At 33.4% G+C, this 254,509-nt stretch overlaps 7 protein-coding genes, 1 long non-coding RNA gene and 2 other non-coding genes across 23 annotated transcripts; 4 read left to right on the top strand and 6 right to left on the bottom strand.

Annotated features, from left to right (window-relative positions):
* Nucleotides 1-22,712: 22,712 nt before the first annotated feature.
* LOC128550231 (uncharacterized) lies at nucleotides 22,713-31,706 on the bottom strand. Its single transcript, XM_053528839.1, has 6 exons — nucleotides 31,576-31,706; nucleotides 30,507-31,321; nucleotides 29,534-29,811; nucleotides 27,641-27,757; nucleotides 27,353-27,491; nucleotides 22,713-26,771 (listed from the first exon to the last, which is right to left on the bottom strand). Exons 1-5 carry the CDS (start codon nucleotides 31,659-31,661, stop codon nucleotides 27,357-27,359), a joined length of 1,431 nt encoding a protein of 476 aa, XP_053384814.1. The 5' UTR covers nucleotides 31,662-31,706; the 3' UTR covers nucleotides 22,713-26,771; nucleotides 27,353-27,356.
* A 2,538-nt stretch (nucleotides 31,707-34,244) lies between these two features.
* On the bottom strand, nucleotides 34,245-67,089 carry LOC128550190 (uncharacterized). The gene is made up of 14 exons (XM_053528678.1): nucleotides 67,016-67,089; nucleotides 65,874-66,001; nucleotides 61,380-61,548; nucleotides 60,772-61,017; nucleotides 59,878-59,911; nucleotides 58,901-59,610; nucleotides 58,230-58,324; nucleotides 55,498-55,571; nucleotides 54,445-54,630; nucleotides 49,820-50,037; nucleotides 48,497-48,606; nucleotides 47,907-48,053; nucleotides 36,040-36,142; nucleotides 34,245-34,312 (listed from the first exon to the last, which is right to left on the bottom strand). Exons 1-14 carry the CDS (start codon nucleotides 67,041-67,043, stop codon nucleotides 34,245-34,247), a joined length of 2,316 nt encoding a protein of 771 aa, XP_053384653.1. The 5' UTR covers nucleotides 67,044-67,089.
* Nucleotides 67,090-84,071: 16,982 nt separating this feature from the next.
* LOC128550230 (uncharacterized) lies at nucleotides 84,072-115,940 on the bottom strand. Of its 2 annotated transcripts, none has more exons than XM_053528837.1 (21): nucleotides 115,723-115,940; nucleotides 111,402-111,463; nucleotides 109,851-109,978; nucleotides 106,204-106,372; nucleotides 105,532-105,810; nucleotides 104,182-104,215; nucleotides 103,178-103,872; nucleotides 102,088-102,185; nucleotides 100,593-100,666; nucleotides 99,347-99,532; nucleotides 98,883-99,103; nucleotides 98,583-98,695; nucleotides 96,700-96,846; nucleotides 91,970-92,063; nucleotides 90,962-91,090; nucleotides 90,579-90,711; nucleotides 89,456-90,273; nucleotides 88,129-88,394; nucleotides 87,228-87,344; nucleotides 86,909-87,048; nucleotides 84,072-86,675 (listed from the first exon to the last, which is right to left on the bottom strand). In XM_053528837.1, the coding sequence occupies exons 2-20, from the start codon at nucleotides 111,427-111,429 to the stop codon at nucleotides 86,929-86,931; spliced, it is 3,849 nt and encodes a 1,282-aa protein (XP_053384812.1). In that variant the 5' UTR covers nucleotides 111,430-111,463; nucleotides 115,723-115,940; the 3' UTR covers nucleotides 84,072-86,675; nucleotides 86,909-86,928. The 2 variants fall into 2 exon arrangements, with proteins under 2 accessions (XP_053384812.1, XP_053384811.1); XM_053528836.1 differs by lacking the exon at nucleotides 115,723-115,940 and adding an exon at nucleotides 112,988-113,100.
* Nucleotides 115,941-120,787: 4,847 nt separating this feature from the next.
* Nucleotides 120,788-120,859, bottom strand: Trnag-ucc (transfer RNA glycine (anticodon UCC)). Its single transcript has one exon. It is a non-coding gene; the product is annotated as a tRNA-Gly (tRNA).
* Nucleotides 120,860-124,221: 3,362 nt separating this feature from the next.
* LOC123537565 (short-chain collagen C4-like) lies at nucleotides 124,222-132,052 on the top strand. Its single transcript, XM_045321379.2, has 6 exons — nucleotides 124,222-126,569; nucleotides 127,016-127,126; nucleotides 128,505-128,573; nucleotides 129,656-129,757; nucleotides 131,301-131,456; nucleotides 131,773-132,052. The coding sequence occupies exons 1-6, from the start codon at nucleotides 126,404-126,406 to the stop codon at nucleotides 131,991-131,993; spliced, it is 825 nt and encodes a 274-aa protein (XP_045177314.2). The 5' UTR covers nucleotides 124,222-126,403; the 3' UTR covers nucleotides 131,994-132,052.
* Nucleotides 125,097-125,168, bottom strand: Trnag-ucc (transfer RNA glycine (anticodon UCC)). Its single transcript has one exon. It is a non-coding gene; the product is annotated as a tRNA-Gly (tRNA).
* A 1,951-nt stretch (nucleotides 132,053-134,003) lies between the features above and the next one.
* Nucleotides 134,004-142,024, top strand: LOC123537564 (uncharacterized). The gene is made up of 6 exons (XM_053528835.1): nucleotides 134,004-134,518; nucleotides 135,465-135,584; nucleotides 136,294-136,362; nucleotides 137,394-137,495; nucleotides 138,641-138,796; nucleotides 141,760-142,024. Exons 1-6 carry the CDS (start codon nucleotides 134,353-134,355, stop codon nucleotides 141,861-141,863), a joined length of 717 nt encoding a protein of 238 aa, XP_053384810.1. The 5' UTR covers nucleotides 134,004-134,352; the 3' UTR covers nucleotides 141,864-142,024.
* Nucleotides 142,025-153,878: 11,854 nt separating this feature from the next.
* LOC123537045 (short-chain collagen C4-like) lies at nucleotides 153,879-157,456 on the top strand. The gene is made up of 6 exons (XM_045320585.2): nucleotides 153,879-154,135; nucleotides 154,659-154,757; nucleotides 155,943-156,011; nucleotides 156,275-156,376; nucleotides 156,673-156,828; nucleotides 157,197-157,456. Exons 1-6 carry the CDS (start codon nucleotides 153,970-153,972, stop codon nucleotides 157,415-157,417), a joined length of 813 nt encoding a protein of 270 aa, XP_045176520.2. The 5' UTR covers nucleotides 153,879-153,969; the 3' UTR covers nucleotides 157,418-157,456.
* Nucleotides 157,457-160,996: 3,540 nt separating this feature from the next.
* LOC128550232 (uncharacterized) lies at nucleotides 160,997-162,785 on the bottom strand. The gene is made up of 3 exons (XR_008368170.1): nucleotides 162,139-162,785; nucleotides 161,643-161,743; nucleotides 160,997-161,169 (listed from the first exon to the last, which is right to left on the bottom strand). It is a non-coding gene; the product is annotated as an uncharacterized LOC128550232 (long non-coding RNA).
* Nucleotides 162,786-205,917: 43,132 nt separating this feature from the next.
* LOC123537481 (potassium voltage-gated channel protein Shaw-like) lies at nucleotides 205,918-253,046 on the top strand. 13 transcript variants are annotated; one of them, XM_053528832.1, is made up of 8 exons: nucleotides 205,918-206,856; nucleotides 237,447-237,616; nucleotides 237,930-238,539; nucleotides 239,525-239,827; nucleotides 243,118-243,180; nucleotides 244,291-244,323; nucleotides 245,106-245,163; nucleotides 249,406-249,543. In XM_053528832.1, the coding sequence occupies exons 1-7, from the start codon at nucleotides 206,415-206,417 to the stop codon at nucleotides 245,159-245,161; spliced, it is 1,677 nt and encodes a 558-aa protein (XP_053384807.1). In that variant the 5' UTR covers nucleotides 205,918-206,414; the 3' UTR covers nucleotides 245,162-245,163; nucleotides 249,406-249,543. The 13 variants fall into 13 exon arrangements, with proteins under 13 accessions (XP_053384807.1, XP_053384809.1, XP_045177143.1 ...); XM_045321208.2 differs by having other exon boundaries at nucleotides 205,919-206,856; nucleotides 239,525-239,815; nucleotides 243,151-243,180; XM_045321207.2 differs by having other exon boundaries at nucleotides 205,919-206,856; nucleotides 243,151-243,180.
* Nucleotides 253,047-254,509: the final 1,463 nt, after the last annotated feature.

Below are 254,509 nucleotides of genomic sequence, written 5' to 3'. Positions count from 1 at the left end.
GTATTCTCTTAAATAGGTGGTTATCCGAAAGAAAGTATCCCGAAATCGGCCATAGTTATGCCGCTTTTTAAGAAAGGTAATAAAAATAGTCCTTCAAACTATAGACCTATATCTTTAATCAGTTGTGTTGGTAAGGTTATGGAAAGAGTTATGTTTAAACACATTTACAGTCATCTATTTGCTAATAAGTTAATTTACGAAAGCAATCAGGTTTTTTTTTATTAGGACACTCTACTGTATATCAGCGTTTAGACATTTATCACCAAATCTGTTACTCCTTCAATAATAAAATTCCAACATGTATGTTTTTTTTTGTGACATTTCAAAAGCCTTCGACCGTGTCTGGCATGATGGATTACTTTTTAAATTAAAACAAAACGGTATTAATGGGCAAATTTTGCAATGAATTCAAGATTATCTAAGTAATCGGAATCAAAAGGTATTTGTAGGTTCTTCATATTCTAAGTATGTCATTGCAGGTGTTCCACAGGACTGTGTACTTGGGCCCTTATTATTTTTAACCTAAAAAACAAAGAAAAATATCAAACAGGGAATGCCACGCACCAAAAACGTAGCCTCCTCAAAACGAAACCCCCAGCACGCAGACGCGTGCACCACACACACACACACACACACACACACCCAAAGCCAACACATAAGGACAAAACGAACAACACACACGCACACAAAGCCAACACATAAGACGAAACGAACAAACAAAGGAACACAGTGGGGCACCGCCTTGGAACGGTCAGTGGCAAAAACACCACTGGGGAGCTTAAACCGGTTTACGGTGCACCTAACCTCACTCTTACCCCCACCATGTTCCAAAGACATGGGACAGTGTAAATAAAAGTAATCCCCTCCAGGTGAATCTCTTACACACGTAATGGAAACAAAAAGGCATGGCATGTAAAACACAAAAATGCTCGTGTATAAATATATAAAAAACAAACCTTAAGAACCAGTCAACGACATTGTAGACAATCTAGTTAGTGTAACACGGCTCTTTGCAGACGGCAGTTCTCTCGCAGGTTCCACCTCTGATATTGCTTCTATTGAAAGTACATTAAATGACGACTTTAATAACATAGCTGAATGGTCCAAGCGTTGGTTAGTAACCTTTAATCCGAACTAAACAGAAGTGGTATTTTTTACTCTCGGGTCTGAAGTTAAACCTTCTCTTTACTTTGATAATGTTCTTCTTGATTATGTTGACAGTCATAAACATTTAGGAGTTACTTTTAGATCAGATGGTAAATGACACCATCATATCAATAATATACTTTCATCTGCCTCTAAAAAACTAGGGTCAATGAGAGCATTAAAGTTCAAATAAAAAGAAATACGTTAAATCAGATTTATATATCCTACATAAGACCTGTTCTAGAATACACATCAATAGTCTGGGATGGCTGTGCAGATTACGAAAAACATTCTCTTGAAAAACTCCAATATGAGGCTGCACGTATTGTCACAGGTCTTACGAGGTCTGTTTCTATCGTCTTCTTAATGAAATTGGTTGGGTATATCTGTCCGATAGACGAAACATTAAGAAATTTGTTACCATGTATAAAGCCAAACATCGTACATTACCGGACTATCTATTAAATCTAATTCCAGGTACAGTTGCCAATGATGTGCCCTATCTTCTAAGAAACAGGAATGATTATATGACAGTTCCTCATCGTACGCAGATTTTTGCTAACTCGTTTATTCCATCAGCTTCTTCTTTATGGAACGATTTAGAATCCGATATGAGATAGTCGTCCATAATTCATATTTTTAAATCAAAACTTAAACTGAAATACAAACCTCCATTTGTACCTACATATTTTTGTATTGGCGAAAGGCTGTACTCGGTTTTCCATGCTCAAATGCGTAATAAATGCAGTAATTTAAATGCTGATTTATATAGAAATCATTTGAGAGACAATGCTGCATGTGATTGTGGTCACGATATTGAAGATGCTGAACATTTTTTCTTTAAATGTAGACATTATGCTTTACAAAGAATACTGCTTTAACGCCACAAGTATTTTTCATCCACTGAATACGCGTACTTTTTTGTTTGGAGATGAAAATTATATTGAAAAAGAAAATTCACTAATATTTTTAGAAGTACAAAAGTATATCAAACATACAAATTGTTTTCGTTAAGACATCTGATTGCTGCCGTAATACTTTAGTATATAAACTTAACGCAGTTGCACCTCAAACCAAGTTACGACCCAAGACTCTGGACTCTCCCTTTCCTTATTTTTCCATCTATCTCGCTTTCTCTTAATTTCCACAGTTAAATCATTCTACTTCTTCTCCAACATTGTTGTTATTCATTTCGCTTAATTTCGATCTCTTCCAATTACATTTTGTCATGTTTCATAAGAATACAATGCAAACTATAATATAAAACTTTCTTTTAAATATACTTTCGGGGACGGACCGAACTACTAATGTTATATGAACTTGTGGTCCAACCCTTTTACCTTTCTTAGAATGTTTTGTATATTTTCTGTATATGTACATTGTAAATGTTGTCACAAAAAGGAAGGAATAAAATATGTTTATATGAAGCATACTTTTTTTATGTTTTAATAACAGGTTGGTTTTCTACTACCAAACCTGACACGTGTGATCAGTGCCAAGTCTTATTATGTATTTTATCACAATGTTTCGGTTAAAGATTTAATGATTTTCAGTTGAGTTATTACCGTTGATTTGTCGAATTATTTGATCTGTGTGCTACCTCTCTCACACCACTGCTTGGAATTCAACAAAACTTCACAGTAGTTATCACTGTCAGGTCTAGTGGTGTATATCGTTGAAATCTATTGTTCAGTGTTTTCCCCCGGAGTAATGGTCATTAATTTCTGGCAATTTACAATTCCTGCATGATAAGTGGTAGGGGACATGTGTATTAATGCAATACAATCTCTAGTTTTGAATATGAGATGAAAAACGGAAAAATTAAGAGCTGTCATAATCAGAGAATGGACATAACACATGTCTATCAGTAGTGACAAAATTCTATTCTGACGGAAAACATTTACAACAAAGGATTATAGCTATTCTTAAATTAAGGAAATGTCATTTTCTCAAAATTATGAATATGGAAAATTAGCTTACATAATTCTTTAGATAGTGACAGAAGATGAAAATTCATATTATCAAAACAATTGTATTAGACACACTGTTCCGCATATGAGCCGCGCCATGAGAAAACCAACATAGTGGCTTTGCGGCCAGCATGGAACAAGACCAGCCTGCGCATCCGCGCAGTCTGGTCAGGATCCATACTGTTCGCTTTCAAAGCCTATCGAATTAGGGAAACCGTTAGCGAACAGCATAAATCCTGACCAAACTGCGCGGATGCGCAGGCTGGTCTGGATCCATGCTGGTCGCAAAGCCACTATGTTGGTTTTCTCATGGCGCGACTCATATACTGTTTCTTACTACTATGCTACTATTGAAGGCTTCAGTTTTCATCAAAATCAGTAAGGTACCAATTAGTTTCCTTTTCTGAGGATTATTGGTGCAATGTATATTGTAAGTTAAAGGGTTTATGTAACATATTGCAACTTGTAAACATGGCATTGTATCAAGCCGCTGCAGGTAAACGTAGCAGCATCATAGTAATACATGTCTATTGATGCAGATGTTTGCATTTTCGGATGAATATAATGAACCGCTGTGCTTCGTGGAGTACCAATATCTCATTTACAATTACAACAGATGAAAATAGCATGTATTTTCCAACAGTTGTTAAAACTTCAAGATGTTGTACATGTTGAAAGAAATTCATATGGATCTACCTTTTGTTTAGAACTCTTTGACATAGGTTAGTTACAATACTAAATTTTACATGAAGTTATATCTGTGTGGCATCTGAAAAATACACCCCAAAAAGAATAAAAACCAGGATTGCTTGAATAACAAGACGTTTATTTTTCCACATGCTTAATCTCTTTCTCCTTAATGTCAAATGACATATTCAAAAATGTTTTCAAATACTTCTCTCAATTAACTATTTGATAACATCATTATTTTATTAGAATGATGAAAATATTATTTCGTAAATCATCCATGGTAAAAGTTTCTATGGAATTTTGAACTCTTTTTCGTGTTGTTTATATAAATGAAGAAACACAATGTTAAAAACAACAACAACAACAACAACGACAGCAAGAAAATCATTTCAAGTGAATTTCAGGAATGCTTTTTAGTAATTGTTTGAACTCACGTTAAACCGCCACTTTTCATTTTGGTCATTTTCGGAAATAGTTTTATATAAACTTCAAAAATTGTTGTTACTTTATTTCAAAATAATTTTTAGGTAAATTAAGGACAAAAGAAACAAAAAATCGCGAAAATACTTATAATGTAAAGAGAGTTTATCTCAATCCATTAATTTAAAAAGCCCTTTTTTAATAAAACACGGATACCAATAATGAACAATTATTATATTTATTTCCTGCTCAGTGGTCTCCAGTTATTACAGAGACCTTTGCCATTACGAACACATTTTTTCAAGATTTTAATAAATCTTTAATCATTGAAATTATTTTGAGAATATATCAAAGATTTAAAACTAATGAGGGTGAAAACAAAATGAAAAAATACAAAATGAAAAAATAAAGTCAAAAATATTTTTTAATATCCTTACAAAGGTCAGATTAGCGCTAGGGGAGGTAATTACTGCGTGGGATTTTTTAATATATATCAATTATACGTTGGTACATATGAATTCTAAAACGAAAAGAAATAGATATGCATGGATACATGAAACTTCTTATTAGTTTCTGCATAAGACATGCATTTGTACACAATATAAAGTGATATGTATGCCAATAATTGAGCCGTGCCATGGGAAAACCAACATAGTGGCTTTGCGACCAGCATGGATCCAGACCAGCCTGCGCATCCGCGCAGTCTGGTCAGGATCCATGCTGTTCGCTAACAGGTTCTCTAATTACTATAGGCTTTGAAAGCGAACAGCATGGAGCCTGACCAGACTGCGCGGATGCGCAGGCTGGTCTGGATCCATGCTGGTCGCACACCCACTATGTTGGTTTTCTCATGGCACGGCTCAATTTATGTCCACTTATTCATAAATAATAATTTATTATCATTCATTATCGTATTATTTATCATTATTATTTGTCATCGACAGTTTCTCTGTTAATCTATATTCATGCAAATCATACCATCACTAATACATAATAAATGTAGCAAAGCAATGAAGTAGTATATATAAGCACTTAGGACTTTGGTATAAATGTCAAATCCTCCCAGTGGTATCAATGATCATCTTGCAGAATGTATAGATCATGACTTTAGGCTTTAGGCTCTGTAGAATAAGATCGAAAGGTGAATAATAAGTCAATATGCACTTAACAAAATTTCTAATACATCCTCACAAAATGCTTTCAAAGTCGTTCGTAAAAGAGAAAATATCATCGATACATGCTCGTTTGTAAATTATACAAATTCGACTGTATTTCTTTAATTGGGCTTAGTTAAAACAATGAATTGAATGACATTTTAACAAAACATGATTTTTATGAACGTGTTATAAGTTATCATGTGTAACATTTTGACAGTAATATATTAAAGATATTGTCAAAATAACATTTTGTTATTTTTTAGTTATTATATAACTTAGTTAAATCAGAGTACAATGAATCAAGTGCATGGAAGGAGACGATCCGCAAGATGGAAACAGGAACTGTAGGTTACGAATCCTTTACATCATGCATAGGGAATTCCAATCGCTTGCCATGGATCTCTACATCGATAGCGGTAGACAAAAGGTGATGCTGATTCTTGTGTTGCACTAAGCGAACACACTTGTGTTTGCGGACAAACACAACTGAAAAATAAGAATGTCAAAATAATTTTAAAATCAACATCCAAGCGTTTATGTTTTAATACAATGCATATAATTACACACTGCTATAGAGACTCAGCTCGGACGTATTGTAAATATGAATAAATAAGTAAATAAAATATTTTCAAGCTAAGGCGACGATATATGGATGCATGACGCTGGGGAAAGTGTTTTAAAAGACACTTGGACTTTGTCTTTTGACCCAGTGATATCAACATTAACAAAAGGCCTTGCATTACCCACGGACAATGTGCCTGTCAAGTTTGAGGGTTCTTATGATCTTGAACAAAAAGGGGTTTTGTACTGTAATCAATGCGACCTTGACCTTTGCTTTACTGCTCTTGAATGTACTAAAAGTCATTCACTACCCATGAGCAATATACAATATCTCCACAAAGTTTGAGGATCGCAAGTTAGGAAAATTTTGATATACTAAACAGAAACTGTTTTCGTCCCTGTGACCTTGACCGACTGACCAAAATCAGTATTGGTCATTCACTGCCTATGATCAAGTTTAAAGATCATAGGCCAAAACATTCCTAAGTAATTGGGCGGAAGTGAAATGAAGTCAGACAAACACACAGACAGACAGACAGACAGACGGACGATTCGCGCTGTCACATAACACAACCGCTAGAAGGTTAAAGGGAGATAACGTACATCAAATATTAACTGAAAATCGTTAGATAATTTCAGTCTGTCAAATTTATTACAACTGATCAAAACTGAAATGGCCAAGTGACTTTTCAAAACAAATTTTACGAACCGAAATGATAGAGCCCTACAGTTCTAAAGAAATTAGACATTTTTAAAGATAAGGTTAAAAAAATCTAACGGTACAAACTTCGAAGGCAATAAGACAGTAATACCTGATACTATAATCCATGCTCAAACTATATATAAACATCACATGCGATCGAAATTATAGTGAAAGAAATACTAATATACTAAAAATTCAATCAGAGAAAGTGACCTATAGAAATATGTAAGCATAATGACCTACTTGGTGTCAAGAAGTAGAGGAACGAGAGTGCAAACGTTCCTTTGTGAACCGCCCCTTAAACATATCGCATATTTACAAGCAGTGTTTCGTGCGCATACATTCGAGGCATCTGGAATCACTCCGGTCTGAAACAAAAGGTTTTTCATTTAAGGACATTTATAAAACAATGTTTGTCTTTGTATTGAAAATAAAGCTGTACGAAATAAATTCATGAAATAAGAAATATAGATCTATATACAAAATGTAATTAAATATATATTTGTCAATGTGAAAAAGAAATAAAGTTAATACGTACTTGTTCATTCCTATTCTCTACATGGCAGTGTCCAAACGGCAAGAACAAGAGGACAGTCGCCAAAATAAATATATTTGAATGATACATTCTGAATAGCGCTTGATCATTGAATGCAATATCTCACCTGAAAATCGTTTATATATATAGTGCTTATTGATAGGTATAGCTACAGATTTTGAAAAAAAACTAAGTTCAGCTGAGCTTGAAAATGTGCAGGAAATTGCCATGTGAGGGATGTTCCGGAAGTCATTATTTCCTCTCGTGTTGCTGATGTTAAACAACAAAATTTAGTATTGTTTTAACCTTTGTTTCTAAAATGGACTGGTCCATCATTCAATTTAGATAGTACCGTTTATTATTTGAAGGGGTTTTCACTTGAAATTTTCTTAAGAAACAATATATCTCATTTAGTGATTTGTCGCTGAATAAATCATTGTTTGGAGTTCAGATAACTCCATGACCTTCCATATCTTAAAAGCAAAACAAACCGCCAGAATCGATATTTTCACCACAAATTATACTTTTATCATATGTGTCCGTCCCAGGGTCGGTTTGGAGGGCAAAAAATCTTTGTATAAGTACAGACAGACTTACAACTAGGATTATCTCAATTGGTTGATAGTTTGCATATGAGGAAAAAATGATCAAGGTTTGTTTCAAACATTTTAAATTTGGCCGTTGAATATGATTTCGCTTCACGTTTAATAAACGTTCAGTAGAAACAGTTGAAATCTTCTTTTTCACTCACACAGATAGCGGTTAGCATTATTGATAAAATACGTTTAGACATTTACGCATGTGCATGCACCAACAAACCATAAATGGAAGCTCAAAATACTATAACGCCACTACACACATTTATTGATTTTGGAACTCTGTGGTAGACACGTCACTAGGCGTTGAGGACATTTTTTTTTTTGCTTTGATAAAACGACATTTTTGTCGAGTCCGCTTGCGAAAGCGAAGACATAGTTGTCCAAATGGCTGTTCGGTGTATGTGCGTGCGTGTGTGCGTGCGTGCGTCCGTGCGTCCGTCCGGATTAGTTTGTCCGGACCATAATTTTGACATGCATGGAGCAATCTTGTTTATATTTGTTATGAATGTTAACCTCAGTGAGACAGAGTGTCATGCGCAAACCCAAGGTTCCTATCTCAAAGGTCAAGGTCACACTTACAGGTCAAAAGTCAAATTCAAAAATGACTTTGTCCGGAGCATTTCTTCTTCATGCATGGAGGGATTTTGATGTAACTTGGCACAATTGTTCACCATCATGAGACGGAGTGTCATGCGCAAGAACCAGGTCCCTATGTCTAAGGTCAAGGTCACACTTAGAGGTCAAATGATACAAGAATGACAACTTTGTCCGGAGCATTTCTTCTTCATGCATGGAGGGATTTTGATGTAACTTGGCACAAATGTTCACCACCATGAGACTGAGTGTCATGCGCAAGAACCAGGGCAGCGTTTCATCAAAGGTCACACTTAGAGGTCAAATGTCAGATAAAAGAATGACTTTGTCTGGAGCATTTCTTTTTGATGCATGGAGGGATTTTGATGTAACTTGGCACAATTGTTCATCATCATGTGATGGAGTGTCATGCGCAAGATCCTAGAATTACTTCCCTTTGTTGTTACTAAAAATGGCTTATATTTGTAACTTTTTTTATTACTGGTCGTAGGGAAAAATCAAGACCACTTTTCTGTAGTACAACATGCATGTTGCATCTTATTTTTAGGTGTATTTTGACCTTTCTCTACTGGTGCGGATTTTTGTGTGGACTTAGAATTATTTTTTTTTTAAGATTTACGTTCCTTTGTTGTTACTTTAAATAACTTATATTGTAACTTTTTGCGATCTCTTTTTTATTTGGCATAAATGTTTGCCTCAATGAGACAAGGAGTGTTATGTACAACTCCCAGTCCTTTTGACAGCTGGTGGGCTCGACATGTTGCCCGTGGGCATCTAGTCTGTTTTTTCCTTTTTGTTGGTATTTTTTATAGTCAATGGAAGACCTGTTTCTTAAAAGTATTAGAACTGGCGTAATACAGTCTGAACACCCCTCTGTGCAGTTAATGATGTATTTTGATTATACTTACAAATCCGCGTAACGCGACCTAAAATTAGTCGATCTAATATAATCTTAACTTACTTGTAGTAAAAAGATATAGTACTTTGTCTAACAAATTAACAATGATGTCCCGTGACAATAGCTTACCAGACATTTCCTTATTTGGTGATTATTATTATCCATTGAAATATAAAAACGAAATAGGTTACCGTTATGTAGTGTGCTGTTTTACCCTGGCATTAACAATTAAAATGTAAAATTGCAATGTCGCCGCAGGTTTTTTGTGATACGAAATTGTTTTTCTGAGCCTTTCATCTTTATTAGGCCAAGAGAAAGAAAAACAGTGACATATGCCTGATGATATACAGGTATCGTTTCAGAGAAATATCTTTATCATACTGACCGCTCCGAAAGTAGATTATTGCTCTTTAAGAGTCAAATCATACTTGTAAATCAAATCTTAAACACTTTAATGCATATCGATAACTTTAACCTGTTCCTACATCAAAATGACTGGTTTAATACATGTACACTGTGCTCATATCAATTAACTACCAAAGATTTTCAATCTGCGTTCAAAATAGACCAATGCACTATATGGTTAATGTCGCAACACATTATTAATAAGACTGGCCTTGCATAAAGTAGTTCTGCCATACTACTTCTATTTTTATCTCTTGGAGTATTAATAAATGCACTCAAATGAGATCAGAACCCAAGTTGCTAAATCAGCTTGATCATTAAATTGTTTACTAGTTTCAAATTTAACTAAATATGTAACATAGTTTTCAGTAATCTCTTTAAGGTAATTCTACACGTTTGATAAATAGGAAAAATGGCGTAATGAAGCAGAATAAAGCCTGGAGAAAAATCACTCTCTGAATAAATGGAGCGAGTTACATTATTCAAAGAGCAATGTTACTATCTCCCTGTAGAGAAATTATGATAATTAAATCCACTAGAGCCGAACACAAAATCAAGCTACTGTTATAATGACCCTTTTATTACATATCTCTACCTTTTTCTGTTGTTTTGTTATTGAACGAAATCTCCAATGTATCGATATCAAAATGGAACTAAGTGAAGTTTTAATGTGCGCTATTTATAGAACTGTGTCAGGTTATACATATTAATGAAAGTAGTCCGGCAGCATACAATACGGAATTTAAAATGTACAATGCGGATTTTATCTGCCTTTTCATATTTAATTGTTAAATACAAACAGACTATTTTTAAAGGCTTTTTAAATAGGTATATAATAAATGTCTTCCATGCATGCCAAAACACGCTATTACCACGTTTGCTTTTGCCTGGAAAACTTGTCTTACACTGTTGTTATATTGTCTAGTCCTTTGTGATCATGGTGTCCATTCCATACCTGTGTAATAGAGTTCCACTTAAGCCGGTGCTAGGGGGAATGAGAGGTGTTGCACTCTCCATTACCTCTCATGAAGAAACCGAGTCTGCTAATATTCTGCTTGGTTGCATTCTACGTTTCCAGATGATCTTCTTACAGATTGTCTTAGACACCGGTATGTAAGAGAACTCTTGTGCTAAAATTTATGTATGTTCAGCAATGTTAAAACTATTTTGAATCGTCAAAAACATGGATACCAGAGGTCGTGCGCACTTTTCATATACATAGTAGAAGCTTCAAATGTGCTTTTCCTGATACATTTGGCCTGAATTTAAAACCATTTCATACACGTATTTCTTTAATGGTCATGTATCAAGACTGCTCAAATCGTTCCGAAGCATTGTTGCAAGGGTTAAAAATTAAATATAGAATTAAAAATCGTCTTTTACTGATTCTACAGAAATTTTCCTTCGGTTACTCTTTCCCCCCCCCCCGCCCCCCCCCCCCCCCCCCACACACACACAAAGGAAATAATAATTCTGGTTTGTCATAAACATGGCTAACAGAGGGCGTAGTTAGTATTTCCTTTAGTGTTTATACATAATGGTACTTACATGTATACAGATCTTACGCTTGTCAGAAACCGATAGTTCTCTAACATACGAATCTTTGTATGATTCTTATATGGAAATGAAGTTATATGAAGATTTGCATGACTAGTTAACTAATGACATATGTGCATTAAACTGATTATAACCAAGGTGTGCAATTTATTTTGCAATATTTCGAAGGCTTATTGTTTTTGAAAAGGAATGTAAATGCATATAGACAGGTATATTTAATGGTTATAGGTATTTGATATTTGATAGACCTATGAAAGAAAACAGATATAAAAGAAGCAGTCGCTAATCTCTCCATCTATAAATGAATATACAGGGAAGTTAATTATTATAATCAAGTAATTATGTATTATCTAATACATTCTATATATAATAATGATATTATTAGAAATCTGAAAAAGACTTTTCCAAGTTTGTAAGATATTTTGCTTTGAAATAAGGTATTAAGATCTTCTATTTTAGTTTATGTCGAACATTTAGTGATTAATTCATCCCAGTTGCATATTTACAACAGTTTTGCATTTAGACTGCATATATTAATTATACCTGCATAATTTTTGCCAATTTATGTATCGAAAATAACTATAGTTCTTTGACATTAGCTGACGTAATAAGATACTAAAAATTGTTCCCCATTTATCGGACCAAGAATAAATCTTTCTAGGAAATTTATTTTCAAAAGAACGCACAGTACGTACACGTGTATTTCCATATTGTACAAGGCAGCGTCCGATTTACATTAGCATCCATATAAACTTATTTAAAGAGAAGCTATGTCCAGGCATAGCGCATTTTATGACGGCATATGGTATGCTGGCTGATTTCTGCCAACTTCGTCTTCTCGCTTTGTCGCCCGCTTTGCTGAAAAGTGAGTTTATATAATTATATGTGGTGATAATATGACAATTTTCATAAAAAATCTCCAAATGAACTCCTTTGGAAAACTAGTGACACGTGATAAATAAAAAGTGTTTTACCAGACGCATACGTACCCCATTTAAGTTCAACCAGCATAGTAAAACATAAATTGGATGGAGAGGATATGCTATGTTTCCTGATTTAGATCAAGCTAAATGGTCAGCGAAACTGATTGTTTGAGCCATTTCATCTTCTTACCCGCAAAAATATCGAATACAAAGACAAAAGAAAATGAAACAAGGCGGATAGCCGAACGAAAATACAGTAATAAGCCTTGTTCAAGAGCGAAAAGCTTTTGGTCAGTGGTCGCAAAGGGCGAAAATGGAGTATTAAGAAACAAAACTGCATGAACGCGGTGCAAAATCGTCCGTGCAGGCTGATCATGGTCTGCAATGTCCGCTATTCAATCAGTAAATTTTCAGCGAACATTCCTTTGAATAATAAGTGGTACTGCCCAAATTGAATGATGGATCAGTCCATTTTAGGAATTTAGCAGGGTAAAGGTAAAAGGCATAATTATATTGATCTCTGTTAGTTTGCGTACATTTGTTGCAGTTTAGTTTACAACCTTGTGGTAAAGATAACATAATTTACATTATATTTCATGAACAAGAACAAGAGAGTCGTTTTCATCGGATACTGATAAAATTGATAGATAATTTTTGTTAAAGTCAAATATCGATGTGATTGCTTAAACTTTATTGAGACACTTTCATTTTATTAAAGGTTCATAATGCCTTTGTTTATGAAGTGGCTGCAACATATATTGTTATGGACATAGAATATTTCAGTTTCTTGTTAAATCCTATTTTCGATAACAGTTTTCTCATATATTTGCCAAAGATTTGAATATTAATTAACAAGGTAGAAAATATCATTGAATCTATTGTTTAGGATTACCTTCCTTTATGCCTCTAACTCTGTAAGTTCATGTGAAAACAGTGATTTTCTAATCACGTAATAATGCATAATATCTATTTGAATACCTGCTTTTAAATTATCAGGTTTTATTTACATAAAATTTAAAGCTTTTTGGAACTATGAGTTTAATGTTTTTTGACACATATTTGCAAAATACTGCTTTGTTAGATAACACGACTTTATGACGTAAAACATGGTGCATTTGCCGGTGCCAGTGGGCGTGAGGGATGTTGAACTTTCCGATACCTGTCATGAACAGACTCAATAAAACCTATTTACGACGGAAAACTGCAGCGCTACTGTTTTGAGAATTCACAATTGAGATGAGTATACATTATATATTTTCTTTAGATGTCTGCGCTTATAATTTTGATTGCTGAACTTTCTGTTTATACGGCATTTGAATATGTCCTCTGGAAAGTAATGGAGACACGTGTTCATCGTACAATCAGCAAGATATTGGTTATTTGGTTTTAGTCAATCACTGACTGAATCAGTATGAAGTGAATTTTAGTTATAAAAAAAAAATAAATAAATAAAATTAACAGACATAGTGAGCTGACAAACACTAACAGGTAAAACATGGGTGTGGTCGAGCGTTTTTGTTGTTTTTTTTTTGTTTGCATGTACATGCGCAAAAATGCAGTACGTTAGTTCCTGTACATTATTCTCGGTCATTATTATTTATGGACTTTAATCATATGTACAATATGCATGTACTGGTTCCACCCGAGGTGTATTGAGGTTTATGCATTTCTAACGTACATTGTTGCGGAAATATTTTGAAACATGGTTTAGTATCGCTGGGATTAATCAAAGAATTTTGCTTTGTAGCCTAATATAATTTCAAAAAAAAAAATTACAAACTATTATGTCATTAAATCAAATAGAAATATACATTTGGTTGTTTCTTACCAATTGTCAAAATTATACTTTAAATATCTTGCTTCAAATGATAAAAAGCATGCTGCATAGTCTAGTTACAGATTTGATGAGAAAGGAGCGACATACAATTAATTGGTTCCATGCCGTTTTCAACAGTATTTCAGTCAGATGGTTGGAGTGTTCGTAGAGACTGCACATAGGAAAATTGGTATGTAATAAGGTAATGTAAGCTTACGCTTTTTACGTGTCCAGGAACGAAATTGGCTATATTAACTTGATTAGCTATACTGGCAAGAGAGCGTTCCAGTTGGGTTCGTACCATGGCATGAAACATTAACAGTTGACAAGAAAGATACGTGTATATTGGATTTTCATAATGTAACATATTGGTTAGCTGCTGTTTGTTAGATATCGAAAGAAATGTAAGATATATTTTCATTTTATACATCAGCAGGGTAACCTAGATCTCAACTGTTGTAATGTATAACAGTAAATGGTAAGTGATGCTTATGAAAATTAATAACATACTGTCACAATTCTAAGTCGTAGAAACATTTCTTAAAGCACGAAAGCGTCATGTTTAAATCAAATAATTCACGGATTTATAGATATATTATTAATTCATTGTAATGAAATTACAAAGCTCTTTCAGAACTGTTAAACAATATAATGCGGACATGTTCGAAGTAAGGTAAGATGTGCTTTTCATACTTAAGTCTGGTTACTGTTTCTGAGAGTATTTTACATAAGAATATAATCCAGCAAAACAACGAAACTTATGGAGAACGGTGCTATAGAAATAAAAACACAAACATTCTGAGCTAAATGGAATAAGCCACACTATACTTGGGAGTGCCACGAGTGATTTCCCATGAACCAAGTTAATCGAACCGAATCTGCTAATACTTTGCATGGTTCCGTTCTGCAAAAGATTATCATATACAAGGACTTATATAAATTTATACAGATTGTTGTTATATTTTGAACAATATTCAGCTTTAAATGTATTTCTTAATGACTAAAATATGGATTTGGGTTATCAGTTTTGTTACACGCTAATGAAATGCATACACATTATTTTTAGACGCAGTTCTAGCCTGTACGCTTTGATGCGAATAATCCATTACGTTAGCAACTGTAACACCAGCATTAACACGGTCAATCTCTGGTATAAGGGGCTGCAGAAAACTAATGTCGTCAACCGGCTATTCTCCCAATGTCTTTAAACAGTTTAGCTATAGGAGCGGCGTGGCATGGTCGGGATCGGCAGCTATTTGGGCACCTTGTGTTGAAAGGTAACTGCTGTACCTGGTTAATTTTATTAGATCCGATTTATCTAGGTCCGTTGCATGCATTACTTAACTGCCTGCATGTAATAGAATAAGTAATAAAAATGCATTGATATGGAAAACGAAATAATCAAGAAATATCGAAAATAGGTGTAAAACAGAATTGAATCAATTATGAGAATAATGTTAATGATAATAATAATAACTATAATAACAATAATGATATGAATAATAATTTCAATAATATGAATGCAAAGAAGACATCACAGGAAACTGTTCAAGCATATTCTGTTTATGACGTAACAAGTCAGTGGCAGTAAGACTGTTCTATTTGAAAGTCTTATGGCTATTGGTTTCCTATTCGCCCGCCCGTCCGTCCGTTCGCCTGATGTTCGTTCAAAATAAATAGATAATACATTTTGACTGAAACCTCAGCAAAAGGTTTCATGATGACCCTGGCTTATAGTAATCGAACTATTGGATAATATGTACATGTACCTGAATGACATTGTAACATTTAAAGATATACAATTTGTAAAATTTGCAGCGAGTTTCATAGATTTTGATACATCTTAAAAATTAAGGTACATAACAAAAGGCAATTTCTAGCTGTAGACTTTAACTGTTTTTCAATGACCTGCTGTACCTATTGAGTAAACGTGTATTCACTGCATACCTCGTTTTGGCGAATTTTATTTTCATAAAATGTTGAGTGGCCCTCAATACACGTAATGTGCATTTCGGTATGGCATATTGTAAATCTTATTAGTACTAAAATCTAAAATGCATTACATTCGTTGAAATCTATAGTTATCATCTTATATCATAGTGATCGGTGAGAGCATCTTTGCCTCGTTTCTCATTAGTGCGAAGTACTAGAACCTACAATTACCTATTAGGTCTGGTATGTTCTGCGCTTATTTTCATAGTTTTCTGCACCTTCGCGCTGCTATGTTGCTTCCAGGCATTTAGCTGGAGCTTTGTCTTTCATATTTTCTCATCATTTTCATATATACCATGCTATATATTTACAATATGCCATAATTTTCATTTGAAAATTTACAATAAAGTCACGGCCTTATCCCACATAATTTTGTTTTGTTTTTGCTATATTACTTGGTACATTCACTTTTGTCTTAGAACCGTTGAACTCCCTTGTGCAGTCAGACCCGTACTGTAGACAGCCTCCAAAAAATATAACCTGCTTACTATGGTCACACGTCACCTGTCTTGAGAAAATATATGTTTTCACAAATACCGGCATTTTTCAGTCCCCAAGGGAGGTTCTGCAGCCGGGTTTGACTGTATATATATATAAATACCCTAGCACCCACCAATAAATAAAGTAAATTTATGTTCTCTTATGAAATAAATTGTTTTAATTTTGGTGGGTATCGTCTTGTCTAACATAACGCCTCACTGCTAATCCGCACCTGTATTTGTATTTATAGTCGTATCAGTTCAAATACTAGTCTGACAAGTTTAAATCCCACGGGATTTTCATGGGCAAATTTAGTGCAGTGACAAGTACATTCTTTATCGGAAATCCGTAGAGGACAGATCGTTTACAAATATTCCCTCCCACCCTTCCCATTACAGTAACTTTGTTGTTTTTTTAACATACTTCTGCCGTCAAGTTTAATCTGTTTCAGGGTCACAATGGTGAATCATACTGCTGAACCCTGCCACAAAATGTACTGCTGCACCAAACATGTCACGCCGCTTCTGTAATCTATGGTATATTAGAGAACAAACTCTTTACAGTGTGTGTGTATAAACTCAATTTTGCTAGTATACTTCTGTTGGTACATTTAATCATCATGGAACAATACGGTTGAATGAAACCGGCTTGATTTTTAACTGCATGTATTCATTTATAAACATTCCGAATGTTACTATCTTTTTCTTTTTGGTACTTAGTTTGTTGTTTTTTGTTAAATTTTGTTTGAAATAAGCATGAAGATATCATGAATTAGTGCGGATTTACTACACAAAGCGATAGCATGCAGGTTCGCCAAATTCTGGCATTGTATTTGCAGAAATATGAGGAGATGGTCTTAATGTCATTTATTCTGTAAAAAAAAAGCAAACAAACATAATTGAAATATTTTTGTAGGACATCGTTTTGTACATCGATTTATAATTCGATGACAGCTCATGAACATTACCCAGTTTTTCGTGTTGTTTTTGTTCTGTTTGGCACATTTATTTTATCTACTAGAAACATTGATGATAGTAAATACTCGGAAAGCAGGGGGTGGAGAGAGCCTTTTCGCTGGTCAGAGCCTCGGATTCTCCCTACCTATCCCCTCTTATATAAAAATATCATAAAAAATAGAAAAGAGTTAGGGTTGGGGCAGCCGGCTCGCAGCATACGATTAACCTGTCTTTCTGGGTAGTTTTTGGATGAAATTAAAACAAAAAATAATAATTATAATAATAATAATGCGTAAAGATTAAGTTAACATGACAAGTATTTGTCATATTACATATGAATTGTCCATTCTGTATTCTGTCTTACTGCATATGTTCATACCGTATAGCGGGTTATTTCTGCGGTCAAAATATTCTGCGTTTTGGCCCCAAAAATGGTGAAACAAATTTCTGTGTGTTTAATTTCTGCGTTTTCACATAAAAGGAAGAGAAATTTCTGCGTTTTTGATGCCGAAGAGGATTAATTCCTTGCATGATCGGGCGTTGTGAGAATGATAGCGCATGAAAACAATAAACTAAATTACTGGTAACTGTTGTAAAATAACTTTGCATTTAATGAATACATTGTAGGATATAATAACATGTGAATTGAAAAAAATATAAGTCTAACAACAATTGCACAAACAACAACTGCAAACTACGGTATATCGGCATAACGGTTACTTTTTAGAAGGGTTACTAAAGTATAGTTCGGAAGATATTTACGAGGGATTAATAAGAACAATACAAGTAGAATTCACTCAGTTTATTTCATTCACAGAAGAAAAATGTTTTCTGGGGGATTAAGTTAGGACTTCGATTGACCATCACACCTAATTATACCATTATCGGTAATTGTTAGATGGCGTCGGTAATTTCCAATAATTAGACCATGCCATTGTGAACTTCGGATTACCTAGGAAAACATAGCGTGAAACAACGTTGGTGGAAAAAAGGTGCAGATTTTTTTGCGTTTTAAATTTTTGCTGGATGAATATTCTGCTGGAAATATGTTTGCGAATCTACCGTGAGACCGCAGAAACGCAGAAATATTCCTCCCGTAGAAATTACCCGCTATACGGTAAATAGTCCGGTATAATTTATGTTTCTTTCGGCATATTGATTGCTTAAGTACATGCATATTTGGAAAGAATTATGATATTTCTGTCTATATATATTTCGAAGGCGTTCTATTGATGCATTGTGCTATTGGGATATTGATTGTTATATGAACAGTAGTTAACCACCATCTTTGAAACCAGTTTAAGTTGTTTGTTTGGTATTAGTTATATAGTAAAGGAAAGAAATTAGGCGTGTATGAGTATATAAACTTGATTTTATTAGTAAACATACATTATTTGCATTGATATGATTTCATCAATTTAGAATTATTTTATTGTCGTGACTTAAATGGCGCTTACAAATTGTAACCTTTATTCGGGGTACAGTAAAGAAAGTCTTCTTTATTAAAATGTTTGGCTCAAGTCAATTCTAATTTCATTTAAATTTTGTCCGTGTTGTGAGCAATATTTAGTGATCCACAAAATATTTTATTCTTGTATACTACGGCAGTATCAAAATAAAAGCTCACTTGTCTAGGTTGACCTTCTCGTATCTGCAACCTCGCGCTCGGTTGGTCATCTCTTATTATTGGTGTTATTGGGCGGGCGCTCTTTAACCGTTAGAGGGGGCCTTGTACCATGTGGTCGGCCATTCACCTGGTCCATGGATTGACTGTGTCTTATATAAACAGGGTTGTTCAACTTATCGGCCATACGATTATTAGTGATCAGTCGAAAGTTGCATTTGTTATATGTACGTGTAGGTCCGTACATATTTTTATAATTTGTGGATCACTTTGCTACAAATCTCTAACACATGGGTTATGTTGAAACAGACATGTAAATCCCCCCTGTTTTCTTACGTTTCCAGTCTGCTGGTTAGCTCAGTCAATCGCTTGGATGGATTATATTATTATTGTAGCATAGTTTGCTATAACCATTCCCTCGCACCGGTCCGTTTGTTCATATATTACATTGAAACAATTTTTTCAATATTTTAATATTTTTGTGCGTTTGTTTGCTGAAGACTTTCTTGACTTACATCAGATTTTATTTTTGATCTTGGTGTTATGTTTCATTTCGCATTTACTTAATCTAGGAAGAATATTTTGTTGATATATCATCTCATGTCATAGAGATCTCTGAGAGCATCTTTGCCTCGTTTCTCATTAGTGCGAAGTACTAGAACCTACAATTACCTATTAGGTCTGGTATGTTCTGCGCTTATTTTCATAGTTTTCTGCACCTTCGCGCTGCTATGTTGCTTCCAGGCATTTAGCTGGAGCTTTGTCTTTCATATTTTCTCATTATTTTCATATATACCATGCTATATATTTACAATATGCCATAATTTTCATTTGAAAATTTACAATAAAGTCACGGCCTTATCCCACATAATTTGTTTTGTTTTTGCTATATTACTTGGTACATTCACTTTTGTCTTAGAACCGTTGAACTCCCTTATGCAGTCAGACCCGTACTGTAGACAGCCTCCAAAAAATATAACCTGCTTACTATGGTCACACGTCACCTGTCTTGAGAAAATATATGTTTTCACAAATACCGGCATTTTTCAGTCCCCAAGGGAGGTTCTGCAGCCGGGTTTGACTGTATATATATATAAATACCCTAGCACCCACCAATAAATTAACTGATTCTTAACGTTTTCAAAAGGCTGTCTAATTCTAATGTTTTGGAAGATATTTCTGAAATTCTGTCTATGATATTACTATTACAATAATGCTAAATAATTGATTTCATCTATGCAGTTTATGCATGTATTATCTTTGCAGAACCATAAGTCAAGTCATAAAATGTGCAAGGCCTAGTCTCCTGTACATTTTTATAGTTCTTTACAGATTGGTTATGCATATGTTGTCTTAATGCTTTTATTGTAAATGTCAATGTTGGTTTATACATGAATGAGATTTAATAAACGAATAAACATGAATATTGAATAGTTTGCTATCGGTTGTTTTTTAAACAATCATTCGGTTTTTGTAGAGTAATATAATACGGTTGAAATTCAATTTTGGGAAATAAATCATCTGCAAGAGTCTAGAATTTTTCACATTCGAAGTGATTTGCCAAAATATGGACATTTCATTTTTGCGTTGTTTAGACTTTAGCATTGTAAATCACAAACATAATTCTGAACTTGCGACACCACCATGTATTTCAGTGTAACAGCGGCGCCAGGCTCTCAGCATAATCTCGGACTGACGGACAGCGAGTGATCACAATTATTGGTGTATGACAGACAGACGGACGTATAACTATAAATACACTTTATGTGTGGGGCTGAATGCTGGATACCTGTTACTTTAGAGAACAACTAAGACATTTATTGTTACTAATTTATTTCATTTTGCATATATTCAATTATAATGATTTACTGGATAGAAATTATTTTGGAAATTAAGGAATTTCATTTGAGAGATATTTAAAGAATTATCTTTTACTTAATATTAATGTAATTGAAAATATAATATATACTAGGTGTAACCGTATTAAGGTCAACGATAATCGTTTTGCATTGAACTGGGTCCAAACTTACTTGCCAATGCTGCGCTTTTTTATACTGTCCTTAGAGGCGGCAATACACATTTTTGTCTCGGTATATATGCGGTCATAGGTATAACATGTTACAACTGACTGATTAATCAAGGTATAAACAAGTTCTCACACGAATTAAATACCCTAACCACCAATAAAAATAAAGAAAAGTAAAACTCTAACCAATGACAAAAGGCCTATCATCTTAACATTTAGTAGAGTTTCCAAAATAGCGAGGTTGATACTAAAAATGATCGAAAATTAATTGAAAGTGAAAGTGGTAAGAATTTTATCCTATTACATTCCTATCTCCTATGAAAAATAAGATTAAGCTGATAAATACGTAAACAAAAATTAAAGTAAAATGAACTTCTGTACAACAAACTGAAGCTATACTAAACACAACTTAAACTATACTTATAATGGTAATGAAATGTACAAGACCCCCTCACACTCCCTAACAGCGGCTTCTCTAGATAAAGATTGAATGAACTCCATGATCCCAAAGTACAAGTAGATATAACAAAACGGTACACATTGAGCTGTAATATTAATGTATTATACAAAGCAATCGTTTACACCGCATTCAAGCAAATATAAGTTCTACCTAAAATAGAATATAATCTCCCTTCTACTAAATCTCAATTCTTGATTCAGTAAAGGCAATCAATAGGTTGTACGTTAAAAAAACTAAAATGACCTTAACAATCCATATACAAAGTGGTTAATGATTACAATCATTCAGTCAAATGATTTATCAGGAAACATCTAACATATTACACTCTGTATAAAATGTTTGTGTTCAAGAAAACATGTAGCAAATAAGACTATGTAAGGCTTGTATATTAACCGTATTGGCATAATTTGGCGAAAATCTCACGTCTTAATGCACAATCTTACACAAAATCTAAAAAGTAGATCCCTCGGAAGCATCGGGAACAAGGCAAACTGTGAAAATTGCAGACTCGGTTTGATTGAGTCTGTTCATGAGCAGTAATGGAAACTGCAACACTGCCCACGACCCCTAGCACCGGCTTATGCAGTATTCAGTTTTCAAATCTAAACGAGTTGAAATCAATGATCCCGAACGACCAGAAAATATAACAACACTGAGAGGAAGTCGGGGCGACATTTTACGGCTGCTACACAGCACTTAACACAAGCCTTACTTACTGTAGCTGGCAACATACATAGCAGCTTCTTCTCCTGAAAATCTTTCATAAATCATAAAAATGTTAGACTGTCTATCTTTAAAGGCACTGCATGGACCTCCAGATTTGGATACTGTCTCTTCGCGCGTACAGTCTCGCAGAAAGAGATATCACTTATAATATTTACCAATTTTGTTGATGCCAACAATACATTTTCGTTCTACACAAAATACACAGTGGATGTAAAAATATAATCAAGTACATTATTTACAAAGGGGAGAACAAAAAAGGAGATAAAATAATTCCTTATGATAGGATAGTCTCTTTACAATAAATAGGATGAATATACTAGTAAATTATTACCATAGAAAACTGGCTTTAACAAAATATTAGTCTGTAAAACATTAAATCTATAATTACATAATCATATACAGATAAGGTAGTTCCGCACCTTTGATAAACCGGAAGTAATAGCGTAACGTCATTTATCCCGATGTTATAGATCGCCTGGACTCGGTATGAGGAAATGAAATCGTTCTATGAATTAATGGCAAAACGCCAGTAAATTTATTAAAATGGCTACGTTACCACCTTTCTGAAGATAAAATATAATATTAAGATGTCTAACACACGTTAAATAATTCTAAATAAGGTCTTAAAATAAGGGTATAATGCGCGGATCCCATTAATAATGGCCAAATATCTTAATAACAAACAGATGGACCAACACATTTTATTTCACAGTATTATAGATAGTATGTTTATTTAAGGTTGTGAGGAGTTTCTTTTAAACCTACATTGTAGAAAAAGTTCTATACGTTAAAATGTTACCAAAATTGTGATTTTCCTATAAACGCCTATCATGAAACCTTTTTTACCGCCCAAATCAGTCTAGCAAAAAAAAATCAATATTTTGAAAGGCGCCTTTTTCCGTTCGTAGATGGTGTCTCATCGCGCGTACAGTCTCGCAGAAAGATACATCACTTATATTATTTAACAATGTTGTTGATGCCAACAATACATTTTCGTTCTACACAAAATACACCGTGGATGTAAAAATATAATCAAGTACATTATTTACAAAGGAGAGAACAAAAAAGGAAATAAAATAATTCCTTATGTAAATTAAGTCCCTTTAACAATAAATGGGATGAATATATTAGTACATTATTACCATAGAAAATTTGCTTTAACAAAATATTAGTCAGTAGAACATTAAATCTATAATCACATAATTATAATTATACAGATAAGGTAGTTACGCACGTTTGATAAACCGAAAGTAATAGAGTAACGTCATTTATTCCGATGACAAAGAATAACGCCTGGACTCGGTATGAGGAAATGAAATCGTTCTATGAATTAATGGCAAAACGCCAGTAAATTTATTAAAATGGCTACGTTACCACCTTTCTGAAGATAAAATATAATATTAAAATGTCTAACACACGTTAAATAATTCTAAATAAGGTCTTAAAATCAGGGTATAATGCGCGGATCCCATAAATAATGGGCAAATATCTCGAAAACAAACAGATGGACCTACACATTTTATTTCACTATATTATAGATAGTATGTTTATCTAAGGTTGTGAGGAGTTTCATTAACAACTACATTGTAGAAAAAGTTCTATAGGTTAAAATGTTACCAAAATTATGATTTTCCCATAAACGCCAATCATAAAAACTTGTGTATACGGCCCAAAACGTTTCAAACCAGTCTAGCAAAAAAATCAAGGTTTTGAAAGGCGCCTTTTCCGTTTGTAGATGGTGTCTCATCGCGCGTACAGTCTCGCAGAAAGAGATGTCACTTATAATATTTACCAATTTTGTTGATGACAACAATACATTTTCGTTCTACACAAAATACACAGTGGATGTAAAAATATAATCAAGTACATTTAAAAAGGAGAGAACAAAAAAGGAGATAAAATAATTCCTTATGATAGGTAAGTCCCTTTACAATAAATAGGATGAATATACTAGTAAATTATTACCATAGAAAACTGGCTTTAACAAAATATTAGTCTGTAAAACATTAAATCTATAATCACATAATTATAATTATACAGATAAGGTAGTTACGCACGTTTGATAAACCGGAAGTAATAGAGTAACGTCATTTATTCCGATGACAAATATCTTAATAACAAACAGATGGACCTACACGTTTTATTTCACCATATTATAGATGGTATGTTTATTTAAGGTTGTGAGGAGTTTCATTTAAACCTACATTGTAGAAAAAGTTCTATAGGTTAAAATGTTACCAAAATTATGATTTCCCCATGAACGCCTATCACGAAACCTTGTATACGGCCCAAAACGTTTCAAATCAGTCTAGCAAAAAATCAGTATTTTGAAAGGCGCCTTTTCCGTTTGTAGATGGTGTCTCATCGCGCGTACAGTCTCGTAGAAAGATACATCACTTATATTATTATAATCACATAATTATAATTATACAGATAAGGTAGTTACGCACGTTTGATAAACCGGAAGTAATAGAGTAACGTCATTTATTCCGATGACAAAGAATAACGCCTGGACTCGGTATAAGGAAATGAAATTCTGTGAATTAATGGTAAAACGCCAGGAAATGTATTAAAATGGCTACGTTACCACCTTTCTTAAGATAAAATATAATATTAAAATGTCTAACACACGTTAAATAATTCTAAATAAGGTCTTAAAATCAGGCTATAATGCGCGGATCCCATTTATAATGGGCAAATATCTCAAAAACAAACAGACGGACCTACACATTTTATTTCACCATATTATAGATAGTATGTTTATCAAAGGTTGTGAGGAGTTTCATTAACACCTACATTGTAGAAAAAGTTCTATAGGTTAAAATGTTACCAAAATTATGATTTTCCCATAAACGCCTATCATGAAATTTGTGTACGGCCCAAAATGTTTCAAATTAGTCTAGCAAAAAATCAAGCACTCGAAACTATCTTTTTTATTTGCCAAATGGTCTAAGTGTATTTTAAAGTTTTCAAAAATCAGGTTTAAATCAAATTCTACATTGTAGAAAAAATTCTGATCCAAACATGCGGAACTACCTTAACATGATGAATTGAAATATATATATTTTTTAAGAACTGAAAAACATATAAAAAATAATATTCCTTAAAAAGTATTATTAACTTCATCCAGACAAAGCAAAGTAGTTTTTGTTGTTTAACTGGTGACATGTAATTCACAAAAATCAAAAATGTTCCTGGAATCGACCAGACTCTCTAAAAAAATGTACCACTGTGACTTAAGTATTGAATTTATGTTATAACATCATATAATGGGTTATTCTAAAAGCCTATATTATTTTCACCAGAGCATAAACTTTTGAAATATATGCTGTTAAAAATTCATAAAAAATCGTGTTGTAATAAATGTGCATCAAATTTTGTGTACAAAGTATATTTGTAGTGACATATATTCGTAAACTTTTACATAATTCATCATTGCAGGAAAAAGGTTAGTTTCTAGAATCTTATCTGCGTTTTTTTTAATTTCGAACTATCACATTAAGATCTTTTATCAATATGTATTTTTTAATTATTGACCAGAGTTACTCATCCAAAAATAACACGAAAACTAAACTCTGATTCCAAGAAGTAACGGAATGTTGCATTACATGTAACAGCAGTTTGAAAATGTATATTATCTGTAAAACTTTGTAAGAACTTCCTTTTGTCAACTATTGTGCAGTAAATGAACACAGAAACCTAGTTTTTCGTAAAACCGTGTTCTTTTAATAGAGAGCCTAAAGGAATGGAAGTTTATATTCTTAGATAAAAACATTTTTTTGGGAGTTATTAAACATATAGCCTGTTATATAGGCACATACTTAAGGCCAATCTGGTACAAAAAAAAATTGATAATAGAGAGATTAATAATGAGGCTACTAAGCAGAACTGCTATTACAGCGACAGAGTCGAGTCGAAAGTTATACATCAAAAGCATGTTGATTGTTTTGGCTCTAAAAGTAGTCAAATTTCTTAACCCTTTTTTGTCAAAATCATATCTCTATTTTGTTAGCACTAAAACTGTATACAAATGTTATGCGAAACACATAGATAACTCTTTAGCTTACATAGAAGCCATTTGAAGAATGGAAGAAATTAATCATTTCTGCATTTTTCAACTTGTCAGAGCAAATTTGATTAACAAGTTAAAACCAGTAAAACCAATAAAACTAGGGGATAAACATACTTCTTGGAGACAAAAGTCAAAGCGTACGTCGTACATATATATTCATGCACAAGTAAAGTCATAGCAGACTATTCTTTGCCATTTAAAACTTAACTTCAAAACAATGATTTGTTTTATTTCTCTGGAATTAAATCAAATACTCCACTGGCTTAAAGTTGTCTAACTTATATACACCATGTACAAAGCGTTTTAATTTGCAAATACATTACAGTCCATATCATTTAATATGTCAAAAGCTAGGACAATCACACAATGACTCTGTTATCATAAGCACGCACCAGTCATCATAGTACAGTGACATCTGCTTACTTCGGTGCTGAAGTGTTTCTCTAAGTCGTAATATTTTGCTGAAAACGAAATAGGAATGTATGAGTGGTATAGCTATTTGCAGAAAACATTCAACAAAACAGACTTAAAAGCTTATAAAATACAATTAATGTAGGTTTTATAAGTTACTACTTTCAACTATTGTATTATATGATTAACCAATGCAGTGACAGGTACAAAACATTCGTCTCGAGTTCCTAAAAGTCATTCTATACATCTCCACGGATAGAAGAAGGACTTCTTGATACTTTTAAAACATTTAAAAACATTCTTGAATCATAAGTTAACGTATATAATGGATAAGGAGTCGAATCCTAATACATCTAGGTTATTATCGGAGTTATTGTTTTGGATGTTATTAAGTTATGGCCATTGGCTTATTTAAAACAATGCATAAAACTGTTTTTTAAAATAATAAAATGCAGGCAGATCTTTGAATAAAACTTATCAATTCACTCGTGCTACGAACTCGTGATCCAATTATTGCAAATACTGATAATTTGCTATATTTCTATAGTTTATTCACTGATGAAATAAAGAAATATGTGCTTATTATTTCTCAAATACACTGTGTATTCAATTACATTGTTTGTCAGCTTACCTTCCTACTTCGATTCTGTGTCAGCTGTTTCAAGCGGCGTCTTGACTTTCTCAATTTTGAAGCATACAAAGTCATCTCTCATTTTCCTAAGTCCTTTTGCATCTCTCATACATGGACGTATGATATGTAGTTCTGCGTTCTGTTGTTAAAACATAAACATGTATTTGTTTACACATGTACATGACAGATTCATCGAGTAATATCAAATAAACTAATTATTAAATTCAAAATGTGAATTACAATAGATTTATTCGTTAAGCATTTTGTCTCTACAAGAGTAAATGGTACCTTTTCCTTTTTCCGGTATGCCAATATTGCCACTTGCAACTGCTTTAGACTGTCGTCTTTAACTTTCACAAAAAGAGCCAAATCAATTTTGTAGGTGGTATGATCCGGTTCCTCTTGCTGTAAAAATAAAACGTACTTGAACGCCTACTGCGTACGTAAAAATGTAGAAATAATACATATTACCTTTGCAAATCAATTTTGATACTCTTTTTCATTTCATACCATACATAACTAATAATGAAAAATAATGTCACAATTACCAAGGACATGCGATAGTTTTTATGAAATTGTGTGAAATGAATTTCCTGTTGGCCAATGCAGCCAAAGACTAGGGCATTACTAATGCCTTACGCATAACCTAGGCTGTCTTCCTACATTTGCAAACAATGCAGCATAATCTGTAAAATGTATAATCATATACATACAACACTTTCACATACAGAAATACGAATATTCCTATATTCCTCGTCAACATAGCGTAACACATGTTAATGTAAACTATTCCATTTGGGGACAAATATATTATCTTACAACAGAAATTCCCGTTTTCACTCACATAACAGGATAAAGTATGGCTTAAAATTGCAAAACATGCATCATGTACTGGTCACAGACTATGAAACCTTTAAGAATATTTCCATCTACTTTTTGGTCAATCTTGGACATTTTACAAATCGTACTGGCGTAACTTTCAAACGTCTTTCTCAGTATTATATCATATAGCTACTGCTATCAGATCTTTGTAATAAAATACAGTACAGTTCAGTTTAAGTATTATAAGATGTCTTGACACTTACTTATTTGACATTTTGTTTCAATAGATCATTGCTCGTTTAAGACGATATAATTCGGACATACGTGAATAAGACACATTTGTTTGCCTCAATTCCTCTGATACTTTAGTTTCATCATTTTTCAAATTTATGCAATACGTACTTATCTTTAAATAAAGATTTTACTAATGGAGAGATATGATACCAATGAAATACTTTAAAGTTCAACAGTTTAAGCACGTATTCCGATGGCCTCGCACAGCTTGCCCCTACACATCAACTAAGGAACACTTGTAATTTGTGTCAAATTATTTTGAAATCCAGCCATCAGTTTGTGACAAGAAGAAGTTTCCACTATAGCCCCATAAAGGCAACAGTTCCCGGCCCCTTCTGACAATCTTTTGAAAGAATGATCTGAAGAAGTTTAGTAGAGGGTCACCCAAGGAATATTTGTGTGAAATTATTTTAAAATCGTGCAAGCGCTTTCTAAGAATAAGATTTTCAAAATTTTCCAAATTCAGTAAGAAGGGAAGATTTCAAAATTTTCTTGACAGAGGAAACTATTTACTCCCTCTTGTGGTCATGCTTTTAACAAATCAAAATGACTTAACGAATTGAGTAGAGGGTCACCCAATGAACATTTTGTTTTGCAATATTGCTTTGAAATCGGAATTGCGGTTTCTGGGATTTTGCATGGATGACATAGATTTAAAGGAACTTGAAAGAGGACCACCCAAGAAACATTCCTGTAAAGTTTAGTTGTAATTGGCTTTTTGTTTAGTAGATGTTCTTTAAAGACGTTGTCGACAACGAACAGATGGGCGACGTACATTCAACGAACCGAAAGGCTCGTCATGAGCATTTCGTGCGTAGGTAAACTGGAAATCATTAATTTTTAATTCATGAAAAGAATGTAAGTTTTATACCTGGAGTACAATCCTCGGCGTCGTGATTTCTTTCATCACTATTAAAGATAAACGTATTAGGATAACATGCACAACAAGAATGAAACGCTGAAAAGCAGTCTATGCAGTATCTGCCCATTTCTCAAAGACTATTGACACGTTTGACATTACATCATTTCTAATACATGTAATTAAATCGTAGATATACTACATACCTTCTTATACTTGCATTCATCTAAGAATGATAAAAACTTTTCAGTATCATCATTGAAGACTCCAACCATCCCATCTTCTATCGTTGAAATTTCTCTCATTTCCACATATAGTTCTCTCTTTCCGTTCCAGGCAGACATAACTTGTGCCAGGTTGTTGAGTTTAAGTTTGTGTTTATCTTTATCTTTAGGTCCGGTTTTGGCAACAATTTGAAGAATGTCTTTATAAGTGTCCACCTTCAATTGAAGTTGTGAATCTTTTTCTTTGTCCAACATTTTGTCTGATGAAAAAAATCAAATGCATTTTGAAACACAACCATGATGATTATTGTTTAGTAGCTATATATTTTGCTACTGAAAAGTAAAGGTTATTTTGTAGACCGAATTTATAAGAACATCTTACTGATTAAAATATATTTGAGACGCTTTAAAGTAGCTTTTTATACTGAAAAATACAATAAGAGAAATGCAAAGAAGGTATTTCACGTTTTCATAAATGGATATGATATCAGTGTTTCTAAACTTTTATTTTATGTATTACTCTGTAATCCGAATTTTCAGTCTTCCTGTAAAATGTAAGTCACACAGTCGAACTAGCTTATCCAATTTAAAGAAGGTGTAATGGTGAGTTATACTATATAGTGCATTTTATGTTACACAAGCAGGGGTAGCTTTAGATTTTAAAGTCTAAGAAACCAATGCATTTCCACCGCAAAAAATCTTTCTATTGCTAGTCTTAAAAGTACTACCTAAACTGAAGAATCATGGGATTTGATAGAGAACTAATGCCTTTAGAAGGTAAACTTGAAAACATTCCTACTCCTATTAAATTACTTTTTAAATAATTTATTATTTCTCGTGATAAAAAGCTACTTATAATGAATGATACGAAAGTACTGAATTTCTAAACAATAAAAATTAACTCTTTAACAAAGATACAAAAAACAGTGGCACAGAAATAAAACAAACTTCCTACCCATAAATTCATTAAATAAAGTCTCCTTCAGTTGGCTTGTATTGTTGAAGAAATGATAAGCTATTTTGTATTCCTTTTGTATTTCTCCGAATTTCATCGTGAAGCTTAGTTCAGACGTCGAATCCACTAAGTAAGCTATCTTTACATCACTTGAAGCGTACTGCAATGGCATTTGTGGCTCTGTGCAAAGTAGTTTTTGGTATTCTTTCATATGTCTACCTATGTATGTATTCAGGCTTCCGATAGTAATGAAATCTTCTCCCATAAATGGACATATACCGCATCGCATTCCATCCCTCTGTAAGAAGCAATTATCGTTTGTGGACTTCATTGTCAGTGCTTGTATGAATATCTTCTTGAATAAACTCCCTGACCCGTCCGGTTCTTTAATAGCCGCCTGATCCGGTCGACAAGCATTTAGCTGCGAAATATTGTCGTCGTGAGATGCAGAGTCATCTAATCTGATTATAGGCGCTTCACAACAGTCTAGTGTAATTATGAAATTCTTGTCTTTTCTGTCGGCTGTCTTGCCATTATTTTGTACCAAAAAAGATCGAAGCATGTCTTTGAAATTGGACAAAGACAGGTGTTCACATTTATACTCCTGCTCTTTAGATGGCACCACTGTGTCAACTTTTCTTTTTTGTATTATGAAACCATCTGCTTTTGAATAATGTCCTGAGTAATAAAAGAAAATAGTCTTAATATCATTTTCCTTAAGATCATTGAAAGCGCGTTGTAGTTGTGAAATGCAGTCCTCGCTGTGTTCGGGTGATGTACTGTCGCTTGGCGTTATTGTTCTCACATACTTTTCTCTGCAATTGTATAAACGCATTAGAAGTAACATCGAGTATTTTGAGCGAAGTAATGACAACATATACATAATTTTACATTCTAAGGAAACAAAAGTTATTTGTGTACTGGGCGAAAATTGAACTAAACCTGTGTCTTTTAAATGAAATACCTGCTAAGTGAGCATTTTGTGCAAGTTTCAGATAAATATGTTCCTTGTGTTCTACAGAAGAAACATGTCTGCCAAACTTGATAAATCGAATGCGGCGATATTTACCTGATGCCCACCACCAATGGACATTTAGATATGATGACCTTTTTTATGTCAGCAACATCTATAGCACATGAGTTTGAGAAATTCATATCGTCATCGTATCGTCCAGCTAAGAGCACCGCGCCATATTTTGAACCTATAAACAATGTAAATTAACCAACATTTTTCTTTGATCTTAACCCTTTATATTCAGACTTATTCGTTTCATTTTATTTCAGAGTTTTCAAAATAATGTAACTCTACTCTTTGCAGTCATGTTTAAAGTGAAATTATACATATTTTTCAAGTAAAAATCCAGCTGAAATAGATATGTGTGTAAAAAGGGTGGAGGAAATTATAGCTTTTAACACAATATACCAAACACTTCTTGTTACCAGTACGAAATAGTAAGTTTTCAAATATGACTTTTCTTATTTTGACTGGGGCAGTCTTCTTAAGAAAAGTCAAACTGCACGCAGGAGTTGCTTCCCTTCAACTTCAGAAATCTCTACCTATGTAAGGGAGAACACTGCGTAGACGATTGAAGAAAAGAACTATTATTTTATTAGTCCGATATCTTTATTTCTAAAGCATCTACTTCGAATACTTATGTGGCATTATCGTTAATTTAAAGGCACTCGCTACAGATTTTCCGGACAGGTCGATATTTACCCCAACACCGTGCCAATTTGGTTTCGATGTAGCTCACTGCAGTGTTGGTGCGGTCTTCTGCGCATGCCCGGAAGTGATTATCTAATGTCGCGTTCGGCACAAATTCGCAAATTATTGTTTGTTCGCATGCATTTAATGTACAAAATGTATAATATACTGACTAAAGGTTAGGGTTAGTATCACCATTGTTACAAAATATATACATTTAAAGTACTTTTAGTTCAAGTTGCTTCAATCCGACATATACTGGAGTCTTTTACTTATACCAACGCTCCAACTCTGCATTGAGTCACAGCTGTTTCTAATCGCGTACCGTACCCGTACCGTACATTCGTAAACTATAGGTTTTGTTAAAAAAAAAAAGCCGGAAACTTTCACCGTTGTATGCTATCAAAATGCTTCAGAAACACCTTAAAATCCGATTATTAAGAAATCTGCTGTTTGATAATTTTATATATACATTTCTAAGTCATTTGCTCGAACACTGAAAGAGTATTTCGTGCCAACCTGCGTTGTATTAATGCCCGCCACACTCCACCTCGTTGTAATTTGATTTAAGCGAAATCTAAAATGGTGACCTATCAATTTTCTTTTTGTTTTAGATTAGGTAGAGATAACCAAAGGTATATGTAGAGTTTGATTAAATTCTATTATGTGAAACTAGATAAAATAGCAGAAGTACCAACTTAAAACTGACAAAAATATGCAAACATAGCCCTTGGGTCTGCTGAACAAGTATTCCTTTCTTTACAAAATCATGTTCTTTTGATTTCTCTGAGCATGTTTCAAATAGATATATTGTTTTCCGTTATTAAATGCAGGCATAGTTGTCATCTCCTGCAAACCAAATTTCACCGTTATATCATTTTTTATTCTAAAATTATTAAGCCGGGAATTTAGTTTTTTTTTTTCCATTTTTGACAACAATGAACTAAACCTTGGCGAGATTTACCCAAAATATTATCCCAAACTTTGTGTAGATAAAAGCTATCTACACACTTCATGGTGACAATTTGTAAACCGAACTAAAGATACTGTGTTTTTTTTTTTAAATTTATTAACAGTGACTTCGACCTGGATAATAGTGATCCCACATAAGATCCCAATCTTTGTCTCAATAAAGGCTACATAAAAACCATCTTTGTCGACAACAGGTTCATCCAAACTAAAATTGTGAGCGGAAACGATCTGTTTCACGCTGCAAACCGGCTTTAACAACAGCCTAACCCTTATTTTAACAACAAAATCAAAAAATCTGTTTAAGGCTTTGCTTGTTGAATATCTTTCAACTTTAATTTCTATTTGTGGTTTGACTACTTTGCGATGACTACTCTGGCAATGTTTGTTGTGCTCAGTGCTTCCTGGGAGTCTATTTTTACCTTTTAATTTCTGATAATATGTGAACATTTACTAGATTATTATACATTCTGTACGTTTGTATCCAATCCCTTGAAACTAACTTGTAGAAGAGTTACCCAGACGAAGTGGACAGACGGACGGACTGACGAAGGACAAGGTGGCAACTATATGCTAACGAAACCTGTCGGGGAGCATAAAATGTTCCTTTCAAATCAAACTTACAGCCCGACAAGGTTTAAATGACTTTTGTACCTGTGTTCTTTGACAAAATTCTGTTTCACTGAGGTTTGCATTTTATAATTTGTATCATTGAGGGAATTATTTTTCAAAGTTAACTTCATGCATGTCAAAGTTACGGCCCGAGCATGCCCTAGAATAACCTTTGCGCGCGACATCCCATCTCTTAGATGTAACATTTCTGTCTAATCAAAGAAAAATATTGATCCATGTATATAAAGCTTTTGGCCCGGACAAGATCTGACTTTTTTCACATGACATTTTATCCTGAAGTTTGACAGAGACCTGAGATGGGGACCTTGGTTTGCAGGCGACACTTCGTCTCACTGAGGTAAGAATATCTTCCAAATGAAAAAGATAGGACTAATCAAATCTAAGTTATGACCCGAACAAGACTTGACATAACCATTGACCTCAAGGGTGAACTAGTGCTTTAAGATAAGGTCCTGAGGTTTGCGCGCGACACTCTGTTTCACTGAGGCAACTGTTTCTGCTAAAAAGAAGTAAATTACTCAATGCATATCAAAGTAATTACCCGCACAAGATCTGATATGACCCGTGACCCCAACATTTGAAATTGACCTGTGAGATAGAGACTTGATATACTCCGTCTCATAGAGGTAAACATTTATGCCAAATGAAAAGAAGTTGTTCCATGCATGTAAAAAGTAAGGCCCAGACAAGATCTGACCTTTGAACCCACGTGTTACCTTGGACTTTAAGATATGGGCTAGAGGTTTGTGTGCGACACTGTTTCAGTGAGGCAACTATTTCTGCCAAACAGAAGTAAAATTATTTGATGTATGTCAAACTTGTAGCCCGGACAAGTTCTAAAATGTTATGTGACCCCTAGTTTTTACCTTGACCTTAGGGGTCAACATAGGGGTCCGGGATTTGCGCACGAAATTCCGTCGCATAGAAGCAAACATGTCTGCCAGTTAGACACACTGCTCCATTCATTTCAAAGTTACGGCATGGACATCTTAAAAATGACATTTGACTCCTAAGTTTGGCCTTGACCTTTGTGATCGGAGCCACACGAATTCTCAAAACACTGGCTTTGTTCCACTGAGTTTATGCCAAAAATGTTTACTCATTGCCTGTCACAGTTACGGCCCCTAACAAGCCCTAAAATAACTCCAAGCGACCTTGATCTTTGAACCAGGGCTTTGCAGTTAGAGCGCGACATCCCAACTCATAGAGGTAAACAATTCTGCCAAATTAAAGAAAAGAAAAAAAGATCCACGCATATCAATATCTGACATGAACTTTGACACCAAAGTCTGACAATCCGTCTCAATGAGGTAAAATTTTATGCTACATATGTAAAACATTTCTCCATGAAAACTGAAGTTGTTGTCGGCCAAAACTGGACAGACGGACACACAAACACCCACCCACCCACACACACACACACACACACACACACACACACACACACACACACAAACACACGCGCACATGCATGCACGCATTAACGCACTTACAGTCATACTCCAAACAGTCACTTTGACGACTATGTTGAGGTGACCACAACTGGCCTCAACTAAAATTATTATTAGCATCCAACATGATTTAAAATACGTAAACTATAGTCCGCGAGTACAATAATATCATTGATAGAGTGACCGGCTTACAAACAAATGCACTAAATTGTTGAAAATGATGCCTTTATCACTTTATCTATGGCTTTTTTCTGGACACCACAGTGGTGTAAAATGATTTTTTAGAACACAGTCTTGTTTTACTGTATAAACTTTATGGCTCAACATTATTCTACTTTGATTACAATGTAGTAGTTTTTAAACTGAAACAAACCGTAAATTTCTGAAAATGTTGTTATTACAGGCCTAGATCCACTACTATACAAGTGCTCCCCGCCCCCCCCCCCCCCCCCCCCCCCCCCCCCCCCCCCCCTAAAAAAAATACAATAAACAAATCTCATCTTATCTGCTACTTATCACCGATTATGAAACAGTAGCTAATTGAAAGAAATCTATTTTCCATAAATGAATGTAAACTAATAATAATAATAATAATAATCAGTACAGTGTATTGCAGTGATCGTCTTTCAGAAGGAATAATCAGTCATAAAAATTATGATCTCCATGAAATACAGCTAGGTTTTATCTTTACGTAAAATATAACAAAATGACTGTATATCAAAACACGCAATTAATGGTAATTCTTTTCTCGCAGACATTTCTTTTATGAATTTACCTGAAGGATTGATCATACACATCTCACAATTATCATCATCTGAATTCTGTTCCTCGGCTGGTAATCTTTCCCATGCACCGCTACAAAACTGGTCTATTAATCTCTGAAAGACATCGTTACAAAGGAAGTTAAAAGCTGATAGTACCAGTTAGTTCAAGTTATTGCCAGTTAAGTTGCGTTGAAGGGTCAAGTATACCTTGCCCGTAGTTTATGTTCTCTATATGTTCTGTATGTCATTATTATCCTCTGTAGTCGTATATTGTATTCAGTTCGTTATAGTCTTCCGTAGTCTGGTTGTTATATTTAGTCATGTTTAGGCATTATTCTTCATACAACTCCATATTCAACAGTCCAATCTTTACCCGTATTACTTATTCATAATGTTCATAATTCATTGAATAACTAACCACATGGATGGGCCTCTCTTCTAACTGTCGATATCCCGGCTAATTTTCACAACACATGTGCACTCGGAATGAGAAATTGATGCCGAAGACCACAGCTTTTGTCGCTGACAATAAAATATTTATATAGGCGCATATTTGTGTATTTCCAGGTAATTTAGAATATTGTTTTTGATGCTTAATCATTTTTCTACCATTTACCATGAATTGGCTTTGTTATTTCTGAGCATACCAGGCCTTCTACGTAGGTGTTATTTTTGGACTGCGACAAATGGCGCTCAACATGGGATTTGGGCAGCCAAAGTGGTACGAGGTCGGCTAATTTTGAGGATGACCAGGAGTCTTGCTTTCCAAGTGACGTCACTGTACAGTTACAAAGGGGGGTTTCCAAAGTCTTATATAAATATTAAAACAAACGTGAAGGTAAACATAGTGAAAGAGAAAGTTTCTGTATTAAGTTTTGGCAAAATAGGCCTGAACAACGAAAGACAATTTAAATTTAAATGAATAAATCCATATCTACGGATGTAGACAGTGAAATAGAGAAGTTTTAAAGTGTGAAATTGTATTATACAAGCTGAACCTACATATATATGTGTGACCTGCATTATTTTCTTAGGATGACAGCTGACACTAGTGTCAGATCTTTTCTTAATCAGTAGACTGACAGGTGATTTAAAACGTCTGTGAAAACTTAAGTAATTGGATAGTAAATTGGGGAATTTAAGAATTTGAATGACTTATGGAGAATTTCATAGGAATTTTATTGTGGCATACATTTGAGATTTTTAACATTTCATTCTGTACGTTTCAGGTGTGTATCATGTGTCGGTATTGAGGTGTTGTGTAAAAGTGGTCACTAGTCACAAGGTGTTAGAAAAGCCAGACGCTAGTGTATCATTGAAGGTTCCATGGGCACCGCCGTATGAATACATCTGCGGATGTATCTAAATTGTTCTTATACTTATAGCATGTGTTCTGCTCAACCCGGGGCTAGAGGGCGTGGACGGTAGCATGCATTTCCACTACCGTCCAGAACAGGCTCAGTCAAACAGAGCCTGCAACATTTTCGTTTTTGTCGTGTTGAGCGACCTGTGGAGTTTTTCTATTTTGTTGAGTCTTGAAGTTTTGATAGTTATATGCAGTGTTACATAGTAATATTCAGCTCTGTTAGCGCTTTAGCGAGAGAAAGTCGTGAAATGCATTTTTGAAGTTAGTTAGGGTCAATTTGTGGTTCGATTCTTGAAGTAAAGATTTGTTTCTTGTTTGTTTCTTGGGGATTGGTGGCATACATTTCATTGTACATACCGCATAACTGGTTATTTCTGCGGGTAGGTAATTTCTGCGATATTTTGCAGGTCTCTTCCAGCCGCAAAAATTAAATTCGCATATATTTCGTAGTTTCGTATATCCGATCGCCCGTTTGTCGCCTCTTTTACCTGTGTACTTTAAATTACTTAATCAATACACGTATCCCGCTAGTAGACGCTCGCTTAACTTTTATTGATAAAGATTTGTAACACTAGCAGTAAAGTACAAAAGAATTTATCAGTTTATCGTGTACAATTAATTTTAGCTGAAATAACCAGTTATACGGTAATTGTTGATTTGTTTCACTAATATTTTGGTTTTTGATTGTTTAGGTTTTTTTTTTCCAGTTGATACTTTGTTTATTGGCAGTTGGAATTTTTGGCTCATTTGGTGAATTTGTTGTCTTCTTGGTTTGGTTGATCATTTTCATTTTGGATTGATGGGTTCTTTTGCATATTAGAGGTGTATGAATTTATTTTCTGCTGTTTGGTTGTGAATTGCTTCGGGCGTATACATTATTCTAAATTTTGATACAGATTGTTTGGTTTGGAATGGTTCTTTGTTAAAGCTTGTGCTGGTCAAGTGTTAAATACTTGCGGTATTTTGTTTATCATATTTGCCTGCGTATATGTGATATATCTTGCCGAAAAGCGGTGCAAATATAGTTGTGTTTACGGAAAGACTGTATGTGGTGTTTGCTTGACTTGGGTGTTATAGTACGTAAGTAAGCATATTTTTCTTCTGGTCTGACGACTTCGGTTGCCCTAGTTCAGTTGAATATAAGATTGAATTATCTGACTCTACACCATTTAAAGAGCCATACCGGAAGATCCCCCCGGAACGTTTGAAGAGGTTAGGGAACACATGTAAGAAATGTTGAAAGCTGGCAGTATTAAACCCTCTCACAGTCCCTTTTCCTCCAATATTGTCTTGGTTATGGATGAAAGAAGGCTCACTTCGTTTTCGCATTGACTTTCGTCGTATGAATAACAATAATGTTAAAGACGCTTATTCCCTCCCACGCATTGATGAGACTATCGATTCTTTTGCTGGCTCTTAGTACTCTACTAAATTAGATCTCCATCAAGATATTGGCAATTCCCGCTAAGGGAATCGGACAAACCCAAGACAGTTTTTTCAGCAGGTCCCTTTGGTTTCTTTGATTGTGAATGGATCGCATTTGGTCTCCTAAGGGTAAGCTTCACTTGAAGGAGTGTCTCATCTAGTAAGATGATTCAGTGACTCTGTTGAAAACCATTTGTCGGAGACTTGAGACTGTTTTCACTAGACTTGAGCATGATGGATTGAAACTCGAAGGTCCCAAGACATTTTGTTCAGCTAGAGGCGAAGTATCTATGCCACGTTCTTTATAAGGATGGTGTTAAAACTGAACCTGAAAAGACATCTGCATTGAACGATTGGCCTTTTCCAAGATCTATCAAAGACCTTCGTTCCTTTCTTGATTTCGCAGGTATTATAATCGTTTTTATACGCCCGAAGGGACGTATTATGTTATGACGCTGATGTCCGTCCGTCCGTCTGCCCGTGCCCGCGAAATGATGGTTAAGTGACTTCATAACGGTACTGTCTCTTTGATGTCATTCATTCCGTTCTGTTTATGTGACCTTTTTCTTTTTATGTGACTGATAGAACAATAGAGAGAACAATGGAGGTGTCACATAAATACCGTTTCGTGAGAACGTCCGTTAGCAATTTCGTGTCCGCTCTGTAACTCTTGAACCCCTTGAAGGATTTCAAAGAAACTTGACACAAATGTTCACCACACAAAGACGACGTGCAGAGCGCATGTTTTGGATGTCTCGCTTCAAGGTCAAGGACACACTTAGGAGTCAAAGGTCATATCAGTTCGTTTTGTGTCCGCTCTGTAACTCTTGAACTGCTTGAAAGATTTCAAAGAAACTTGACACAAATGTTCACCACACCGAGACGATGTGCAGGGCGCGTGTTCCGGATGACTCGCTTCAAGGTCAATGTCACACTTAGGGGTCAAAGGTCATATATGACTTTGCTTTGTGTTTATTGCTCTGCATTGCAGTGCTCTTGTTTTTATTTGGCAGATCCCTCTTTTGTTCACTTACAAGAAATTTTGTTTGATTTACTTCCCTTATTTGTTACTATAAACAGCTTATTTTGAAACATTTTTATCATTGGCCGTAGGGAAAAACCGAGACCACTTTTCTGTGGTACAACATGGATGGTACCTCCAAGTTTTAGGTGCATTTTGACATACCGTTACCTGGTAAGGATTTTTTTGTGGACTTAGAATTTTTTTTTGAATTTCTTCCCTTTGTTGTTCCTGTCCTTTGGGCTTCACACTCCAAGTTCTTTAAATTTTGCTCCCATCCTCTAATGTAACTCTTCGGGCGTATAATGCCCCGCTTGGCGGATCTTTTGTTAGGATTTAGGATTCTCCCAACTTGCAAAGCTCTTAATGATTCGCTCATAGACCATCAAACTGACAAAAAATATAAGTCAAATAAACCTGCAACTCCTTGGAATTGGGGTCCAAAACATCCAAAGGAATTTGAGATCATCAATGAGGAACTAACTTCAGCACTTTTTCTCATATATGTCGATATTTCTCAGCCTTTCATCCAGAATATCGATGCCATAGTCTTGGAGCTGTTCTCTTTTAGAAGATGAACAGTATTGAAAGGGTTGTCGCTAATGCCAGCAGAGGGATGATACCGACCGAACGGAATTACCCTGACCATAAGGTCGAATTTCTTTCTTTTGAAACGGGCAGTGGTAGACAAGTTCCATGATTACCTTCATGGAAATGAATTTCTTGTCCGCACATACAATACTTCCTTAACACTTGGCGCTCAGTTATATCGCTGCTTGCCCGCCCGCTTAGCTAAATAGGGAGAGCGCAGATCTACGGATCGCGGGGTCGTGAGTTCGAGCCCTGGGCGAGGCGTATGTTCTCCGTGACGATTTGATAAAAGACATTGTGTCTGAAATCATTCTTCCCCCACCTCTGATTTATGTCGGGAAGTTGGCAGTTACTTGCGGAGAACAGGTTTGTACTGGTACAGAATCCAGGAACACTGGTTAAGTTAACTGCCCGCCCTTACATAACTGAAATACTGTTAAAAATTGCGTTTAACCCAAAACAAACAAAAAAAACAAAAACAAACATCAGTATCAGCCTTGAAAAAGCAATGTGGATCCTAATGTCTTATCCCTGTTACCAGGTTTGGAAGAGACTAGCAGTGGAGAAAGCAAGATTCTTTACCCTGAAGACGTTTCGAGTCATTCTTGCTGATGCCTATGAACTTCCTGCAGTTAAAGAAGACTGATGATGGGTCTTGTTTTAGTGATATAGACTGGCAGGTCGCACAGTCCAATGACATATCTCTTTCCCGAGTTGTCAGTATTGTCAAGACTGGTCACAAAATAGGGGGCCTTCCTGGCCAAGTGGTTACGGTCGCTGACTTCAAATCACTTGCCCTTCAACGATTTGGGTTCGAGCTGCATTCGGGGCGTTAAATTTGTCATGTGAGGAACCATCCAGCTGGCTTACGGAAGGTCGGTGGTTCTACCCAGGTGCCCGCTCGAGATGAAATAATGCACAGAGGGGCACCCGGGGTCTTCCTCCACCATCAAAAAGCTGGAAAAACGCCATATGACCTATAATTGTGTCAGTGCGACGTTAAACCCAACAAAATAGATAGATGGTCACAAAATAACGAGCCGCCAGTCTGAGGGCTGCATGGAAACAGATTTGGTTCGGCAGTATTTACGAGAGTGGAATATTCTTTTCATCATAGATGGTATTTTTGTACAGAAGCGGTTCTGTCTGCGGAAATCCTGTGGTCCAGCTTGTTGTGCGTAGTGTCTTCTATGACATCGTGTTCACAGGTCTCTTTTTCTCTTGAACCTGTCTGTTTTGAGCACTTGAAATGTCTTCTGGCGGGTATGAGAACATCCTGATCATTACAGATCATTTCACTTGTTTTGCTCAAGCCATTACCACTAGAAATCAAACAGCTCACACTACTGTTTGCAGATCAAATTGCCCCATCGCCTTTTTTTTAAATCGATAGAATTTTACCTTTACGTCACAGAAGCGGCGGTGCTGAAGCTATTTTTGGACCTCGTCTATACAGGTAACACCGCCATTTCTGTAAAACTTTTTTTCGATACGAAGTAAGATTAATTTACGCAACAAGTCGGTTAAATACACTAAATGAACTTGTTTACGTTAGCCACATAACCGAGAATTTAACAAGGTAGAAATGTTGATTTAAATACCGATAAAACGTTTGTTTAACCGAAAAGTAAAAGATATAATAATCGTCATTTAAATCCTAAATAAATGCACACTACATTTAGGTCGCTTGGATGTGAAAAAAAAAACGGAACCATCTAATACATTATAGGCACTCTTCTGTCTAAATTTCAGTGCCTTTTGTTCTTTTAAATAATGTATCCCGTGTTTACTTTCATAATGTAAAACGCGACTGACTCGTGGTTGAATTACTGGAGTCGCTCATTGTAAATCACTGTAACCTACCATTGATTGAAGGTCATAAGTTCAATTCCTGGAACCGACCATGCCTCTTAAGTTGAAAAAGTCGGCAATTTCTTACGGAATATGTGAGTCTAGAACTGGTTCTTCCCAAGAACGAAGATAATGCTTATCAACTGCCTGTCTGCAAATAACTGAGATAGTATATAAACGACGGGCGTGAAACCCTTCAAATAAATAGTAGATAAATTCACATACATGTAAAGGATCAGACTGAAGACTCCCCGACCTCCATCCCCAACCACTACACACACACACACACGCACACACACACTCACACGCGCACGCGCGCGCGCACACACGCACATACAACAAACAAGAAATAAAACAATAGTCTAGGCCTAAACTAAAATAAATATGATGGACTTAGATTTACGATAGTTAAATTACGGAACATTTATATAAAAACTCTTCACATCAATCTCGTAGACGAAAAAGGTATCAACCGCATTCTGCAGAAGTGTATCAGATTTTTATGGATATTGCCATTACAAGTGATGTGCAGCTTGAATGCTCAATGATTGCGTGGCCCGAAATTACAATAGATGCAAATGACTGTATCTTTTCACTTTTCCCTCGTCGATAATAATTGTCAAAACAAACACACAAAAAAAACACTGTTCCCATTTGGACATAGTTGAAATATAAGTATTTTACTTTTTAAACAATGTATCCATTATATTCACGCTATTATACCTTCCTTTTCAATCGATAAATTTACAGCGTATACAAGGTCGATACTGGGTCTGTTTGTTGACACGATTACTATGTGCCCTCGTGTCTTGTTACGTTGGTATTTCAAAGACAGATTTAGAGCGCGCGCTTTGTGTGTGTGTGTGTGTGTGCGTGTGCGTGTGCGTGTGCGTGTGCGTGTGTGTGTCATAGTGCTGGGTGGATCAATCAATTTTTAACCCGAGGTGACGTAAAGATAAAAAAAGGACGCCTCTTTCAAGCGACAAGTTGAATACGGTAGAAAGGTAGCGAATGGGGCGGGGGTTAACACGTCAGGATTGCTCCAAAAATAGCTTCAGCTTCGCCGCTTTTGTGACGTAAACGTATAACTATCGATTTCAAAACATGTGAAGGGGAAATTTGATCTACAAACAGTAGTTATTCGGCCAAAATTCTCTTTGAACAGTTTGTCTTCCTTTACGGTTTTAGAGGCCGTTTACACAGCGATCAAGAACGAAACTTCGAAAGTGCCGTTATTAAAGGACTGTATAAACGGGCCAGTGTGGAAAAACGTAGGACTACTCCATATCATCTACAAGGTAATGGCATGCCAGAGCGGTTCAGTCAAACTCTCGACCCTAGTGCATGCCTACAACTCTACCAGACATGAAAGTACGGGGTTTACACCTCACGTTCTAATATTCGGTAGGCATGTACGCTTTGCCATCGATGCCTTCCATGGAATCCAGTCATGTCATTCCAACTATGTTCGAGACATGCAGAAACGGTTGAACTTTACCTACAGAAGTCGTTACGACCTTCGGGTGCGAGAAACCAAGGTTGAGGAAGGAGATTGTGTCCTAGAGAGAAATGGAAATGTGGGTCTCAATGTCAAGAACAAGCTCGCTGATAAATGGGGCAAAGATGTTTATGTCGTTCAATCGCAACCAAACTCTGATGTACCGGTAACTTTTATAGAAGAGGGAACATGGTCGAGGTTCACCCAGAATGGCGCACAGGAACCTTCTCTTGCCTTTAACTGGAATTCCTCTCCATACTTTTAAGCCTGACACTTATTGTTCTACTGATAATCCGTGAATATTTTTTTCTGGCCTCAGTTCAAAATCATTGGTCACGGATTCTTACAAGGACATTTCGACTGAAATTTCCCCAGTCTCAGCCAGGAGGAAGTCAGCACTCAAACCTGATACTGAACCATTTTATCCATGTCGAACTGCTCGAAAGAGAAAGCCGCTAAAATGGATAGCGCATCTATAGATTGGGTCAAATAAGCATTGGAAAGTACAGTATGTTTGACAGTGTTAATTTAGAGTGATTTATAGTGTGCATTGTGCATTATGATCTTTTTATATGTACAGTTTTTTCATTTGTTTGATAAGCATGAAGGTTGCAAAGATAATAACTTTATTAGAGTTTCAGAATGTTATTGTGACTGAAATATAACTTGTGCAGTACAGTATAACTTGTGCAGTACAGTAAAAATGTTGCAAGTAGATGTGCAAGATGTATCTCTTAGAATGATTTGATATTGTTTTACAGGTGGAATGATTTATTGTTATGGTGATGACATTTTCATAGTGTCATAATGTACTGATGGAAATCCTAAGAAACCACTTTTATTGTGCACATATATTTTTGACAATGTTTCACAGATTGCCATCTGTGAAATGTATTGATTTAAGTCTTTATAGCGCATCAGTTTTATTTTTCTGACTGATTGTATCCTGTTTCAATGATTTACTCAGCAGTTTTAGACATACAAGCATTTTAGGCCTGATGCTCATATATGAACATAGCCTGTCTTAGCGATTTTAAGAAAGACTTTGACAGTGCTTTAGACTGTAGATATAATGATAGCTACAGTTACACATATAGATTTTAATTTATAACTGGGTTCGAATTTTGTGTGTATATTGGTTGTATTTACCAGAAGTATATTAGATTTAAGACTACAGTGAATCCAATAAATCTTGATAGATATCTAAAATGTCGGGACGACATTTCCCTGTGATGGGGGGGATGTAGCAGGGTCAAGTTTACATTGCCCGTAGTTTATGTTCTCTATATACTTATGTTATGTATGTCCCGTATTGTCCTCTGTAGTCGTATTATTGTATTTAGTACAGTCTTCACACATATTACTTATTCATAATTTTCATAATTCACTAACTATTATAACTACCCACCTGGATTGGCCTCTCTTCAAACTGTCGATTTCCCAGCTAATTTGGACAATGCATGCGCATTTGACATGAGAAATTGATGGCGAAGGCAACAGTTTTTGTCGCTGACAATAAGACTTTTATATAGGCGCATATCTGAGTATTTGTTTTGATGCTTAATCATTTCCTGAATTTTGTCACTCATCGGTTTTGTTATGTCTTTGTATTTTCATTAGAGTGAGAAATTGATGGCGAAGTCCGCAGTTTTTGTCGTTTACAATAAATATTCATAGCGGCGCATATTTGTGTATAATTAACAAACCCGTTATCCCTGGTCCCGATGTTTAGAACTCGTATGAGCAGACCAAGCATTCTAGCCATGTGTTAGTTTGGACTGTGACAGTTGTTTTGCCTTGAAAAGAAGCGAATAATTGGTCAAAATGTTTCTATACATTTCCTCAATTAAGTTTTTCAGAATACACTGGGATAAACATCTGTATATGATTTGTGCCATGCTTTAATTGTCAACGGATAATCGTTTCTCTTTTAAAAATATCTTATTTATGTCGAGAAATTTTATTTACTTTTAGACATCAGCTTAACTCTTAAACAACAGTTATGGGTCAGATGTGTGAAGCAACACATGTTTTTTCAACATTACCGATAAATTCATATATTGCATTAGCAAATGCTTGTAAGCTATTTTCTGTAAAATTACTATTTCTTTTATTGCAAAAGTTATAAATACAGACAGACCAAATTGATATATATTTACTACAGATTGATTGTGGCCCATCACAAACTCCAAAACTGAATGAAATTTTCAACAGATATATTTCTAAAAACAAAAGGTTTAAGCCTGTTAAGATGTGAATAGCAAGCTTGCTATTAACATATGTCTTAGTTACTTGAAACATATACTTAACCTTGAAAAAGTATAAATGTCAAATTTGAATTATTTAAAACAAATTAATAGGGCACAAAATGACAAATATTATAATGGTTTATATGGCATTTAGGCCAGTCAAAAATGTTTGTTTTGATTACATTAGATAAAACAAATATTCAAATTTCTGCCCTTAGTGGGATGAAGCAAGTTTCAAATATATTACAAAAATATTTGGCTATATTCTTTTATATATAATCTTTTCGTACATTTTGCTCTCTATTTACATACATGTATCACTATGATTAATTACAAATTTTGTAAAAGAAATCAGTTTCCTGTACCATCGGCGCATTGGTCAATTGTATGCATTGATTATGTCAATTAATTTTGACACTACAGGCACAGTTTAATGTTATGACACATTGTGGTGCCACCAGTGGTAACTGAGATAGGAAGTCGCATTAGTTCGCTAGTTCTAATTCTATCTCTATCAGAATATATTATAATTAATTATCATAATAATTCTATTTACTATCTCTTATTGTTTCACATAGCCGGTAGCTGGATTTCAAATTCCGTTTATTCGTCTTTTCATGAGAACCCAGTTCGAGGTGTTTTTAATACATAAAAACACATTATATGAATCCATACAGCTTCGAAGGTATAAAACACTGTAATTTCAGATAAATCATGAAGGAATCTAGGATTGATGTGATAACTCACAATACAATCGAGCACCGATACTACATTTACAATTTGTTTATATCACCAAGGGTGTTAAGCTGTATATTCGTTTTTATTAAGGTATTCAAAAGCACGTATTTTAAGAGCCTCAATGCCACATATAACAAGATCTCCGCAAAGCGGGGTCAATATCAATATGGATCAAAAGATGAGGAAGTAAAATTTTAAAGATTTGTATAAGTGGGTGTGTTTCGGAGGGAAGGGTTGTAATTTTGGTTTGAGGGGGAATTTTATGTGGCGGCGATGATGGAATGCAGAGGCAAAAAAGAAAACAAATTGACTTCTTTATTTGGGGGAGAAGATTGGAGGCGGGGAATTAATGTAGAATATTGCACTCATCAAATTGTCTCATCACCAGCCATCTATATTGTAAGTTAAAAGTCAACACCGGAAATAGTTTTGAAGTTTTGATCTGGACATAAAACACAAAAAAACAGATTTGACAGATATTGAGCTTTAATTTGTGACCTTGACTTTTGACCTACCGGCCAAAAGTACATGTTCTCTGCACATCGTCTCTCACTACCTACTTGCATGCCAGATTGAATTCAATATCTTGTGTACGAATTATGTTGTGCTCTGGATACAAAATATGACAGAGAGTTTTGACCTTGCTGTGGCCTTGACCTTTGACGTACAAATCTGCTTAATGTACTCTGCATATTGCCTTATCATCACCTAAATTCCAAGATCGAAGTCGATACTTTGAGTTATGATTCATAAACTAAATATGACGGATCAATTTGAACTTTGAGCTCCCTTTTGAGCTACCGACCTGGTTTATGCGTTCTGCACATTATTTATCGACACTTACCTATATTCCAAGTTTAAAGTCAATATCTGAAATAGTTTTAAGAATTATGATGGACGGACTCACACGCGTCATAACACAATACGCCCGTTTTTCTAAAATGGTAGTAAAGATTAGTATAGTTTTCACAAAAATATGATAAATCTTTTAACAATGCACCACTTCTGCAGATATTTTTTTTAATTCATTTTTTTTCTCGTTGTGAAGTTATCCCTCTTCAAAATAACAGTGATGCGCGATTTGTTTAAATATATAACGGGGGTACATCAATCAGTTAACACAGTTGTATATTGCTCACCTGCGTTTCTTTCAAAATGTCCTCAGATGTCAATTTATCATCTTTCCTAACTTCACTTTGTTTAGCACTGTCAATACATTGCTGTGATAATGTGAGCAGTATCTCTGCTGACTGACAAAGCTTTTTTTGATCGTTCCAAATATTGTCCTGGAAAGTATGATGGCATTTAATATCCGCTTATTTAATTCAACCCGATCAATAATCTGTTGATCACATGCATATTGAAATAAGAAAAAAAAATTGTTGTCACTCCCGATTGCTAAAACCAAGAAAGAAGTTATAAGTTAATTCGATATCTAAATAGTCGTTTTAGCTTTAAAAGTGTTCAATTATCAACATAATGATTCATTAGTATTTTTAAAAACATCAAACATTACTTATAAATTTGTGTAACTCGCAACCGTGTTCAGGTTAAGGAATTTGTTCTGTTTGCGATAGTTTTGCACGTTAGATAAACAGGATTTAATCAAACTTCACACTGCAGAAAAATGGTATAAGCCTGGAGAACCACCTTCATTCATGGAACCGAACAAATTCCTTACATATGAAAAAGAATATAAGACAACACATCTTAATGTAAATCTGAAAACCTGAACGTTATATTCCACTTCAACCTCATCTAGGTCTTTTAGATACTGTTCTTTCGAGTCTTCCGAGTATTTGAAGTTTGCGTGTTTCCCGGTCAACAACTCTCTTATCACTGTAAAATGTATTAAATTATAGTCAGGCAAACATGTATATTATCGCGACTTACTTTCATGACCAAGAATGCTATTATGTTGTTTTAATTGTGGTATTTGCTTCCAAAGGATCTTTTCTATGAAAATAAGAGACCACAAGTATGCAATAAACGTTTCACATGTTCTATTAACTATTACAAAAGCTATCTTTAAGGGTCGTGTGGTCGTTGTAAAATGTCTCCCCATACTTGGATTCGGTGTTATATTTTCTAGTCCTTTGGGAACATGTAGAACATTCAATTTCATAATGGAATTCCGATTATGCCGGTGCTAAGGGGGCGTAGTACATATTCCATAACCTCTCATATACAGACTCAATCAAATCGAGCCTGCTATTGTATTGCATGGTTACGCACTATGCTTCCAAATGATCTTTTCGTAGAATTTATTAGTGTATGTAAATTAGAGACCACTACTATAAAGTAACGTACGTAGTGTTTCTTATTTGACCAATTTGGAAAAAATCGTGAGAGAGAAGAATACAAGGTTGATTAGGACAACGTCTGATGATAAGTAGTCGTTTTAAGTCTTTTTTCTATTCTACTTTTAGAACTTTCGCGCTATGAAATTAAAAAAAAAAAAAAAAAAAAAAACATGCAAAAATATCCATGCAAGGGTGATACATACCAACATTCGTGAAGGTCATTCAAGTACTTCACGATATGAAATCGCTAGAAGATTTTAGTTATTTTAGTTCGTGCAGAGAGGCGGTATAATTGTGCAATATGAACTTTTTCATGATAAAATGCTACAGTCCAATTTTGGTGAAGGTCCATTCATAAATATTCGTTCTTTAATTATCTCTGTCGACATCCCCGCCTGTGTTGCGGAACGATACCAGTAGTATAAATGCAACAGAGGTGTATCCAAAAAGGTAGTACAAACAAGGTTTGGAGAAAATAAATCAAGCATATCAGGAGATAAAGTCATTCATATTATTTTAGCTCTGGGTAAGTGTAAAACGAAGCAGAACCATGTGTATATTGCGATCAAATTTCGTTTAAAATAATTCTAGGAATATGTTAGAGCGCTTCATTAAAAAAAGATTGTTCAGGCAATGACGGACGACGGATTCTGCATGGTCATATCAGCTAATATAGTCTTTCGGATGCGATGAGTTAAAACATGAAGCAGACTAAATTAATATATCAAGATATAATGTAGAGTACCTACCTACACCTATATTGAAATAATCAAAGTACTTTTCAAGTTTGTCGTATGTTGGTGGGTGAAAGTATCCTTTTGTTAAAGGAATAGCAGTTGGTGATGTCTTGATTGAGGTTTCGTTTTCAGTCGTTTCTCTTGCTACTCCGAAATCTGTAAGCCTTGCGTTGTAAAATCTATCCAGAACGACGTTACGTGTTTTGACATCTAAATGAATTATTGCGCCCCTGGTAAGTCAGATGCACAATTTGTATAAGATACAGATAGATGTCCGATATATTTTGGGAATTATGTTGAACAATTTTAAAAATATCGAGACGAAAGTATATAAAAATCCTTAATGTTTATAATTCTCTTTCTCGCTATATTGTAAGCAATAATAAGAATAATGAACTATCGGTAATTACGTGACAGAAGATAAGAGATACATATTTCGGCATGACAATATCGTCACATTTGATCTGTTCTGAAAAGTTTAAATCATTGTTACTTAACTTAATAATATTTGCCCTAATACTACACTTTGTGCAGAAGTAATATGATGATAAAGGCGGTAATATTTTGCCTCATCATCTGTACTTTAACTGGTAAGTAATAATGGACTGCCATTTTTAAGTTTCGTTAACAGCAACATAAACCTTTTATTGATTATATTTTATCATGAATACGGGCGATAAATCATTTACTATAGTTCTGACTTGAGGTCAGCGATATTTTGTACTGTTAATAATGGAACGGTCCATTATCTAAATAATGTTTTCAAACCATTTTCTTTAATGTATATATTTAACAGTAAACAAAATCTGTTAAAGAACAACACCGCAAACGGTTAACGACTATTCAACAATCTTGTCAGTTAATTGAATATCAAGGTAAAAAAAGGGAAAAAAATTGTAAAATTGCAAACAGACTCACGGAACCTGAACAATATATGTAAGCTCATCACAATGGCTGTGTGCGAAGTTACAATCAGTTCCCAATAGTAGGGTACCGAGCTAATAGCTTACATACAAAAACAACCAAAACTTTATCAGTCGAAACTCGAGCATAATTTGTAAACAGGCAAAGTAAAGCGATGGAACCTCGTACTTAGTAGGCAAGCTGGTTGGGATCGACACTTATTTATTTCGATGTCTGGTGCTTAAATGTCAAAGTTGCAGTGACCAGTTTCCTATCAATAACTGAATGGTACTTTAGTATACAGTCGTCAAACTGCGTAGGATGATTGTCTGTGGTCAGATAACGACTAGTATTATTTCGGTGGTCAAAAGGTCTAAGGTGAAGGTCGCGGTGACCCTGAGCTGAAAATCGGTTACTAATCGATAACTAACGTAAATTTTCATAAATGAATGCCTTTTGTCAGTAGATTAAGCATTTATTTTTGAAGTCAGTGATAATTTTGTATTTTTTATAATGGAACGATCCGTTATTTAGGTAATGTGATCAAATCAGTATTATCCAATTGATGATAATTAATTTTTGCAACTCTTAATAACCTTGAAAGTACAGGATGGTATAAGCATTGCATATTTTGTGGGAGTGGGGCCTGTATCCGTCAAAGTCGCAATTATTTAATATTTTATTCTGTAAATTTTACAGAAATATACAGCGTTATGTGTTTCCATATCTTCACAAAAGATATAGATTAAGTGTAATAATATGATAGTCTATTGCGTATTGTAATATCTTTTTTAATCAAGTACAATATGTTTTGTAGAATACACAATTTATATGCTGTTTACATGTGCAAATAAAAAGAAGTTATAATTGTATCTAATGCTTGGCTAGAAAAAAACAGTACTGTGGTCTCTTACTCTAGGAATCTACTGACACAGGTGAAGAAACTTACCACTAATGAAGCATTAATGTACGGTGTTTTGCACTCAGATGAAATGTACTTATACATGATAATACTAGTGGAAGAATGCATAATTACCAAATAAGAATAATGAAATGAATATAATTACACCTCAAATTTTTTCACTTAAAGATGAGCCGTCAAAGTACTGAACCCCAGTCGCCTATGCAACAGGCCACCACGCAACCACTACATCATTCTAAGTAGTTCTACGTAGTGGTGGGTCTAATCTAAATCAGGCAAAGCAAATCATACTGATTTCCCTCATCGGCAGACGTGTCGTTAGATTGAACTTACAAGCGTCAAAATCAAAGTACAAGATGATCACAAGACCGTGAACTTTGCGGGACGCGGATGTTTGTCAAAACACAAGCCTCCAGCATTTATTTCATTGGTATATGTGAATTGATTAAGAAATAATAAGTTCCCAAACGTGGTTTATCGTAGAATAACCCGAGTTTTGAGTTCTTATGCGTAAGAATATATCACGAAGGCCGTAGACCTGAGTGATATACTGTTTCGTATAAGAACGAAAAACTCGGGTTATTCCACGATAAATCACACTTGGGAACTTATTATTTCGATTCTAACACGACATACTAGTATTAACAGTGTTAAAAACAATGGTAACTACTTTTTACGACCGTGCTACGCACCTGGATCGGATGACGTCATTGCACGCGAGTGGTTTATCGCAGAATAACCCGAGACAGATTTTGCTCTACATGTATGTAGGTTATTTGCTGGTCGTGTTAGAATAAACGATATATTTCTCAGTTGAAACAAACAAATAGAAGAGTTAAAGCAAAAAGTTAAAAACGAGTTGCTTTCGAAATTAAACTAATATTTTCAACAGGATTACATGTTCCGTTTGCTTCAAACCATAACATTTTTTGTAACAAATAAAAATATGAGTTCCAATGTCTGCAACAAATTTAGTAGACATCTAGAATTAAAAAAAAAAGGTTCGGCAAAACACATCTTTCTAAAAGGAAAAGGATAAGAGCATCTTAAAAAAGAAAAAAACTATATGACATTTTCTTAAATGTGTACATGTAGCAGTAAACATAAGCTGTCGGAGGACAGCAACGCTGTGCTATTCAAAAGCCCTGTCAGTTGAATGAATATAAAATTCGAAAAAGGGAATAATTTTGTTAAAATGCTTAACAGAGTGATGGAACATATGCACTCCATGTCAGATCATCACAGTGAACAAGAGAGTGATGTTTCAATACTTTCCCATTACTGGGTACTTGGATACAAGATTTCATACAAAAACTTAACCTAAAAGTCGAAGAAGGGGCATACTTTTGTAAAATGCAAAGTAAAGTTATGGAACCTGTGCAACTGCATGTCAGATCATCACAGTCAACAAGTGTGTTAATTTTCCATTAGTGGGTACAGAGATACCAGCTTACGAAAGTCAAAAAGGGGTATAATTATGAAATAAGAGGCCCGAATGGGCCTAAATCACTCACTTGAATAAGACCTTGACTATCTGACCTTACTTCTTACCAAGTTTGGTGAAAATCCTGTAAGTAGTTCGTTAAAACTAGATTTCACACAGACATTTATTAAGATTTATAACGATGCTAACAATATCTTTCTATGATTTGACCCCGTGACCTAGTATTTGACCTAGATAATCCATTTTCGAACCTAATCTTGATTTCATAGGGACACAGATTTTGACAAAGCTTGACGAAGATCAAGTAGAAAATGTAGCCTCTAGAGTGTTCGTAAGGTTTTTCTATGATCTGACTTGTGACAAACATTAAGATCTCAAGTAACCGATTTTTATCCATAACATGTTTCATGGAGACAAACATTCTGACAATTTGTAATGAAGATCTAATGGGAAATATGGCCTCTAGAGTGTTAACAAGGTTTTTCTATGATTTGACCTAGTGAGCTAGTTTAAGATCTCAGGTAACCCACTTTCAAATTTGGCCTAAATTTCATAAAGATATTCTGACAACGTTTTATAAAGATGAGGTATAAAATGTGGCCTCTAAAGTACTAACAAGATTTTCCTATTAATTGACTTGTGATCTAGTTTTTAAACCCAGATGACCCAGTATAAATTCGTGTGATATTTTATTAAGTGTAACATTTTTTACCAAGTTTCATTAGGATTTGGCCAAAATTGTGACCTCTAGAGTGTAAACAGTCAAATTGTTGACGACGCATGACTGACGACGGACGCCAGACACCAGGTGATTACAATAGCTAACCTTGAGCACTTTGTGCTCAGGAGAGCTAAAAACAAAACAAATTTAAGTTGAAGCCTGTGAATTGTAAGTTAATTTATCAAAGTGAATAAGTGAAGTTTTAATGATTCTAACAAATAGTTGCTGAGAACCTAGCTTACAACCACATACAAAAACTTAACCAAAGAGGAACGCCGACGCGGAGCGAGTCCATCTTCACCTAGTTTACTAAAGTTTTTGAATAGCGTATGCAGGTTTATACATGTTTATACGTAGGTTAAAATCATTTTGCAATCGCCCTTGTTAAATTATTCTGCGGTATGACTCTTGCTTTCTTCTATATAAATAAAAATGATAAATATTTTGGTTAGGTATATTCATTTGTAACATTTTTTAATCAGATTTCATTTTTATTTTCCATATATTATTATTATCTTATCTCTGACTTAATTACAGGGGTATTTAAATGTTTCGAAAGAAGTACCAGTAAATGATCAATTTGTTATCATAAAAGTCTTGTAGCGATTTAAATAAATATTTGTGAGAAAATAAACGAAGCAATATACCTGAAATTTTCAATTTCTGTATGAAGAAAGTCTATTGCTGCACTAATATGGTACAGAATTTTCAGTCGTCTTTGCCTGTTTAACTCAATATCTGCAACGGCATTCTTTTCGATGCGACTGGTATCCTTTTCAATCAATGTGTACAAATCCCCCTTGTCGAGGCAACGTGATAGAAACCAGTAAATCCTAGAAATATGATGAATATTATAAAGCAAATGAATTCATTTGTAGATTTCTTAGGTAATCTAGTGATCTAATATTAAAAACATTCTACATCGTTTTACTAGGAATAATAACGTAAATCTTCAAAACGGGCTTGTTAGTTTTGTTTCTGAGATAAAAATGTAGATAAGTAAGTCAATTTACAAACATGCCTGTTATCTTCTTCAGCTCCTGATAAAATCTAATATTAGCCGAAAGACTAAAACTCATACAAAATTCAAGGTGAAAGAGGACTACTTGTTACAAGTTTTAAAAATTTTCTTTCAAATAAACTTTGTCAAACAATCGTATATGAATGGCTCATACTAACTGCAAGGGTCTGAGTTATGTCTTCATTCTTTCGGTCTTTGAAGTCAAACAGGAATTATAGAATTCCGCTTAAGCCGGTGCAGCACATTTCATTACCTTTCGTAAATATACTCAGTCAAAGCTAGTCTGCCATAATTTTGATAGGTTGAGTTCTATGTTTCCAAAATACCTTTAGACATTTTTGTACAAATGCAATATTTACATTTCCTATATTTAAGAAATATATTAGAAAATTACATGTAATTCTTATCATCCTTCAAGTAAACGTTCTGATAAGGTCTCCTCATAAAGTAATAGTTATAACTTAGGTCATGATAAAAGACTGCATAGGTTATATCAATGACAAAGGGTGTACAAAGCTCATATTTTGTCAGTTGTTCTTCTTTCGTGTTTGATGATTGCTTCAATATTTGTCATTTATTGCCCATCTCCTCAATGTGTCACTCTGCCACAACTGAAGACTTAATCCTGAAAGCGTTTCTCTGGACCGTTATCGAAAATCTAAATATCATTTTAACTTACCGTTCATTTGTATCACATCCCATTGCCAACAACGGGACTATGGCAAAATGCATTATCCGAGACGCAAGTTTCTCCTATAAAGTAAAAAAAAACTGTTTTTGTTATATAATATTCCTTTAAGATATCGCGATGCATAAATACTTAAAATACTTTCCTTAATCTCCATTTTTCAAACACGTTTTGCTATAGCGTAAGGTTAACTAATACTTTTTTGCGTAATAAGGTCTGCAGATTCTAGAAGAATTAGCTTGTGGCCGATCCAAGAAGTGCGAGGGTACCGAAGTATCACCTGGGATTCTGCTAATGTTATATCATGAAACAAACATGCATTAACGCGTTTCTAGCATAAATTGTGTAAAATGCTAAAAATGAATAAATTGTCAAGCAACGTCATTAATTTTTCCTTAAATGCTCGGGAATGTTTTCCTTTTAAATCATGCAATTTAGGGATGTAATACGTTTACGCTCTGCACGGAAACGCGCACAAGTAACCGGTTGTATTACTAGAACTTGAACGCAAGATCATTCTGTTACGTTTTTTAACTTACAATTACTCTCGTTATACATGTAAAGCACACCTAAACAGTAATTTTAAACTAGAATCAAGGAAAGCAACGATTTTCCTCATACGTTTCCATTTCACACTTTGTTATTCCCAGTAGTATATTTGTTATTCTCAAAGCAATGGGAAATTAATCTATCTAGAATATTACCGGTGATAACTGATAGCATAATCATAATGCTTACAATCCTAATTTCATTTCGTTTTATTTTCTCATAATATCTATTATATACTTTGAGACATATATGTACAGACAGGAAATATCTTTTATTTTCCTCTGTTATTTTATCAGCTTGCTTACTTCACCTTGTCGAACTCCATTGAGTTTAACTTTTTCTAAGTACAGAAAACGTCAAAATCGCCCCAGAGAATTTTATGCCTCCCAGCCCTAAGATGGCCAACATAAAGTAATCACACCGTCTATCCGTTCCCTTGGTTTCCCGAAGAGCGCTTTGATGTTGGAAGCTCCTATGTAGGCAGATTGGATGTGACCCGCAGATGGTACTTATTTATTTTGATGTCTGTTTCTGATTGATAACTGAAAGACCCATCAAACTGCGTAGGATGATTGTCTGTAGTCAGTTAATGGGTCGTATTATTTCGGTGGTCAGTAGGTCTAAGGTTAAGGTCGCGGTGACCTTGAGCTGAAAATCGGTTAAAAATCGATAACTGAAGAACGCTTTGACCAACAGTCATCAAATTTTACAGAAAGAGTTTCTGTGGTCAATAGATGATTCATTTGTTTTCTGGATCAGTAGCAAATGTCAAAGTAGCGATTACCTTAGAGTTTTTTAAACCGACCCTATTTTAAGAATAGTTATAACTAATTATATATTACTGGGGATAATCTAGTACCCATTTACGGCTGTGTCGACTGAGGCAATAGCGAGGAAGTGCCTTGCCTAGGGACACAACAAAGTGGGAGTAGCCAGGAATCAAACTTGGGGTCATCGCCTTCGTAGAAAAGTGATTTAGCTCTCTCGGACAAAGCGTCCGCTTGTGGTCAGTAGTTTTTTGGATCAGTAGATTAAATATTATGATATGACATTTAGCTGAAAATCGGTTTCCAGTGAATAACTGAAGAACGCTTTTGCCTGCAGTCGTTAAACTTGATATGATGACTGCCTGTTACCAGTACATAATTTCTTTAGTTTTGGAGATCTGTTAGTCAATCGCCAAGGTTACAATGTCCTTTACACCGCAAACAGTGTTAGCTTAATAAATAACGAATGCTTTGACAAACAATTTAAAGAATAATTTTCTGTGGTCAGATTATGACGCTTATTTTTGATGGTCAGTTAGTCAATGAGTAAGTCGCGGCGACCTTAAGCTAGACATCCATTTCCAATCGATAACTCAAGAAACTTTTGGCCTTCAGTCGTCACATTTCATTTTGGGGAATGTGGGGGATGACTCGGTCAAAGGTCTAGACCGCCGTTTCCTTGAGCTGAAATTCGACTTAAGAACGCTTAAGCCTACAGTAGTCAAAGTTAATAGGATGATTGCTTGTAGTCAGTAGATGATCCATATCATTTCGGTGGTCAGTAGACTAAAGGTCAAAGCGACGATGGCTTTAACTTAAGAACACTTTGGCTTGTTGTCGTCAAACATCATAGAATAATAACATGTAATCAGGAGATGGCCTCTTCTGTTTGGGAGCCAGGAGGTCCAATGTCCAAATTATAGTGATCTCGGGATCGAAAATTGGACAGGTCATCACTAAGGCAAGCGTGTTTTACAAACAGGTCTTGTTGTTTTAAACTTTACAATCTTTAAAACTTTTCAAAACTCAAATCTTTTCCCAGTTATGGGATATGTAAAAATGATCGAATTTCAATGCTTTGAGCTAAAACAAACGTATAGTGCAAAATCAATGAATTCAGATACCCTATACGTGCATGCACAAGTAAAAGAAAACTAAACAGTTTCAGAAAAATTAGTAAAACACAGTTTAGATCAATTTATTCAGCAACATCACGATTTTATTAACCAGAAAACATTTAAGAGTCACAATTATATTCATCAATTTATACACGTAAATCATATAAATGAGAATATGCATCAACATCATACTCAAATTTGAAGTTTCATAAAAAGAAAAATAAACATAGAATTAAGATTGGCGTTAATCATACGCAAAATTTATCGTACAAGTATAAAATACACTTACATTGGTTGCAGAGTGCTCAAAATGTTCATTTCCTCCAGCACAGTTCATTTCTTTTAAAGCCACTTTGATATCCAGACCGGGGATCTTTCTTTCAGCTGAAAAATAAATATGAATCTCAAATATCTAAACAACGCCATCTTGAATAATGAATCGAATTATTGATTACAGCATTATTTCAGCGTTTCAGTCTTAATATACACACAAACAACAACAACAACAAAAAAATAAAAACAAAAAGGTCCAACAGGAACAGTCACATCCAACGCAGTCGCCCATACAACTCAAAGTGTTCTAGTCATTAAGATTATTAATAGATTATTAATATCATAACATGCATGAAATGCCTTGGTGACTGAATGTTATAATGCTTAAAATTATATTTGAAAATATTTGGGACTGGGTGGAAGGTCCATTTTGGAGAGGTATCCGGCTTTTTAGATTTGACAGTGATCTATTTATATGCTTTAATTTTATTGTTAGATAATTTTACTGGTTTCAAACAGTCCGAGGTTTATCAGAAAAAAAAAAGTTTCGTTTCCTACAATTTTATTCAAAGAAACATTACATCTTCAATTGCAAATATATATTTATGTATTTTGAAAGCATGAATTATACATTTCTGAAGAACACAATTCTAATTGGAACCCTCACCGAGTCATTAAAATACTTACAAATATAAACGTATCCGAATCCTCCTTCTATTGGTTTATTTGTGTTGCAGTAGGCCTTTATATCACGAAAAACCCCTTCTTCACAAATTAGAAGCTTTCCGTCATGGGTACATTTACGACGGGGTTTGTCTCGTGGGGGTTTGAATACTTTTTGCAGTCTATTTTCTCTGGCCGCACTTGAAGAATCGTCGTTTGATTCAGCGGGCCTTTCAACTACTATGTTTTTACTAAGACAACAATCTTTATTTTCACCTCGGCCTTTGTCTTTCTCCTTGTACTGAAGGGTATCTAATGCGGATAAATCACCGTCACTTTTCTCGTCTTGACTAGCTTGAATGGGCTGTTTTTCCGTACTATCATATTCTGATTTAAAACTCATATTTAAGTTTTCGTACGTTGGTTCAACTGTTGGTGTGGGTAATTCTGATGAGGGCGTTGTGTTTGTGTCAATTTGATTTTCCGCAGTTATCACTTTCTCAGATCTGCTTGCTGTCGATGCATTGGGACTTTCCTCTTGTGGCTGTTGTTCTGATCGTTCCTTTGCTGCACTTACTCCGTTCACGATATTAGAAGACGAAGGCTGTTCTTCTACTTGTTTATATTTATCTTCACCGCCATTGCTTCCACTACTAATTGACACTGAATTTTCAACTGGCTCTAGACGAAGATCGCCTTTTACATCTTGCGGCATGACTCTAGTGGGTTTCGATCTAGGATAAAATGTCAGTTGCCTCTACTTAAACTATCATGAAATAATCTATTATATTTTATTTTGAAATAAAAAAGAATTTACAGTCTTTGGTTTTATACAAATTTTAAAGAAATCAGAGCAAAATTTATTGAAATGGTTGCAGAAACCTTATTGGCAAGTATCACATTATTAACTCAGTATTCTTTCAAAGACTAGAAAGTATTATTGCAAAAAGACACATTTATCTAGAATTAATATGCTTTAAATTCATTGAGTTAAATAATACCTTTGATATGAATCAGCCATAACAGCATTGGACACTGTGGTAAATACAAAACAAATAGTTAAATTCTTCATCATGGAAGACTATGAAAGTATATACAATGGAAATATATAGCATTACCTTGATCTGCAATGATTTCATTTTGTCAAGATTGGATCACACGAGGCGCTGTCAGCGAGTGTGATCAAGCCTAGCAAAACCTTGTTTTAATGATTCTCTTTCCTTATTTACATATACCTATTTCTACTGCTATATCAGTCCGAATTGTTATACCTTTACAAAAATAAGGATGAAAACTCGTTTGACACAGTAATGTTTTGACGTCAGAACTAATGCAAATAGTCCTTCCATCAAATATTTTGCGTATCCGATGCGAGTTGAATGCAAGATTTTTTATTTGTTAGTGAAAAACATGCTGTGTTTCAGACAGAAAATCCAGTAAAAGATACAATCAATATATGTACTTCTATTCAAATAAAACCTACTGACCCCAAAGCGGACCATTTCCGAGGTTACATGTATTACGGTTCATGGGTGCCTATGGAAAAAAAGCGATGTAACCCGATGTTCTCTGATGAAGAATCATAGTGAGTTATATATATTATATATTAATTATATAAGACAACTTGATCATAAAAAATAGTGTGCGTAGGCAAGAATAGAAATAAGACAGAGTTGCGGTTTGACATTTTCATTTTGGTTATGAACGCATTCTTGTGTTTATCGAAGACATAGAGCACACTTAAATGAAAACTATTTACCCAAGATTAATTTCATGTATCAAAATAAAATTACAAATGCAACGGAAAACCTGGCTTTCTGTAGGTATTAATATGGATTTGCTTCATCGTAAACTATTCTGAGAAAACATCATATCTTATCTTAGAAAAGACAAACCATTATCATATATGTAATCCATATCCACGTTTACTGACGGCATGCTCTGAATCTTTGATGACAAGTTTTGTAAAGTGGCAGCTTCTCCATATTTTTTTTTCCACGTCATCAGCATTTGATATATACGTTCAACTTCTACATTCATTAAGCCAAGAGCAGGGGCAAGCTGTTCCCAGTTTTTGCCTATCTTATGTGCAATTTGGGCTAGGTCCTCATCTGATACCTTTCCAATCGTTTGTATGGTTTCTTTAAAATACGAAAAAGAGTTAAACGATTTACATATCGTAAAATGAATATATTTCGAGAAAACTAAGAAATTTTGTGAATAGTGTCTGTGTTTTCTCAAGAATCATGCACAGTAGGGTCATTCAAAAGTAGTGTGGCTTGTTCTGAATTGCCCGTGCTTGGTATTTAATTAAAACAAAAACCTGAATGTGTTTCTGTGACATATTTCAAATGGGTGGGGGTCTTCTAAGAAATTAATGTTTATGATTTTATTACTCAGTTCACGTTTACATCTTATTTCTGCCATACTGCAAAAATACCAGGTGTTGTTGTACATTCATTTGTTTTTGATTCTGTTAAATGTTCATACAAGGTTTATATACTTTTTCTTGCTGTCTGTTTTATTTCGTTCTCATTTTGTTCTAGATGGTCCGCAAGATGCCTTTGACCTGATTCTCTAAGACATTCCTTGAAGCGTCTGTACCCGTCTTTTCCTTTTGAACATACGGTTTCTAAAATTTGTCTGTTCTTTTGTGATGTATTTGCTAACTCCTACGATAGAAAATTATACCTATTAGAACTACATCGGATTCCGTTAACTGAAAGTCTTAAGATAGAGGGGAATGCTCTAACAATGATGACCCTATATTGCTCACCTGTTGAACTTGGCCTTGGAATTCTGACCAAGTTTCATGAAAATAGGGTCATAATGTGGCCTCTATGTTAACAAGCTTTTCCTTCGACTTGAAAGGTGATCTAGTTTTTGACCCCCTCATGACTCAGTTTTGAACTTGGCTTTGGCATCATCAAGATAAACATTCTTACAAAGTTTCATGAAAATAGGATTAAACACATGGCCTCTAGAATGTTAAAAAGCTTTCCCTTTGACATGAGCGGGTGACCTAGTGTTTGATCCCACATAACCCAGTTTCAAACTTGGCCTAAGAATCATCAAGATAAACATTCTTTCCAAATTTCATTAAGATAAGATCATAAATGCGGCCTCTAGGGTGTTAATAAGTTTTTCCTTTGATTTGACCTGGTGACCTAGCTTTTGACCCGAAATGAAGCAGTTTCTAATTTGGCCTAGAGATCATTGAGATAAACATTATGTGCAAGTTTGTGTCATATCAGAGCATAAATGAAACCTCTATATGGCTTAAAGGGCCAAAATAGAAAATTTTGCCCTTTTAAGGGGCAGTAACTTTAGAACCCATGATGGTATCTAGCCGGTTTTCTTTTTGTGACTTAAGTCGTGTATAAGTATATATATCTAAGTGTGGTTATAATCAAATGTAAAATGCTACTTTTATCATGTTCACAAGGTAAAAATTAGCAAATTTTGACACTTTCAGGGGTCTATCGCGGGCCGTAACTCCGGCACCTATGATTGGATCTGACGGATTTATCATGGAATCCAACATCTATTGTTATTAAAGATATTCTGCAAGTTTATATCAAATCAAACCATAAATAAAGTCTCTATATGGCTGCAAAAGCCAACATAACACATTTTGACCCTATAAGGGGCCATAACTCTGGAACCCATGATGGGATCTGGAACCGAGATATTATGCCAATACAGGTTGTGTGCAAGTTTGATTCAAATCAGTTGCTAAATGTGGCCTCTATCGTGTTCACAAGCCAAAATAACATTTTTTTTTCCTTTAAAGGGGCCATACCTCTATAACCATGACAGGATTCGAACGGATCCGAGATATTATGCCAATGCAAATTGTGTGCAAGTTTGATTAAAGTTAATTCCAAAATGTGGTCTTTATCGTGTTTACAAGTCAAGATAGCAAATTATGGCCCTTTAAGGGGCCATAACTCTGGAACCCATGATGAGATCTTGCAAGGTTTCGAACGGAACCGAGATATTATGCCAATATAAGTTGTGTGCAAGTTTGACTAAATTTTTTGCAAAATGTGGTCTCTATCGTGTTCACAAGAAATTGTGGACTGACGGACGGACGACGGACGAAGGGTGATCACATAAGCTCACCCTGTCACTACGTAAAAAGAAGTAAAATATTAGTGAGATTCCTTTTTATGCCTTTTAAGATTAATTGCTGGCAATGTAGAACGGTCTGAAAATATAATGTTTCTTTTTTTATTGTCCAGTGACGTCAAATGTCACAGAGTGAGAAACTCTGCAGCCAGACTTTGACTCGAATCTGGTGCCTCCTCGGAATGACGTTCTAACGCTCTACCGACTGAGCTACCAGGCCGCCTACACACTTTCTCCCCGTTAACATAATCAAGTCCTATACCGTGACAGCTTCAAAAACATTAAATCATTTTTAAGGTGATGTATGTTTAAACATAATTATGGTTATTTTTGGTTAATAGTGACACACTTCAGTTGGTTAGTGGAAAAGTTGGAACTGAATTAATTAACTTGAGTATCTTTGTTGTACCTTATCAACAATATGAAACTGTATATAGTTTACAAAATATATACGGTTCTGGGAATCGAACTCATGACGAAAAAGTTCGAAACGGAGCGCGTTACCACTAGGCAAACGACGTGTCTGCAAATGTTGTGTATAGACTTAATCTTATGTTACTTTTTTATTTATGTACATTTCAAATCGCCATAATGCTGTGCGAAACCTATCGAAAATTACGCTTACAAACTAAATACCTACCTGCGTCATATGATAAATCTGTTGTCATTCTCAGGAAAATGTCCCTTTTAACATGACATTCAATTACCAAAATCAAGGTACGCGAAGAACTTTTAGTACGGTCTCTACATTATTCGATCTATATTTTGTGAAGACAAACAAGTAAAGTAGAATAATGTGTGTTTTTGTCATGAATTAAATTTCTTATACTTTTAGAGTTATTATTTTTGTGACTTACAGATGTACAGAGAGTCAAATGGGGTAATCTCTAAAATGCATATGTACTAATACCTGCTGTCTCTGTTGCAAGTGTTAAACACTCTTATACTTTTTAAATTATTGCAGTATCCTTTTTTCGTCGCATTTCTTTACTGCTTGATGTCATAGCAACAATATATCTGATATAACAACAACAGAAAACTACATGCACATTTTCTTTATTTTCGTCTTTGTATGTTCTAAGTTCCATAAAGAAAATATCGTATGTTTTAAGTTATCACAGGATCAATTTTCTCTGACTTAGAACCAGTCTGGCTGTCAGACGAAGTCAAACAGGTGAACACTGGTCAAAGAACTGATAAATCGTGAACTTCAAAATTAATGTAAAGACAATTTATATTCAGGATGAATTCTGACGCACATGTAGAAGTTACATTTGAAGTTGACACTTTCACATGTGAATGGCGTCTAGTGTTGTGCAAACATTTTATGTATTTAATGTTTTCTTGTTCCCATAAACACATCTGCATTTTTATTAAGTGAGCTTTTTAAACGTAAAATACCGAAAAACATGTATTTAAACAGTATTGACTTCGTCAGTTTTGAAACTTAGTTTAATGAAATTGGCAGTTCATTTTGTCCTGCTCTTTTAAAATTGTGTTCACAAATTGTTTAGTTGAAATTCTCGTGATTATTACACATTCTGAATTTATTTTCACTTTTATACACTGGAGTTATTACAGCACATATAATTCAACATATTTCTTTTTTCGCCTTAAATAAACTTGTTTTATCGCACAGATAATTGACTGAATTATTTTATTATATATTGTAAATATATCCGGTTAGAGTGTGGGTCGTGCGATAATGTTTGATAAACCTGATACTCGGTTACATATACCTAAAGAGTAAAGTCCATTAAACATACAAACTACGTACTGTGATACTGTATGGAATTGATAATAATTAATACATTTAATATTTAACAAAGCATGCATAAAAGATTTCATGTCTATGGAAGATAACGCCGAATTAAGGCAAACAAGTAACATAACCGTCTTTAATTATTAGTACTTGGAACCTTCTTGAATTAATGGGACAATTTATATCTTTTGAACATAGTTAGTTCTTGCAAAGATGATCAACTAAAATCATAGCAGGAACCAACAGACAGTTTTTTCTCCTTTTTCACATTCACTAGCCATATTCACAACAAAGGCGGAACAACACGATATCATTGAAGCATCAAACATTAAAAAGATTCGTAGTTAGTCGTGTACTACAGTTTGTAATTAATCAAATGTCCTTTTATTTTAGTTATTTTACTTAAAGATAAAGTATGCTCGAATTTCATATTCAAAATATGAAAAATTTCCACACAGTATCTATGTAAACCGAATATAAACATGTATGTATTGTGTATTAAGTTGTGTGTGTTAAGTTTAATATAAGATGTAACACCACTAAAAACATTTTCACATTAAAATGCCTTACACTTAATAGTGATCATAGCTCTACATCAGCTAGTTTATATATTTGATGAGATTCTTTTAGATTTAAATCAATACCCAATGATAAAATACCTTAGCGAAGGCTTAACACAGTACATGTACATTTGTAAGTGTTGGAATGTAATTAATATACTTTAAAACTAATAAATAGTATAAGAAGATCCATCCTTTGAAAGCATACAATGTAGCAAAGGATATATAAGCAGACTCGGTTTGATTTGGGACTATTAATGACAGGTTATGAAACGCGCAACACTCCTAACGCCCCCTAATTAGTAGAACCTGATATGTAATTTCATAACCATGACAGTCAAAACACAAATGATATTCGAATGCTTTTTAGATTGATGAACAAATTAAACTCTAAGGAGACATTAATTTGTTAAGCATTCAAAACGTATACATATACATCCTTACATACCGCAAAACATATACATATACATCCTTACATACCGGAAAACATATACATATACATCCTTACATACCGCAAAACATATACATATACATCCTTACATACCGAAATATCTCTACACAGATCTTGGCCGATAATCTGTTTTTGGAGACACACATCCAGTAATGCTACAGGGTCTGCGTCACTCACAAACCTCTTCTGGCTGCTGCTAAGTACCCTCTTGTAAAAGTCATCTATAAATTAATATAAAAGACACACCGCATGTATGATGTTCAGGCCTTAAATTGTTGGCAATTAGGTATTTCTCTAGGAGAAGATTGGAGAGCAACGTGATATATATCAAACATGCTGAATGGGAAATATTGGTGCTTAAACAGAAAGCAAACAATTGTATTAACACGAAGGTTATTTAGTGAAACATATATATACCAACTGTTATTGGTTAACGTACTAATTCAGTTTACGAGTAAAACTATATAATTATACTCATATATTCTAAGTTTCAGAACTACATAGGTTCTCCAAATTACCGCTGTGGGTGCGGCGGATTTTACATTTTTCATGCAATTTGGTGAAAGACGCAAATTCAGAATTGGTACTCCCAAATTATCATCTTTATCCTCATAAAATATCAAGTATAGAGGTGAATTTGCAATCTAATTTAATAATTTTAAGCTTGTCATCATTGTCTTAAATATCTTATTTAATGTTGATGCAATTTCTCTTTTAAATGATTCTACCTGTCAAGTATAACTATTGAATAAATACAGACATAATACACTTTACAATTTCTTTGAAGTCGCTTAAAATGACCCCTATATATTTGGAAATACATATGCCTTGTACCGGAGTCATGTTTTCACACAAATAAATTAAGTTATTGAAACTAGATAAGTTTTATGCGATGCTACCAATTGAAACAGGAAATATATTAAAATACAACACTTCACGTCCAGTTACATAAGAATTAAAACATGAATAGAATTGTTTAATACAATTATTTAGAACAATCTATTATATTAACTAAGATGAGGAAATTTCATTTTTGTACAGTAGTATTTAATTAAGATTATAATGTAAGGGTATACGGTGGTTAACTTAAAAAATAAACAAACGGAACTGTTCATGTAAATTTAAGCAATACATGTATTAACTGAAGAGAATTATTCACTTATTATTATTATTATTATTATTATTATTGTAAATAAATACGAGTGTTTAAAACCGGATTAAAACTGTATAGATACCATCATCATAACTTCCTCCTGACGCCATTTTGTTTCTGAATTGAATTGATCAGACATCAACTTTCCGTAATTCTGAAGTATATTTTAAGAAGACATAAATATTGTATTTATACATACTACTTCAGTTGTCGATCATTTCTATCAAATTAAATGCAAAAAAAAATCAGAACAACCAAAGGTCTTTAAGTAATGAGCCACTAATACCAGTGTCTAAAACCAGTCGTGTAATCAAATACAAATAACAATATTCTGTCATTGCATTTCCTGATCGACAACTCTAAGTGTTATATATTTTAGTCATGTTTAGTTGTTTCTGAACCATTATACGCGTATGTCAAAGTTCTGACTTCTGTAATGGTTACCGTACACACAGAGAAAACGTCTCGATTCAAATAAAATTTTGCATATACTTTCCTTACAACTTGATAGATTTTCATAAAATAAAGTGTGTCGAAGACAGCAATATAGATGCTTTTCCCCGCAGAAAGCGTTTGCTATCAATTCTCAGTATTTTTCTCGAACACTTCGCTCAAATGCTTTTCATGGACTAACTGTTAAGATAATGTGCACACTGTCGCAGTTGGGCGAAGAGAAAATGTTGAGAACTTATTGCAGACGTTTTGAGCGGAGAAAGTACTCATTTTGTTTACTTCGAGGCTCTTTACCTAGGAAAATCCGTCAGCTAATAAGAAAAATATAAGCAAAATGTCACTTGAATCGGGACATTTTCTCCGTGTGTATGGTAACCGAAAGTCACTTGGGTTGACAACCCTGGTAAATGAATATAACACATTTTAATCAGAGGTAATCTTTCTTCATATTTTATAGTTTTAGGTACGTCACTGTGAGGAATCACATAATAAAAATAATCTCTAAATCAAAATAAATTTATGAATAATATGGGATAATATTGAAGCAGCTTTTGCTGTAAATCTAAAATATAGCCTATCATATGGCAACATCCTAAAACTACAAAGATTTCAATCACAATCACCTTCTGATATCTGGAACACTTCAAGAAACTGAGACTTCATATATTCCTTAGTGTTTGTAGTTACAGAATACCTACCATTATTGTCACTACATAATAATTTAACAATTTTCATTAGTCATATGTTAGGCTATGTTTAAATTTCATATCTTATCAAGATATGAAATTTATTCATGTTCTTCAAAACACACGTATTACTTTTGTTTAGAAATTATTTTGATCATGTGATACCCCTCAATTGGTACGTGATTCTTGTGTGTGTGTGAGTGTGTGTGTGTGTGTGTGTGTGTGTGTGTGTGTGTGTGTGTGTGTGCGTGCGTATGTGCGTGTGTGTGTTCGAGTTTAACGTCTTTTTCAACAATTTTTCAGTCATATAAACGACGGTATCTTCTTGTAGCAGTGAGCACAGTGCCCAACTTTATAGTGCTGCCTCACTGGAATATCACGCCGTAGACACGTGGCATGATACCCCACCCAGTCACATTATACTGACACCGGGCTGACCAGTCCTAGTACTATCCTCTTAATGCTGAGCGCCAAGCGAGGAAGCTACTAATACCATTTTTGCTGAGCGCCAAGCGAGGAAGCTACTAATACCAATTTTTTACGTCTTTGGTATGACGCGGCCGGGATCGAACCAACGACCTCCAGCACTCGAAGCGGACGCTCTACCACTAGGCTACCGTGGCGGTATTCTTGATATATAATGTTCACTGATGGGTTACTCAGTTTGAATATAGGTTTTTTGTAAGGCTTCTGAGAAGTAAAAGAAGAGAATTTATTGCAAGGTATGGTAATAAATACAATAACTATCAAATGATTTACTTTTAAAAAGCTGGAAACAAATATTGCACTACAAAATTTTCCTGAATATTTGTCTATGCTGATCATGGTATGTTAAGTATTAGCTAATACGGAAAAAAGACTGCCTAAGCGTAAAATGGTTGAAAATTATATGAATCTTGCAATACTTTGGACTTGTTGGATGTCAACGAACTTCATTTTAAAATTTAAACTAAATACTAAAATGTAAGATATCATAAAGCGTATGTATAAATATAAAAAAAATTATCTTACAATAAACTTTGTAGAAATAAAAGCCTGACACATTTGCCTATAACATAATATTTAATTATAACGCTATCATATATGCACAGGGTGAAACATGATAAGATAAGTGTTTTTCTACAAACAAAAGTAAAGGACGATTTTAACTTCCCTTTTAATAAGAATAAGAATTTGAATAAATAATTTTATGAAATATCAAATTAACTAATTATTTTGACAAATATAGGTATGTGGCTTAAGTATGTGAGATAAAAAGAACGACAACTATGTTTTGTTTTGCGATCTGCAATACTGTAATTAACGTCATAAAACATAAAACAAGTAACAAAATGCATTGAATACCAATTAACAGACGGGAACTTTATTCATGTAGAAATGAATTAAATTGTAAATTTATACACACCTTCGTCAAAACATCTATGTGTCGCCATTTTTGATTTTCAGTCGTATCAACACGGTAAAAACTTGATAATGAATTTTATCATTAATTCCGTTATCTATGTAGTATGTCATTACACTTCATTGTCCAGAATTCTAAATATAGTATGCATTTACATGACGATGTTTAGATTTAAAACGTAGTTCGTTTCGAAAACATCGAGCCTTTTTATATGTGTGTTTTAGCTCATTCTCAAAGAAAAATGTGATATAAAACCTGCTATTTTCTAATTAAATCTATAATAATTACATTAAGATAACATTAAAATCTGTTCATGACTGGTACAAAATGCTTGTGATTGGGCACACGCTTTCAAAAGAAAACGAAAAGAACTATTGCATAGTCTGGTGATAAATGCAGTAGCAATCAAAAGATATACTTCAAAAAAGTTTTAAAGAAATATGACACAACAAAATTTTCCTGAAATATCTGTCTATGCTTATATTTATGTTGTACGTAATAGCTATGCTAATACGGCAAAAGACTGCCTAAGCATGCTAAGCGTAAAATTGTTTAAAATTATATAAATAATAAATCTCGCAACACTTTGGAATTGTTGAATGTCAACGAACTTCATTTTAAGATTTAGTCTGATACTAAAACTGCAATACTGTTATTAATGTTATAAAACATAAAAAGGTAACTAAATGCATTGGATACCAAAAGACGCAAATTTTATTCATGTAGAAATTAATTAAAAAGTAAATTTATACACACCTTCGTCAAAACATCTATATGTCGCCATTTATGATTTTCAGTCGTACCAACACGGTAAAAACTTGATAATGAATTTTATCATTAATTCCGTTATCTATATATGTAGTATTATGTCATTACACTTCATTGTCCTGTTATTATCTTATCAAATCTATAATAATTACATAATGATAATACACAAATGTATTGATAACTATTCATAATTGGTAAAAAATGCTTCTGATACTGCACAAGCTTTCAAAATAAACAAGCATTATTGAATAGTCTGGTGATAAATACAGTAGCTATCAAATGACATACTTTAATAAAGTTTGAAACAAATATTTCACAGCAAAACATTCATGAAATATTTCTCTGCTTACATTTATGTTGACGATTTGACCGATACGTTTCAAAATTGTATTTCAATAGATATACCTTATTTACCATGGTGAAGTGTACGCTTTAGAACTAAACATACACAATCAGTATTGGGACTTCAAGGGAATACACGGTCTGATTACATTATATTAATGTTATCATGTCTATACAGTATTATATATTCATCACATATATGAATCCGCCGTTTAATATTACGTCTTTTTGACGTTACGCAAGTTCCGTTTTACGTGATCATCATGAAAGAAGACACAACAGCGAAACGTCAGTAAATCTAATTGTAAAATTGTTGGTAATATCGTCTTTGTGATGATCGTTTTAATATCTTTAAGTTAATTATTGAATTCCCATTCTTAGATAGTGCTGAACAGCATTTTATGAGACTGTATTCGTCAAAATTGGTGATTGTATAAAACATAACAACTGAATTATATAGTTTTGTTCTCTCTTAATATCGATTTTATGTTTAAAAGATATCTGTTTATGAAAAACATATTTACAGACTTAAACTTTATTCATTTAAATACTTTTAAAAGAGAGAAAAATTGAAATACCTTCTTCAAACTTTTCATCAGTCGCCATTTTGGATGAAACTGATCAGATATAAACTGATAAAAGTTATGATATCAAAAATATATGGTTGGCCATTGTACTTTGTTGGTTTGAAATATAGGTGACAAGCTAAAGATCATTTTAAAGCTAATCTGGAGATAAAAAATTTAGGGCAGTCAAATTAGTGAAATATCTACATGCGCACATGTAAAAACTGGATCAAAGTCATAGCAATGACGAATGAGTAAAATTAAACAGTCCCAACGAATGATTACGATATACATTTAAGTAAAGTTTTATATGTAGCAGCAAAAGTAATTGTCGAATTAATCTAACGTGTAAACCGAATTTCACATGTAACATGATCTAACAAACGTTTATCTTAATTCAATGCCAAATATATTGGTCGGGTATATCAAATCTTTATGAGGTTAAAGGGAGCTAAATGTAAACTGATGAGAAAAAGAAACGCATTAATAATACAAACTCATTGTACAATACTTTATTTACCGTGAATAACATCTCCATTCGCAAATCTGATGATTTATAAGAATTGACGGTTACCGGTAATTAGACAGCATTTCATGGCCGCATTATGCTTCAAAACTTGAATTTCAATACACTGGTCAGAGGAATTTCACTGACACAATCAGTAGCGCGTGATGCCACCTCTGCTGGCAGCCATAGCAGCAAGACGTCGTACCCTGGACCCATACCAGTTACGTACTAGATGGCATGGGATTCTGGCCCACTTGAGATGGAATGCTGCTCTCAGTTCATGGACATTGACAGGCTGCGGTTAACGTTGACGTAACCGCCGTCCAGGTTTACATTTTGGTGAGCACGCCGGCTAAGGCAAAACGTCAATGTTGCTCGTCCGTAAACTGTTCTTGGTGAAATAAATGTGTCGAAAATTAAAAATATACAGTAAAATATGAGCCCCCTTCAAAAGATACATATGTCTACTGAAGGCCAGAATCTCGGGATTCGAGCCTGCGAGCAATGGGTTTACTTCCCGGGCCGTTGTGAAATAAATTCTCGAGACAATTAAACAAACTACCTATCACTATTTCACGTGTACATTCAGCTACAAAATGAGACCAACCTCAAGTCGAATGAAATATATATCAGGAAATGATTGCCTTTCTACTGAAAGTCCCTGGTAGATAAAAATGTGGCACAACGAATCGGTACGAAATCACGGACTGAAATATGTTTGCCAGCCTAGCAAGGGTCAAAGTCACTAAAAGGTACTGAAAAATATAACTAAATACATAAACTAGGGCCACTCATAATAGTCAGTAGCATCTCAAACACGCGATATTGGCGATTCAAATTTCTTTTCGGTCTTTCAATTGAATGCTACGCTATTGAATGAATTTCCTTAGGTATTTTTAAATGCAATTTCTGAATGGCCAATAGCGACTCACCTCCAACAGAACCGCAACGTTTCGCACAAAATTACTTGGATATTATTACATCGGTTTCAATGGCGAAAAAAATTGCTAGACTGAAAAAAATATCTTATTCCGTGATTTCGTACCGTTTCGTTGTGCCTCATTTCTATCTACCTGGAACTTGCAGCAGAAAGTCACTCGTTTTCTGGTAGATATTTCATGAACAGAAAGGGCTAGAGACCTTGGGTCGGTCTCATTTTGTAGCTAAATGTACACGTGAAATAGTGACAGATAATTTGTTTAATTGTCTCGAGAATTTATTTCACAACGGACCGGGAAGTGAACCCATTGCTCGCAGGCTCGAATCTCGAGATTCTGGCCTTCAATAGACATATGTATCTTTTGAAGGGGGCTCATATTTTACTGTATATTTTTAATTTTCGACACATTTAGGATGATAAGGATTTTTATCAATCTGGTCATATTTTTTGTTCCAGGTCCGATACACGTGCCTGTGCATTAGACATGTCAAAATGTCTAGTGACTTGTTCTTGCATTCGCTCACATTCGAGCATGGCCAATTGATTAATTGTCAGAATATCTCTTGAAATATGGTCGTATGTCGACGAACAATTCTGATATTGCCCAACAAATTTAAATTATGCAACGAAAATAACGCCAACTTCCGATGAAGCGTTCTTTATCTCGCCCGTATAATTAAGAAGCATGTTGCATATTTGGTACATTTTACCTATGTCAACATATATATTACTTAAACACTTCTCATAGATTTGCATAAAGTTCGAACTGAAATCGAAGAAATTAAAAAATACGTGAGGGTTGCATGTAAACCTATAAAACAATACAGTTTTATATCGTTACAAGGCGTATTCGACTGTTTGCGGACACCAGTACGTCTCGCTCATAACGTTCGGAAATATTGCTCTTGTGTTGTCACCTGTGTCTAAAAGTGTATGCAAATTACATGAAGACGTTTTGCAGTTAACAAAGAGGAATATATATCTCTCGACCTAATCCGAATTGCATTATAATAACTTTTTGTTTGAAAAACTAACTTTCAAAAGAACTTTTACTTTTTATACAAACTGCAAACTTCCTGCCGGGTTAATAATGGTTCCTGGGCTCATTGAGTTAGAGTCATTATCAGTGTGGGGAATCACGTGACTTTGAATGACGGTGTGCACGGGAAATGGCCGACACTTGTCTCGCTTCGGCACGAAATTCATGATATTCTATGTTGATAAACGTTTTTAGCTTACCTGAGCAATGCTCAGGTGAGTTTTTGTGATCGATCGATGTCCGGCGTCCGTCATCTGTCGTCTGGAGTCTGTCGTCTGTCGTCTTTCTGTCTGTCAATATTTAGCATGTGTATGCTATAGAGACTGTATTTTTCAACTGATCTTCATGAAATTTTGTCAGAATGATTATCTTGATAAAATTTATACTGGATTTTCATAAAATTTAGTCAAAATGGGTGCCTTGATAAAATCTAGGTCAAGTTTGAATATGGGACATCTGGGGTTTAAAACTAGGTCACTAGGTCAAATCAAAGAAAAACCATGTGTATGCGATAGAGGCTGTATTTTTACATTGATCTTCATGAAATTTGGTTAGAATGATAGCCTTGATGAAATCAAGGTTAAGGTCGAATATGGGTCATCTGGGATCAAAAGCTAGGTCACTAGGTCAAATCAAAGAAAATACTTGTTTAAACTCAAGATTTTTGCTCCAGTTTTACTGAGATTGGTCAGAATATTTGTTTCCATGAAATCACTAGGTCAAACATGTTTACACAGTTATGGTGTGTTTCTCAGGTGAGCGACCTAGGGCCATCTTGGCCCTCTTGTTTAGATATTGTTACATAGCTAATCATATGTAATACCCATTACCGAGCTTTGCGGTTGTTATTTTGGAAAATCAGGCTCCACGGACACACAGTATTCATTGCAAGGACATTTACGAAAATAAACAGCAATTCAAAGACATGGACATTCGACTGAGTGTACACTACAGAAAGAACATTGTTTATATGCATAAAACTGTTGTATGAAGAGACTATATCGAAATTGGTAAAATGGCGACGAACACGTACATCCCATTTTCAATGATAGCTTACACGTACAAAACCAAGCTTAACAAGTGTCAGTTTAAGCTGTAAGTAATGAAGTCATATTATGGCCATTAAACATATTAACCGAACCGAAACGATACACTTTACATTGTTCGTTTCGGAATCGGATAGGGCGTTCACATATATGCGCCTTATCTTCATCCGAATCTCTGAACGAAAATGTGTTAATTGACAAACTTGTGGCAAAACGAGACTGTGCTGGAACAATATTAACAAACAAAGTATCATACATTCCTTTGCGAAAAGATATCAAACTTAAGCGATAATCATTTTACTTCAAATTGTTAAGTTGTTTATGATCGTTTGAAAGGATTTATCGTCACTTGCCATAACCGTTATAAGTCCTGTAGAAGAAATAAATTCCCATCGTTCACTTTTTTGTGAAAAGAAAAAACAACAACTGAAGAACACAAAGCATTGAAACTTTCAACATAATTGTGCAAGCATTATAAATCCAATTATATCCTTTGCTGATAGGGAAGCTATTCTTGAGAGTGAATATACACTATAAAATATAAAAGGTAAGGGTAAATTTCTAGGAAGCACAGAGCCCCACAAACACAGCCATAGAGCCATGCATCGAGAAGTAGGCCCACAACTAAAAGAAGCTGTGAAGGAAAAATATTGTAGACTGGTTACATCAAAAATCCAACAAAAAGTATATAATAAATATATGCAAAATACAGAAAAATTAGGAAGGGGTGGTAAGGGGTAGTTAAAAGGGTCTGATGTTGGGGGAAGGATGAATATTCAACAGGGAAGCCGCGTTCCTTAAACGCAGTATTCCTACAACGTCACAGACACACGTACAAAAGACAAACACACACACACACACAACTAACATACACAGATAAACAAACAGACATGAAAGAAAAACAAGGATGTGGGGCACCGCCCATGACACACACACACACACACACATACACACACGCGCGCGCACACGTACGCAGGCACGCACGCACGCACACACGCACACACACACAAGCAGGAAAAAATAAAAGTTGTAAATAGGGGCACCACCTTGGAGCAGTCAGTAACCTTTAAAAAGGAAACTGGGGATATAAAACGCGTTTAGGGCATGCCAACCTCGCACTTACCCTGTTAAAGACAAGTTAGACAAAGCAGTGTAAATAAAATCACTCCCCGCTGAGAAAGGCTCTAATATTAGTGACAAAATAACAGATCATATAAAGTAAAACATAAAAATAGGGTCAATCTAAGGTATAATTGCATCAATGTACTCGACAATTTGTCTGAAGTCAGAGCACGAAGAGCCTAACTTTTAAGAGCACGACTAAGCAAGCTGCAACACAAAATTCTACTCCCCCGTCAGTTTTCTGTAGGAATCAAGGAGTCTTACTCTTTATTAGTCATCGCACCATCAAATAGGAAAACGTAGCGATTAACTTTAGAGGGGTCAGTTACTAAACATTCACTGTGCTTAACGATTTTCGTATTGTATCCTCTTTTGATAAATATTTGACACATTTTACAAATATTTGATTAAAATAAGCATTATGTTTAATTTTTCGAATTTTATAAACTATATCTCCATAGTAATGTTGTTTTATATAGTAATGTGTAAAACTAAGTTTCATAAAGAAAGGAAGGTTCGAGAGTTCGATCCTCGGGTGCAGTGTATATGACAAGGTTTGTAAATCAAATATGGATATGTGAAACAGACTCCTCGGTTATTACAATAGAATGATGTAAAAAGCAAGAAAAAGCTACAATCGTTTGTTTAACAATCTTTTATCAGACACGTGTTCGTTTATAAATATTTCTATTCTCATCCTGTCTCCTTGCTTTTGTCACCCGCTGAATCACCACCGTATTCATTTGATCACGCATGTAAATGATGTATCAATTAGATAACAGGTAAATCGGACACAGATAAACCACAAAAATGTACAGATAAACAGTTTATCTATACTTCAATGTAAATAAAGCGATATCTCCAAGGGCGTTCAACTTTTGTCAAATGAGGAAAACTGGGAACCTAATCTCGTTACATCATGCTTCTAGGTATTAAAACATAAATAGGATTTAAATACATGCATTAAATGGAGCTCTTTGTTATTGAAGGAGGTGAGTATTTCAAGTACTTCTGCGTAAAACGTTTAGTTGCATCACGTTTCTAGGTATCAAAATAAATGGACCCGGCCATCAGTTATTGAGCAGACTAGATATCAGTGTTCTCAATGTCGACTGATTCCAGAGCCGTAACTTTGGAGCGATTCATTTTTGCCAATATAACATGCCCATAAACATCATGACTAAGTTTGGTGAAGACTGGAATGTGATCAGGTTGGTGAACATTGGATAAGAAGTACCTAAGTAACAGTTGAAACTGTCAGTTTTTGCAAGTTTTAATAATTCATTAGCCATACTCCAGCTGACTACCAAACCTTGCCGAGATATGATACCAATTTGAAAAGACATTGTAACAAGGTTTGGATAAGAAGTGCTCAAGTCAGTGAGGGAATAACGTTACTGGACGCCGCCCGCCGTAGGTGATAATACGTCCCGTTTTGAAATTGTGTATAAAATGACAATTTGATATAATTCATCCTTCAGCATGGTCGTGTAAAATTCATATAAGGTATCAAAACTCTTAACAGAAACCAACAAATTCATAGGCACGAACAAAGTTTGACAGATTTCAGATTAGAAAATGTTCAAGCGAAAAGTTAATTAAAATGTGCACACTGTCTGTTTAGTGTTAATGAAATTATTTAATCAGCACAATTAATGATACATGTAGAAAAATGTCATTGTAAAGCTAATTTAACTTTGTGCATCTGCTGTAAAATTGGCATTTAGACAATGTTGACCATTTTCACAGAGACACTTTATTAACATGGGCTGTTTCCAGGCATCTGTCCCTCACAGAGTTTCTTTTAAATCATGCAGTTTCTCCCTGAAATTCACTTATCAGTATTTTGAAAAAAAAAAATCTTTTTCCCCTGCAGCTTTGATGAGTACAGGTAACTTCTCAGCCTACTTTGGGGGAGGGGATCACGGGTCGTCCGGGCCTAGCCTAGATCGGGCTTGGACTCCGCTCCCCCAGCCCCCCCCATCCCCCTACTAAAAAAGTCCCAATTCTTGAATCCACTCTCTCTAGAATGGAATGAATATTTTTGTTTATTCAACAGGCGGTTAAATGCCTCAGGCTCGAGTTCCAGTTGAAATAGTACAAGAAATACTTCTCATGTAAATGGTTGGGTCAATAGCGTTTGTTTACATTTGAAATTAACTGAATTATAACAGCTAAAAGTGTACTCACATTTTTCGAAATGTCAAATATCATTTTTTAAAGTAATTCATTTGTAAATAAGTAACATCTCACATATGATAGTTCATGTTGGGGTATTTCTGTGTAGGTTATTTATAGCTGACTTCACTGTATTAAAGGTAGTGTTTCGAAAAAAATACTTCACTTTTTTATTTTTTAATTTTTATTTTTTTATTTAACGTCGCACCGACACATGATAGGTCAAAAGGCGACTTTCCAGCTTTAATGCTGGAGGAAGACCCCAGGTGCCCCCTCCGTGCATTATTTCATCACGAGCGGGCACCTGGGTAGAACCACCGACCTTCCGTAAACTTACTTCACTTGGATTAAAATAAGAATACATGCTGTTTATCCGGTTACCGGACGTGTAGCCTTAAAGGTCTTCGGTACAGTTCTTGTGTTTCTGTGTTTCAATACAAAGGGTTATCTCCACTTGAACAAGAATTTGAGAATGTATTTTAAAACGAAATTAACTTAGGTTGTCTCAACGCATCATAACCCACAGTAAAATCTTTATGTATGCATCAAAACTCCTTGCAATCACACATCTAAGGAACTACTTACGTTATTTTCATCAACAACTATATCTCATTGACGCTCCAAGAAGGCACGATGTAAGTTACCACTAGTCAATATGATGAATGTAATATGTCAGATTACAACATGTCCGAATGCTAGACGAATATAATCTTAGAAAAATGAAGCAATCAGGATAAAGCCAAACTGAATACTCAGTAGAGGGATGGACCTGTAACAATACAAGATGCTTTTCCGCATGGCAAAATCATAATGTGTGTACGAAACAAAGCAAGATGCAATTATTGCTTCAGTATTGTTCCATACAATACAGTAATAAACTTTGCAAATGGAAGCAATTTGCCACCGATCTAAACTGAATTACGCCACAAGGCAAACTCATTAAAATACGGTGTTTGTTAAGACAATCTTTGATAGTGGCCGTATACGAGCAGGAAATCACGATCACACAGCATGAAATCACGATGGCGAAGCACGAGACCATGATGGCCATGCGTATGATTAAATTACATTTTCACTTCGTGATCTCGCACTTCATGGTTCGTGCATAGTTTAACTCTAGCGGTACTCAAAACGCCGGATCAAGTAGCAAAACGAGTTTTTTGCAATTTTGCTCTACGTCATGATCTTGCCCCTTGTTTTCCAATACCCACGATGTTGATGAGCAAGGCGAGAAATAACTAGATGTGTGTCCATACACAGGTGCCCCCCCCCCCCCCCCCCCCCCAACCCCCACCCCGCCCCACTGTAACATAGCTTTATGACTCGGGTTAAATAATTTTTAAGATGTTTGCAACACAAACTTCTGTGTATTTTTCACTTAGTTAGCCCTAACTCTGGCCTAGCTGAGTAAAATCCTAAAGAGAACATTTAACAGGCTATAAAACAATCCTATAATGTTTTATGATTCTAGGTCTAGTACATTTTAACAAACATGTTTCACAAACTTTTTTTTTTGGTAAGTCTGGACAAGAAGTCTGGTCTTGTGTAATGAAAAAACTTAAAAAACAAAATAAGTCAGGGGTCATAACTCCTACAATACTGAATGAATCCGGACGCAAACTGCACAACTGCACATGCTGACCGACCTTCCTGTAAACTTTGGTGACTCTAGGTCGAATACTTTTGGAGCTATGCGCGACACAACATTAAAATGACCAATTCTTTACTAAGTCAGAGGCCATAACTCCTACACAACTGAATAAATCCGGACGCGAAACCCCAGGTGCACAACTACACATGCTGACCAACATTCCTGTAAAGTTTTGTGACTTTAGGTCAAATACTTTTGGGGCTAGGCGCGACACAACACTAAAATGACAAATTTTTACAAAGTCAGGGGCCATAACTCCTACAATACTGAATGAATCCGGACGCGAAGCCCGAGGTGCACAACTTCACATGCTGACTAACATTCTTGTAAAATTTTGTGACTCTACGTCAAATACTTTTGGAGCTAGGTGCGACACAACATTAAAATGACCAATTTTTACAAAGTCAGGGGCCATAACTCCTACATAACTGAATAAATCCGGACGCGAAACCCCAGGTGCACAACTACACATGCTGACCAACATTCCTGTAAAGTTTTGTGACTTTAGGTCAAATACTTTTGGAGCTAGGCGCGACACAACACTAAAATGACAAATTTTTACAAAGTCAGGGGTCATAACTCCTACACGACCGAATGAATCCGGACGCAAAACCCCAGGTGCACAACTACACATGCTGACCAACATTTCTGTAAAGTTTTGTGACTCTACGTCAAATACTTTTGGAGCTAGACGCAACAGAACATTTCGGAAAGACGGACGGACGGAAGGACGGACGGACAAGAGCAATCTATAAATGGCAAAGTGCGACATCACGATAGCGTAGCGCGAAATTTCCGTTCATCATCACGATCTTGTGCTTTGCCATCATGATTTTGCGCTTCGCCATCGAGATATCAAACTTTGTGTATCGACTTTGCAGTCATATTTATATTTATTTATACGAAAGAATGAACGAACGAACAGTTCTTCGACAGAGTCTAGAGTCAAAATTCTTGAAGGAAGTATATGTAATATATATAGAGAGTTTGAGATTTCAACCTTCGCCTTCCCCTTCAACGTCTCTCATATATATTTGGAGTAAAACGTCACCGATATACGTGTATTTTATTTATATCAGACGTTGCTACTAAAGTTTTCCATGTAATATCAAGTAAGCCTAAGACTTCTATTTATTACTATGTGAAATAAAAAGCTAAGCTTCAGAATTTCTGCTTATTAAGTTATTCGATTATCCATATGTATAATTAGACTAAATTTGATGCGAAACACTATCAATAAGTCTAAAAATAATGAAGTTTTGTATGGCTAATGATTTTAACTAAATACATTAAATTGAACCTGGAAGTATGAAGTTATAAACTGATTTTGAGAAACTTTGAGATTTTGTCCAAACTTTAACTTCTACGGCATATTTGTGTCCCCAGGCGGTATCGATTATACCAGATGGGCCTTTTTGACGTATGAAGTGAAGTTTTGAACGTCCGAAGATGTGATATCACGAAAGTCAAAACTTCAGTCTTTTTACATCTACTCTGTCCACATACTCGGCATCAAAGACTAAAATCTGGATGGAGACACATATCATGACAGTCAATTTACTGGAAAAATAAATAATAACGCGCGATTATCATTTGGTGGAACATTTTATTTTCACTTCCAAATTAAATCAATCCGTTTTTGTCGGACACTTAATACGACAATTGTGTTTTAATTATAAACAAAAATGGTACTAGTAAGACGGAAATTTCTTCTTAAGTATCAGACAATTTCAGATAAATGATGTCATGATGCGAGAAGTTTCCTGTTAGCCATATGGGATAACTCCATTCTTTACCTGCACGGACCCAGAGCCTGGCAGAGGGGCATTGTGGGTCAACCCCCCCCCCCTTTGATTCTTACATTTTACAAGGAAAATCGGTCTTGAAACTCGGTGTGACCCCCCCCTCCCCCACCCCTGAAATGGGTGACTCCCTCTAACCAACGTTCCTGGATCAGCACATGCTGTACTTATGAAATAGTATATTCAAACAAATACGTGTATATGCCCAAATATTATTTTGTGCGACAATTTTCGTCCCCACCTAACATTTCTTGACTGTTTTGCTAGACAATTGGTTACTTGGCACGATTATGTTGTGCTGCCTGAGAGTTTGGCATTATATAGAGTCATACAGAGTGTCATGATGCCAAAACGTATGATATCACGAGAGTATCTTACATTTGTTTCAAATCGCTTGTTAAATGTATTCATAAATTGTGTATAAATGCTCATGTTATTAACATATCTTTTAAAAGGTTAGATTTTCATCAGGTACATTGTTTATGAGAGTCTACAATTAAAACGCGTCTTTTAAGCAATTCGATATACAAAGTACCAATTCAAAGTAAGAAAACCTTTAAGAAAAACTATGAAATACTAGTCAACAGCATGACGGATGAATCAGTCCTTTATATTTTATGGTCATGTCTTTTGTGTTTGCTTTATCGCATATATTTAACTTAACTTCAAAGTATATCGAGAAATGCATTTATAATAACTGGTGTCTCATGTTTTTGTTTAAAAAATATTAACTGTATTTTCTTTCAGGAACACCATCTACAATAGGATACGTTGATATAATTATCATTTTTATTTCCTGGTATGGTATTCTAACATCATTTTACATAAAACCTAAATGTTCGGAGCAACACCAACGAGTTTTTACATTGTTCACATTGTTTCGTTGTTGTTTTTTTTATCGTAGTCGCACTAATATCCATGCGATGATTATATTAATTGAAATGTTTTTATTTAATTTTCTTTTTTAAAACCTTTTGTAAAAGTCCTGCATATTCGGACAATTGATATCAAAATGCACGAAAAAAACGATCATAATTACAAATAAATTGAATGGGCGGATTAAAAGAAGTAAGGTTCATTCTAAAGTTTGAAATCTCAAGGAATTTTAATCGAACTTCAACTTCATACGTTAACTTCGCAAGAGACATTGAAGGGGAAGGCGAAGGTTGAAATCTCAAACTCTCTTATATGTCCTCTTTTATAATTTTGACACTTTATATGATGCTATATACGCTCCGTGCTAGTAGTATCCAACGCTTATTTATTGTTTTTTGTTTGCTTTGTTTTTTGCTTTTTTTTCAATTAAGTTTGAAGCAAACACATAATTCATCTGATGCCTGACACTGTTCTCATCTGTTAGATGAGATATAATGCTTACGAGTGAAAGATATTTCGACGTAAAACCAAACAGCAGTGTTTTACGTCATGTTTTTGGTAAAATCTAAAAACCAGTTTTAAGATATCTTACAAGTGCAAAATATATTTAATAATACCTGATACCTTTCATTCTAATATTCAAATTATTCACTGAAAACATGCAATGAATGTTCCTCACAGAATGTGATAACAATTATCCAAGTTAGATATGTTGTTGGGTTTAACGTCACACCGACGTAACTGTAGGCAATATGATGCCTTTATAGCTCTTCATAGTGGAGGAAGTTTCAGTTTTTCAGTTTCATTTATAATCCATGGCATATCATATGCATGTGGATAAAACAAATGAAATAATTAAATAGTCACAAATCAATATAGTACAAAATATTATACAAAATGCGGTACAAACTAAACATGTCAGATTGCACTAAGAAAAATGAATTGGACCAACGTAATATGTCGTTGCGAAATTCAATGCTAATTTACCCTTTTGCAACACCAGTAAACTAGTAATTGTGTAATGTTAATCCAGACTTATTATAAATTTTATTGTTCTTCCGCGTCCCAGTTTAGTTTCGTACCGTGAAATTGTTTTGGTTTTCTTTCAATATCTACTGCGCAAATGTAATTTACTGTCTTTTTGTGTCACTGCACTATCACATGTGAATATAAAGAGTTTATTCAAACGGCTCATTCTACACCTTTTCGTAACTGCAAAGACTATTGGACACAATTAAAATCCTAAACAACGGATAATAGGTAAGGGTAGATTTCTCGGAAGCACAGAGCATTAAAAACCCAGCATCAGAGCGACGCATTTGCAAAGTAGGCCCACAATAAAAAGAAGCTGTAACGGAAAAAATATTACAGACGGGGTGCTTCAAAAATCTAACAAGTACATATAAATTTATGCCAAAAATAGACAGAAGAGGGGTAGTGGCGAGGGGTAAAAGGTGGGGGGAGTTGAATGGGAAAGTAGAACAAGGATAACTATACAATGGGAATGCCACGTTCCTTAATCACACTTACACTACAACGTAAGCCACAATAGCACAGACATTCATGTACCAAAGATAAACACACAACCACACCCAACTCACTAACAAAGAAAAACAGACAAGTAAGATACAAGAACACGATAGGGCACCGCTTTAGACTAAACCATAATATGATAAACCTCTATCATTTTTAACCTAGACTGTTCCGTTTTTATCATTTATTAGATGTTAACAAATGAACAAATCCAATAACATCATAGTAAGGAAGTAATTAAGTGAATTCTTTATTTATAGAGAATAATTCATTTAGCTGACGCTAATCTTCCATGAGGCCCGCTTTTAACACAGATATATACAAATACAGTTTAAACAAAAATAAAAACAACAACAAATATCACCATAAGTATGACATGAAATAAAAATGTAAATTAACATTAGAAATACAAATTTTTTTAATTTCGACATAACATTAACATGTTTATTTTATGACATAGTCATTTCAGTTGCTACTCTTTGATTTAAAACATTGTAGTGAGCTAGAGGATTTTACATCGATAGGTAACATATTCCAAACAAATGTACCTGAATAAAGTAAGCTGTTTTTGAAAAGCTCTGATTGTGTTTTACCGTAATGACAAAGGCGCATCATTTGTCCGTTCTTTTTGTTTGTACATTTCACATACGTAGTTTGGTAATAGACTATTTGCGATTCTGAACATAAAACATGCTATCTGGTAAAACAGACGCTGTTCAAACCGTTGTATATCGAGAAACCTGCGAGCTTGATTGAAATCTGAATAATTTGAGCCTAATATCATCCTACATGTACGTATAACTTTCTGTATATTTGTATTGACTGTGCTTCCCCATACTATTGAGCAATAATTTAAACGCGTATGAATATTAGCTTTATAACATAAAGTTCTATTTTCTGTATTTTGATTTTCCTTTATCCTAGAGAGTAAGCATATGTAAGAGGATATCTTTTTACATATAGCTTTAACGACCGAATCCCATTTATTTGTAAATCGATAAGAAAATTTCACCTCTATGAAAGACGGTATCAAGACCTTCTTTCTTCAAAATTGGTAAAAGCAATGCAAATCTACATAATTATATATTATAATATTATTTACAGTGTTTTATAACTTTAGCGCACAAGACAATCAATGCAAACATTTAAATACAAGTTATTCGCAATAGGGGTAAAATGACTTGAAGGGGAGGGTTGCGGTCATGACTGTTTGTTACAATAAGGCTTTTGTTGTTATTATTGTCATTATTAATATTGTTATGATAATGATTATTATTATTATTATTATTATTATTATTATAATGTACAACGCCACTGAATATACCACTGTAGAAAAATAAGCGTTTAATCAAATTATTCAGTTTCAGTTTCAGTTTATATTAAAGAGTCTGTATCAGCAATAAAGTGCGATAATACTAAAATTAAATGGTGTACTTCTCGTTCTTAGGCATTAAAAAGAATTGGTCTACGAAAATTCAACCAAACATAGCTCTGACTACCAAAACTGAACTGACGCTTTTTATATTTTCTAGTCACCTTCATCAGTCCCATTAGAGTAACATGCATTCAGTTGCAAATCTCTGACTTGATAAATGCCATTACTGTAGGTTGCATTTATTTTAGCAGGGCAAATCTCAGACTTGATAAGTCCCATTAAAGTAGGTTGTAATTAGTTTTGCAGGGCAATCTTACTTGATAAATCCCATTACAATAAGTTGCATCTAGATTAGCAGGGCAAATTTCTGACTTTATCTCAACAAAAAAATATGTTAAATTTCTTAGCTTGATTTGGTTACTTAAAATGTACCCACGAGTTGGAAACAGTAACGACACTGCAGTTATCAGCAACACAAAACAAAAACTTAGCCATTAGCTGGAAACTTTTAAAGTTGGCTTGGGAAAAATACACTTTTGAAAGGCATGCGACTTTGTTTTCCTGTCATGATATGTACTTTTATCAATATTTCATCCTTTCTTGAATATGGCATTAACCGTGTTCCAAGGATATTTACTATGCTTGTCACATTTTCTACAGCATTATTTCAACAAATTGAATGCCCTATTGTAAACTTCGCTTCAACATCTCTTGGAATAAGTTCATATAACCAAGGATATATATAAATCCTTACATCTTTCCCATAAAACACAGAGAAAATCTGCTGTATTTTACTTTTTTGAAAAAAAAAATGTTGTTATAAAATATATTTTGATATTACGTCCTCAGTGCCATTGGTCGCATAGTGAAATGTCATTTTAACATTTTTTTCAAAATTTGACTTACTCATAAAACAAGCTATTAGCGATATGTTATATTATACACATATAAAGACAATTGTTACAAATAATGTGCAAAACTTTTCGTATCCTAATATTCAAATTAACGCTGTCTGACACCTACATTAAAGTCCAACAACAAACTATACACTCTTTTGCGTGTCTAACATTCAAAATATACTTTTTATATCATAGCACCAAGATTTCCAATCGATGAGTGTCGTATGTGCCAATATTAACATTTTGCTCAGGAAATGTATAACTTATTCACATTTATGCAGTCAAAATAAAATGTCACAAATATAGATAACAAAATATATATGAAGTCCAACGGACGCAACCTTGCAAATAATAGCATACTCGGTTAGATTTAGTCTATTCATGTCAGATAAAGAAATGGTCAAAATCCATGAAGTTTGAAAAATGATAAATTTCATAGCAGTGACGTTGTCATCATATATACTCATCATCCAGCATGCCGCAATAACATCTGGTTATGGTGATTTTGAACTGTTCCATAGTACTTTGCACTGAGCCTCCCATTGAGCAGATTTCCCTGAAAAAAGTTAATTAGCGGAATATAGATTTTAAAAAGCTGCAGATATCATTATAAATATTTTCATAACATTTTAGTTCGATCTTATGACATCTTTTCGTCTATATATTCTTTCTACTATAAAGTATAAACAAACAGTTCCACGTATCCAAACTGTTCAAGGACGTAAATGCATTATATAATTTGATCTTTCCTCTTTCATTACTTTTCAAGAGATCTGATTTAACTTTTACCGTTCGACATAAACTCCACGCTAGCAGTTTCCGACGCTTGACTTTTTTTCAATTTTAAAACAGACAAAATCATCCCTATGACGTCTGGAACCTGTCTCGTCCGTCATGCTTGGCAATATGATATGTAATTCGGCGAGCTTCTGAAAAAAATGAAAACAAAACATGTAGCAAAAGTCATAGAAAACAATGACTGTAAACAGCATAGTATATTTACTTAGTTTTGTATATACATATATATATAACTATAACCTTCTTATGAAATTTATCTGAGTGTTTAATAATATGTTCTAGCTTATAAATAATATGTAGTAAGTCGTACAAGTTCCTCTTTCGGTAGTGCCAGTACACCCTTTTTCAACTGCAGTAATTCGGGAGATTTCAGCTGGCGAAAACTGTCTACATCCATCCTGTAGATAGTACGTTTCGCTTGTTCTTCCTGGAGAAGAAAATAGTTTCAGAATCAGCTGGTACAATGTTTTATATGTGATGAAAAAGCTGTATCTAGAATCACACATTAAGTGTGCAACAGACACATTGGCGAAACATTTCGGATGCTAAGAATGCATAATGCATTCATCATACCGCTAAAACAACATAATGTTCTACGATCATGGGCATAAAATTGCTTTTCTGGCCTGTTCAAACCGTACCTTTCTTACCTACCTCAGGAAATAAAGGCATACCTTTTCAACCGGTCTTAATGGTTATTTAATATTCAATAGTTTTTAATATGATACTTTCAAATTTATAGTATCTAAAGCGTTCATGTGGAGGTGACAAAACCAGAATCATGTTTACTTTCGGTGACACTACTACACCGAAATAACTGGACGATGCTCAATATTGTAGCGTTATAGCGTTTAAAAAGACTGAGAAATTCCATTTTTTTGGCAAGTATAAATGTCAGTAATGATTACATTCAATTTAAGTCGGGAACTTTTGCAATGTGAAATAAGTGCACAGGTGGGAAGACGGTCACGCTTCTAGTATCACAAAACTGGATCAGATTAAATGAATAATAGTAGGTGAAAAATCAGTATGAAATCATTTCCATATATGGATAAGACGTTTTAAAGTCATTGAGTGTGTATTCCAGTCACTTATTCAATGGCTGTTCGGTCAATAGCTAAGTCATTCAATAAGTGTATAGCATTATATTTTCTATTTTATTTTAATTAAAAAGATAAAGAAAGTTTCTATTGAGGTTATCAAATCCATACCTTTTCGTATTGTTGTAAAAAAGATAATAGTGTTTTAGTTTCTCTAAACACACCGACCATTCCGTCCGATATCGTTTGAATATCTCTCATTTCCACAAATAATTCTCTTTTTCCGTTCCAGGCTGACATTATTTGCTCCAGGCTATTGAGTTTCAGCTTGTGTGTTTCTTTTGGTCCGGTTTTTATGATAATTTGAAGAATATCTCGATAGCCGCCAGCGCTCAATTGCAGTTCTGTCCCTTTTTCTTTGTCCACATTCATTTTATCTGAAAAAAATAATTCCATTTTTTAAGAAAACTTATAATGTGGACTTTTAACCAAATGAAATACTAGTATATTTCTAAAGATAAAACAGTAATCATTGCAATATCAGACGACAAAATGTAAATAGTTGGTGCTATTTTCCTTTCTCGAAAAATGTACTCACTTGAAAAATACATTATACAATTATTGACACTTGAGCCATTAGATATGATGTGATATTCACCGGAAGAGGGCAATATTGACCGAGGTATTTATTATATGGGTTCAGGCTTATGAATTAGTAACAAATATTTGTTGCAACGTATGTTATGTTTGAATCCCGTACTTGGATTCAGTGTTAGTATATTTTCTAGTCCTTTGGGATCATATAGTCCATTCAAAATGTATAATAGAGTTTCGCTTTATCCGGTGCTAGGGGAGGGGGTCGTAAGAGGTGTTACACATTTTGTTACCTCGCATGAACAGACTCAATCAAACCGAGTCTGCTTTTATTCTTCTTGGTTGCATTCTTTGCTTCCAAAGGATCTTTTTACAGATTTTATTGAAAGTAACAAATACTAACTTCCATTCTATTTTTAGAAAGTCATGTTTAATGGGGTGAAAACCCACTAACCATTAAACAAGAATATATTTTTAAAGATGATACGCAGTTTCGGCCAATAAAATTAACATTATTTCAGAACATATAATAAAACCCTAATTAGACTTACCTTCGCAGAATAAATCAGTATCATGCCAAATTGAATAAGGTGACGCGGTTTGTTTAATGCAAAGAAACTGTATTTTGTGTGTTTCTGAAGAAGCAATCATTTACATATTTTGAAAACATTATCACTAGTATTCCGTAAACGAAACACCTAATGAAACTACCAAGAGCCTGGTCTAAGGAAAGTATTTTTCATAAAAGGCAAACACCTATAGCTATTCAAAAATGGACACTGCTGTTTTCAATAATTTTAAAGTTTCTTATTCAAACACTCACTCTAGTTCAGAATTTTCATAAATGAATCCTCAGTCTTTCTTTGCAACAGAATTGAAAAAATAACAAACAGTGTATCCATACCCACGAATTTATCAAATAGGACCTCCTTCAGTTGGCTAATCTCGTTGAAAAAATGACAGGCTATTGAGCAATCCTTTTGCATTCCACCGAATGTCAAAATGAAATTGAGTTCAGCTGATGTATCCACTACATAAGCTATTTTTGCATCTTTTGGTGTATACTGGACTGGAACAGCTGGTTCCCTATCGAGATGTTTGTAATATGCTTCCATATGTCTAGTTATGTAGGTATTAAGGCTACCGATTGTGATGAAATCATCCACCTTAATGGGACAAATGTCACATCGTTCATACTTCTCCAAATGGCAAGTCTTTTTTGTTGCTTTCATTGTCAGTCCCTGTATGAAAAACTGCTTGAATATACTTCCATCTGATTCTCGAACAATCGTCTGATTTGGTCCACAAGCATTCAGCTGCACAATCCTCCTATACATTTCTGTGTCAGACTCCAAGTCATTAAACCCAAGTATAGGCGCTTCAGCGCAGTCTAGTACAATTATGAAATTCTTATCCATTTCGTTAGCTGTTGGATCACTGCTTTTCTCTGAAAATGATCGCAGCATTTCTTTGAATTCAGACATAAGCAGGTATTTGCTAGCATACTGCTGTTCTTCAGTTGATGTATTCCTATCTACACATTTTGTTTGCATCACGAATCCGTCATCCGCTTTCGAAAAGCGCCCGGAGAAGTAAAAGAAAATGGTCCTCACGCCATTTTGTTTCAGGTCGTTGAACGCACTTTGTACTCTTGAGGTGAAATCTTCGTCTTGCTCTAAAGATATGCTTATGCTGTGTGTTATCGTTCTTACATAAGGTTTTCTGTAATTGGTAAAAATATATAAATGTATTACTCGAAAATTGATATTGCTTTCTGTGGAAAATAATGAAAGAAAACAGTTAGTACTCATTTACTGGTGTGCGTTTTTCTGCAAAGGAAAGTGTTCAACAACTGTAATCTGTATATCAAGAGAGACGAATATTTGTCCATAAAAAGGTACTGTTACAAAGCGTCGAACTCGGACCATTACGAAAACACGTGTTTATTAATTATGCTTCACATATCATTTCTATACGACCACAATGTTTATGATAAACCTTGCTTAATGTTATGATACAATACTTACCTAATGCCTATAACCAAGGGGCATCTCGATATGATCACTTTCTCAACGTCGGCAATATCTTTCGAGCACGACTTGGAGAATTCACTATCGTTGTCATATCGTCCAGCTACGAGCACTGCTCCCCATTTTGAACCTATCGGCCATTACCAAAGAATATTTATTTATTATGACAACAAGTAGTTTCAATTAAAGTAAGATAGAGTGACCTATAGTGATACCATCGCTGAATTGAGAAAATAGTACATAATATAAAGAAAAAGACAAACTTTACGCAAAATAACTGGGTATTATCTGATAAATAAAAGAAAATTGTACACAAGTTTTAAAATATTAATTCATTAGTCAATACCACAGTCATCGACAAAACACTCTCCTGCTCTTACCTATAATTGGTTCAATTTCCTGAAAGCACGTGTGGCAACGAAGCGGGTTCAGATATGAGTTCCTCATACAGGATACACATACCTTAAGCGGACATTGGCAGTTTGCATGCGAAAGTAGATCTTTTTCAACTGCAATAAAATTGTAAAATTTTGAAGCATACAGTACTACTTATAGAATGTTAATGTCAATATCTTCCAAAATATCTTCAACCATTCAGAAGTAACATTTACCCGCACGTTGATACATATACCATGAAGACAGTAAAACACTATCTAAAGGAGCCTTTTATACATTTTCTCTAGATGAACTATACATTAATTTAATGAGATACAACGAGCTATTATCCTTAGAAAGGGAGAGAAGACCGGTAAAACGAGCTACTTATTTACAAGAGCGACTGTTTAATCATTACATTTTTAAGTGACTGAAAGTGAAAACAGACGAGACAGCAGTTCATATTATCAGGTATCCTGAAACCGTAGTAAAAGACTCCTCTGACTCTAAACGCATTGCATCACTCATAGCAGTACACTTGACAGTACGGCATGTCAAATGTTGTAATACTCGGACACTTGTATTCGATTGCTATGATAATATACAATATATATATTTATATATTTTGCATCTAAAGACGGATGATTTGTATTTTACATCTTTGTGTCATCTTGTTTCTCGTTTATATATAAAAACTATTTTCTATTTCAAGTATTGATTTGTATTTGGACATTGTAATGTTTCAATTAAGTATTTCAATATTTTAGTTAGTCACGTCAAATAAAGTACAGACGCTTGAAGCACCTCAGTCGAATCGTACATACAACAGAAAATGTAGTTGAATTTTCACAAACAGACCTATTACTGAAAATTGAGAATATTAAATAAAACAAAAATAGCTACAAATGACGATGGTTGTTTTCATTTGACAGCGAAGTGATAATAAGCTGAGGGGTTTAACATGTCAAAAGTAGCTATCATGCCTTATGTTGTAACAGAAATTCTTCATTCACCTGAGGAATTAACTAGACACATCTCGCAGTTATCATCAGCTTTGTCTGTTGAGCGTTCCCATGCATGTCCGTCACAGAAATGGTTCACAACATCCTGAAAGTAATCAGACAGCTAGTAAAACAAGCTTCGAAAAGTTAAAAATATAGTACTAACTTATTCGGAATGTTGTTTGATCAAACGCTTTTCACTAATACTAATAATAATACTGATTCCTTATTAGGTATAAAATCTGTTGTGAATAATGGTTAATGCATGAATGCATGGGTGAAGAAAGACACGAACGGACAAAGGAACGGAGATAGGGTCCGAAGATTCTGATGAGTAAATTTATGTTCTGATATGAAATATATTAGTTTTATTATTATATAAGTATATTTTATGGCAGTTTTCGTACACACTTGTTTCAGACTGAGGGGTTTAAACTTCCAAGTGTTTATTCATAGACAATATAATTTAGTTATTGTTATTGATACCCTTGTTCTTATGGTGCGCTAAGCCACAGTTTTCTGTCTAATTATGCTAATTGCATGAAAATGATGAACAGATTTTGTAATTTTGAGTGGGGTTCACAGTTACTTATTCAAAATATGCCCTTTGTGATAGTCTGATTGTTTTTGTGTTTTTTACTTAAGACACTTGAAGGATTTTACTTTCATATACATCATGTTGTAAATGTGGCTACAATTGTAACATTAAAGTGCGGTGTCGTTTCCAATATTAGTCTAACATATACCACTTGATTTAAGAGACTTTTCCTGAACATGTTAAATTCCCTTTTACTTTTTTTCGTGTCATACGAATTACTGCATTGATAAAAAAGACTTATCCGGCGCATTGTTTTAACGCAATTCTGCCTCGCATGGCACAATCCATAGATTTCCTGTATGTCATTTATAAACAGCCTCCAGTTACCGGCATCTGGTTTCTTTTTATTTGGCATATCTTATGAATGCATATATTTCATACATACTTAGCCGTAAAATATTCTAATTTGTGCTTCTGAACACGATTTATTCTGTCTTAGTAACCAGTGAAGATTATGATCAGCCTGCACATCTGTGCAGTCTGATCATGGTCTGCACTGTTCACCATTCTGTCGGTATCTTTTTGGTGTGCACCCCATTTAACAGTAAATGGTACTGTCCAAATTGAAAGATGGACATGTTCATTATAACAATTAGCAGGGTAAGGGTCAACTATTCTGTTTTAACCGGTGAATAACTAAGCACGATCAGTTTTTGATGTGATCGCCGTTTTACCAATCCATTGAGAACAGTTTTTTTCTATAAGTAAACATTAAAACAACGAAGCAGCAATAACCATTCCCACAGCGCCTTGCAGTATCTGCAAATTTTCATTTAGACGCCCGGGTCATCAGTGGGACAAAGCGGTCCTTTTTGCTTCACTCTGTCTACTTCTGCAAGTTGCAGAAGTGTCTCTAGAAATATTCCAGTAGCATAGAAATGTGAAGATACCTCTGCCTGAGCAAAACTTGAGATGGATTATTGTAACAAATTTTAAAGTAAGTTGGCAGCAGAAACTTTCACCGAGGTGTTCGCTAGCATACTGGTATATCTAGTTCCTTTTCATTCCTCTATAGGTAAAGAATCAAAAGACTATCAGAAGTCAACGTTTTGACTGCACGGTGGGACGCTTAATGGATAACAGAAAAATACATTATTGCTTCCATGTTATAAACATATAATCAATGTGATGTTCTTACTCCAACTGTGTTTCACATTATGTAGAGACTAACCTTAAGCCCTCTTTACACAAGGGAAACAATTTGTCATAGAGTGAAATTGTTGAGTGAACACCGTTTGTTAATCCTGTCCATGCTATATTAGTGCAATGGAAAAGTAAATTATCTATCTTACCTGCTCTACTGGATAACACGGTCGTGCATCATACAGTCCTGAAATTGTTTTCTTTGATCTTCTCATACTTTTAAATATCTTTCCATGCTTTGACGCACGGAGTAGGTATTGTAACTAAAAATTCAAACTTCAAATGGGCACTATCTATTTTAGGCATATATGCAGCTTACTGTTATTCGAGCTGAAAAAAAATTATCCTGAGTAAACAATTTGGAAAAAAAGGAGACAATTCCTCTACAACTTTATTGTAGGCTTAGGTGGCTATGTACAAAGTTTCTCAAAAAAAGCATGCACTTTTTACCTCTAGGCACGAAAAAATCACGCATAATTAGAAGCAATTGCTGTAAAGATAAGCACTTTGAAAAGAAACCTATGTAAAGATCAAATTATTTAATGCCCTTGGGGAAAGTGCGACATTTTTGTGGTGAATTTTGTCAAAAAACAGATTATTTTTTGTAAATCTTAAAACGCATGGAATTTCACAAGGTAAAATTTGTTGAGAAAGCTATTGCTGAAAAGAGAATGATCTCTGCTACCCGTATATCTGCGGCCAAGTATGGGAAAATATCTAGAAATATGAGAAAATCAAAGAAAACAATTTCAGGACTGTTAGATGCATGAACGTGTTATCTTGTATAGCAAGTAACATAGATAGCTTACTTTCTTATTGTACTGGTATAACATGGACAGGATTATGATTGTCAAACGTGTTCACCCAGCAATTTCACTCTATTAACAGATTGTTTCCCTTGTGTAAAGAGGGCTTAGGGTAAGTCTCTACACTGAGATCGTTCTCTTTCCAGCAATAGCTTTCTCAACATTATTATTATTTTACATTGTGAAATTCTGTGGGTTTTAATATTTTATTATCCCCAGGGCAGTAAATGATTTTTCTTTTCAAAGTGCGAACCATTACAGTAGTCATGCGTGATTTTCCGTGCATAGAGGTAAAACGTGCATGGTTTGCATGAGATACTATGTACATAGCCACCTAACTCTACAATAAAAGTTAATCGGAGTTGTCTCCATTTTTAGCAGGTTAGCAATGCTCAGGTGAGTTATTGTGATCGCTTGATGTCCGGCGTCCGTCGTCTGTCATCTGTCATCTGTCTGTCGTCTGTCTACATTTAGTTTGTGGATGCGATAGAGGCTGTGTTTTTCAACTGATCTTCATGAAATTTGGTCAGAATGATAACCTTGATAAAATCTAGGCCATGTTTAAAAATGGATCATCCTGGGTCAAAAATTAGGTCACTAGGTCAAATCAAAGAAAAACCTTGTGTATACGATAGAGGATGTATTTTTCAATTTATCTTCGTAAATTTTGGTCAGAATGATTATCTTGATAAAACCTAGGCTAACTTTGAAAATGGGTCATCTGTGTTCAAAAACTAGGTCACTAGGTCAAATCAAAGAAAAACCTTGTGTATGCGATAGAGGCTGTATTTTTCAACTGATCTTCATGAAATTTTATTACCTTGATGAAATCTAGGCCAAGTTTGAAAATGGGTCATCTGAGGTCAAAAACTAGGTCATTAGGGCAAATCATAGAAAAACATTGTGTATGCGATAGAGGCTGTATTTTACATTTGATCTTCATGAATTTTGGTGAGAATGATTGCCTTGATAAAATCTAAATCAAGTTCGAAAATTGGTTATCTGAGGTTGAAAGCTAGGTCACTAGGTCAAATCAAAGAAAATCTTTGTGTATGCGATAGATGGCTGTATTTTAAAATTGATCTTCATGAATTTTGGCCAGAATGATTATCTTGATGAAATCTGGCCAAGCTTGAAAATGGGTCATCTGGGGTCAATAACAAGGTCACTAGGTCAAATCAAAGACAAACCTTGTGTATGCGATAGAGGCTGTATTTTTTTCAACCGATCTTCATGACATTTTGTTAAAATAAATACGTTGATGAAATCCTGGCCAAGTTTGAAAATGAGTCAAAAACTAGGTCACTAGGTCAAATCAAAGAAAAACCTTGTGTATGGGATAGAGGCTGTATTTTCAAATTGCCCTTGATGAATTTTGGTCAAAATGATTGCCTTGATCAAATCTAGGTCGCGTTAGAATATGGGTCATCTGTTGTCAAAAACTCGGTCACTAGGTCAAATCAAAGAAAAACTTTGTGTATGCAATAGAGACTGTATTTTTCAATTGATCTTCATGAAATTTGGTTAGAATGATAGCCTTGATAAAGTAAAGGCAAAGTTTGAATATGGGTCATCTGGGGTCAAAAAATAGGTCGCTAGGACAAATCCAAGAAAAACGTTTTGTATGTGATAGAGGCTGTATTTTTAAATTGAAGTTCATGAAATTTGGTAAGAATGATTGCCTTGATGAAATCTAGGTCAAGTTTGAATATAGGTTATCTTGGCTCACAAACCAGGCCACTAGGTCAAATTGAAAAGAAATACTTGTTAACACTTTAGATACTACATTTTTGGTCCAATCTTAATGAAAATTTGTCAGAATATTTGTTTCCATGAAATCACTAGGTCAAATATGTCTACACTGTTATTGTGTGTTTCTCAGGTGAGTGATCCATCTTGGCCATCTTGTTTCCAAATATTTTACCTAGGATCATTTTTTCAGCTCAAAAAGCTCTTTTTTCAGAAAATGATATCTAAATGATTTTCACAGACTGTGTACTTTGATGCAGTTAGCTACACACATATCTAAAAAAGATAATGCATATTTGAAGTTTATATTTTCAGTTGCAGTGTCTACATGATGTTTCTTGGTACAGTTTTAGAAGTGATTACATCAGATACATGTTCGACGGGTAAAAGCTCAATTCAATGCAACTGCAAGATGTCATACAAGTGAAATCTTAATATAAGCTTACCTCCATTTTATTCAAAATCTTCGTCGAAGTCAACTTTTTATCTTTGGTTTCTTCACTGTTTTTAGCACTGTCAAAACATTGCTGTGATAAAATCAGCATTCTTTTTGCTGGTTCACATAGATCATCCTTGTCGTTCCAAATGTCTCCCTGAAAATTTATATAAATCCTTTTTGAATCATTATATACTATAAACATAATTAGGCTGGTCAATTTAACTTTCGGGTTTGAACTAATTTTAACATATTTTTTTATATAGAATAAGTGGTATGTAAAAAATGAAACTCAGAGAAAACAATTATGACACATTATGGAGATATTGCAACTGGAACTTCATATACAGTCAGTGTATTGTGGCCATTATTGTGGACCATATGCTGTATTGTTCTACTACTGGTTTACAATAGCATAAATGTTTGCTTTGAATATCAGATAAAAAGTTATTGTGAAATTGGTAGCAACTTTTGGTAAGCTGCATTCAGTATTTTTTACAAACTTTGTAACTAAATTTATATATACATATTTCTAAAACAAACTCGTGGAAATTGCAGTTAAAGGGATTGAACAACAAACATTTGTTTCTCAAAGTCAGAAACAAAATACCAAACATTCGTAGGGGATTTGTAAAACAAAAATGTATTCACAATCTTACTGCAGATGGGTTTGGTACTTTAATATTTGCTCGAGACTCAGAAACAGTTATGGCACTTATTTATAAAATACTTCTTGAACTGCTTTATTTAATTTATGTAATACATACATGTGGCTAAAGAAATGACACTAATATTTCGCTTAATTGATTTAATTTTTGATATATTTGCAACACTTTATTTGATTAAAAAGGTAAACATATATTACCAAATTTTTCAGAGGTTGGCGTGATTTTTAGGACTTTTTTCCTGTATTGCATAAGTAACTAAATTTTATAAATCGTCAATTAAACTTGATGTTGGAATTAGTTTAAGATTTTGACTTTATTTCAAGTAATATAACCGGCCTAATTACCAACTTTGAAATTATGAACACAAATTTTAAAAGAACACGAAGGCCATGTTGGCATTATTCGCTTACTACTTCAGTTTCACGGTTTTCTTTCTCAAATGGGCCAGTGTTTTTAGACAAGCAAATGTTCAAAAGTTTCTACTAAATATGGTTCTGGGGCAACAGGGTACTATGGGACAATATCAAGAAATATTTCCATTTTTGGTTAGGGTGGTGGGTAACCGCATGGGGTTTTATAGGAGAATGTGCGCGGCAAGGGTAATGATAGTAAAATACGATATCAAGAATCACAATAACCCAAAATTTAACGAAATTATCGGACGGTGTGTAATTTAGGGGTGTAATGTTGGCACGAGTGGTGTAGATGACGTGATACTAAGAGGCAATTAATATCAAGAAACACGACAAAGTGAAAGTCGAAAAAAAATGTTGGGGGTAAGGTAATGTGAGCGGGGACTTAAAAATGTGATAGAAGGTCACAAAAGCACCAAGTGTGTAAATTTATATGGAACTCCAAGAAAGACTTCAAATAGAGAAAGTATTTTAAATAGTGCCAGCATTTCAGAAAAGAATATTCTCAATGTTTTACATATTTTGGACGACGGACGGACATCCAACTATCAAAGCACTTCGAGCTCAGATGAGCTAAAAGAGTCATTTTACATTCCCAATGACGATTTGGAAATTAATTAATAGTAGCGCTCGACAATGGTTTCATTTTCTTTGAATAAACCTAGTATCGAACATTACGTTTCAACGCATTTAACTGTCCAAAAATTTGATAAAGAAAGACATTATAAAACAAAACAGAAATGAATGTCATTTACAATATGATGTAGTGTATTATGAAAACAAAAAAAAATGCCTGTATAAGCTAAATAAACCTGAATGTAAATTTCCTCCAACATATACGTTTCCATGTTTTTGAGAAACATTTCTTTCGGGTCGCCTGGGTCTTGGAAATATGGAGGTTTCCCGGTCAACAACTCTCTTATTACTGCAAAAAATAATACCAAAATGTCAATATGATTTTTTCATATTTTATATTGGACAGAAATGACAGAAGCAATAAGTACTTTTTAACTGCATGAAAACTTTCCGTGTTTACACCCGTCTTAAACACTAGTAATTAGTAAAAGGTAACCGACTGGGCGTACTTTCCAACTGTATTGAACTCTACATACCTACACCTATATTGAAATAGTCGAAGTACTTCCGAAGTTTACTGTGTGCTGGTGGGTCAAAGTATCCTTTTGTTGTAGGAATAGCGGTTTGTAGCGTCATTCTGATTGAGGTATCATTTCCAGTTGTTTCTCTTGCAACTCCAAAGTCTGTAAGCCTTGCATTGTAAAACGGGTCAAGAACGACGTTGGGTGTTTTGACATCTAAATGAATTATTCTGCCCCTTCAAAATACCGGCAAGGCAATGATAAATGATAACAAGACTTTTCAGCTTAACTCATGTCATTAAAAATACACAAAAATCCTTTAATTATTAATTCTTGCAACAGTTATTTTTTAGAATATGATGCTGCTGAAGACAGAAGCTCTTTACAAAACAAACCATATACGTAGTTCATAAATATGTTAAGATGTAAATATAAATATGTTTTATGTGACTTACCACCTTTAACAATAATTATTTTACCTAAAATTTTCAATTTCAGTGTGGAGAAAGTCTATTGCTGCACTGATATGGTAAATGATTCTGAGTCTTCTTTGGCGAGTTAACTCTGTATCTTCCATTGAATGACCATCAATACGTCTAGTGTCATTTGCAATCAATGTGCTCAAATCCCCCTTTTCAAGACAAGGTAAAAGAAACCAATATATTCTGAAAATTAAAAAAATAAACTGTTTGTTGTACGGTACAGCTGAGTTTGTTTTATAAGAATGCTGAGTGTTCATAATCTACATAAATTGCTTTTAGATTATAGAATCGCGTCACTTTCAAATCTTGTGCCTAGTATTATCACCTTGGCGTATTTTCTGAAAACATAAAACCCTTAGAATAGATGTAGGCATCTATTTACATCGGTTGTTGAAATAGACGTTGCATGAGCTCAAAAAGTGAAGTATACTAAATAACATTGGTATCGGAAGACATATGACAAATAACAAAAATTATAAGAATGCGTCTAAGCGATAGGGTACATCTTTTAAAAATGTTACGCATAAAAAGTCAATGTATTCCACATGAAACGTGTAAAGGATTTATCTCTGGAAACATTTCTATAGCTAATATCCCCTACATTATATTAAAGACCTGAGCAATGCAAAACACTATTTAGTGTAGGTACTCAAACGTTTAACTTTCAGTTGTCATTTACTGGTCATGATCAACCTCTCTATCAACATTCATAATTTTAGACCCAAGCGTTCTTAAGTTATCATCCAGAAACGGGTTAACTGTTCCGTGTCATTGTGAACTTGACCCTTGACCTACTGACCTAAAAATCAATAGAGATTATTTGCAGATCATGAGCAACGTCTCTTTCAACTTTCATGATCCTATGCCCACGCATTCTTGAGTTATCAGCCAGAAACATAATAAAATATATTACATGAAAGTTTATGTTCATACTTAACTTACTAAACGATTTGAATAAGATGATATATTGTGTAGATCTGCCGTTCATTTTGTCATTTTTATTCAATGCAACATAGAAAGAAACGAATGTATTATTCTTTTTATCAAACGGTAGCTTTAATTGCTGAAACATTGAGATTTCTTCTTTCTTGCCTAATGTTAGTGATTATAGACAAAAGTCAATTCGACCAACGTCTGTTATACTTAAATAATTGTTTCGAAGCTATTCTATGGACATTGCATCTTCAAACACCTAGATAAATGTACATTATTTATAAAAAAAGTGATTTTATTTAAATCATACCCTTTATCCTTGTCACATCCCATTGCTAGCAGCGGAACTATGGCAAAATGCATTATCCGAGACGCAAGTTTCTCCTGTAAAGTGATAAATATTCTTGGTTATTTCAAGATACATTTAACAGTTGATGTACAAAATGGAAGTATCAAGCTACTTCAACATTCGATATAGTTGTTACAACATCAACTTGTTTCTTTAATTATTTTAATTATTTTTATTACTTTAAGTATGTCAGTCTGACTAAAGTTCTCGAACTTCCTTATAATTCAGCCATATATCTTGCTTTATCTACACATTGCCCTCTATACATATAGTTTTATGAACCTAGCTTGAATACTATTCAGGTAATTGCAGGATTCAAATTTACGGACCGACACTAAAAGTTAGATCTAATGACAGCCTATTCAAATTCGTCTTTCTGTATAATCGGATTTCCAATATTTTTAAATTTATTTCCACCAATCTATTTTTATATGAACCAGTTAGAAGATTCGTTTCAACACTTGACTCAAATTTTGGCTAAAATAATTCTTCTTTAGAATAACAGTGTCATTATATTATGAATATGAGATTTTGTTTCTATCTTTAAGAAATGTGAAATAAAAATAAATCACACCCGAGTCTTGAATCGAACCTGGGCCGCCGCGGAAATAAATATTTTCCTGCATTTTTGACCAGTACACCCAGATGAAGACGCACTTATCGATGATTAAATATAAAGCTTTATAATTGAGGCAGTTTACCTCCGGTACTCCTTACAAAAGCTTTTAAATTTTGAAGAGAAAATAAACAACTAATTCTCATGTGTTTCTTTAAGCTTTCTTATTAGACTTGTATACCTGTAGGTGATAATTACATATTGAAAACTGGAATTCCAGGTTAAATACAGATTTTTTTTTAAACTTCTACTTTCACTTTCAAAATGTTGAAAGCAAGGCTCTATTTGGTCAACGTGAGTCTTAATATCCTGTCTTCAGATCAAATGCGTAGCGTTAATTGGAAATGATTTTAATCAGACTATTGACTATTAGTCAACTATATTTTGGCGCAATATGTTTAAATTTCAACGGTAGAACTTCGCTGGTGTTTTACACACACGCACACATACAAATGCTTTGGTCAAAATACTGGAAAAAAATAAATCCTCATCATCTGTGAATTGCAATCAGCAAAGAAAACAGGGAAAGTGTGATTTATGTGTAATTGTGTAATCTATCCAACTGTCATCTATTAAAAGATATAACGAAATGACTCATTCCACAATTTTGTGTTTTTGCCTCTCAAATCTATCATTATGTTTTTGTCTGTAGATTCAGAGAACAATCGAACGATAAGGCAATATGACATGATCAATTTTTAGTTAAGATAAAACTTCTTAAAATAATATTCGAACAAGTGTAGCGAGAAGAACTGTTAACACCATTTTTAGAAGAAATAAAACAAAAGGAATTAAATGACAAAAGAAAATACATTATTTATGAAACAAACTTTTACTTACATTGCTGATGGACCTCTCGTAATGTTTACTTTTTTCGTTACTACATTCTATTTCTTTTATTGCCACTTTAATATCAAGAGGTGGTATCTTCTCTTTAGCTGAAAATGTTTATTATGTTATTATAATATGTAAAAAGCATTGTGAGGCTACCAAACGCAACCAGAATTGCCCAATGTGAGAACAATCACCCAAGAAATGACACATCAGGTGAGTATAACAGATAGATTGACTAAAATATACCCTTTTTAAAAAAGAATGCGTTAGGCAGGAGAGGGGTGGTGAAACGAACATACAAAACAACACATATAACTGCAAAAAAGATCCAAGCTGAAAATATAGAGGCCGCGTGGGAACAGGAAATGATTGTTTAACCGCATATATACACAAAGCTATAAAATTATTAGCATTTTGTAGTTCAGTGTTACAAAATACTCGATAAAAGAAAGGCAAATCTGTTTGGACTAGTTACACGGACTAATGAAATGAACTGGGTTAATTCCGTGTAGCTTTCAAAACATAATCAACTGTTTAATTCATGATTGATTTAAATTGCACATTATAAAACTCTTTTTACAAATTTATGAAATACAGGATCATTATAGATATGGAACTGATCAGAAGTTATCGAAATGGTAAAATACTGCCACTGAAATTATCAATATTAACAAAATGTATGAGTAGATCGTTTGGAATCACAAAACGCAAGCATTCACAAACTTTGGAAGGACTCCATACTTCCAAAGGACCAGAAATTATAACAACAATGAGTTCAAGAATATGGAGACTTTTACGGCCACCACATGGTACTAAAATGTATATATGGAGATCCTTTGGACGCATAAAACGCAACCAAGTAAAATAATAGCAGCTGTTCACAAGAGGTAATGAAATGTGCGACATCCCTCAACCAGCACGGGCTTAATCCTATTATTCAGAAATGAATGGACTCCGTGATCCCAGAAAAGACAAGATAACTGTATGTACCTAAACTGTTTTCCACATCAACCAAAAGAGACAATGAATTACATGTAAAATATTTTCTGAGCAATATAGGCGGATTTTGAATTTTTATGATTCACAACATACTTACAAATATAAACACAACCAAAGCCACCTTCCATTGGTTTCTGTGTGTTATATTTGCTCTTTATATATTCAAAGTCATTTCTTTCAAGGATCAAAAGCCTTCCGTCATGAGTACTCTTACGACGAGATATATATTGAGGCTGTTTAAACTTTTCTTCAAGTTTCTTTTTCGATATTTCGTCGTTCGATTCTGCAGGGAGGTCTACCGTAATGTTTTTACTAAAGTGTACACCTTGATTTGTGTATGGATTACTTCTCTGGTTCAGTTTTGATTTGTTTACTTTTTCGGGTATGTGAGTAGTAGGTGGTTCTGTCATACTACTCAATACACTTATTACACTTTGGATTTTATTAGTGAAATTATCTGTCACCTGTATCGGTTGGTTTTCGACACTCACTGATGCTTTCGAATTGAAATTAACATTTAAATTCTCGTACGATGGTGTTACTTCTGTTCCATTTGGTTCTGATAGTTGTGTTCCTACAGCATCAATTTGATCTTCTGCTTTCATGGTCTTCAATTTATTGTAACTTTCTTCTTGCAATTGTCGTTCTGGTCGTTCTTTGACTGGACTCACTCCGTCAATGGCATTAGAAATCCAAGATTGTTCTTCTATTTGTTTATGTTTATTTTCGTTTTCTTTGACTTGACTATCTGACACTGGAATTTCAACAGTCATGTCTTCGACGAATTTAGATCTACAAGATTGTGCAAAATATTTCTGATACTGTAATAACAATTTACATATATTTAAATAAATGTATAAGATTACTAAACACATCGATTTTTAAACTATTACAAGTCATCGTAAATTCTGTTGAAACAACTGCAAGAACCCTTTCAGAAAGTAAAAATTTGATACTGATATTTTCTCACTTTAAAATGTGAAACTTCAACAAATTTTTTAAATGTCAACATTTACTTTTTTGTTTTATTTGAATGATTTCGCGTAAATTCATTCAAGTTAAGTAATATATCGTATATTTTTAGAAAGAAATTAAAAATACCTCTGATACGAAGCAGGTTGTGAAGCACCAGGCACTGCAATAAATACAAAACGTGTTTTTAGACTAGCTACTACACTAATAAGAAAGATTCTTTCACAAACTTTCAGAATTTAAGAACTGATTATCAGTATAGAATGACCAGGAAGTCTATGAAAGAGTTGTTAAATTGCCTTTGAATAATTTCGTACATCATGCTAGTGGTCAGAAGTCATGCGGCTCGTCATTCATCTGTTTAGTTAATGGTTTTTAATGATCATCAGTTTCAATTCAGTAATTTCTTTTAGAAATAATCTTACATTAAAAGTAAAGAAGAGAGATAATTCTTTCCTTTGTAAAATAGATCACCTCACAATATTTTATAACAAAAAGAATTTTATTTTCACAAAAGGGTATAGGGATAATATTTTCTTTCATCAATGATAAGAGAGTAGAAAATAGAAGGTTGATATTTCTATAATTTTATGAATCATCATTGTCATTTAAACGTATGTTTGCAAATTACTATTTTTTAAATTCATCACGTTGCAATTTACTCTGCCGTGATTGTGGTTACACATACGTTCTGGACAGCAAGATATAGTTTTGAAATTGTTATATTTATCTTAATTTCGCTTAATATTCTGAAAATAAAACATACTAAAACCATATTTATTGAAAAAGTATCTTACCATGAAGCCGAAAACAAACCTAATGTAAGATCAAGAAAATGTAACTCCCAAAAAGAAGAAAGATTTCTCATTAGGTGGGCAGTACAAATACAGAAACATTTGTAATTCTATTTCAATTTTCATACAATATACTAACTCGATTATTAATTAATTAAGTAAAATAAATGATGGTTCTCTATCGCTTACCTAGCTCAAACGGGTAGAAGATCTCTACACAATGCTACATAACAAATATCTAAGCTCTGGATCTTGGGGTTTTAGACATAAAGACTTTTACTACGCTACACAATGGTACATGCTGAATATCTACTGCCAGGGCATTAGAGTTTTAGACAAAAAGATGTTCAACGTTTTTCGTGTATATGTCTATGCTAAAACTTTAAACAAACATGGAAAAAGATACTAGGCGATGCCAAAATCCACAGTGAGTGAACTATTCTGTTTATTCAGTAATTATTAACATAAAAACGTAAAGACTATACAGAACTTGATCACCTAAAACATTGTAAAGCAGAGAGAACAAAGAATAAAGCATTAATTGGAATTTGCATAGGGTACGTCCAACTGAAAACTGCTAAACCGCGATTCTTTTCATAACATTTTCTGTAAAATATGAATTAGTTATTCCTTAGCATAACTACCTAAGACGATAATACATTTTATCTGGATATAATACAAGTACCATTATTGTATATGTAATCCATGTTCACTGTTACTGACGGCATGCTCTGAATCTTTGATAACAAGTTTTGTAAAGTTGCAGCTTCCCCGCTTCTTTTTTTCCATGTCATCAGCATTTGATATATACATAGTTCCACTGTATCATAATTCATTTTCAGATGATCAACTTCTGTATCGATTAAGCCTAGAGCAGGGGCAAGCAGTTCCCAGTTTTTGCCTATCGCATTTGCGATTTTGGCAATGTCCTCATCAGAAACCTTTTTAATCGTTTGTGTGGGTTCTTTAAATACGAAACAAGAGTTAAACGAGTTACATATCTTGAAATAATCATATCAATGTTTTGCGAGAAAACAAAAAACAAAAATAATTGTGAATTGTATTTCTGTTTCTTCATGAAACATTCAAAGTATGACAATATTAAATGATATCACTTGTTATGTGTTCCCTGTGTGTTTTCTGAAGCTTGGAATTTAACTAAAAACCTGAGTGTATTTCTGTGACATTTTGAAATGGGTAGAGTTTTTTAAGAATTAAATGTATATCAATGCATTACTCGGTTGTTCTACACCTGTTCAAATTTGCCATTATTTCTGTCATACTGCGAAAGTACCAGGTGTTGTAGTACATTCGTTTGATTTTTATTTTGTTAAATGTTCATACAAAGTTTACATACTTTTTCTTGCTGTCTGTTTTACTTCCTTCTCGTTTCGTTCTAAATGGTCCACAAGATGCCCTTGATCTGATTCTCTAAGACATTCTTTGAATTGTCTGTACCCGTTTTTCCCCTTTGTACGTACAGTCTCTATAATTTTTCTGTTCTTTTGTGATGTAAGTGCTAACTCCTACGATGGAAAATGAAATCAGTTAGAATTGCATCCGTACCTGGAAGTCTAAGATAAGAGGGGATTGCTCTATAAAGACGTACAATGTTAGTGAGATAACATTTTCATGCCCTTTAAGACAATGTAGCACGGCCTAGAAAATATAATATTTACTCTTTTTTTGTCCAGTGACGTCAAATATTACAGGGTGAGAAAATGTTCAGCTAGACTTGGACTCGAGCTCGGGTGTGTATTTCAACGTAATTGTGGTTATTTTTGTCAGTAATTACACATTTCAGTTGATTGGTGGAAACGTTGGAACTGAATAAACTAACTTCTATTGTACATCTATAGTATTTTCATTGTACCTTATTAAAAGTATGAAACTGTATATAGTTTTAAATATACAGGTCTGGGAACCGAACTCATGACAAAAAAAGTAAGTTCGAAATAAAGTGCGTTCTAACTAGGCCAACGTGGATTTAATGATAGCTTCAGAAACGTTGTGTATGGACTTACTCTTTTGTTTATTTAAATTTCAAAACGATTTAATAATGTGCGAAATCTATACAAATAACACTTACAAACTAAATACATATGTATCTTCCTGTGTCACATGAAAACATTAGCATCCGCTGTCAATCATTATGACACCTTAATCGACTGTCATTCATTAATTCCAAGAAATAAAGTTCATTTGTTACATTTGCTCGTAACCGGTGCACGTATAAATGGCATTCAATTATCAATATTAAGGGCATTCTGGATCTATACTTAGTGAAGCAAACAGGTAAAGTAGAACAATGTGTGTATTTTTCGTTTATATTGCGTTTAGTGCTGTACAAACATTATAAATTAAATATGATATTTTCTTGTTCCCCTATTTACGACGTAATCGTTATTTAAACTCAGTTTAATGAAATTTGCAGTTCATTTTGTCATGCCTTTTTAAACTGTGTTCACTAACTGTTTTAATAGTTGGACTTCTCGTGATTATTACCGATTCTGAAGTTACTTTTACATTTTTATACACATTAGCTATTGCAATACATATAACCCATAGTATTAGTTCCTTCCGCCTTAAATAAACGTGTTCTAACGCGCAGATTATTGACTGAATTATTTTATGATATGTTGTAAAGTTAGGTTAAATTGTAGGTCGTGTAATAATGTTTGATAAACCTGATACTCAGTTAAATGTACCGAAAGAGTAAACTCTATCAAACATACAAGCTACGAACTGTGATTATGTATGGAGTGCATTTAATATTTAACAAAGCACGCACAAAAGATTATCCGTCTATGGAAGATATTACGTCCCATTGAAGCAAACAGGTAACATAACACTCTTTAATTATCAGTATTTGGAACCTTCTTGCATTAACGAGAAAATGAATATCTTCTGAACATAGTTCATGCAAAGATGATCAACTAATATCATAGCAGTAACTAACAGACAGTTTGTTTTCTCCTTTTTGTTGCATTTTCGTGCCGACGGAACAGCATAATATCATTGAGGCATTAATATACAATAAAAATATTCGTAGTTTGTCGTGTCCTACAGTTTGTTATTAATCAAATGTTTTTTCTTTATTTGTTTTTTTATTTTTTTTTTAAATTTCATTACTTTTACTTAAAGATATAGTATGCCCAGTTTTCACACTAAGATATGAAAAAAATACTACACAATAGCTTTGTGAACAGATAATAAACATGTATTTATTTTGTAAACAGTATTGTGTGTTAGGTTTAATATAATATGTATTAACAAATGCGTTACATAGTGATTATAGCTCCACATCAGCAAGTTTATACATAAAGTCTGTTTAATACATTTGATGAGAGTTTTGAAGATAAAAATCAAAACCTAATGATAATATATTTTAGCCAAAACTTAGCACACTATTCATAATTTTAACATGTCCAAAACTTTGCGGAATGATGCTAATTTCACTTGGGTAATGATTACATTTTACTCGGACTTTATCATAGACTCCTTGTGTAAAATCTCAAACTTTAAACTAAAACAAGGTATTATATCCACATAATTATTCAGTGAAACTTTGAGGTTTAGTACTTTGTAGCATGGTCTCGGGCATGTGAAGTCAAAAATCTAATTCGACTTCTGAAAAAATATGTTATTTATTCCTGAAGTCACTACATGTTCATTGTAAAAAATGCTTTGTTTTACCCAAGTGGAAACTGGCAGGTGCTTGAAAATGCAGCTCTCTGACTGGTCAGTTAGAACGCCTGACCTCATGATAAAGTTATGAATATATACATCTGTAAGTACTGAAATGACTTAAAGGCACTCGCTACAGTTTTTCCGGACGGGTCGATATTTACCCCAACACCGTGCCAATTTGGTTTCGATGTAGCTCACTGCAGTGTTAGTGCGGTCTTCTGCGCATGTCAGGAAGTGATTATCTAATGTCGCGTACTTCAAAAATTCGCAAATTATTGTATGTTCGTATGTTTCTAATCCCGTACCGTACATTCGTAAACTATAGGTTTTGTTAAAAAAAAAGGCGGAAACTTTCATCGTTCTATGCCATCAAAATGCTTCAGAAACACCTTTAAATCCGATTATTAAGAAATCTGCCGTTTGATAATTTTATATATACATTTCTAAGTCATTTGCTCAAACACTGTAAGAGTATTTCGTGCCAAAATGCCCGCTACACCCCACCTCGTTGTAATTTGATTTACGCGAAATCTAATATGGTGTCCTATCAATTTTTTGTTTGTTTTAGATTAGGTAGACATAACCAAAGCTATGTGCAGAGTTTGATTAAATTCTATTATGTGAAACTAGATAAAATAGCTGAAGTACCAGCTTAAAACTGACAAAAATATGCAAAAATAGCCCTTGGGTCTGCTGAACAAGTATTCCTTTCTTTACAAAATCATGTTCTTTTGATTTCTCTGAGCATGTTTCAAATAGATATATTGTTTTCCGTTATAAAAATGTTTTGATAATCAAATTTATGCTGATTATTGTACTTTACTAAAATATATTTCAGGATTGCAGATATTTTGAAAAATGTTTAAAATAGCACCATATCTAGGGGCAAATTAAATTGAAACAAAGCTGGTGACCTAGTATTTTTATTTCATTTTTCAATACATCATAACATGATCTTTTAATACAAAACATTTCATCAAAATCTATTATTGAGAAAAAAAAAACGAAACTGTAGCGAGCGTCCTTAATATAGTTTGAAACTAATATATTGTATAAGATCCTTTTGAAGAATATAGTGCAACAAAGGAAATATGAAAACAGGCTCAGATTGATTTGGGAATGTTCATTATGTTCATTAGAGGTAACGAAATGCCCCCTAATTAAATGAACCTGATATTAGGTGTTTCAAAGTTATGTCTTAACAATGACAGTTAAAGGGTGGCGAAAAAATTATGTCGAATGCTTTTTAGATTTATGAACATAGTCAGCTCTTTACTAAGCATTCAAAACATATACATGTACATCCTTACGTACCGAAATATCTCTATACAGATCGTGATCGATAAACTCTTTTTGAAGAAACTCATCCAGTAGAGCTACAGGGTCTGCGTCACTTACAAACCTTTTCTGGCTGCTCATCAGAACCCTCTTGTAAAAGTCATCTAAAAATTATTTCAAAGGTATTTACGTTTACAATACGATAATCAATTATGTTAGTTAATTATACCGGTTACCAATTTCTAGCAAAGATCAGTTGACAGAACACTGAACATCGATTTAATAATGTAAGTGTAAGAAGTATCGATGTGTAAATGTGATCAAGTGGCCTTATAACTATATGTATTTTCCCAATCGAATCTGGAAAAAGTAGTGATAATTATATGACCGAGTTTTAAAGATTCTGGATTATTGCAATTTTCCAGTTGTAGCCGGTGAATTTAAGGCATTATGAGATTATGACCCAATTAATTTCAGACACAACGCATGTTTGGTATTCAGGTCCTATACTTTTGGTACTTATGTATTCCTCTCTGATAGTGTCTGACGGCAAACAGACAGACTCCATGACAGGCAGATCTATTATCTTATAATATACCATAGAATGAGCAACGTGATATAATGCAAACATGTCGAATGAAAAATAGGTAGTGCTAAATCAGAAAATACACACTAGCAGAATTTAGTAAAACGTATCTTTGCCAGTTATCATTGGCCCGGTTAACGTACTCATTCTGTATCTGAATAAAACTATTGTCTCCATATATTCTAAGTTTCAAAACTATATAGCGCTATAGGAGCTATAGCTATAGTTTGGGTTTTACATTTTGCGGGGATGGGTATTGACTGTTAATACCATGCTACTTGGCACATGATGCAAATATCCTTTTAAATTCTGAATTGGTACTCCAAAATTATCAGAAATTTTAACCTCATTAAATGAATTTGCAAACTAAAAAATTATTTTCATTCTCTTAACTTCTTATTTTATGTTGATGCAATTTCCCTTTTTACTGGTCATACCCTCAGTTAGAACAACTGAATTAATACAAACATAATACACTTTATAATATGAATTATAGTCCCTGAATAAGACCTCTATAAATTGGTAAATATGCCTTGTACCGGTGTCACATTTCAACACAGATAAATAAAGTGTTGAAACTTGATAAGTTATATGCGATTGTACAATAGAAATAAAAAGATCCTTTGGAAGCATAGACTGCAACCAAGCAAACAGAAGAAATATTTATATGCAACGCTTCACTTACCATTTCATAAGAATTGAAAGACGAATAAAATTCATTAAGACAATTATTTAAAACAACCTATTATATTAATTTAGAAGAAGAAAGTGCATTTATGTACAATAGTATTTAATTAAGATTACAAGTTAATGGTATACGATGGTTAACTTAAAAAATAAACAAAATGAACTAATTAGGTTAAATTTATGTAAATAAAATCTGGAAAGTAGAGTTAATACATATTAACTAAAGTAAATTATCACTATATTCACTTAACATTATTATTAAAAATAAATACGAGTATTTTACAACCGGATTAAAAGAGTAAATGTATATATACCTTCATCAAAACTTCCTCCTGACGCCATTTTCTTCTGAATTGAATTGATCACATATCAACTTCTGAAATTATAATGTAAGAAAAGGTAAATATTGTCTATATACATACTTCTTCATTCATTACTCATTTCTATCAAATTGAATGCAAGAAAAATCAAAACGACCAAAAGTCATTTTTGGGAATTTAGCCAGAGCAACCAGAACAGCCAGAGTAGCCAGAAGAGTTAGGGGTTAGTGTTAGGGTTAGGGTTAGTTCTAGCTACTCTGGCTGCTCTGGCTAAGTTCATTCACGTCCAAAAGTCTGAAACAAAAAGCTTTTAAGAAATGAGTCACTAATACCGGTCTCTAAAATCAGTCGTGTAATCAAATACAAATTGCGCTATTCCGTCATTGTCTTTTTCTTATTGACAACTTTAAGTACATTATCAAAACATGTGTAATTGTTTCTGAACCATTATATGCGTGTGTAAAATTACTGATTTCACGCCAATCAAAGAGTGTAAAAATGTACCCGATAAACTTTATCTTGTAAACATAAATGAAAATAACACATTTTAATCGTCATTTTAATAGTCTTAGGAACGTGAGGTTCACAGAAATATTAGTCAGTCTAAATGTAGCATTTTTAATGTCGGGCTTCTGAAAAATCAGGTACAAGATCACAGTTATTTACCAAATAATTTTTGAGTGGAAGACCTGCAATAACTGGCATAATTTAATAGAGGAGATATGAAATAGTACGTATATGTACAATTTGACAGAATGAGAATGTCCGAATATGCATCAAGGTGACTTTTGATAGGGTCTGTTTGCCTGTTTGCGGCCATCTAGAGAGTATTCTTCATACGCATGTGATTTGGTTCAAAATGGTGGAAAATAGCCGGTCAACCCCATGTTTATTTTGGCTGATTTTTTTTCTCTTGAATATTGAATAGTTCTGTTGAGTTTAGGTATTTTAGTTGCATTAGTGTCCAGTGTCTATATAGAACATATACATTATTAGTAAAATTAACTGTGGTCTTATGCCAAAAGCTATTTAAGCGTAAGATTAAAATGATAAGATTTGCAAGACTTTGGAATTTACTGATATCAATGAACTTCAGTTTAAAATTTAGACTAAATGTTAATTTAACATATCATAAAGTGTATAAATAAGCATAAAAAAGCTGTCTTGCAATAAATCTTAATGAAAAAGGCCTAAAACATTTACGAATCAAATAGTTTTAAACAATAATACTTGAACCACTGTCATATTTGCACACGGGTAAATCAAATGTTGAGACATGATAAGATTGGTGTAATTTTACAAACAAAAAGTAAAGGGCGAATTTAACTTCCATTTTTAGGAGGATTAGAATTAGAATAAATGATTTTATAAAACATTAAATTCACTATTTGTTTTACAACATTAAGTGAGCGCCTTAAGTATACAAGATAAGAAACGGCAATTTTGTTTTGCGATCTGCTAAAATGTACATGTAATTAAGTTAATAAAATATAAAGATGTAACAAAATGCATTGAACACAAATATACAGACGCCAATCTCATTTATGAAAACCTGGTTTAAATTGTAAAGTTATACACACCTTCGTAAAAACTTTTATAAGTCGCCATTTGTGAATTTCAGTCGTATTAACACGATATACATCCGTTATCTATAATTGCGGTATTATGTCATTACACTTCATTGTCGGAAATTCTAAATATAGCATACACGTTTAAAAAAATTTAGATCAATTACATGACGGTGTTTAGACAGATAAAAACCTCGAATATATTGAACCTATTTTATATGCACGTTTAGATCGAAATTTTTTCTACAATGTAGAATTTGATTAAACCCTGATTTTTCAAAACTTCAGAAAATTCAGCAATTAAAAAAGATAGGGTCGTGTGCTTGATTTTTTGCTGGACTGATTTGAAAAAGGACCTCACGCAATTTTTCTTAATGGGAGTCTATGAGAAAATTACAACTTTTATAACATTTTCGCTTATAGAAATTTTTCTACAATGTAGATTTTAATGAAACGTCTCAAAGTCGTAAATAAACATATGGTCTATAAATTGGTGAAATATAATGTATAGGTCCGTGTGCTAATTTTTGAGATATTTGACCATGATTAAAGTGAACCGCACGTTTCAAGGTAATATTAAGATATTATTTTGAATTATTTAACGTGTCAGATGTTTTAATATCATATTTTTACTTAAGAAAGAAAGTAACAATGCCATTGTAAAAAAATTACTAACGGGCTGCCATTAATTCATAAAATGATTTTCATTTCCGTACGCCGAATCCAGGCTTTATTCTACGTCTTCCGGATAAATGACGTTACGCCATCACTTCCGGTTTATCAAACGTGCAGAACTACCTTAAAGAAAAATGAAATACAACGCATGTTATCTTTTCTTCTTGAAACTAAAACTATCATAAGAAGCAAAGAATTAACTAAGTAAAATATTGGCACACTCAATTTAATAAAGTAATTTCATAAGAGGTAATGAAATGTGCAACACCCCAAATGCCCGTTAGCACCGTCTTAAGCACGGTCTCCATATTTCCAAACACCTAGAATATCAAGACCGAGTCCAAGTAATGGGCTGCCTTTTATTGCTGCAACACTTACAGAATGATTAATTAAATATCCCTCGTGAAAGAAAATCAATTTTAAGAATTGAATTGATTGTTTGATTTTTTATTAAAATAGTATATACACACAAAATTAAGTTCACTATATGAATTTTTGTGTAATACTTGTACAATAAAACAGATATGGAACAAAAAACTGTCTTCAGAACAAATCAGATGTCGTCGTCTACATGTTGATAGTAACAATTAAAAATAAACGCCAAAATACATCAGACTTTGATGTTTACAAGGAGCCATTATGTTGTACTTACAGTTAGACATTTATATATTAAATTTTATCTTCAGTGACTACACCTATAGACCAAAGTAACACTTTATAATTACACAGCTTCAGAAACAAAATATAGTGGAAAAATTGAAGTTGCATATTTTTTGGTGGAATACTATATCTATCCTATTATTTTTGAAATTTTTTACTTACGTCTAAATCCATTTTTAACGTGAATGGTATTCACATTATTTCGATTTTCTTGCAATATTTCGAGCCCAGAGTGAATATTGCACAGTGGGTTATTTAATCAAAGGGATCAGAAACACATTTTACATTATGATAATATTCATGATTGCAGGTAAAAAATGCTTATATTACTATACACGCTTTCTACTAACATAAAAGAATTATTGCATAGACTGGTGATGAATACAGTAAATATCAAAATATTTCCTTTCAAAGGGTTTAAAACAATACCACACAACAAAATTTTCTTGAAACATCTGTCTCTGCTTTAAATGCTTATATTTATGTTGGCCGAAATGGCCGATATGTTCTAGAATTGTATTTCAATAGATATAGCCTAATAACGGTGGTGGAGTGCACGCTTTAGAACTAAATATACTTTAACAGTATTGGGTTCATTTGTTTATTTCTGTTTCTGGGAAGTACATGATCTTATTTACACTTTTTACGGCCTTCCATAAATCGATACATGTCACATTTTTTTCAAAAACTATCTTTAAGTTAGTTCCACCAAACTATAGAACGAAACACAAAGGCATGGTGATACTTTATTTAAGTAATGTTCATGTGAATGAGATGACACCCTGTTTACATCGTTGGCATGACTTTGTTTTCAATACACATAAAATGCAGCAAATCTTTTCAAAAAAAATAATAAAATACTGTAAATGCAGTAAAAATCACCTAAAAACACTTCTTGGGGTTGTTTTCATGACTGACATATCAGAACGGACAAACAGTACCTTACTCCCAGGTATACGCCTACCTTATTCCCAGTAAGTTCCCTGTACATTTCTTTTAATTTGTGGTCTCTGACCTACATGTTTATCATATGAGTTCGACATGTAACGTAACGTCTTTATGACGTTACATAACTTCCGTTTTACTTGTTTATCGAGAAAAAGGCATAACGCCCTAAAGTCGACAAACTTAAATGTAGAATTATTGTTGTTTGTGTTAATCGTTTTAGTATCTTTAATTTTATTAGTTAATACCCATTTTTATAAAATGCTAATGCTAGTGTGAGACTATATTCGTCAAAACAGTTGATTGTATAAAACAGAACGACTAAAATATCATTTTCATTATATATAGATATTTTTCTCTCTTAATATTGATTGTGTTTAAAAGATATCCGCTCATGGCAAACATATTTACAGACTTAAATTTCATTCATTTAAACACTTTATAAAATACAGTAAATTTTAAAATACCTTTGTCAAAGTTTTCCTCAGTCGCCATTTTGGAAAAAAATATGATCAGATATAAACTGATAAAAATTATGATATCATATATAGATAATACGAATACATAGCCGGTAAGAGATTATACTTCCTTGATTTAAAATAAAGATATACACAATGTATAGGGGACAAAGTAAAGATCATGCTAAAACTAGTCTGGAGATAAAAGAATTGAGACAGTCAAACTGGTGAAATATCTACATGTACACGTGTAAGAACTGGATCAACGTCATACGCAACGACGAATGGGTAAAATCATTTTGGCATGTTTCCAAAGAACTTTTTTTTCAAAACAAGACACAAGCTTTTGTTTCTTGAACAATAAAACCCAAATACTGATGACTATATATACACGTTTTATCAGCAGAAGTAATTGCTGAAAATCTATGGTTCTAAATCTATTGTTTAAACCGAAATTTCCGTTTAATATGATCTAACAAACAATATACTATTAATTATCCTTTTTCACTGTCCCATGCATTGGTCGGGTTTATCAATACATTTCATATTCTTCTATATTAGGTTAAAGGGAGCTAAATGTAACAAAAAAACAAGTCGCATGCTTGATACCTTATACCTCCCTGAACATACAGTGTATATATGAAATAAAATTTTGCATAAAATTTTGCACAGAATTGGGAGTGAAAACGAATAAATAAATAAAGCGTGAGTGTATCATGTAAACATACGAAACAGTACAGTAAAGTTTATCCGCCCGTTTTGCGTACAGTTAGTGTACGACTCCATCGGATTCTTTGGAAATATGGCTCGTGCGGTTATCATCTGTGTCCGCAAATGTACGCAAGTTACATCAAGACATATTGCTGTTAATGGTGGTTAATCTAATTTTTGTCAAGTAGTTGTATTTCTGGAAAACTTTTTAACATATCTCAAATCATTTACGCTGATATACGTTTCCTGGGGCTGAATTCATTTTGGATTTTCACTAGAGGTATTTTCAAGATTTGGTTGCCAAAAGTATAAATTTGATAAACATACTTAGCCCAAGTAATAATATGAATGTAAGAATTATTGTACTATATTGATCAAAGAATACATTTAACTGAATTTATGGAACGCCAGGACTGTCTGATGTGATCAACTGTAGTTTTATTATGTTAACATACAGTATTAACTTGTTTAAAGCTGTGTTTTCTTGTTATTTTGCTGTACTGTCTTATATCACATCAGTTGATCACATCAGACAGCCCCGGTGTTCCATAGCAATTCACTGGAAATGCATGTTTGTTAAATCATTATTTTCTTCTTTTGCCTATCTTGGATGCTTGAGATAGATTGGAAATAAATTAATTTCAAAGCTAAACTTAACTTTTGGTTCACACTGTTGAAATATCCCGGTATCTATAAAATGGAAATGCAAAACTAGACATTATATTGAAATTGAAAGAAATGCTCATCTTTTCAAAGACTTTCATATTAAAGGCGGCGATGGTGTAATTACACAATTGAAATAAAACCCAGTAAATTATACATTTCATATAGGGATCTGACTATACGTAATGGTCTTCTGGTATTTTAAATATATCTCAAATAGAATAAACAAGAAGTGAAAATGTCATTACATATTGCTTAAATGTGACTGACCAACTTAAACAAAAAGGAAAATGTACATGTTTTAATGTCATTAAAAATAAAAATATATATATATTTTAACCGTTTACCTCTTTTGAATAAAGAAGTAATTGTCTAATCCATCGCTTATTCATATGTTACGAATAACTCTGGAGGCCACGTCAGAGTTTCATTATAACAAACTTTTGTTTGAAAAAAATCACTTTCAAAATAACTTTTTTCCTTTTTTAGAGAATGTCAGTAGTTTTGTTTGATCGAAAGTTTTTTATTCACTGTATCAGTTGTATTGTTAGGTTAGTATTAATATGTAAATGAGACGTTTTACTATTTAAACTATACATCAGATGATATGAATTAGTGCGTAAGATACCCGAGATAACGAGGAAATGGCATGCCTTGATTACTGGGTAAAATACCATTTCAATCAAGGAAGTTTACATATTTCACATCTAAAGTGCTCTTAACAGATACAGATATCCTACTTATTTATGGTAACGAACGATATTCTTTGAGTTCCATAAATCTGAGTGAAGCAGACATGCGCTACACTGGCTATTTGGATTTCCACCTGAAAATTCTTTTGGCTTATTGTTTATTGGCACAGTTCACCACAAACAGTTTTAAACTAGACAATATCATAGTTATAATGATGATTATTATATATCAAAACTGTCAGCACAGGTGGCTCTGTAGACACATAATTATGAGTTGGGAGGTCGCATTTCGATCCCCTGGACTAGGCGAATATTCCATGTCACGAAAATCCATTAACATTTCAATTACCTGATGTTTTGGGTTTTATAGCTATTAAGTTGCTGGTAAATAAATATAGCGTTCAAGCATCATTTTCTGGTATATGTTTTCATTTCCGGGCTCTAAGTAATAAAGTTTAGTTCATTTTTAAATAACTCCTTCGGTTATAATATGATTCTCAATATTGCTTCTTTACATGACACTAGCCTAAACGCAAAACCTTGCAGCATGACGAATTTGTGTGTCTGGAGATCAGTGTCACCTTTTGGTGTAGAGCAATATCAGGAAACTTATCCTTTTTTCGTTCAATGATATCATGTTAACTAGAGCTACTGGATGACCATAGTTTTCTGGGCAAGATCGTACTTTGTGAACTTCTATAGCTATAGATTAATCATTATAGGTATGTCTTTTCGGTTGTAGTATATTTGTTGTACTTGTTGATACTAGGTGCCTGGCAGATTTCAACACATATGGCTAACCTCTTGATCGGATGCTTGACATGACCACAGATTTTCTTAGATCTATGGAACACGATCATTAGAGATTTAAAATGATCGATAGCTGCCAAGGATACGCGAATGAAGTGGTTTGGCTGTATGGCAATCAGTGATAAAAGGCGGCTCGCTTTCTTGAAATGTCAACTTTTTGTTATTCCGATGCATAATGCATCCGTTGACAATTTTAGCTGCTGGTGTGACATCTGTTGGAGTTATCACATGACTGTTTTAGCTTTGGTCGATGATTGCATGTAGGGTAGTGATATATCGACTATTTGATTCCTGCCCGTTACAGGAGATAATAGGTAAGAGTAGATTTCTCGGAAGCACAGAGCACTAAAAACACAGCCTCAGAGCCACGCATTTGCAAAGTTAGCCCGCAACAAAAATATTACAGACGGGTTGCTTCAAACATCCAACAAAAACATATGAATTTATGCCAAATATAGATATAAGGGGGAGGAAGTGGTAAGGGGTAAAAAGGGGGTTGAGGAGGAGGTCGAAGGGGAAAGTAGAACAAGACTGACTATACAAAGGGAATGCTACGTTTCTTAATCACAGTTACACTACAAGGTAATTCACAATAGCGAAGACAGTCAAGTACCAAAGATAAACACACAACCACACCCAATTACTTATATAGAAAAACACACAAGTAAGATACAAGAACACTGTTGCGCACCGCTTTAGACACACGAGCACACAACGCAGGCCTTAAAGCAGGAAAAACAATCGTGTACCTCCTTAGGATTCCGGCAGTCAAAATAAAGGGAGGGGCACGAAAACTTATTAACTCATAGTAAAGGGGGAGGGGATGCAAAAGAGACGGGGGAGCACAAATACTAGGGGAAAGGAGGGGGCGATAATGGGGAAAAAGCGCTTACAACAAACAAGACAACATACGCAACAGAAAGTACAAGGCAGACAGAAAACCAGTTGAAAATAGGGGTACCGCCTTTGAACGGTCAGTAACTTTTATAAAGGAAACTGGGGGTAAACATTGCAATTGAACACATCGCCAGATATGTTTGCATGTCTCTTAGTATAAAGTGTATTTCTACACTTCACTTCCTTTTCACACTTATCACCACTGTCTCCATGAGTTGTTCCAAGAAATTTACTAGAAGCTATGCACATAATGTGGAATTTTCTTTAATGTCAAAAGTATCTTTCCTTCATTTCCTTTTTCTTGAAAGCCTTGCTTTGAAACTGTATAATCCTTGTAGAACTCATTTTCTTCTGAATATTAAATATCAGGTTTTAGTTCCTTATGATTTCTCAAAACCGTGTCCACACCATTGAAAACTGAGAATAACTTGACTTTACGACATTCGTTCTGGTCTGCTTTTCTTCCTCATTAAAGTGCCTCTCATGTTTGCTGATTAAACTATCCACACGACTGGCTCCGGTTTCGACATCCGCCTTCACAAATGGTTTCCATTTAGCTTCGCATTCTTCTTTCCTCTTCAGTCTTTTCTTTTCAAGTATACTTACAAATCGTTCCGCAGCGGTAAAATCTTCAGGAAAAAGACAACCTGCTTTCGTTAATTCATTGGTGTCTGCTACTCCATCGAGTTTCATTGGTGTGTTCTACTCCATCGAGTTTTATTGGTGTCTGCTACTCCATCGAGATTCATTGGTGTCTGCTACTCCATCGAGCTTCATAAGTGTCTGCTACTCCATCGAGTTTCATCAGCTTTTTTCTGTATGGCCATTCCCAATGCCACCAGTGTTTGCAATAAAGATACCATTTCTTGACCACAAGAGCTTACTGTCGGCCAAGTCACTATCTAAACGGAAAAACAACACGTTTTCTGTAATACTTAGTACAGCTTTTGACAAGATCTTACGGCGACAGGGTGACATTCTTTAGTGTATCATAACTGTTGTTCACATCTGAGATGATGGTGATGTTACGATGATAATGATGATGATATAGTTGGCGTAGGCCGTTCAAAAGAATTGTTAAAATTGTTAAAAACTCCGGTCTAATTTTATTTACTGAATGCGCGATTAGTATTCAGTATTTTAAACCTTAAACACAACACTGTATGTTTATGTTGTATACATAATCTAAATACCAAACATAAAAGAAAAAGGGTTTGACTTTATTATTTTATAATCAGGTATCATCAGATTTATTATATTGTGTACTGCGTAATGTTTAAAAAAAATATAATGAAATTACGTGCATCGGCCGGGAATCGAACCCGGATCGATTGCTTGGAAGGCAACCATGCTGACCTTTACACCACCGATGCAGACCGTTCTTAATGCAAAATAAAAACAACACATTGACAGCATTTGTGTAACATGAGTTTAAAGGTATATTAGAATCTAATTTTATATTTAAAACACAAAAAGTACTACATATGTTTATGTAAACATAGAATTAACAAGTATATGTATATTAACAGCACTACACATTAGGTTAAAGTTAAAAGTACACGCTGTATACATGTATACATGGATGCATCTAGTATAAATAACTTCTACAACTAAAAAACTGGAAGGTTTTAAAACAATCGACTGTTATTGTATGGTAGTTTGGAATGACCCCCGTTGTGGATATCGTATCATCATAAAGGTCGTTTTGTGTGATCAGGTTGGAGACTACAGGGTCAGTGTGACCGTTTGTTTTCGTTCGCATATATTATGTACACTAGGCCAAGCCCGTATTTTTAAACGACATTTCTTCCATAGCTATATATAAGTCTTTCCGGTATGGATACTTGTTGAGACTAGGTGCCTTGCAGATTTCCGCACTTATGGTTAACCTCTTGATCGGATGCTTGACATGACACATATATACTGAACAGCAAAAGAAACTATCCAGATGTATAACTGGTATATTTTGAAATAAAAAATTATTTTTCAAATTTAAATTGTCTCATCATACCAAAATTACACTTGAAGATCTTCACGTGATAAATTTTTAAAAATCAATAAGCCGTGAAGTCAGTATTCCCACAATAGCCGTTTGAACGGCAATATCTTCTGCGCGTCAGTTGCATTGTAACATTCCAATTTGGTGCTCGCGCTAAATTTGATTCAGTCGTGCGGAGCAACCAACAATATTTTTTAAACTTTATGCTGTTTTTCGAGTTAGCCAATTATCAATTTTTCTAATGGCAATAAAATTTCACAAGGAAAATTGTTAATTACAGACGCACGTGAATTTCGTGCAAAACGGCTATTGTTGGACTACTGACTTCACGGTTGATTGATTTTTTAAAATTTTACACGTGAAGTTCTTCAAGCGTAATGTGACATGAAAAACACAAGTGATTTATAAATTATAGTTTTAAAATAAAAAATACCCCAGTTATAAAACTGGATAGTTTCTTTTGCTGTTCAGTACTGTTTTCTAAGATCTGTGGAACTCGATCATTAGATAGTCGAGATGATCGATAGCTGTCACGGTAGACGGAACTTTCAAAACACTCAACCTGTACGAAATTTTACAGCTGTAAAAGACCTGTATTTTTGTTCAAAATTACAGTCATAATTATTTCAATTTTACACCTGTAGATTTTATATAACAACATTGATTTTACAACTGTAGATTTCAATTTACAGCTGTAAAACGACTGTAAAACAGGTCGAATTATGCAAATGAGATACAGGTGTAAAAAAACACTTACAGCTGTAAAACTGAAAAAGTTACAGCTGTAAATATGCCTAAATGTTACAGCTGTAGAAATATAACAGGTGTTAAAAGAAGAACATTATTTTAAAGGGACGAAAGCAGAAATACAAAAAGTTTTAGGATGAATTGTAATTCTCTAGAAAGGGTAGCAATTACTACACAAATGGCAAAATAAATTATCTAGTACGTAAAGAACGATATCAAATATGTTTCTAGTATAGCAACTACAAAATTAAAGAGTAAGATACAAAGTAGAAACTATGCATCATATCTTGTTTATAAAACTTTCTTTGTCATGAAAACATATGACAATCTCGTAATTATTTCCTTTAAACTTATCAGTTTCAAATAAAGAATAAATTGTTAATGCATGTGCTTATACATGTAATTTTGGGACATGACCATTTTACAGCTGTAACTTTCAACTAAACTTTTTACAGCTGTATTTTTGAGACCTGCAATTGTTTTACACCTGTAAATTTCAACTGTATTTCTGGTAATTCTCCACCTACAGGTCTTTTGCAGCTGTAATTTCAAAATACAGGTCTTTTACAGACGTTTTACAGCTGTAAAACAGGTCCTATTTTCGTACAGGGGGAACCTTCACGTGAATGAAGGAGTTCAGTTGTGTGGCAATGAGTGATTAAAAGGCTCGCTTTCTTGAAATATCACCATTTTGTTATTCTGATGTTTAATGCATCCGTTGACAATTTCAGCTGCTAGAATGGCGTTATCACGTGACTGCTTTAGCTTTGGTCGACGGTGCATGTAGAGTAGTGGTATATCGACTATTTGGTCGTGAATTTCGTGCAAAACGGCTATTGTTGGACTACTGACTTCACGGTTGATTGATTTTTTAAAATTTTACACGTGAAGTTCTTCAAGCGTAATGTGACATGAAAAACACAAGTGATTTATAAATTATAGTTTTAAAATAAAAAATACCCCAGTTATAAAACTGGATAGTTTCTGTTGCTGTTCAGTACTGTTTTCTAAGATCTGTGGAACTCGATCATTAGAGAGTCGAGATGATCGATAGCTGTCACGGTAGACGGAACTTTCAAAACACTCAACCTGTACGAAATTTTACAGCTGTAAAAGACCTGTATTTTTGTTCAAAATTACAGTTATAATTATTTCAATTTTACACCTGTAGATTTTATATAACAACATTGATTTTACAACTGTAGATTTCAATTTACAGCTGTAAAACGACTGTAAAACAGGTCGAATTATGCAAATGAGATACAGGTGTAAAAAAACACTTACAGCTGTAAAACTGAAAAAGTTACAGCTGTAAATATGCCTAAATGTTACAGCTGTAGAAATATAACAGGTGTTAAAAGAAGAACATTATTTTAAAGGGACGAAAGCAGAAATACAAAAAGTTTTAGGATGAATTGTAATTCTCTAGAAAGGGTAGCAATTACTACACAAATGGCAAAATAAATTATCTAGTACGTAAAGAACGATATCAAATATGTTTCTAGTATAGCAACTACAAAATTAAAGAGTAAGATACAAAGTAGAAACTATGCATCATATCTTGTTTATAAAACTTTCTTTGTCATGAAAACATATGACAATCTCGTAATTATTTCCTTTAAACTTATCAGTTTCAAATAAAGAATAAATTGTTAATGCACGTGCTTATACATGTTATTTTGGGACATGACCATTTTACAGCTGTAACTTTCAACTAAACTTTTTACAGCTGTATTTTTGAGACCTGCAATTGTTTTACACCTGTAAATTTCAACTGTATTTCTGGTAATTCTCCACCTACAGTCTTTTGCAGCTGTAATTTCAAAATACAGGTCTTTTACAGACGTTTTACAGCTGTAAAACAGGTCCTATTTTCGTACAGGGGGAACCTTCACGTGAATGAAGGAGTTCAGTTGTGTGGCAATGAGTGATTAAAAGGCTCGCTTTCTTGAAATATCACCATTTTGTTATTCTGATGTTTAATGCATCCGTTGACAATTTCAGCTGCTAGAATGGCATTATCACGTGACTGCTTTAGCTTTGGTCGACGGTGCATGTAGAGTAGTGGTATATCGACTATTTGGTTACTGCCCGTCATAGAAACATTGTACTTGAACACATCGCCAGATAAGTTTGCATGTCCCTTGTTATAAAGTGAATTTCTACACTTCACTAGTCTTCCTTTTAACACTTATCACCGAAGGACAGGCTGTTTTCGTTATTTCATTGGTGACTACTACTCCATCGAGTTTCATAAGATTTTTTCTGTATGACCATTCCCAATGCCCTCAGTGTTTGCAAATAGGACACCACTTGACCACAAGAGCTTAATGTCGGTCAAGTTACTATCCATCCAGGGTTGGCGATATGGAGGTTGAGTCTGAAATATACGGAAAAAACAACACATACGGAAAAACAACACATGTTTTCGGTAATACTTAATACAGCTTTTGTCAAGATCTTAAGATGACAAGGTGACATTCTTTAGTCTATCATAATTGTTGCTCATATCTAAGATGATATAACAATGATTATATATTTGGCCTAGGCCGTTCTCAATACTTTTCTCCGCATAGATAAACAGTACGAGGTAAAACAACTTCTTAGACTTTGAAAATGATTTAAATGATTTTAAAAATCTATGACCTTTAAATAAGTGCGGCTGTTATTCTAGGAAGCCCACTTTTGTTAAATACCTCGACTTCTAGTGGCATATATACATATTCACGTTAATTACTTAATATTGCTGTTTGAAAATAAACACAATACTGTTTGACTTTATTATTTTATAATCAGATCTTTATCATGACGTATAATGTTGTGTAATGCGTAATGTTTAAAAAAGCAAATCTAACAAAAGTACGTGCATCGGCCGGGAATCGAACCCGGATCGATTTCTTGGAAGGCAACCATGCTGACCTTTACACCACCGATGCAGACAATTCTTTTATGCAAAATAAAAACAACACATCGGCTGCTCTTGATATAAAGAATTTGTGTACAAGAGGAGTTTAAAATATACTAGACCAAAATTTCATATTTGAAACAAGAACAAATACTACACATATGTTTATGTAAACATAAAGTTTACAAGTGTATTTGTATTTACAGGACTACGCATTAGGTTAAAGATAGTACACGCTGTATGGATGTATGGATGAACACAGTATAAATGTGTACTACAACGAAAAAGTGGAAGTGTTTAAAACAATCGACTGTTATTGCATGGATGTACCTCTACTTACAAAATCAGTTTATATATTTAGTAAAGTTAAATATATCTGGGCGTCAACAGTGCAATCCCTGTCTCCTTTCTGGCGATTTGATCCTGACCAGGTATAGGAATAATGATTGTATGTCGTGTTCAATGCATTAGCATATGCTTAGTTTTATGCGTTCAACCGGAAAAATAAAAATTGGCCATTTTCAATTCAAACACATAATTTCCCTGACAGGGTTACACAGTGGGGTTTTGGTCGTACACAACATCATAAATGCATTTTTCAGTGCTTTATTCATTTGGCAGTCTTAATCCAGGAAAGAAATTCTTACAACTTTGTTTTTCTCGAATACACGAATAAATAATGAGCTAGCCAATCAGACGGCGTTTAATTTGCAAATTGAAAATAAAAACAAGTTCGCAAATACCACCTCCGTCCTTATTATTAGTACTATTTTGGAAAAAAATAGCACATTTAAAAGAGAAGCATGAAATTAACGTGCATAAACGGAAATGACGACATGACGTTTAAACTCTATAACAAAATTCCGATTTTGTTTTATTGCTTTTATTTATTGTGAAACGTAATTTTTTTTTCTAAGTACACTTTTGTAAAATCTATCGAGAATTTTGACATTTATCAAGTTTTACAGACAAAATATATTATTAGGCCTAATGCACGAATCTTAATTGTACTTCGTCAGACATCATTTACTGCACGCATGCCATCTCGAATTAAGGACGGAAGAGTGCCTTTTCCAGAACCTTTTTAACACCGGAAACTCCAATCCATAATGCTCCAAAGTGATTTTCCAAAATATTTCATTTAATTCTCCACGAAAATTAATATTTCAATATTTTCAAAAGTGGAAATTTCTTCATGCTATGACCTACTAGCACATATGTCTTATCGAAAACTTGTTCAACTGACTTCAATCGCGGATTACAAACATGGCAAAATTTGTGCTTATTTTTGTTTTAACATGTAATTTGTTTAAAGATTTTGTTATTTGTGACAAAAACACTGGTGATGAATACCAGTCAATGAAAGATGAAATTGAGTTTTTACGCGAGAGACTCGAAACAATGGATGGTAAATTCGTGCAGCTGCAGAAAGGTATTTCAAAATTAAATAAACTATCGGGAGGGAGGAAATACATTCTGAAGTGATTTTTGAGTTGTATGTCTTAAAACATTATGCATGCTGTGAATTTTTCTCAGGTACATTTAAATGTATTTTGCGTGCATATTCTAAAACTCGTATCTTCATTGATTACTATATGTCTTAAATATTTCTTTCGGCATTTGCAGACATCTTGTTTCATACATGACTTATTTTTATTAAATGTTAAGTCAGTTTTTATTCTAATAAGATTATTGATACTAGTAATACCCCAACTGCCAGATTAAAAGCTACACGTGAGAGCGAACTGGAAAATCGAACTGAAGCAATGATTTGTATTTTATGAAAATAGCTTACTGGATAGAAATTACGTTGCTTATTTGTGATTTACACTACACTACAGATCTATTATAAAAACGGTCCATGACATTTCCTTTCAGATTTCAAAAGAGAATGTAGAAGTCGTGAGGAGAGATTTGTTGGTGACGGAGAATTGAACGTAGAGCAACAAGTAATCAAGCTGCGACAAGACGTGAACCAAATAAAACAAGGTTTTCATTTATGTTTACTATGACTGTCAGTTTTAGACAGTCTTTATCATATCATATCTGTTCATGTCTCAAAGATAGTCGAAACGTTTCAATGATAACCTTATTGTACCGAGCTTATTTTCTTTACTGAATGAATATTGCGTATTTCCAAATTTCAAACAAAATTTCTGCATATTTATTATATAATTTCCGTGTTATGTTATGTGTGTTTATGTCATATGATTAACTTACACAAAAAAAATGCAAAGGTCATGTTGCTACACTTACGTAAGTCCATACCATTCACTGATAAACTATTTTTGACCATGTTATGTGTTTGATTTAAGAATGAAATGCTATTGTGTGCATTTACACGGGCATAAGCCACCATGGGACTTCCTGCAAGCTAGCAATACTTGGATGAGTTTCAAAAAGTTAAAATGTAGTTTAAATGCACAAAAGTAGCATTCAATTTTCACAGTTGTTTGCTATAAAAGTAACTGGTTTGTCTCCCGATCGTATAAGAAAATTATTAATAATGTCCGGATATCGATCTTTTCAACATCTAAAAAGAACAGCGAAACAAACCAGTCAGCATTATATTGCAATTGCTTTATCAGGATATCCTTAAAACTAGAAAAAATCAAATTGTTATGTCGATTAAGTTTTGATTTTTACTGTCAGAATAGTTATAGTTCAATGTTCCTTATGAAATTTTGGTGTCCGATTTTGAAAGATGTTTTCAAATGAAGTCAATTCGTTCATGTTTCTATGAATGACGTGAGATCGCGCTTGCAATATCAATAATGACTCCGCTTGATATTTCTGAAAAAGTAATGAACGCATTTTTTTCCTAAACAAAGCATACAGTGAAAGCAAATATTACTGTATGAATGACAATTTGTGAAACTTTGCCTTTTCTCATTTTTTTTCACCAAATTCGTTGGGAAAGATCACTTGCAAACTTAACAACAAGAACATATTGCAATATAGTTTATGCGTTATTTTTCTTTCTTTAACATCCAAGTAGCTGAATGTATATTGCACGCAGGCAGATTTATTGAAGGTTTCACAAACATAGAATAAATATTTTCTTTAGTAAGATAATCTAAAATAAACTAAATTTCTTTATAAACATTATGTCAACATGACAGCATTTATATCGTAATATGACTGAAAACCTATACGCGTCTTTGCTCTGCTGCAGGAACGAATTTTCCCTGCACCCTTTGTATTAATCTGCATCCTTACTACTGGCAGTTTCGCTGGTGAAAAAAAAAAGATGTTAAAAGGTAAAAAATGTAGTAGCCGATACATAGGATTTAAAGCAAATATCTCTTAAACTGTAAATTTCATTCGATGACATTTTGATAAATATCATCAAATATTGTTTCGGCAGGAATTGCTAGTTCCTATGTTCGATGGGGAAGAACAGTGTGCAGCGGTAATGCCTCTCTTGTTTATAAAGGTATTTTGTAATGCTATTACACAAAAATAGGAACTATATATCCTAATTATCATTATAACAGTCGGTGGCTTAAATGTTTCTTGTGATGTGAATAACACTGATTAATTGTTGTGAAACATGGCCTAATTATTGACGTATGTTCAAATATCATAAAGCGCATACTTTCTTTCTTTTTGTTATATTTTCTGATATATAAAATGTCTGTTGTGAATTTACAGTTTAGTTTAAGTAATAATAACTATTATACTAGTTTTATAAACATTAGTATTTGATTAAGAAAAGTTTTTATATGTCTATCGAGGGGTAAACATTGGTTCAGTTATTCCGGCCTGTCTCGACTATGGGATTCTTCGAAAATGTGTGACTGAAAAAACAAACGAAAAAAGACTACCACGTTGATTTATTTTACCGTTCTTCTGTGCGGCCTTTTGCGACCAGCCTAGGGACAAGCTATTGCAATATTATAACGAAAGAGTATCTTCCTAAATGAAAGATGTTTGAAATTTCTATATATCGTAATTAAGATATATATATATATATATATATATATATATATATATATATATATATATCACATGCATGTGTTTCGGTATGGATTAAGGTCAATAGTTATTGTCTAGAAAGGGCTGAATCATTTCATACTTACTATTTTCATGAAATATGCTTTTCAATGGTATGCGTAGTACATCAGGAAATATGAAATATGCCTTGTTTTTATTTGGATGTGGACAAATGCAGCAATAAAACAGCCAGGTCACAAATCTAATGTTGCAAAATAACAATAAGCAAATCATTGACTAGCTTTTACATCAGGCTAACCTTGTATTATGCTTATAATAAATACAAATTGGGAAATGCATTTCCATATGCACTTCTACAATGGAAAGTTATTTTCCGTTAATGTTGGGCTTTGTGTAGACATTTTTGACATACAAGTCGGCTTAAATGTAACTGGCATTCCATTTATAATCCGTAATTTATATATAGTGTTTTCTAGTGTAATATAGAATATTACATTTCACCTTGACTGTTGACCATTTCTTCACAGCTTTAACTTAAGGGATTTTTATTATGAAATATAGGATACATGGGAGGAAATGCTTACACAGATAAGGGTGGGCCAGCAAACTATGTTTGTTTACCAGAAGATCCAATCTGGGGAAAGTACCAAGATGGAATACAAAGTAGGTATTTACTTTGAATAAAGTCACTTTGAAGTTGATGACGTCAGTCGATTGCACACAATATCAAATATGCATTAAAACAGATGAATAACTAATGTATTTTACTGTTATTTTCTGTGGTGAAATTTGTCAACAAACAGACGATTTTTTGAAAAATTCAAAATCCACAGAATTTCACAAGGTAAAATATGTTGAAAAGGCTACTGCTGGAAAGAGAACAATCTCCACTACCCATATATACATGTATGTGTCAAAGTATGGGAAAAATATCTAGAAATATGAGAAAATCGAAGAAATCAATTTCAGGACTGTTAGATGCATGACTGTTTTATCATGCGTAGCATTTAACATAGATACATGTAGATTACTTTTCCATTGCACTGATATAACAAGAACAGGATTACGATTATCAAACGGTGTTCACTCAACAATTTCACTATATAAACAGACTGTTTTCCTTGTGAAAGAAGACTAAGGGTATGTCTCTACGTATTGTCATTTTTATATATGTCTTCTCCCTGTTCAAACTACTTGCGTTTGGTATACGAACGTTGTTGGGGCACGATATTCATAATACGCCAACTGTCTCCTGAGCAATCGTTTCTTCAAATTTTCAGATCCCTGCTTAGCACAGTAGTGCACGTTATTCTGCATTTCCATTTCAGACCTTAAATGAGACTTTATTTCGGACGATTCGAATCCTAGAAAAGTGCTAAAATGCAGATTTTGTGCCCCCCCCCCCCCACCCCCATCACTCAGTGGAGGGGCATATTGATAAAACCTTGCATGAGTCTTAATCGTGATATGAACTTGAGCACCTGGCCCCGCCCTTATTTCCAAAATAGTCAGAAGTACACATTTTCACCTTGTGACACGCCTAGCTCAGAACGTATTTGATATAAATTGATAAAACATTGTATGAATCTTAATCTTGATATGAACTTACGCACCTCTTATGTTTCGTCTAGCTTTGCCCCCTAGTTCTAGAGTTATGGCCCCTGAAATAGTCAAAAATGTATATTTTACCTTCTGACGCGCCTAGCTTAAAAAGTATTTCATTTAAATTGATGAAACCTTGCTGGAGTCTTTATCATGATGTGACTTTGCACACTTGGCATTCTTCTTGAGATTTTAGCGCTAATTACAGAGTTACGGCTCTTGAAATAGCAAGAATAGTGGATTTTCTAATTAACATTTTAATTATTGCCCCTTATTTGTGACAAATATAGCAGTTGGGGGCACACCCTCTGTCCTACAGACACATTCCAGTTTTTCATAGCGTTTTAATATTTCTTTTAATGCTTTACGGTAAATACTTTAGTCACATATCTATATAATCATTATGGGATAATTCTATCTACAGCTTTTCAATTTGGTTTTGCCTAAATAATTTAAAATGAGTCAGAGTATTCTCATATTTGATCTTAAAAATACTGTAAATTTTGCTTGCACTTGTTTATTTAAGACGGAAAGCTTACGTTTGCAGTTTGGCACTTATGTCTCCTTGACCTTTGATTCTGATATATTTTACGTGTATGTGCAGATCATGGAAATAAAATATACGGTACAGAGTATGAACTGTATGGTAGTTTCAATCCATTTGACAAAAACCTTCATGACGAGGATGCACCTTGTGCTGTATGCAGGACCTACTATGCAACTACTATAATGATCCCGGCAAGGACGGACTGCTATTCTGGTAACATTTTTAACTGTATTGACATCTGTCGTCATGTCAAATTGGATAGTACATTTTTTTGTACTAGTGTTTTGCAAACTCAAACATGCTGAAGTCTGCTGTAGAGTAGATATATAAAAAGCTTATTTCTGACCAAAAAATGATTTCAAACATATCTATCAATTTTTATAATAACATGTATTTAAACTGTCTTTGCATCATTGGTATGGTACAAGTAAGTAATCAGTTTGGCATGAATATTTCGTTAAAGTTTTCATTGCACGCATCACGCATTCGATATTTAATTTTATTATGACTTGGAAGAATTTTCTCGTAGGATGGAACAAGGAGTACAGTGGCTACTTGATGTCAATTGATACCGTTCACCCGGCAGCCGGAGAATATATCTGCATTGATAGTGATCCAGAGTATATCCTTCATGGATCAGGAAATCAGAATGGCAATGTTCTCTACGTTGTAGAAGCGGTGTGTGGATCTCTACCCTGCTTGCCATATGTGGATGGAAGAGAATTGACGTGTGTTGTCTGTAGCAAATAAATGTATTAATTTAAAAGAAGAAACATATTTTAAACTTATTTCTTTTATTTTTAATCTTTATAATTTGATTTTGCTTTTTGTATTTATCAATATTATTATATGAGGTACTCGTGTGGTTTCTGCTTATCAAGTAAATAAGATCGAATTGCCCTTCAACGTTTTTCAAGTCGATAGAGTTGCACATTTACGTCACAATAACTGTGAAGCTGAATCTATTTTTTGGAATAATCCTGACAGGTTGACCCCGCCTCATCCGCAATAAATTATTCATTCACCCTTGTCGTGAAACGTTTTTCTTTACATCACACAAAGCGCGCGCTCTTACTCTATCTTTGAATCGCCGTACTTGCATACATTGTAAAGTGCAATTAGGTGATAATGGATATGTTTTAAAAGTAAACTATTGAATATTTCAACTACGTTCAAATGAAAACAGCGTTTTTTTTTTTTTTGTTATGACAATTATTATCGACGAAATTTCCATCCACACAAGGTATATAAGGTTTTATAGAAAGGTATCATTGAACCTTCCAGGTTACGCAACACTTGTAGATCTAATTTCCATATCCATAAAAACTGATTTATTTGATAATCAAACTTCTGCATAACTATCGCAAATCTAACTCCATGATTATAGATTTAGTTTTTTATTTTATTTTTTGGTGGGGTTTAGCTTCTACTTGTATGTGAATTTATCTACTATTTATTTGAAGTCGTTTAAACACTATTTCAGTTATTTACATACATTCAGTTGATAAGCCTTGTGTACATTCATGGAAAGAACCAGATATAGATTCACACGAGTCAAAATAATTCAACGTTTAGTTTGTTGAATAATTATGACGGTCATTCTAACAGGACCAAAATAATTGAGGATAAATAACAGTACACCGTCATGTAAAGTTAATGGTTTTATCGCTTGCACATTATATGTGTCACGGTATAGAACTTAAATATAAAAACGGAGAGAAAGTGTGTAGGCAGCCGGGTAGCTCAGTCGGTAGAGCATCGGAACGGTATTCCGTGGCCCCGGGTTCGAGTCCCGGTCTGGCTGCACATTTTTCTCACCCTGTGACATTTGGCGCCCAACATGGGACCGTGACTGAATATACTTCGAGATCATGTTTACCTTGTTCTCTAACTCCCATTAGAAATTAGGAGTATGTCACGGTATAGGACTTGAATATTAAAACGGGGAGAAAATGTGTAGGTGGCTGGGTAGCTCAGTCGGTAGAGCATCGGAACGGTATTCCGAGGCCCCGGGTTCGAGTCCCGGTCTGGCTGCACATTTTCTCACCCTGTGACATATGTAACGTTAATCGTGTTAAGGGGAATTATGATAACTTTTACATTTAATGAGGAATTGAATCACCCTTTTGATTAGTCTAAATAATGAGACCTCGTGTAATTTAAAGACACTTCTGCGAGAAGGTATTTCTGAACCCGTTTTTTATGGGGATGTGGTTTGCAAACTTCGTAAGATTTTAGGCCATGGTCTTTTTCTAACTGTATTTGGTAAAATTATAAAACGTTTTATTAAAAGAGGATACGACCCAACTGTTTTGAGACATACCACATGTTTAGTGTTCAACCCGTTTACAGCGGGACACTACGCTTTCCTCTTGTGTTTGACGGAATATGAGGAGGACTCTATGATAAGCAGTTTTTAAATCCTACCAGGACTGAACTGTTTTGATAATTATCTGTCTTCTGGCCTGTTTCGTCGGGTCTTAAAGGTTTTTTTAGGGTAAGAGTGAGGTTGGGTGAGCACCATAACCCGGTTTAAGCTCCCCAGTGATATTTTGCCACTGACCGTTCCAAGGCGGCGCCCCACTGTGTTCCTTTGTTTGTTCGTTTTGTCCTCGTGTGTTGGCTTTGTGTGCGAGAGTATGTGTGTTTGTGGTGTGCACGTCTGCGTACTGTGGGTTGTTTTGTTTTGGAGAGGTTGCGTTTTTGGTACGTGATATTTATTTTTCTGTTTGATATTTGTCTTCGTTATTTATTATACTTCGTCAAAAAGCATTTACTGCACGTAGGTCGTCTGGCATTGAGGAAGGAAGAGTGCCTTTTCCAGAACCTGTTTAGCACTGCAATGCTGTAAAGCGATTTTCATTATCAATATACTTTATCGAATTCTCCTCAGAAATGAATATTTCAATATTTTCCAAATCAAATCAAATCAATTTAAAAATTTATCTATTAGAGAGATTTCAACAAGTTAGCATAAGCTATGTATAGCTTTTTACCGATAAAAAATTCCAAAGTGGCAATTTCTTCTAACTATCATACCATGACCTACTAGCACATATTATGTCTTATCGAAAACCTGTTCAACTGACTTCAATCGCAGAGAAAAACCATGGCAAAATGTGTGCTTATTTTTGTTTTAACATATAATTTGTGTACAGATTTTGTTAATTGTGACAAAATCACTGGTAATGAATACCAATCAATGAAAGATGAAAATGAGCTTTTACGCGAGAGACTCGAAACGATGGATAGTAAATTTATGCAACTTCAGGAAGGTATTTCAAAACACAATAAACTATAGGGAGGGACGCAATTTATTCTGAAATATTAACATTCGCTGACATTAATGACGTTCATTTCATATGAACAGCAAAAGGAAAGGTACGTTAACGTTCCTTAGTAATAACAGTCCGCTGTTTTGACGACGTCCGCGTATAGCCAGGAGATGACGTCGCAGTTGTTCTGCCTGGCGGACAGAATGGCCTAGGACCTGATTTTAATTTTGAATGCAACAAAACGTGTGACTATTATAATATAATCTTGTTCACAAATAAAAAGATAATATAATGGAAATATAAGAAATGAAACTTTTGTCGGTGTTTATGAGAAATGAACAACAGAATAAGATCGGCAAATTAAACATTATTCTCGGATTTGCCGTTCCTATTCTGTCGTTTATTTCGCATGAACACCGAAAAGCAATCTTTTCAGAAGTAGTTTTGTGTTGTTTGTCTTAAAACATTATACATGTTGTGACTTTTCTCAGGTACATTTGCTTCAGCTCGATTTTCATTCTCACGTGAAGCCTTCATCTGGCAGTTGGGGTATCGCTACAATCAATAATCTTAGAATAAAACAAGATTAAACATTCAATAAAAATAAGTGCTGTACAAAACAAAATGTTTGCAAAGGCCGAAAGAAACTAGTTATAGTATATTTTATGAAAATAGCTTTCTGGATAGAAATTACGTTTGCTTATTTGTGATTTACACTACACTAAATAGGGTCGACGAAATTTATATATATATAAATGCTTGGATATTGACCTATTCGGGCGTTCGATTCCTGCGCATCTGAACTCCAAACCGTGAAACATTGACCGAAAAAATCACTCTAAGGCCTTGACTATTTGTTTACTTTTTAATGACTTTGTCACGGATCAAACTGAAAACTTCTTCAACTCTCGTTTGCAGGTACAAATCTCTTGACATTTTCTTTCAGATTTCAAAACTTTCAAAAGAGAACGTAGAGGTCGTGGGGAGAGATTTGTTGCTGACGGAGAACTTGACATAGAGCAAGAAGTAATTAAACTGCGACAAGACGTGAACCAAATAAAACAAGGTTTCATTTATGTATACTGTGACTGTCAGTTTAAGACAGTCTTTATCATATCTATTCATGTCTCAAAGATAGACGATACGTTTCAATGATAACCTTATTGTATCGAGATTATATTTTGATTTTGATAGAGCTTCTTATTTTCTTTATTGAATGAATTTTACGTATTTCCAAATTTCAAACAAAACTTATGCCATTTTTTTATTTATTTTTTTTGTTTTAGATTATGTATCCTTATGCCATATGATTACACTGAATGTGTTCATTGTTTATTTCGAAAGTATATATTTCAAGATACTGCGAAGATTGTGTATCTACAACTACGCAAGTCCGTACTATTCGCTGATAAACTATCTTTGACCATGTTTTTTTACTTGCTAAGACGGGTATAAACCACTTTTGGACTTCCTGCATGCCAGCAATTCTTGCATGATTTTCAAAATGTTCAGTTGTGGTTTATATTCGTCGAAAGGCGTAAAAATTGCATTCAATTCTTGCATGATTTTCTTTTTGAAACTTTGGAGTCTGATTTTGAAAATTCTATATAATTTGCTCTGCACCATTTCTTTGTATCGCAGGTAAAAGAAAAAAAAAGCTCAAAGGTGAAAAATTAGTAACCGGTACATAGGATTTAAAGCATCTGTCACACTGTAAATTTCTTTCGATGATGATTTGTCATCAAATATTGTACAACTGCATTTGTTTTTGACAGGAATTGCAAGTTCCTATGTTCGATGGGGTAGAACAGTGTGCAGTGGCAATGCCTCTCTTGTTTATAAAGGTATTTTGTAATACTATAACACAGAAATAGGAATCATATGTCCTAATTGTTAAACAGTTGATGGCTTAAATTATTTCTTGTGATGTGAATCAGGCCCCAATTTTCATTGATTAATTGTTGTGAAACTTGGCCTAATGATTGACTAATATTTGAATATCATAAAGCGCATTCTTTCTTTGTTTTTGTTATTTTGTCTGATATACAGAATGTTCGTAGTGACCTTACAATTTAGTTGTAGTAATAATAATTATTTTACTAGTTTATAAATATTAGTTTTTGATAAACAAAAGTTTTTATATGTCTGTTATGGAGTAAACCTTGATTTAATTATTCCGGCCTGTCTCGACTAGATGTATGATTGAAAAGAAAACGAAAAAAGACCACCACGTTGATTTGTTTTACCATGCATTCTGTGTGACCTTTTGACAAGCTAAGTCCGTAAGTGGCAGGCTTGGGACAAGCTGTTGCAATATTAAACCAAAAGAGGATCTTTTTTAAATGAAAGATGAACATGCTATAGAACATATAAATCACATGTTACATATATCATATGTTTCGGTATGGATTAAGGTCAATAGTCATTGTCTAGAAAGGACTGAATCATTTCATACGAGTACTTACTATTTTCAAGAAATATGCTTTTCAATGGTAGTACATCAGGTAATATGGAATATGCCTTATTTGACTGTGGACAAATGCAACAATAAAACAGCGAGGCCACAAATCTTATGTTACAAAATAACAATAAACAGACCGTTGACTAGCTTTAACATAAGGCTAACATTGTATTATGATTTCCATATGTATTTCAACAATTGAACGTCATTTTCCTTTAATGCTGTGCTTTGTGTAGACATTTTTGACATACAAGTTGGCTTAAATATTACTGGCATTTCATTTATAATGCGTAACGTATATACATGTACATATATATAGTGTTTTCTAGTGTAATATAGAATATTACATTTCACCTTGACTGTTGGTCATCTCTTCACAGCTTCAACTTAAGGTGTTTTTATTACGAAATATAGGCTACATGGGTGGAAATGCTTACACTGATAAGGGTGGGCCAGCAAACTACGTTTGTTTACCAGAAGATCCAATCTGGGGAAAGTACCAAGATGGAATACAAGGTAGGTATTTACTTGATTACTTTGAATAAAGTCACTTTGAAGCTCATGACATTAGTCGATGGCACACAATATCAAATATACATTAAAACAGATGCATAACTAATGTATTTTATTTTTATAAATAAGTATAAGTACATGTTGATATAAATATAGATATGGAAATAAATTAAATTCGCATTTTATTTTATTGACGAACACAATTGAATCAATGGCGGTAAATCTAGCTCATAATTGAAATATTTCTTACTTCCTCGGATAATGCATAATCTTACCGAACTGTTCAAGAGTCTTTAATGCAGAGAACAAGAATTTGATCATAGTTGTTGTTTCAAAAAAACTGGATATACATTTTTATAAGGCCTCACCAAAGGAAAATGTTGTCATCGGACTTGCTGCTCATAGTTTTTCTAGAAATACGAAAGAAAATAGCATTGCTTGTGGGTAGGCTTCTATTTACGAATGTTTAATAGAGTACAAATGCTCTTAATTCTAGTCCAATTTGTATTTAAAGGGACATAACTATCAAAATGTATCAAAATACTCATTTGTTAATAAATAGAATTAATTTGGTTTATATAATTTTCCAAGAATGTTTTGCCAAATCAATTTTTACAAGAATTGATATCCTTGAAAAACGGATAAATTAAAATAAGAAATAATTTGATAATTCAAACTGCATTATATTGGTAAGAGGAAATACGATTTCGATGCTTGTAAATTACTGAAGTTTAGCGTAAGAACGTGGTTGGAGTACGGAATTCATGATATGCAAGTTTTCTCCTGACCAATTGTATCTTCATATGTTCAAATCCCTGCTTAGAACAGTACTGCACGTTATTGTTTCGGAAATAAGAATACCTGGAAAGTGCTAAAAACGCAGATTTTTCAATAGCAAATTAATGTTTCAATTAATGTTTTACAGTATATATTCAAGTCATATATCTATGTAATCATCATGAGACAATTCTTTTCAATTTTGTGTGGCCTGAATAACATTAAATGTGTCAAAGCGTGATCATATTTGATCATATATATGCATAACATTAGTTTCTAATTGCTTATTCAAGACGTAAGGCAAACGATTGCACTCTAGCTCTTATGTCTTCGTTACCTTTGATTCTAATATATTTTACATATGCGTGCAGATCATGGTATTAAAATGTACGGTACAGAGTACGAACTGTCTGGTAGTTTCAATCCATTTGACAAAAACGTACATGACGAGGATGCACCCTGTGCTGTATGCAGAACCCACTATGAAACTACTATAATGATACCGGCAAGGACGGACTGCTATTCCGGTAACATAACCTTTATGTCATTTCTTTTGCTTCTTTGTTTTTGTTGGGTTTAACTTCGCACCATTATAGGTCATATGAAGACTTTCCAGCTTTATTGGTGGTAGAAGACACCAGGTGCCCCTCCGTGCATTATTTCATCACGGACGGGTACCTGAGTACCTGACACTACTGCATGCACATGCCATTAAAAGGGTCATGGAATTGGCCTTAATTTTTTCAAACGTTTTTAACAGAGTTTTAACAGGTCACCATTAAAATTCACCCATTACTTCTTACTATTTAATGGGATTTTCATGACCATAGTTTTAATGCCATACATTAAAAAGCCATGAAATAAGTATATTAAAACCCTGGTAAAATAAACCTTGTTAAAATGACTTTGATGGCCATGAAAAGCTGCTTAAAATAAACCATTAAAATAAGTTAACAGGCTCCTTAAAACCCCGTGAAAATTTTTAATTGGCATGAAATTAACGTGCCATTAAAAAATGCCCCTTAATTTCACATTAATTAGGAAGAACTAATGGGGCCATTAATTCTTTTAATACTCTGTTAATGCCCGTTAATTATTAAAAAATTGATTAATGGTCTCATTAAATATGCCAGATTCAATTTTAATGGGTTCGTAATAGTTTAATGGTATATCAAATTAAGGGCCATGAAAATTTGCCATCAGAATTAGACATCTTAAGAAAATCAACTTCATATTTATATTTGCCGTATTGATTTAAACTACGTATTACTCAATCTGACTAAAGTACTTGATCTTCTAAACGAAGATCTGAAAACGACCCATTCACATTCGTCTTCTACTTATTTTGGATTTCCAATATTGCTATTTTTATTTTCGCAAATCTATTTTTGTTTGAACCAATCAGACAACTTGTTCGAATGTCAAAGAGAAAGAAAAATTTGTAGTTAATCCAGGGCTCGAACCTGGGACCTCTCGTTTACAGAGCAAGTGCCCTACCGACTGAGCTAACCGGCTATCTGAAATCTTACGACTTAAAAAGTTGTTGATATCAAAACCCAAGACTTTATAAAGCTTACAGAATGCTGTAAGGTAGCTTTTGATTGGCTAGCGGAAGGGTTGTCAGAACGAGGCCATCAATAGCTCGTTGTCAGATCCTATGCGTAGCGTAATAGGAGATGTACTTTAGTCAGATTGCGTATTACTACACGTGTAATAGTATCTATACATATGTACTGTTTTGTAAAATGCTAGAAGAATACTTGTTTCTTCTTTTTTCTCTCGTTATTTTGTAATGTAAACACATGTAACAGCCTCGTACGTATTGTCATATGTTCATATGAAATGAGAAAATAAATGGCTATTGTATTGTATTGTGTTGTACTGAGAAGGGTTTACGGGTATCGGTTTAATAGATCAAGTGACCATGTGGGTAGTTTTAACTATTCAACATTATAATATTGACAAACATTCTGACCAAGTTTTTAATGGTACAGACATTAGGCATCGGGTGTATTCAAAAAGCAACTGTTGATGGCAATGTCAGCGCACAATGGGGAATCACAACGTAGCTCTACTTCAGTACTTTGTGCTCATGTGCATGCACTTAAACAGCTAAGAGCAAATGTTTGAGGGATTGCATCACAAGTTCCCCACTCCCCAATCAAGCGTACCACACTCTTTGATTCATTGGAACGAAGAAGCGATTGATCTGCCCATGCCCCAGATGAATTTAAGTCAGACTGTAAATCTTCACAATCATGCGTACTGTTCACTTCTCTATAAACTTTAGTTTCTACTCAAGAATTGGAAAATTAATTTGAAAATCTAAACTGGTCTAAACACATTTTATAATGTAAATTCCTTACCCCACCCATTTTCTTATACAAATGCTGATTATTTGGACAGGAAAAACTAATAACAGAAAAGTGGCATGCATCAATACATATTTACCTTTACCAAAATAATGAAGATTGATGTTATCAAATAAATTAATATGTTTTCATCCGACTTTCATTGAAATAAATCCAATTTTTTGTAGGAACACAATTTGGCAAACATTTGAAAAAAAAATGGCGTAACTGCATCAAGGGGAAATAACTTTACTGCAACTAAATATAACATCATGATATATTATAGATAATGTGTGCGTAGTATGTATTTATTGTGATTAAAGTCCATTTTCGAATAATATGGGACTGGAATTATAAGCATTCAATGGGAGTGCAAGCCAAAAACCAAAAAAAAAGAAAATATACGAATCACATTTTAAAGAATGAAGGATTTAATGGGCATCACATTGCTGTTAAGGGCCATTAAGTTTACTCTTAAATGAAATCGTACAGAACCTGAACATTTAAGGGCATTAAATCAAATTTAAGGGCCATGAATAATCCTGTTAAATTCAAAATATACAGAATTTCACTAGTTTTTCAAAGCCATTAACTTTTTTAGCTACCAAACTAAATTTTTAATGGCATGATTCATGGTCAAAAATGGGTGTTTTAATGGTATTTTAACATGTAACCCATTAATATTGTGAAACCTGTTAAATAAAGTGATGCAAGAATTAATGGGGTTAATTAACGGTTTTTCCTTTTTAATGGGTATTTTACAGGGTTTTAAACCATGTTTAATGGTATGTACATCCAGTAGTGTGAGTAGAACCACATACTTTCTGTAAGCCGGATGGGCGGCTTCCTCACATGAAGAATTCAACCCACATTTGTGAGGTGCAAGTGATTTGAAGTCAGTGGCCTTAACTGCTCGGTCACGGAGGCCCGTCTATTGTTATTTCATTTTTGTACTATAGTGTTGTGTACATTCAAACATTGTATATCTTACAACAACGTATTTCTGACAAAAGAAATCAAAAAACATCTATTATTTTTATAATAACGTGTATTCAAAATGACTTGGCATCTTTGATATATCAATTTGGTATTACTATTCCGTTAATACGTTTATGCGTTCGATATTTTATTTTATTAAGACTTGGGAGAATCTTCTCTGAGGGTGGAACAAGGAGTACAGTGGCTATTTGATGTCAATTTCAACCTATCACCCGGCAGCCGGAGAATACATCTGTGTCGATAGTGATCCAGAGCAGATCCTTCATGGAACAGGAAACCAGAATGGCAATGTTCTCTACGTTGTAGAAGCGGCATGTGGATCTCTACCCTGCTTGCCATATGTGGATGGAAGAGAACTGACGTGTGTTGTTTGTAGCAAATAAATGTAATAAAGATGAAACGTAAGATATATTAGATACTTATTTAATCTTTATCATTTGATTTTGCTTTTGGCATTTATCAATATTATTATGTGAGGTATTCATGTGGTTTCTGTTTATCAAGTAACTAATTAGTTTAGCAGTATATTGTTGAATCTTTATTCTAATCTATGATTTCTGGTTAAAATTATTTAGAATGATGCATTTTGGGTGATAGATATGTATGTTTTATTAGTGGAACATTTTCATGAAAAATATAAAAAAAACACTGCTAGATAGTTCATCTTGAGTAGGTAGTAGCAAAAGTTTAAATGTTGGGAAAGGCCCATAATACAAAACATTAAAACGTGGGCTATGGAAAATGAGTCAGTTTCCTATGACCTAGTAACGGGAACTCATTTTATTTACGTTGTTAGTAGCTTTCTGTCATAAATGAGATTTTTACGTGTGACGTCATCTTGTCCGTGAAAACTATATATTGTGTGAAAACACTTATAGACATAAATGCCGTCCGGAACCGTCAAGGTCAAACTACTAATCTATGAAAATTCATTTGGCCTTGTACTCTAGCGTATCATTGGATTTTTGTACTTTTATTTTAAATCCGCTAAAGAACTTTATTTTTAAGGCGGATGAAAACTTTCAGATGAGGAAATCATAGAACTTTTTCATTGGATGAAATTGGCGTTTTACCCAAATCCAAGAATCTGATTAGCTGGGTACTCCTATTCAACCTGAAACCAAACAATCACGGAGCGGGAGATTTTAAAAGAGAACGCGCGTGTTATTCTGCATCTTTTCAATCCATCTTTTGTCCAGAATGACACGAAATGTTTATTTTTTCCAGAAATTCTTGACAGAATCTTGATATTACTAACATTTCTTTCTACCAAAGTCTAATAACTCGGACAAGGAGGAACTGAATAGCAGCAGTGTAAATATGACACATATGTGTCGTCTTTACTGTTTTGAGCTTAGCCCGTTGTCAATTACACTCACATTAGGTCAAGGTTCTTTGGTTTTTCAGCACAGTCATCGCCGTTTATTCCCAATATAAAGAGTAGAGTGGTTACGCATTACAATGCTATCAGAAGTAAGAAGTAAAAAAAGTACAAAGTGTTGATTCAGGGAATTAGTAAAACCACTTTTGTCATGCTCATTCTGCACGATTATTACAGACCGGTAACTAGTTAACCATGCCTCAGAGCAGAGTTGACGGTATGATTAGAAGTTACTAGAGTTGGCCAAACTCAACAGACATTAACATGTGTGTGAAAGAACTACATATGCTGTACACGAATGAGAAATGAGAACATGTTCACTGACATTTTACAAAAGGCTCGAAATACAAAGACAGATTGAGGAATACAAAGAATCTTGTAAGGTTATCAGGTTATTTACCAAGATGGCATAATCAAGGCGTATTAAAATGTAGATTCATTTCATCGAAAATGGAATATAGAAATGAAGAAAGTACATATTGACAAGACTTTGCAATGAATCTGATCCAAGTATTCTCTGTAACACCAAGTATTTATGGAGAAACAATACACTATGCACCTATGCATTGTTTTTGGTGCATTCATGTAGAAGGTGAACAACATCTTTCTACAAATTTAAAGACAATGTCATTATGGCGTGTTCTGCACGTCTGATTAACCGGAAGTGAAGGCGTAACGTTTTTTGCCAATAATATTGGAATATTGCCTGGAAGTCGTTATGCATGTAGCATAAATGCTGCCGAGAATAAAAAAGGCAGGAATATCCCCGAATATACCATTGTCAAAAATACTATGAAAGGTAAGAAACATTGAACAAAGCAAGCACCAACCGTCGTCAACCAAAACTCATATCCAGTTTTATTTACGACTGTTACAAATGTAGTAGTTCAATTTCTGTAGTTTTAAACATTCATCAATCAAGGTGTTTTCAAAAAAATGAGAACGAATGCGGAAGCCAAAGAAACAAACATTATACAAAATCTTTGAACTATATTCTGCCAGAATAGATACTAAAACTTAATTGCTGCCAACGTCTTTTCAGCGTACTTCCGTAATGAAGATACACTTGGTATAAACAAGTTTTATAGCTCGACATACTACGAATTTGCAGATTTGTTTCCAAACAATAATTACGTTGTTTAAAATTATTCTTCACAAAAGCAGTTTATGTTAAAACAAGTCGTCTTGTATCAGTTAGCATACTTAAAACTTCAAAATGGAAGACATTTGCATTTCTTTTGCATATAGCTCAGTTAGCACTGATTTATGTTCTGACTGCAAAATTATTAAAGACATATTACTGACAATTAAAGACAGGGATTTTGTTTGAAATAACATTGAAAATAAAAAAAGAGGATATTCAATTTTCTTTCAACAAACAAACCTTTATGAATCAATATATTTTGAAAATTGGTTTTCATAACTGGGATATATATTTTATTGATATGTTGAAAATTATTTAACATATATTATTGCCTGCTAACGCAAATTACATTATTTAACTCCCATTGCCTGCTTACGGAATTTGCATGTTTGAACTCCTATTTCCTGCTTTCGCAAATTTCTCAAATAAACTCTCATATATAACGATAAAAAGCTAAAATTTGCGTCTTATTCTACAGTTTATATGATAAATACACAATGAACATGTATTGTTTTTCAATTTGCTTGGTATATTTTTGTGTACGAACGGTTTTTAAAAAACTTTCAAAAGGTATAAATAAAAATATAACGTAATGCTAAACTTATTTTTAAAATAAAAATAAATGAAAAACCATACTTTCTCATTTGTAAATCATTGTAATCGGAATGTTTATACAAAAATGCTGTACGTGATGTATATTTTAAACAAGTTAATTAAGACATTTCATTTTCGTTCTGCAAGCTGTTGCTATAATAATGCATATTTACAATATACAGTTCAGACCATTTTTGAAAGGACCCCAAGCTATAGGATGCCCTGTACAGTAACATTTGTTACAGATCTGTACATGGCCCAAAGCGATGTGAATTGGAAACCTCGTTTTGAATGTAGACATGTGAAGAAGCCATCTTTATCCAACAGCATACTTTCCTGAAATAATGGAGAGGGGCACTTAGTGTTTTCCATTAAAAAAAAGAACCTATAATTAATGGCAGTTTCATACAAAACATCTAACTAAATATTTTTTATAACGATGCATCTGATCCAGACATTAGATATCACACATTGATGAAAGACTTATAGGTGAACATAGCTATTCCCTCGACATGAATAATCTATGAATGAGAAAATCGTGCCATTAGAACAAAGTATGTTATTCCATCTATGAATGAGAAAATCGTGCCATTAGAACTAAGTATGTTATTGCAATTAGTTTTCAAAAATACTGAAATGGTTGTTCCGGAAATGTTATTTTAAGATACGAGAACTTATGCAATGAAATATATAATGGACAAACCAAATGCAATTTTTTTATATATACGTACTGCTTGTAAGAAACGATATTTTGTAGTAAACTGAACGTGATTGTTGGGGGTTATAAGGCTAATGCTGCTGTTTGCTCTTAATGCAATCATTCTTTTAACTAAAGAAACAGCTGCCATTTTGTGCACTTAAACTTAACCTTTACCCTGCTAAGTTTCAAAAATGGACTGGTCCATCATTCATTTTGGGCAGTTCCATTTATTATTCAAAGGGGTGTTCACTAAAAATTTATTGACAGAATAGCGAACAGTGCATACCATAATCAGACTGCCCGCGGACATGCAGGCTGATTCTTGGTCTGCACTGGCCGCAAAAGCAAAATCACTTGCCGCCAGCAGGCTAAAGGTCAATAACTGCCAACTTCCCCAATTGATTCAGAGGTGGGGGACGAATGATTTCAGACATAATGTTTTTTGTCAAATGCAGAAATATAATATTTTGCAATAATTCAACCTCGAGAAAGAGACAGGAAAGAAATGGATTCTTTATTTATTAGGATTTCAAACGCCATCATATAAATTATTGCTTTCTTTACTATGTTTTTTTCTGCGTGTATTTGTGTTTTTTCACGGAAAAGTTCTATTATTCGCAGTAAGCGTATCATGTTTTCATCAATAAAATTTTGCACGTCTCATTGATTTATCAGCTCAGCATTTTGCATACATTTTTAAGAATTGTTTATGAACCAAAACACAGATATCTAACATAAGAAAAATATCAGGAAAACACCCGAAAGTCCGAAGAAAAGCTAAATTGAAATTGGTTATAAACGTTTCTAACATTCTATAATTTGTTTTAAGCATCTCTTTACAAATCTGCGTTTAAAAACAACCGTATCTCGGAACTTTTGATATAAGTAAAAATTTATTGTTGGAAGGAAGTAAGTTTCAGACTTGTCGAGTTTTAATCTCCCAAAACATTTCACATGACATCAAAATTACAAGTCACAAAGATACCCTTTACTGTTTCGATACATATTTGAACGCTCAAGTGGATAACGGTGTTAGAAGTAAAACAAAAACCTCCTTCTTCTAAAGACATCATTTATGTCTCATCCGGAAGTGTACTTGGTTTGTTTTTTGATGCTTGTTTTGGTTATTGCTTGACTTAAAATAAAACATCGGTATGTCTTAAATGTTTAAACGTTATTTATGTTTTAAAAGCAAAGACAGTAAAGTTTCAATATCTTACAGTCATTTATAATAAACGGTAATATTTGATATAAGTCCACATAAACAACAATCTCAATGTGAATTATATTGAAGCTCTTCAAGTGATAAGATAATAAACTCAAAATTTGTTGCTTTTGCAACAATAATTTACTGGTAATGTTCATATTCATAAGAGCTGAATTTAGTGCAATATTTTAACGCGAGTGCGCAGGAGGTTTTTATCATGAAATTGATTTGTTCTAGTGTTTTATAGATGGAACAATGCATGTTCGATTTATTTCTCAGATACCGCATGCGTACTGCTTTTACGTCTTGCAAGTGTCGTAATATTTCAAAGCAGACAGTGTTGATAAAGATTCAATAGAATTTAGTAGTTTTACAGAACATTGTTTCATGGAATGTGGTAAAAAACTGATTTAGGAACGATATCAGGACAGATATACATTAATTTTCATTAACCATGAAATGGCAATCTGCAAATAAAACAACAAAACCCAACTGCAATTGTGTTCCATAGAAATTATCAAATAAATCGTAGAAAGGTATTCTGCTTAATCATAATATAGAATACTGTGGAAAAAAATAGCCAAAGGAACGTAGAAAACAAAGTTTCAATAATGGGGAATTTTATTTTGTTTGCAAGCTTATTTCTTCTAAAATGCTTATTGAAGATAAGTCACAACGGGTTCAAATTGTGAACGGGCAAATATGCGAATTTTCTGATCTTTGATCATTGCAGTAGACATAATGCTAGGGAAGTTCAATGAACATTATGCAGTTCTTTTATGCTAATACACGGAATATAAAAAGGAAGAAAACCAAAAAATAACCAAAATATACATTTAACTTAATTTTTTCATGTATTAATTCAAAATAATATTAAATTATTTATAAGCATTTATACTGGAACTGTATGGTGAAAACACCGAATCCTGCTTAAGTGGCATGTGAATTGTTTTGCATCTCTAAGTTATCATAATCATATCATATCATATCATAATCAGTTAAGCCAGCAAGAAAGAAATACGTTTATATTAGTACATCATATTTATTGTGTTTTTTTCTAAATAAAATTGTTCCCTATTTCCGAATACAGTATTAAATAGGAAAAAATAAGTTCTTCTACAGTTATTATTATTATTATACCAGATTTATATAGCGCCCTTTTCATGATCAATTTCACGTTCAAAGGCGCTTTACATAGTTCAAATGCAGCCACACAGGGCGCATAATTCATCCTCTACTAGTACAGACACAGAGCGATCTGTACCAGAGGGACAGATTGAGACAAAGCCCCCACGACAGAGAGATCTTGTCCGGCTAACTTAGCCTAGCTCGTTGCGAAAAGACAGCCTGGTTCTTTAACGTGCCCAATGTATAGCACTGATACACGCAAGGATTGCCTGGGTTCCTGACCAGTACACCTCTAGTTGGATGGGAAACACTGAAAAGCGTTTCTGAAAATTCCCGAGTAGCTGCCGGGGATCGAACCCCCGACCTCAAAATTGGAAGGCCAGTGTGCAAACCACTGAGCTATCCGTCCACAGTTCAACTTTGTGACGAACAACATTGTTCATATTGTAAGAATATATTGATTTTAAATAGTTCTTAGTTTGTATAAATCGACTTTCGTCGAACATAAAGTGTATATAAAAGTGTTACATGAGTCATCACAGAAAGAGTGTACCTTTTAACTTTCTTGGACATGGATAGTAAGGAAATTCTAGAAACAAAAAAACGTCTTATAAAGTAGTTGATCCAGGAAATAGAAAGGATGTGACATTCTTTTTACTTCCTTCCTCAGCTTGTTTAATTTTTAGAAGTTTTCAGGTCAGCAACTGAAATTACAGTAAAATCAAACTGCTATTATCAATTAAATCGTACCTTTTGGATCACAGTTTTTCGAAACATGATATGTACTTCAAAACAGAAAGACACCATAGAAACAGTCTGAAAGGCACAGAAGCAAACTTGTAATAACTCGGTATTGTTATATATTCTCGTCATTTGGAATCATGGTATTTATGGATAATATAGTACGTTTATGCCTGTGCTGGATGGGGTGGGAGTGGGGAGGGGGTGGAGAAGCGTGATGGATTTTGCACATTACATTATCTCTTATGAACTGACTCAATCAAACCAATGCTGTTATCGATTTTACAGATTTTATTCATTTTGGTTATTTGGCTCCATCTTCTTTTTGCCCTGAATCACTGAAAGAAACAAATACCATATCAGTGTATTTCTTATATGAACTTTTATTAGTAACATATATGATACTTCCTACACATTCTATAACGTTAGAAAATATGCAAAGAAAATATAGCGCAATTTTCAAAAATCAAACAAATGGTTTACCAATATTGTAAAAGAAAATACAAAACATCGCTTTTAAAATCTAATTTGATTAGTTTTTCGAGGTAACGTAATAAAATGCTACTGCTTAAATCTTATATCAGTTTTTGTATTTGTGGTTTGAATCTCGTCCAAAAATGATTTACTTTTAACATTTTGTGTTTCTTGGTGTTGGCAAAAAAACAATTGAGAAGACTCTATTACATAAGATGACACCCATCCCAGTATTAATATGAAACAGAGTTCCGGAACTCATGTTGCCTTGCTGCTTTATATGTACCACTTATCTGTTCTTTATTGTTTTGTATATGGTGCATTTTGTGCTTTATATACACTATGTATCTGTCCTTGGTTACTTGATATATGCGTCATTATTATTCAGTACGAAAATTATTATATGACTGATGTGTATATGTTAGTATATTTGCAATCACATTTATTTAGTTCTCATATTATCTTATGTCATTTTGTTTACTAGTGGTGATCTTAATTTACTGGAATGACTCTTACTGATTCCCTGGAAATTAGGAATTGGTTAACCTTATATCTGATTTGATAGTCATAGTTGATTTTAATATATTTCTTAACTTTACACACTTGTGTTTTTCTACCTATGTGTTATGTACACCTAAGTTTCAACCATGCGATAAAGATATTCCTTGTTTTGACAGTTTTAAAGATCTGAGCGAGGAAGAAGATAGAAAACTTATAAACCAGCTACAGACAAAATCATGTGAACTTGATATTCTACCAACAAAAGTGCTGAAATCATACTTGGATGAGCTGTTGCCTGTTATTACCAAATTGGTTAATTTGTCGTTGCGCGACGGCATCTTTCCAACAAAATGGAAACAGGCAATTGTAAGACCTTTGTTGAAGAAAATGGGACTGGATCTTGAATTTGCAAACTATAGGCCTGTTAGTAATCTATCGTTTCTGTCAAAATTAATTGAAAAAGCAGCTCTGTTCAGGCTCAATGATCATGTAAACAAACACAATCTTCTACCAAAAAACCAATCTGCTTACAGGAAAAACCATTCTTGCGAATCAGCACTGTTACGTCTTGTAAATGATTTACTGGATGCTATGGAGAAGAAAGAAGTTACGGCGCTAATTGCCATCGATCTCAGTGCCGCTTTTGATACTGTAGATCATGACATTCTTGTTGATGTGTTAAACAAGCAGTATAGCGTTCGTGGAACAGCACTGAGCTGGGTTGATTCCTATCTGCGCCCCAGAATTTGTCGTGTAAGTGTCAATTCAGCCATGTCATTTCCACGCCAATTAAATTGTAGCGTTCCACAAGGGAGCTGCTTAGGACCGTGGCTATATCTTACATATGCAGGGACACTGTTTGATGTTATTCCGCCGTCGATTTCAGTTTACGGCTTTGCGGATGACCACACTGCTAATAAACGCTTTAAACCATCATCTCCAACAGTAGAATCCCAGACAATACGAGAACTTGAACAATGTGCTAAAACAATCAGCAACTGGATGAATAAAAATAAGCTTAAAATGAACACTTCCAAAACCGAGTTCATCATGTTTGGTAGTAGGCAACAGCTCTCTAAGTGTTCAACTGACAAAGTATGCATTGTAGGTGGTGAAGTAAAATCAGTGAGCTTTATTCGATATCTAGCTGCATTCCTGGATGAAAACTTGAATCTAAAAGAGCATGTAAAACGGAAGTGTAGAACAATGCTCAACTACTTCAGAATAAAATGTATCCGGAAATATCTTACCAAAGAGGCTACCGAAACCCTTGTCCTGTCATTGGTGATATCCCATTTAGATTATTGTAATGTCATTCTGCATGGTATTGCTCAAAGCGAAGTAAACAAAATGCAACGAATTCAGAACATGTGTACAAAACTTGTCCTAAATCGAAGAAAATATGACAGTTCCAAACAAGCGCTGTATGACCTTCACTGGCTACAAATCAAAGCCAGAATCACATTCAAAATGATCACCTACATGTATAATTGTTCAGTTGGAAACTCTCCAGAATATCTTTCTGAACTTCTCATAAAACAAACACAGACAAGGAACTTGCGTTCTTCAAATTCCGTTACTGGGTGTTTCGTTGTTCCTTTCAACAAACGCAAAACGTTCAGCGACAGAAGTTTTGGTACTGTTGGACCTAAACTCTTAGGTCCAACAGTACCTTACTGTATCTTAATATTCTAATATTTTATTAATCTTATCTGATGTCTGATCTTTTTTTTAATGCTTACTAAATAGTTTATTCACTATGATATTTATGCTCATTTATGTTATATGTCATTAAATATCTTAATTTTTGTCGTATTTTTATGTATTTGTAAAACGCCATTGAATATGTTTTGCGTACAAATAGGCGTTTAATCAAATAAAACAGTTTCAGTTTTTCTATTAGGTTATCAAATCTTGGAAAATAGTTACGCATAGTTATTTTCTCTGTTTATATATGCACCGACTTTAAACTTTGTATTGTATATCATCGTTGGAATATAAAAATTGCGAGGAGTACCATTGATAAAGTGGTTTGATTGTTTGAAATATCTACGTGTCTCCTTGAATCTGGGACTTTGATATAATTATGAAGTTTTACGCCGATTATTATTTTCAAACCACTGAAATATGAATAAAGATCTATACAAGTAATGCAAATATAAGATGAAATGGACCACAAAATCGGTTTCGGTTTCGGATTGGTGCTGTTTGTTTGAACCGTTTAATTTCTTTTTTGGGTTATTGGGAAAACCCATGGCGTTACTTTGAAACAGAGAAAAGTGGAAACTTCACAGGTCGCTCAACACGACAAAAACGAAAATGTTGCAGGCTCGGTTTGATTGAGCCTGTTCATGGACGGTAGCGGAAATGCATGCTACCGTCCACGCCCTCGGGTTGAGCAGAACTCAACATTTACACATGCTAAAAGTACAAAAAGCAATTTAGAGACATCCGCAAATGTATTCAAACGGTGGTGAACACGGAACCTTCAATGAAACACGTGTTGAGACGTGTAATTCCATGAAGAGCGGCGTTTGGTCCCCAGATAATGGGTTTGAAGTTTTGCGGGTGAAATAAAAACAGATTCAAGACTCGCAGTTTCAGTGTAGGTGAAACATGTGACTGTGTGCAAAATAGCTATTTTGATGCTAAAAATGGCACAGTAACGCCTTCCAAAATACATTAGAAAAGTGTATTTCCGTAAATCTGAGCCCGTACTTTCCAGTTAGATGTACCACATGTTTCATTTAGTATATGATTTATGCATATTTCCTGTGACATTTACCGGCGTAGTCTTTACGCTCTATTGCTACACATATCTAATATACATTGTATAGATGTTTCTACCTGTTTTGGTTGGTAGAAAAAAAATCAAAATGCTCAATACAATTTTGTTTGTATTTGTTTGTTAGATGGTTTTAATATTAAGTGCATGGTCAAATGTAAGGTAAGGATGGCTTCCTGCTTTGGCTTGGGCTGGTTGCTAAATATCACCAGTAAATGATTTTCACACCATAATTTATTAAGTATTTAGTGAATAATTTCTTTCAGCAGTATGTAACGATTGTTTACTATGAATAATAATAATAATTCTAGATTGTTTGTAATATTAAGGGTTTTCTAGATACCAGTGTCTACAGTTAAGGCTAGTTGCAAAATATTCATATTTATACATTTGTGCTAAAATGTGCCTACTAAATAAGCATGTACTATGCAGACTTTGCTCCTACATGACACATGTTTTGGCGTAGTAGGCATGAATATACTATATCAATTAGTTAAAGGCTTTTAGGGAATATGTATATTTGTGAATAGATAAATTAATTCATGTCATTTTGTGTAGGGATCTTAACCAAATATATTTTGCTCAAATTGACTTGAAACCGCTATCCATATTCCAAGAGCTTCTTTATGTACATAACTTTAGCATTATTTTATAGAAACATTTTGAATTTTAGGTGGTTTCAGTCATACTTAGAATATTTCACAAAACGATAAATTTTGTCAATCATTAGTAAGATTAAGAGTTTTTTCTCAAAGACTGCAAATAGAAGCAGGCCGTTGGTCAAGACCAGCATATATACCAATAAATGAAAGATTATGTCATGTTTGTAACGTCTTAGAAGACGGATATCATTTTATAATAGAATGTGTAATGTATTGTGAACTTAGACGTTCATATATATACCATCGAAATATTGAGGAAGACAAAGTATTATCATTTTGTAGATTTCTTAAAAAATGGAAACAAAATGACTGAAAGAAAGCTTTGAACATTCAAACACAATGCTTTTAAGAAACGCAATGAATTATTATATGGTAATGATTAATAATGTAATATGTAATGCTATAATATTTAGAAATTTAAGCGAATTTTCTAGAAAAGTTTTCTACTATAACAAAACCATGGTGTTGTGAATAAAAATATCAATATAAAAATTATTCTGATATTCAGCACTTTTTGACAGTTTATTTTTTCACATATCGTATTACTATTGCATGAAGTTGAACAGTCCTATTCCAGTCAGTCAACTTTCTGTTTCTTTTCTTTTAAGGTGACGTACAACTGGTACATTATAGAAATTAGATTGTATTGTTAATGTATAGGTCTATTACGATATTTAAAGAGTGATTATTAAAACGAATTTGCTGTTAATTTTCTTACTCTTTCCTTTTGTGGAGAAGGTAAACCTTGTCTCCAAGTCCTACCTTTTGATCTTTTATGAAATAATCCTGTTTGATCTTTAACGTATTGTTTTAATACTTTGGATATGAGCATTTTGTAAATGACAATTCACATTTTTGGCAAATAAAACAAGTTCTTTACAAGTATGATTTGAAACGTAAAAATATTTCATATCTTGTTTTCTCACAAAAGGGTCATGTACATGACTATAGACACTACTCTTATCAGCGTGCCGGTGTTATATCTTTGTTCCACATGTTGCAAGTTTTCAAATAATTGAAGACAAATATTTAAATGATAAAAATGTTTTCCTATTTTCTGATGATGGTTTTATATGTGATGGGCTATGTGTATAGTGATCAACCTGCAGAATTGGCTTACCAAAGTCTGAAGGATGAAGTTCATTTTTTACGTGAAAGACTTGGAGCTGTTGAAGCAGAACTCATGAAGAGGCAGAAAGGTACAAGACAACTTTTTGCTTTTTCAATTTGTTTTCTCAAAAATATTTGATTTATGCTATCGATACTTATAAAAAAGCAGATTTTAATGATGTAGGGAAATTGGTTGTTTAAATAAATAAATATGTTGTTCGATGCCGATAGACTCATTTGAAAAGTTTTAACTTGCAGCTTAAAGTGCTTTTTTTATAATTTGACACGCCTTAATGGAAAAGTGGGATTTCCAATAATTGTTTGTTGCTGTCATTTTATCTGCAAACTGTCCATTCATAGAAAAATGGACAGCTTTCGGATATGAATATCCAACACGGAAAGTAACGTTTTAAAAAAAAATTTAAAAAAGATAGAGAAAACTATGTATTAATAGTTGGAGATCAATTCGCCTTAGCGACATATACCTTTACACTGTATTTAGAAACGTTTAAATACAAAATTATTGCATCTTATTCCTAACCTATCATTGTAAATTTGAAGGTTTAGAAAGATACATGCTGATGGCTTTGTGTGTGCTTTTTTATTTCAAAGAGACTGACTGTAATAGCCCTGGGAAAAGATTTGTAGAAGAACAGGATATTGAAACGGAGGTTATTCGGCTTCGAGGAGAAGTTAATAAAATGAGGCAAGGTAAAGTGGCAAAATGTTTAAAACTTTGGTGCCTGTAATATGTTTTCTTTTTGTATAAAAAGGTGCGAGCTCTAATTTAATGTCTATATTGTGACCAGATTTAAATGCATTAAAGAAACAACACAACAATTGCACAACATACATATTTAGTGAACTTTTTACTTTTGCAACATATATGCAAATATTTTCATGTTCATTCTGAAATCATGAATGAAAGATAGAATCAAACCTCACCTATCCAACATTTATAGAGAGCCTCACAGTTCTTTTTACGTTCTCATGACTTCAACATATATTTAATACTCATTACCGTCGACCGGATCGGATCGCTGTATTCCGAAGTAAACTGATTTAAACACGAACTTTGAAAGAGGTAGTCATGCTTTCTATAGCAGAGCAAAATTACGCCCTTGTTCCCGTATTTGTTAGGCATATTGGCAAAGAACAGATTCTTTCCAATTATAGATGACGTTTTTAAAAATTAGTTCAGTGTATTTTTTAATACTACGTAAATAGCTGCTTTTCAGTTTTAAACGAAAATTGAAAGGTAAGGTTAGGTATCCTGAAAGCACAGCAACAAAACCAGATCCTTGTACATCGCGGCGAGGTAGGACCGACACAAAGTATATTTTAAATATACGGAAAATACAAAACTGGAATTAGGTAGAGAAGGAGCGTTGCGTTTGGGAAAGGGGAAAGCAAGGATAAATTATTCAATAGGGAAAGACAAGTTCCAAAAACGCATCCTCCCTACACCACAAACAAACCAGAGCAGCGGAAGAATGGACGTGCACACACAAATACACGCACATACACACACACATGAACACATGCACATATGCATACTTACGTACACACAAAAGACAAAACACATACACACGCACGCACATGAACGCACGCACACTGGAACAATGAAATGAAAACAGTGAAGCGCTGCCAACTAGCGGCATGTGACAAAATCACGAGCGGTATATTAAAGTACTATTTGTCAGTAATTCAATCTATTCTAAGTTGACATCGTACCTATCAAATAGATTACAGTTACTTTACTAAGGTCTGAAATTTTTTTCATTGCTGTAACTCCAATTTTGACTGGAGTCTCATTGTAGACGAATGATGTGAACCGTGGTTTCTTCTTCGAGAACTAAAGTTGATCGTGAAATAATCAAACCCTTTACTTTCTAGAAATGGGAAGTACTTATGTAAGATGGGGAAGAACAACATGTCCGGGAAATACGACTCTAGTTTACAAAGGTAATTGCTAGTATTATGTTTTCTACACAAAGTCGGTACAAAGACTATATAAACTGGATGATATATTATTAGCTTGATCGCCGCTACCAAGATTTTGTATTGACATACCATGCGTAGAATGTTTAGAGGCACTTCGTTTTAATAAATTTGTGAAGAAAAGAAAATTCGCCGGTTTGTAATGTTTTTAAAAGAAAATCTTTAAAAGTGTAATATCTTATATATCATTGAATTTTATTCAAGCTATTCCAGTTGTTAAATGATAGGTTACATGGGTGGAAATGTCTACACGGATAACGGGGGCCCTGCAAATTATCTTTGTTTACCAGAAGACCCTACCTGGGGGAAATATGAAGACGGAATACAGAGTACGTAAACTAAAAGAAGTAAAACTGATACAACCGTTTTTATAATTGTATCATTTTTCACTGATTTTTTTTCTTTCACATCACTCATTTTCATTAATATAGAATGATTCAAATTTAATTAAATTAAAGAGTGCATTCCTGTTTTAATTTGTAGTACAAAAAAAGGAACATGAAAACAATTTCAAGACGATGGTATACTGACTGAAAAAGAAAGTTTTATAATATTCTTACACGAAAAAGGAAATAATTTTGCCTACTCATTTGACAAAATGAATCATTTCTGTTTCTATTTTAAGATGAAGGAAACAAAATATACGGCTCTGAGTATGAACATCATGGAAACTTCAATCCGTTTGATAAAAACATGATGGACGAAGATGTCCCATGTGCTGTTTGTAGCACGAAGCGGTCGATGAATATCATGCTTCCAGCGAGGACACAATGTCATACCGGTATGACGGCACCTATATGTACCTAAATCCTTCTGATAAATTGCTGTAAATAATATAATTTAATGGATGGTTTTACAGAGATAAGAACAAAGCAAACCTTTGATAGATAACTCTCTTTTGATATTGTAAAATGCATGTCCAGTCGAGAATGCAGAAAGGTACAATTATTGCGCCGCCTACACAAAGTCAGTGACATAATATATGTAGTTTCTAATTAGACAATGCCCCCAGAATCGTCTTTGAGTACATAGTAGGTGCAAAATTTATTCTTGTATACGTGTTTTGGTATTTCGTGTCGTATATGAATTTTTCCTGTACGTGCAGGTATCGAATACTCCATTATTTTTTGTTTTGTTGTTCAATTATAGGATGGCATCTTGAGTACACGGGTTACTTGATGACTGTTTCGTCAGGACACCCTGCAGCGGGAGAGTATATCTGTATGGACGGTCACCCTGAATCAATTCTGCATGGGAGCGCAAATACGAATGGAAATGTTCTCTATTTAGTTGAGGCAGTTTGTGGGACTCTGCCTTGTCTACCGTATGTTGACGGAAGAGAACTCACTTGTTCTGTTTGCAGCAAATAAATCTATCAGATTAAAAAGACTTAAATGTTAATAGTCTCACCATTTGTATTTTATCCTCGGGAAGACCAAACGTATTTACGAAATACATGCATGCTTGTCTTGTTGACTCCTCATGCTAATTGACTACGGATTCAAGGTTAACTACGACATGGTTTTGTCTTTGAAAGGAAAATAATAATGCCCAATACCCATACTCACAAACACAACAAGCAATTGAATATGCAAGTTTTACTCTACAGTTTCTGCTTTAGTACTTTGAATTTGAATGACACTTTTGCACTTTATCTTGACAATTTCAAGATAGCAGCAAAGAGTGCAACAAATTATACACAATCAATATCTGATGACTGGTGAATGTTTCATTGGAGGAGATAACAATTCATTTAACATTATTGATATACTCTCTTTCTTTAGGCATAGTAAGCAGATATTTGAAAAAATAAACGTTCGATAGCTAGCAAATGAAACACGTGCCATTCTTGCTTTCACGTGCAATTTTTTTTGCAAAAATCACATTTTTATGTTTATGAGGTAAGCAGACAAAGTTTCAGTCTGTAACATGATATAAATATAACAGGAAACACTCAAGCCCGAAAGATATCATATACCTGATAGGTTTTCGTTAATTGCTTGAAAACAGCCAACACAAACATCGTGAATTACTCATGATGTTCCAGTTATCTTACGGGAAGGATTTGGAGATCATTATAATCCCAAGTTTTACCAGCATTTGAACGTACCTCTATTTCCTGTCCAAATTTGTGATGGTTTATCCAGACTCCATATAACAATTTAATCAGTTTCACGATATTAAATGATGTATACACGTAGACATTGTAACTAAAAAATTAAAACCGGAATTTTTAACATTTTGACTCCAAATATATATTGCTAAGTGCATCAGATAATATATATACAATATTAAAATGCTGTGTGTTATTTTTTAAAAGAGATATTTACTCCAAAAATTTAGTCCCCATAGCTTTTTTGGAAATAGGATAGACAACTCGTGAATGACTATCTCATCAAATTTGCTGATATAAAAATAAACTTAGGTATTTCCCGGGATACCCTCATTAAAGTCCGTTTCTTCATTTCATTCAGACATGGAATGTAAACAAATACAGGAACAACTTAACAGTACAAGGACATCAAACAACATTTTTTATTTTCCTTCAGGACAGGTACACATGTTAGGTCATACTTGTAGTTAATAAACCAAAATGTAAAACAATTAATTAGCTCATCAAAGAAATGAAGACTAATAACTTCACAATATTTTATTACCTCCCTTCATTACATTTATCATCTACATTCTACATATATTTTTATGGAATTACCTCCCTTTATCTCAAATAAGCTTTCTTATATTGCAATTTAATCAGTCAGTATTTTTACCTTAATTTTCAGACAAATAAATTTATGTTTTTTTAATACATGGTAAGATGAAAAGCATAAATTATATTAAAGAATACCATAAAAGCATTTATCACACATGAATGCAAGGTATACACAACAAATAATTTTGAGCCTTGTTGCCAATGACAATGTTGAAAAATATTAAAGCTCAGATGGCATAACAGTGAGATAAAATCTTTTTAAGTTAAGTTAAGTTAATAATTCCCATATTAACTTATGACTACAAAAAATAAAGTATGTTGTTATTCCCATTTCAGTCCAACATATCTAAAGAAGTAAATACTAGAAAGACTGTATATCAAATTTTTGAAAATAAAATTCCACCAACATATATTGTTCTTATTTCTTTTATCTTGATTATGTAGTGTACTTATCTGGAATGATGAGATATTTTGAAATGTATATTTCTTTATTCACCTGGATGGAAGAAAAATATATAAACAAAACAACCATTTATACCAACCAAATTGTAAAATACTTAAGTTTCTTTGATGTTAGTTATTATATGTTGAGACATGAAAACAACATAAAATATCAACATAAAATATAACTAAAAAATTGTGGTACATCATATGTAGATTAGATTAGACTGTATTATACAAATATTTATATGAAAATATGTGACAACTCTGGTTAAATAGAATATTAGTTAACTTATGGTAAAATGTTGAACTGCTTTAACATTAATCTACAAGTGATGAATGAGTTCATCTTACCATAACTTTGACATTTAATGTATTATTAAAAAAACTATAACATACAAGAAATGACACACAGACTGTATAAGTTGCTGAATGACTGGGTCAATCTCCACCAAAAATACTATGAAACTTAAAAAGTCCAATTAAATGTGTTTCTTTAAATTAGATTAATCACATTTTAACACTTCTATGAATGCAATTGTTAAATGCTTGCTTCTTACATGCATGCAATAATGGAAATAAAAAATGATTTAACAATATATGTATACAGTCTTGTCATGAACACATTTGTACAGAAGATAATATATAGGAAAGTCAACATATTTATTATATGGGTCCATCTCAGTTTACAGCTGGTGCATGGCTGTCTTGCACTTGAATATACATCATGCAGCACAGTTGGGTAAATTCCATTTCACATGACAACACACTTGTAGCACTTCTGGAAATACAAATGTAAAACTTTATTACATAAAGAGAATAAAACATGATAGTTTTTAAAACAATTATAACATCATTTTAGACATTTGCAGATATTCTAATCTTAGAAATATATTATCAAGCAGCAAGTCAGGTAACTCTACAAATTGACATTTTGTCTAATTTCAACTTGTCTAAGGAATTACCTGTTTTAAGCAGCAAGATTGTGTTGCTACTTGGCTTGCTGCTTTATTTAAATTTTACATATACTTAGATCCACTAAATGACAAGTTATTTAATAGGACTGTCTGAAAATATTGCATATTTTATAACATTCAATGTACATATTCAATAAAATGGTGAAAAAAATAAACAGATAAATCTGATGATGTTCACCTATAATCTCACCCTAAAAGCTCCAACAACAACCTTCAACCTCTGATTAGTATATGATGTAATAATGATAAACTACCTAAAGTGTTTTTATATAGCATGCAAAAACAATGAACTTGAGAACTGCCAAAACTTCACCTTATGAGTAATATATGTTCACTTTTCCCCTTGTTGAAAGTGTTGTTTTTCTTAAAGCATTTGAAATCATAGATATTATAAGTACAATGCAACCTCTGTAGAGCAATACCCTGTGGGATATACAAATATTTTAGTTATTTTGAGGTTGTTGTTCTGGAGAAGTAAATTTGATAGTTATATTTCAGCTTAGGGAAATTCTCATGATGTTGTTAAAGAGAGGTTTTTGCTTCAGAGTGAGCTACTCTGGAGAGGTTGTACTGTGAAAATTGCTTCAAACTTCATCTCCTTCAACTGAGCTAAATGAAGAAAACCACCAAGGATTTTCCAAATTTAGAATTTCCTTGTTTACAATTTGACATTTAATGTTAGGCAACTATGCAGACATATTTTTATGTGACACAATGCCGCCTTTAATTATCTTATTCCAATGAACAAATTGTCAGTCTTGACAAAATCATGTGAAAAATTGATCACAGTAAAAAAATAAATCCTAATCATTTTATATATATTGCAAAATCAGCTTTACAGAACTCATAAGTGACAAAAAATTAAATTCAAATATTGCCTTTGTGATGTGCAGCACTGGCCATGTCTTTTTATCACAATAGTTTACCTTATTTATATCTGTTACTTTTATCATAACCTTTATGTCCCTTCTGCACTAACCATTGTCTTCAAGTTCTGAAATATTGTAAACATTAATTCACACACATTCTAGGAAATCAACATAAAATCAGTGTCAAAGCATTTGAATATAATTTTTTTAATTATCTTAATACAAAGATACAAATGTACTTCATGTTTTTGCTGACTGATACAATATACTGAAATTTGTATTTCAATATCTATTATCAAAGTACATGTTCATTTTACTTTTGAATGTTGACATTACAAAGCTATCACACATTTATTACTAAACCATATCTATTATCATTATTTTGAATGGAGATATGTACTTAGTAAATTGAGGGATACACAAAGCTACAGGAAAGAAATGTTTATGCCAGGCTGACATAAAGTCCAGAAGGTTCACATCTTGTTAGGAATGTCAGTCTTATAGCTGTCTTGTACAGTTATTTCAGGAGCAAGAATGTAGCCATACAGCATATTATAAATGCTTTGAGACCTTTGTTTAACATACAAAAGCATAATACCTCCTGCATTTTTCATAATGGTAACATCTGCTTGGACTGCCACAGGGTAAGACAGGTCAAACAACTGTACATGTACATACTCAAACTTTTCCCTACCAAAACTGAAAATGAAAATTATACAACATTTTTTTTCCTTTATTTTTGTACAAAAGATGACCTATGCATTTAATACAGACTTTTTACATTTATTAATCTAAATATATTAAAATTAATAAAATATCTCATAACTCATTGTATGATTAAAATTATAATCATTAATAAACTATATCAAACATGAACCTGAAGTGTTCTAATTTATAAAGCTGCAATTAATATTGAAAAAAATGCAACTATTGTATACAATGTATATTAAAAAAATATCATGAACCTGATTATAAAACAGTCTCAGTTCAAATGTAATAACACATGACTGTCAGAAAATCAATGTATGTTGTACTTTAATGATATTATCATGTCATGAATGCCATCAATAAACTTCATATATAACAAACTATACCACTATGTCAGTCCCTTTCTTGTTATTTCTACTGCTTCCAAAGACAGACTGCAACTACATGTATCAGACACTGAAAATAAAATATACAAATAATCATTACACAAGAGAATTTTTCGTGTTAAATAAAGGGAGTTAATTAAATGCAATCTGAGAATTTTTGCTAAACATAAAGGGAAGTAATTATCAATAAAATGAATGAAGAAAAATGCATATATAAGGGAGGTAATTTAGAAAAAAACAACAACTTCAAATGTCAGTATAATGATAGTTGACATTGACAATGACCTATATCAAGTATGCACAACATAAGAAACAGCAAGCACTTGAAAAATGTATTATATTTCCTTGCAATATCAAGAATATTTGACTGTATGTAAGGGTTCTCTACATGCTGTTATACTGAAAAAAACTTTAGTCTAAATATAGCTTAGATCTATTTATATCTTCAAAAAAAGGAAATCCCAAATTTCCACAGCTATTCACAGGCTGAAAATTTTAGGTACTAATATCAGCAAAGAGGTTGATATCTATACTTTTTAATAACTATCGTCAAAGGTAGGGAAAAACTTACTAGAAAGGCATAAACTTCTGATCTAGTCATTTCAATACATTTTCAGCTCATTTGCATATAAGAAGAAATTTACAGAATTCCCCCTGTTTCTCTTCATTTTCAAAAAGATCTGTCAACTTACCTTGTTTTTAGAAGAAGACAAAATTCCATGGCAACTTTCGCTTTCCCGCAAAACTGTACCGGTGCACACATAAAAAAATCTCAACTGTGATTTTCAAAATAATACAGTCAGACAACAATTATTTCCCTTGGAAATAAAATGCTCTAGGTAAATGCCTAATACACGTATTAAAGTCTGTATACGCTGTTTTTGTTTTGTTTTGGGTTTAACGCCGTTTTTCAACAGTATTTCAGTTATTTAACGGCGCTCAGTTAACCTAACCAGTGTTCCTCGATTCTGTACCAGTACAAACCTGTTCTCCGTAAGTAACAGCCAACTTCCCCGCATGAATTAGAGGTGGAGGACGACTAAGTAAACATCAAAAACACTCTGGATTAATATACACAAGTATTGAGAATTGTATGACAATTTTTTGATAACAAAGGTAGTTTTTTTTGCGCCATATAAACCAGTTGTCTTCCTTACAAAATTTAGTAAAGAAAAATCTGACAACAGTTCAGTATCATGCAATGTATAAACACTGTCCCTAGTATATTGCTACATGCTGCTTCGTCATACTTAATTTCAGTATTTAAGAAATAATATGTCTCATCCAGTGATTTGTCGTTGAATAAAGTCATTGGAGATCAGATGCGAAGGAATTAAGTGATATACTAATACACATCTGAACGACAAACAATGATTTTATCCAAGAGCAAATGAATAAATGAGAGATGTTATTTCAATTCTGACACGTTACCAAGGATTTTAAGTACACCCTTGATGACGTCCGTCAATTATTGCCTGCTTATTGTTGGTTTCTTTTTCAACGCGCCGCTATACCACTTGACGCTATGGCGTAATAACTGTGACGTCAAAACAGTGAATTGTTGTAAAATAACACAAAACTTTTAGCCTTCTTTGTCTAAAAGGAAAATGAATCAAGTCGTATTAGAATGCTAATTTAACGTATTGAAAATCATTCATTTATAGAATATTTACATAAACATATTATTTCGGTCGTGCTTTAATATCGTACTAGAGAGTTCATCTGTCAGATCTTGTATAAACTATGACAAGCTTAGGCGATCCGACAGAGACTGTTAAATTAAATTTGCCAACAAACACTCTAGTAATATTATAGTACACTTATCACAATTTGAAAAAAAAGTAGAAAAGATAAGGTGGCGTAACGATTAAGGTAGTTAATTAATCAATTTCAAGAAAATATTGGTATGTCAATTCTAATATCAGTTCAGAAGTAGGCTAATGTAAACTTCGATTTCTGTGAATCAATTAAATACTTTCCAGATAAATTAGAGTTTGATCGTATACCAAACATAACGTCATTCCGAGATCTTTAAATGTAAAGCCGAATAAGTCTATCAGTATTTTAGGTCTATAATTTTCTACGAAACGAAAGTCTTCTTTCTTCCAATTTATTGTTTAATTATACACATATCTCTGAGATAATTACGAAGAAATTACGCCAAATGATGCCAATAGATTAGCGTGTTACAAAATGCCATGAATTAACGCAGAAACTCGAAATTTTGTTAGATACACTGTTGATGATTCACCTGTAACTGAAAAAGATTTACAGGGTTCATGATAGATAAACATTAATAATTGAACCGCACCATGGCAAAACCAACATAGTGGTTTTGCGACCAGCATGGATCCAGACCAGCCTGCGCATCCGCGCAGTCTGGTCAGGATCCATGATGTTCGCTAACGGTTTCTCTAATTGCAATAGGCTTTGAAAGCGAACAGCATAAATCCTGACCAGACTGCGCGGATGCGCAGGCTGGTCTGGATCCTTGCTGGTCGCAAAGCCACTATGTTGATTTTCTCATGACACGGCTCATTTGTTTATAATTCATTAGAAGAACCTCTGGAAGCGTAGAACTCAACTAAACTAAGTAACAGTACGTTCGACTAATGCTGTGAAATCTGCAACATCCCTCGTCCCTAACCCTAGTTTTAATTGTAATACTACTATATTGTAAATAAATACACTCCATGGTCTAAATGGACCATAAAATGTAACAACACTTGAGTCCAAGTACTGGAAGACCTTTTTTACTGTGGCACTTAATCTACAATCATAGTAATCTAATTATTATTTCTTTAAGAGAAACACGTATACAACAATTTTGCTAGAATGGCAAACAAAAGTTGAGGACAAGAATGTCATTATAAGTACAATCAATTTTTTGACAAGACAAAAGTATGCTATAATGCAACAGGATGATGAGTTTGCTGTTAGTGCTTTAAGCTACAATCCACCTTTCATCCTTGCATTCATTCCTGCAGCTGCTGAACTATTCTTGTATTGTACCAGTAGAAGAAAGTATCATCTAAACTTAAACATATTTCTTCATTTCTTAAACAATATTGTTTTGAGAAAAATACCTTCAAAACGTTGTTCCATACGAAAGATTTAATATAATTCTATTACATCATGTATGTTTCTGCTTTTTAAACGAACATCAAATTACAACATACCATGTGAAAAATCTTACAATATTTCATATTGACACGTCTCATAAATCCGTTATTTGGAAAAAGAGAAAAAACTGTTGCTCTCAACGTAATATTTGAACAAAAGTGGAATCATTCTTTCTGACTGAACCTATTGGTGTATTGTTTAATGTCACTTTTAAACATGACAACTTATTAAGAAACTTAAATGCACATCATTTTGCACACCGTTTAGATCGTATTGTGAATTTTGTACCATTCTACGTTCAGAGTCAAGAAAATTTCTACAAATTAAAAGTTCGGAATAGTGGGCAACTTTATTGTTTGTTGTTGTTTCTTTTTCTCTCAATACAGCGGTCAGTGTTTTGAGGAATACTTTGAAAAATTTGTTAATGACTTGACGTGTTTTCTTTGCATAGTCTTTCAAAAGGTTTTTGCTTGCAAACAGCCAACACCAATATTGTGAATTGTTTTGTTATTTGAACACGAGTAGTTCACAATAGTGGTTGTAAAAAGTGTACTAGGGAAAGGTATTAAAAGAGAAACTGCATGATATTTTCTGTTCAGAAGATGGTGATATTCTGTAAAATAATATACTCCTGCTCAAATCCTATTACTTATTAATAACTTTCTCTAATGCTTAACTGCTACATGAAACTTTACTTCAATGAAGATTTGACATTTTGGCTAATTTTAACTATAATAATTGAAATGTGTTTGCTTTTGTACGTGTACAAGTACATAACTGGAAAATAAGTTTTGGATTAGAAATATCACTTTATTTTGCATAGTTACCACAGAAGTGGCATCAATGCAGAACGTCTGCATTGCATGAAAAGAAATAGGCTATGTCAAAGCAAAAACTTTATGAAAGTAATAATTCGGGCTGAAATATGAGCATAGTTATAGAACTGATCAGCCCAGGTTCAGTAAAATATGACTAAGTGTTGTATAATGTCATGTTTCTAGGCATGGTATTCCAGCGAGGTAGCACTATATAGAGGATATTTGTTTGTTTTAGTGTAAGATCGAAATATATTTCACCGAGTTAACACTATAATGCAATATTTTCACGAGTGGCGCAGCCACGAGTGAAAATGTAAATTATGGTGTTCACCAGTGAAATATATTTCGATCTTACACTGAAACAAACCAATTTTCTATTTATTTTATGCATTTTTAATGGTTTTTACCAAAATATATTCAGTTTGCCCGCGCAATGTCACGTGCATCGCATCATAACGTGGTAATGTCGTGACGTCAGGATGTCTTTGTAGAAAAACTATATATAGTTCTATTACGTTTTCTGATTTCTTTGGCATTTTAATATGATAAAATGTAAATATTTATGATCATTTTATCATTTTTTATACATCTTTACCTTTACTGAAGAATATTTTGCAAGGAATTTCCTTTCATTTATAATTCATATCATTTCGCATTCAAATGTAGTTTCCGTACCAGTGAAAAATAAAAATGATATTTTCACTGTTTAAAACAGTAAAAATATCGATTTTATTTCACTGATAAATTTCAGTATTTCACAGAAGAGCATAAAATAAAGTTTTATATTGTGCTCGATGTGACCAAAATGGCGCTCAACCTGAACACATACTTTTTCTAAACATTATAGTCTGTCTCGCCTGCCAGATCTAATAGATACACTGACAGAGCATTACGTTCTAGCAAAGAATTAAATCCGCCAACAGTCTATTAGTTAGATATCCAATTATTTTTATCAAAATTCGAAAAAGATAGGGAAAAAAACATAATGGAAGAGATTATTTACACACAATTTCAAGCGAATATTTGTATGTCAGTTATAATAACAGTTCTAGACACTATTCTAAACGTTCTATTATGAACAATTAATTACATTCCTAATGAGTTAGGATTTGCAATCAACTTTTATGCTGAAACGGATGGAGCACCTCTCCAAAAGGAAATTGCATAATTACATAGTAGGAAAATCACTATTCCAATATTTCCATCAGAGCCATACATGGAGGATATCGTAAACGTTGGATTAAATAATACCTTCTACTACGTGAACTAAAAATGAACAAGAAAATGCGTCTAAGGACTGGACTTCGCGGTCTACAATGATGTGGCTCACAAAAGTGCCATCGTTCAAGTCTTACATTTTGGAATATCTTTCTAGGAGTTTCTCACCAATCTGAGCAACACCGATAAGCAACATTTCATGCATTTTCTTGTCTGAGCATTGCAAGAGCTTATTTGTTTTGATGAAGATTGTTTAGAAATTTTGTATGCTAGTTCAAAAGAAACTAAAGACTGTAAAGATTTAAAAGTCAAAATACTGGCTTTTACTTTTTTGAAATGCTAGTAGCACACAGTATATCAAAATACGTTATTTTATTACCACCTCTGCAGGCTAATGATAGAGTGCCCGTTTCGAGTGCGGGAAGTCCGTCGTGGGTTTACTCTGCAGATACGAACTTGACCTTTATAGAAAGCTCCTTCAACCTAGTTATTTCAACATATCCGATCACCTTCTGTTAATGCTGCTGGCTTCGAATCACTTGATTTTTACCTATATGGGTTCAAAACCTCGATGTGGGTGTAGAATCTTTGAGTGAGGGAAGCATCCCAGTTCCCCGCACATGTATGAAACAATGCTTGGGCTATTCCTCTTTTTCGACCATCAAAAGCTTGGATGTCGCTATTTTGCCTAAATTCTGTCGGTTGATGTTAAATTGTTGAGTTCTGCTCAACCGGGGCCTAGAGGCCGTGGACGGTAGCCTGCATTTCCACTACCGTCAATCAAACCGAGCCTGAAGTTTTTCATTAATGTCGTATTTAGTGACCTGTGGTTGGGTTTTCTAGTTTTTCTATTTTCAACAATATATATATACTGATGCGACTTGTTAACACGACTTTGGCAGTATATTGAACCCTCTGTTAAAATTTAAAAATGACGTAAAAACAATTTAAATATATTACAGTTTTATATTGAATTATTACTGTGACGAGGATTTTAGAATAGTTTGCTCCGTCTATGTAAAAGTAGGTATAAACTTTTCATTCTGGAATGTTGGTTACGTTATAAGAGTACAAAGTAACATTTAGACCTTATGTTTCTAACTCTCCTAAAAGAAATACGAAATTCCTTTAAAGGACAAAAGCACCACGAGCTGGTTTGCCTAAATATATACCTTCTAACTGACTTCGAATCACTTGTTTTTTTTTCGGGCCTCGCTAAGGGCTTAATGTTAAGAAGCCATCAAGCTGGCTTATTAAAGGATCTACCCAGATGCCAGCCCGTGATTAAATGATGTACGAATGGGACTTGGGATTTCTTTCTGAAATGATGGAAAGTCACCGTATGACCCATAATTCTTTCGGTGTGACGTTCAACCCAACATATCAACAAACAAATCTAACTTCATGTATTGTTATATTAGTTTTATATGGAAAAGATTATCATTTTCTTAGAAAAGAAACATTCATATGTTTTTAAAGAAAGAGACCTTTGTGCTACCTACATGTTATTAATGTAGTTAATACTAATGTGATGACTTCTGTATGATTATTGTATTGTGTTTCTTGAAACATGGCGGTCTCAAAACTGGTAAAGACTTTTGTGACTCGTTTACAGTAGCTTTAAAACGTATATGCACATTTTCACAGACTTTTGTATAGCCCTGCTGGTATAAAAGATGTATATCACAAACAGAAGAACGCAAGGGAAAATACTATGTTAAACTTGATTTTGCACTAGTGAAAACTCGCTCAAGTAGTGGATACCTATTCAGCCATTTCGTGTCAATTCCTAATGACTGTTCTATATTTCTTCTCTTCATTATTGTCAATGTTACCCAAGATTGTTATTTGATAAGTAAATTTTTAGACAACAGGTTGGATAAAATACTCATCACGTACTGAGCATGTTCAATTTTGAAAGAAAATCTCAAAGGTTTCAGATAATTATTGTAAGAAACTTTTATGTGAATACACATTCATTTTTTTACACTTTTACAACTTTGATTAAACATTGGAATCTTGTTTTACTTCTACCAAGATTATTTTTATCGTATATCTATAACTGAAAACCATAGTCACTTTTCTTCACTAAATGTGAAATATGATCCGTATACAGTAAACGTGTAGCAAAACAAAGTAAAATACTAAGGTTTGAACAGGTATTTGATCAGCAACATCCTTAAACTTCCTACTTGTTCTTACATACTTTTAGACATTCTCGTCCAAGATAATAAACAAAAACTGTTCTGTTAACACTAAGTGTACGTGACAGAAAGTGCTATTTTTTAGAGTCAAACATATATATCTATGTAGCACTAAAATGCGATATGCAAGGGAAACCTTTATAAACAAAGGAGATCTTGGTAATCTTATGTTACTTTCTATCGTAAAATCTTAGGTTATAACTGATCCTGCTAAAAAAGAAAATAAAATGTCTGAATAAATGTCTGTTGAATCATTAAAACACTTGTTCAAGTATTTTTGTAAACAGAACACCAATTATACTTGCTGTTTCTGTTACCACTCATTTCAACATTTATAAGTGGTTAAACAGATACTACAATCTGTAATATTTGAAATTTATTGCAGTTCTAAAGATAGGAAACGTATTTGTTTTACTGTTATTTCAGTAATTGTTTCAGACTGAATTCTGTAAATATGTATGGCTTTTAAGAACAATTTTCATTGAAGTTGAACACAAAGCTTGTCGTAATTTAGACGAAATGTTAATGTCTTGTTATTTGCATTCAATAAATACATTATTCAAATTCATATAAGTCTTCTGATAATTTATTTTACAGGCAAAACCCTTATCCAATTAGCGTTTAGTCTGATGATTAGCTCTGCAGTACACTATGCGAAAAGCAATATTTACAACAGTGTTAAAAGTATGTCTATATGAAAATTCATTTGTTGTCTCTCATCTTGTACAGTTCTAACGGTGGTTGAACTACGGAATCATATGTCTTCCATCAACTTGTCGACTGAAAAAAAGAAACAACTTTAGTGTTCAACTTTATACAGCGTAGATTTCCCATAAAAAGTTAAAAAGTCGAAGTGTTTTACGTAAATGTCAACTTGTCGATACATAATTTATTGAAAAGTAAAACAAGCCAAGTTCAACTTGTCGTGCAAAATACTAGGTCGACATATTGTAATGCCCCGGATAATGAGAACTTACCACATACTTTGTTCATCTCTGGTGCTAAATCTAGTCATTTTTCCTTGTTTTTCATCTTTAGCTGCAAGTAACGTAACACAGAATTGTACACATATGTGTTGATCTAGATAAAATGACCGATCAAACACATATTATACAGTCCTATGTCCGTTTTAATCTAGATTCTAATCCAAGTTTGTGAAGTTTGTTTACTTTCTGGACTGGATTCGTTTCTACATTTATCTGCATTTTACATCGTTTTTCCTGTATGTGAATCACTGTAGCACTGTAGCAATTGTTTTTGGTCACTGACCATTTTTATTTGGTAAATTTACCGTGTGACCAATTTTGACCAATTTTATTTTTCTTGGTCAATTTTCCTGCCTACTATAAAAGGGCCAGATTTGTGACCATCTGGGTCATTCCAGTTCTGGACGATAAGCTTAAGAGCACTTGTTGCTAGTCATGAGAGTTTTACCAATCTTTATCTTAGATTCAAATACAATAGTCTCAGCATGAATTATATTGGTGTAAGCACATTTTAACATAAAGCTGAAGTAATTTTGATATACATTTAGAAGATTTGAAGGAACATTTATTTTATATTACTTTTCAAGTGGATTTAATGCAAAAACAGCCTTATTGAAATGAACGTTACTAAGTACACGTACTTATCTTTTGAAGTTATGGAAAGCCTATACAGTCTTAATAATGAATATTTGTACTGATGTTTTACAAGTCCTCATTGCTGAATGGTGAATTATTTAGGCCTTTTGAGATATATTAAGTGATGAATAGAGTTTAATGCTCAAGTTAATACTGCATTTAATTAAGTTATGGAAAGCTAACACTGTCTTCTACATATATACTGTGTGACATTATAAACACTGCGTGGTATCTTGTGAATTGCTGAGTTCCTTTGAAATTTAATGTAATTCGTGTAACATTTTATTCGTTGATACTTTGTGTTTGAATTATTTGTGTAACTTATAAGAAAATACACAAATTAAACTTCATAAACTGTTAGTACAGAGTTCCTAGTCTTTGACCTAATACATTTGAAGAAGCTTTCTCATGTCGATCGGCCAAGTCCTCCTGAAAGTATTTAGCTCCTAACCGAAGGCTACATCCAGACAGAATAACTACCCTAGTGCGTAACAATATTGCCATTTACGCGATAATTATCGTGCAAACTTCAACCCGTCGACTTACCTTGTATGGCGAAAAATATAAATTTAGTTGCACATGCGCCTCCTACTTGCATACAATTCGCTACGTGTAGTACAGCTGGTGTTATATTCATTTTGCATGATGTAAGACATAACATTATCGACTTTTATCAATTTGAATCTGAGAAAATATGTTGACTGATTGTGCAAGGATAAACCATCAGTGTGAAAATTGCCTGCATCAGTCATCAGTCAGAATAAAATTATGTTTGTTTGCTTTCTTTATGTGAGCTAAGAAATAGTCTCAAATCCTGCTATTTAAAACCGAATTCTTAACCTGTCTACCTATATCCAACTTTGTCTCGAAATAAGCAGAGTGACTATAAAACACCCTTGATTCGTGTATTGTCAGTTACTTAGAATAGTGCTGGATACAAACTCAGCGGTTGACTTTAACTAAAATGCAGTTATTTACAATTAACACAATTATATTGTAGCATACACTGCTGTTGATATTTATTTGAAATATTGTAAGGTAGCAGTTTCATAACATGAAACGTCTGTACATACATGTGTTTTATAGCTGTGGTATATGTTGTAGGGTTAAGTAAGGTAGCTTTCCCTTTTGAATATTCATCCTTGCCCCACTTTCCCCCAACATCCCACCCCTTTTTTCTACCCCTTCCCTCTCCCCCACCATTTTTTCTGTATTTTGCATATAATTAAAATGTACTTGTTGGACTTTTGAAGCAACTCCTCTACAGTATTTTTCTGTTACAGCTTCTATTTGTTGTGGGCCTACTTTAAGATGCATGGATCTATGGCTGTGATTGGGGTGCTCTGTGCTTCCGGGAAATCTACCCTTACCTTTTATCTTTCATATTATCAACACCTATCGTTTAGAGCAAATTATGCTTCTACGGAAATATGACAGACAAAGGTTGGTTAATTGTTTCCTGCCTAAGTGATTTGCAAAGACAAGTTTCAGTGGTTGAGAAATACAAGCAATTTACATCGGTAATAACAGAGACACAGATATTCCGTAATATTTCTCGTGAATATGATATACTTAAATATATAAGAAGATTATGTTGAAGCATAGAAAGCAACCGAGCAACATGGTAGCAGACTCGGTAAAATTAGTGTTCGTGAGAGTAAATGAAAGGTGTAAAACCCGTCCCGACTTTTGCACTGGTTTAATCGGAACTCTGTTATACAACAGTGACCGTACGTTTCTGATACAAAAGTGTAAAACATGCCTCTAAATTTCTAAAGAAAAATCCCATTTTGAATAAACTACTGGGAAACATAAAATAAATGAAATATAAAACTGAGCGCTTTCATTTCTCTGCATAAGGTCTAGAGTTTTCCACACCAAACATTTTCTGCACATAGACATGAGACTTTTCATAATGTTTTATCATTTTCCTTGAATCTTTTCTTAATATGTTTCTTAATTTCGGAAGCAATAAAATTAATCAGATTAATAAAGTTATTTGTTTAAAATATACAACAATCGATGTAGAACGCAAGATAAAAAAAAATCATAAAATGAAGACATAGAATTGTTTCTCAATTTTACAATTTTTTTACGTTGGCAAATAATTTTAACTAGTACACATTAGGTTCAAGTCAAGAACAATGACAAGGTTTTGGCATCTCTTTCGTTTAATTTGCAAATACACACCATGCCTTTTGTACACAATAGACAGGTTCAAAGAATATGTTTTTTCCTAATGTCTTGACATGTCAAGACAAACTTGAAATAAACTTATTTCACATTTAGCACACAAATATCAATGTAATTTCCCGTCGTTCAAAACAGATATGGCATTTCCCATTTGCATACCAAACGTTCTGTGTGTGGTAGCAGGTGCTTTATTTTCTTTTGCAAGTTGTAAGACCTGATGTTATCGAAGTTTTACAAACTAGAACGAAATCGTAGAAAAAAGCTGATGATAGATAGCTCATGCAAGGATAAGTCATCAGTGTGCATACTGCCTACATTAATCATCAGTCGAAGTAAATAAAGGATCTCATTACAGTATTAAATTCTCATTTAAAACAGTTCATTGCATCTGTTGTTTGAGAATGCCGATGCATTATTCAATGCAATAAATTGCATGTGTTTTCTGTATGTCTTCGAAAGACAGAACATGTTCCATATTCCTATGTTTATTTACAAATAAATCACATGAATGTTGTATTACAGACAAATTAAAAATAATTTATTGAAGCTCATCTAAATGGAGTTCCTCTTAATCTAACGAACAGATTCAGTCAAATCGATTCTGCTACTGTTCAGTAAAAAGGGCTTATTAATAGATTTTCCGTCAACCTACTTGTCCATATTACGATATAAAATACTTCATATATTATACCTTCAGGATTAGCAAGTGCTTAAACTATGATGATAGTAAATATATATTTCTCCGATTCAATTAAAACATGTATATATCATATTATTCACATAGAAATAATGAATGCTATCAATAAAAATGTTCATATCAAAAGATATAATTTTATGTATACAGTGTATTACAGATATATTGTTTTAAATTTCTTATAATCGTAATACCAAGTAAGTAAGTAAACATTTAATTTTATGTAAAACATGTTAAACATAATCAACATATTTACAGTCTATTTCTGCAAAATTTTGGTTTATTCTTCTTGTTGTTTTATTGTATTTTAGCACACTTTAAGAACAATGCGTTATTGATAAGATATTAAAGATATTAATTGAAATAAAACTATGCTGTTATATAACTTTATATATTTTACAACCAACACTAAAAAGACAAAAAAGGAAAAGAAAAGTATCGAATTTATAAACGAGCGAATAATGTAATGAGAAAAGGAAACAATATTGCTTTATCTGAGAAAAGCATTTAATTCATGTCTAATATTTAACTATATATTCTGCCTGACCAGTTAATATCTCTACTTCTCCATGCTGTACCCTCTTATCTTGTATTAAAATTCTTGCATGGGCCGTAAAAAACAAATGTTTTTCATATTCAAAGTAAATTTCATAGAGACGTTTCAAAACGGTGAGCAAATAGCTACTACAAAGCAAGTAAATCAAATTCTAGAAGACTTTGGGTGAAAGTGAAACGCCGCACGTACGTGTGTGTGTGTGTGTGTGTGTGTGTGTGTGTGTGTGTGTGTGTGTGTGTGTGTGTGTGTGTGTGTGTGCGTTCGGGTTAAACGTCTTTTTCAACATTTTTTCAGTCATATAAACGACGGTGTCTACTTGTAGCAGTGAGCACAATGCCCAACTTTATAGAGCTGCCTCACTGGAATATCACGCCGTAGACACGTGGCATGATACCCCACCGAGTCACATTATACTGGTACCGGGCTGACCAGTCCTAGCGCTATCCTCTTAATGCTGAGCGCCAAGCGAGGAAGCTACTAGTACAATTTTTTACGTCTTTGGTATGACGCGGCCGGGGATCGAACCCACGACCTCCCGCACTCGAAGCGGACGCTCTATCACTAGGCTACCGAGGCGGTACGCCGCACGTACGCTGGAAAATTGAAGCGGCTTAAGAGTTAGACCACTACGTTAAGAGTTAGTTTTATTTGGTTAATGCATATTTATTATTTATATTTAAGAAATAATATATCTCATCCAGTGATTTGTCGTTGAATAAATCATTGTTTGGAGTTCAGATGCGAAGGAATTATATCACGAGGGCGCAGCCCGAGTGATATAATAATACGCGTCTGAACGACAAACAATGATTTATTCAAGAGCAAATCACTGAATGAGATATATTATTTCGATTCTAACACGTTACCAAGGAATTTTAAGTACATCTTTGATGACATTCATGAAATATTTGCCCGTTTCCAATGCGTTTCTTTTCCAGCGCGCCGCTATGACGTTTGATGCCATGACGTAATAATTGTGACGTCAGAACAGTGATTTGTTGTATAATAATTCACCGTTTTCTGCCTTCTTTGTTTAATAGGTAAAATGAATCGGATCGTGTTAGAATATGGAATATATCATTTTCAAAGCATGATGAATAGTGTATCCCTGTGAGCACACTGGGTATGAATATTGAAGGTGATTTAGTTATTTTTGAATCGGAATTGGTTTAACCAAAAAGCATTAACATTTCTTTTAATCATATATAATTAGATAATAATAATAATTAATGTTTCAGATAATAGTTCAAGAACACCCATCCCTTTGCTCATACTTTTGTAAATGTTTGCCGCATCGTAGTGATTGGAGCAGTGCTGAAAGTAACATACTCTGTATTGGTTAATTTGGAGTGGACTGCACTAGAATCTAAAGCATTGTTGAATACATAAATATTAAAATGTGTCGTGAACAATACCTTATTACAGAATAACCGATTTTAAAAATGCAGTGCACAAATACTTGTAACAAAGACATGCAAAAATATATATCCTGGCAAGCTGTTTGATGTAAAGAACGCAATGTCGCGAGAGTGTAAATAATGTCTTTTGATGATCTCCCTTTCTATTGATAACATCCAAGGTATAATATAGTTTTTGTTGAAATACCACATCTTAAACGCATTTTCTTTACATGATACCGCTCTTATCGCTATCTGTTAACAACATCATATTTCATGACTGCATTTTTTGTAAAGCGGCACAGGTTGTTACTGTAAAAATGTAATTTTCTCTCTAATATCTATTTTTCAAAATCATATCGTCACGTCTGTGATACTGAATCTCTTACTTTTATGCTATCTTTCGACCAGGTGAACTCAAGTGTAAAGCAGTGTTCCTGGATCACGTACAAAAAAATCTGAATGCTCTTTTCAAGAAACAGACGACGTGTCTTCATGAATCAGGGATGAATACAAATGACTACAGACATAAAGGCTGCTTAAGAGCGTCTGGGATAATATAAACTTGATACCGTTTCGTGCCTTACCGAAATAGCTCTCCTGACTTGTCAATAAAGTCTATCTGCATTCGGGCTGGAGTGTTTTCTGTGAAAACCACATATGGAAGTTCATAACGCACTAAGTTAAGGTAATAATAGATGCCCCCCTTCGGCTCCTTTCTTTGACAATTGGTTTTTCTTATATTTAATAAAAGGCATTGTGTACAAATTCAATGTTAGATAAACAATTTCGCTTGAAACATAAGTCATTATATATCGTTGTAGAGATATATTTTTTACATTAAATCTTTCATTGTTTCCAGGACAACTAATGCACACCCTTACCCTGCACTCTCTATACTTGGTAGTAAATAAACACAAGTATCAACGCCTTCATTTCCAACAATTGCGGCTGGTATTTTCACAAATGACTACAGTTTTGACAAAGCTCACAAACCTAAATGTTATTCTCTATGTTGTCTGGAGAAAATGGACAAATTTCACTGAGCTGTCACGCATAGCTAGACCCTTTTCAGAATACAAGTCCGTACCTCATTCTGGAGGAATTACAGAAATCTGACATAAAATAAACAGACAAGTAGAGGTCAAGTGTCTTTTAAAAAAGTTAATTCCTTTCACTTTTTTTCGCTTCAAAATTACATCAAAAGATAAAATGTAAAGGTAGTTTCCCGGAAGCACGGAGCACTGAAAATTACACTGCTAGTATTACTACTCCTACTAAAACTAAGTTTTATTTCACAGAATACAATATTCTTTCTCATTTGTTGAAGGTATCAAAAATACATTCAAAATGAAATCCAAATAAAAGCTATTTTTATGCTCTTCAGTGAAATACTGAAATTTATCAGTGAAATAAAATTGATATTTTCACTGTTTCAAACAGTGAAAATATTGTTTTTATTTTTCACTGGTACGGAACTAAACTTGAATGCGAAAGAATATGAATTATAAATAATAGAATATTCCTTGCAAAATATACTTCAGTAGAGATATAGATGTATAAAATACTAACAGGATTATATATATATACATTCTATCATAATAAAATGTAAAAGAAATCAAGAAACATAATAGAACTGTTTACAGTTTTTTCTACAAAGATATCCTGACGTCACGACATTATGACGTCATGATGGCATTCACGTGACGTTGCGCGGACAAACTGGATATAATTTGGTTTAAACCATTAAAGGACATAAAATAAATAGAAAATTTGTTTGTTTCAGTGTAAGATCAAAATATATTTCACTCGTAAACACCATAATTTACATTATCACTCGTGGCTGCGCATGCGCCACTCGTGAAAATATTGCATTATAGTGTTTACTTGGTGAAATATATTTCGATCTTACACTGAAACAAACAAATATGCTCTATGCCTTGATTAATACCTATGTGACCCCCTAAAATGAAACATTACGGTTCGCTATAACAAAGTTCTACCAGATGGCTTCCACGATAGTTTACTGCAAAAGGCAATATTCAACATAAAGTTAACCATGGATCACAGATCCCTTAAAATTATCTATACAGTCTTTGTTAGGTCTATTCTTTAATATAACGATATTATTTGAAGAAATAGCAAGCCATGTAAGAGGAGAACAACTTGACAAGATTCAACACGACTGTGTTCATGTTTCTACTTACACAATGCAATAAGTTTCCCTTTTAATTCTGCATGAAGAATCTCAATGGGAAAATTTGTCGGATCGCAGATAACAGCGCAAAATTGTAAACAAAGTAGACATCTGAATAGTCATCAACTCTAACACCTCGAATAGCGGATCCTCGCTATAGTTTTCAAGAATGAAATACAACTATACTACGCAGTAAAGGGTCAATGGCCACTTTGTACTGCTTCAGTATAATAAGTGACCAGAACCTTGTAAGACAGTGTTCTGAACTCAGCAATATGTTTGTTGAGTAACGATATTTTTGCAGCAAACCAAATTCAAAACTTCACAGACGATTACAGACAAAATGCAACGCCTTCAATGTTCCTTTGTATTAGACAATAGTTATATCGTTCTAAAGTGCTTTAGTTGCAAATTGATGTGTTTTTTAAACCTGATGTACGAACTACACTCTGTCTGGGATTAACAAATTCCGATACAAATCTCGGGTAAATAATATATAGAGGATATTTGTTTGTTTTTCGTGAATATGGAATATATCTCACCTCGAATTTCAAATATGAAAATTTTCTCACTTCGAGGTGAGATATATTCCATATTCACTAAAAACAAACAAATTTCCTTCTTATTTACTTATCATTATGTTGAGATGCGCATTTTGCAACAAATTTTAATCTCAGCGCGGGAAACAGGCGCGCGTAAACAGACATGACGTCTGACGTGTTGTGACGTTAGAAAGACGCACACAACATAAAGTTCCATTTTATTTTATTTTTTGCTGCATAACGTTATGAAATTCTCATTAAGTAAAATAATTTGAATCGAGAAATATACTATAAAGAACAAAGTGCGACTACAATTTTCATCCTGTTTTAAGCAAATAATTTAAAAGTCATACACAATGTACAAGTAGATCGGAGCTATACCTCTCACAGTGTGAAAATATAGAATTCATATTTTCACAGTGTGAATGATGAGATATAAAAATATTTAACTGATAGAATACAGTATTTCATTAGTTTGCATAAAATAAAAAGGAAGTATTTCACAACGTAATCATAACTACTTTATGATAAAGGAACCTGTTCGGCTAATATATAGTTTTTTCAGGCGAAAACAGATTTGTCACCATATGTTATATCATGCAAGATTGTTTTTTCAGCGAAGCACGTAAATCCTAAACTACGGCCACCGTTGCCAAGTGGTATAAGGTGGCTGACGTTGAACCACTTGCATCGCACCACTGTGTGTTCAAAACCTCGCTTAGCAGTAGATTGTTTAAACTGAAGAAGTCATGAAGATAGCTTACAGGACATCGTTGCTTCTATATAGGTTTCCGCTGCACAGATGGGCATCTGGATTCTTTCTCCACCATCAAAAGCTAGAAAGTCACCATATGACATATTTATGTCGGAATGACGCTAAACCAAAGAAACAACCCAGTCGGATCTTGAAAGCTATAGCACGGACTTAATATACTGTACAATCATTTAATTTCTAGTATTATATTTCCTTTAAAGCAATATCAGAGAAGACATTTTTGGATATCAAATAGTTGAGTCAGTCAGCCAGCCATTGAAGCATCTTATAACTGTTCTATGACACCCTAGTTCGGACAATTCAGTTTTTAAAAATTGTATTTTTAGCAACATTTAGCAAATGTTCGTGGAAGAACAAACCAATTATAATCGCGAAATACAAAAACGATATCTCAGAACTTGAGTACAGATAACTCTGTCAGGGATCACTGTTTGATTTAGAGGTTGCCATTGAGAGATTATATTAATATTTTCTCAACATCACTCAAAGCACAATAAAGTTTTTGTTGAGAGCCCAAACAGAAGCATTTTTTCATGTTTTCATTTTTGAATTATACCTACTCCTATCGTCACAACTTGACACAGTTATATTTCATGACTGTAGCATTTGTTAATCTGCAATATGAGCTATTGCAAAAACATGTTTTTACTGATATCGCTTTCTCCGTCTGTAAAATGACGCATTTTAAGAATTACATTCTAACCCCTGCTGACTTTCTTGCTGGTTTATCTCTACCCGTCGCTTTTGTCCAAAATGTATTTGCGTTTTATGAATGTATTGTTTATATTTTTCAACTGTTTTAAATGTGTATGACATATTTGGAGATAGGAGACATCCATTCTAATTTTTCAAAGCCAGCACTTAAACTATATGATATCGCTTTCAATTTATGTTGAAGTGCGCGAGGTTGAAATGTGTTGTTTGTTTGACTCCTGCTTAACGCCAAATTCCAACAATTTACATTGTTAAGCTTACGTAACGGTTATTAGTCATCTTAACCGAGATTCCTGGATTATTTACATTATCTACCATTCACACAACTTCCTTTCGTGAATTAGGATATGAGGATGAATAACTTCAAACACGTAACAAACGATTTCCCTTCAAGACTAATGAGTTTGGGACGAATGAGTTTCAAAATGGAACAGACGACTTCCTTTCATGAATCATAGGATGAGGTTGCATGACTTCATTCATGTAACAGACGACTTCCCTTCATGACAATGGGAAAATGATAAATGACTTCAAACATGTATTGGACGACTTCCCTCATGATAATGGGATGTCGATAAATGACTTCAAACACGTATTAGACGACTTCCCTTCATGATAATGGGATGAGAATAAATGACTTCAAACACATATCAGACGACTTCCCTTCATGATAATGGGATGAGAAATGACTTCAAACATGTACTACACGATTTTCCTTCGTGATAATGGGATGAGAATAAATGTCTTCAAACACGTATTAGGCGACTTCCCTTCATGATAACGGGATGGGTGATTAGTCTTCTTCCAGTCGTAATGGAGAGCGGACGTCTAGCTAAAAATTCGAACTTTGAACCGTTTGACTTTATGTTCTAACTTATGAAATTGTGATGGTATGTTAACATATTTCTGTATTAGTACCGTAGTTGTTTCTGTAAAATCGACAAACAACTTCTGCACAGTTATTATTACATCATCATTTATACTAGATGATGAATTGAACGCTTTAATGATCACGTGAATAGGATGACTCAATTTTTAATTGGAAAATCTTCTGATAAAGTAGTTCCAAGAACTTGTCTACATACACGTGCAAGTCTGTAGTGAAAAAAGACGCGAAATAATTTGTTTAAAAATTTGGAACAAAAGCCAGTTAGGCCCAGCTTTATTTTTGATGTATTTACTATATACCATATTTAAATAACCATAATAAGTACATAAGAAACCTCAAAATTGCAAGCTGCAATGTAGAATTAAGTTCCTTAATTTCATTTAAACAAACGTACTACTGTCGCCTCTCTCGCGTGCGTCACGTGATTCGGGGGTACTGGAGCTTGGCACTTTCTCCGCTAGTCAGATGTGCGCGTTAACTGACATAATATCAACATGGAATCAAGCGTTTTACACGAACGGCTGTTTTATTCTGTCTTGATTTCCTTGTCTTTGTTGCATACTTTAAAAGAAAATTTACATGGTTAAAATTAAACGGCTAAAGAAGGATGTAGTGTACAACATATCATTAAAAAATAGTTTCTGATCTTAGATAAATTGTCATACACATGCATGCATATTCCAACACTCGACGTATCTGCTAAATAACTTTCTTCCCAGCCTATCAATTAATCGACGAAGCTACAGACATCAACCGTACCAGAGGTGACATTGTTTTAGCAATAAGTAATGAATCAGGAATTATTATAAAAAGAAATCTATAAACCAATGCAAAGACTCTCTTGCAGTTGGGAATGCATCAAAACTGCGGTCAAATGGAATGTATTTCAACTTAAATTTACATATTCAGTCGGAAAGCTGAAACAAAAATATGTACATTGCATTTATTAGTAATTTCATCAACTTTGATATCACAGAAACCATTGAAATTGAACTGAATTGAATTGAACTGAATTGGGCATCCTGAGTTTGTTTCTTAGCAATTATTTGATAAGTCATAGCAACCAGTCCGTGTGCTGTACAGTCTACATTATAACTAGCAAATACATAAAATTATTGATGATATTTATTCTCAAATAAAAGTAAATATTTGCATATCACGTGCGTGCCGTGTGAAAGTAGCAGGCACTAAAATATAACTTGATTTCGTAAATTGGAACGAAATCAATGAAAAACAGATACGAGTAGATGGTCTATGTGTGATTCACTGGAATAGTTAAAACCTCAATGTGCATATTACCCGTATTACCCGTATCAATCATCAGCCGATGTATGCAGACGGTGCTCTATACAATGCAACAAAAGCAATCTCCATATCCACTCATTTTATTCATTTATAAGCAGGAAAACTTTAAAGTACGTTTTAGAGTTCTCTATAACATAATTATGTTACTAGATGTAAAGTGGAGGTAATAATGTCTGTTACTGATTTAAAACATATAACATAAGGAAACGTTCTGGAGTGATTTACTTATATAACACAAACAATAAATTTCAACAAACTGCGTAACAATTTATTGTTATCAACGATTTTAAACATTATGTGGTGAATGTTTATTTATTGTTTCTGTGATAAGCAAAGACAATATGCTTAATGATATCTGTTCTAGTTGCCGAAAACAAGATTATATCTCCTGATTAAACAAATTGCATTAGCAAAGCTCGTGCAAATTTAGTAAAGGTACATTTACTTACAGCCAGATGTTGATCAAATTGAATTGTTGAAATTGTTTTCCTAAGTAACCCCAAAGTTCTGAAAAAAGTGTACAGTTTCCAGTTAGAAATGAAGAAAACAGCATAAATATTAATGTAGCATTATTAAAACAATATAGATGTACATAAGAAATAGATATTGGCTAAAAAATATTCATTTTTGTTCAAACATTCGTAGATATTTATTATTGTTGCGAGAACTTAACAATGTCAAACACACAGGAGAAATATGCTGTCCGTTATAGACGGGAAAGTATTAATTTGATAACCAGCTAGATGTGTGTTCAAAAGGAAACTGTTGCCCTCCCATATATGTTCAATTCTCCTGTCTCTGTACCGTCATATGTTACTTTGCTAACAATGCAAGAGTGAGTAAACTTTGATATTACCTTAGGTTGCGGGTATGATGCACCGGTCGAAACAAAACGGTACATACTTTGCACATCAGATATCTTTTTGTCAGAACCTTACGCTGCTTGTAAAAGAATTCCCTTAAATGTTCACAATAAACGCAGTCGCTTTGATAAATAAATGAAAATTTTAGACTTATAAGCTACGGTTAAAATGTTTAAGTAAATGTGCATGCATGTGAGTAGTCACAATCCGTGACTATAGTTACCTCCCCTGACGGTCCGTCCACAGAAAGTTATAATTACGTCACGACTTGGACTAGCATGCGAGATACTTCTTGTAATAACCTGCGTCTTTAACCATAACTCTCTATAACTCCGTCTATATTTTTCTTGCATATCGTATTTTACATGATATAGAATAAATAAAACAAAATGAAATACTTACTTTAAGGCATCTTTCTTACAGTGACGTAATAAAACAAAGCGCGGGAAATTAACTTCTGTAAGAAGAAATTGTGTCATGGCATTACGGCATAGTTTCTTCATTTGTAATGTAAAACTATGTTATTTTTACACTGAAATATCTGTTTTCTTAATCAAGAAATATACGACAGCCTAAGGAACAAAGATCAGCTATCAAGAAAATTGATTTTATCGAATCTTACTGAACAATAAATAATCAATGCACGAATCAAATAAACAAATATAATTTGTAAGTTGTCATTCACAAAATGTCACTTATCTCGTAAGAGGATGTCCAAATGGGTGTTGCCAACATGGATACAATCACTTGAAAGCACAAAGCTGGTGTGCAAGATATCATAAATTTAATCTACGAATAGGAAATTTATCTCTGTTTTTACTTTTTAATCTTCAGATGATCTATTGAAACAGATTAAGGAGTGCTTTCCTTTAAACAATGTTATATTATCATATAAGAGTATGTATGTTTTCCCGTGAGAACGGGAGTATGGGCGAAAATTGGATACTACATGACACGTTAATACCAAACAATAAGCACATTGTTAAGAATACGTGTTCTATGACGTAATTCCGTTATCTTTATTAAATTTATAAGTGTGAAATTCACATTTATCTTGCCTGCATATCATAAGCCATAACTAAGCGATAAAACAGGGAAGAATTTACATAACAAGCCTACTTCAAGTACTTGTCTAAATTGTATGACCAAATTAAAGCACACTGATTGTTGAGATACACATGCCAAGCTTTAAACAAATGTGGGAAAAGTTTTCCTTTTCCAAAAGTACTGTCACACATAAAATGTTTGCTGCTTCTGGAAAGTATATAGCTTATAACAATTTAATCAAAGGCCTGAATAGCCTGAGTCGGCTAATGATTGATGTACTGACAGTATAGTCTACCAGTTTCAGTTTGTTTTTAGTTTTTTTCTCAAAATTTCATAACACAGCTCGATATTTACCCAAAATATTATATCCGGATACGATTACACTTTTCTCCAGTTTGAACAATATATTTTACAAATTGTGATGATACGAAGACATTTAGCAGCAATTGGCAGTATCTGACATTGAAGTTTACGGTTAAATTACCTCTTATTTAAATCTTTTCATAAAAAAGTTATTTCGTTTCGCAGCCAAACATAGACGATCTACTTTCGATTTCAAAAACTACAAGAAAATACAATTTAATGTTTCGCCGATTTGTTTATTTCTCGAAAAATAAGAATTAAAATCATTTTTAATATCTGTAGTAACTAAACAAACCAGTAAGAGCTTCTTCTTCCGATAATTTATCCGTTTACTGACTGCAAAATTCATGTGTGTGTGTAGAAACCCACGCAAAGTTTATAAAAAATCATACGATGCGTGTATACGTTCAATGTGTGAGAATTAAGGCTGATCGGGATCGGCTATGTTACCTAACGCATCCAGACGATTCAGATTTTGTTTTTAAAAAAAGCATTGTGTGCATTTCTGTAATTTTATATACGTTTTTATATGCTTAGAAATTATTAGACATGCGTATTTGTATTATTTCTATACGTAATTTACGCTAATACGCATCTTATCTGGAGCCCTGTGGAACTAATTTTTGTCTTTCGCTGGATGTTACGCAAGCTTTGTAAGCCTGCGCAATTCATAAAATGCACATTTATGCTTAATGAGTTACATTCGAGTATTGCACAATTACAAGTCATAAATATGACAGATTACATCGTATATTGGTCATAACAAAGGGAATTCACACAACTTAACTTCATTCATGCAGTGAACTGTTTGAAGTTTGAGAAATCTAATGGAACTACATCCCTTCACTGTGTTATTTGGTCCGTTTAGACTTAGAGAATCGTTGGATAGCAAGGACTCGTCAAAACGATTTCATCGTTTAGCCGACTCAAAAATAGGACAAGTTGTTACTTTCATTTGCAGCAGACATTGAAAATTAGTTTTATGTTTAATTCCACATCCTCAATAAACAGAGAATTAAATGGTTACATTTAAATATTGTGTTCGTAAGATAGGAGGCTAGATAAATTGATTGTCAAAAATGACTTAGATAAGAAAACATGAAATACAAAAACAATGGTAACCAAAATAGTCCAAAGTCCATAGTCATATTGACTTCAAACAATAGCGTTATACTTAAGTTGTTTTGTTTAATTTCCTACAAATTTTGCCATTTCTTAGGAAATTATATTCACCGAATGCTACTCCCGTTTCAACTGGTAATATGTTTTGAATACTTACTTAAAAGTTTATAAAATGTTATCCAAAAAGGCTTCTTTGTGTAAAATCTGATGTGACGCCTTTTGTGAAGCATATTTAAGTATTCTGTAAAGGTTGTGACACATTTATGAATTGTTGTATTTCATGTGTATATATCTATTTAATTTAATCCACTACTAGTAATATATCTTTGTTATTCTAATATTGTTAAACAGGACAGATTTGACAACACGAAACTATTAACTGAGATCAATTAAGATTTTCTGACGTCATATTGTTAACATGTATAACTCATTATTATGGACAGTTAATAGAAATAATCATAAGATAATTTCTTCTAGTTACAATAGAATCATTAAGTTAATTTTAAGACACGAATAGGCATAAGACTGGCAGTCAAGGCAGGATAGGAGTGAATAATCAATAATCATTAAGTATTTCTGGTTTCATATCTTTATTCACGTAACAGATTTTACATGATTATTTCAATGTTCTTCATGACAATAAAAATCAGTTTACGTGCTCGTTTCCTGTTGTTACTTTTAATGTTACCTTATTATCATCTTTGACATATGGAAACATCTCCATTTGTAATAATGACCTATTCATGGCCTGCAATATGGTTGCTATGGAATCTGTTGAGTAAAATGAACCGAGCATGGATACATGGTCTACGATTGTCATTTCACAACTTTTTGCATATGCGGGCTTTGTCAAAAGAAATTTTTGTACATGTTTGAAAACAAAGTTAAAAACTTAAGCTCTATAGCCCACTTACTCATTATTGAACATAATTCTTAGCCTGCTAGAATATAAAGGAATAGCTAAGATTCGTAGATGTTATAGTTTCTATATTGGACACAATTTTATGGGTCGTTTATGTGCGAAGTATTAAATTAAAGTGATGTCTAATATTCTCCAATATAAATAATACTCTCCCGACAATCCTAAATCTTATAAAGATGGCATACTATTTAGCTAGGTTTTCGGATTTTACTCTAGTAAAATCGTACTGACTAGTAGGAAAACGTAGTGAATTGTGATTAACACCCAGTAAAAGGTATCAATATGTAGTTAAAGCGTAACACTATGCCGCATTGTTAACCGGCCTGCCGATGTCAAACCGGGCAGTACATAATAAAACGTAGCGCGCTCAAGGTAAAACTTATTTTCACCAAGGTCAGACAAAATGTGGCAATGCGTAGGGATTTGAAGCAATAAATACTTCTGAAAACCTGACAATGATTGGGGTTGATCTCAAAAATGTAATATTCAGTGCGTCGGAAAAACTAATCGAAACAAGGAAAAGAGTAGTGCCGAAAAACACACTAAATAAACTGTAAAGTTTTAGTTATATAGCGGTGTTTATACCTTAGTGATTGTAATTCTAATATTTTATCCAATATTAGAATTATCAGTAATTCAGAGAAATGATTCATTTCAAATGCTGAGTAAGATATAATATATTGACTGCCATGATTTCTCAGACTTATTTTATATGTTGAAATAAATCTTTTTTTTAATTTAAGAACAAAGTGTACTGAGATATTTTCTTGTTAATCCAATCCTTTAGGAACTTTTTAAAGACTTTTACAATCATATAACTGAAACCTGCCTCTATGAGTAATGTAAATCAATAAATGCTATTCTGTTGTTTCTAGAGAAACATGCCAGACAAAGTCTTAAATAATGCAAAAATACATCTCCTGATGTCTGTTCTATGGTGGATGTTTGTCTTCATCCTGTCTTTCTTTACCTTGATTTATAACATAAAACATTACGTTATCGTGTTTTTTAAAACCTACATTACAATTCTATTAAACGCTATTTAGACTGATGAGTTCTCAACCCTATTGTTCTTGAACATTTCCATTGCTATTTTGCTTTTTGATTTAAGATGAATTGGCTCTTATTAAAATAAAGAAGCACGGTTTTAGTTTATACAGATTGCACCAGTCATTCTTCTGTATGCGTGTACATATTGAATAAGGTATAGATGTATATCAAAATGTCGAAAGGCTTAAGAAAAAAGGCTCAGATACCTAAAAGTAGCTTACATGGAATCAGTGTAAAAATACCAAAATAATCTGACATTATCTATAAGTGTTTTTGATATAACACTTTGGTAAAATTATTTTTCTTCAATTATTAAAGATCCACTGGATCATAAGGAACGTAAACGAGCAAAATAATGCAGACTCGGTGCAACATCTCACAGGTACAATAGCACTGACGTAAGAGAAAGTCAAAATATAAGAAAGCATTGAATGAACTGCAAAATCACAACAGCCGTTTAACAGCCGTCACATGGCGCTTAAGAGGATTCATCAAATATCTAACTTAAGGAAATTCTTCAGAAGCATAGTGCACAACTAGGCAAAAATTACAGAGTGTGTTGATTGACATTGTTAACACAAAATATATATGCATAATACTCATCCCCCCTCTCTCTTTTGTGGGGATATCTATGCTGCTTTTACATAGATGTCAAAATAATCGGTATCTTTAATGAGGTAATTAGGCACTAGGCAGATGACTTTCATGACAAGATGTTTGAAATATGTATTTCTTGTTGTTTGATGTGTCCAGTAGGTTTAGTTTGCCGAAAAACATGTTTTACAGCTCTTGTCTAGTCTAAGGTGCCGACTATAGATTATGTACATCAACGCTAAATGAAAACAATTTCGCTTGTGTAGAATTGCTTAACCTTGTTTCGTATATGGGAGCGATAGAATATTATGCATTCTTGTAATTATTCTCTAGGTTTTGACATGTGTAGTAGTGGTGTGGGAAATACACTGCAACTGTTTACATTTGGAAGGAACATAGCGGTAGTTAAAACAAGATCATCATTCTTAAAGGTGGCATGCAACAAGTCTGTTTATTTACCTCAGTAAAAATTGTTTATGTAAACAAACATCAACGAAACATTAGTTAGTGCGCGTAGGTTACATTTTCTGGTAATCAGTCGCCGTTTCATCTCTTTGTCATATGCCTTTCTCACTCATTTAACATGGTTATGTTTTGAAGAGATTTCCTTCCAACTGAACTTTGAGAAAGTACAGACATTCACTAGTAAACAAACTATCAACACTGCCCAATCAGTCTAGCGTCTGAGATATCTTCATAGGGATGGTGAACACATTGAAAATAATAAGATAGAAAATATGAATAAAGCTATGGAAATACACTTTGAATGGAAAGAACTCAATAAAGCAAAATACTAGCCGAGCCTATTCGTGCGAGGATGTGGAAATTGCTACACCTCTAACGCCCAAAAGAACGCCTTATATGGAATTCTCCCTTACAGAAAAAAGCAAAATATTACAAAGATACATTGAATGGTTTCCGTGAGGCCAAAGGATAATAAAATATAAAAAGAAACAAGTAAAAGGAGGCCCTTTCAGGCCGTCATACGGTATATCAAGACTGTTAACATGATAGTAAAAACACTTCGGAAAAGTAGTACAGAACTAGTCAAAATAACTGTACACTGGGTTACACGAACGTTCGTCTTAGCCATCGTACATTTTTTAAAGTTTAAATCAATTTTGTTGAAACAAAACCAAATAACCACAAAATTCTGAAGTAAAATACACCGAGAAAGCTTTTGCTCGTCAGAGATTGCTTGGAAGACTGATATAACCTTATTTTTTGCAAGTCTGTTCTCTGTAGAAAATTGTTTTGATGCCCGAAAAATACATCCACAAGTTGTTGTTGACTGCAGGAAACAATGAAGATAAATATCTTTTCGTGAAAACAGAGTGTGAGCATCTAATTATAAACAAAGTGGCAGCCAAAACGACGTTATCAATGACGGTATGTAATTTAGCGTTCGAACGCAAATATAATATAATAGAAATTTGAAAATTAATACGCCCACCATTACACAAATATGTCTTTAAAATCCAATATATTATAAAATAAGAGCTGAAAAACAAAGGCTAACCTTGTTTTGCTTTGTGCCCGACGTCTCTGTTCTGCTGAACATTAATAAATAATTTTAATTTGTTGCCAAGTGAAGATTTGTCCGAAGTTCAGTTGCATGCCGCATTACCCGTCCTCACCAAACAAACGATAGACGTGAGTTATACACACGCCATAACGGCGTCGTTTTTAAAAAAATAAAAAAAAACAGTCCGCCAAGCTTTATCAAGTCACTGTCCTACATTTAATAAAGCAATATTTATCTTACCCCTTGATGTTTGCCTTTATTTTGCATGAAGTTTGAATAAATTCAGATATTGCGAGGGAATTAGGGCTGAATCGATGTTCAGTCTACACTGTTCTGAAAAGATAAAAAGAAAAACAGTCCGATGCAATCTTTACCTATACTCTGCTAAATTTCAAAAATTTCTAAAATGGACTGGTCTATCATTCAATTTGGGCAGTATCATTTATTATTCGAAGGGATGTTCAATGAAAATTTACTGACTGATTAGCGTATAGTGCAGATTATGATCAGCATGCACGGAAGTACGGGCTGACCCTGGTCTGCACTGATCGCAAAGGCAGATTCACTTGCCGCCAGCAAACGTTGACGGGTGGGATAAACGAACACTTTTGAGGTTAGTAAATTGTCATAGAACTAAATCATCTTCCGAAATGTTCTTGAATTATTAATCAAAACAGAGTGAAAAGTGTATTGTCCGTGGCATTAAAGGTATATCTTTACAGGAATCAATTTCATCGGAAAGTTGTTCGTAAGAACATACGAATAAAGTAAGTTTACATTAATTTTAGACTTGCTCGGACCGATGGTAAAAGAAGCTAGGGTGTCAAAGGTCAGTGTTCTGATGAGTGTAAGGTAATGATGATAATGATAATGTTTTGCTTGGCTCTGCCAGGATAAAGAGTGGGTTCCTATTGTATCACATTTATTGGTGTGACATTTGCGAATAGAAATATTATTGCAGACAAATACATAGAAATGTATTAAGACCAGCATTGGCTATATGCAGCCCGTCATTTCTGTAACAAACACTAAATTGTGCAGGGCGATAATGCAACAGTATACAGTACACGAATTGATAAAGCTTATAAAAATGAATATGAACAATATTCCTTTTATGTACTGGCTTGCACAGTCACCAGATGCTAACATATTGAAAATTGCTCGCTCTCTGAAAAGATTAAAATTAGTGATATTCAAAACGTTACTGAACTTGAAAGAGAAATACGTCACATACTGAGACACTTCTTTATACTACCTGCAAAAATTTATGGTGGCTGGTTTCTGCCATGTCGTGTTGACGAGGCGAAAACTCGACAAAAACTTTATTTGTCGGGTTTTCTTGTCTTCGTGTTGGCGGGCGAACACACGAAAACACGAAAATACTTTATTTGTAGTGTTTCGTTATTTCGCGTTGTCGCCCTGCCGGCACGAAAATACGAAAATTAGTTTATTTGTCGAGTTTTCATATTTTCATTTCGGTGTCTTCCTTAGTCAAGCAAAAAAAAAATAGAACAAAAATGGTAGTTTTACTTCTTTCATCAAACAGTCTTTTTGCATTATCATGTATTCATACTATCGTCACAAACGTATTTAACATGTTGTGTATATATGTTGTATTACAAAACCATTTAGATAAAAAATCCTGATCATGTAGATAGATATATGTTGCTTAATTTGGCGGCCTTGCCGCTAATTTTAGGCCGATAGGCCGCCAGGCCGTTAGGCTGTCAGGCCGCTAGGCCGCCAACTTCAGCAACATGATAGATAGGTAAAATGTTCACATTTTGAAAATTAGGTTTTTAGATTTAAACGGCGATCGATACATTTTGAACAGCCCGCAGAGCTAGAGGATCCCAGCTCTTTAACTGGAAGAAGAGGTGTAAAGGGAGCACTGTATATTGATGTCATATGCCGTTAATACTACGCGAAAAGTGAGTGCTAGGTTGGCCGTTTTATTACTGTGAGTTATATTGGCTATCATCAGTCCAGATCTCTTTGCGCGTGTATGCATTTCTAACGGAAGACGCAAAAAAAGAAAACACGAAAACTGGACAAATAAGGTCGACGGGGCGAAACGTGAAAAATCGACAAATACCTTGTGTTTTCGTGTAAGCGTGACGAAGTCACGACAACACGATAGCAACGTCAATGCGACATATTTATGTCCGACAACAAAAAAACTCGATGAATAAATAAGTCGTGTCGGCGCCCTCTAAACGTCGATTTTTCGTGTAAAAATGTGTCGAGTTTCCGTGCTTTCGTGTTTTCGTGTTATCGTGTTTTCGCCTCGACAACACCCATGACAGAAATCAGGCACCATAGAAGTATACCTAGACGAACGGAAAAAATAGTACGAGGAAAACTTATACTTATGTTAAAATTGCGGAAAACTTGCTTTTACTTAATGGAATACTCTGAAAAGTATAAGAATAATTGTAAAAAAATGCGAAATAATGCCTCTTTACGACAATAAAATGTTCGATTAAATCTCAATGAACTAACTATTGGATTTAAAATTTGTCATTCCATTCTTTCAGTATTTTGTGCATCTTTAAAATTTGTTTTATCCTTACCTGTAAAGTAATAACGAATATTTAAACATAAAAAAACACTGCAGAGCTAAATGCTTTAAATAATTTTCTGTGATTCATTTGGCGTCTAAATTGTAATCAGCATTAAAAGTACAGTGCCATTTGCATGGTTTTATGAAATAAATCAAGATTTTCGTGCCTTTGTCGAAAAATCAAATACAGTTATTGCCTCTATGTTACGATTTGGCGGCATAAGAACAGTCAACATTTCATTATCGACTGTCTCCTTTGTTTTACACACTTATTTAAACATTCATGATTGGTTTAGTGTTGGTTGGGTCTATATACCAAAATACATTATACAGAGGCATTGGGCAAGTTTCCCACATTCCTGAAGACCAATTCACGACTTGTTTTGCTTCAGTTTAACGCCGATTTTCAACAGTATTTTTGGTTGCGGGTGTATTTCTGACAATCATAGCATCTTTATTTGATTCCGAATCACATCCAACGGATGTTCATGTGCTACACAAAATAGTCCCATTCATGAACAATGCGGATGAATTATCAATGAACAAGCAGTTCTATTTCAACCTGTATCCACTCGCACTGACCATTAAGATTATATAAGATCTATCAGTGATAAGGTATTCAAGCCCATGGTTACATCATAAGCTGGGTCAGGCAAAGTTCATCTTAGATATGAGGCACATTAAATTTGTATTTGTTTCTCATTCATGTATATTCATAAACTGGCATTTAAACAGAAAATTAATCTACCAAAATCCGCAACCATCGGACATTTCAAGGCATTGATAGTTGTAGCGGCGAACAGTTAACTTTGTCAGTGTTCCTGGATTCTACAAACCTGTTTTCCGCAAGTAATTGTCAACTTCCCCACATGAATAGAATGATTTCAGACATACAGTCTTTTACCAAATCGTCACGAGAACAAACTTCCAGCCCGAGGATGGAACTCACAGTCCCGTGATCTGTATATCTACGCTCTTCCTATTGAGCTAAGTCAGCGGATATTCACACTTCTAAATACATGAATATTTCTATTATTTCCCTCTACAACTATAATTTTGATAGACGCACCGCTTGAGTACAGCAGGTGTTTTGCTTACTTTGCAAATTGTAAGTGTTACAACCTGGAATTTAGAGATAGAAAAGAAATATCACAGCAACTTGTGCATACGCCTTTATCTATCATCTGTCAACACAAGTGAAACACCTGCTCTTACAATGCAACCACTGCTGCTTCACTAAATCTGACGCCTATCTAATATGCTACACAATGTGTCAGTACTGCCCTTACTGATTAATCAATGCCTATTAAATGAGTCAACAATTTAAGAGTTAAAGGGAAAAAATAAAATCTTAACTTTTGACTTGCATTTCTCTTTTATTTCAACAATAAAGAAGTTTTTTAAAAAGGGTAAAACTGAATGTTGACATTGAGGCTGGGGTCTTGATTTTGATACATCATCTTATTATAGTGTTTTTTGTGAAATTGTTTCAAGGACGAAGTTATCGGCTGGACAAGATTTTGAACACATACGGACTCCAGGATACTCGTGCACACATACGCGCGCGCACACACACACGTACACTCATGGACAGTGGTAACACTGTATTCATAATCGTCCAATAAAATGGAATTAGAATAAGATATCTGCACTAAATAGTTTGAAAATGCAGGTACTTCCTCTCTACCTATTATGAGAACAGTTTTTCAGCAGTTCTACAAATCACTTTAAGTATTGTATTAAGATAAAAACAAAAAAGACGAAAGTTGATTGACTGTTTCCTATCAAAGTGATTAGCATCGGCAGTTTACACGCTTCTACCATTCTAGAATGCTTCAGTGGCGTAAAGCAAAACGGTATCATTGTCTGATATATGACTGCACGAGCGATAATCGACGTAATGATAGATAGGCCGCAATGTATCTTGTGCATATGATAGAATTGAATTCTGTCTTACATTTTTCGTAATAGGTAACTCAGTTGTGTTCGTGACAGTTCAAATTCCTAGTATAATAGGTTTTTTTTAATTTGTCTTCTTTTAAAATTTGTGGCTTTGCTATTGAACAAAAAGTTATAAACAGTATGATGAATTAGTTGGAATCGAATTTTACCATTTGACAGTCAAACAGTAGTTGTACGAATATCAAATTAAAAAAACAACGTAAGAGTAAGTGTTGTTTTAAAATTAAAGGATGTTTTCAATTTCATGTCCATTTCAAGGACAACGCCACCTTTTAAGTTCTAAGTTAAGTAATGTTTCCTTTTTGAAAATATTCGCTAAAAAAACTTTTTCTCGTCTTTTGTTTGACTTGACGAATTACTTCTTGCTATCAATATTTCACATTTTACCATAAAGGACAGTTCAGTAAATTGTGCAGAGAAGCGCTGTGATATATCACGATCAAATTTAAGCAGATAACAAACAATATATGTAAAGATTTGCCTTTGCCACTCCATATAATCCGTTGGTGGTCGTGATTTGTGATTTACTGAAATATTTGTTTGCTTGGGTTTTTTACATTCAAGATTTTATTTTTCTGAAGAATGTTTTAGTAAATTACAACCATTTTCTCATTCTTTTTAGATGTTCTAGTGCTCAATGTGCTGGCAAATATACCGTTAGTTGTAGGTTGCTCTAGTTGCAAAATTGCAATTACTACAGAGAAATGAAGAAATTAAATATGAACTGCCAACACCTTCTTCTAAATATCTAAATATTTAGCTCTATGTTACAGGGAATAAAGCATCGAACAAAAGGTCTACAGAGTAATAAACATTTGCAAAAACACATCGTCTTTCATTGTGTATGACGGGACAGATGGAATTCACCATGATAAGCAATTCTTAAAGTCCACTTGGACTAAGTTGCTTTGATACTTTTCAAATTGCCTGTTTCGTCGGGCTTATCATGGTGTTTCTCTTGCTATTCTGCTTATTTCTGTTGTTTAATTAGCATGCCATTTGTTACAATTGTGTATGTAAGGAATTCACCTGACAGAGACTAATCTTCCACTGTTACTTGAGACAATGGATTTGAGAATGAAGTGAGTTTTTGCGAACGAGATGTTTATTTATCAAGTAAAGATATGATACAAAATTAAGATTTATGTTGCCGTAGATATTGAACTGATGCAGTGAAAATTTCTGTAGCAAGGTCTTTTTTAAGGAATTCTGGAAAAAAAGATAACTTTATGATAATTACAGTTATAACCACCTAGAAATTTTGAGAGTGTCTTAATTGTGTTATATCTGCATTAGTGGGTTTTTTTGTTTGTTTTTTTTTTTTTGTTGTTTTTTTTTTTTTTTTTTTTTTTTTTTTTTTTTTGTTATAGTTTATTAGTGTGTATATTTATATAGTCATCTTGAAGATATTGCCAAACATTTTTCCGGCTTCCGAGGCTAAATCATTCGCTGAGCAACAGCTACAGATGATAACTCTCAAATACTATTATGCTGTTATAACATGTTACGGAGAAAACGATGAAAATATTTATTATCATACTGAAGTCATTATTTTGATAAAAACTTACTGTTGTACATAACATTTCTTTTTTCTGAACAGAAAAAAAAACTGTTCAAGTGTATAAATTCATACAGGAAGGGTTAAAACGCCATTTTCAACACAGCTAACTTTTACACTTGTCTTTTGCATATTTTAGTATATTATACTGATCGAGTGCTTGACTTGTTAACCCGTCATGATATACTTATAGAAGATTACTTATAGCTACAAATGTATCTTCGACAATACATCTAGTTATCATGCACCTAAGAGTCAATAAAAAAGTGTGAATTTGGTGCATTATTCCTTGAAATTTCTTAATAACCGTACAGTCTGGTGGAGTGTGTGTACCTTTAAACATTTTAAAACTTTAAGATTCGAGAACAGTGTGGTTGTTTTCCATTTTCTCATTTTTTTTTTACTTTTAATTTATCTTTTTGATTTCATTATATTTTTTATTATAATAATTATATATTTATTTTGGGGGGATCATGAAGTCCACTCAATTCTTAAGTATAATTGAGCATTTTATTGCACCACGGTTACCACCCAAACGTGTTGATCCTTTACTGTTGGTGTTATGCATGTGTTTTTCTTACATTATTGATTTATTGCACTCATTCTGGTAATTAGCATTGACAACTTACACGATTACACCGTTCCAGACTATTTGAGTGGGAAGATAAGAAGGTTTCATTATTTTATGCACGATTATCAAGAGTAATAACAGATTTCTCTGATATATATCGGATATTCCGTCACGTAACTTATGAATATGATATACATTAAAGCAGTTCATAAATCCTGATAAGTTAGCAATATCATTAGTATGTCAGTATGTGATTACAACGGCCAAGGTGAACTGCAAGGTAACTTTCTACATAACAAAAACATGTCAAAGTCAAGTAAATATATTATAGTCCACAATATATAACACTAATACACTGGTGAAGACGTTTTGTTTATAAAGCAAGTTTGTATTAAAATGTAATACTATGAAATTCCGTTCTCATAAATTAATTTTAGATGTCTCAGTTACACTGAATTTGGTTGTATTGAACTCTTTACACGTAACTGTAGCCAAACTTGAAAACGGCACTGTATGTATATAATAATGAACGCTTAAAAAGATGGAAAACAAAATCACATTATAACCCCAATATAGTGTTAAGTATTTAGAAAAAAGTATCATTTATCTGTATATTTGTGGTCTTATTCTGAAGTGGTGGCCGTCTTGATTTGAATGAAGAGCATCCAAACTGTTTACGGAATGCTCCATTGTCTAATTTCAGGTGCTCAAAATGAACATGGCGGCACGTACATATGCATAGCTTTATCCAATCTGTGTTTTTGATTTTGAAACATTTTATACGTGTGTATTAGAGTTAAAAAGAAAGAAAATACACTTTCATGTAGGACTGCTTTTACTGGCTACATCTCAGCTTTCACAAAATATTTTTGCGCATGCTGGACTGCCAAAATATCTTAAGTCTTCACAAAATCTTACAGCTTAAGAGCGTCTAACAATCAGTTGACTGAAAGAAGTTTTAGATTTGGACCACTATTGAAAAAGATGTGACATTTTAAAATTCAAGAAAATGTATATAACCGTGAACCATGTTAGTGTGTTTAGTGACGTCATTTATACACTCTGTCTAATTGGCAGAAATCGTTCAGACAGATTATTTAATATAAAGTTTTGATTTTTAGGACAGATTAATTTGTATAAAAAGTCTTGATTTTTAAGACAGATTAGTTTATATAAAGTCTTGACTTTTAAGACAGATTAATTTACCTAACTCTTGATTTTTAAGACAGATTAAATTATAATAAAAAATCTTGATTTTTAAGACAGATTAATTTATGTAAAATCTTGATTATTAAGACAGATTTATTTATATAAAGTCTTGATTTTTTATATAAAAAGAATGATAACTTCTTTCACTGCCTTAATATTTCAAGGCAGCCTTTCAACAGGAATTAACACTGAAACGACGTTGTCTTTCAAAGAAAATAATTGATAGAAGACAGGAACAGTTGCCCTTCCTTTAGTTAGTAAGAAAGATCATCGATACAGATTTTTGGTGGCTGCTGAGAAATCTTGTCAGTTCTTAAGACCATCCTAACAACACAACCAAAAATAGTTCCAAGCTTTCCAGGTAAACAATTATCTACACAACGTGCTGAATATGCAAAGCTACAATATATGCCTTAATACCATTTTTAATGTAAATTCGGCGACTAAAATCAATATAAACTGAAGTCAACGTTTTAATTAAAACAACCACGTGTATGAATACAAATATGCAAATTTATGGTCACGTGAATAAATGATGACCTCATATCACCTGAACTGGAGCGATGATATTGATTAGCTATTGCATAGTACTGCCCCAGAGGTCACGTAGCTTATAACGTAGAAAAGTAGCTTATATATATAGAGACCTAGCCTAGGAATCCAGAACTCCCGAAATTTAAGGCTTTATTTGATAAAGAACAATGACTTCTGCTAGCAATAATCCGCGGCTAAAAATAGAAACGGAATTTCAACGGAAAAGTTTCCAAACATTTCCCGTTCATAGACAGCTTTTCCAGCAAGTTGTAACACTTTTCAAATATGTCAGAACAAACTTAAATGTTCGTCATAGCTATCAAATTGTAAAATATTATACATTGTATTAATGCTACCCTAGTGATCTAAGAATGTTACTGAATTTTCGACTGCATTGTCTCGTTTTCGTTTCAAGCCCGCAAAACATTTGATCACATGTTAATTAGGCTATTCATAGAAAATCGATAATCAGTAGTGATATGGATTTCTTCAGGCGTTGATACTGCCAATTAAAACTAATTAGCGCAAATTAAGTGACATGATTTATGAACAGGACAGTAATGTTTGGATATAACTTGAACATGTACAGTTCATCGTTATATCAAGAACAAAATATACTAAAACATGCTTAGCAATACGAGAGTGAACAAAAATAAAAGAACATTCAGATAAAATTCATTCGATATTGTTTGCAATGTGAAATGCCGTGAGAATCAAAGACATGTATGTTTTCTAAATAATATTCCCAGCTCACGGATAATCTTCCTTCAGCAAATGTACAATATAAAATACTATATGTATGCATAGATACACATGTATTCGGTACAATTTCGTCTGACAAAACACGAATAATCAACGTGGAAACCCACAGGTCGCCCAAGCTGACAAACGTTGCAAGCTCGCTTTGACTAAGTGGGGCTACTGTATCACGATTTCATTAAAGTGAAAGTGGGCGCAGCGAGGATACTAATACTCGCCTTTTTGAAACGGCAATCTGTCAGACTGTAGCAAGTCGTCGGATAAAAGATTTGACCAACTTAAAAATTGAATTGTTTCAAGACAGATTATGCTAACTTCAGCTAAATTCATCCGAGTCGCACCATGAGAAAAACAACATAGTGCATTTGTGACCAGCATGGACCCAGATCAAACACTCTGGCCAGGATCCTTGCTGTTCGCTAACGGTTTCTCTAGTTGCAATAGGCTTTGAAAGCAAACAGCATGGATTCTGACCAGACTGCGCGGATTCGTTTCGCGTTACATATTTTTCGACGTTTTTCTCGATCTGACTAAAGTTGTAAGCTTGTCTGACTTAATGTCTAGCATTTTTGCGAAACCTGCTGTTATGTCTAGCGAACTTTTGAATATAACAGATGGAGTGATAATTAATGCACCTCTAAAATACACTGGCTGCAGACTTAACGTTCTGAGATGCATTTATGGTGCATGTTTGTGTTGTTTTCTTTCTCATGAAAACCACAGCTATCTGATACGGACTAAATCAGTGTGTATAATAATTCATGACAGACACTGCCCAAAAGCTTTAAAAAGAAATCTTAAAAGCTGAATGATTTGGAGAAAAAGCTTGTATTATTTATTCATAGTAAAACATCTTCGATGCAATTCATGTTGTAGTTTTCGTCAGGATCAAAACTGTTCGTTAAAGACTGAATCAGTGTGTATGTAAACAATGACTGGCAGTGAAAAAGGATTAATTTTGAAACCAAAGCCGAATATTAAAAAAATGCAAAAAATGTTCTTATGGTTTATATTAACAATTCCTCAGTTGCCGCTTTCTTTGTAATATTTTGAACATTGATTAGCAGCCACCATCAGCGCTTTGAGCACTTTGATTAAGAATCGGATTGTGCAATACGGTACAAAAGAAAAAAACGAAGACCACCAAAGCATATTTAGTAGCAAAAATAAAAGTATGTTTACAGCAATGCTCTTATATTTTATGGAAGATTTCCTTTAAATACTGTGGTAATTGATGCACAAGATGTTTATAACAGGCGGGTACAATAAAGATCTGTTGAATAAGTCTAATAAAATTAATGCAGCAAAACACTGGTGAAAGTTTACAAAAAATGTAAATGATATCTTGTAAAAATATGTCTGAAATTTACAATTGATTTAAAATTCATCTGTAGTGGCAAACAGGTTGTTTGACATAAGCAGTCACAAATATGCAGAAAGGTCGTAGCTCTTTTGCGGTGAATTAAAGTGCACTTATGAATCACAAGGGTCATATTATTCTTATAAAGAAAAACACCACTGTATTTAGTATTGTCTGGCTAAATATTGGCTCTAATTATCAAACAATTTGTTGTAGCAGGATCAAGATTCTATAAGAAGATGCACGTACAGTGATATTATATGTGTAATTAAATTTTAAAACAACCATTGAGCATCTTTCACGAAGGTTTTAACTTCCGTCTTCAGTTATCTGTTAAGAAGCCGCATTGGCCATAGACTATAAATGTTTGACATAACTATAACATTTTAATTCGTCTGTGTGATCCTTGGAAAAAAACATTAAAATATGATTTACTTAAAGAAGATTTTTCGTAAAAAAAAAGTAAGTTTAAATTCTGTAGCTTTGTGAAACAAACAGCTGTATCATTTACCATAATGAACTTAAGTCAAACATAACACGGTGTCGTTCTCTATCTCCGCTCACTTTGTCCACATAATTGATGTAATAGTAAATACGAAAACTGATTTATGTTTTGCCTGTTCAAGAGAAAAGGACAGTAACTGTTTGCGTACCTGATACGTACCGTGTAAGCGCAGCAGCCGCTTTTCTGCTGTCCAGGCTTTTAGTTTCATATCAAAGAAGTTGTCATACTCTCCTTTTCTCAAATTCTAACGGTACAGAAAAAATAATCATTTCTTGGACAAAGTAAAGTAAAGAATACGTTTTTTACCTATACCTGTGCATTGACTATATCTGCCACACGCAGTCAAGCCAGTGCTCAGTGACATGTTATTTCCAAGATCTTAAAAACTTCAAATTCATTCAGGTTTTGGAAATGAAATAAAAGTGAAGAAACTACTTCTTCGATACCAGGTTTTATGCTTTTTAATTTCCCTGACAGAAATTAAGTGGTGGAAACAGAGTTATTAATTTTAAACATAGGAAAATGTACCTGAACTGAACTTCAAAACACAAGTATCAGTTAAATTAAAGTTTACTTTTCATAACTATTGTACATTTGAATATTCTTTTCTTAAACATGTTTTCATTTATGAAAACAGTTAGAAGTTATTGCCATGTGAATAAGTTAGACCAGAAATAAAATGCATTGGTAAATGTTTTCTATGGTTATTATTTTATTTTGACAACCATTTATAACGTAATTCAGATATAACTTTCATTATTTAAGAAAATTCAGTGCCTCATCGTCAAATCAATTATATACCTGTATCCATCTCAAAAAGCCCCTATATTTATAACAAAATGGAAACTGAAAGAAACGGCCTGGACATGTCTCTTAAATAAAGCACGGCTAGAATAATTGATTCCTATTTAAATGTTTAAAATGAAAGAATTATTACGAAAAAGTACCATTCTAATATACTTGTCTCTGTTAAAACACGCTCACTCTAGAATGACGTCAGGTTAACGTGCGGTGATGTCAAAGTGTTTTTGCGACCAAGAAAGAGCGCCACTTTATTTCATCTACTGTTTTAGATTAAAGGCATATTAGAATTGAAATAATTTATAGCAAACCGTGTTTTAACACTATTTATGCACGATGGGCGGTTATACGTCGGGCGTTATAATTTCACGAGGGCACTCTTTTGCTATAAATTATTTCTTAATTCTAGAATGCACCAATGGCAGAGGAAATTGCTCTGTGATCTGATTTATGATTTGCACGAGTGATAACAGGTTTTATTATGGATATTGTATTTCCAAGATGGTTATTATACATGATTTGCGTGAAAAAAATGAGAATTATAAGTATCTGGTTACAAAATTACATAGATAAGGCCCAGACGATGTGTTTACTGTCTAAATATATTTTGAAATTAATGTTGCAGTATGTACAGTACTTGATGTATTAAGACGAGTTTAGACCACACATTGTTCGTACAATGTAAGGCAGTTATTATTATGTTTTTAAAACTCTACTGAAAAGAGATTGACTGAATAAGTTTGCAGATGAAGTTGTGAAAATATTAATTCAGGAGTGGCCTTAATTGTCCATATGTCATCTTGTAGAATAGCTGCATTATACCAGTATGATCGGAATGATTTGCACAGAGTTCATGTGGGAGAACGAAGTAGGTTACTAGGATGTGGTGGGTCTTTAAATACAAAATTGTTTTTATCCGATATATTTGAAGAACTAAGGCTAGTTTCGCGTAAGTAGCTAAGCAGAATATCCTTGAACTCAACAACTTTCGACGGCTGTACGATTGCCAGACATTTTAAGTTCGAGTAAGAACCATTGCTGTCCATGTCTAACATCCGTTAATATACGAGTACATGTGTTTCATATGTTGATGTGAAGTATGTAAACTATCCTAGCCTGTGAAACGCTTGACGTCTAGACCCGTTTACACTGTGAATTCAATACAATAGAGCATAGAAAAAAGCATAGAAATTTGTATATCATCGCAGATGCGGAATCAATGTTATATTTGGAAAATAGATTTTAATTTTCCGTACTTTGTTGGCAAATAAAACCCAGTTTTGAGTTCAGATGCGTAGTAATCTAATTATGAAGGTCTGAACTCTAAACGTGTTTTATTTGCCAACAAAGCAGGCAAAACTAATATCTATTTCCATTGTAATACGTTCGAATTACCCAGGAAGGGATACTTATCTGGAATCCTTTTTTAGGCGGAATAGCCAAAAGTACAACGTAGGTCATTTTGCGATACGTGTTTTAATCAACAAGACAATAGACGGTAAAATCCTTCCTTCGTTTATATAAAAGAAAATCTGAAAAGTGTTAGTATACAAACGTTTGTTCCTGAAGAGGAGTATAATACCTAAAATAATGAGAAACATTGAAAATTTTGGTAGGAAATTACATTTTCTTCGAAATGTATAGTTATTTTTTGTCGTTTTAACACTATTGAATGTTATTACTTTTAGTACATTTTAGCACATGGTCTGTTTAAGCATCAGTAATTTACCAAGCGTACTTCACATAAACAATAGTGTTAAGCAATTTTGAGGCAAAATAAACAAGAAAAAACTTTCGAAAATCATTTAAAACGCCTAAGACTCTGCCTGTGTCGCAGCACGTACTTTTAAGTAACTAAAAGATAAGCATACTGTGGAAAATGGAGATACTGTGACGTCATTATGTTATCTTTGGTAAAAATCATTTATCAAAATTTTTTCCGGGAAAATGTGCAAATCTTGTTTCAGTATCATAAGCTGTTCTTTGCGATAAGACGTTTACATGAAATATGTATAATTTCACCGACATCGAGCGAAAGAACTAGTATAACACCTGCTGAAGTGATCCGCCTTACACCGGAACCATAAGCAGAAACCAACTGCATGGCATTACATTCGTTTAGTTGTATAAAACAAAAGTAACTAAGAACCGTAGGGCATTTAAATATCTGCATGATGTCATTTAAACATGAGAACAAAAAAAATGATGTTCTGAAACTAAATAACCTCGCCTTTATACATCGTAGCCAAGCTTTAGAATAGTGATTTTATATCAACTGTTCTATTGTATATTATTTGCACATGTTTTATAATCTATAATTGTTCATGTGCTATTGTATATTCCTGTTTAAACAGTTAAGTCCCTCTTAAAACATTGAAACATGTGTTTCTAACGTATAATACTTACTTCTAGAGTAAGCACTTAACAGAAACGTATTGAGAATGTAATTTGATCAGAATTTATTGCTGCAACCTAAAGAAAATATTAGTTCAAAACTTTGTTTTCTGTTGCATCTTACTGTTACAAGATCTTTCTCTTGTCAGTATTAGTCTCTGTCTTAAAATAAACCAAGTTCTGTAAACATTAATGTTATGCCTTCATGACTTTGATGAAACATGTCAGACAAAATACAAAAAACGCAAAGTACCATCTGCTGACTTCCATTTCGTGAAATGCTTTGCCTCTAATCATTTGCTCTTGTTAAACCTTGATTATTATAAGAATTTTCTAGAAGATAATTGTCATACTTTTATATAAAAGTTACAATTCTCTATGTATGTAACATTCAATTATTATGACTTTTTTTATTTATGCCTTTTGAATTGTGTATACTATTTGATGTAAACTGAAATGAAAGGTTTGGCTGATTTTAACATTTAATTCGACCCGCCTACTTCAAAAAGACGTGGTTCTTCTGAGATAAGACAAGACTCGTTTGACTGGCTGAAACCCCTTGCATATCTTTATTTATGCAGAAAAAGTACTTTCAGAATACCGGTATCAAACAGTGGAAATATTATACAGGACATCATTCAGAATGATGACGTCAACATTGCGTTATCTTAATTACACTTCATATTTCAAACGTTTATTCCAGGAAATTGATATTTTTACACATAATTTACATATCATACATAGGTTTTAAGCGATTTGACGTAGAGGAAAGATGTAACGATTTCACAGTTATTTAGGAGTTTAGAGAGTTCTTCAATTACAAGACTAAGTCTAAGTACGGGGCGACTTTAACCTTTAGCCTGCTAATTTCTAAAATGAACTGGTCCGTCATTCAGTTTGGACAGTACCACTTCTTATTTGAAAATTTACTGACTACATAGCGAACAGTGCAGACCATGATCAGCCTTGATCTTGGTCTGCACTGGTCGCAAAGGCAGAATCGCTTGCCGTCCACAGGCTAAAGGTTAACAGCTGTCAAACGGAACGAAAAGACTACTGTTGTTAAGGTTAAGGTCAAGGAGGAGATTCGGAAAATAAAAAAGCAAACAGAAAACAAACTAAGGTTGATAGAGTCTGAATATGGGAGTAAAACAAAGGTGAAACATTCTGCAGGTCCCCAAGCATGAGTATATATGGAAATCTATTTTGAAGTAAGATTAAACAAAATTTATTACCCTAATAGCTGTCACAGACGTAGTAGTACCTTATAGGGCTAAGTATGTGGCGATTTTACGGTCGCTAAGTATGTGGCGATTTTACGGTCGCTAAGTATGTGGCAATTTTACGGTCGCTAAGTATGTGGCGATTTTGCGGTCGCCACAAGACACAGTAAAGGGTATTGAAATCATTAAGAAGATTTTTGTAAGCATGAAACAAAAATCCGAATAAACTATATGTATTTGCAGACTAGGATCATTATGCTTCCATGAGTAAAAAGTGGATTAAACAGTCCTAGTATAATAATGATATTTCAGTAACCTTAGTATATATAATTTTCTCCTACTATAATGATCACAATCAAGCTGTTAAATAAACTACAATACATTAAGACCAGGTTTTTTCATAACAACTTGCCAAGATTTGTGATGAACCCGTATTTTTTATGAGTAAGGAATTAATTTTTTCAATAAAAATATAAGAGATTATACAAAAAGCGTCTAGAAAGTATGATACGGATCGTTGACATTTTACGGTACTTAGCTGAATACACCACGTGCGGTAGATAAAAAGAGTATTTACCTGTAAGTATGCAATTGCTGAAAGCTCTTTGATATTTCTGTAAAGCCAATAAGGCTGATTAGCTACCTGTCAGAGAGTACATGAGCTGGTGCTGTCAGATTGTTTTGAAAATAATGAATAACGACATAAGGACATGTGGGTGCGTAGTAATATTTCCCATAATGCAATGGAGATAACGCTAAGACCTGAGAACTCACGTAAGGAGATAGCACGGACTTTGTCGTTTCAACCTAGAAGGATAAAGCATTAAACGTATGGATATAAATGTGCATCGATGTAAATTTCATTTCGAAGAGTAGTTACATAGTGCTGATACCAATTCGGATTTACATTTTTTTTAATTTTTTCCTAATTTTTTTCTTAAACTTTCCAACAGGAATTACAATGAGATGATGAGTAGTTACGGTTAAATTTTGGTACATATTTTAGATTAGCTAACACTGAATTTGAATTAAGTATTTCTTAGTAACAATGTAAATGATTCGGTTACAAATATATTAAAATCTGACCTGTGAAAATTCTCAAATATGACGGCTGTAGACTTCTCACGACGTTCTTTGATTGCCCCAAAGTCGTCAATTCTACCACGAACGTCTGGAAGTGCAATCAGGAGAAATGAACACAAGATTGTTATTAACGTTGGTGGGATCAGGTACGAAACCTATCGATCAACGCTTAAGAACATTCCGGACACGCGACTGGCCTGGCTTACAAATAGTAGGGGACATAATCCCGATTTTGATTCCGAGTCAGGGGAATACTTTTTTGACCGCCATCCAGGTGTTTTTAATATGATACTGAATTATTACCGGACAGGAAAGCTGCATGCACCAACAGATGTTTGCGGGCCCCTTTTTGAGGAGGAGTTGGCCTTCTGGGGTTTGGATGAGAAACAAATTGAGCCCTGCTGTTGGTCAAACTATAGGGCTCACAGGGATGCCCAGGAGACTCTAGCGGAGATGGACGGAGGTATGTTGAAGAATGTTTTTACGCATGGTCGCATCAGATTTGTGTATGGCTAAAAGGTTGAAAGAATAATGGTATATGTACTATGGGAACCCATCATTTTATTTCTTTAGGATGTAGCAAACATCTCTGTTCATACTGACTGACAATATCATGTTTAAAAGAATAAATGAATGGTCATCATTTAAAACGTTATATTTTGTTCACTTTTCTTAGTGGTGGGGAAAGTGCCGAATAATTTTAAGAACAAATTTCGCCCAATTGTTTAATATATCATGTATCAGCAAGCAGATTCGACATGGCTGCTATCCAATATCACTGATTGAGGAAAATAATTACTCTCGGTATTATGTAAGAACGGCTTAATTTACTGATAAAAGTTCTTTGCAAGGCTAAAAGAACACTGTACAGAGATGAATGTAAAATGTGCTAGGTAAAGAATAAATCCGTTTCACTCTTTCCATGTCTTTATTACTATTCACTTACTAATGATATTAAAAAAAAAACAAATGATAAACTACGAATATTTACAGATATGATATATTTAATGCAGAAGACATTAAAGCAGGAATTTGGTTATAAAGCACAAAATGTATATGCTTAATCACAATAGTTAAGAATATAATGCAAGAATCGTATTAGAAATATTTTCCAATAAGAACAAACCAAAAAGATTCCCTGGGTCTGAAAATATATCCAGTTAATTACATCTCACAGTATGTGGTAAGATCAAAATTACTTATTAATAAGTTACGTTTGTGAAAGATTACGACCAGTAAGCATCTGGACATCTAGATATTACTGTGCTTGTAGAAGATTTTGTTCTCTTCATGATTAATTTCTGGTGTTAACTATATATTTATGTCCAGAAAATGCGATCCCGCGTTCAATTATTTGAGTTGTTAATATGAAGTGTTTTCGGGGAACAAAACTGTTCTTGTCTTTCGGAATCAAATGTTTTCTTGTGTCTTCTGGAACCAAGTTTTCTCTAGTCTTCAGGACTAAATTGGTTGGTATCACGATAGGATTACTGCTTGAAAGTAACGAGAAAGACCGAAGCTTTTAACTAACATAGAGATTATTTACCTTGCTTTTCGTGCGACCAATTGAAAGGCTGAGAGTAGGTTATTACAATATCAAAGCACCAAGGAGATTGTTTCTAAATACATGTAAAATGCTTGATATTTCTAGGTCTTGTTTATAAACATTCAGTGACATTTTTGCTGAAGGACACTTGTCTTCTCATACCTTTCGTCAGTTTCCTCTAAAATGAGATAAACTTGATAAAAGCTAAGTTATTGATAAAGACAGTTGATAAACCTTCTTGTATTTTTTCTTATATATACATAATTGTTTTTTTCCAGTTTTAATACTGTATTTCCTTTGCTTGATGTGTTTAGATTACAATATATTTTAACAGAATATTTTTTAAGTTGAATGTTGTTTTACGTACTTAGGCAGCTACACACTGTCAGACAAAATTCATTATCTGTCAGTACAGACACAGAGCGATCTGAACAGATAGACAGAACGCGGGAAAACCTTTGGAACAGGGGTAGAGGTTGTCTTAGTAACACTTCGCTATTCTTTAAAATGTCCCTTGCCTGTTTAACTATTTATGGATATAATACCAGTCATTCCAGAATTAGTATCCAAAATGAACTAACAAAAACGATTCGTTGGGTCTGAAAATATATCAAGTTAGTCAATCTCGCAGTAGGCGGGAGAAACTCAAGAGCATCTCAGAAATTTCAAGTGTCTGGACAGGGATTCGAACTAAAACCTCTGTACCTCTGGATTAACATTTCAGCGTGTTTACCACTGGACCACTTTAAATTAATGTATTTCTTATATTATTTATTGTTCGAAGATGTATTATATATTATTCTTATGATTAGTCTAAACGGCATGTTTTTGTTTAAACTTTAGATAGCAAAGAGATTTAGATGCTGTTAGACTTTTATCCTGTATTCAATAATCTGGTTTTGTACAGTTGCATCATTGGCAGTAAAATGAGATCTCGAACATACCTAAGAAGTAGTTGTCATTCAATTTTGGGGGGAAATACATTGTATTGTCACTGTTGTTGTTGTAGTTGTGGTTGTTGTTATTTCAACCATTTACACATCAAATAATTTGATACTACTAATTGATATACAAGTATACATGAAAAATGAAAAGACCAAGTACATATGGCCTTATTACTGCATAAACTCTTTAAGTTAGCATAAAAAATCCAAAGTAACATGCAGTTTTACCCTTATCATTGGGACAAAACTGATTCTGCCTTTGCGACCAGAACAGCAGTATGATAAGGATCTGTACTGTTCATCATTCAGCTAGTATATTTTTGGTAAGGATCCCTTTTAACAGTTAATGAAACTGTCCAGATTGAAAGATGCAAAAATCATTATAGAAATTTAGTAGGGTAAGGGTTAACACACGTGCATTAAGAGCTTAGATTTGATGTATATTTCCAGACATGTTTAATGTTGCTCTTTGACTGTAATCATTAACTTATCAGGAACGTAATTAATCAAAATTGAAAGCTTTCATTAGCTTCTTTTGAACCTTTGATAGAACAGGTATACTAATATTCTCTTGAAATGGTATCAAAACTAATTACTTCTACAGCAGCGTTATCACGCTGCAAATTAACGAGCGCACTAAATTATTTCATGCATTATAGTCTATTATGTAACTCGTTCTCTTTCCTTGGTTTCTGTGAGTGTATATAGTTTAGAACTTTCAGTTGATGGACTATCTGTTAAGTAATGGGAACCTTTATTTTTATTTTTTTTTTTTTTTTTTTTTTTTTTGTAACTGGTACTCTGCTTTAAGTTGTGAAATTTATGACAGTTTAGTTCATTTCCAAATATAATCTTGGAATTCATTTTGAACAAATTATGTTTCGTTTTCCACTTAGGATCTGTTTATCAAAATTCAATCTGCACAGGCATTAGGCATACGTTTTCCTTGATTTCTTGGTTGAACCTATTAATCATTTCTGATCTAAAACCGCGTTGTTATGTGTTTTGCTGTATGAGATACACTCATACAAGCCAAAAGTTAGTAAAATCTGACATGTAGCTGAAATAAAATTCATTTTTAAATTTCAGATTTAGAAGCACATTAAACAACTTTATATTAAAGCAATTCTAGCTAAATACAAAATGCACCACTAAGATTATGTTAAATATCAATATAATTGAAATTATATTAAGTTATGGACTTTTAAATAATAAAAGTAATAAGAATAAAAATCTGAAAATACATTATTTCCATAATTATGTAATTGATCTTATCAACGGTGATTATAATTATTTTTGCAAGTAAATGCAGGAAGTAAACTTAAATTACAGAAGTGTACTACTTTTTTACAGTATGTCAAGGTTGTTAATCCAATCATATATGAGCCGTGTCATGGGAAAACCAAAATAGTGGCTTTGCGACCAGCATATATCCAGACCAGCCTGCGCATCCGCGCAGTCTGGTCAGGATCCATGCTGTTCGCTAACAGTTTCTCCAATTCCAATAGGCTTTAAAAGCGGATGCGCAGTCTGGTCTGGATCCATGCTGGTCGCAAACCCACTATGTTGATTTTCTCATGGCACGGCTCATATAATTTCCCGCCAGGTAACAGGTTAAGCAATCATCACAGGTATTTTATACATGAACACCGTTAATATCGAAATAACTGGATTAATAATTTAGATCTGTACTGTGAATGAACTATCACAGACGCTGTTGCTGCATGCTTGTTAAACTTGAACTGTGTTAATTGTCTTCACACCAAATGTGTTTAGATAAATTCATATATTGGCAATATGTATTTATATTACCCGTGTCTTGTTTTTCTCAATTTGAGCGTGAGGGATTTGCAACAGATTTGAATGCTGCGAAATGTTTGTGGATATGTATGGCACAAGAAATGCATAAATATGTTGTGCAAATTGATTCGTGAATTTATGTGAAACTGTAAATTTGGGGAATCATATGATCAAAATAATCTTTAAACCAAAATAGATTTATGAATAATATGGGACAATATTGAAGCAATTTTTGCTGTAAATATAAGATATAGCCTATCATATGGCAACATAGATGTATCCTAAAACTATATAGGTTTCAGTCACAATCACTTTCTGATTATCTAGAACACTTCAAGAAACTGAGGCTTCTTATTTTGTTTAGTGTTAATAACTACAGAGTATCTATTGTTGTTGTCAACTACATAATAATTTAACAATTTTCATTAGTCATATGTTAGGCTATGTTTAAAGTTCGTATCTTATTATGGTAGGAAGGAAATTTATAAATGTTCTTAAAAATATAATTTTGGTTTAGAGATTATTTCGATTATGTGTTATTCCCCACAGTGGAATATATATGGCACATTACATGATCATGTTCATGAATCTTTGTAGTACATTAAATTCTTTAATACTTATTGCACATAAAACTTGCACCTGCATCATGCGAATTCATTTCGTGAATCATTATGGCACATTAAAGACGTGAAATAAATGTGGCACATAAAATCCGTGAATATATGTTGCGAATTAAATTCGCCAATATTTGTGTCACATTAAATTCGATTCCTTGTGGCACGTCGAAAGATGAAGGTCTGAATTTCTCCAAAAATTGCCAAAGAATGTAACAGATGTAAAGTTTGTCTGCACGATTATGTACGTATTATGTTGTCGTGGTGAATATTTACGCTGTATTTATTCTTGAAGATTGTATTTCTGTATTCCCGGCATGGGTCATTTCTTTTTGATTGTTCGGATTAGTCAGAATGACTGTCAAAATGTTCTTCCTGTACATTTTTACTTTTATTTAAAACGCCTACATTGAACAGATTTTTAGTTACATGTATACAAAATGTGATAGGAAAAAACAAAACTCAAAATATAAGTTTTGAAAATATTATTCTGGCCTATCCTCTTCATTTGCAGAGTCAGTATTTTGCCACTTAACGATTTTGAAAATGGAAACTATTTAACTAGGAATTTTCTCTGTTATGATGTATCCGATATTGTATTTGCAGAAAATATTTTCGTAAAGTAACAAAGTAGCGAATACTATTGCATACATATGAACGAAAGTACAGTCAGGGTCTATACACCGGGAAGGTTTTTTTAAACAAAAATGTGTAAATCAAGTAAATTTCACCTTCAAAGAGGAGGTTTATAGCAAAATTACTTATTAAAAAATTATTATAAATGATCACACATGACGAAACCAAACAACATTTTATATTGCGTACCTGGAAAATAGTTCTCAAGCCCTTGTTATTGTTTTCCTAATACCAGCTGGTGACAATCTAGGTAACCTCCAGATAACGTTTAGATGGAATAATATATATAATTTTTGGGATTGTTTTCATAGATTTGTTCATCTGTTCTGTATTATCTGGTAAACAAACTTGGAACAAACTTATGACCTGTATATCAGTACCAGTATAAGTCTCTATATCTTTGTATCGCAGACACACTTTATCCGTTGCAAGAACGAAGCATGAAATATGCTTGCCATATTTAAAAATGCTAAAATTTTCTATAACATAAGGTATTTTAACGAATGTTTCAACATTACCAAAAAACATATTTTGCAACTGAAATTATTATGTCATGTCTCCCAGTACTTTGACTCGGTATTGTTATATTTTTAATATCATTGACCGTGAAGTTCATTCAGTGTATTTTTATAATAGACTTCTACTTAAGACAGTGCTGGAGACTAGGTTGGAGGCGACACATTCCAGATATGCAAGATATGCATTGCGAAATATAAAATCATTTTCATTTATATTGGTATGTTATCATTCTTTTCTATCTATTCAAATTCAACATATGTTCTATCTTTAAGATCTGCAAAACATACACTAATCCCAGCAGCAGTAAAATATACACTTCTCCTAGCAGCAGCAAAATATACATACATCCCAGGAGCAAAGTTAATGTCAACCTGCAATATGTTTAAATGGTCATATATTCTATAAAACTTGCCATCGCAACGTTTTGTGCACATCTTTTACTATAATAATTTATTTTTAAATATATACAAAATGGAGAAAATCCTCATCAAATGGATTATGTAAACTGTGTTTGTAGAGTTACATTCACAATTAAATGACATGTATAGCAGTCTTTTGTTAAATGAACTTCCAGTTTTTAGTAGTAGTACAGAATTGTCCTGTGCTTAGCTATAAATGTGTAAAATCTAACGCATAGTACCGTTTACATGAAGAAACATGTTAATATTATGTTTACATAGATACTATAAAGTACTGATTCATATTTTCGAACACGAATTTTGGTCAAATATATCTTTAAGTATTAATTAAGTTATCAAAGAAAACTATGATTATATGATTATTTGTGCTTAAACATACATACATATAAAGCTAAGATTTTATTTAGATTTCCAGACATGTTAACTGTTGCTCTTTGACTGAAATCATTAACTTACTAGGCAAATAATTAATCAAAGTGGAGAGCATTCATTATCCGCTTTTGAACAGCATAAGTGCTGGCATACTTATATTTCATAGAAATTGTATCAAAGCGAGTTATAACTAGTACAGAGCGCACTAATTTCGTTGATCGGCTACCCGTTCAATAACAAAAGCGCACAAAAAGAGATATATACGTTAGTATAGGTATATTCTCTATCTTGGCAGTTGCAAATAAATAAAAAATACACCAGTAATCAGAAAATGCAGAAAAAAATTAAACTTGTTCCAAGTACTTGATAACAAGTTCCAATACAAACAGATATATACATTAATTTACAACATCACAGGTTAACAAGAACAGCGATAAAAATAGACTAGTATAAATAAGTTAGATATGTACTCTGGATGAATTATAACAGACAAGGATGCTCAATAGGCAAATATACATACCTATTATACTTGAACTGTTAATTATATTAACACCAATAGTGTTTACTAATAGATAAAATCAGTTCTGTAAAATAATTTGATCTTCATTTGTATTTATGTTACCTGTGTCTTGACTTTCTCAGTGAGAGCATAAGGAATTTGCGAGTTTCGGCTTCTGGAAATTGTTGACGTTTGCAAATCTAATTGGCACATTAAATGAGGCAGGTCTCTGTATGTGCTGGATATATACAGGAAACTATATAGCGATTTGTTTCATAATTTTTCGCATACACCTATGTCAGCCTAATTATGATTACATTAAAGGGCATATATTTTTGCAAAGAAACATGATCTGTGGATTTCTTCAGATGAGTAAAATTGATAATGAAAATTATTTTGCATTTATTGACCGAGAAACATAAAATTATTAAACAACAGGATAATAGGCAAAGGTAGATACATAATATAACTCGTGTATTTATCGGTGCGTAAGATCTAGTCTGGCTACCGACTAGATAAATAATTCTTTTATATAATCTGACTTCATCAGTCTTAGTTCTGATTATCTATTAGCCTTATTTGTTAAGTTGTATGAGAGAGAGAAAACGTTTTTATTTAATGATTTTTTTACAACATAACATAAGACATAAAAACCGAATGCAAAATACATTTTTAGAACTTTTTTTTTTTGTTTGTTTTATCATTAATTATAAAGTTTTACGTTTATTGTCAATATTTTGCTACATTATGGTTTTCAAATGGTAGCACGAGATATCAAATGTTTTTTGCAGAAAATTATCTCATAATGTAAAGAATATTTATGCCTACATATAACCGAAATTGCAGTCACTGGAATGTTTAACAACATAATTTTTTAGGAAAATATCAATGAAGTAACTCAAGCTTATTTGCGTCAGAGATATGTTTCTTGTAAAACCTTTCTGTTATGCGTTTTTCAACTGGAATCAAGCTTCACCATAAACAACTATTTATATAGTAACAACTATAAACTAATGAAAACGCAAAATAACAGAAGTGTTTTATATTTCAAACGAAAACATACGGATCGCAGAATCCTAAACTGGGCACGGGGCCTGTACAGTATAACTGGAACCACCTTCTCTGACCGAAAACCTGCAACCCAAGTTAATGAATGGGACGATTTTTCAAATAGATCTTTTGAAACATGATCAAACAGATACTCTATAAGAAAAAGTATATTCCCGACTCATTTTCCCTATGCATTTATGATGACGACATTTTCATATATCACATTATGTGACACAATGCACTGAAACTGAGGAAAAGTTTAAATATCTTATAACTAAAACAAACCTTGAACATTAATGTTCAGTATTTTCATACTAGTATGTCAACATATTTTATTAAGATAAACTTTTTCGAAGTATGATATGCCTTTCCTGTAAAGAATGTTTTCGTTCGCCATGAATTAATCCCGAACCATCTTAGTAAGTTTAAAACAATGAGGAGATGGGACCTCTGGACTGAATTACTTACATTGTAATTTGTAGGATACAACGGTCATAACCTCTCATTTCTAGTGTTCAATTTATCTGGGTAGAATGTTTAAAAGTAATTAATGTGTAGTTTTATACCAGCTAATATGTAAACTGTAAGCTAGGAATACCAATCCAGAATTGTTTACACATACTTGTAATTTATAGGGTTACTGTATTTATCCGCCAATGTCCAATAGTTGGTACCAAAAACACTGCAAAAATGCTATTTTTAGAATGTTCCATCTACAGTTTGCGAAACAGTAGCTTTATTTTTTTTACTTTTTGTGTTTCAAGTACCACATATTGCTGCCAACAGGCGAACGCTGCGTATATAGCATATGCTGCACATAGCAACTGTTCTTATTACAGTCAGTTTCAAGGAATAAAAAATCTGTTATAAATTCTTCCTCGTCCGCATTATCATAAGAAACTTACGAAGAGTATTTAAAACGTTCAGTATACTTGGATATTGCAGACTTAATCGCACGTTTAATTCAAAAGCATTTAGTGACTTTTGGCCTAAGAACAGATGTCCTGTTTACATCTTTGTAAGTCTTTATAAAATTAGATATATTACATAATCTAAATAAACAATACGGCTGACATAAGTTATATCTGCAGCTAAGCTGTTATGTCTAAAATGCCAAAACACTAATCTTTTGATTATTCAGCATTCATAACGGATGATATCAATTGATTTAGCAAGAAAATATAAAGTTCTAACTCTTATCCTCTCTTATATATTTTTCCTTGAATTCTTTCTTTTATCGGGGATATCATTGTCACCAGTAATACGGATGTTATATGAGAAGTTTTTGTACTATGTAAAATATTAAAGTTATACTAAATAGGGTTACTTCAAACTGCCATGTGTGGTACATGTAATCTGTGGCGAAATACTTGACAAATGAAACAACATCCCCTCTACTCCTGACTACCAGCACACAATTTGAAAATTCCAGTAAGTAATTTATTTTATTTTCATACCTAAGTGATTTTCATAGGAATTCTCGTTCATGGAATATGTCGGCTTTTTCTTATTATCGATGTCGAAATATAGGTACTGGACTGCAAAGAGAACATGTTTGGAATGTTGAAAGGCATTGTATGACATTGGCGTACAAAAAGTAAAAACAAAAACATAGACTACAATGTAAATATTGCAAAAAACGTACATTTCAGTAAAATATAGATAACAAATTGCTCAAGCGTTTCTTGGTTCAGTGCCACCTGTAATAAAGATTTTATTAGATATAACAGCTTACAAGTATTATTGAGTGTATGAATATATATTTCTTAATATATTATTAGATAAAAAGATCAAAGATAACACAGAAAACACATTGTTAGTTGTTAGCTGCTTCGATATGGATGTCTTCATAAGAAATAACAGAGTACAAAGTTCTATAATATTAGTGCATGCAAGTAATATTAAGTATAAAGAATATCACGTGCTTTCCCATATTTGCTTGTTAAACTCGAGCTGCACATAATAGAGAGGAGCGCTGCAGTATAAATAGATAGATAGAATAAAATTGATAGAATGCTCGACAGAGCCTCGTATTTAATTATTTTATTCAACTTTTTTAATAAAAGTGCAATGAATTCTTTTTTGGTATACAGGGTCATTCCTACCAGTAAGTCTTGGTCAAAAATTGATAAATGCTTAGTGACTTTCATCATTCGTAGCCATACGTAAAAATGAATAAATTTATGTTCTTTCGATGTATGATAAGAAAGAGATTTTAGCGAATAAACTTTCGATATACACCACTTTTGAACACTTCATCCACCTATCATACTTTCAATCGATGCTTCATATTGATTTCAATTATAAGATTTATAAAACCCGTTTACTGATCATTATGATTTACTGCCGTAAACGGAGCGAGTAATACTAATAGGCAATTAGGTTCTTAATTGCATGTATCATATCTTTTGAACAGCTACAATAGGATATACAGTCGAATAAAATTGCAGGTATCATATCTTTTGAACAGCTACAATAGGATATACAGTCGAATAAAATTGCATGTATCATATCTTTTGAACAGCTACAATAGGATATACAGTCGAATAAACTTCTTGTATCATATCTTTTGAACAGCTACAATAGGATATACAGTCGAATAAAATTGCAGGTATCCTATCTTTTGAACAGCTACAATGGGATATGCAGTTGAATAAAATTTAAAGAAAACGTTTGGCACAATATGGATGTATACATGCATGTACATGCGTGTTCAGTAATTGTATGCTTAATACAGATTTTGTAGACTAAATTTATTACATATCGTACAAAATGTTTGATCAGATGTTTTGTCTCCTTAAAAATTGCCATATTGTTTATCTTGAACATCAACAAAGTGTAATATCATTGCACTTATCACCGAGTCAGTGTTATTCAAGTGTAATTAAACCTTAGTCTATATTAACTTTGATGGACTTGTGTTCTAAAAACAAATTCCTTCAAACGTTTTACGGAAAGCTTGAACGTTTATGATAAAATCCCTTTGGAGTCAATTTGTATAAAACAATGGGACCAGAACTACCATGTTGTACTTTGTCTCGGCTGCTAATAATGTGCCTACAAGCTGGTACGTTCATGAACAAATTCTTGACATATTAATTTGCCTCTGTAATACCTGTCTTTCACCAGAAATAATTTCACCAGCAAGTGCCATTCGCAGTACATTATAATTAATATTTGTTAGACATGCTTATGCTCTTCGAGAACTTGAGTTTGACAATAAACACTTGTGCGGCCCTCATTTAATTTTGCATAAAATGTCGCAGCACATCTTATTTTCCAGTCATAAAGATTCAAATATTGACTCAGTTATAATTATATTTGAGTGGCAATCCGCTTTATGGTATTTTGGGGTGGATTAAACAAAAGGATAGGTAGTACTATTCATTATTTGATGGCTCGCCGATAAACAATCAAAACTGTTTGCCCAACGTCCACAGGCCTGGCAATTGTTTCCACAAATTGTTCAGCCCGTGTAATATTGCTTCAATATTGTCTGTTTAATAACCCGAAAGAAGGCCTACCCACAAGGCATTTTGAGGACTGTTAGTTGGACATACAGCAAATTATTTAAAGAGTCGTGTAATAATAATCACTGCCGGTCGTACAGGTGTCTTTTAGGTTAACTTCTCTATTTTTCTGTTTTAAAGGAGAGCTGTGTCAACCTTTCGATAAAACAATAAATAAGATTTGATTTCTGTACTTTCATTAACATTTAACGCGCCGACCGTCTATCATTGCTACCGCCAAAAAATAATCACGTAAAAAGTACGAAAAATCCTGGCATGTATCAACGGTTGAATTCTTTGACGCTATCTCGTACATGTAGATGTTGAAAAAAAAGTATCTTTATATTTTAATCGGAAAACGATCGAATTCATGTGGAAGTGTCAGTAAATACCACAATACTTTTGACAAAATGTAAAGACGAAACCAAAGGAAAAGCAAATCAGGAACAAAAGTGTCTTTACTGAGTATTAACTTTGCAAGCATCCCTATTACTCTGATGTCTTCAGGTTCAGAAAAGGAAAAATAACAAATAACCACAATTGTATTGTTTTATTTAGAATTGAATCAAACTATTCTACGTAAAATTCTTCTGTAAAATTGTTAGTGCAAAGCCGATTAAAGTTCCATGCCCTCTTACTTTGCAAGCTTTAACCTGATTAGACGTTAGCTGCCACTGCACTTCTTAACATGTTAAGTCTCTCTTTTGATGAAACAAATACGGCTTCTTGCAGACAAGTTACATTCAGGAAAAAAACATGACACCAAGCTGATTAGTTATAAAACAGTTCGGAATATTTCTTTTGTGTGTATGTACCCTTACAGACGTTTAATTTTTATTTATCTGACCGACTTCGACCCCGATTCAGTCGTCTTTTTAATACTCTCATTGAATTAAAGAAGTTTTTTTAAAATGCTGGCTTTGAAGTATGATATGGACTGGGCATTAATTAAAGAAGTACATGTACTTAACTAAATGTAAGAATATGTGCTTGTAAACCTTGAATTATTCATCCTCGTAGCACATTCTGTTAGGTATAAAATTGAATCATCATTTGTATTTATATATATTTCCCGTTTTCTGTCTTTTTCCTGTACATTTTCTTGGCTGCTTTCTGGTAAACGACATCAATCGAAAATGTTGAAGCTTGCAGATAGGAATATCTTCTGTAATCTTCAAAACTGTATATCAATCTGGAAATAAGGCTGTATGTAAATATATTATTCAGGGGCTGTTATATTTCGATCTTCTCAGATCTTTCAGCACGATTTTATGTCGTGTTATTGGTACTGTTTAGTAGCACATTCTGTTAGATATAAAATTGAATCATCATTTGTATTTATATATATTTCCCGTTTTCTGTCTTTTTCCTGTACATTTTCTTGGCTGCTTTCTGGTAAACGACATCAATCGGAAATGTTGAAGCTTGCAGATAGGAATATCTTCTGTAATCTTCAAAACTGTATATCAATCTGGAAATAAGGCTGTATGTAAATATATTATTCAGGGCTGTTATATTTCGATCTTCTCAGATCTTTCAGCACGATTTTATGTCGTGTTATTGGTACTGTTTAGTTTATCAGCTTTAACATTTTGGCCTGGGTGGTTCCAATACTCCAGCTTTCATAGCTTTGGGTATTGTATAGTCAGTCCTTGTGATATGTAGGCTCCATAACCTCAGATCCCCTTTCTAAATTCCAATTTGTTTAGTTCTGCCACTTTGTTTTCTCGTTTAGGGCAAACCTATTATTTTAACTGGGGACCATACGCCGCTTTTCATAGAATTACACGATAGAATATCATTGGAGTTTCCATGCGCACCGCCGTATGAACACGTATGTAAGTCTCTTAAAGGTTGAGTTCTGCTCAACCCGGGGCTAGAGGGCGTGGACGGTACCATGCATTTCCACTACCGTTCATGAACAGGCTCAATCAAACCGAGCCTGCAACATTTTCGTTTTTGTCGTGTTGTGCGACCTGTGGAGTTTCCACTTTTCTATTTTATAATTTCAAAAGGCAGTATCAGGTATTTGTCACGATACGAGTTATATGACCCAGGGAAGTGCCTACGCTTTTAGTATCTTGAACAATGAAATAGGTCCAATCGCTAAGGTGACTAGCTGACAAACGATGTAGAATGTCCTTTGTTAAAACGTAAAGCTGGTGACCAAATATCTCATATATAGAATTTTCCTCTGGCTACCTTGCCTCGTGATGATTCGTGTACCAATGAATCGTAAATGGTTTCTATTAGGGGCTAAATAATTTCAGGGGTCAGGCAAATCAATAATTGTTTTAAACCAACAATGTTCAACTATTAATAACAAGCTCAAACTCCTATAGGCTGGAGACTCTATACTTGACTGGTGTTTCTGTTGAAGTTCCCGTCAGACAATGTCTTTGAATCAACAACATACGAGTCATGTCGCATAAATGCTCAGCCTCTGTCCTCTGAATTGAAGTTGCAACTCTATATAAGTGCCCTGACTCATGGATGCTCAGCGCCTATATGCTATCACATGCAGCATTCAACTACCATATATAGGTAACTACCATATATAGGTATATCCCCGATGCCTTGGTTGTACTTCGCCAATAACGCTGAACCGTCTATAAGCTGGAACTCTCCTACTATCTCAGTAGATTACCAAACTCAGGGTCTCTGTCTCAGCTTTCCGATGCCCAGGCTATATTTGCTATCGTCTATAGCATTCAACTACCATTAAGGTAAAATTCCTGTGCGCTGGCCCTATAGCTCGAAACCTTGTTGAAATTCTGCAACACTTCTTTAGTCTATGAACTTCAAACGTCTTTATTTTAATAATTTATCCGCCCTGACAGGGTAGTTGCAATAACCTCCTTATCAAGATGCTGGGATAAATTATTAGTTGAATCCTCGATTTGTCTTCTTCGATCGCTGGATACCGAATGATCTCTCTGTCATCCATCTACCTGTTTATATTTTAGCAGACGTGAGCTGTGATTGGTGCTATTTATGGAACGTGTTCTGATTGGTCCAAATTTATACATAGGGTTTTACAACGAGTACTTGCTCTAACAAATGTCTGGTTCCCTTTAACTATGGTATATAACATAATGAGTGATGCTGGGATCGAGCTATCAACATAATGAACCCAAATCAGCCACAAATGACCCAAATCCTATTATAAACAGCAATTCAACAATAATTATAGCATTGACACCATGAAAAGGGAGTCAAGAACTATCTGTGCATATGTGTTACGTTATCAATATAACAGATATACAAATTATTCTGACAGTATTACAAAAAATTTTAGTCAATTCTGTTTCAGTGTCACTTTTCATAATAAATTTCTTAATTTGAAGATTTCTGTTATGCATTTGCAATTCTGTAACATTTTTTTCATATAACTCAAACTTTGGATATTTCTGCCTGACTCCTCACTTTGCTTCATTTACTATGATGAAGTTGTATGAATGATATAGCCATTATTGGACTTCGGAATGATAATAAATATTGTGATCTAAATTTTTATAAGCCATTTCATTATTAATCGCATATGTCTACGTATGCAATGTCTCTATTAATCTTACCTAAAGACGTCATCGCGGGGATAATGCGAAAAGGTACTATAACCTTCTTTAATTATCAGCATTTGGTACCTTTTTGCATTAATCCCGCGTCATATCAGTTTGTGCTTTACTACTATGAGTATAAGCGCTAATCAGTAAAACTAAAGTGAAATTGTATATAACAATCAAATGTGTTTCGGATCATGGAGTCCATTTAATATCTATATAATAGAAATCCGCTTAAGCTAGTGCTAGGGTGCACATTTCGTTTTCTTTCATGAAGCGACTCAACCAAACTGATTCTACTGTTCAGTGGTATGGCTGTGTGTTATGCTTCTAAAAGATCTTATAGATCTTATCAATAAAACTGATTGTTGCATTCTATGTTTCCATAGGATCTTCTGATAGATTTTATTGCTTGGCAAATCTATTTCTAGCATATTAAGAATGTTAAACAAAGTTTTATTCCACTTGAAAAACAATAAAATGCAGAACAAATTACTATCGAGTGTAGAAATAAATTGCAGTATGTTGATATGTGTTACTGAAATTCAAATATATTCTCAGATGCTAAAATATATTGCGAGGCTTTTTTTTTGTGAAATGAATTTTACTGTTTGACATTATATAGTAAAACGATATGTTCCTTAAACATATGTTTTTCACCAAAGTGTTTTATATTATATACACGTACTCATACCAACATTACTGCAGTGCTTAGGAACGTGTGTTTACCATATTCAAGCAAGTTTTCTTGGCATATTTTCGTTCCAATTTTCAAAATGTTTTTTACAATTAATGCAGCTATTTTGTATACTGTTCTTAGTAGAACTATGCATAAAGACCTAATTATTATCTTATTTTGCGTATTTCTTTGCTTTTTCAATAAATGGTATTCCTTGTCTAGCTGTTTTTGTGAATGATATATGAGTTTAGTTTGAGCTCGATATTGAATTGAAGATTGCATTTAATTATGTGAGAACAGCCCAGTACTGAGTTGTAACGCTTATTTGTAAACCATTGTTTGATGCCCCATGATAAAATAAGGTTAATATTCTATTCTGTTTATAAGGTGGTATATTCAATTTGCATGAAGATAATGTATTTTCTGTATTTTCATCATATTTAAAAGGCCGATTCCGTATTTTTAATTATTATCTACGTAACTGAATCAGATTATTAGAGCATCATGGAAAAGGATAGTAAAACAGTATTACAGTGTATTTATATTTTAATCATGTAAACACAAACATTATAGCTTTAACTGGGCAAATACATATGTTTGTAACATTTCGGCTATTAATTAACCCCAACACCTAAATGACTTCGGATAAAATTCTAAAATATCTATTTTAATATCCATTTCTTGACTTTCTAACTTTGAGCAAGAGGAATGCAGGTTTTTTGTTGGCTCTTTTGAAACAGTTTCTATCACACTGAACGCTGTAGACTACAGAGTTTCTCCAACAATCTTCCAATCTTGAAATAATTTAAACAATTACAAATATACCTGCAGCGTAAACATGTTCATGGGAGTATTTTGTGCACGAAATAAATTGTACTTCTTTATGGTATTTTAATTTAAATTTTCAATACACCTTAAATTGAAATGATTGCTTCAATTCAAGTAGATATAAATAGATAATGATATAGAGTCACAAATAGGGGCGTGAAATATCTATGTGTAGTGCTTGTAAAACTTTAGTTATTAATGATCCCAAATGGCGGTTGTTTAGATAAAAGCACTTTTATAATATGATTAAATCACCATGTAATTTCAGCATGAGTAATACACAATATTTATGTTGGCAGTTTTCAAGCAATTTCAAAATACTTACAAGGTATATTGAATCTTGCAGGCAAGCTGGAGTATTGTTTATATGATATAACAGATTAGAAATTTTTCTGCATCGGAATGCATGATCTTCTTGAAGTTTCAACATATACATTGCATTATTGCTCGCAACACCATGTTTTGTGATTCTGTTCTCAGATATCTCTTTCGAAGCATCTGTTTGTAATGTCTGACAAAAGAGAAGATAATTGAACTCGCATTAAAGTTTTACTTAAATGTTTGATATTGTGGCCTTGCAGATAACGCCGTTGACTTCGAATAACATGCCCCTCACAGATGTGGGTTCTAAACCTCGCTTTGGGTGTAAAATTTTTCATGTCAACCAACCAGCCGGCTGGAAGTTTGGTGACTCTACCATAGTTTCCACCTGTCTGGATTTAATTGACTGGAAGAGTATCTGGCATCTTCCTTCACCATCAAAATCTGAAAAAGGTGAAATCTGACCTAAATTATGTCAGAATAACTCCAATATAAACCCAACAAGAGCAAAAAACAAGTGTCATGGTATTTGTTAACACGTAAATTGTAAATGCAGATATTTTGCATTTAATCCGGTCTGTTAAAGGGTAACATTGAGGTACCCATTCATATATCAATAAATCATTAATCTATTACAGGTGATTTTAAACGACAAGCTTCCATTAAAATGGTCATTAGAGATACAATGTGTTTGCTGACACAACATGACTTTTAACAAAAACCATTTTCTTTCGGAGTCAAGATACAATGTATTTTTAAAGTTCACACATACTATAGAAAGAGACTTTGAACATCATGTTATTGAGCTTTTTGGGACGCTTGAGTAAATCTTTGTTTTCATTATTTACATTTCTTAGAAACTTCATTCGCATTAGCAGTATATAGGCCTAAAAGCATTTTTTGTAAATATAGTGCTTCAAAGAACAATACGTTATCATACATGTACCACGGAAAGGACCATTAAGAAACATTTCACAACACATTCATTTTGTAATTGTGAAATATGACGTCGGTACTTTGGCGGGTGTTTTTTTTTTTTTTTTTTTTGCGATGTACTTAAGACCTTTTCTTAATATCTGTGACATCATCAACAACATCATAAACGCCAGCAATTCTTCTTTTACGTTCAAAAAACTACACAAAATTACAATGATAAAGTTTCTAACCAACCGTCTCACATTTAAAACTACATTTCTAAAGATTTTTAGAATATTAAAGGATAGTAATTGAACTTGCAACATACTTACGGCTTTAACATATCGTAAAAATGATTGCGTAATACTTGATAGTAAGAGCACACAGCATATTTTTAACATACTTTTCATATTAAAGGGAGTTTATTTGAAATTTTACATTTCAGAAATATTCCGGTAAAATGTTACTGTGATGGCTTGATAAGATATAATGTTCTTCAATGCCATAACTAATGTTTTAATTATTTCAACATAAGTTGCATTTGTTTTATCGGTGTATTACAGGTTTAATACAATCATGAATGAGTGGTAATTCTTTCAAGAAATAAGCTTATAACTCGCAAGTGCTATTTAGCACCACTGTTATAAACGTATATAAAATATATCCTCTGAAATAGACATTTACGAATTAAAAGTTGGTGATTAGACCCCTAGCATGAAAAATTGCAAAAACGGAAAGCCCACCATTATCCTGCCAAATTATAAAATATATGTTGCTTTTATTTCTAAGATTATACGCTTGGCTGACATGTTAAAGAATTTTTCTGTAAATATAGCTATAAGTGTCATTCATACCCATAAAGAAATTAAGATAATATTTAGGATGGTAATAATCAAACATTCATGCCATTCCTACACTGCAAACTTTTTTTGCAAACAGTACTTCGCAAAAATCACATATGTTTATATGTTTAATGTCTGCATTAATTAATACTCCTACATAAATGCCGGGCGCACGGTGACAGAATAGTTAAAGTCAATGTCTTCTATACAGTTACATTTCTTCACTGTTGTTTCGCGTCTCTCACTGATGGTCATGCAAGGATGTCGTTTTGGCATGGGGAAGATTCATAATCAGAAATCATTTTAGCATTTTAGACTTTGAACATTATAAGATGATCCATTTTCTCGCTAAATAATTCAAGTGTGTTAAATGTTGCCTCGGTTTACAAAATAATTTGAAAGTTCACTTTTTGAAAGAGGTATGTACGTATATGACATACAGGAACAGAAGTGACTAAAATGGTCTCTCTTTTGTCTTAAGAGGCAAAGAATTTCAAAATTGTATCAATGAAAACAAAAACACACAACATTTTCATTTTATGTTTATTGATTTCTCATAAGATTTATACATTATCCCAAAATGTTTTGCACTGATATTGAGCGACCTTGTTCTTCACACGTATTTATTAGAAAATGTTTAACAATAGTACCAAATGTTCTAATTAAAATTGTATCATTTCTTACATTTTCTGCGTAATTATCTTAGTTGGATGTGAGTAATTAGGAACACAATTTAACATTTCGTACTTCCATAATACCCTAATTATTGAAAACTTCATTATGTTTACATTATAACTCTTTAAAAGGATCAGTCTAAAATAATTGTGTTGAAGTCATTCGGCTCTTAAAGAAATTTCCGTGAGCGAAACAATGAACAAACATCTTTTCTGTAAAATGTTCGTTAAGATTATAAAATTGCCATTTTGCATTATATTTTCCCAAAGAACATGTTCGACATACTATACATGTTACGTAATAAAAACTTAATTTAGAAGTTGTTTGTGTACGAAGGGACCGTGTTACAAATGTTTAAAGTCGGTCTAAAGATTCATGAATGGTTTCCTTATCAATGTTTCCATTGACAATAAAAAACAAATTTCGATAAAGAAACAAATATGATAATTGCTTCTTACAGTAAACTGAATTTTGAATGAGCATATATGTGTATTATGGTAATACTGTGCTTATGCTAGTCACCCACACTAAAAAACAAAATGATTTAAGAAGTGTTGAAATTCAACAGCCCGTAGTCGCACTTCAGAAACACAATTCAGTTTTACTGATATCAAAAAATAAAAGTCATTTTGGTTTTATCAGATGTTAGCAATGATACGCAGACCATGTTTTTCAGACAAAGTCTGCTAAAAAATGTACAGAAAACACATCTATGTTTAAAACAATGACAAAGGACACAGCCTCTCTCAAGTGAAATCTCACAGCAGTATATGTATGGATAGATATGTAAATGATAAATATATCCCAGATAGAGTAAAACATTTAAACAACAATGTGAGTACTTTGGGACAGAAACACAAATACTACATGCCTCCTGTGTCTTTGACACTAATGAAATAATAAAAGCAACATGTATGATCCACACATTTATATCAATTTTATTCATGACTGTCTATAAAATAAACATTGTACCAATGATAAACTAACTGTCATCACTGTTGTCTGTGTACTATTTACACTGAAAATGTTTCTTCAAGTTTTTTCTTCTACAAACAGACTTATATAAAAATCACAAATAGTGCTTATCCTTGGAGAATAAAATAATAATTAAAGAAAATAATTAAAATGACCCTAAAACATGCAAGAACCTACCAACTACGAAGTTACAAAATTTAATCAGTGGAAGCCCATACAACCCCAAATGATCACATTGCAGTCTCTCACAGAATGGCAAGATATTGAACAGTCAAGGTGTTTCTTTGTAGTGTGAAATTCTAGTCATGTTTCAAACCAGTAAAATTAATTTAAGAAATCAAATTATTCTAAGTGAAATTTTAGTGTAAAACTCTTAGTGCAAAGCCGATTAAAGGTCAATGCCCTCGTACTTTGCAGGGTTAAGCCTGATTAGATGTAAGTTAGTACTGCACTACTTTACATGTTTAGTCTCTCCTTTGATGAAACAAATACGGCTTCTTGCATACAAGTTACACTTTCAGAAAAAAAAACGACACCAAGCTGATTAGTTATAAAACAGTTCAGAATATTTCTTTTGGATTCAATCGAAATGCTGGCTTTGTAAGTTTGATATGGACTGGCCATTCATTAGATAAGTAGATGTGGCGTTGACTATAAATGTAAATCATCCCAGCACATTCTGTTAGATATAAAATTGAATCATCATTTGTATTTATATATTTTCTGTTTCCCGTCTCTTTTTTTTTCGAAAATTTTCTGGCTGCTTTCTGGTAAACGGCATAAATCTGAAATGTTGAATCTTGCAGATAGGAATATCTTCCGTAATCTTCTAAACTGTATATCAATCTGGAAATCTGGCTGTATGTGGATTCATGATTCTATAATTTCAAAGGGCAGCAATAGGTATTACATATAGTAAATAACGACACATTTCTTAGTCTATTCTGTTTCAGTCCAACTTAATTTAATTTGCAATTCTGTAACATTTTTTCCACATAACTCCAAACTTTGGATGTTTCTGCCTGGTTCGTCAGTTTGCTTCATTACGCTACACTCTACTGTGGTGTTTAAAAATAACAACAAAGTAATCATTCTCTACAAATATTTTGAAACTTATTTTCATTCCTAATTTAATGACAGTTTCCAAGAACACTATTAATATGAAATGTAGCTAGCATTCAAAATGTAAAACCCTGTAATTATACGATGTAACTCATTGCAGACTTGGAGCGGTCTTCTGCGCATGCCCGAAAGTGATTATCAATTGTAGCGCACGGCAAAAATATGCATATTTTTGCATGTCCGCATGCATTTAGTGTACAATATGCATAAAATACTGACTAAAGATTAGGGTTAGTATCACCATGGTTACAAAATATATACATTTAAGTTATTTTCGTTCAAATTTAGTTAATCCGGTATGTACCGGAGTCTGTAATTTATACCGGCGCTCCAAGTCTGCATTGAGTCACAGTCGTAATTATATAGTTTGATTTAAGTTGAATGTTTTCTTTTCGATAAGCCGCTGCTATTGCGTTAGCGTTGGAATCTTTTTGCGAATAGTTTCTTAGTATAAGTAGGTCCATGAAGAACGGAAGCTTGCACTAAATCTTGTACAAGTTCGGGGATTTTTTAACAAGTTCTCTTGCATTTATTCTGAATTATTTCAATGACAGAATAATCAAGTTGAGAAAACATTGAGAAAACATTATGGCAACAACGAGACAAATAAAGTCGGGATTACAGGTTTTTGAACGAAAATAAGATATTAGATAAAATCTGACGTTGGTTTTTGATGGAAAGAAATAACACATTGCAATGTCTTTGAGTTTAAATGTTCTGCTCGACTGAAACATTGAATGTTGCAGACAAATTCATAAGTAAATGAATATTGTTGCAATGCTATACCTCATACTTTGATCATGCACTATATATATTTATAATTCGTATTCTGTTGTATGGACTATCTCAAGCTGAGCAAGAGGAATACTTTGATATTTTGATCAATTTCCATATATCTGTCTCACTTATTGCTCCACTCCATAGTAAAACATTCGAAACCAAACGAAGCAAGAAATCGCAATTTCTTAAGACAGATATTACGGTTTGTACTTAAACTTCGATCAAAAGACCGAAAAACAACTAAATGCATATATCAATTGTAGCTAACGAGAAAATTAAGTTCCAAAGTTTGGATTCAATATACAAGTTAAATAAACATAACGGTTTACAAAATTCAAAATGTGTATCACCTACGTTTTGTAAACTCACTTTTTATTAACATAATTTGTCCAGAATTTTTTTTTAATTTTGATTCTTCTAACATAATGTACATCTAACAACATGCTCAGTAAATCCTACTGTAATAAAACGTTCTTTATTCATATTAATAAAATGCATGAAAAGCACAGGTTAATACACATATTGTTAACATTGACTTAAATACATCAGTGTGTGAATACTATTGTAGCACATTGTTTTTTAATGATTGCTTTATGTAGATATAAAACAAAACATATAGACGGTTGCGAAATAAATCTTGGAAAGACTTCTATATAATTGTTTATTTCATGTAAAAGGGATATTGAATCCTTTCCAGATGTCGGTAACATTGGCAGAAACAACAGAATCACATGCAAGTGTGTTGCATAACGAAAATGAAATGTTGTATAAACAACACATTATCGGGCTCCATTGTAGCATATTTACTTTTGTCAGAAACATTAGTGCATTATGTAATTATATGCTTGTTTTTTTTGTGATGAAGTTGTATGAATGATATAGCCATTATTGGACTTCGGAATGAAAATAAAAATTGTGATCTAAATTTTTATAAGACATTTCATGATTAATCGCATATGTCTCCGTATGCAATGTCTCTATTAATCTTACCTAAAGACGTCATCGCGGGATTAATGCAAAAAGGTACTATAACCTTCTTTAATTATCAGCACTTGGTACCTTTTTGCTTTAACCCCGCGACATATCAGTTTGTGCTTTACTACTATGAGTATAAGCGCTAATCAGTAAAACTAGAGTGCAGTTGTATATAACAGTCAGATGTGATTGGGATCATGGAGACCATTTAATATCTTTGTGAAGCCGGTGCTAGGGGACATGAGAAATGATGCACATTTCCTTTCCTTTCTTGAAGAGACTCAACCAAACCGATTCTACTATTCAGTGGTATGGCTGTGTGTTATGCTTCTAAAAGATCTTACAGATATTTTCAATAAGTCTATTTTTATTTTGCTTGTTGCATTCGGATAGGTTTTATTGCTTGGCAAATCTATTTCTAGCATTTTAAAATGTTAAACAAAGTTTTATTCCACTTAAAAAACAATAAAATGCAGAACAAATTACTATCGAGTGTAGAAATAAATTGCAGTATGTTGATATGTGTTACAGAAATTCAAATATAATCTCAGATGCTAAAATATATTGCGAGGCTTTTTTCTTGTTAAATGAATTTTACTGTTTGACATTATATAGTAAAACGATATGTTCTTTAAATATATGTTTTAAAGCAAAGTGGTTTATATTATATACACGTACTCATACCAACATTACAGCAGGGTTTAGGAATGTGTTTTTACTATTTCTGAGCAAGTTTTCGTGGCATATTTTATTCAAATTTTCAAAATGTTTCATACAATCAATGCAGCTACTTTGTATACTGTTGCTAGTAGAAATAGGCATAAGGACCATTGAATTATTTTATTTTGCCTATTTCTATGTTTTTTCGATAAATGTTATTCCTTGTCGAGCTGTGTGTATATAATATTGAGTTTAATTTGAGCAGCATATTAAATTGAAGCCAGTTACGATTTGTAACGCTAAGTCACAAATCAATGTTTGACATCCCATGATAAAATAAGGTTAATGTTTTATTCTGCATAAAATTATAATTTATGTTCAATTTGCATGAAAATAACATATGTTTTCAGCTATTAATGACCCCAACACCTAAACTATTTCGGACAAAATTCTAAAATATCTTTTTTATTTTCCTTCCGTTTCTTGACTTTCTAACTTTGAGCAAGAGGAATGCAGTATGGTTTTGTTGGCTCTATTGAAGCAGTTTCTATCACACTGAATGCTGTAGACTATAGAGTTTCTCCAACAATCTTTAAAATCTTGAAATAATTAAATAAATTACAAAATATACCTGCACGGTAAACATGTTCATGGGCGTGTTTAAATTGTGTGTACGTTCTTATGGTATTTTAATTCAAATTTTCAATACATTTGTCACATCACATCAAATTGAAATGATTGCTTCCGTTCAAGTAGATAAATAGATATGATATAGAGTCACAAATAGGGGCGTGAAATATTTATGTGTAGTGCTTGAAAAAAAAACTTGAGCTATTAATGATCCAAAACGGCGGTTGTTTAGATAAAAGCACGAGAATTTCAGCACGAGAATTTCAGCATGAGTAATACACAATAGTTATTTTGGTAGTTTTCAAGCAACTTCAAAATATTTACAAGGTATATTGAATCTTGCAGGCAAGCTGGAGTATGGTTTATACGATATAACAGATTGGAAATCTTTCTGCATCGGAATGCATGATCTTCTTGAAGATTCAACATATACATTGCATTATTGCTCGCAAAACCATGTTCTGTGATTCTGCTGTCAGATATTCCTTTTGAAGTATCTGTGTAAAATCTGAAGAAAGAGAGATAATTGAACTCGCATTTATTTAAATGACTGAATTTAAGCTGAGCATTCTGTAAATTATTAAGTAGTGCTTTCGAAAAGTCCATTTCCTTGGATCTATGTGGTAGACCAGCATTCATTTTATGAAATTATGTATATTTTGTTACATGTACAGTTGCAGACTTTGGTGATGTTTGAATATTTTATAAATGGATCGGAAGTTTAAGTAACGCTGTCTATAATAGTAATATTAAGTTAAGAGGTAGATATTTCAGTACGAAGGGTTTTCTCAACGTTCAATTCGTTTGTTTCTGACCTTAAGATAAAATGTTTCCTCTGAAAGGATTTATGTAACTATGGTTTGTGCAAGTGGCACGGTTAACGTCGACGACTTCGAATCACATGCCCCTCATCCATGCATGAGGGTTCGAAATCTTGCTTTAGATGCAAAATTCTTTATATGAAGAAGCCAACCACCTGGGTTACGGAAGGTCGGTGATTCTACCATGATGTCCACATGTGATGATGTAATTGACTGGAAGGTCATTGGGATATTCCTTCACCATCAAGATCTGGAAAAGTCAATATAATTTATGACCAAAATTGTGTCAGAATTACTCCATTGTATAAACCAACAATAGCAAAAAACAAGTGACATGGTATTTGCTAACACGTAAACTGTAAATGTAGATATTTTGCATTTCATCCGGTCTGTTAAAGAGTAACACGGAGGTACCCATTCACATATCAATACAAACAAGAAATTCCTACCACTATCAGTTCTCTGATAACTGGTGTTTCCACATCATTAATCTATTACAGGTGATTTTAAATGACTGGCTTCCATTAAAATGGTCATTAGAGATACAATGTGTTTGGTGACACTTCATGACTTTTAACAAAAACAATTTTCTTTCGAGTTCACACATACTATAGAAACAGACTTTTAACATCATGTTATTGAGCTTTTTGGGGACGCTTGAGTAAATCTTTGTTTTCATTATTTACATTTCTTAAAAGCTTCATTTGCATGAGCAATTCATTCTAAGTACTGTCGTATTCCAATTTATAATGCCTTGGTTACAGCATGTGAATGCATACTATAGTTAAAAAGTATAGGCTTATAAGTATTTTTTGTAAATATAGTGCTTCAAAGAATAACACGTTATCATACATGTACCATGGAAAAGACCATTCAGACACATTTCACAACATTTTCGTTTTGTAATTGTGAAATATGTCGTCGGTACTTCTATATGTGTAGTTATAAAATGTAAGGAACTGTGCTAACGCATATTGCAACGGGTTTCCTACTTTTTTTCTTTTTTTTTCGATGTACTTTAGTCCTTCTCTTGATATCTGTGACATCAACAGCAACATTATAAACACCAGTAAGACAATTACAGACATCAAAAGAGAAAAACACACAGCATATTGTTATAATAAAGCAGAGATCATTTCTGACATTCATATGCAACAATCACATATATCCTAGCACAATGAAAAAAAAAGACATCGATCTGTATAGAAATCAGTGTTTAAGAAACTCCGATTAGTTAAAGAAAAACTTAAAATGCTTTAAGTGCATTTTTCAGTAGTTTTTAGGCAGTTCATGTGCTAATGCATTATTTTCTAATTGAAATGTTTTGAATCAAATCCAGGTATAACAGATCTATTAAGTCAATTTTGCAAAATTGAATTTTATATAAGGTTTTAGGTGTACTTAAACATAACTTTTTTTTACATATTTTTCATATTAAAGGGAGTTTATTTGAAATTTTTCATTTCAGAAATATTCCGGTAAAATGTTACTGTGATGTCTAGATAAGATATAATGTTTTTTGCCATAACTAATGTTTTGATTATTTCAACGTAAATTGCATTTATTTTATGGGTGTATTACAGGTTTAATACAATCATGAATGTGTGGTATTTCTTTCAAGAAAAAAGCTTTTAGCTCGCAAGTGCTATTTAACACCATTGTTATAAATGTATATAAAATATATCCTCTGAAATAGATATTTACGAATCAAAAGTTGGCGATTAGACCAAGCCTAATATGGGAAGTTGCAAAAACAAAACGCCCATTATCCTGCTAAATTATGAAATATATGTTACTTCTATTGCTAAGATTATACACTTGGCTGACATGTTAACAATTTTTTCTCTAAATATGGCCATAAGTGCCATTCATACTCATAAAGAAATTAAGATAATATTTAGAATGGTAATAATCAAACATTCATGTCATTCCTACACTGCATACTGTTTTTTGCAAACAGTACTTCGTAAAAATTCACACATGTTTATATGTTCATTGTCTGCATTAATTAATACACCTACATAAATGTCGGGCGCACGGTGACAGATTGGTTAAAGTCAATGACTTCTATACAGTTACATTTCTTCACTGTTGTTTTGCGTCTCATACTGATAGTCGTGCAAGGATGTCGTTTTGGCATGCGAAAGATTCATTATCAGAAATCACTTTAGCATTTTAGGCTTTGAACATTATAAGATGACCCATTTACTCGCTAAATAATTCAAGTGCTTTAAATGTTGCCTCGGTTTACAAAATGAACTATTTGATTTGAAAGCTCATTTTTTGAAAGAGGTATATAATTATATGACATACAGGAACAGAAGTGACTAACATGGTCTCTCTTTTGTCTTAAGAGGCAAAGAATTTCAAAATTGTATCAATGAAAACAAAAACATCTAAAATTTTCATATTATATCTATTGATTTCTTATATGATTTATACATTATCCCAAAACATTTTGGTCTGATATTGAGCGACCTTGTTCTTTACACGTATTTAATAATACTACCAAATGTTCTAATTAAAATAGTATCATTTCTTACATTTTCTGCGACATTATCTCAGCTGGGAGAAAACTTTAGCATTGCGTACTTCCATAATACCCTAATTAATGAAAACTAAGTTATGTTTACAGTATAATTTTTTTTAAAAAATCAGTCCAAAATATCTGTGTTGAAGTTATTCAGCGCTTAAAGAAATTTCTGTGAGCGAAACAATGAACATACATCTTTTCTGTTAAATGTACGTTAGAATTGTAAAATTTCACGTTTTGCATTACATTTTTCCCAAAAAAAAAGTTCGACATAGTACACGTTACGTGATAACGACTGAATTTAGGACTTGTTTGTATAAAAAGGCACTGTGTTGCAAATGTTTATAATTGGTCTAAAGAAAGGTTTTCTTATCAATGTTCCATTGGCAATAAGAAAACAACGTTCGATACATAAACAAATATGATAAATGCTTCCTACAGTTCCTGAATTTTGAATTAGCATATGTGTATTATGATAATAAACCTGTGCTTATGCTAGTCTCCCACGAAAAACAAAACAATTTAAGCAGTGTTGAAATTCAACATCCCGTAGTCGCACTTCAGAAACACTTTTCAGTTTTATTGAAACGAAAAAGAAGTCATTGGTTTTATCAGATGTAACGTATGATGTATGCAGACCGTGTTTTGCAGCCAAAGTCGGCAAAATACATGTACTACAGAAAATGCATGCATGTTTACAAGGACTAAGGACGCAGCCTCCCTCAAGTGAAACCTCACAGCAGTATATGTATGGATGTGTAAATGATACACATATGCCAAGAGTGAAAACAAAAAACAAAAATACACGAATGAAGACTAAGAGGACAACATAGATATGAACTTGGCTCTAAGTACAAAAATTCTTTAACAATATGAAACGATATCGGTCTTGCGCTACTTTAGATGTTTTGCAAACCTGAATGATTGCCGAACAGATTACAACAAATATCGGGACTTGTCATGACTATAACAAATGAGTTACCTTTTTGATATGCTTGTATTCTGTTTAGTTCGTTCTGTAGAAAATAGATTAACATCTATGCATTACCTCGAAACATCTTATCTCTTATTTGTAACGGTCGCGCTTCACGACTTTTATTTGTCTACCTGCAAAAATGTGAAAGCGATATTGCACGTAATTTGTACTATTTTTGGTTAGTAATTTAGATTTCTAAACGCAAAACAACGCAATAAAATAAATGACCTATGTATTTTTGTATTCACTTTCACTCGTACACCAAGTGCAATGATTCTCAAAGTAAAAGATCGCTTTTTTAAAATCACATGTTCTGTTATCATTTCACATGGTTGACCCAATAAAGTTCATAAATTTACAGATTTACACAGAGCGTGTGAATGTAATCTGACTAATTAATATATGACTGTTACAGTATATGAGGTTTTTTATAGTTGCAGTAATTTAAGGCCGTTTAACTCCTTACATGCTGTAAGAAATTTCAAACTTACAGATTTATAACCATATTCCTACAATCAATTTATCATAAGTAGTTTGTAGATATTTTTCCAGTCTTTTTTTTTTTTTTTTTTTGTTGTTTTTTCTTAATCTATGGAAGAAACTGAGGAAGAAACTGAGGACGCCTATAATGCATTTTTTTTTGTATTTAGGATTATTGAGTTCATTCAAGAAAATATTAACAGGATTCGATTACGTCGGTATTAGGGGGGGGGGGGGGGGGGGGGGGGTGCGTAAGAGCTGTTGCTCAAAAACAGATTGCTCCTGTTTTACTTGGAAAGTGCAACATCTAATAACCGATTATATAGGCGTTAAATTTTTAATCTTTACCGTCAGAAGAATAAATTAAACTATATATGTAATATTCTATATCGATATTAATTTGTCGACTTTTAAAGATATTTCCGTACGTCTCCATTGTGTTTGTGTATCCATGATATATAATGACGTCACATCACAGGCACAATTTCGCAGAGCGTAAGTGTCAATTGGATAAGAGGCTAAGAAGACTAAGACTTGTAAGAATAGCATAACACAAGGGTTCGAGCACCAACCAATACCTCAGGATTCCGCAGATATTGTTGCACGAGTATACGTGCTTTGACCCTACAAATTTCTTTAACTTCTGTCTGACGGTCATAATAAGTCGCTCCTTACTGCTTGGTGTTAAGTCGTATATCTGGTCATCTCGTTCCACATTCCATAACCTATTACGAACAAAAATAATTCAAACCTAATCTGCCGTAATGTTACTTAGTGGTGTTCTGTGCTTCTAAATGATCTTCTTATAGATTCTATTATAAAACCATCTGTTATGTACAAGTGGAAAGCAGTTTGAGTAACTGATTAATGACCTGCCAGTCCCTTCACAGACCATCTACATAATGGAATTTATCAATTTATCATAGTGAAAATGGATAGACAATTGACGAGCTTAACGTTGCGAAGAGCACAAGGAACCTAAGTACTATTTATTTCCACATATAATTAAACAAAAATGTCCAGATTCTTAAATTCAGGGCAATCAATAATAAGCATTTATTATAGAATTAAATGTTTTCACTAGTGAGCGTGAATTATGCTATAGGGAAGACAATGTATGTTATAATAGCTCCATTGTAGCCTAAACAAAGACATTATTGTCACGAGAGGAAGCCATCCAGCTACATGTAGCTTGGAGACACCCGCCAAGGCCTGAAATAATGCGCGGAACGGCCATTAATCAAACATTAAAACAGGGAGGCCGCCGAATAAATTTCATTGTGTCGGTGTAACTTTAAATTCAGCAAAACAAAAATAGTATATGTAAAAACTACGAGAACAATATTATCTTTTACTGTTATTATCTTCTTCAGGTGATGTTCATAGCAATGAATCTGATACGGAGTCATGCCATCTAGAGGACATTCGTGAAAAGTTTGGTATTATTGAAGAACACAGTCCGGAAAGTAAATCTTTTTGGACAAGATTTAAACCCCAGATGTGGAAACTGCTAGACGAGCCAACGTCATCAGTGCCTGCAAAGGTAGAGTATTAATATTCCGTAACAAAATCAGCTTGCAGCTTTTAAAAAAGTGATGTCTTGTTTTCCTTTGCAATTTAAAGGTTTGCTTTATATTTGATATTTCATGCTTTATTACCATTTTAGAGTTATATTATTTCTGTAAAATGATTTTAAGTAACAACATACAGACCTGCTCAAACTTAAAAAGCTGCTATAATATCATTTTATCTTTCCAATTACTAGTTATAAAAAAGATAATGCCCATTGAAAATTGTTTCACAAAATATCAGTTTTCAAGTTCTTTTTACCCTGAAATATTTTTCTTTTCTTTCAGATTTTTGCTTTTGTGTCTTTCACGTTTCTGATTGTATCCATAATGTCTTTCTGCCTCGAATCACATATCATGTTCCGAGAGACTGTGATCCCAAATATAAACATTTCCAAACTGACCGTCAGAGATAAGGAGGTTCTGACTAAACCCATGTTCTTTCTGGATATTATTGAATACATCTGTGTTTTCTTCTTCACCGTGGAAAATATTCTCAGAATTGTTTTCTGTCCGGATCGAAAACAATATTTAAAACAGGTTTTCAGTTGGATAGATATCAGTGTCGTCATTCCGTGTTACTTGTGTTTTATTATGCTCCTTGTGGATAGTGATATTCGAAGTTCTATCGCTTTTAGATTCATCAATGCTCTCAGACTTATAAGGATATTCCGGATTTTCAAACTGACAGTCCATGTGAGCGGACTGAAAATCCTTGGTCATACGATAAAAGCCAGTGCCAAGGAATTGTTGCTGTTGTTCTTAGTGTTGATAATTGGAGTTTTAATATTTGCGTGTTTGATTTATTATGCTGAACAAGTAGACGAGGCAGAAGTCAATTCCTTTTCAAATATTCCACGAGGATTTTGGTGGGCCGTTGTTACAATGACAACATTAGGTAAGTAATAACTCCATGTTCAACTTTGCTTAAGTGACACAAAAGCAAGTTTTTTATCGTTTACTATTATCTATAAATTCTTTGTTTATTTCTTCCAATTTCCAATACTGAGGGTAGAAACTATATTACGTCAAAGGCTTTTAGACAACAATGCACCACTTATAGAGTATCTAGTCAAATGAATCGAGTATATGTGTATATTTGTTTCAATAAATACGTTTTTTATCTACCCTTACCTATTATCTTTTGAAGACCACGTGTGGCAAAATAGCTTAAAAGTATACGATGTCAATATTTCACTAGAATATTTTATTCCAATATATTTACTGCAAAATTAATGTAGAAAGTCTTTGCGATATGCACATGTATCCAAAGCTTCATTCATAAATAAATGCCATACAATAACAGTCGATTATTTTTAAAATCCAGTTTTAAAGTGATAATGTGTTTAGCTGGAAGTGCAGCCCAACGTAAAGTAGTGGTTATGCATTAATTTGTTAATTTTATACTAAGGGTAAAATAGGACAGTGGAACTAACAACCAACACTGAATAAAATTAATCGTTTTATTGTAATATACCGACGTTTCGACTCTTAATTTTATGTGAACATAAATCGTTTCATTTTTTCTAAAACATCTGGTTCTAGAATCCCTTTCATTTGTAGAGCAAAAGCTTTTCATTTTAGAAATCTATAATATCGTTTTATATTTAAGATGTTTTGCAATGATTTCTTCAAGAAACTGTTAGGTGTAAAATGAATTTTTCTTACACATCAAAATTATGTTATGACCTACTTAAGATGGCTCAAAAAATATTTATTAAGTCTGCTGTTTGTTGAACAACATTCTTATTAAGTGAACGTGCAAATCATTTAAGTAGTGTGGTTTGTGTATGTTTTTCAGTTAGGTAAGATAATATGTGGTATGCCTAATGGTTATAATCAAATATGTTAACAATTTATTAATGTTTCAATTTCATTTTTAGGCTATGGTGATTTATATCCAAGAACTGCACTTGGTTATATTATCGGAACAGTATGTGCCGTTTGTGGTCTTCTTATGTTGTCATTACCAGTGCCTGTGATAGTTAGCAACTTTACACTTTACTACACACATGCTCAGGCACGACTTAAACTACCAAAGAAAGCAAAGAAACAAGCTCTGTTAAGTGCGGCAAATGCACTTGTTGACCCAGATGTTGCTGATACAATAAGTGAAGAGTCTACAGCAAACAAAAATAGCCTTCCTAGGACTAGCAGCGAGGACTCCGCCTTTGGTAGTTGTCCCGGTATAATTTTCTTACTAATCCATGCATGCTTTCCGTATAATTATAACCTGCTCTTTACATTCCGTAACTCTGTACATGGTGTATAATGTGCATGTTATTTTCATGTTCAGAATTAAACAGAATAAGAATAAGGTAAAGGTAAAGTTTCTTGTTTAACATGGGTAGTCGACGAAAGTCCCCACCTGAAATGGATGGAACAACTTATTTCCAGCCGAGCCCACGCAGGTGTCATCTTTACCTCCCCAGCATCCAGTCTAGGCCGATACTGCTGGAAACAATACCGACTTAAGTAAATCACCCTGCACTGACCACAAATCGGGATTTCAGCCGCGACCGGGAATCGAACCCGGACCGCCTGCGTTGTAGTTCAACCTGCTAGCCATTGTTCTACTGACTCCCTGTGAATAATTTATATTAAGATGTTCTGAACATTTTGTTTAATTGTGTCTTAGTATTATTTGATAGATGAGGTATCTGTTACAGCAGAGTAATCTGTAAACCAATCTGTAAACCAATCTGTAAACCAATCTGTAAACCAATCTTTAAACTAGTCAAAATTTACGTAAGAGCTGTAAAAGAATGCAAATAGAATGCATGACATTCATACCTTACCACTGTGCTCAAGGAAGTTAAGACATTACCCTCCTTTGATACATGACTGATATAATGATATGAGCCGCGCCATGAGAAAACCAACATAGTGGGTTTGCGACCAGCATGGATCCAGACCAGCCTGCGCATCCGCGCAGTCTGGTCAGGCTCCATGCTGTTCGCTTTTAAAGCCTATTGGAATTGGAGAAACTGTTAGCGAACAGCATGGAGCCTGACCAGACTGCGCGGATGCGCAGGCTGGTCTGGATCCATGCTGGTCGCAAACCCACTATGTTGGTTTTCTCATGGCGCGGCTCATATAACTTAATTGTGAGTGAAACTTTGATAAGTACAAAGTATGCAAAACATTAAAGGCAATATGTATCTTTTAAAACTATTATGTCTTAGCAAACAAATATACTTTTGTCTATGTTTATGATAAGAAGTTCTTTAATATTGTTTAAACTAAAAGAACATATGTGCTGCTTATAGAAGCTGTAACTATATTTTCTATCTTATTGGTATATCTGATATTTCTCTATAAGCGGGCTATTCATTTAAAAAATCAAACCAATTCATATACTATTTGGGTTTTCAATGTCTGAGTTGCATGTATGTACATTATTCCCTATTTGATTATACATTTCTAAACTCGATGCAAAAACATAAATACATTGATGAATATATAAGTACACAAAAATAGACACATACTGTTTGAAACTTAAATTCTTTGTCAAGTATACATTATGATATTATGTAAGGTATAAAAAAAACTCGCTACGTTAGAAACGAATTCAGAGTATATTTTGTATTAAATGTTTTCTCAAGTTTTCTTCCAAGTTTTTTTGATTCTAGCATTCCGTTAATTATCCTAGAATACCTGAATCATGTTGCTCGCCAACAGTTCGAAACGTTATGTCAATTACTGTAATGAGCATAGGTCAGGATGTTTGGATATTTACCAGCTAACAATTTGAACCCTGTATGAATCATTTTCGGTAAGGAGTTTAGCAGAAATATGCTAGTAAACAAGATAAAGTTCCTAAATGTTGAAACATATTCTATGTCCCCAGGGTTACATTCTACATATAAAGTTATGCAACACTTAAGGTAAACAATGCTTGCAGAATCATTTAAAGGGTTATGCACGACAAATTTGTGATTCTTGTTAAATTTGCAAATTTCAATCATTTTATCGAAATTTTAATGACATGTAATGCAAAATTACGATTGCAATAATATCTTTCCTATGCCAGCTCATTCACATTCCATAGAAACATATCTATAGATCTGATATATGCTACAGAAACATTATCAACGTTATCTGGTTTGAAATTTTACAACGCACAAGACATAAAAACAGTGTATTTGCAATATCTAAGAACAGCATAGACCACATAGTATTCACTTATATATTGTTTCATCAACAAAAAAACACTTTAACAAATCAGTTTGATGATTATCCTCCTGTGAAATCACATTAAAATACTTCTGAACTATGTTCAGCAGATTCAAAATGAACATAAGCAGAAAGTTGTTTAGTGTAAAAGCAACAAGCCACTGCTTCGTTATTTCTATTACATGAGGGGCTTTTATACAGTTTTCATTATTAGATTTATTTTACAAATTTGTACCAAGAAACTGTCACTTTTCAAAATATATTGCAGCGAAATGAGAACTCAGCTAAATTTGCTTGCAAATAGTAAGCTAAGTTTCAGAAATAAGAGCTTACGTGCGCTCTATTCTGTGCTAAGAAGTTAAATAAAAGTACAAAAGTCAGAATGATTACATAGGTATTTTCTTTGTAATAACAAAAAATTGAATGTCTTTTCCAGTACAAGTTAAAGTGCTCTGTCTTAATATAGCTTAGATTAGAAGCTTCTTGCTTCTTAAGCGTACTATAGATGAGTGATGTCTGAATCTATCATCTGATAATATATGTTGTTTCTACGCAATCTTCAACAATATCAAGTGTTCAGATTTATCTTTTCAATATTCAGTGATATTTTGATAGGCAGGCGCATTTATCGGATTATTCACGATACAGCATTCAAGAAATGGGAAGAATAAAATTAATTGGAACGGCTTTTTTAAACGAAATGTCATTCTAAACTTAAGCAAGGTTAACTTTTTAGTAAAAGCTATACAACGGCCCGTTTATAATGATAATGTTCAGCATAACTGAGACTGTAATATATATGAAGTACGTATAATGGTATTTCATCGACGGAAAAAACGTTCGTTTAGAAAGAGTTTCATTGGGTTTATATATTCCATTAGCTGTTTCTCTGCCAGTGCATTTAACATTTAAAAATGCAAGATAAAAGGTAAAAAAAGGCCTTCATAAGATTCCTAAGCTTCCGCCATTGTTTTTTCGTTTTTTGTTTTTTTTCCAAGAAAGGTCCTATCGATATACCGCGACCATTCCAGACGTCTAAGAATAAATCAAAGACGAATGCATTAACTAACAAATATCATAGTTGTAGAAGCACCACATGGAAAAATTGGTCCAATCTGATAAAACTTCTATTCAATTTTAATAGACTGATAAGGAAAACAAGCATAATTTTAACGTCAGTGAACATAAGTTTGTAAACCAATGACACAATACTTAGAACAACTGAAATTGTATTTTAAACTCTATTATTTGTACTCACATTTACAATGTTTTCAAGTGACATGTTTTCATTTTGTTTCAGATAAATTCAAGGAGATTTTTCTTTTTGTTTCAGATAAATTCAAGGAGATAAATGAAACATATTGTAAGTATACAGAATGTTAACATAGAAGTGTTGTGCAACTGTTGGATACACATACAGTTAGTTTTAGTTTTGATTAGACATTATAAACATTTCCCGTGTAAAACGAGCGAACAGTAACACTCCATTACACATTTAAGTACATTTTCCTTAATTAGATCGTCTGTAAACTGATGAAAACAATTTATCTGTATGCCAGGCGCCCGTGATGATATTGTTCATGACTTACAATTGTGTAATATCCAATCAAATGGAGTATGCTTAATTATTACGCTGTATTACTATCGGCTTTTATTTGAGCTGGTGGCCGGATTGCTCAAATTAGATATAGTTTCAAATGTTAATGTATGGAACGAGACGCACTCAAAAAGTACAGTATTCAATAAGGCTTTAAAACTGCGTTCGTGTCTTATGTCAAGATTCATTGTCTTGTCATTACTGGAGACTAGAAACAAAGCTCCTGGAACAAAAGCCGACTAAATGGTATTCAAAGTTTCACAGCAAGGTCTGTTACCACACACCTGCAATAAAAGAAAAACAAAAAAAAATAACGTGTTTTAAGGTTCATTTTTCAAAAGATCAGCAATACATGGCCAACATCTAGTTTTCGTTTTTAAGCCCTGACTCGTTTGTTCTCCTTATCGCGAAATTCAATGACGAAAACAATCTCTATTTTCAGATCAGTGGAGAAAATTCGTTGCAAATGATAGCGCCTACTACTATATTTCATATTACTCTAATAATACTGTTTTCGGTGTTTCAATTCTTCTGTCAAACATGACACATCCTTTAAAAGCCAGCTATTTCTTATTCCAGCGAAACCCAACGTCGCCACTGATTTTTAAATTCTAGCATCTATTATTACTTAAACTCTAAATTACCTCTTCGTTCAGCAGTCTACGGTAATAAGTGAATTACTTTAACTTTCCATTTCACATAATCAAAGTAATATTGAACGTAAAAATATCGGAATATTAATTTTTGGTATACCCTAGTTGAATATATATCTGCACAATAGGTGATGCATTTCGATCACTGTTGTTTATATATGCTATTAACTCCTTTATGGCATACTGCAGCAGTATTGCAATTTATCTTCATTTCTTTCATCAGTAAGAGGCAAGCGGAAGTCGGCTCCACCGATGTGTAAGCGTTTTAACCTTTAGCGTGCTAGGTAAATTGTCGTCTGCTGCAAATGTCGTCTGCTAAAATTGTAAAGTTCATTCTGTTTGCTCCAAAATTGGAAGAAATATTGTCAGAGTAGCAAACAGCTTGGAACCTGATCAGACGCCGATTTAATCGGCGTCTGATCTGGTTCCTAGCTGTTTGCAAAGGCTGTTAAATTCGCCTGCAGCAGGCTAAGGGTTAAAATAATGTGCATACGTCAATTTCTTTCTTTATTCAATTTTTATTTGTTGCTTTTAATTTTCCCTTTTTATAGATAGACTAATGATCAAAGTTTGCTTATTAAATGTCACCTACTGTCTTAACTTCCAATGAAAATTTCCATTGTGCATAAAACGATATTAAGCTTAAAAATACTTTTTTGCATTTATATTGTTCTACTGACTTTTACTGACGGTTATTATAATAAAGTAGATTCTAAAATATGTAAATATTAACTGTTAGTTATTTCATTTCGGTTAATTATTCAGTTTTAACTTCATGTTATTACCAACAATTCTGTGGCAATAAATACTGTATGTATGGTCAGATAATATTTTGGCTTATATCAGACAAAACAAAGATGTAACTGTGCATTTAACATGTACATGTACATTATTTAAAATCTGTACATTCAGTAAATGATTTGCACAAAGGGGGCATTGGCGTTGGAACTCGTTGATATAAAAAAATTCAAAAGGTGCATTTAGTTAAGTATAATATGCATATTAAAGCTAGATTTATTGAAACTAATACTTGTTCAGGTGCAAGAAAGGCAAAATCAACATTGTTTAATATCGAGGAAGAGAGAAGGGGCTAAGGGTAAGGTTTATATTCGGGAGGTCGAGCAACTCTAACCCCTATATATGAATTAGAGATAACACGTAACATTTTTTCTGAAGCAGAAAAGGTTTATCTGATTCTTGGTGTCTGGTCGGATAAAAGTAAATTAAGCAGACGATAGGAATCAGGTACCTTTTCAAATACAGCATATCTGATATTTATACCGATGTTTTGTTTTGTAAAAGCAATATATATATAGATACATTTAAAGAACAACAATATATCATGTTGTACCAACTACTACTGATCACTCACATGTTGTTATATTTTCTTGTACTTTGGGTCATGGAGTACATTTAGTTTTATTATAATAGAATTGCGCTTAAGCCAGTGCCAGGGGGCGAGAGGGGTGTTGCACATTTCATAACCACTTATGAACCGTGTCTTCTATTCTGTTGCTTCGTTGCATTCTATGCTATATAGATATTATTACAGATTGTTTAGCATTGTATAGATTGATACGGATTAGCTACATATTATAGACAAAACCTTTTGACATTTTCCTATAAATAATACTTTACAAAACAAGCGAATGCCAATAACAGCAATAGAAATAAGATCTTTAAGCGAGTTGCACTGTTAGCAAAGATGAGGGAATGGAAATCCCTCATTTAGACAATATTTATGATGGAATTCCTTTTCCAAATAATTGCAAACAGAGCAACTCGCGAAAAAAATTTAGTAAGCAATGCCTAGAAAATGTCAATGGTTTCTGTGTAATCACTAAGTAAAAGTAATGCGAAAAGTACCCTATTCGCGGTTAAGTACAAAGGCTCAAAAATTGGCTGGCATAACAAAATCAGAGATTGATTTAGTATCATAAAAGCATCAGTTTGCCTATATCTTTGTACCGCAAGTATTGTTTTAGCAAACAAAATAGAATATCGGTATAAATAAAATGCTATGTAATAAATTAATACATGTATTATAGAATAGCGTTTTGTGAAACATATATAGCACAGTTATTTCTTTTGGTGCCACATACCCTCGGCCAGCATTGTTAGAAACTGGTGTCATTGTGTCGTATGACAATTGTTATACCGGTATGTTTCTTATGTACGATAAAGTAAGTAATTTTAGAACTGCTTTCGCTAGAATATTTGCATAGGCCGGTGTATGTGATATAAGAATATAGAAAATGCGTACGTGTATGAATGTATTATATACATCTCACTTTGTCCGCTCACTTGTATGAAGTAGTCACAGCACGATATCTAGTTTGTATAATTCTTGATTTTGGTATCTCGTAGATAATAGAAAATCATGTCATATATGCTAAAATGTTATTATAAATTTTGTTCTTTTCGCGCTACACTTTAGTATTGATATAACAATTTCGTAGATGCAGAACTAGTTTTTCAGTTTCAGCTTTAGCCGGGATATATTGCGATAAGAAATTAGTTCCTTAATTGTATTTATTTTAACATGTACATTAAAATAATCTTAATGTACTTTGTAACCTCTTTAGACTGGTCAAAGCATCTAAGATTTAATGGTAAAGAAAACACAAGTCCATTTGTGAAAAATAGTCGGTTTATTCATTGATCAATAATTTGAATTATATTTCTGTAGTTATTTCTGTAGTTATTTAAAACGCTTAAAACGGTCCGTGAAAATTCCTCTACTTTAGTGTACACTATTATGCTGGCCGCTCGACATTCTACCAAGGAAATTACTAAGTTTTTAAAAACACTCTAACATTATCAGGAATTTACTAATATCTACAGATCTTTGTATCACATTGTACACCATATTTCACAGAACGTGTTCCTTGACGTTTGTTTTGTCTATCATATATTTTAATTGCATATTTTTCGTATCTCAACTATTAATAGAAACTTTTCACTGTTTTTAAACACTAATTGAAATAGCACATTGATTCATTAATTACCGATGCCGAGGGTAAACTTATAGTTCAGCTTCAACTTTTTTATTACTGTTTTATCAGTATACGATATCTTACATTGATTATTTATCTCCAGGAAATATCCATAGTTCAACTTGATTCATTTATCAGTGTGTGGTATATTTCATAGTTCAGCTTAAACTCTTTTATCCATGTGCAGTATCATAAAATGAGTGAAAAATTCATAGTTCAACTTTACATCTTTGATCAGTATGCGTTATCTTACATAGATTTTTTATCTTGAGAGAAAGTTCTTTGTCTTTCATCAGTGTATGATATATTACATAGTTTATTTGTCTCGACGGAAAATTCATAGTTGCGTTTTAACTTTTTCATTATTGTGCGACATCTTACATTGATTATTTAACTCGAGGAAAAATTCATAGTTGCGTTTTAACTTTTTCATTATTGTGCGACATCTTACATTGATTATTTAACTCGAGGAAAAATTCATAGTTCATTTTAAACTCTTTTAACTCTTTCTATCCTTTTATCAGTGTGCGATATTTTTTGTCTTTATCCACGCTATCGTTATATAATATCTAGATACATGTCCTGTATAAATATGCTGTTGTTTTGTAAATCGTTGTCTTAAATGAGACGTAATAATATGACTTTTTTTCTGTCCCCAAAGTTGCAAGAAACATTTCTGGAGACGGTCTCTTCTAGATGAGGCACATTTCAGAAATGGGCAGAGGTGTAGGTCGTTTCGTTCGGAGTCTTAAGGTCTTATGTAGTTTTGATAAAACATTGAGTTAAATAGTTTTAATCATAATTGTTAGTATTTAAAAAGTTTGATCTTATTATGCTGCACAAATGAGAAGTAATAGTGTTTCATGTTTTTATACAGTGTACAAATTTGTTGTATTTTTTTCAATTACTGGTGATTGCTTCCTGTAAGTATATCCTAACATTTATTTTATCATCTAGCTCTATCTATGTAACCAATGTAAAATAGCAGAAACTTTTTAAATTCAGAAATTCATGTTTACTGTCTGTCTTTTTATTTTAAACTCTAAAAACAAGTAGAAAAAAACATTTTATCGTCATAAGAGGGAGCTAAAATATGAAAAGATATATGTTTCCTTGCGTAAACAGGCAATGTATACACCGGGCACGTTAAAGAACCAGACTTTCTATTCGAAAAGAGCTAGGCTAAGTTAGCCGGGCACGTCTGTATCTGAAAAGTTCTCTCTGTCTGTTCTGGGGGCTTTATCTCACTCTGTCCCTCTGGTCAGATCGCTCTGTGTCTGTACTAGTAGAGGATGATTTCGCGCCCTCTGTGGCTGCAGCTGCTGTAAAGCGCTTTTGAACGTGTTTATCATGAAAAGGGCGCTATATAAATCTGGTATAATAATAATGTATTAATGTCAAATACTAATAAAACAAAGCAATAAGATAAATATCCCTATTGGGAACACAAGTCTTCAGAGCTTGTTGATTTGTTAAAGTTTGTTTGTTTCCAGAATGTCTAAATCATGAAAGCACAGTGAAAAGTTGCTGGCAGAAATTTATTTTGTTAATCTGTGCTGGCAACATATAGTTCAGAACTGTTTGTTTTATGGGTGCTACTTTTGGCATTCATCTTCATTCTCAATATCATTTTTGTAAATAATATGGTTGATTATTGTCTAAAAACAAACATAAACAAATATGATAGAAGAAACTTTATTACGTATGCATGTTGAGATGAAACACCGGTGAATATTATATTTGAAGGTGTACTTGGGGTTTACTAGTGAATAAACCATTGCTAGTGAATTTGTTGCGTAAACTATAATGTGAGCATACTGTCTTGCATTAGTGAACTGCCGCTTTAGTCTACGTAGCATAACATCGTAATACTGCCTTTTGTAATCAGTTCTGTTTTGGTGAAGAATTTGTCATGTTTAATCAGTAATATATGTATTTAAATCAAGTACGTTTTATGAAAACAAAGCTTTTGTATTTGATTTATTCTGATAAAACAAGCTTACCCCTATTTAAAGTGAGTAAGATTGACAGGACAAAGTTTTGTGTTTGACTTATGCAGGTAATTCATGACTGCCTCTAATATAATATAAAACCATGATTAGTCAAAAGTTCACAACCATATTCATGAGAGTTGATACATAAAATAATATTCAAGTATTAAATTGTTTTCCTAGCTCTTGTAATATTTTGACATATCTTAACACGTATTGCATTTAGTAAACTATGTTATGTATTTTATGGTCAAATTTATTTTTGCGTTCATAGGTTCTGCATAGTAATATAAGAAATAAATCATCTTACGGCTTGTGTTACATTTCTTCATTTCTCTTTTTTTAAAACAGATAATGGGAAGAACGGAAAAGTTGGCATCAGCGTCGTGTTCACAGAAGAATCTCCAATTCCTGATCCTCGTAAATTATCTATAGATAGTATCGATAATGCCAACGATGATAATGTAATTGATAATGTCTCAGATGAAGAAACGTCAGTACAGTCACGTGACAGCCTAACACCACATAGACATTCCTTTGATCAAAATTTACCGAAACGAAATAGAAAAGGTATATGTTCAGCAATTTATGCAAATAAGATTAGTTTGAATCGGCTGTACCTAAGAGACTAATTGATCGATTGTTTAAATGCAAACCATTTTTGAATATTTTTCATTTGATATAATGCTTACTTCTAAAAACATGAAGCAAGTTTTGAAATTTTTGCACACAAGTTTTATAAAATTAAGTAGTTTTGGACATTGTTGAAATGTAATCTACAATATTAGATTCAAATACGCATTCACACTGGACATGAAGATGGCATCATTGTTATACTTGTAACCTTTCAAGGGAGAGACCTCCAGATCGTACGAAAACAATATTTTTTTAGATATCTGGAAATCAATGCTATATTTCTTAAGAACTTAATTACTAACAGACTATGTTATGGAAACACATTAGAATTAAATGTTTTTACAAATCTTTACAATGAAAATATAAAAAGCGTTTGTAACGCTTTACTCGAGGCAAACTACCTTGATTATAAATATCTATAATAAACTCGAATTACACACAAAATCCTCCAAAGCGGTATTGGTAACGACGGCGAAATAAATCTTTATTGCTGCGGAGGTGCTGGAACGATTCCCGACAAGGGCATATTTTAAAAACGCATATACTATTGTTCATAATATGACCAAACTTCAATTTTAAAGAAAAATCATTTTTAGCCAAACTCTGGAGGTCAGTGCCTTTAAAGTCCCTATCATTTATTAAACCAACGTGCATAAGCAATGCTGGAATAAATATACTATTGGTTAGAAAGTATATCATAATTAATCTCTCGTCTATCTTGTATCATTTCAGTTACTAAATATGGCATTTTTCAATCCATCTGAATAGATATTCTGATGAGTAACTTGTAGTTTTCTTTATTTTACAGTTAGTTTGGTTCCTCCTGGAATTACAGCATCAAGAAGAAGTTCAATACGTTCTGCTCGAAGTTCCAATAGATGAAAAATGTCCTGAGATTTACATTTGTATTTTTAACTAACTAAAACGTGGTACTGATGCAAAACTACAAGCGAAGTGTAAAAAAATCTAATAAAACTGTTTCATGTTCATTCACACGTACATGTACTTTCATGATGATATTGTTGCATTCCCAAATAAGTGATATTTATTCCATTTTTTAAGTGCATGTCTTTTTATTCCGAGACATTTACCGAATATCAAGATTCCATGCATACAACAAATTGATATATTATGTAAATGTCAGCTAAAAACGAATCTGATACAATACTTTAATAAATTACATTTTCTATTCATAAACGTAAAATATTCGTTGAAACCTCGATGCTTTAGATTTATATAACAACGCTGTGACACATCCTTTATGGCTCCCTTCGGAAATAGCTCCTCCGGAAGCTATATTCGGAGAACGTATTCGTGTACAGCTCTTACGTACCTATATTCTTTATATATAGCTCCCTAACTAAAATTGGAGCTATACATGGAACACTTGTAGCACTGTCCCGCATATAGCTCCTCGGTCTCTTTATTCATTTAAGATATTAAGAGCACTACGAAGTACAGAATAGTCCGGATCCGCACTCTACGTTCAGTAATGTGTATGAAGATGGCTCTGAGATTAGCTATCTGCTTCACATTTATATAGAGAAAACCAAATGCCGAGATGAAATGCTAAGCTCGGCCATCGATATCCAAATTTTTGTAGCTGAACAAAATAATACAGAGCTGGAATGCCGAGAACGGCAATCGAAATCAATCTTTCATAGTAAGAAATGAGTGTCGAGCTAGAATGCAGAGCTCACGGACCGGCATTTGATTGTCTAAACCTCGGGGTCATGATCAGTGTGTCACGACGTTGTCTCGAAGACATTTTTCACATTTACAGAGAGGGTAAAGGCATACACATATACAAAACTAGAATTATGTCGATAGGATACGGATGTCCCAACTTTGACGCTTTTCACTAAACAGAAGCATTGATGTTTATTCTCCTTTGAGACTTACATGAAATTTATGTTATTTGTTGACTGTATAGTTTTTAACGACGAGGTTGTGTCACAATATTTCACATATATGTCTAAAATCTAATTAAGGGTCGTTACTTAACCACTGTTTGCCAATCAGTACTTCTGACAGTTAAGGGTCTTTGGGGCAATTACTTTATTTCATCAAGGGCTATCATTCTGCAGTTACTGGTCCGATACAAAAACATACTCGTCACTTAAGCCTAATTAAAATGTTTCAAATTTGGTGACTCTTTCACATAATTAAGAAGATGAATGTCTGTCATAGTAGGATCAAGTACGCATTTGGACTAAATGAGGGGCCGCAACAGCGCAACTGGCGGACCAGAATCAAAAATTAAAATCAAGGTACCTAACTCTATTTACCAGTTATCATTTTCTAAAGTTTAGTGGCTGTCAATCAAATGGTATCCATTGATAAGTATCCGCTCTCTTACTTATTCGTTCATATACACGGACGGAGAAGAGCAATTCTGTATGTCGTTTCCACTTCAGAAGGTCAAAATAACACTTCCACATACTCGTGTTTTGTATTACTCTTGCATAACTGTTATATCACTTAAATCCATGTATAGGGGGTCATGTTCGGAATAGCATATTATGCTTGCGTTCGTATACGGCTCCTCCATAGCAAGAAACGTACTCTGGAAAGCTATATCCGAATGGAGCCATAAAGGGTGTGACAGTGCTGTGTTTCGTTTCCAGAATTATGCAATTTTAAGATGTTTTCAATGTGTTTGTCTCTCAGATAAAACGGGTTTATAAAGTTTTGGAAAACAATCTTTGGTTTAAACTTGCTCCCGATTGCATATGTAAGCATGTATAAGTTATGTATCATCCATTGTATTTTACAATGACAGCAATATATATATATGTAGATTATCGAGTCATAATTATAAATAACTTTGCAAAACTAAATGAATGTTGAGTATTGTTCCTTAACTGCACGAATGTCATATTATTCAACCAAAATGGTTTAAGGCAAAGCGATTTGGAACATTGATGACGCTATTAATATTTCCAAACATTCGTCCAATTACGTCTTAAAATATTACTTTCTAGATAATTTGTTTTTATACATATATTAATGCATTGACCCGTTCCTTATCTGAAATATTCATACATATATTAAATTGTGCAAATATAAAAAAAAAAATATTCTGTTCCATTTCAAGAACTAAATAAGAAGTAAATATGAAGTTATTGGTGTACAACGGTTTTCCATGTTCTAATAAAATCTGGAAAGTAGATCCCTCGGAAGCACCGATAACAATGCAAACAGCGAAAATTGCAGACTCGGTTTGATTGAGTCTGTTTATGAGCAGTAATGGAAAAGTCACATTTTATCTTATTTGTATACACAGCTAAGAATCTTGAAACAATATGTCTGTTTTTTGTACAAAGTATATTGCCATTAAAATGTCAATACCTAAATGCTTTTGCTCTTTTTCGATGATATTGTTCGGCGTCGAGTATATGGGATACATTTTTATTTTGGACCATTTAAAGATGGTTATGAATAGATTCGAAACGATAAATAGAATACTGTGAATAGTGTGTAGGAAACACACTATTGCACAATAGATTTTAGTGAATAAACAAAAAAATGGCAAAAAGAAAATATAAAAAAATGTATGCAATGCAGCATATCATGTGATATAAAACAATGTTATTTGTCATTCCTCTCCTTATTTGTAGAGCAGAAAATAATTTAATTATTTAAAAAATCGTCAAAATGTTTATCCGATTTATTGATAAGGGAGGTTACTCTAAGTAAAGTTTTCTGAAAGAGTGACGCTTTCCAAATATCCAATGAAATTGTAGGAAACGGCATTACCAGATCACGTGAAACTTTATCAGTGAATAGCACTAATAAAAACAAGTAGGCTTCTTTTAAAAAACAAACCTAGGAGAGGTCCAGTGTTGCTCCTTTTAAAGTTATATCAGACACATAGATAACAATTGTTATCTAATTATTGTCTCTGTTTATATGATAGGTTGTGCTATAGACGTGTTTCTCTGCTGCAGGTCACTGTCACCTATTAGGGGCCCAAGCATTTCCTAGTTAATACTGAATTTCATTTAAAAATGTTCAAAAGCTACCACTGCAATAATTGTACACTGAACTTGGTTGTAGTGAAAGCTGCCAAACTAGCACCTTTCCATTTATGCGAGAACCTCACCTGACAGGCTTATTTGTCAACTGCCCCGTTCGTTTGGGCCCAAGAGAATAGCTTTCGAGAAGCTTTAGAAAAGCTTAGAAGAAAATCCCAATCGAACAGACGTCTGCCGGAAGTATATCATTCTTTTTTTAAATGTTTTTTTTTTTTCAGAGATTTTTATTGTTAATGTGCTATTTGAAAAATACATTCCAAACATTTTATTTGTTCTAGTTTATAACTCAGTCTGTAAGGTATATATGTTGAATTGCCACCTTGTTTTGATCACGTGATTAACATCTCCGACTATCGGGTGGAAGACCTAGAAGCTCAGAAGAACTCTTCTTATTCCGGCAGATCTTCCGAATGGGGCAAACGAACCCGCCAGTTAAACAATAAGTTCATTTGATTGAACGAAATACATTTTAACGTGATTCAATTCATATGCATATCTTTGAATAGTGCGAAAAAAGAATAGTTAATATATATATCTATATTTGTTTTGTTAATAACTGAACCGTTTCCAACATTTATAACAATAGTATTACACCATATTTCTTTATTTTAAACGAACAGTTATTTTCGTCTTAGAGGATTTTAAAACTTGAAATCTAACGCCGTAAAATTAGTAGATTAGTCTGAATTATCCTAGTTTGAAAGCCAACACTATGGAGAGGTCTTGATAGACCTCTCCAATAATGGTTTCTGTGAACCATAACTCTGAAATAATTAACTTTC

The sequence above is a fragment of the Mercenaria mercenaria genome, chromosome 17 (assembly GCF_021730395.1).
Source record: "Mercenaria mercenaria strain notata chromosome 17, MADL_Memer_1, whole genome shotgun sequence".
NCBI classification, from domain to species: domain Eukaryota; kingdom Metazoa; phylum Mollusca; class Bivalvia; order Venerida; family Veneridae; genus Mercenaria; species Mercenaria mercenaria.
The sequence above is the reverse complement of the archived record's forward strand: the minus strand, read 5'-3'. Positions and strand labels throughout refer to the sequence as shown.

Coding starts and splice junctions, on each gene's coding strand:
- LOC128550231 (XM_053528839.1), bottom strand. CDS start 31,661: ATGAATTTCTCAAACTCATGTGCTATAGATGTTGCTGACATAAAAAAG. Junction 29,812..30,506: donor TTTATTTAATGAATTTATGG/GTAGGAAGTTTG, acceptor TTTTTTCATCAG/ACAAAATGTTGGACAAAGAA. Junction 27,492..27,640: donor CATACCGGAAAAAGGAAAAG/GTACCATTTACT, acceptor TTTTAACAACAG/AACGCAGAACTACATATCAT.
- LOC128550190 (XM_053528678.1), bottom strand. CDS start 67,043: ATGGCGTCAGGAGGAAGTTATGATGATG. Junction 66,002..67,015: donor AGGAGGAAGTTATGATGATG/GTATCTATACAG, acceptor ATTAATTTATAG/ATGACTTTTACAAGAGGGTA. Junction 54,631..55,497: donor GGATGTGATACAAATGAACG/GTAAGTTAAAAT, acceptor TCATATTTCTAG/GATTTACTGGTTTCTATCAC.
- LOC128550230 (XM_053528837.1), bottom strand. CDS start 111,429: ATGGCGTCAGGAGGAAGTTTTGATGAAG. Junction 102,186..103,177: donor CTTTGGTTGTGTTTATATTT/GTAAGTATGTTG, acceptor AAACATTTTCAG/CTAAAGAGAAGATACCACCT. Junction 87,345..88,128: donor TTTTACAACAATACGAAAAG/GTATGGATTTGA, acceptor TTTCTTCTCCAG/GAAGAACAAGCGAAACGTAC.
- LOC123537565 (XM_045321379.2), top strand. CDS start 126,404: ATGGCAAAATTTGTGCTTATTTTTGTTTTAACATGTAATTTGTTTAAA. Junction 126,570..127,015: donor ATTCGTGCAGCTGCAGAAAG/GTATTTCAAAAT, acceptor ATTTCCTTTCAG/ATTTCAAAAGAGAATGTAGA. Junction 128,574..129,655: donor TGCCTCTCTTGTTTATAAAG/GTATTTTGTAAT, acceptor TATGAAATATAG/GATACATGGGAGGAAATGCT.
- LOC123537564 (XM_053528835.1), top strand. CDS start 134,353: ATGGCAAAATGTGTGCTTATTTTTGTTTTAACATATAATTTGTGTACA. Junction 134,519..135,464: donor ATTTATGCAACTTCAGGAAG/GTATTTCAAAAC, acceptor ATTTTCTTTCAG/ATTTCAAAACTTTCAAAAGA. Junction 138,797..141,759: donor AAGGACGGACTGCTATTCCG/GTAACATAACCT, acceptor TATTTTATTAAG/ACTTGGGAGAATCTTCTCTG.
- LOC123537045 (XM_045320585.2), top strand. CDS start 153,970: ATGATAAAAATGTTTTCCTATTTTCTGATGATGGTTTTATATGTGATG. Junction 154,136..154,658: donor ACTCATGAAGAGGCAGAAAG/GTACAAGACAAC, acceptor TTTATTTCAAAG/AGACTGACTGTAATAGCCCT. Junction 156,012..156,274: donor TACGACTCTAGTTTACAAAG/GTAATTGCTAGT, acceptor GTTAAATGATAG/GTTACATGGGTGGAAATGTC.
- LOC123537481 (XM_053528829.1), top strand. CDS start 206,415: ATGACGGCTGTAGACTTCTCACGACGTTCTTTGATTGCCCCAAAGTCG. Junction 237,617..237,929: donor CGTCATCAGTGCCTGCAAAG/GTAGAGTATTAA, acceptor CTTTTCTTTCAG/ATTTTTGCTTTTGTGTCTTT. Junction 239,828..243,117: donor CGCCTTTGGTAGTTGTCCCG/GTATAATTTTCT, acceptor ATTTTGTTTCAG/ATAAATTCAAGGAGATTTTT.